Raw genomic sequence first — 244,136 nt, forward strand, 5'->3', positions numbered from 1 at the left:
GCCTGTATTTACTTGGTATCGAATGGATAACAAGCCTGGCCCACAAACAGCTGTCACTTTGAGCCAGTTTGTACTGTACTCGTATACTACTGCAAAGTACACAGACCACAATAAGAAGCATAATTGTTTGGATATTTTTCTTGTATGGGAGGTTGTTACATTGTAGAATAAGCGCCATTGTAATGGCACAGTATGAAACAAGGGAAGTGTGCACTTGCAGCCGTGCCTAAAATAAAAGTAAAGTCACACTGAAGTAGTGTTTCGTGGAAAGGTCAGTTGTAGATGAGCAGAGATAGATCAGCTCATTATACCATCATCGGTACCACACAATTCATAGTTCCTCACTGGCAGAAGGTGTGCTACACTACACTGCATCATGCTTACACGGGTGTGCTACACTACACTACACGTACACAGGTGTGCTACACTTACACAGGTGTGCTACACAAGTTTGCTACACTACACTACACTTACACAGGTGTGCTACACTACACTACACGTACACAGGTGTGCTACACTTACACAGGTGTGCTACACAAGTTTGCTACACTACACTACACTTACACAGGTGTGCTACACTACACTACACTACGCTTACACAGGTGTGCTACACTACACTACACTACACTACATCACAACCTAGGGTAGTCATCATAAGAGTACCAAACTTTCAACATGACTGCAAACAAATAAATAATTAGTAGAAGCTGAGAATTTTTTAAAAAAGCTTAAAAGAATGCGGAGAATGTTTTTATGTGTGCATTTAAAGTTTAAAAGTGCAGGACACTGAAACGTTGGCTATCTGGCAATGTGCTAATGTGCTAAAAATGCTTTACAGTGTAAATGCTGTGATGTCTTCCCACCAAGCCTTCCCATTTTTGTGACAAAAGTTCTTTGTGCTGATAATAAGGATGATGCTTTCACTTTGCTTCAGCAACCTGCACTGGACCGCAGCAGACACATTTCACAGAGCCAGCGAGCCACGAAGATCTGATCCTACAAACATCTCATCAGGCTGCACAATCAACCGTAATGCACTCAAGTTGAAGAAAAAAAGACTAGACTCTTTGCCCCGAAGCAACTTTGTTTATTCCATGTGATTTTACAATTATTATTATTATTAAAGCTTCTCACCTCTCTGTCACGTGTTTACATTGTCCTGTACATTCATATTATCCATTTAGTCACAGGAACATGCACAAACTTGCAAAGAAATTATTTGCACAACAAAAGCAGGGTGTCCAAAATGTTGCCCCAGGGCGTTTTTTTAAAGCATATTTTATAATGAAATAAATTTATTATGAATTAAATTGATTAGCTATTAGGATAATTTGCTTTTTTTGTCGGCTATCACATAAAGCTAATATGATAGCTTATCATATTATTGGCATCCAGTGGATTGCTCTTAGCATCTTTAATGTACAAAATGCAGCAAAGTGGTTATTTTTTATGTATGTGATCTCACTGGGAAAGGTTTGGACACCCCCACTTTAAGCTGTTAGTCTCCAACATGAAGAAAATCATTTTTTTAGAATAAAAGTCAAACATCATCAACACATTAAAATGAGCTTGCATTTGTTCTCGCTTGAGGAATGAGGCTTTATGGTCTTTTAGACAAACCCTCCTGTAGATTACATACACAAGCATGTGCACACACACACACACACACACACACACTCACACAGGTATTTGAAATCCAGTTAAAAATAGAAGATTTAAAAGATTTTTAATATAGAAATCCTGCCCTCTTAAGATGAATGTGTAAAATACTTTGAATAAGTTGTAAAAATGTAAGAATCAAAGAGCTGTAAGTGGTGACGTTATTTGGTAAGATAGAAGATACTCTACTAGGACGTGCTGTGGGATTTTCAAGAAGAAAATCAATCTTTGTTATGTAGATCTTGGATCTGGCCGAATCCCGTCAGGAGCAAAGAGAGAAGCCACCCGATAGCAAGGACGACGTCAAGCGGTCAAAAGAGTGCGTCTTCACCTTGGAGCCGCTCACCTTAAAATGAACAAGAAAGAGAGAAGCAGGAAAAGTCCTGGTGTCTTTAGTCAGCACCTTCGCTCGCTTCCTCTCGCTTCTTCATAGCCTCGATCACAGCCATCTCCTTGGCCTCCTTCTTCTGGTTCCTGGCTTCAAACTGCAGCCTGAGGAGCGGAAAGGTGACGTTAGGAAGCATGTGATGGTGAAGAGCGGGTAAAGGGTGGGATGACCTGTTAGCGATGATCCTCTGCACGATGTCGTCCGTGGTGAGGTTGTTTCCGCTATCGATGCTCCTGAAGATGCCTCTCTTCTTGGGCTCCTGGACACACACACACATACACGGTGATACTGGAACTCCTACGATTTGGCAGCAACAGAAGGGGTCTATTTGCGACACCTTTTTCTTTTTATATATTGTAGAAATAACATGAAAACAGAAAAAAATAGTGTGATGTTAAGAGGAAAAAGGGGAATATTTTTGTAATTAGAGCATAGAACACTTTCTAAATGCAGTATTTAACTGGAAAAAAACACTGATGAGACATCACCTAACATACCTATTGGTACCTTTACACTACTATTACCCGATAATAAGAGATAATAATACCCATAGTAAGAGAAAATAAGACATAAATAAGACTTGTGCTTGTGTTAGGGGCAAAAAAAATACAACGCTGCAGCCGAGTGCAAAACTTTGTTGTTCACAAAGTTTCCCAGGGTGGCACGGAACGGGGGAAGTTTAACACAACCAAAATTGTAGGGACTCCCACGAGACAACAAGAAGTCGATAGCTATCACAGAAAACATGAGCGGTGAGTAAAGTTGGGTTTAAATGCTTCATGGAGCAGCTCCAAGCTCACTAGATCCTCCAACCCAGCTGCCACCACATCGTGGATAAAACTATTCCAGATACATTCTCCGAGTAGATTCATGGCTGCACTGCTTCCAGTAGGCTATTTCGCTTCTACTTCTGTATAATTGACAAGAATAAAGGCTCCTTCAATTTGATGTTTGTCCAATCACGTGTCAGCTTCTATGTGTTGCCATGTTCATCTAATCTGCCCAGGGCCTTCAGAATGAGGAGTGCTGGCCCGTGAGACATATACGCTTGGCAGACATCGATTGTGTTGGAGTTGGTGCAGCGGTAATGTTGCCGTTGCTAAACACGGGCACACTGACACTTTTCTAATATTACACTTGGCAGGAGTTTGGTGTACAAAACAGTAGGATTTTTACCTTGATATAGTTATAGATATAGATATCTAGATATAGATATAGATGATTCCTTGAACAAGAATGTCAAAGCAGTCCAAGGGTTTTTAATACTCACGGCGTAAGGGTCGGAGCCATCTTTGTCAGGAAAGACTTTGGTCATGCCGTGACAAACCACGTCCACCTGCAGATTGATGGAAGCATGGAAGCTTTTATTATGGATTCCTGGGATATCAGTTCAATAAATACGCTTCTAATTAATGATATGTGATAATGAATGTTTGGCAGTAAAGCGACCCACCTTAAAATGATCCAGCAGGTCTTTGGTGACAGCATAGGGCGCCCCTATCACCACTTCGGACACGTACTGTACACAGGAAGAAGACGCATGCCATCAGCATGGCTTAGCTTTTACCACACAGGCTCTTTGTTAGAAAGCAACACAGAGACGTGTTGGGAGACGAGGGACTGTCCCAAACACTTGGCAATGTGCATGCATTTACCCGACAGGCCAGGACGCTCAAGGTCCTCTCATGGACGTTCATGATGGGGTAGTTCTTCCCCTTGTATCGGTTGACTTCCTGCGGAGAATGACGTCAGTGGCAATGATCCCAAACATAAAAGGTTTCAACTGATGGAGAAGGTGATGCATTTGTGGATACCTGGTCAAAGTGCAGACCCACAATGACGTAGGGCCTCTCTGCCAACTTGTAGACCATGGCTAGGAAGTCGACATGGCCGATGTCTACCAGCAGTCACCAGTCAAGGCAATCATATGGCAAGACTGATAAGACGCTTGTTACTTATCTTTCTTCCACTCTTTGGTTATTATTACTATTTGGTGTTCTCATTTGACTCTTTCATTATTTTTGGCTTTATTCTCATCATTTTTGCTGTTTAACACGTGAGATCTTAGTTTTGCTGGAACTTTTCTTCTCCCATTTGTTTTATGTATTATTGTGTTTTATTCTTTTAAATTGTCATTCATATTTCATATTGTCATTTTATTTGTACTATAACAAACAAATAATTATTAATGTTGTTTTATTCTGATTATTATTACTGTTTCAACACATCAGCCCCACATTTTTTTTCCTTATTAGAATTTTATTAGTAGCAAGTTAGTATTCGTCATATGACTGGATTGATTATTAATATTGTTTTGCATGTGTTATTTTATGACTATTGTTGCCGTGTAAGATGCCAGATCTTGGTTTTGTGCTGCTGTGTTGAGGATACGGAAGAGGTCAAAAGCCCCAGCGACGTAGATGATGGTGTCCCCAGGCTGCGGCTCTTTTCCTGAGGCAAACTGGATGATCTTCTGGGATGTCTGCAAGAACTGAGACACTCCGGTCCACGGACTGTGGCCTTTAGGGCCCTTCCACAAGACCAGGACCGTCAGCGTCATATCTTACAGCGAGTGTAGGTTGGAGTTAGACGACACTCACCTTGCCAAAATTGTCGGTATGTTGCTGGTAATCCGGATTATCCTGCAGAAATACAAGATATTGTGTACTTCTTCAAAAGTACTTGAGCAGAAGGCTTGGGTCTCAGTAAAGTCATGCATGAAAATGAAATGTCACTCCTGGTTCCAAAAAACAAGACAGTGGCAAAGTGACATGGCCAAGCATAAAATCCATGGGTAAGAAACAGCAATAAAATATCAAAAGACTTTCCCACACAACTTTGAGGTCGAAAGTTTGCTTCTCTGACCCTCCCCGTCTTACGGGCTCCTGCTGCTCTGCACACAACACCCCCATGAGGCTTCCTGGAGCTGCTGTGTAGTAGTACATCACTGTACTGGCTAATACGTATATCACTAGAAAGTAGTCTCCTCCCCTCATAAACCACTGAGGTTATTTAGCATGTTTCCCCAAACCTGTCGGGAACATCGGGAATGTCAGGAAGTGGGGTAAAGCTGTACTTCTAGGCAGCATCTCACCATGTTGCTGTGATGTGACTTGGTCATGAGCAGCATACGTCCCACCAGGTCTGTCGTGGACACTCCCTGAGTGCGTTTACATTCCCGATAGCGTCCCGCTCGCTTCACCTCCTCGTACGTGTCCTTGCCATCCACAGTCAGCGTGATGTCGTCTGTTTCAAAAAACAAACACAATTCCAGTGTGCACTGCATGGCGGAGGATTGTGGGAGTGACTTAGGGTTAGGGGTCTCGGTACGTACCTCCATGCACGCAGAAGTCACAGTTGAACTTGTTGAGGGTCTCCAGTGTGGTGACGTAGGGCGCTCCTTCCACAATCTCATCCACCCACTTGATGGCCCGCACCATCTTATAGCGCTCTTCCTGGGTGAAGACCGGAGGGCCTTTGTGCTTGGAAATTTCCACTATTGATGAGACGACGGAAGCACGTTATTCAAACTATACCACCAGGACACCATATTCTTTTTGAAGAATTTAACAGATGCTCACAATTCATCAGCTTTGCTTATTGTTTGGAGTTATGTTTCATTTTTTAAAGCCAACGCTATATCCACAAAACATTACATTTATAGTTCACGGCGCCAGGCCTGACAAGCTAGATCTGATCTTGCTGTTCAGTCTCATATCCGGAAGTGACGCCATGGGAGGACTGTCATCCAGGTAAACAAACACCGTGGTGTATGATTATAGTCAAGATTTGAGCCATGTGTTGTTAGTTTTGGAGGAGGAGGAACATTTGGAGATGAAATAGATAACTTGCAGAACATGGCGACATACAGATGAAGATCGGTCGCCTTCACATCTTAGAATGGCAAGTGGAAATGACTCTGAAGCTCTGAGGCCTGCGTGCAAACCACTCAGTCTCTGTGCAGCGGCATGACTATTATTTTGATGAAAAATATACTGAGCCAAGTCGACAAAATTTGATGAATCATGTCCAGTCCTATCTACAGTATATACTTGAGGTTGAATGTAGCCGTGTTCTGTTTTACCACTGTTCATGTGCATTTGGGGCCCTTCAGGACTTTTCAAATTCTAACATTGATTTGTATCTTGCAAATGACGTCTAAGTAGCTTGTATTTGTGTTCAACAATGAATGCCATCTTACCATCTGTATGTACTCCAACAATGAGGTAATCCCCCATGCCTTTTGCTTGCCGCAGCTGATTGGAGTGGCCGTAGTGTACCATGTCGTAGCTACAAAAAGAGTAACACACAATGTCATTATGCAAACATAATACATTCTGTCAGCAATATTTATCACTTGGGAATGAGACTGTAAATGCTGCTCATTCCGTCCCTACTACTTTGCAATTTTGAATAACTTTCTGTGCTGTTTTTTTTTTTTTTTACATCGCATTTAGGATTGTTTTGCATGATACTTTGCACAATATGCCCTAACACCGTCTCTATTTGCTTGGCTAAAATATGCCGATAATGCATGAGATAAACATCATATTATATTGCAGTGATATAACAAGTACGTGTGTCAAGGGTTAACGGGGAAAGGTCTCGTATACAGGTACGGCTTTGCTTTTAAATTAAAAATGTATGGTTAAAAGGTCTTAAATCATAACTTTTCATCTGTTCTTTCAAGCTCCTGGATAGATTGTGTACCAAATGAAGTGAACAGTGGTAACGCTTTAGAAGAACCACACAATACATTTTTAAGATACATTTCATACACACTGACAAGTATTTAATATCGATATATTACATATGCATTACACACACTGACAGCTATCAGGTGCGTATAGCTCTCATCGACCTTGGTAATACACATAATGCTAATAATATAATAAATATCAGCATTAATGTGAAAATATACCACTCTCTACAAGTCAGGTTTGATTTACAAGTTTTGAGTAAAAAGGTAGTTGGAAAACGGGGTAACCCGAGTAGTTTAATGATGTAGACACTGTGTTGCACTTTACCGAAAATACCGGTGTTGCGCAATACGACACAATCTAATCGAAACACTTTTAGATTGCACAACACTCGTGAATGTTGTCATGATTACGTGATATTTTTACGTGATTGCATTATGTTTACTACTACTACTTTGCTAACTTAGCAAATCAGTTAGCATTAGCATGTTAGCCAAACCTGAGTTGCAGGTGTATGCATTTAATAGCCCCATGTGCCCTAACAACCCGGCAATGCGTGTTTCATTATCATTATCAATGAAAACAGTCAACATGCGAAGTGTACTTGCCAGCCGTCACACCACAACCTGACAACGCGCTTCCTTTTCTCCGGGCTGCACTGGGAACTAGCCGGCTTCATCTTTCGGTCACCTCCGGCCAGCTGCTGCTCATCCGCGTCGTGGTGGCCATTTTTCATCATGGTTACCGTGTTTTCACAAACACAAATGACTTGTACTACACGTTAAAGGGTACTTAATCCGGTTTGGACGGTGATTATTCAAACTACGTCCTCTGCACCGTCGCACTAGGACAGGGACGTCACTCCACCACCCACCGCCTCCAACTACGCCTGATCCATCACGTGATCAAAGCAGCCAATAGGAATGCAGCACAAGTCTGCTCTGAAACATTAGATCGTCACATCAAGACAGTTGTTTTTTGTTTTCTTACACAGCCTCCTGAAACCTGGAAAAATCACTTTTTTGCCTTGGCTGTAAACAATGATAATCATTTTTGTTGTTGGAAAATATCTTCTGTTAAACTGTTTCCTGCAAATTTCCCACATTCCCAACAAAAGGGGACGGCAGAAGGAAATTCCCTTACTTTTTTTGGGGGGGTCGTCCTTTACTCTATAATCAGTCACCATATTTTCTGGATTATTTGCAACCTTAAACATGAAATAGTAGGAGAAGCCATTGAAAAATGTGCTTTCAACATCTTAAAAATACTGTACTTATTTACTGTATGTTATCACTTATTGGTTGTCATGTCTATGAGGCTGCATACTGACATTTCTGGAGGTAGATAATGTATCTAAAGTACATGAGGCGTTCACGATTGACTCCACAAACAGCACTTTCTATTCTCTTTATTGCTTAATACACCATTTTAGCAAAGGTTCTCCAATAATAGCTCCATATGGTTAGTTTGGCCCCTTGTAACAATGTTGTCACCTTCCTGAGACAAAAAGTTTGAACAAATGCAAATTACAAAAATTCAAACTGCAATAAAACTTCATTTCAAAATCCAAAGTTATCAGGTACAGTAGAGTCCTTGTTGTGACAGCAGAGTGCCTGTCTGAGAGCTGAGGAAATAAAGCAACTACAATTTCAATGAAATATACGACAAAGCACACAATGAGCGAGCTGGCAATGACACCATCATTTGCATAAAAAACAAAAAGGTCTATTGAAAATCCAGAGCCAGAAGAATATGAGCTGGCAATTCCAGTGGAACCCGTTTACATCCACACCCCTCAGACCTGCTGAGTGGCGTCAGCATACGCTGTTATCGACATAACCGACACTGGCCATGGCTGGCATGATTTTACTCCATTTGTTCATATTTTTAGACTCTTAGCCAACAGAGCAGCTGCGCTAATTTCCTTGTACAGGTTGACTACAATGACAATAACGTTTTTGTGCATCTTTCTTACTCTTAAGCTTACTTTGCACTAAACAGAAAGTCAGTGTGTGCAAGTTGGAGTGATGTGTAACTGTACGATGAAGTTAAAATAAGTTTACATCTATTGTGTACTTAAACAATAAGCTGACATAAACCGAACGTTTGGCGCTCACATTTTATGTCCACAACAGCAATCTACCGTTCACGTCGACCTAAGCGGGCAGTTTGTTGAAGAACAGGGAGGACTAGGCCGTAATGGGTTGTTGACATATACGGGGTGTCAACATGAACAGGTCGTCGACGAAAACAAGTTTTCGAGGTAGACGGGTTGTCAACATAATGGGTTGTGTATGTAAATGGACGGGAGAGGTAGATGGGTTACCAACATAAACTGGTTGGCCGCGTAAACGGGTTGTCAACATAAACAGGTTGTAGACATAAACATGTCGTCGTGACTGGCAGTCAACATAAACACGTTTTCAATGGAATGGGTTGTGGACGTAGATGGGTTGTCAACATATACGTGTTGTGGACAAAAACAAGTTGGACACGTAAACAGGTTGTCAACATGAACAAGTTTTCAATGTCATGGGTTGTCAACATCACCGGGTTGACATAAACTTGTTGTCGTACATGCGTTGTCAACATAGGTGTTGTTGTAGATGCTTGTCAACATACAACAAGCTTTAAATGTAGTGGGTCGTCGAGACGTTGATGGGTTGTCAACATAAACAGGTTGGACACATAAAACAAGTTGCCGTGATTGGGCTGTCAGCATAAGCAGTTTTTGTCATGTCATGGGCTGTCGATATTACCGGGTGGTCAACAAACAGGTTTTCAATGTGGACGGGCTGTTGATGTAGACGGATCGTGGACGTAAACAGGTGGTCGAGGTAGACGGGTCGTCAACATAAACGGGTTAGCCACGCAAACGGGTTGTCGTAAATTATTTGTTGACATTAACAGGCTTTTAATGTAGATGGGTTGTGGACATAAATGGGTTGTTGACTGGACGCGTTGTCAACATAAACAAGTTGTTTATGGAGTCAGGTCGTGGACGTAAACAGGTGGTCGAGGTAGACGGGTTGTCAACATACACGGGTTAGCCACGCAAACGGGTTGTTATAAATTAGTTGTTGACATTAACAGGCTTTTAATGGAGATGTGTTGTGGACATAAATGGGTTGTTGACTGGACGCTTTGTCAACATAAGCTGGTTGTTGATGTAGGCGGGGCGTGGACGTAAGAGGGTGCTCAAGGTAGACCACCAACACAAATGAAGAAGAGTAGTCAACATAAACAAGTTTTCAATGGAGATGGATTGTTGACGTAGATGGGTTGTCAACATAAACAGGTTTTCATTGTTGACACTGACAGGTTGTCAACAAAGATGGGATATCAACATAAACAGGTTGTTGTTTTCATGTGGATGGTTTGTCAACATCAACAGGTTTTCAATGTATGTGGCGTGTGGACATAAACGGGTGGTCGAGACTGTTGTACACAGGTGGCTGACAGACGCATTGTCAACATAAACGGGTTGACATTAACAGGCTTTCAATGTTAATGTTAGGGTTGTGGAGTAGACGTGTTGTCAACATAAGCGGGTTGTCAACATACACAGGTGGTCGCCATGAAAGGGTTTTCAATGTCAGTTGTGGGCTTAAAAGGGTGGTCGAGGTAGACGGATTGTCAACAAAAGCGGGTTGTGGTAAATGGACTGTCAGCATAAACGGAGCATCATAGATGTGCTGTCAACAAACGGGTTGTCATAGATATGTTGTCAACATAAATGTGCCCATGTAGATGGCTTGCCAACATAAACGGGGTGGACATAAGCGGGTTCCAGTGCAGTCTGTTGCTGTTATTTTCCATGTGCACACAGCAAGTGTCCTAAGAAGAAGCAGTAGGGTGGAATGATACGCAAGATAGGTCCAGGTGAAAGATGTAAGCTAATAGCGGGAGTGGTGCATTCTACACATGCTATCATTGTGCCTGCGATGGGCGTATGTAAACAAACCACCTGTGTGATGCCAATACTGCATGCTTTTTGCTCCATAAATAACTCATTGTGCTATATTACATCACATTCCCACAAAATTCAGCTATTACATCCCACCTGACACAACAAAAAATAAAAAATATCAATGACGCAAAAAGACATTAGCACCTCATCATCATAATGTCCTTAATTCACCTCGAGGCAGCTTTCTTCTTCTTCCTTCCTTTGCCATAGCCTCTTCCGAACCAGCCTCCCTGCACGTCTTGGCTTCCTGCCGGCTTGTCGGGGTCACCTGCGTGGGCTGCAATGAGCGCACGGGTGTGGCTGTGCTCATCCTCAGGCGTGAGAGGAGTGGCAAGGCTGAAGATAGGGTCCTCCGTCCTGAAGAGATGACATATGTCACGTCATGGCATCCAGGACCAAGTATCTCCAACTTGAGAGCTGACACTCGGTCTGTTTTCTACAGCTGTACCTGTCGTAAACGGGAACCTGAAGATGAAGCTCTTTCATGAGGAGACGCATGACATCGTCGCACTTTGCGTTGATTTTCAGCACAGCCAGGTCGTCTTTTGGCGTCCACTAAGAGAGACAGATTCACTTCAAGACCAATCGTACTAAAATGTCACACAACAAATGCTAAAAATTAAAGGACCTGGAGGTTAATGATGTACAGTTGGGGTCTTTTCTTTGCTGGTCTGTTCATGCACCACAGACAGGCGTATTTCTTCAGCACCTGTAGAGATAACAGTATCGGTATAGGATTACGATACCAGCGAAATTCATATACTGGAACGTGCAGCCGCCACCTGTGGAGATTGCCGATCCACGTCTGTGCTTTAACGTAGTCACCAAATACAGCGAGAAAAATATCAGCAAACATAGGCAAAAGAGTATCCACAAACATAGCTACAAGAATATTGTCAAACATAGCTACAAGAGCATCAGGGAACCTCAATAGCCGAAAATCGTTAAACAGAGACAAAAGCCCCACCAATGTAAAGCTTTTCAGAGCACCACCCCCCGGTGAGACATTTTTTTAGGTACGTTTTGCAGGGTGCAGAACTTCTGTCACTCTCACAAAGACAGGAAGTCCCACACACGGTAGACATGCTTGGTCTGGATGCTGCAGCGGGCGGCGGGGATCCACTTTTTAAAAGCAAGCATCGGCCGAGATCGATACCGTGCTTTTCCACTGATGTCGGCTGATACCAATCAATCGGAGCATTATTTAACACTACACAAAACTTCTGGGTGGCTACAAAAAACAAACAAAAGCAACACATACTTGCCTGTGGAAATGAGTTTATTACCACTTGATCTCAAATCAATAATGATGATAATGTAACGACCTGATATGTGTAATATTAAAGAGTTCTATGCGGATAGCTATATTTGCTGATATTTTTTTCCTTTTTTATCCAATGCGGTTGATCTGGACCAGGACCGGAAGTGAAATCATGCTAATCGGTGCATCCCTGATTCCTACATTACAGTTGTTGACGTGACCTACATACCTTCAAACTCGAACCCAAGCAAAGGATGACATCAGCCATCTTGGCCGCCTCTGCAGCTCCCTTCCAGTTGAGAGGCTGCTCCAGAGTTCCTCGCTCCCCAAAGTGCACGATGGTGTCCCTGAGCTCGTTCCCGCAGTGCAAGCACCTGCGTCCAGTACCGTGGCGGTGCAGCGATGTCCGCTCTGTCACGTCAAACAAACGCACGTATTCCCTGACTGGAGAACAGGATGTACACACCTGAAGGACAGAGGCGTGTTGGTAGATTGAACATGAGTAATAAAATAAGCTTTAGTAGTGTTTGTGTGCGTCACCTCAATGAACATGTTTCCATGAAGCTCAGACAGGGCATGTCTGGGAAGACCACTACGTAGATGGAGGCCATCACAGTTTTGAGACACAACATGCCTTACCTTTACAAACACACAGAATATTACACGTGTACATGTGCAGTACTATATATGAATGTTACGTAGCGGTCGAACAAACCAGCATGTCCTTATAAAGCATCCTGATGCACATGTGTGTGAGTGTGGGCTCTGCTTTACTCAGGTCTGAAGAGCTGCATGCAAAGAACCACATGTCAAATGACAGGATGAAGCGTGAATGAGATGACATCTGACCTCACCTGATTGCACAGCCCTTCTGCAGCTGTGTCCAAACACCATTAGGCCCTCGGTAGTCAGGGATGGAAGCGGCCTACAATCAAAAGACACCATCAGCTTGCTGAAAGGAAGCATCGGAGTGTGTTTAGCTCACCGTACTGATTCCAGCACCCGTGTAAACCACCAAATGTTTGGCTTGTTGGACCGCAATCGCCAGCTGTCTCACCTTCGTCTTCAGCTCCTCTGCATCATCAAACACCTGCAAGCACAAACAATTAGCAGGTTATTTTCATGAGAATATTACGCCTAGTCGACTGGGGGGCTGCCATCAGCTAAGGTGAGCCAACATTGCCATCAAGTGGCCATCTGCGACAAATATGTGGTATTCTGCATTCGTAAGGGACACATAATTTGTTGACATTAATCTTTAAGGTAACCTATTCTAATAATTACGTGTTGTGTTTATCATTTATATATAATTAATAATTGTATATTGCTATTATTCTCTTCATGCGAATTCAGCGCAAAAGTAGCTTAAAAAACCCCGGACTTCAAAGGGTAAAGAAGTCAACCATCGTCTCTAATCCTATTTATGCAAAAAAGAAAAGACGTATGTATATATCACGCCACACCATCTTTATTTATAAAGCCTTTTAACCACAAGCCGAGTTGAATAGCAAGGGCTGTATAGTATAAATGTAAGAAAAAGAACAAAAAGTTGTCAAACATCAAAAGATTATATAAAATATTATAAAGCACTTCAGTGTTACAGCGGTGGAAAACGAGATCGTTCCTTGTGCTAATAGGTTAGCATTGACTGACCTCTTCCTGCTTCCTCTTCAGTTCATTTCTGCGTGTTTGCTTTTTCCAGAACTCGTCCACAGTGTCTCTGTGCAGAAGAAGCACCGAGGCTTCCTCCTCCGACCTGTCAGCTTCTGCTTTCTTCAGAATCCGTCCTACCTAAGAGTATACACGATGAACACCATGGACAGTACAATTAGCTACACTTTTTCTTAGCCGCTAATGTTTTTTTTGTTTGAGCTTACCAGCCGAATGGCTTCCCTTTCACGTTCTCTTTGGAGTATCTTGGCTTTTTCTAAAGCTTTTCTCTCCGTCCTGGAAGACCCATCGAGGTTTGTCTGGTTAGCCATTCCGTGTTTAGCATTTGAGTAGCGGTTGTCGCCTTTTCAAAACAAAGCTCGTTATACCAACCGGATGTTGTCGTGAGGTGAAACGCAGTAGCGCCCCCTGTTGTTGGGAGGCCGTACACATCCAACGAGGGACTATTTTTTGTGTGAATTTATACTTTCTTGAGACAACAAATGTGTTTGTTATTTGCCATCATTGTCAACGCTTCAAATTGTTATTTTGCTCGATTTTTGTTAGTTTTGCTGTTTGTAGAAATTAAAAAACAAAATAATTTGCAGCAACAACATCCAGCAGAGCCTTGAGGAATTCTGGGCGGAACCCGTCCGGAACTTTGCCACTGAGGAGCATTTTGACCACCCCAGATACCTCAGCTACAGTGATGGCTGTACGTATGTGTCCTCAGGCTCTGCTTCCTCTATCAGCGATATGTCAGTGGGATTGAGAAGGGCCTCAAAGTATTCCTTCCACCATCCGACTACATCCCCAGTCGAGGTCAGCAGGCCCCCGTCCCCACTGTAAACAGAGTGGACCGGGAACTGGTTCCCTTTTCTGAGGCGCAGGTCGGTTTGCCAGAACCTCTTCGCGGCCGACCGAAAGTCGAGCTCCATGGCCTCACGAAATTCCTCCCACAGAGTTTTTGCCTCGACAAACCGCCGTCACCTGACCTCTGGTGTCCACCATCGGGTTCAGGGCCTGCCGCCACGACTGGCACCGACCACCTTACGGCTACAGCTCTAATCAGCTCCCTCAGCAAAGGAGGCAAGGAATATGGCCCATTCAGACTCAATAATGGCATCTAGTCTGGATGCCTCCCGGACGCCTCCCTGGTGAGGTGTTCCGGGCATGCCCAACCGAGAGAAGGCCCCGGGCCAGGCCTTGGACACGCTGGAGGGATTATGTCTCACAGCTGGCCTGGGAACACCTTGGTGACCTCCCAGTGGAGCTGGAGGAGGTGGCCGGGCACCGGGAAGTCTGGTCTTCCCCACTGAGACTGCTGCCCCTGCGACCCGGATAGATGAAGGAAAATGGATGGATGGATAATTTGCAGCAGAAAAAAAAACCCAAAACTGCTTGCCCCATGTGGCCACACTAGACATCCCTTCAGTGGTACATCCAAAAAAGAGCAATGTTCAAATTGTAAAAATGTTTATTTTTGAACAAATATAATATACTTACAAATATAAATAAGACTTCACTATGGATAAAAACTCTAAGACTAAGATAATTAAGGCAACACTTGGGAAAAGCACAGTACTCAAATACAAGAGTAAAGAAAGGTCATCAGAATACTGTAACGTTCTTTAAAGGTCCACAATAGTTCTGCAGTGTAGCATCCATCCCCCAGAGAAGCCCCTCCAACTGGCGAACTAGCTACTCTGAAGCTTATTTTGAACCAGAACATGTTCCAGTGTGTGAAAACATGTGCGTGTTTTAATGCTGGGAAACATGACAGTGGTTGTGGCCGTTGACTTGACTCACTATCTTACGGACATTGGTGGGAGAATATCAAGGAATTCACAGCAAATCTAAAATTTAAATCAGCAAAATGACTTTTGAAAAACAAGTCAATGTGAAAGTCGTCAGTCATCGGGGTCTGCAGGAGTTGGAGCTGAGGGAGATCCTCAGAAGCTTTGTTTTCAGCTGTCCTGGCTTCGCTTCGAGCAGCTGCACACCAGCGAATCCGGTCTTGTGACGCTCTGACACCTTCCTCTGGATCCTGCGGGGTGAGAGAAGATCGCGGTTCAGCTGTTTCCAAAAACAAAATGTAGTGAGCCTACACTGGCTCCCCAGGGGGACACGTTGCATGTTGTTTTTATAAGCTGGGATCTCCCATGTGGGACAAAAGTCATGACAATACTCACAGCATGCCTCGTTTTCTCTGGAGGGACTTTTGTGTTGCAGCAGAGAGAGAGCTCCTTCCTTTGGGACAGTGTGTATGTCCCATCTGGAAGAATATGGCATCAGTTGGCAGTGCTTTATGCATAGACCTACAATGTCAATCTCATTCCAATCATTCCAAACAGGAAAAACCGGGAACCGCTCATCACCAAGCCAATACCATCCCTAGTGAAGCGGTGGTGGTGGCAGCATCATTCTGTGGGAAAAAAATTGGGATTCGGGATGTACTGTAGAATAACAACCCTATACTTACCTTTACACTCACATTACCCGATGTAGTACATATAATGAAGAGAATGGGACTGGTGCTTGCATGTGTTTGAATAAATGTCTTCTGGACGTGTGGACGTGTGAAGTGACATCAAAGATTCAGAGTAGAATTTTAGCTGGAGAACTGTCACAACAGTACACCGTGTTATTAATGGGATTATGATGATTAATATTGTTATTATTGTGCTTGTGCTGAGATAATAAAAACCTGCCATAATTGTTGTTGACCTCAATCAAGTCTGGTGTGTGTACTACTAGTGACCCCTAGTGGCCAGTGCAGTACATCAACGTCCTCTAACCTCAAACTGCATTTGTATTTTCATTTTAGTTCACCTAGTCATCTTCATGCTTGAAAATGCTTAATTCGGGCTAAGGCAATGAAAAATCTGCATGACATGCATGAATTCTTTTCTTTCAAACTGCAATTGCTTACCTGTCGTCGGCGCACTCTCTGCCTTGCCAGCTCCCTGTCCAAACTTATCAGCTGCATCCTTTCAGTCACTGACAGGCAGAAGAAAATGTTGTAGACCTCGTAACGTGCCACCCTCAACTGGAAGTGGGGAAATAGCAATGTGTCAGCGTACGTTGGGAGAAACTGCTGTCTCATTGCAGGATTTTCCATACATTCATTCATTTGTGGTGGCCTGCCATGAATATATTTGGTGCCATCTGTTCACCCTCGCTCACAAACACATTATAATGTCTGTGTAGCAACTCCATGCAGTGGAGGTCATCTACTTTAAGGACAAAAACGTACATTTGACTTGGGGCGAAAGGCCAAAATGCATTGACAAATACGCTGCTTGGAACCTGTGGGAAACACTGCATTGCAAGGGGCAGGTACAACACGTGACTGACTGGTTACCTGCAGAGCGACTCTCTGCTGCAGTAGACGGTCCTCTTTGCTACACACTTCACCTTTGGGATCATGCTGCTGGAAAGCCTGCAGAAATTGCTGCATGTCCTAAAAGATAAAGCACAATCCCAACTGACAGTCAACGACTGGATGAATAGGGAGAGAATCCCATGATGTGCATTTCGCCTCGTCTGCCGTTCAAATGGCAAACCGGGACGACAAGACGGCTGCAGCAGACTGTGGTGGGATCCAGTGAGTGACGGATGGGACAATATTGGCTTCACTCACCCCGATGGTGCGCACCAGCTGTGCCACTCGCTCCGTCCTGAGCAGCCTGCGCGTCAGGTAGCCTTTGATGGCAGCTAACAGCAGGGGGCGACAGTGCTCTAGGTGTGCGCTGGGAGGCTAATGAAGAGGAAAGGAGCGATGAGCAGGGTGAATCATCAAACCCTGAGGGGAATGCTAATTCCTTCAGTGACAAGTCATTAATTTCCCACAGACTCTCAAGGTCTTCTGCTGGCATCTGTTGGTGCATCCATTTGCGTGCACATGAGATGACAAAACAACTTGTTGATTCTTAGACCTTACTGGCTTATATGTGTGTGTTCATTCTTAAACAGTGACACAGATAAACAACAGCAGGTTGTTTCATACTAGTGGCAAATGTCATACCTGACACGGCTGAGAAAACGTCATCTTGTCCTCGAGATGAGAGCACAGGAAGGACGGACTCAGGACAAGGTGGTAACGCGCTGACAATGCCTGAGAAGGAAAAGCAGACAAGACGTGATTTCACAATGCATGTAGGTAAAAGGTTGGCCCATACTGAATTGGAAAGGACAGCAAGGGAGGGATGACACAGGGGTGGAGCACAGGAGAAGCAGAAGGACGACGGGGATGAAAGGTAGGAATACAGGCGGAGAGGACAGCAGGGCAGGACCGAGACAAAACAAAGAGAAGAGAGCCCATTAGCCGTGGCGCACGGCAGGACGATCTGGCACTTAACCACAGACGCTCATGAATTAAACAAACCATCCTTTCCTGTTCTGGGTCAATTCCCTGCTGCAGACTCCAGCCAGCTCAAGCTCTCGTCTCATCACAAACCCTTTTTCGTTTTACAGCTGACATCAACAATGTTGTTGTTAGGCATATATCAAATCAACCTGTGATAAATAGACCAGAACATGTACTACACATACAAGCTGGAGACTGAGGGGAGGATGCTAAAGAACAGCCCTTGAAGTACGTAAACACACACACGCAGTGGCCATGATACCAGCTACCATGATTCTTCGGGACGTGATGAAACATTTATGTCAGAACCCCTGCGTTTTTTTTTTATCTTGGGTGGAAACAGAGTCTGGAGGTTTCTCGTAATGAGCAGATGTTTGTAGTGCGTCCACGAAGCACCTCAGGTAATGCAACATTGTGAGGGGTCCCGATGCCTTTCAAACCGTCTGCCTCAGGTTTCAAATGAAGCTACAGGAAAACACAGATTCTTCAGGTGTCTCTGGGTAGAGTTGCAAAACTAGGTGAAGTGGAGAATGTCTGAGCTGCAGGAATGACACCCTTACAACCCTGCAAGCGCAGCAGGTGATGTAACGCCATGCAAGACGTGGTCCATGAAGAGGGTAGGGTAACTGTTCTGCCATCATATTTTAAAAAGAAGACGAGTCACCTGGAGCAGCTCTTCCTGTTGTCTCCTGTGCTCTTCTTGCAGGGCTCTGACCTGCGCAGCATGGACTTGTCTCAGTTCTTCCTCACGACTGGCTCTCCATGGCGAGATAGCTGAAATCAATTCCAAGCATATTGTTGATATATATATATATATATATATATATATATATCCCAGACTATTGTTGCTAACTGGCAGTTAAAGTATGCAAATGTTGGATTGAGTTGGCTGGGTTTGGGTCGAAGGGGAGTGTGGAAGAGTCCTCTATGAGCGGAAAAAGTTACTTTCAAGGCTTCTCAGTAATATATAGACTTACAAAGACATGAAAAATGTCAGGAACCGCTCCATGGGCAGGAAGTTCAGGTGTGAAGCCTTAGACATACGAGGTGTGTCAAAAAGGTTTCAGGGTTTCTTTCAGGCTAGGGGCATCCTCCACTGTGCCGATCAGCCAGTAGGTCTACTGTGTACGCGCAAGTTCCTGGCTGGGAAGAACGACACTGTGCTGGAGCAACCTCCCTATTCACCCAACCTGGCTGTGTGTCATTTTTTTTTCTTCTTGCCCAAGGTCAAGATGGTCATCAAGGGGGTTTCAAGACATGGCTGACATCAAGATGGCCCTGACGACAAAGCCGCAAAGGATACTGGAAGAATCCTTCCAGGAGTACATGACGGACTCCAGCGGGATTGCTTTGAAAAGGAAAACTTTGTTTTAAGTAGCTTTGTAGCTTGGGTTTGAAGTACGCCTTTTGTGACAACAGTTCTGGAACTTTTCTGACACACCTCATATTGAAAGTTGGACACTTTCCATGAGAATGAATGAAAACTGGCTGTGTGTTCCTTTCAACTGCCACATTGGTGACCTTGACGTGATCCAATGTGTGACAGGAACACACAGTGTTGGTCTCGAGCAGAACTTTATTATTCTTCAACAGCTGGAGAACAGAATGACATGGATTGTCAAGATAAGGGAACTTCTATTTGACACCAACATCTGCACGTCCAAAACAGTCCACAAACCACTCCTCCAACCCAAGAGCTGCATGGTTGAGAGTGTTGTTATGCAGACTATGTGTCTATTAATATTGTTTTAATTAGATATTGCAACATTTGTAAAACATTCTGGTCTTTTTCAGCAGATGCCCTTCCAGGCACATCCTTGGCCAGGAATCAAACCTATGTCCAGGTGAGTGGCGCATGACCCCACCAGGGATAAACCTCATTTTTACTATATTACACTGTACATGCGTTGCTCTTGAAGTGTGGGTCTTACCTGTGCAGCCAGGTTTACCCTCTGGGATGTCTTCACTGCCAGTGGGTGCAGCACTTCTGTCCATGTTCTTGTGCATGACCATCTGTTTGGATGACATACCCTCTGTCCCGACCACCCCCTCTGGGTTTAGTTGCTTCCCTTGAGCAAAGTCATTGCTGGAGCCCCGGTCAGATCCTGAAACCTCAAGGTCCCACATCCCAGACGGTGTGTCCACATCATATGATTGGTTGAGAGAGAGCAGGTGAATGGAGCCGTCACCTTCTTCGGTGGTGTCACTCTTTCTTTCCGTAGGCACGGAAGCACTCTGCCATAGTGTGGGATCCGATAGTGTACTTGTGAAAACATCACAAATTTGCATCCCCTGGGCTACAGAGTGACTGCATTTGGCTGGTGGCTGTCCTGAACTCTTGTGGAAGCCTTTTTCCTTGTTTCCCCCCACTGTGGTGAAATTGTTGACCAGAATGAGCTCAGAGAACGGAACGGCGTCTTTTCCTTTCTCCCACAGCACTGAAGAAACCACATTTCTGCAAAAGTCAAGGGACTGTCTGCTTGAAACCAATTGGTGCCTGTGGACTTTCTCTCCAGCGTGGTCCTCATCTGACCTATCCTCCCATTTTCCCTCAATGTCCAGGATAGAGGAGCCTAGATCGGATATAACTTCTTTTAAACTGAAGAGGCAAGACTCCAGTTGCTTTATGTGCTGTGAATCATCAGCAAGAACACTTGGTCCATCACTTTGCTGTCCCAGGCTCCCTTCTTCTTCAGCTTTGTGGCTTTCGCTAAAGCTTGAAGAAACCAGAGCTTTCCCCCTGAACTTGCCCGTTTCATCTGGACTTGACACTTGACTGGAAATAGGACTCTTGGAGAAATTGGGCACCGGGATGGAGTGATGATTTCCTTTTGCTTCAACAGTAATGGGAACGTTGGTTGTCTGATAATCTTGGGTTTGGCATCTTTCAATGGATAAAGGCCGTTGCTGAGGGAACAGGATCTGCTCAGGGACTCTTTCCAAATAGGAGTTTGCCTTTTTGCCAATCAACTCCTCCTGAAATAACTTTTCACTGGGCTTTTTGCAGGTAGCATTAACTATTTTGTTAAATAAGCATCTTCGCTCTTTAGGCCTCCTCCCCTCTGCACTTTTATAGCGAAACCCATCATTCTCCTTATCAGACAGGCTCTGCTCTTCCACTCTGGGCTGTTCGTGTGCTCGCTCTTGGATTCGAGCATTTCTGGCTTGGTTCCTGAGCATCCTCTGTTGGCGGCGGTACTCCTGAGATTTCTTCAGCAAGTCCTGAAGGCTGGGGCGGTGAGGTGGCTGCGACTGTGCTTGGGGTATCTGCTTGTCCGCTGGTGCCGTTTTTCCCGGGTCATGCTCAATAAGCTGTTCAGTGCTTGGACAACAATCAATGCATGGCGACTGAGCGGATTTGGGAATGTCTGAAGAGCTGCAGCTTTTCCAGGCAACTATCACTTTCTCAGACCTTTGACCTTCGTCCTTGTGAAGTGAGGATGGTTCGGGGAACTTACCCGGACTCTTAGCACTGTCCACTCGACCGTTTGCACTTTTCTCTCCTGGAAAATGATCACTTGTGACGGAATCCTGTGGAATTATGCTACAACTACTGTCAGTCCTTCCTATAAAATCACGACCAAAGGATGACTCCAGTCCACTTCTCTCCAATTCTTCTCCATCGATGGGAGGGTAACTAATAATATCAGGCATCCTGGCAATAGTGTTGGAGGTGTTGTGAAGGAAAAAGTCATTTGTGTAATTGCCTCCCACTAAGCAGACACTCATCAAGTCCAGACTTTCTGAGACAGTGGCATTCTTCATATTCTCATGAGTCGCATAGCCTGAGGATGCAGACCAGTGATTCACACTCTCAAAAGAACATGGTTGAGAGACTTGTTGCTTTTCCCGTTGCTCAACAGGGCATCTTTCTTGGTTACTTTGTTGAGGTGTCACACGAGAAGAGACGAGGGCGCCACCACGTGTTCGTGGTCGAGTCGTTTCCTGTACGGTATCAGCACTGCACTCACTGGAGTTACACAAAGATTCGGCATCGACCTTCAGTTCTTGAAGCAAGTCCGCCAATGTCGGTGAATTCCTTAGCTGCAATTCAGAGAACAGTTTTAATCTATGAAGTGAATCAACGTTCTTACAGCAGTGAATAAATGCTCTACCGTATTTTCTGGAGTATCAGTCAAAAAATGTGTAATAAAGAGGACAAAAAGTTTCTAAGTTGTACTGGACTGGACTGTAAGAGACACTTAACACAAACTACAGAAATGGAAACAAGTCTATTTTATTTTTGCTTATACAGCTAATTTATGGCAAACTATAGTTCCCATGAGTGCATCTTCAGGAAGTATTAAAGTGTAGGCTAATATCAATCATGTTTTGATCTGAACCATCTTATTATGCTTTTTCCACTTTTCTGACCTATACATGTAGTTAGAATGTTGTATTCTCGTGTTAAACCATAAGCCCTAAAAGAAGTTTGGGATGGCTCAAAAGGCTGGGTTTCAGAAGGCGAGTAAAACTGCCCCTTTGTGATGTCACAGAGGGGTGGACTTCCTTATATGGTTCATAGTTAGGAAGCACTTTGGCCGTGTGACCAATCACAGCGGAGTGGACATGCCTGGAGGCGGGTGGAATAAATGAAAAAAGACCATTTTGGCAGGAAGCACAAATCAAAGGAAATTGGTGGAATACAGCTGGAATAGGTGCAGATTCTGCAAAATCTAAAAAGTGTTCTGTGTGGGTTATTGTGTCTAGCTGCTCTATAGGAGACCACAACTCAATACAAAGGGTCAGAAAATGAGCATAATAAGTCCCCTTTAAGGAAGTTTGATCAAGTGTGAAATTACAAGAGGAATTACAATATTTGGAATGCTCACACCGCCAACTGTCCACTATCACCAACCAGGTTTTAGTTACCAGGAGGAGGATGAGGACGGCGATGAATGACGTTCCAGGTAGGCCACTGTTTAACTCGCCATATTATACGCACCGTTTGGAAAAAAGCATTTCTTTAACCAAAAGTTGAACAAATTCTTCTGTGTAACATCTTTCTGTGTACTAAATATCAACGTGTTACAACGTGGACACCTTCGGCTTATAGACCAGTGCAGCCTATAGTATGGAAATGACCGTATACAGGTATAATAAAAATCTGTTTATATTCTGGAAGAAGCCACTTAATATGTGACATGTTAAACATATCATTTAACACCAAAATGTCTTTTTTGTATAGTAATCCCTTGTTGTAATTTGTTCCATTTAACGATTTAGAGCTCCCTAGATACATATAACACCCCTATTTTCACCTTTACACTGGTATTACCCAATATAGTAGACATAATTAAATATTAAATTATAAATATAATATTATATATATATATAAAACAAAATATTTAAAAAATGCTCTTCTAAGGGTCATTAAAGCATTACCTGAACATTATGTAGAATTGTTTGCACGTAAGCCATTTTCTGATTGTCCTTCAACTTCTGACTGACAGCATTTTCATGCGCTGCTTTTCTGTGTTGTTGCATTTGCCGTCTTCGTTTCTCTGTGAGCTGTTAGCAACACAACACAGCCATCAGAGTCACGCCACATGAAAATTGCCTGGAGCCCCACATGATGTGTAACAATTCAACACTTCAAGCATCAGTACAGTGCTGTATATTGCTTTGTAGAAAGGTAGTTGATAAATAAGTGTGTGCGTATTCAAAATAAAACTGAAAAATACTTGGTGGTTTGGTCGGTGTTTACCCTTACGTTCTTGTCAACTGACCAAAGAATGCTCAGTTGAGCATATGCATAAACATTTGTATTTGGAAATATGGGAAATATGACAGAAAAACAGGAAAGTTGTACATCTTACAAAAGCACAAGTGGCTCGACCCTGCTCTTTAGGTATGGATACTATAGATTTGTCAATATATTTCCACCTTTTTTGGCAAACATGCAGCCATTTGATTGCATCTCGTGACGTGCAGAGTCCCGCTCTCTTGTCGTTGGTGTGGTTCATGTTCACGCCTGTCATTTGGATTCCTTTCAAAACGAATTCCAGTCCTTTTGCTCTTCTAGTACGGTCCAATTGGTCAAGTGTGAACGTAGTCCAGGACCAAAAGGATCAGACTGAGGGTGCGTACTCAAGCATACCAAACAGAACGAACAGAGCCATCGGATTGCAGTTCATTTTAACCGGACCAAAAAGGACGATTGTGAACGCATCCTGACAGCGGCAGTACATTTGTCTCCATTAAGATGCAATCTTTGGTCAAGTACCACATGGAGATGCTTCATAGGTTCTAATGTATATTTCACACCACCCAAGAGGGATACATGTAAACTCGGGGTAAAGGAAGGTTCATACCACAGGAGGCAGGATGGGACGTCCATAGAAGCAAATGGCAGAAGAAGCAGGAGCTTTGTGTTCCTCCTCTTTTTTCCTCAGCAGAGAAAACCTTTTCAGCATAAACGTATCGTAGTCTTCCATTGGATTTACCTGCAGTTTGGTGGCGAATAACATTAGCAACAAGTTAAAGTATGATTCAGTCTTTTATAACGTTAGTTATGATGTCACCAAGCTAGCTAGCTAGCTGGCAAGTCAACTGGCGCGCTGGTGGTCGTTAATTAGGTTTTAGGTTGAAAGGTAATCTTATAAAGGGTATAACAGAACAGTGAATAACAGAAGCATAACCTACAATCGACAAACAGTTGCTAAATTGCGTTACGTTTTACCGCCTCTCTTCCCGGATAAAGTAAAACTGACACTTTGGGGAGCCACAAGACCAGGAGCGGAGTTTGGATTGGTTACGTGAACTATATAATACAATTCTTGGTATATAAACATAACAAAAGACTTACTTAGTTTCACAGGATAAACTGTCGTTTCCAGGCACCACGTTCACTGTAGATGTATTGCATTAACATGTACAAAGTCGTTGTTTTCCATGTTTTCATCATCTCCAGCCGAGGGCACGAAGAAGAGTGCTGCTAAGAGCTGCTTCAGCGCTACTGCCCCCTATAGGGTAACTAGCGCCTTGCTATTTCACGGTCAAAACATTGCAGTTGAAAAAGTATGCCGGAGAATATACGTCACATTTGGAGCTACATGTTGGTGTCACGTGACCACATGCCCAGTGGGGGTCATGTAGGTGTTGACTGAAGGTTTTGTAGTCGGTTTTAGTCCTGGCAACTATTTGTTCTTCTTTGTTTTACTTATCAATGTACAGTAATTTATTTTTTAAATAAAACGAAATAAAGAATTAGGACATCCATTTAAAGCATGTTTATTGTTCATATACAAAATAAAGTGTTTATTGACATAAAGTGTATATACATCAATAAATTAAACATTAGACTGACGATGATAGTTAGTCCTATAATTACTAGTACCTTGTCATCATCACTTTGTATCTACAAAAAGCAATGATTTACTTTAAGATAAATACAAAGACTGTCACATTTTCAGTCATTTCCCACAGAAACAGTAAGAATAATTCATACAGAAAAAGTACAAAATGTATTATATTTGCACCATTGTCACACAAACTCAATACATGTCTACAGCTTCAAATCCACCACGGAACACCTTCAGAAACATACAAGCAGTAAACACACCTGGACAACAGGAGTCAAGCGTCCAAATAAACAACAACTCAAAAATAGTCCAGTGTTGTTATAAAGGATGAATTCATTTCCTCCTACTAATGGGAGGTTACACATATCACATCACATTTTCATGAAGTGGCATGACACGGATGGCTATCGCAAAGGCTTTTCGGTGGCCTGATTCTGCATGAAAACATGGCCAACTCCTCACCCATTGGCCCAGCAGGATGATGACAAGTCAATGATTAACATTTAGCATTGACTTGAGTCAAAGAGCCAGCATTAGTTTTCTTATCTTCTCCATCAAACATTGACAAATAGCAAAGTCAGGGTGACCAAAATGATAAAATACAGAAAAACACTTTGATATTCTTCATTTGTTTATAAGACACACTGGAGTTGACTACACGACATATCCATGTACTCTATAAATAGAATGATATAGGCCAGGGGTGTCCAATGTGCAGCCCATGGTTGATTTTCTTATTCTAAAATTAAAGCAAAAAAAACAGCAAATATGGAAGAAAAAACTGTTTTTATTTTGCGTAACAAACTTTTTTTTCCTTCATCATCCTTGGTTTGACATTGATTTTTTATATTCCTCTGGCTGCAAGTGCCCCCCAGGGGCTTTGGACTACTTTGGACACCACAGACATGGCTCGACACTGAAGGGAAAAAAACCCCAAATGAAATGGATCAAAAAATACTTCTGCCTGTTTGCATATTAAATCCACGTAACACATAAAGCAACCATCACAGCGTCATTAACACGGTGAATACGAACTTCAAATATTTGACAAAACACAAAGTACAATAACTTCCCTGACATATATCCAAAAATGAAATATGCTTACAGCGCGCACACACACACACAACACCAAAGTGTTTTTTGGGGGGGGTGAATCACTCCCAGCACCACAGGACAAGCTTGCATCACGAATATGGGACATTAAGCTATCAAAAACGAAACAAAAGCGTGCCTGTCATCATTTACTCAGTGAAAGTTAACAATACATACCTCGTCACATGACTTTTTCACAGCTTCACACACACACATATCTAGACACTAGAGAAAGAAGAAAGCTATCAGTAGTTAAGACACTTTTGGTACAATTGCAAAATAGACATATCAAAATGTTACAAGTCCATACAAACAATGCAAAGCCATTTATAAAATACACGTGACCATGTACGGACAGACTCTTTGTCAATAGAACACCATGAGAAATTAATTGTAGCATAAAGCTTGTCGTCATGGCGTGACTGCACATTTCCAAGAATGTGCTTTGAGGTCCTGTCAGTTGCAACTCTGATGCGATGACTGTTTTGAACGACCATTCAAATTTGAGGGTCAGCGCGGCAGAACCCCGGCCGACTCACGTTGACATAAGCGGTTGACGTAGGCCCGTCAAATGAACGGGTAACTGTTGTTATTCACCAGGATGGCTGCTACACAGCACGTACAGTATTATCTTATTCCCACATTTCAGTGGAAGCTCCTGTTTGTGTCTTTCCACTCCTTCCGTCATCACGTGGCTACTTTGGAAGTCATGGATGCCAACTGGAATACAACACAAGCAATAGGAAAATACCACCAACAGCAATACCAATTTCTCATATACTGTATAACAATTCACACATAGACAATACATTTTCTAGCTCAACACGGTACGAAACAGTAAAAACACAATTGAACAAACACAATTGTGTCATATATGTACAGTATATACAGTATATGTATATTTATATTTATATCAAGGAGCCAGATGGGACTCATCTGCAGCCACTGAATTGAGCAGGTCATATGATGTCTTCTAAAATTATTTAAAATCATTTGTGCAACTTTCCGAGTTGTCATGACGACAACATCTCATTTCAATCATAAACTGCATTGCCTTTTAAAGATACTTTTCATTGGCAGTAGTGGCAATTCTGTCTGGTTTTCCTGTAGTCAATGAGCGAGCACGAGTCCCCCTGCTGTCATGAGCACGAGTCTTCTTGCTTGATGAGCATGTGTGCCCCTGCTTGCTTGAGCACAAGTCCTCTTGCTCTCTTGCTTACGTCAGCACGAGTCCTATTGCATTCACGAGCATGCGTCATCTCTGCCACTGCTTACATGAGCACGAGTCCTTCACATGCATGAGCATGAGTCCTCCTGCATGCATGTGAACAAGTTCTCTTGCTGGCATGAGCATGAGTCCTCCTGCTTGCATGTGAACGAGTCCTCTTGCAGGCATGAGCACAAATCCTTCATCTGCACTGACATCACCCATGTCCATGAGTGCAGTGCAAATGCAGGAAACGTGGCAAAGGCAGCTGAATTCCATCCTGGCACACCTTTAAGTCAACCAAGTCCCTCTCAAGATCGAGCGTCTGCTTTTGTCTTGACTATTGTAATCACGCTGGTCGCCGTCGCTGCCTTACCCGGTATAAGTGGACCAATGAGTGAGGACGCTACCCCCCCGGCCATGACTCCAACCCCCACAGTGGGGCTCCTGGCCACAGTCCTGGCAAAGGTCTGTAAGGCCTCATACTTGGACCTGAGCGCGTCCAGCTCCAGACGCATGGATGCATTTTCATTGGCCAGTTTGTCTACTTCTTGTTGCAGCTGGGCCTTCTGCTTCTCCAGCTCTTCCTTCTGGGTGACTCGCTTTACCCGGCAGCTGGCTGCATAGCCCCGATTCTTAAGGGTGCGTCTGCGTTGCTTCAGTTGCAGGATCTCGTCTTTGGAGAGCCCTCGGAGGTGTTGGTTGAGCTCACGCACCGACATGGTCACCAGCTCGTCGTCGGTCAAGCTGGTGCCATTCTCCCCCGGCTCTCGCTTCACCTAGAAAAAAAAATGGAATTGAAAATAATTATTCATGCAGGACACTTCACCTGGTTATGCATTAATTGCACTCTTCTCGAAGTCGACTTGGTTCAGTATATTTTCCATCAAATAGTCGTCATGCCAAAATGTTGTGTTGCTGCTGGATGTTTACAGTGACACTGTAGGTTTGTTTTCTTTTTCAAATGAAGACAAAAAAGACAAAAATGGACGAAGACAAGTGGACAAGTGCAGACAAGCAGAGACAGATGGAGGCCCACCTCGAGTTCTGTTCTTTTCAGTGATCATTTCACTAATGACTGCTATGAAGAAACAGCTTTACAGGAAGCATTTGGCTTCAAAGTATGCCATGAATGCATTTTGAAAAAGGATGCAATTCCACATACACAGGGAAAAAATGTCATAGTTGCTACAGAAAAGAGTCATGTCCACCGTGCAGCCACCGTCTAGAACATTATTATTAATATACAACATATTTAAACAAAGTCAATAAATCATGTAAGGGACCCTTTAAAGCATACAAATCGTGTACTTGATGTTCTCACCTTTAAGGCTTTATTTCCTTTGTTTGTCGTCGTCATGCCACAGGACCCTTGTTCTTCTGAACAGACCTACACAAAACAACAGGGTTACTTTCATGCATGTAAAAGAAAACTACTTGCCTTTCTGTTGGTGGATCAATACCCAGCAGGTCAAAGTAACAGCTTGTATGAGTGAAAGTCACATGTGACATTTGTGTATAGCTGACATTTTCCTTGACTTCCTGTTTCCTGATGTGTACACTGATAGTACTCAATGCCTTCGTCTTATAGGTTGGCGGGAGGCCAGTCGCTATGAAGACGAGAGAAGAGGAAGTGATAGAATTTGTTAGGAGTCCATTGGAAAACACAAACCTCACGCGGATGTGCAGAAGCAATGGTGGGAAGTGCATGGATGACACATATTAGCTTACAAGTGCAAACAAAAGGCAAAGGATGGACATGAAGAAGCCAGTGATGAGATCAGTCCTCAGAGTGGACGTTCACAAGGCATGCTTTGTATTGTGCTGTGTGTGTGTTTTCAATAAAGGGTGTCTCTTGTTGCTGCTCCTAAGCGATCATCATGAGATCGGTCATGATGACTCAGCAGATTTCGAGCCTCACTCACTCCTCTCCCCTGCTCTCTCCAAACGTCGTCTCGTGTCACTTCTATCGGTCCGTCTTTTAGCATTTCAACGGGCACGCCAGGTGACATACGATGCAATGATTGGGTAATCGGGTAGATGAAAGCTTCACGAGGACAAGCTGCTGTTTTTGTCCACGTAAAGGAGGTGTCAGATTTGTGTACAGGTGGTCCTAGGGTTACGTCAGAGTTCCGTTCCTAAACTGTGATGCGAGTTGACTTTTGTCAGATGCAAGAATTATACCAGAGGTTCTCAGGTGCTTTGGCACCTCTCAATGACGAGCAGTGTCAATGCGGAAACTCAAATATTTCATATTTAAAGGGACTGTTTATATTAGTGAGATGCTGTCTCTCTCTTTGTGGCACGCTCTTCTCCAGCGAATATCTGCAGCTGTGTGTCGGGATGGACAGCATGCAAAAATGGCATGCACCTCATGATGGTGCATGAACAGCGCATTCAGGGACATCACAGCTGGCATCACGGCTGGCACCATGAACTATAAATGTCATTTTTGCTTTCAGAAATGGACCAATATATAACATAACTAATTAATTATAACTTTAAAGTTCATCTGCTGAGAAAAGGCATTGCCATTCATCTTCAGCTTGCCAGAAGTGTCCTTCCCTCCGTGCATGAGGGCTGCTCGCCGTGCGTGGTGGGGTGCTCGCCGTGCATGGTGGGGTGCTCGCCGTGCATGAGGGGTGCTGTGCTCAATGCCAGTGTTGCTACAACACAGCATTTTTGCTGTGCTCGGCTGGATTTTTATAGAAAGAACACTGACGACTCAAGAGCGGAGGTGCTTATGGTTACCGCTGAAAGACAACACACACACATGCAGGCACGCACACACGCACATGCTGTGAAGATGGCTGAAACACAAGCAGAGATAAGACTGAAGAAAAACAAGAGGGCGAGGAGGTGATGGGTAGCACGTCTAGTAGGTAAAAGAGGACAGAAAGAATGCTGACGTCTCCTGATTAGCGTTACAGCGGACACATCACACCCACAGCTGAGGAAAATGCTGAGTATGGAGGGAAGACATGAAGGGTGGGGGTGCAAATGACAAGGGAGGCAGAAAAGAGGAGGAGGACAGAGGTGGGTTAGAAGGATGGGGCGCCTGGAGAGGACAGGAGGAGGCAGGCAGAGGGGGTGGGAGGGCGTTTGGGTGAAAATGCATCCTCAACACATTTGTAAGAGCTTAGCTGTTGGGGATATGGGTGGGTGGAGGGAGGATGGAGAGAACACGGGGGAAGGGTGTGGGGGGAGAAAAGAACTGAGCTCAGCAACGACCAGGACTAAAACCTCCAATTAGAAAAGTTTTGAAGCTGACCCGGTGCAATCAGGCTACTGCTGACCATCTGACACACACACACGCACGCACGCGCACATGCACACACACACGCACAGGGTATAACTGAAACAGTCGTCATGATAAACAGTCGGATAAAGAGTATCAAACATTCATGCACAGTACTGCACACCAACCGCATGCGAGCGTGTGTGCGTGTATGGCTTCAGTCTGCACTCTAATTAATCTTCTTGGAGAAAAACCTTTCACAGCAGGCCAGTAACAACACACAGAGGAATTTCTTGGAAAGTGACTTCCAGACACACACACAGCGTGTACAAATAAATCGCCAGATTAGTCGCTACACAGGCTTTTGTGTGTGGGAGGATGCAAGCATAACAAGTGGACAAACAGAAAAGAAGACACAGCGAGTGATTAAGAATAGTAGGGTGCAGTGGAAAGTCTATCTTTAGCCAATAATCCTAACTTACACTAACTTGGCAGGTAACAACCACACCCACAGTGGCGCCCAAGGAGCACCCCTCCATCTGCGATTTACTGTACATACTTACAAAAAGACATAGGATGCTATTTTTACTGGTTAATCTGTATGACCTTGCCAAAGGGGTCGGGTGCAACGTGAAATGTGACCTCCTGGGAAGTACGCTGCAAGGGCTCTGGAAGCAGTCCTCTCCAGAGGGGCTGGACTGCATTCCACTCAGGGGCAGAGGTGGCTGTTCTTGTTGGCCTGCATGTTTTCATCCTGGTCACAACGTCTTTGAACACGTCTGAGTGCCTCATATTTGCATTTTAGTTCATTCAGCCATCTTTATGCTTGAAAAAAATGATTATTTTAGGCAAAAACACATACCATTTATTGAAATATATTTTTGAAAAAGCATGATAGAGTGAAGCCTCAAAATTCAAAGCCCAAAGTTGCAAGCATCCGCCTCTTTTGCCTAATGGGCAACATCACTGGGAGGACACTGAGATGACAGTAGGCAAGTGTATGAAATAAAATGGTCAAAGTTGTCCTGAAGTCTCACGTTGTGCGTTAGGAGGGGGCAGCGCTTGTGCGCAATGATCTGCGTGGGCTGTGAGCCTTAAATAATTAACGCTGAGCACTGTGGGGACGCTAACAGAGATTTAGGAATCAGAACATCGATCATGGCAACCTGCTCGAGAGGGAGCAGCCCCACAGCAGAGATGATGGAGAGTGAAGAGGCTAAACACAAGGGAGAACACCGAGTGTGTGATGATGTGTGTGTATGTGTGTGTGTGTGTAACAGAGAGCAGGAAGCTATTAACTTGGAAGTATGCAGAGCGTGAAATAAGAGTGATAACACGGAGAGAAGCAGAAGACATGAAGAGCACATGAGGACAAAGAAGAAAGCTAGGCTCTGCTCCCAAAAATTGTACCATTGCCTTGTCTCAACAAAATAGCTATGAAAAACATGACGAGCAAACATCCACTAAAACAACATGTCCTCCTACTGTCGACAGCAAGGATACAATCTGGAAAGTGCACATTAATGTGGCTGCATAGTTTGTTTCCAGTATTGCAGACCATTTCTTGTCATCATTTAGCGGTTGAGTCCTGGTCATTCTTCCTGAGGTGTCATATTAGATTCGAAGTATTAAAAGTATCATTGCAAATGGTATAATTGCAATCCTCTTCACACGACATGCTAACGCTATACACTAAATGATACAATCATACCGGCTAGGATGGCGTCCGGATCAGCAAGGTCCAAGTCAGGTGTTGGGGGACGCTCCATTCCCGGAGCAGGGCCGCAAACATGATACTGATGGAGCGCTACTATAGCAGTAACCCCAGCGAAAGGGGCTCCCAGGTAGAGGACCCCAACTGTAAAGGAGATCATGCCCGGGTGGTGACGAAACAATTTGAATTTTTGTTAGATCATTCATTCCAATTGTTCCTTTCACGTTTATATGCATGTGTTCATGCAAAAGCAAGTGTACCGCACTATTTAAATAAATATATATTCAAATGTTTTGTATTTTACGTCATTTCTTTAATTAGTATTTTTATTGTATGTATTCTTTTTGTATTGTAACTATGTATTTATTTACATTTTATTTGTACTTAATCTGTATACTGTATATTCGATTTGTATTTCTATTCATTCATTCATTCAATTTCTATCGCTTATCCTCATGAGGGTTGCGGGGGGTGCTGGAGCCTATCCTAGCTGTCTTGGGGCGACATTCACATTCACAGTCATACCTATGGACAAGTCGCCAATTACATTTGTATTTTATTTAGTTAGATTTTAATGTAATAATTGATTACATTTATACATTTTTGTATTATTATAATTTAATCTATTTATTAATTTGAATGTTTATTTGTATTTTATTTTATTTAATAATTTATTTTAATTTTATACGAATTATTTTCACGACTTAATCAACCAATTTATTTATTCATTACATTAAAAACATGTATTTTATTAGTAATTATCAACTAATGCCTTTATTTATGTTTCATTTAATTTGTAACTAATTAATTAATCGACGTATTCATTTGTAGTGTACCACAGTTGAGGCGTCTGAGCTTGATACTACCCTGACTGCCATTGGTTGTTTCAATGACTTAGCAAGTCAGTTAATTGACTAGACAGTGACTTAGTAGGATTTAACAAAAAATAATCAATTCCCATCAACGTTCACTTGTGGCAGCAGGGTGAGCAGCTCAAGCTGCAATGGAAACTTTGATACACATTAGTACTACCAACTGGAGTCAAACAGGAAGTACACACTGACCCAGGCATGTTTTGGACTGCTCGGCCTTGTCTGTGCTGTATTGATTAGCATTTAAGTAAAAGGCAGCGCTCATAGGATTTTATTGGTGTACTTGATGCCAAAGCCAATGACTATCCCTTCACTCAATAACCTTTTCTGGGAGTAGAAAAGGGTTATGTATGCGTTTAAAGCCACTTCTTGAAAGTGAGGGTAAAGTCCTGGCGCCAACATGTTTTTCCCATTCCAGGTACAGCAAGTTGGAGTGTGGTGACAATTTCCCAACAAATGAATGATTCTGATAAAAAGCATGGTCAGGCCGTTGAGCTCCGGCTCGGCTTTTTTTTTCAAAAGAAGAGAGGAAGCTGTTTCTGTGACGCTCAGCTATAGTAAGTCATATAGCAATAATTCCTCTAAGAAGCCCATTTAGTGTGAACACAAATGAAGCCTGGGTCCAATGCTGAAGCTTCTGCACACACACATACACACACACACCTCTGCCGCTGTACTCTATTGTGACACAGCTGTATTACAGAGACAATTCATGGCGCTTCCATCACTGTCTCTCACGCTCTGTTGACAAGTGTGCAGAGACGGAGCACATGCTCATCTCTATGCTGTACATATGCTTGAAGCATTTGCAACTTGTATCATTCCTCTTCAGCTGCTAGCTGGAGAGTGGTTGATGAATAAAGAAACAATTAACCTGCTATAATGTACTGTAACAACACTAAACCTTCCACGTCAATCCACTATAGGCTGAAATGATTGAATAGAAAGTCTGAATTCACGTTGGTCAAGGCTTGGAGGTGCCGATCCTCATCCCAGCCGCTTCACACTCTGCTCCGAACCGATCCAGTCAGAGCTGAAGGTCACAGCTCGATGAAGCCAGCAGTACCACATCATCTGCAACCCAGCAAAACCAGAACCCCACAATGCCCTGGCTGTGCCTGGAAATTCTGTCCACAAAAGTCATGAATAAAATCGGTGGCGAAGGACATCCTTGCCGTAGTCCAACCCCCACTGGAAATGGGTCTGACTTATTGCCGACAATGAGAAGCACACTCTGACACAGCTCATACAGGGAACGAACCGAGTATGTTTCAGTTGGAGTCGGTCCTTCTGGAATGGATTCATGATGCTAATCAGGTTCCACTGTATTTAGTTAACCATTAGCAGATGTCTAGGCTGTGCTATTCTATTCGATTACGTTTATTATTTACAAGTGTGTGAGCCTCACAAGAAGCAATAGGGAAAGATCAATGCCAAAACAAACTATCCATTACCAACATTAACACAACAACTCAGAAGCACAGATGCCAAAATCCTACGTGAATAATTATCGTGTACACTTTTTAATGAGGTAAGTTTTTAAACTCTTTGTCAGTGACAGGGAATGATGCTTCATTTGGCACACACTTGTCTTTCTTCACTCTCTTTCCATCTTGATGTCCATCCAATATGTGCATGTTGTCACATGAATAAGCTGCAGGAGTTCAAAGCACAATTCTGCTATGGGCACACTGCAGGAAGACAGACAATGCAGAAAGTCGGTGCTTGGAGATGATGCAATTGGTAGAAATGTACAGATACTGCTGGCATCTCAAACGCTACACTGTTTTTGGTTTTGAAGTGCATCTGTGTGCAAAGGTGTTGCATCCTCCTCAAGGAGTCCACATCAACTTTGAAGCACTTAGAGCAGGGGTATCCAAAATGTGGCCCCTGGCTGTTTTTTATTGGTCCACGGCACATTCAAGAATATAATTCAACAACAACATTTTTAAGAAAAAACAGCAGAAATTTAAAAATCAGCTATGATTTTGTTGTAAAGTTGGAAGGAGAAAAAGAAGAATATACTCGTAATATAATGAACAATTTGTGATTTTAGTAGCATACAGTTGAAATATTAAGGAAAGAAATTTAGGTATGTCCGATAATATCCAACTCTCAATTTGCGATATCGATATCAGCTGATACCGTTACAGATATGTGTAACATGACATATCTGTTGTGGTGGAATGAACACATGCATTATTTTTTTTAAATATTGGTTTTCATAATTGGGAAAAAAATCCAATACTGATATCAACCAATATCACATTTTTATGTGATATTTATCGGACATCCCTACAAAAAATAGTGATAAGATAAGTGCTAATATCAGGAGAAATAAATCATGTCAGGGAGATCATGTTACATAATTCTCACAACAGAAACCAAAAAGCTCATCGTTTTACCTGCCCACACACAAACACTGAAGCCAGAGTTTTGGAAAATATGAGTGTGGACGAGAAGCCAAAACACCCAGGAAAAATATGCCTTTTTATAAATGCCCCTATTTGTATCAACATGGCATAATTTGAGCTGCATAAATCCATCCAAGGCCCTTTCTATTTTCCAGTCCCAGGGGTTCCAACATAAAGCAACAAACTGACACGGATAGAAAAAAGCAGCCAGGATAGTGATGATTATGCAGCAGATCTGCTTCCAGCATATTTCATCATTGCGCTCAACTATCGATCTGCCCAACCGCCTTCCGTCTCGCGAACAGAGCTCACTCACTGGAGCTGTCCTACCCAGTCTTTGCATGTGAGCTGCTGAAGCCTGCTCGGCTCTTCGGCACACAATCCAACACATCCCTCTGAGACTGTGACCTTCAGGTTCCACACCGACAGAACAATGCAACAACAGATACCGTAAAATCTCTTTCTACTGCTACACTGTCGTTTGCATGCTCACCATTGTAACCTTGGTGTGTAACCCTCTCACACTCACCGAGATTTAAATGTTTTTCCTGCTTGCCTGGTTGACTCTTTCTCTCTCTCACACACACACACACACACACACACACACAGGCGGCAAAGAAACTAGCTGTGATAAGTAGCAAGTGAAAACGCCATCTGTCAAGCGAGGGAGCGTTTGCTTCGCCTCAGCATTTTCAGGGGAGTGCCTTGAAGACAAAAAGGTCCTTGTTCTCAATCTTTGAGCAAATCCCATCTCTCATTCTTCCTTCACCCCCCCGCTCCGCACGCTTTGCCGCCGCTCCGCCACCATCAGCAAAGTTGCACACATAAGCACTGGTCAGCGTTCAATTACTGTGAACACCAGGGAAGGATGGGGAAAGTACTTGACAGAGAAATGCACTTGAAGCACTGATTAAATACTGATACCGAGTATAAAAAGCTTAGCCCTAGCTTGCTTGTGTGTGTGTGCTAGGAGTAAAGGGGGTCTACTCCTCTCTCAAACACTGATACAACTATTTCATCATTATGACCCTCTATTACAGTACTTGCCAACTTGCTTACTACATACTTTTTGATATACTCAGCAGAGTGCTGACTCCAAGTAAAGCTGCTGATTTGGAGTCATTAGGGGGTGAACTTTCTCTTTTCTTCCGTATTCCATATTACTCTTCCCTTGCAGTGCACTCGGCAGATCATGCAATCCTAAGTTCTCTCATGTTGTCTTTACTCGTCTTAGTTACATAGACATCTGACTGAATAAGAGGAGTTGGAATTGATGTAAAGCACACTGAGATATAGACATAGGGTTTAGTCTAATGTTAACATTCATTTCAAACAATCACATCCCAATCTGTGCACCTGTATACTTACACTTAGGATTCAGAGCGATGGCACACGTAGCATTGGGAAAGGTTGCAGGCTTACAGATTTACAGCACACTTAGCATTTGTAGTGGTCATGCACTCATAGACTTACACTTAGCATTAAGAGTGGTCGCACACATAGACTTAAAGTCCACTCGGGATTTGGAGAGGCAACATACGTACACATCATTGGGAGTGGTCGCACAAATGCACTTCTATAGTTTACTGTACACTTAGCATTTGGAGTGGTCATGTAATTAGAGTAAATACTTACCCTTAGTATTTGGAACGGTCGCATACTTTTATAGTTTACAGCACACTGAGCAATTGGAGTGGTGGCGGCACTCTAAACTTACAGTACACTTAGCATTTGTTGTGACTGTGCACTTAGAGACTTACACTTACCACTTGGAGCGGTCGCACACTTATAGACTTACAGTGCACTTATAAACTTGCAGAACACTTAGTAATTGGAGTAGTCATGCACTTGTATAGTTTACAGCTAACAGTGCGCTGAGCCATTGAAGTGGTCGGGTCTGACACTTAAAAACTTGAATACAGTTAGTAATCGGAGTGGTTGCGCCCTTATAGACTTACACTTAGCATTAGGAGAGGTCGCACACATTGACTTACAGTACACTTAGGATTCGGAGTGATGGCACATTTATAGACTTACAGTGGACTTTAACAGTGCCGACAGTACACTTAGTAATTGGAGAGGTCGCACACTTCTCTTGTTAAAACTTAACAGTACGCTGAGCTTATTTGTAGTGGTCGCGTACTTACATACTTCCTTGGAGCATTTTAAGCGGTCTCGCATTTCCACAGTTTACAGTACACTGAGGATGCGGAGTGGTCGCGCACTTCTCCTTAGACTTTGGATCGCGTAGGCTATGCAGAGTAAGTACGTATGGAAGTCGCTGAATGGTGACAGCAGGTGTCAGCGCCCCCATCGCCACGAGGTGCATGCACTTGTTTAAAAGCCTCCGTCGTCCTCGCTCGAGTACACAACACCGGTGCCATGTATCCATGTTGCCATGGCTCCCCCTCGTGCCTCCGCTCACCTCTCACTAAGGTTGATAAAATAACAGGATTAGACGTCCATATTAACGAGCACACGTCCATTATTCGCTAAACATTGCGAAAAGGCTCACAAAGCTAACGTCAAAACAAGAACCGGGGTAAATGATTCTCCATGATGAATCTCTCTCAAGCTATCCGCTGACAGACAAGCGCGGTTCTTCTTCACCGCCACGTTTTTTTTACTCCTGTCACTCCAAGTAGAGTAGGACGCATTAACGTGAAATGACCAAAGTCGATACCCGTCAGCAGCACGGCGCTCGGCTAACGTCAAACTAACTACATGTAGCTCATTTCACTCTTTGCATGCATTATACATTGCATAGTCTGCCATATTGGAGACACGCCATTGACACAAAAAGCACAAAAGCCGACCTTTGCTGTCAGCGCTCGTCTAATTCCGACACATGGCTTAGCAGCTTGCCAGCACCGGCGACCTCCTTTGTCAGCGGTTGCTTGGTTGGAGACGGCACCGCTGGTCCCGACTGGATGACGACCGGGTCGTGATGATTCAGCACTTCCCGGGCTTTTAAACACGATTCGGCGTCAACACCGGGATAACGCACACTCAGCAAAACACGCGTTTATTCAGCACTTCCAGGCCGTTTTACGTTGGGTTTTGGACTTTTGACTCACCGGAAGTGAAACCCGGCGCCCTTGGAAGGCGGGCGTCGGGTGATGTAGTGGTGGATGGAGGAGATGTTTTCTTCCTTCTGGCAGGTCCGTGTGGTGGATCCACTCCTCCTTCGCTTGTTTCAGTCTGGGCTCAGACGACAGACGTCAACTGATGTTTGGATCACGTGGTTTCATTCATGAAGTCACTAGGTCACGTGCTTTTAAAGAAACACTACTATTACTACTCACATCAACAGTCCCGTCTGGGACAAGTGGAGGATCACATCTTTTATTCCTCCCAGTCAAAAAAATACAAATGGCTATGTTGGATATAAATTAGTCACATGGCTTATTACACTTTAGAATATTATGAGAGGTCAACATATGATGGTCTAGTTTGTCTAGTCCAGGGTCTAGTCCACGCCTCTCGCCCAAAGACAGCTGGGATAGGCCCGCGACCCTAGTGAGGATAAGCGGCATAGAGGATGGATGGAAGTCAAAATATTATGGGAATAAAGTCATAATTACAAGTAAATCTAAAACTACAAACTATGTCAGAAATCAGTCACGTGGTTTATTCCACTTTTGAATATTATGAGAATAAAGTCAAAATATTATGGGAATGAAGTCATACTTGCAGGAAGTATATTTACAGAAAGTGGAAATATTTGCACAATTGTATGAAAAAAACAACAGCAGGAACTTTCTGAAAAAAGTTGCAATTTAAGTCGCAAATAAATTCGCAAAATTATAAGGAAAAATAATGTCACTTTGGAAGCATAGAGTGGAAACATTAAAGAAAAAATGCATAATATGAGAAGAAAAACAGCAAAGAAAACAGGGAAAATATTACAAGAATAAATGGGGATAGCGTCATAATTATAAGAAAATTTACAAATAGAAAGTTAAATTATTTGCAAAATTACACATAAAGCAACAGCATACATTGAAAAAACACCACAAATATTCGGAAAATAAAGTCAAAATATTCAGAGTAAAAGTTATATTCAAAAGGAAAAAAAGTTGGAATTTGTACGCAAATAAAGTCACAAAATTATAGTGTAGGGGAAAATATCATTTGAAAAGCATGAAGCATAAATATTAAAGAAAATTACGTAATGTGAGAAACAAACAAAACATTCTTACTAACTTCTTAGCATGCGTTACGAAGAAAAACACCAGCAGATGATTAAAAACATAGCGAGAGCTGCAAAGAAACAAATGTTAGTGGCATCAGCGCAACGGAAGTACAACGGCTACACCAGGGTGAAGGTATTATAGAAGTACAACAGCTACACCAGAAGATACTAGCCATTCATTTGCAAGACAAATAAGCCCAGGCTGACTGTCTCTTGTGTTCATGATGTCTAAATGCGGTCTACTGTGGCAAAACCAATTCAACCCAATCAAAAACTGAGCTTCCATTTTATGCTCGTATAAATGCAATATAAGTTGGTTTTTTATACTTCTTTTATCCAATGGCTGTGTTCAACTGATACCGTTATCAGGCTGAACATCTCAATTGTGCACACTTCAAAACAAACGCAAACAGCACAATGAGGAAATCTGAGAAGCAACAGCCCTTACCTGGCTCGTGCGAGTTGTGCACATCAGAGAAGATGGAGGTACTGGGTGGCTGGAAAAGCTCTTCCATGCCTTGGTCTGGCATCCTCATCCTTGACATGCAAACACGCATGTTCCGGCAAAGGTCAGTGATGAAACGGATTGGTTGGAGATGACAGCGAGCATCTGGTTTACCTGTAGATAATAATCCACCTTATGCTGGCCTGTGGTACACACACACTCAATCCGTGCTGCATTTTACACCGACCTTCAGTGTCAAGATGAATGAGTCCTCATCACTTTGTGTGGACAGAGGCTTTTAAAATGAACGTGAAAGGTGACAGAAGTATTACAACGAATGTCTCATCAATGCAGGAAGCACACGCATTAGAGAAATTGCACCACCACACTTTCATCTAAGGAAGGGAAAATAAGCAATCATTTGTTCAATTATAAGATGTCGTCTCTTTTTCCACACAACCAGCAGAGCAAGTGTAGCCCACTATCAAAAGTACCGATGATTGCTTTTCAAGGCAGGTGGGAGAACATGCTAGCAATCCTTGGATTTGGGTTCCACTTTTACAACTGGACGGCACTCCTGATTGAAATAGATACCATTAGACAAATACTACATACAAACTGGAGATGTTCCATGTTACTTTGGATTATGCCCTCTAATTTTCCATTTGCACTCGGTATTTGTTTATTTCTGTCACGGTGCAGGATAGGTTGCATGTACTTCATACTCAGATGTTTTTGCATATATCTGCCAGTCAGATGGAAAAACAGAAGCTTCAACATATTTAATGTTGCGTTGATTAAAATTCAAACCCGGCAATTGGCGGCATTTAAAGAAAGACTGGAAAAGAACTAGGAGATATTTGAAACATATAATAAGGACGGACTATTCCGATATAATAATTGTACATCATGTTGGAACACGTATGACGATCAATTCCTTGTGTTCCATATATCCACAGAGACAGAGATGTTTAGTATGAAATATTGTGGGCTAAAGCTGTAAAAAAAATATGTTGGTAATATTGGTGTCTGCTGAAGAGACAAAACAAAAAAATGAGACTGTGTGTATAACGTAAGATACATCTGCAATATTCTATCTGCGTGCAAGCACACCAGATCCACATAACTCGAGCAGAAATAAATTACTTGCTAAATGTCAATTTCACACGTGCCGAGGCTCTCAGTGGCTCATCGGTGGAGGAGACGCACGTCCATGTGTAGCTTGTTCGTGGGGCATGTGTTGGCGTGCACGCTCAGTTCTTCTTCTTGACCCCAGAGTTTCGGTTGTTGAACAGGCTGAGTCCTGACCTTCCATTTCCATTGTTGACTCCGCTGACTGTGACTCCAGGCTGCTGGAGCACTTTGTCCAGGGTGGTCTTCTTAATTGCTGCTGGGGAGATGCGCTCCTGATCAGCCAGAAACTGCAGCTCCCTGAAGAGGAAGATGAGGCTTAGTGGGACTCTTCAATAAAAGAGCTTCAATATCATAAACGCTTCAATAGAATATGAATATAAAAGTGAAATATATGAAAATCGAGACAATAAAACAAAATACTTTGTTCTGAGAATGGCTGATTTTGACAGCCCCCCCACCCCCCCACATTTGGTTAGATATAATGATTACTTTGCACTCAACAGGAAGTCTGTGCGTGTGCTCACATTTATGTCGTCAAAAGCAGTCAACCATGAATTTCAACACCGAATTAGGCTCTGTCCATTTTTTAAACACAGATATTTTATGTGTTTGGCTTCTCTTCCACACGCAAAAACAAATAAATTGAGCTGCTGGAAAACTCTCCTTCAGGGGATGTATGTGAATGGTGAAGACGGAGTAGTAAACATGACAATTATGTGCCGTTATTTCCACATTAGGTAAGCATAACCGAGTGTGTGCAATGACAAACATAATGCTGCTTTTAAGCATACTGAAAAACGGCTACTTTCACTTTACATTAACCAACAAATGGGCTTCGGAGGACGCTACCGCTGCTTTTGCTCTCTCAAACAGCTACGATGCTCCAGTCAAAGATGGCGATTTGGGACAAGACCCGATCGGACCTCTTGCCCCCTGAGCACGCCTGCTCAGTTGTGATTGGTCAGGGATTGAGGCTATGCTTCAACATTTGCAGGTCCGTGCTTCTTCTTACCTTGTCCTGATACAAGAGGCCTCCACGGCATTGATGAGAAGGCTGCGGAAGCCCCCGCTTTCCATGACATGAAGGGCATGAATGGTGGCACCCCCTGGCGAACACACGTTGTCCTTCAGCTGGCCGGGGTGCTGCTCCGAGTCCAGCAGCATCTTGGCTGCTCCCTGCAGAAGATGAAGAGCAGAGGCATGAAGGCAAGCGCGGATGGTCATACTCCTGAAAGGGGTACCGAAAGCGTGAAACAGCAGGCAAAAATGTAAGTGCTTTTCGAACACATTTACATACATGTTTTTTTCCCAGGCAAATGAAATGGCCAAATGAAAATGGGTCCACGACCAACTCTCTCCTCAGTGGTTACATTGAATTACCCCTTTTAAAGGTTTTTTTTTTTTTAAAGAAAATATTGGAGTCAAATTACAGTCACATTGAACTTTCCGATTTGTTTCACTAGGAAATAGAAGTTTACTGCCCTGCAGAAAGAACACTTCACATCAAAAATAATGAAGCAGTACCAAGATAGTAGAAAATATGTGCAGTGAAAGCGAAGCAATCCAAATGTATTCTACATGTATAACTGTACAACTGCAAGTGGATGAAAAACACAAACTGACCAATAGAGCCTGAGCTCCGAGTCGGACAGCGAGTCTCCTGGGCAGACCCATCTTCACTCCTCCATCTGCTAGGGCGTCCAGTGCTGTGAATGCCTGTTTCATTACAAAACACACACATTAAAACTGCAATTCTGAGCCTGAAGGACTGGGTCTTTGAAAAGGATTCATAATAATACTACTGTTGTTGCCACAGTGACAAAAATAACAGAAAAAGCCGATGGAAGCATAACGTAGTGCAGCAGGACATGTTGGAGTTAGGCGCAGGAAAGTAGCAGCTACAGTGCAGCTCTTAAAATGAGGCCGGCGGCTTTGTTCCGCAAATAAAACATCTGTTATATTCCACAAATCTCTCACATACACTATACCTCCAAAATACGTGCATAGTAATGGCAGATAGCAGCAGATAATGACTAAGTTACTTACGTAAGCAGGACCACTGCCGCTTAGCCCAGTGACGGCGTCAATGAGGTCCTCCTCCACCTCGGTGCAGAAGCCTACACTAGCCATCAACTGCTCCAGCAGCTTACCATCCTCCACCTGGCAGGGGCAACACAACATGCCAGCCATTAACCATTTATGGCTTGTCCTCATCAGTCTTCATGTCTTTGACAAAATCCAATGCCAAAGCAGACGGAGAGCCCCTTCAGGGAACAGGAAGAATGCTGTGTGATTGTTGAAAGACGAGGCTCCTATAAAGCAGTCTTTCCCAACCACTGCAGTGCGGAACATTCGTCGACCGTGAGCGATCATCATTTGTGTGGTGGAAAATAACGTAGCTTGTTCATCTGTGAAATATATGCTATGTACGTATGTCTCTAATATCTTATTGTCGGGGCATATACAAGACTCCTGAGCCTCATTACTGCCACTTAACTAGCTAAACTCGTATTGTATATTTCTTAGCTACCTGTTAGATGTGAAGTTGCTGTGAGATGATTTCAGCATTCTTTGTAAAGATGACACCGTCGTCAGTCAAACCGCTATTTTGAGTCATGACCTCCTGCAATTTCCAACGGGTTGACAAGTTTTTTCATAGCTCATGGTTGGCTCCTGTCAAATAAAGACATATCTGGTCCTCATGGACTTGTGCGTGTCACAATATGCCATTTGATTATGAGGGCACGTGCGGCTTGCTGTAAGGTCCGGTGCGGCTTATTTATGAACAAATATCTATTTCTTTCTAAATGTAGTGGGTGCAGCTTCAACACCACAAATTAGGGTATGTCTAATACGTCTTATTTTCACTGATTATATCCACTATATTGCTATACAAATGTAAAGGTGACACTATGTGTGTTACATTATGTCTAAACTGATCGAATAGTGTTAAAAAGCAGACAGAAAATCTTAAACGGGTTTCTACACTACAAAAATATTCGGAATATTTATTAAAATGGAATTCCATTTCTTCGAAATTCACATATCATGGTCAGGGGTCTGGAACCAAGGAGGGATGTCTGTACTACATGGTTGTGGGTCGGGTTTTGGGGTTTTTGTGCAGTCAGGGATGTGTCTTAAATAACTTTTGGGGCAAAAAAAAGGGGGGGGGTCTAAATACTGTATGTTCAGAGACAATGAATGAATACGCTGTCAGTTAAAGACTACTTAAGGAGACAAAACCACAACAATACTGAGCTGCAAACACATGTGATCATTGTGTAATTACCTCTGCATGAGTGCCAGTAGCGTAGACCGTAGCTCCCTCTCTCACCACCACTGGAGTGTTGGTCATACACCTCATGACTTTAGGGGCTGAGCGGTACTGAAGGAGTTTCTGAGTACGAGGGAAATAAGAGACAAAGAAGATATGGAAGATAAGTCAAAACAGTTTTAACCATGTTTGATTCATGTAGCAAAAGTCAACGAAAACAAAAACAACAAGGACAATGCTCAGAAGAGTACAGGAGGCTGACCTTTTCAATGGAACTGATGGTGACACCTGCAGCACAAGACACGATGAGATGACGGTCTTCAATGTCTGGCCCAATCTCATCCAGGACGAAGGGGATTATGTGAGGCTTCACAGCCAGAAAGAGGACATCACTCTTGCTGACTGTCTCTTTGTTACTGGTTGTCAGGCTCACTCCCATTTTCTACAGCAATTAGTCAAGCATTAGGAGCTAAGCATTTGCCACTCAATACCTGTTACATGTTGGAAGCTTTCTTTTCTCACCCTCAGGCCGGTCACGGTGGGCAGGTCGGTGTCTGGGGAGCTGGCTGTGATCCTGTGCGTCGCAATCACACCTGAGGACATAAAAATGCATGTAGGTAAAAAAAGAAGCTACAAAATGACAATGCCAGTCATGATAATCAATACGTCAACTGAGCCGGCTTTGATAAATCAACATGGGCATGCGTGTTGGTTATCCTCCTCTCTCTACCAAACAGGCTGGATGACTAGAGTTCACTCTGTGCTACACTTGGCGTGTATAAAACACGACCTGGTGTCACTTTCAGTCAGTCAAGTTTGATGAATGAATTGAGTAAGACGATGAAAAAGTCAAGTGTGCTGACCTGCGGCTGTGAATCCTTTCACCAACGCATGAGCCAGCTGACCTGCTCCGATGAAGCCGACACTCATTCTGACAGGTGACGTGGCTCCTCCGCTTGGCAAAAAGCATAAATAAGCATCAAAAGCATCCACAACACACCTACACTGACTTGCCTACTTTAGTTATTGTCAATTCTCTATGTATGAAAGGCTAAAATAACAATGTGCCCCGTCTTACCACTTATATTACGGAGTAGCATAACTGCGGAAAAAACACTACCACAGTGATACTGACATTAGTTGATGCTGATACAACTCCATGCTAGCCGATGACCGCCTGTCCTCTGCTAGCTAGCTAGCTAGCTAACAGACTAATAGCATGGATTATACAGCCATACATTAACAAGAAACAGGACAAATAGACATTAAACGTGGATGCTTACCTATTCTTATATAACCTAAAAGGCGCTCCGAATCTGACAGGCAGCGGTTAGCGGTGTTGCTTTACTTTCCGGTGTCTCGAAAATGACGAAGTAGCAGTTTCTGTGTCAACGTGGCTTGCCGCTTCCATACACGAACCACCATTGCAACTCCAAACAAAGTCGACCAATCCCCGAACAGAGACTTGAGCAGCATCCAATCGGAAGGCATCTTACAAGAACCGAGCGGGGTTACAGCCAAAACGTCACACCCATAAAAAAGCAATGAAATGGTGTCAAGTACGTAAAAAAAGATAAGTAGGTTAAAAAAAAGGCTTGTTTACACTCCTGACAGCCTTCTTCTTTGACCCAAACAGGATGCAAAGTGAAAAAAATAAATTTGATCTATCTTCCAATCTTTCATAACGTCACACACGAGAGTGTACATTTTGCTATCCAGTCCATAATACAGAACAGTGGCAAGATGATGGAATGACTTTGTGATGTTGCTTGAATGTGTTGACCGTGATTATAAATACAATTAGTGTGGTAAAACGCTTTGGTTTAAGTTCCTAGAAGGAGTTCATCCAAATATGACCACTAAATTACTCCGTCCAAACGAAAACGGACCACTTAAAAAAAAAAAAAAACATTTCAGCCTTTTCCCTTTACATTATGTCTGTATTTTCTTCATTTTCTGCTGTAAAATGTATTTCTACAGTAGGCCTAAATGCCGCCAATAAAAGAATTGGCTAAATTAATGTCGTAGTTTTGTGGTATAACCCGTGAAATAAATGTGTTTCATGTCATAATACACAAATACATCAAATCTTATCAACATTTCAGCCCTCCAAGAAGACGGGAAGGAGCAGCGTTTCATGAAATACATTGGAGCTTGTTTGCTCAAGATAAACATCTGACTCAACAAGACAATTACTGTGTTTGCTGGCAAGACGCTCACTGCTCAAGAGGCAAATATGATCATTCATATTATTATGATATCATCATTCATACTATCATCACAGGCAGTTATCATCATGGATCCTGGTGTAATGATATTGTTACATAGATCGATATAGTTACATAGATAGTGTTAAAGTCCTTTTTAAGTGTATGTAATCAAATGGTGTTATGTGTGTTGATATCGGTACATTGTCTCGTACTGTTCCATTATATATATATATTTGCCCTCTATTAAACATGTCTGACAACATCATTTGTTCCGATGGATATAAGATAAGACAAGATAGAAATGTAGATTACAGCAGCACGATAGGACATAAAGGAAGAAAAACACAATGATATCTACAAGTGCAGCCTAGGGCCCATCTGTGGTTCGAGGTGGATTGTTTATGGACCTGTCACACATTGTAAAAATAAAATTAAACAAATAAAAACATAAAAAATGGGGGAAAACCAGAGCATAAAGTAATTCTGCTAATGAATTATCTGTACAATTAGAGAATGGAAGTCATAAATAACTGAGACGAGGACACAGGGCAGCCAAGTCCTCAGTAAGGAAAGACGAATCAGAGCATTATTAGCATAAGACTCATTCAGAGGGTGTACAGACCACCTTCACTTTGTCCTCAGATTTCTCTTTAATTGCCATTGGTTCTTTCGAACCGAAAAAAGTTGGGCATGTAAGATGTGTATGGTATTATACAGGGACGTATGTAGAAATGTATGATGTTAGGCCATCAGACAGGTGTGTATAGCACACTATACAGGATTTTTTTTCCAACAGAAAAGATGCAGTGCATCTATTTTCACATGCTGCTGCTGGACAGGAATGCAGACTGAGGGATTACTTTAGCTTGTGGCTAAATATATCAAGGTTGGCCTCCAAAAAGCCGCAGCTGTTAGGATCCTTTCCCTCTTCACGTACACATGAATATATTCTACATACCAATACCTTCTACACAGTAATACAGTCTATGCTGCTGTTTGAATGAAAGTGCTGTTTCGACATCTTCATGCTAATTGGTGATGTTTTAAGTGTCCCCCATAATGCCGACATGAAGCAGATAAAACCAAAACAACAGGAGACAATGAGAGTTTATCATGTAAACAAAGAACTGAGGATGTGTGTGCGCGACACATTTGATTGGTTAGACAGTTGACCTGCACGCACGTCTCAGCGAGACGGAAGTGAAGTGAGTCTCAGCGTGGACATTCCATTGGTGAGCATGACAATTGGTGGGAAAGTTGCAAGAATATTTTTGGAGCTGCAGACATGCAAGCATGATAAGAGCGCAGGTGACAAGAATGGCACATACCAAGTGTCTGATGGCCACCCTAATCCCTCCACATGCTACAAAGGACCCCCGAGTGCCTCTCGTAGTGTCTGTTTGGGGTGTGGCAGATTCCATGCTGGCATTCCACGAAGCTACTGAATAGGCAGAACTTTGGTGAAAGTATGAGAGAAAGTTTCACGTGGAATAACATGGTCAAAATAATTGTTCACGCCAACCTATAAAAACCTGAAGTTTATGGAGTCTTGTGATGACATCAGACTTGTGCATCTCGTTGAAGCGCTACGCCCTAGAGGAGGTGGACAAACGTGACGAGACAAAGCGTATCCTCTGAGAGTAGACCAGGTCTGTCACATACAGCACAAAGTTGACAAAGGAGAAGACGGCCACCACAACTTTACTGTCCCATGGACATTCCCCTTGAGGACAGGACGATGGTCGCCAAGGGGAGCCATATTTGGTGTCAAAACAGAATACGGGCCACACCACCGACGCACTCAAGTATAGAAGGACCTCCAACAGGGTGCACACCACCACAAAGCGATCGAAGGGCATACAGCGCACCGACTTGGTGCGCCCGCACACCGTCATGATGACCACGACTGCAGTCAGAGAGAAGCAGAAAGAATAGACCACTACACAGTAGATGGTGGCTGCGTAGCGGGAATACTGGCTCCCGTTGGCCAAAGCGCCGAAGATGACGCAGGCCACAAAGCCTTGGACCACTTTAAGGAGCCCAGAGACCGTGGCCATGTAGCCCACCACAGCCCGGCCCGGCCTGGCTCGACACAAGGCCACCTCAGACCCGTAGGCCAGTGCTCCCAGGATGGAACAGATGGTGACGGCGATGCGGTAATTTCGGACATCGCAGCCGGCGTAGGGACACTCGGATCGGATGAAGAAGAGCGGGTAGACCACAGAGGCTGTCACATACCTGCAAATAAAAACGATGCAACGTCAGAGGCAAAAGGGAAGTATGCCGTCCGAGGTGATCATTCTAAATCTTCCAAGTTTGGAAGAGTCCCTTGAGGGACAGTCAAACGTTCAGTTTAAATGTATTCTTAGACTGTGCAGTGGGCCAATACAAAAACAACATAAAACACATATTTGTCCTGTTAGCCATGAATGAATGAATGCCAGTCCAATATCCTGAGTCCAATTCTTCAAATGAATTGAGTTGAAATTCCAAATATGCAATTTTGCACAAGCCTGCAGAAAGGGATTAATAAAGCCATATATGTTATTTTAAATTCAGGGGTGTGGTTTGTAAATTGATAGCTGTTTCTAATATTTTGTCCCTGTCTGCAAAGCACAATAAGTTTTAGTAAGGGTGTGTCTGGTTAGAAGATGATACATGAACTTACACAAGAGTGGCAAAGGCGGCACATGTGACCGTCAGGTTGTCCCAGGAAATCGGCAGGCAGCTGTAGAGACGAGTGGCATCCAAGAAGAAGACCACAATGGACATGGCAAAGCAGAAGCACCAAACGGCCATGCAGAACATGCCATGTGAACCGCTGTGTCCGGCACTGTGGGTTACCATGGCGATCACAGCACAGCCCATTGCCAGCTGGCAAAGTCGGGCAGCACCAAGAGGTGACAGCAGTGCCCCGGTGTTCAGGTATGGAGCACCTTGAGAATCCATTGTTGCCAGGACTGTCAGCACTTGTCAACCTTATAGTTTCTGGATCTTCACGCGTTTAACAAACAAGCTGGCATTAAGTCACCATGAAGGACTCACTGAGCCTCTGCGCTCGTCCACTTTATCATTTCCTGGCCTTAGATGACAAATGTATCTCCACTGTTCTTGATGCCAGCTCGAAATCCTTCAACTGTTGTGTTCCACTTGTGATAGCCCTCCTTCAACAGGGCAAAGAAAATGGAATGTGTCCTTTCAGCTGAGTGATCAGTTACAAATGATCAGACTCAAAAATCAAGCAAACGTTCTTTAGTGCAGCCTTAAACCCCAAATAAGAAAAAAGTGAGTACAAAGCGCTCTTGTATGTAAATGCTCGTCTTGCTCCCCACACACTTTTTGTGTGCTGTGAGGGTGGTGCGCTGGGGGTCAGTCAGACCAAAATGGAAGATATTTGGGGTGGGGTCATGGCCAAATGAGTGTGAGAGGGTGGTGGCGAAATGAGAGAAATGTGAGATGACCGAGTCCTGGAATGATGATCCATCGATAAAGACTTATGTTTGCAAACTAACACTCATTTTACCATTCATTCTTTTTTGCATCATCACTTTTTCCAGTTTATTTGGCACTTTTACACTTACACTCCAACATAGACAAGTACAGACCTCATGAGTTCAGCAAGGTTCAGCAAAGTTCAAGCAAGGTTTTCTTGCTTTGGAAGCCCAAAAAGTAAGAAAACCAACTTTTTTGTGCTGAATAAGTGTCATCTAATGATTTTTTCTTCTTGTGCTGAGGCCCATTCCATCACTACATGACGCACTCCTTGCATAACCACCTGCTTTTATACTTTTCGTCCACAAAGCCATCTGAAAAAATTGTGACGCCACTCATTAGCTTGTTATACTTTTAAAATTATTTAATTACTATTTATTCTCTTAGGTACATGTATGTTCAGTTTGTGTCTGCTCTTTTACTTGTCTTTGTCTGCTTTCTACATTTTTATTCGATATGCTGCTCTCTGTGTCCTTTAAATTGCCCCTCGGGGATAAATAAAGTGTTTTTGAACTTGAACTTGAATTTGTCCGCGTGTTATCAAGATGAAATGACCAAGCCTCCCACGTCCTTAAAGCTAGTCACTATCGTCTATCGTTGCCTGCTTGTTAAGCCCTTTTTGTGATTATGGGCTTTATAAATAAACTTGACGCTTCCGGTGCGCCACACTTGTATCTAGTACAGTCAAACGTTCCACCTCTAATTACCACATAAAGGCCAACAGGGGGCAGCACATCCAGCCCAGCTAGGGAAGTAGTAAGTGGTCATTGAAGTCCTAAGCTGCATGGAAGTGTGGGGAAGAACACTAACAAATGTCACTTTTGAGAGGTCCAAATTCACATGGGTGAATCAGCAATTTTATTGAAGTCACTTTGAAGCCGTGTCACTTTGAAACCCCCACACATCAGCAGTCTTCTGTCAGATTGCCAATGAAATCTAACTTCTTCACTCAGCGAGTCTTTACCTCACACAGTCCAATGTGGCAGCCATCTTCCCCGCCGAGGCCTGGTCTGCACATGTTGGTTGGCCCGTCTTATTTCTTACCTGTACACAGATGCCAGTCCATCCAAATGAGAACAGGAACTCCTTAGCTTCATGTTTTTAGCATCCAATGCAACATTTAATCATGTCATATACAGTGGAAGCCCTTTTAAGTCCACATCCCTCAGATTGGCTTATCCATGTCGACATAACGTTTACTATTTCCGAGTGAGTTTGTTCAAAAACATAAGAAGAATGTGCAATAATGAAGGATTTTTTCAACCTATGTATGCAAGTATGTTGCGACAATGATGAAGTTATCAATACATTATGTCTTATTTTCTTTTATTATAGTGGATATTGATAGTTGGCTATCGGTGAGAATTTTTTGGTGTTTATTTGGTTTAGATAAAAAAATGAAGTGCTGAACAATACTACAATACAGACAGGGACAATACAATCTCTCGCAATCAATTGGTTCCAAACCAGACCGTGATAAGTGAATATCCACAAAGAAGGATTCCTAATTTATAAATAGAATATTTTTGTAGTTAGACCATAAAAAAACTTGTTTATGACTTTCTAAATTCAGTTTATAACATGATTAGCGCCCTTTAGACACTAAGTAATACCCCTATAGTCACCTTTACACTCGTATTACTCAATATAGACTCACACATGGTAGCTTTGGGAGCAGTAGTAGCTGCTCCTTCTGTACAGAACATCCTGAGGTGGCTAGAGAGTGGAGAATACTACACATTATCGTTTTTTAAATGTCTGATGTTTGTATTTTACTTCATTTAGCCATTGTTATGCTTAATATAGGTATATTTTTGACAAAAATACCACATAATAGCATGATGTATTAATTTATAGATTTTTGAATAACCATAACAATGAAAATTTGAAATTTGAAGGCCAGGGACGACTGTATATTGGAAAGTATATCAGAAAATAAGCAACTATCAAATAGAGATAGTCGAGTATTGACCGAGTTGTTCACAACTCATGAGTTTTTTACTGAAACAGGAATGGCGGGCATTGTCTCTGTTAACTCATTCACTAATTTCAACATGGAAACCAGCTAACATGGTATGAATTGAACTGTTACTCTAACTGCATTGTATGTATGTATGTAAAGTATTAAGCCTGTGGAAAAATCAACAGATCTGCCACTTGCCTCTTTGGAGGGCTTGTGCCAATTCCGCAGCAGGAAACACACGCTAGCGATTGTGTTTTGACCCGTTGAACCCCAATGACAGAAGCACCTCTCGAGTGACGTTGGGAACACAGAGGTAGTTGGACTGTAAGGAGTATAGTCTGTGGACCACTTAATATGTGCTTCCAATCCTGTCTGCATTTCCCTATTACATGTATTATCTATCATTCAGTGTAGCGATGCCATAGTTTGCAGTCTGACTGGCTTCAAAAAAGCGCTGCTAAGCATGCGGAGTGTTGACAAACACAGAATCTAAAAGCTGCATCGACGTACGTGTGAGTGTGTGTGTCCCACCCTCACCTGGAAGCTTTAGCCACTTGGGCACCTTGCCCACATCAGATCTGTTGGTCTTAGCAGCCTGGGGGATGTTTGCGGACAAGTTTTCACCGCCCTCTGTGGATGCGCTGGTGTCAGGAGATGGCTGGAGAGAAGCAGGCATCGCGTCTGCAGTGGCCGAAGAGCCGGGGGAATGTTCTGCTGACTGGAGCATGCAGCTGGGATGTGGAGAAAACAAGGTTGACACACAGAAGAAGCTGAACGATATGCTTAAATATGCCATTTTTGACTAATAATAGGCTGGTCATATGCAAAATTGGAAATGCAAAGTGGCAATGGGTGACTATACTGAAAACCTCTACAGACACTTTTTGTTAAAATAATGTTTGTGGCAAAAAAAAAAATGACTTAAAGCTTATTTTGTGCTGGCACAGTGTTATTTTGGCCTTACCTCTATAGGACAGGCCAAATGTTTGGACACACACAACCTCATGACCCTAACCCCATTTGTAAGGCAAGAAATACTTATTTTATTAAATGAAAAAGCCAAACATAAAGCAATACACTAGCGTATCTTTTCTTGATGCTTGCTTATTGAGGTCCGTTTTGCTCCATTACTGGATTGCACCAGAAACCATCCACTGAACACAGTGCACGTGCGCAGGCATACCTTGCAATGGATTCATTTGCTTGTAAAGCCGAGACAGAAGAGCTGAGGAGTTCCTTCTTTAAGTAGAAGTCTATGAAGTCAGCACAGACGAGTGGCAAATGAATGGGAAGGACATTAAATACATCAACATAGGCAAGGAAATAAAAGCAGTAGAAACCTGTCTTCACGTCACAGCCGAAGTACACCAGAGCCCCAGGAAACAGGTCGGCCTGGTCACAACACATCAAGAAATGATCCCACAATCAAAACATATTTGTCACATCAGGGAATTACAGCAAATAATACCAACAAAATGAAGTCTACCCCTGCTGTGGAGCCTTATGAAGTCAGTGCGGCAAGGCCACAAAGGTAACCCCAATGAAATGTTAAACTACAGATGCAATTTGAGGGACGGAAGCTGCTAAATCAGGTCCTTCATCAACCATGGAGGGTAGGAAGGCATTAATTTCTTGTCACTCATTTGCTTCAAGGCTGCCCATTGGTGTGTGTGTGTGGATACCAAAGCAAGGCTAGAATTAACCCCACATACGAGTTTGGGAAAAATCCAGTCCAGTTAGGGAGGGAGTGTGTGAAGTGTTTCAGAGTTCAGACTGATGCTGATGCTTGAATATAATCCTATAATATTAATCCTATGATCCTCAATGTTGCACTTCCTTACCTGGAAAAGTGTGACACCGAGATCATCCAGAATTTTTTTTGGAGGGGTGATGACTGGAAAGAAATTGAAATGAAATTATAGACTGGAGTCTTGAAGGGAACGTGACTGAACATGACTCAACAAAATGTGTTTGTATTATATATTGCATGCACAGTATTTATTTATCAAAACAACAACTGGGTGACCAATTTGATTATGACCAATTTATTATGAATACATTCACTTTAAACTTTTAACTAATTCAATCCCAACCATTTCTGAAAAGACAACCTCTTCAGAACAATAGATAGATCTCTTCAGATCTATAAAAGACAAATGCACAATTTTCACACACTGGGAAACATGTTTGATTGTACTTACACAAGTAAAAAGTGAGCTGTGGATCCTCCAAGTGGCTCCTTACAAAATGCATCACAGCCCCGACTGGATTTAAAATATAAAGAAATACAAATGAAAGTGCTAATTTTGTTAAAAGATGAACTTTTGCTCCGATGTTTACAGCTTCACATATTTGATGTATGCTTCAGTCATCGTCATGGTCGAGGGGCCACCAATAACTTTTAGTATTGAAAGGCAGTGACACAAACCTGTCTCAAGGGGGCGGAAGAAGCCCTGGAGAACGTGTCCATCTGGAAACTGGACCCTCAGGACCACCTGGACGCAGAGCAGAAGCGGACTTGAGCGGATGCGCCTCAAAACAGGACTGAGTGCGCGTCACATATACTGACTTTGGGGTATCTGTCCATCTTCTCTTTCATCAGAGTTTCTCGAAGACTTTTAGTCATCAGGGGTGCCTCCTCCAACAATTTCCTGGACAAGAAAAGTGATGAAGAGTAATGCGGATATACAGTAAATCATATGAGTAGGACGAAATAAAGGAGAAGACTCATTCTTCCAATAGGGAAAACAGTGAGCTTTTGATGCAAGTTGAACATTTTTATAGAGGGAATGGGAAAAAGGTCAGACATTTCTTGTAGTTCCTCATCTCAGGAGGGATTCTGGTCAGACAGCCATCCCCAAAGCAGAATGTACATACATCCATGTTTGACAGTAGGGATGCTGCTGTTGGACTAAGTCACCAAGTCACCACAGTCCTCAGTCCAGAGTCCACATCTTCGCCAGTCTTGTGTGAGTCATTCAGGTGTGTGTGGGGCAGGGTTGGGTGGAGGCCTTGGGCACTGCAGGATATCAATCCATCACAGAAAAGTGTCTGACTGATGCTCTTCTAGCCGATTGTGCCCCCAACGCCCTTGACATCATGAAAGTAGCTCATCCTTTGTCATTCTGGGCTGCTTACCATTTCTTCCATTCATCAATGATTACACCTTTAGTGCTCTCTTTCTCACCAAACTTCTGGATATTGAGCTGAGCTCTTTGGTCTTGCCCATGGTGGTGTAGAGGATTTGAAGGATTCGAAGAGTTTGTGTGACAGTCTTTTATCCACATAATGAGTTAATGAGGTTAATATTCATTCATTCATTCACTACCGCTTTTTCCTCACAAGTGTCGCGGGGGTGCTGGAGCCTATCCCAGCTGTCTTTGGGCGAGAGGCGGGGTACACCCTGGACTGGTGGCCAGGGTGGCCAGCCAATCACAGGGCACATATAGACAAACAACCATTCACACTCACATTCATACCTATGGACAATTTGGAGTGGCCAATTAACCTAGCATGTTTTTGGAATGTGGGAGGAAACCGGAGTACCCGGAGAAAACCCACGCATGCACAGGGAGAACATGCAAACTCCACACAGAGATGGCCGAGGGTGGAATTGAACCCTGGTCTCCTAGCTGTGAGGTCTGCGCGCTAACCACTAGGCCGCCGTGCCGCCCCGAGGTTAATATTGTTAAGACAAAATTCTTCTTGAAGGGAAAAAAGATAATTTAGTGGGTTGGTTGAAGAGAAGTTAATTATTAGTTTAAAATAAATACAAACAATATATACCGTATTTTCCGGTCGTACTGCAAGTCATACTTCTTTTTTTTTTTCATAGGTTGGCTGTTCCTGCGACTTCTACTCCAGAGCGACTTACAAATGAAAAAAACTGTTTATGTTACATCAACACTAGACACCTTTTCTGTTCATGTTTATTTTTGGTGTAGCTGAATAACCATTGTGTTAGCATATCTTACACCTATTCAGCCTGTTCTCTATTCTTTTATTGTTAGAACTTGACTTCCAAGAGGACGTAATGTCTGTTTTGGTCAAGTAGTTGGTCAAATAAATTACCCGCAAAAAATGCGACTTAGTGCATACATAAGTGCTCCGCAGTGCAACTTATGTATGTTTTTTTCTACCTAATTATGCATTTTCGGCCTTGTGCGACTTATACTGCGGAGCGACTTACGAGGTCCAGAAAATACGGTATGTTCATTATATATATTCATATAACAATAATGAAATGTAGATTTTAATTTTGACTGTTTTGACACTCCCACTAACCTTTCACTCTTCAGCTGGGCAAAGCGCTTCCGTACATCATCCACCGTCACTTCAAAAAACTCATCCGGCAACTCGACGTCTTCTTTTGCGTGACGGGACAGAGATTCCATATGGTAGACGAGGGGCTCTCTCTCCACCGGCTGAAGCATGAGAGTAAGGAGGAAGACATGATTTCTGATGCAAAACATGACGTGATTTGATACAGGACGATATCAGCGGGGACATCATGGCACGAGGGATGGGTGAGCCGGGAGTTATGTGCATGTTCGGAGTTCTGGCTGTTCCAACGTGTCAGGCTGAGTGTGTGTGCGCAGCACTGCTCGTGTTGACACAGGTAAGTTCGCTGATTTTGCCGTGGTTGCATAGTAAATTATACACTACTGTGGTATCGGAATTCTATCAGGATTGGATCAGAAGTGGACAGCCTCTATTTTCTTGTCAAATATTACAGGATGATATTATAATTATTATTTTTTACCTCTAAGAACTTCGCTGCTTCATCAATGTCCTCATTTGAATTGTTGGCAGTGGGTCCGTGCTGCAGAGGGGGAAAGAAGCAGTATTTCTGATGAGAAATTTGAGGAACATATCCCCTTTTTGAGATAACTAACACATGGGTCAAGTATGACATGCAAACATCCTCATCATGGTGAAAGTGGCATCATTGTGTTAGGAAACCTTCTGTCGCACCGTGGTGGCTGAACTGTGGGAAGGCTTGGATTTCTTGGCTTTGGGTGATTCTACTGCAGATGTCAGAGATGAAGATGATACAGAAGAGGAGGGTCTGACTGCACTTCCTCCTGGACCGCCAAGGCGCTGACCGCCACCAGAAAAAGGAATGAATGGCTGGGAGATTAAGCTTGATGGTCCTGCTTCCTGGCCATCATGCTCCGGCACTCCTCTTCCAACTGGTTGAGCTCCATCTTGGACTTTGGCTACACTGTCCTGTTGAACTGGGAGTGTGCTCATGGCAGAAACGGGAGAGGGAGCAGGAACAATTTCCTTTGGCAGAGTAGTGTTGGAGTGTTTATGTTTTGCATCGGATGCTGAGCTTTGTGAAAGTGATGGAGCAGGCTGAGTGGCTGAGCTAGCTGGGTATTCATCAGTGGCGGCTTGAGTTGTATCCATGCTATCTTCCTCTTCTATGGCTTTGTTCTTTTTGAACAAAAACCTGAAGAGAGTATTGTATCGTTTAGCATGGACTGAGATTTTTAACACAACATACGAACAGGGAGTGATGGTTATTTGTCTACAATTACCTGACAATGGCACTTCCTCCAGTGAGGCCCAATGATTTCAGAGTGGCCTTCTTGAGGGCCTCTTCCCCACACACCTATGGACACACGCACATCGACATGCATTGACACTGCAAAACCTTATGTTGCTGTCTTGCCAGTACAGAGTACAGCATACCTCATCTCGCATGTAAACACACACGGGGGTGGAACCAGCCTGGGACAGCTCTGACACACTAGTAGGAAATGAAAGGGAATGAACGTAGAGCAATGTCATGGAGATATTACCGTGGAACCTTGGTTAGAGTCATTCATTCGTTCCAGAAGGTCTGACTCAAACCAAAACGGACTCCAAAGCAAATATTACATGCAGAAAATAATGTGAAAAACTGGACATTATTTTGGACGCTAATCAACCGGCTTAACGCAAGCAAAGGCAAAATTTTTTGTTACATTTTTGTCAAAAAAAACAAAAAAAACTAGCCGGGGCAGATGTTAACCAAGCTATGACTATAGGCCCTTCCAGACAGCCAAAATTGTTAACACAACACGTTTTTATAGTTTTACAAGCAGAAAACTATTGCATTTAATGCGTATAAATGTATATATCAGGTTAATTTTATCTTCACTGAAGCTGTGGTTGTTGCCAAAGACAAGATGCGGCAGCGAAATCAACACAGGCACCACAGTCGTTATTTCTTGAATTCAATAGTAGTCTATTAGTCTCTGCTTTTCTTTTGGTCACGGCTGCAAAATAACCTCAAATGGAGCCAGAATAACTCGCAGCAAAACACAACAATGGTGTCCGTGTTGGTGTCCCGCTGCCACATCGTGTCTCTGGCAACAATCAGGTCTTCAGTGAAGGTAAAAGTAGGTTCATTTATCCCTTTCATTTGTCATGTATATGCATTTAGAATTGTTTGATGCTGTGATTGTAAAACTAACCGAGGTTCACACTGTGTTTGACAATAATAAAGTGCTCTCCCTACATACATAAGTACCTGGAATCATGTGTAAGCCAAGAAACCCTGATAAAGGGGAGTGTTTAAATAATATTTCTAACAGAACCAGGACGTTTGTTGACCCGTTCATGGCTCACATTCATTTGTCAATTTGATCATTCTGCTCCTAGTTAGAGAACAGCATGTTGTGTAAAAAGTACTGAAATATTCAACAGTTTATAAACATTCACAAGTTTAGAAAAGGTCAAACTGCTTTCACCACAAACACACACCATATTTTGATCATGTTAGCATATGCACACACACACCTGATTTGAGGAAAATGTGTCAGCAGTTCCCAAAGACTCTGACCACAAGAAAAACAACCCTGGAGGCGAGAGCCATCCTCCATCTGCAGCGCGATCCGCACCTGATAAACGTAAAAATCACATGCTTATTGCAGTTTTCCATTTAGAAAACAATGTAATTTTACGTTGTTAGATCATAAAAGAAAATATAAACAAGCCAGCTGTGCCAAAGGATCACTGGAGATCCATTGCCCGTAAAGGCTGCAGCACCCAGATCAACAAGTAGCTAATGGTTAACCTTTGCAATGACTGCCACCAGGGGGCGCCTCAAAGACACATCGGCTAGTCCAGTGGTTTTCACTTATTTTGTCATGCCCCCAAGAGGGAAGAAATGTGTTACAATATGGAAAACATTTAATAGAGACAAACAAAAATAATAAAGTTGCAATTTTAGGACATTTAGTTTGGGTAAGAGATGTAATATTACGATAATAAATCTAAAATATTGTAAAGTAAGTAAAGACATAAGTCGGGGGCCCAGGGTTGGCCATACAGTCAGTTGGCCTTGCATGGGACGGTCCACCTTATGAATTGGTGAGTCTTCAGTACATTTTGCACTGTGTGTGTGTGCCTAGGCTGGTGAAAAACACTCCCCAGGAAGTAATGTCCCCATTTCTCACAGTGCATATTTCTAGTGAGGTACTGTCTGCCTAAGAGCAGATGAAAAGGAAAGGCATTTGGTGACAAGAGTATAGGACAGTATGTAGACAACAACAGCTGCCTGCACTCCTAGAATCTGCATGCAAGTCTGAATCAGGTATGAGCAGTGATACAGACAGGTGGTCACGACTTAGTTTTTACCTGACTATCAGGTAGGGTCTGGTTCCTTGTACTTGGCACCATTTCCAGCTTGGCATTATTGGGCAAGTTAGCAAACCTCCACTGCAGCGTCAGGTCAAGAACAGTCCTCTGAAACCTGTTGAACGAGCACAGAAGTCTTTATATACGTATAGTATCATACACACCGCCATGCAAACCTACTGATAAATGATGTGCAGGTTGACATTAAATAAAATGTAACTGTGGCTGGACCCCCAATGTAGTTAACTTCTTCGTTAATAATTTGGCATAAAGGGGAAGTTGACGACATACATTAGACGTTCCAAAACAGAGGTTGTCATTTCCAACTTTATAAACACGTTACTCACTTCAAGCCGTAATTGTCGGGGTTGAATTCATGCTTTCTGCATACCTCTTCCAGCACCTACGGAAACAAGATGAACTTAACATAACTTATTATTCTTATATATCAACGCACACAATCTGATCTGTCACTGGCTAGCTACAATTAGCCAGACAAGCTAACGGAGAGAAAAATTGTTTTCTCCGTTTCGAAAGAAAATTCAGAGAAAACATCAGCCTCGGAAACGGTGAAATATTCTTTCCAGTCATGTTACCTGCAATAACGGTGTGTTCGGAAGCACTTTAACTGTCTGTCGTCTTCCATTTGGAGTCAGCACCATCACAGCTGTACCGCTGGCGGCCATTGCATGCGATGACGTCACGATGTTTATTTGAATCACCTTTATTGACATTGTGTGCGCAACAAACAAACATAAAAACGGTATTCAGTCCTATCACTTGTTATTACACGTTATAATGACTCTAGTGTCACCTTTTGAGTTTTGAAGTTGTGAAGCTTTCACAAAGGAGGAAAGTATGATGCCAAACTTCAGCATCAATCACAACTAACTTGCCAGATGTAAAGTGGGCCCATACATGGTTTGAGTGGTCAATGTTGTGTATATGCTTTTATACAGCAAAACAAGAAAAGCGTACCTTAAAGCTTTTCAACTTTCCAGCAATTCTAACCACACACAGTGAACTTTTTTACTCACTTGACAGGAACATTTGTCATCACCAGTAATAGATACAAGGCAGTGTTGTGCTGAGGACTCAATTGATCAATTCTATTTGTCATTTTGTAAACAGGCTAAAACAACACATATTGATATGTTGTACTGTATATATGCACTGTATACCAGCGGTCATTGTTTTACTACATTCCGTGTTACAATGTTTCCATCTTAAGACCCCCCCCCCCCCCCCCAAATTATGTTGCCTGGCAACCTCATCAAGCTTGCCGTTGCTCGTACATGTAGAACACACACACACACACCCTGGACTGATCCAAGCTTGAGCCAGTTAGATGCAGATACACATCACACACTGATCCACTCAGGTAGGAGTAAAGTCCCTGCATGAATACTATAACAAGGAAGGCACATGCTAGTTCGAGACCTTCTGGCTTCCTGCTGTTAGCCTCCCATTTACTGTGTTTGTTGTAAACTTAAGAAAGTGTTTGAAACAGAGCGGGAAATGGACAATTTGGAGTCGCCAATTAACCTACCACACATGTTTTTAGAATGTGGGAGGAGCACCCGCAGAAAATTCGATCATTCAAAAAGTTAAACCAAATAGGTTGGATAGGTCTTGTTTTTCAAACCATTAATATCATTAGCAATTTCGATGAGTTTCTAACGTTCATTCATTCATTCATTTTCTACCGCTTATCCTCACGAGGGTCACAGGGGCTGCTGGAGCCTATCCCAGCTGTCTTCAGGCAAGAGGCCGGGTGCACCCTGGACTGGTGGCCAGCCAATCACAGGGCAGTTTCTAACGTTGAACAATATAATTACATTTTTTAAAAATGGTCATATAATGTTTGTAAAATGTCACTTATTAGCATGCATCATGAATAAATACAACAATGTTAATAAAAGATAATTTAATGAAAAAACAGTTACAATGCTAAAAACACACAATAGCAAGACAATTTCCAGCATCCTGTTACCTGCATACACACGTAAAACAGTATTTCTAAACATGAAAAAATTAAAAAAAACACCATACACAATATAGGCAGAGCTTAGATTTTTTGAAAGTTCACAGTTAGTGGAAAAGTGCATCTACATATCTATTTCTCTAACTGATTCAATCAGTTGAAAGATGTCCTCGGGTATCTCATCCTAACCTGCCAGGTGGAGTGATGGAATCACCCGCCTTTCCTTAGTATAACACAGTTGAATTCAATACAAGTATGACATATCAGCTCATCTTGTCAGGCCACGTTTCCAGTTAAATGCCCTCCATGTTTGCATGCCGAAGAGTCTCAGCGGGTGGAGTCCTGCAAAGGAACACAAGAGGAAGACGCGTGAAGATGTAACCTCTTGGAAGACGAGAGGCTCAGCCAGTCTCACACTCACCTGGCTTGCAAGTCTTCTGGAGGGGGTTCGTCTCTGCTCGTGGATGCACTGCAGACGGGTGATGATGAACTTCTTGTCTTCTCCCTCCTGGTCAGGGAGGACATACACAAACCTTATGAAATGACATTCTGATGGTGACATACAATATAACATAGTCCGACATACATTTTCTATTTGCTCTTGCAGTAAGCTGATGATCTTCCTCTGCCCATCCACCACCTGGCTGTGGAAATAGATGACGATCCTGGTGGGATAAGATATCCTGTGTCAAATATGCTTGGCCTCACTAGCCTGACAAAGTCACATGATGAAACACATGTTTATTAGGGATCGATCGATATGGTTTTTTGGGAGCCGATGCCGATACCGATTTATTTCCATCACCCTTAGCCGATGGTCGATTTAGCTTGGGCCAATATTTGTGGCCGATACTGCTTTTGATCCCTCAATTTACATGAAAAAATGACCGTGATAACAAATATTACAGGTCTCATGTTTAAACAAATATTTATTGAAATGTAAACACTGAACACAGTAGGATTCAGCTTTCTAAAACACACATTTAAACGGCATTATCAACTTAAGGAATAAATATTCAACCATGTGCAAAACATTTCTGTCGTTTAAATTTATCTAGCATCAATGTCCTCCGCAGCATGAAGCGTACCCCCCCCCCCCCCCCCGCCTCCACACACATAAACACATCACACTGACACAATTTAGTACGATATATAAAACATTTCTCTCATCATTGAAGTTTGTGTTGTGCACGAAAGAAAGACCCCTCTTAAGCAGACACGGCTGCTCCAATTTCTTCTGTGTGTGTGTGCATGCTCGGAGAGAGCGCACACACATAACACGACACGCATTTAAAGTTGCATAGTTGTTCTGCTCAACTAGTGAGAGTGCTTTTATTCGTCTGTTGCGTTGGTATGTGATGTTTTTGGGCATTTTTGTTGTCACACCATGACTTAAACTGTTAGGCCTAGCGATCACCCAGTGAAATGTGATGGGCTTAGTAAAGTGTTAAAAGCAAGCTAACTCTATTACTTGTGAAAACGTGCCCTTGATGTGATTCAACAGTGGGGGCCGGGTACCGCGACTACGTGCGTTGCGGGGTCCTCTGCCACCGGGGCAACACAAAGCTGCCCCGGCGGATGCCAGACTGCAGTGGAAAAATACATTGGCGAACCCACGTGCGTATCGGCCCATACCGGTATAAGGAAAAAAACGCAAATATCGGCCAGCCGATGTATCGGTCGATCCTTAATCTTTATAATATATAAACATTCCGTGCGTTTGTACTAACAAGAAGATGCCTGCTCCCACAAACAGGAACACCGGGTGCTCCACCAGGTAGGAGTGGGCCTTGGCCAGCAGAGATAAATTGGGATTGTGATGTTCCAGATCCTCCACCCAGCGTTTCCCCGCCTGAAACATTGTTTTGAGTGTCCGAAAGGGGCCGCATGACGAGGAGGGCGTGATACTGGAGAGAAGAGCATGAAGTGAGGAGTGCTTCAGTCTTCTGCATCATCATGACGCCCTCATCCCGGGTTGGAATGGAACATGAGTTTACCTCCACATGGTGTATGTGACACACACTGAGGCCCCAAGGAAGGAGGGGAAGCAGAGGAGCGTGATGAAGGTGGTGGTCATCTGGCTGACTCTGTACGGCCGCCTGGGGGCCTGACAATTCATCATGACACTCTTCTGTGGTGAGAAGATGCACAGGTGTGGCTCACAACATCTCACATTTCCCAATTGTTGATGAAAGAGAGTGTACCTTCTTGATGTAAAACAGCAGCAGGAGTTTGAGGAGCTGCACTGCAGGCAGCAGAGGAGTAAAGAGAAGGCCCAGCCTGAAGAAGACAACACCGAATGTTAAACACAAAGCGTGAATTCAAGTCCATGGTGCGGGTGAGTTCAGAGACAAGAGTGGTACCAGGCCAGGGTTTGCCCGTAGATGAGATCGAGCACATTCCGAGCAATATCAAACACTGGTTTCCTCCTCCTCTTCAGCACCTTCTCAGAAAACAACCTGCGGACAAGCAGGGGGATACAATCCAAACACTGTGTGTGTACACATACACTTTGTCCATAGGTTGCTTCACACTTCTTGCATATTGGCACTAAAAGCTCATGTTAAGAATGACCCACCTCCAAAGAAACTCTCCAAACAAGGTGTCTAGTAGTGTAAAGATGAAATCCATTAACAGGAAGCGATACAGTTCCTGGCCAACAAAACTCTCCCAGCACTGAGGACGATATTTTCAAAAGGAGATCATATGCCAAAGAAAGCCAAGCTAATTTCTTACCGTTGTGATCATTTGCGTTACCTGGAGGCCAATACTGTTTGGATCAGCAGCCACCCGACCGAGCCAGTGGTAGCAGAGCACTCCCAGCACGCTCACTTTCAACATCAAGTTTCTAGGAAGAAGAAAAACACATTCGTCACTCATGGATGGCTCTCTTCCTTTTAACAGTCCATGCGTGCCCTGCTTGTACCTGTTGATGGCAACATATGTGCGCACAGAGGGTGACTGGTAGTCTTCCATCCAGGCGGCCAGGTTGAACATGGCAGGCAGCAGCAAGTTGATGAGGGACACAAGCACTGGGAGCGCCAGCAGGCTCGCCTCGCTCAACAACGGGTTCGTGCTCACACTGCGAGAACTTTGCTGGAGGTTCTGTCGAGTGACAAGTTTATCTGGACAGGGCTCCTTTACTTGGGATATAAGCAAGAGTTTAATGTACAAGCTAGTTGAAGCACTGTCTCGGTTACCGTATGTAAAAAATAGTGCCCAAAAAGAGCATCCACGCAAGCGGCGAGGCACAACTGTATATGATTTCTTATGGGAAAAATTGATTGGGTTTTTGTCTGACCTTATGGAACCAATTAATGATGAAAACTGAGTTTCCACTGCACTGAAAGTACTTAGTATTTATATCTATATTGTGCAGTTTATTCTAGGCTTACACTGTATTATCATTGTCACTCTGTGCTACCATTTAGTATGTAGCAGTACATGGCTGCTTATCGACATGTGATGAAACTTCAACCACAATGTAATATTTAACTCACGCAATCCGAGCCGTCCCTCTCGGTACTGGCCATTTGTGATGCTTTTGACTGATTTTTCAAGGCACACAGAAAATTATGCTCTTGGCCTATATTCAATGTGTAACCTTCACGCAACAAGCTTTTCACTTCCTGGTTGCTGCACAGAGCTCTTTTACAGGGCAAAGATGCAGGCCAAAATGCACTTAAAACTGCCCATACGTGCTCTCTGCTATTGTGGTGTTGCATCATCACCTCTTTGGGCCTCTCTCGCAAATAAACGTAGGGAGCAAGCGGTCGGGTTGAAAAGCGAATGTGTTAATGATGGACCCAAAGAACCGTTGCCACCTCACCTGGTGCATGTAGTCAGAGAAGTAGTAAATGCTCAGCACACAGGCGGTGGTGCTTGCTATGCAGATGGCCCAGGCCAGACTGTGGACCGCCAGTCTCCACAGCTTCTGCCACACGGTGTTTTTGGAATGCTTATGATTGACCTCTGCTATCAGCTCCTGTGAGGACAGAGAGAGAGACATGAGAAACTGTTGGAAATGGTGTGGGTGGGGGGGTTTGTTTCTTGTACCTTGAGCTGGGTGCAGATATTCTCAGACATGAGTTTGACTGAAGTTTTCTTGATAACATTGAAGTCCCAGCAGCAGAAGGCTTTCAAGGCCAGGTTGTTGTGAGATTTGTCAATTCGGAAGCTGCGACCAAATGACTTTGACATGCTGGTGGGACATAATAAGCATACTATATTATAAGCATGTACTATATTGCATGCAGTCTTCACTATTCCCTCTAAAGAGTGCTATATTGTTACAGTCTATGTTCAGAATTACATTTCCCTCTCAAGACAGTGTACCTGTACACAAGGATGATGCAAGTGATAAAGAAGGCGGCGCAGATAGTGAAGAAATAGGCAAGCGGCATCTTGTAAGGCAGATGTTTCAACGTGCAGTCCAGGCTGGTTGTGTTGGATGCAGACATATGCTCCCCCCCGCTCTCACTTTCACTCCTGCAGCTCATCTGCAGCGTGTAGTTACAGTAGTATCCATAGTACATCACTGTGTCTGAGAAATAGCCCTGAAACATCATGACATGCACAGCAGTGTAAATATTCATTACCAACAGCTAACACTGGCAAGGTTAAATGTCTTTACTACATAACTCTCTCGTTTGTCAATAAGCAAGTTCACGCAAAGTAGGATTCCTTATTTATAAAAAGGAATTTTTTGTAGTTAGACCATAGAAAACCTGTTTACCACTTTCTAAATACCTTCTTTACATTAGAGCCCACTAGACATGAAATAACACCCCTATAGTAAACTTTACACTTGTCTTGCTTGCCCAATATAGTAACCTAAAATAAGACATAAAGGACATAGAAAACTTTTTTCACAACCTTTTAAAATAGCTTTTCACAGTATTAGAGCCCGAAATAAATACATCAAATAACACCCCTATAGTCACCTCTACACATGTATGGCCCAATATATTGTTATGGTTATGATTTTATTTCATTTGAACATGCATCAGATTACAATTGATTGCATCACATAATCAGTTCACAGTTCCACATGTCCAAAAGGAGTAGGAAGAAGCAAAGCTTATTAAATCCTACCCCTCCATCTGGTACTTTTACAATCAGTAACTGTTACATTTGTTCACTTCCTGCTCTCCATAATACAGTTTAGGGTTTGTTTTTTTTAAATAATGCACCTCGTACCGAAGTACAAGGTGATATGACCATACAATGACATAATGGGTACCATAGTAAATGTCAATATAGTGATATATATAGCACATCATGACTGGTTCAAGTCATGACTGGTTCATACAGTAACATAAAATAAGACAAAGGACATAGAAAACTTTTTTTGCAACCTTCTAAATAGCTTTTTACATTATTAGAGCCCTATAGGCATGAAATAACACCCCTATAGTCACCTCGACACATGTATTGCCCAATATGGTCAACCTCATAACAGAAAATTGGACGTGTATGACACAAAAAGCTGACTTTCTAAATACCCTTTTAAAATATTATTAGAACGCTTTAGACATGAGAGCTGGCGTGGTGTAGTGGTTAGCGTTCTGGACGCTAAACAGGAAGGAAGAGCATCCGGAATATAAAGTGCTCAAGCCAAAATCAGTATGCGGATCAAAATAAAGCTCCACTGTGGCGACTCCATAATCAGGAAAAAGACGAAAGAAAATTAAGAAGAACACTTTGGACATGAAATAACACCCCATATAGTCACCTATTTTGCAAGCATGCAAAAATGCGACACACATGGCAAAATGTTGGAGGAGAGAGTACCACAACCTACCCAGCATGCCTTGTGGCAATTGGCTGTGTGGTAATTTTGGCATGGGTATTTTGCATAGATATGTAATCGTATGCACACATGGTGCGGTAGGTAGGTTACGCTATGAATCACAAGTATGAAAACTGGCGAAAATTGGCGATGTACTCAAAATAGTTCATAAAAACAGCTTACGGCTCCAGTGAGGATCTCCAGTCCAGTGAAGTTGCGTCCGCCACCAGACTGCGGCGGGGGGTACACCGCTTGAGGCAGCACCAAGAGCGCACAGGTCACCACAAAGAGGAAGAGGTTGAAGAAGAGCAGGGTCTTGAGGAACAGGAAGTATGAGAGGACTCCGCTGCCGAAGCGGCCACTGACCCGCTTGAGTGCCTCTTGCCACAGCTGGAGGGAGTGCAGGAAGGACAGCGAGCTGTACCAACTCTGTCTCACCGCCTGAGAAGAGGAGGCAAAGGTTTACCAAGATTCAAGTACTGTAAAGACACAAAATGTTGATTTTTTTTTTGCTAAACACAATTTTTTTCCACCTGGTCAGTGACCATGACAACTGTGAGAGTCCTTGTTACGCCTACATTAACTACAAGGAGGTGCTGAATAAATGCCACTTTGCTTTTTCATGGTTGTCTATGGCCTATTATTCATGAGAAAATATGCATATTTAAGCATACAAATTTGTAAATGAAGAGAAGAAATAGACGAGAGATACTAGAGAAGGAAATAACTCACGATGATGATGTAATATTTGAGTCGACTGCAGCAGGGGATCTGACTTCCAGACAGTGTCCGTCTCTCCTTCTGCAAAGCTAACCTCCTGCACACAAGCACCGTACCTCGTATAAGCCATTGAAAAAGAAAGGATAGTCATATAACCTGATCAAACGCTGCACTTACCGGAGTTCACTCTTTTCTGCCACGCTGAGCGGCATCGCTTGGAGCATCCTGACTCTGTCGCTGACCGACAGGTTTTGCAAATTATTCACCAGACGTTCCCGTTTATTTGCTAAGACACACACACAGGGAGAATTGGTTTGTATTACACGTGCCTAACAGCCAGAATAGCAGGAGCGCACACCATGCAAATATTACGTGTTTTCTGGACTAGAAGTCACACATTCAATGGTTTGGTTGGTCCCGCGACTTATAGTGACGACTTGTATATCAAAACATCCATTTTCTATGGCGCTTATCCTCATTACTGTCACGGGTATGCTGGAGCCTATCCCAGCTGGCTTTGGGCGAGAGGTGGGGTATGGACTGGTGGCCATATAGACAAACATCCGTTCACACTCACATTCATACCTAGGGACAAGTTAGAGTTGCCATTTAACCTAACATGCATGTTGCAAATTTCCCCACTGAGGGACGAATAAAGGCAATGGATCTCCTGACTGTGTGGCCAACATGCAAACCACTCGCTCACCGTGCGGCCCGTATCAAAATATATTAGATATAGAAAATATAAAAGTAAGACTGCCAAATGATTACAACTTTTAATCAAATTAATCACACTTTTTAAAATGAATTAATCATGATTAATCATTTGCCACAATGTGTGAAATATGTCAATTTTTGCTGTATTTTATGAAAAGAAAGATGGACAGGACACAATGTATAATAATAAATATAAAAAATAATAAATAAATATGAAATAATATAAATATATAAATATAAAAAATAAATATAATAAATAAATAGACGTTATTATATTATAGTTTATTATCTTATATATTATAATATATAAGAATAAATATAAAAAATAATAAATATGTATATATTCATTTTATTAAACGATATAAAATGTATTCCATTGAAATCAACCTCAAAGATAGTACACGTGAAAATGGATTTGCCTAATACTAGCACATTTGAAATCATACTTGAGCCATGTTGTCAGAAGCCATGAGGGTTGTGTTCAAAGGCACATATTGTTTTTTTTTTTAGTTGAAATCACTGTTTTTGAGTGTAAATGTATTTTCGGAGATTTCCAAGCATGCTGAAATGCAGCAAACTGAACTCGCGCAGTAGAGTTATGTTAGTGAGAGACAAATTACTGTTTTTCTTTGTCTTTCTTTTTAAATCTATTTAGACCACACCATATATGCATAATAAACATGTTGTGATTTCACTTTTTCATGTCAGTGAATGCACCTCGCTGTCGTCTAGAGAAAATTAGGAAGTCTTGTTCCCAGGACGAGCAGACTAGAGACGTGTTAGTGAGTTGAAGATACATCCAATATATGGGTCGGAATTGCACTGCTGTTGATGTGTTAAGGTCAGAGTGAAGTTATTACAGTGGCAGACCCTGCAGGGCCTTCTGCTGTCAGAACAGAGAGATGTGGCTTGACATGATGCTCATGCGTTAATCATTTTTAAAGATTTTGAAAGATTTTTAACACAATTAATGCTGCTGACGTGCTATTTTTGACAGCCCTAATCATAATGTAAATACCATTTAACAAGTTGTCAGATGTTAATTCAGACTGACGAACATGAACCAACTTGAACTTGTGACAACTATGCAGCTCCTGTAGCCCTGTGATGTGGAATGAGATTGGGAGCTCGGTGAACTTGCTTACGGGTAATTTGTTCATTGGACTTGTTGGCTATGTTAATTTAGCCTTTTCAGCTTCCCAGGTACGTATATGCTATTGTGTAACTGTGTTAAGTAACAAGGTGTTATTTCAACATACAGGATACCTATTCAGCCTGTGTGTATGCTATTGTGTAGTTGAATAACTTGCCTTTCCGGATTATGAATGTCTGCTCGTGGTCTTGCATGATGCATTTTTTGACTGATGTGACTCTGGAGCGACAGTAAATAGTCCAAAAATTCGAAACATTCCTTCTCACCCTCTACGTCTGTATTGTCCGTCTCCAAGCCATAACCTCGTATGCTGGGTCTGGCCGAGCGTGAGAAGTCTTGGATGGAGGGTCTGCTCTGCCTGTGCCTCCGAAGTTGCATGGTCCTGTTGTAGTACTGCGAGATGATGGCTCCCCTGCTGCGGCCTAAAAGAGCACCAGTAAACATGCTAATGCTATGTTCCTCCACAGGTTTCTGAGTGGAGGTCAACATTAAATGGCTTACATAAACGCCACAGATTAGCTCTGTATTTTTTATGCATACATAACATGTCTTGTTTTTGTGGGGCTAACCAATGGTACGACTGGGCATAGAAGACAGGATCTTCAAGGTGGCTGAAGACCATCGTTCGCCAGTGGAGGGGTCAACCACTCTTTCATCATCCTCCCATCCAAGTGCCCGTCTCTGCTTCCTCCTCTCCCTGAACTCAGGTCCAGGGCTAGACAGGTGGGCCACATTATCTGAGGAATCAAAATAAAACAACCCACAGTATGAGGAAGGTGTAGTACAGGTACTAAGGTGGTAAGTGGTAGTCTTTGTCTGACCTTGACTTTCCTCATCTAGTTCTTTCTGTAGCTGCTGCAGCTCAAAGGCATCTCCCAGGCCTCCGTTGTAAGTCTGCTCTGCGATCAGCTGGTTGAATGAGTCATGAACGCCTTCCTCATCAGCCAGGCTCCTGACAGCAGGATACACAGATGTGAGTGTGTACATAACTGCAGGAAACAGAGCTATAGGTTGTGGGATAGAGGCTGCAAAACTCAATATACCCAATAGAAAGACAGACACACAAGTTCAGACCTTAGATAACACTACACATGTAGGAATATGAATGAGACCGTAACCGTCTATCACTTTTCCTGGTCAGCTTTGCAGGGGAAGCTGGGGCCAATTGCTGACAGTTTCGGTCACTTTCGATGATTGGATGGGAGCAAACAATTCAATACGGCGACATAGACACTCAGTATCTTAGTACAATGGTTGTCTGATCCGTGTGAATAACAGTGCATGCCATTGTCATGACTTGCACCAATAGTGTGAGTGTGCATGCTATGTTGCATAAAGACATGAAATAGCATTGAAAGCTAATATATTGTGTGTCCTTCATTCTTTCACTATGCTTTTTGGTAGTGTGAGCTACAGGGCCAAGTCTCCGGCTTCCAGGGTGATGGTGTCCAGTCGCTGTTTGGGCTAGGTTTCACCCCTGTGGAGCATCACTAGGCATGCTTCCAGCTGCAACACCTCACCGGGGTGCTGCACTGGAGGTCAGGAGAACCATGGAGAACAGCAGTACTCAGTTCCAACACCATACATGTACTCAGAAACACATCTCTCTGTCCGTCTCCACCATGCTACAGTGATATTCATTCACAAACTCTTCACATCAACACAACAAGAAGCATGTTGTAGATCAATGGTTTTCAACTGATGGGTCGCAACCAATGCCTGTGAATGCACCTCATGTCCTTGTCTGCGCTATTTACTTGCTACCCTATGCAGCTGTGAGGTGCGTGCATGTTTCTGGGTGACTGAGTGCGAGAGGAAGTATGTGTCATCTGTCTGACACACGGCTGCAGATATCTGCTGGAGAAGAGCATGCCATAAAGAGAGCATCTCGCTGTGTTGAAAATATTCTCTTAAATTTTAACTTGAAAAATTCACTCCGTTTGGGTCGCCACTTGTTACTGAGGGGCGATGCTGGGGGGTCCCGCAGCCACACCAGTTGAACACCACTGTTGTAGATGACCATTGGATGTCAAATGAGTAACAACAACTACTAAAGTTCATCCAAGCAAGCATCTATTTTCCACACAAACACAGGGATGACTAGATGGTCCAATTCAACTGTGTATTAGAACATTCTATTCTTACTGCACTGCAATTGAAAAGGACAATACCTGTAACTCCAACCTACAGCCTTGTTCAGAGGCATTGCAAGGAGGCATGCAAGAGACATTGAAAAGAGCAGTTATCGAATTGTATTTGTGGACATAAAGGTACAATGCAAGTGCTGTGATTCAGCCATGAAGATGCTTTGCATGCATATGGCAACAAAGTCACCAATAAATAGGTAATAATATGATTAGTGGCGCTAATGAAACAAGGCAACTCCCTGATTGGTGAAAATGGCCAAACGTGAGGCTCTGTGCGCAACTATAGGCCAGTTTGAAACAAGCAAACAAAGCCTTAGCATGACGACAAAGACAATGTCAAAGAGCAACACGGTCCAATCATCTTTTGTTCCCAAGTCTCCGCCCACTGTTGGGCAATGACAGGTGAGCTTCAGATTACACCCAAGACTACACTGAGAACATGAAAAGAAGAAGTCCCACACTCACTCCAGTCCAGCCTCCATGAGCGGGTGGCCCAGGTCAAAGTTAACATTCCGAGCCATTCTTTTCCTGTGCATCTGCGGGTTGTTGACACCCTCACCAGCTCGTAGAAATAGACTCCACTCCCACCATGACACAGACTGCTCTACCTGAGAGGAGGAGACACAAAAGAGGAGAGGCCATGAGCAGGCTACAGCATACTACTTTGGAATCTGGAAGCACAGGTCGTGACTTGCAGTGGGAGGTCTATTTCAACCTGTGGGTGACTTTTAATGTGACCATGTCAGAGAATATACCGGTATATATTTACTATATTTGAAGGGAAAAGCCGAAAGAGAAGAAAGAAGATATATAATAATATAATAAGGCTAGCATGAGTTACCAAGAATAGTTTATAGTTCAGGGGTCAAACTCGAGGCCTGTTTTGTGTTTGCCTAGTTGTAGACCCCCCTCCGTGAATCACCACCTTATCATGGTGGAGGGGTTTGAGTGCCCGAGTGATCCGAGGAGCTATGTTGTCTGGGGCTATTTGCCCCTGGTAGGGTCTCCCAAGGCAAACAGGTCCGAGGTGACGAGACAGACCAAGAGTGATTCAGAAGACCCATAGAATAAAAATAAGAGGAGGAACCATACCTCGCCCGGATGTGGGATACCGGGGCCTCACCCTGGAGCCAGGCCCCGGGGAGGGGCTCGCAGGCGAGCGCCTGGTGGTCGGGCCTTCCCCCGTGGGGCCCCTCAGCCTCCCTGGGAAAGTCTATTCCAGGGTGCTGGAGAGAAAGGTACAACCGTTGGTCGAACCTCTGTTACAAGAGGTCCAATGCGGTTTTCGTCCTGGTTGTGGAACACTGGACCAGCTCTACACCCTCACGAGGGTGCTTGAGGGTGCATGGGAGTTTGCCCAACCAGTCTACATGTGCTTTGTGGATCTGGAAAAGGCATTCGACCGTGTCCCTTGTGGTGTCCTTTGGGGGGTGCTCCGGGAGTACGGGATTGGTGGCGCGCTACTATGTGCTATCCGGTCCTTGTACAAACGGGGCAGGAGTCTGGTTCGCATCGCCAGTAGTAAGTCGAGCCTGTTTCCGGTAAACGTTGACCTCCGCCAAGGCTGCCCTTTGTCACCGATTCTGTTCACAATTTTCATGGACAGAATTTCTAGGCGCAGCCAAGGTGTTGAGGGAGTCCGATTCGGGGGCCTTAGAATCTCATCTCTGCTATTTGCAGATGATGTGGTTTTTATGGCCTCTTCGGGCTGTGACCTTCAGCGTTTACTGGGACGGTTTGCATCTGAAGCGTCTGGGATGAGACTCAGTACCTCCAAATCAGAGGCCATGGTTCTCAGTCGGAAAAGGGTACGTCTCTTCAACATTGCGTGGAAGTCAGGAACAGTACCTTTGAATTTGCAGACCGGGGTGGTGTCAATTATGCCAAACTAAACTTGACGCCACGTGACGGAGCTATGAAAGTGTGCTCGGCGCCTTGTGGTGCTTTGGTTGGGAGCAGCTGGGCGAGAATACTATGGGGTTGACATAGCCGCTAAATAAAACCTTTAGGGAGTGAGGGCTGGACTGCCAAAACTAAGAGTCTGGACAAATACAATTTAAAACACGACGAGGCTGCACAAAAACATACCTATGCGTAGACGTAGTTCGTCTGTGTCTCTCTTTACTGTAAATGTAAATCTAAAAATCCTCTGATTTCAGCCTCTCAAATGTGGCTTTTTAAAATTTCCTTCATGAAAACAGAGCTGTTATTTTTGTGTTTTAGGCTAAAACATACAGTTTTTCACACACACACATCAGCTTTGACGGTGGAAAAGGGTGATGGGCATTTTGGGCTTTTTCTTGATAAGTTGCAGACAAAACCACTGTTTGGTTCATGCTGATTTCGTCCGTCTAGGGCAGGGCTCATCATTTACTGCCCTCGGCTGTTTTTTAATAGGCCAGCGGCACACTCACACAGTATAATCCAATACAAAAAAAATGCAAAAATGTCATTTTATGGTTCAAATCTCCACTAGTAAGCATCATCAGTATTCGTCAGGAAGGGCATCCAGAATATAAAGGGCTCAAATCAAAATCAGTATGCAGATAAAAAAAAAATCTGCTGTGGCGACTCCGTAATCAGGAAAAAGCCAGAAAAAATAAGAGAGAAAAGTCTAAAAGAAAAGGGAATTTTTTGCAGAATAAACTTGTAATATTATGAAGAAAATTGATGTCATTTTAGTAGCATTAAAAGTCAATAGAAACAAACAAAAAGTTGTAATTTTGGAAAAATTGGGCTGGGAGAAAAGGTATGATATTATGGGAATACATATAAAAGTCATAATATTTCTAAATAAAATTGACAAAGATTATTACAGCACAAAGATTATAATTAATATATATAATAATATATATATATGTATTTTTTTTATTTAAATAAAACAACCACAAAATTGAGGGAACAAAGAGCAAAAACGGATGTTCATATTAATAATAGACTTTTTTTCCCAACTTCTTAGCACATCTTATATTACAAAACTACAAAGCAGTCCTTGCATCCCTTTATTGTTCAGTATGTGGCGCACACTGGAAAAAGTTTGGACAACACTGTTCTAGGGCCGAACAGAGTACTCGATCAAACACGAAGCTTCAGATTAATCCACTAAAGCAAATAATTGTTAGTTTGGAGTGAGTGAGTGTGCCGTGTTTTTGGTACATTTGCTACCTGGGCCTTCAGTTTTTGACAGCCAGAAAAAACACTACAATACTGATAATAAATGTGCTGTTGCAGGGTTTCCAAACACGGCCGCCCATGTAGAGCAATAGCCTCGCGAGCGATGCGCCATACTGGCGTTTAGAGAGAGGGGGACTCCAGCACATTAAGTACGATCGCAACAATATTTGATCAATACAAGTCCCCTTAAATTGAAATACACCGTCACCAATATGGCTGGCTTGCTGCTAGTAGCTTCAATGCTTGTAAAATTATCGCTCAGCCAAATGTGAGGAGCGTAACTAGAAATGCTCTGTGATTAAATTTTCAGACAACTACACTAAGCTTAGGTCCTGCTGAAGATCTTCCAGTCTGTGAACGAACATGCTGTGGTTTATTGTTACATAAACCAGAGGGACAAAGTGATCTGGAAAACCAAACAAGGTATCAACGCTCAGTCGCAGGTGTTTCTTACAGTGAGAGACAGGAGGACACGGAACAAACTGCAAAAAACCCCACCCACCCACTCCATCGGACAATAGAGGGGCAGCGGAGCTCATTCTCTAACAGACTCCTCCAGTTCCGTTCCCACAGTGAACACTATAAGACATACAGGACAGGACACATTCAATCTATCCATCAATCCGTCTGTAAAAGATCACTCATAATGGCACTTTATGGCACTGTATTGTACTGTCTGTCCTTCTTTGCATAAAGTGAGCATAACTTCTAGAGATGGTAAAATGACCTCAAAGCCTTGAGTTCTGTGTCAGACGTCCTGAATCACACTGCTTCAAAACAGTGCTTCAGAACTTGTATTGTTCTGCAAATATCATGCAACCGATTACGTTGGAAGTGTAATGCATCACAAACAGTGGTGGCTGTCATTGTTTGACAGTTTATTTTGGCGCATATAATAACCAACCAATAACCGCAACTTGTGCATATAATAACCACCCAGCTATTGAACAATGTTGGCTTGTGTTCCACTCCGTTTCGTGACATCTGCCCTGGGCATATTACATTGATATGGCAACACATCCATCTATCCATCCATTTTCCTCCGCTTATCCGTGTCCTGGTCGCGGGGGCAGCAGTCTCAGTAGGGAAGCCCAGACTTCCTGGTCCCCGGCCACCTCCTCCAGCTCCACCGGGAGGACACCAAACCGTTCCCAGACCAGCTGTGAGACATAATCCCTCCAGCGTGTCCTATAGGTCTGCCCCGGGACCTTTTCCCGGCTGGGCATGCCCAGAACACCTCACTCGGGAGGCATCCAGACAAGATGCCCGAGCCATCTCAACCGACTCCTCTCGATGTGAAGGAGAAGCGGCTCTACTCTTAGACCCTCCCGGATGACTGAGCTCCTCACCCTATCTCTAAGGGTGAGTCCAGCTACCCTACGGAGGAAACTCATTTCAGCCAACACGTGGATTTCATTTTATATGTGTTGCCATATAAAATGAAATCTTATTGGACAAATTAATCCAACATACACAAACACTACTGGAAGCAGTGCAGCCACATGACGCTAGGAAAATAACTGACTGCTGTATACAGTTTAATGGAACAAATGCTAAAATTTAAGTTGTAAATGTATGTCAGTGCTTCTGATAGTGACTTACAGTCGAAATGATGATGAAAGCATAACATAAAACGAGGGGAATCAAGAAAAGAGTTTCCAAGCAAGCAATAAGACAACACAATCATGAAAATAATCTTCACTGCTGGGTCAGCACCCACAAGGCATTGTCACACTGCCTATTCAGCCTTCCCACAACTTTTGGGGGAAGAACATATGCAGCCCTAACTTTCTGCATCTCGCAAAAGATTCTTCACCGTTCAAAGTTCTGAACGAGTGACGAAAAACAAACAACAGAAGAAAAACAAACACGCACCCATGTTGGCTTCACTTGCAGCTTTGTTGTTGCTGTCAGCTGTCGTGAGCTTCGTTAGTTACCGTATTTGTTATATGCAGTGGGGCTTGAATGAGGTGAGCAAAAGTTTGGAACGTTCGGTGTGATGACGGATGTTAAGTGTGGTAGCATGAATGACGGATAATGGAAGAATAATGCGGAGCATCTAGTTAAAGGGATTCCAAATGATTCACTCACCAGTCGGCTTCCAAAACGCCTCGACAGCAAAGACGCTCCACAATCACAGGCTCGCTTGACTCTTGAGAGATGAGATTGGAGACTCAGTAGCCACTTCCGTAGCACACCATGCGCGGGCTTGGCCGCCATTATAGGAAGCAAAAGCCAGAAACATTGCATCGTGAACATGCCCTTGGCACACTGTTCAGTCATTAATTGCGCTAATAGACGGTCCAAAAGACCAGCTGTGTCATTTTTTTAAATTGACATCTACAAGTATGTAATATTTATGCAGTATAATGGATATTTACACATTTATATACTGTACGTACATATATGGACTCTGCTTAGTACATAACAATCATTAATTTCATTAAAGTGTAAACACTTTATTTTACACTCAGCGCGAGTGAATACATTGCACAGTGTTGTGCGACTGGCCCCGCCCAGCTCTTGGGCTTACCAACGTGGCGGACTTTGTGCTCCATGGCGTACGACACTCTCTTACCGGTAAAACAGTCTCGGTAATCCTATGTCTTTGGTCTCTGCTAAATCTGTCAATCAAAACAGTGATCACACGCCATTACACAGCATGGGTGGAACCATTGTCGTTGAAGGGGTATAAAGTTTCTCCCGTTTCAAAACCTCTTCAAATTGCAACAAACAGCGAACAATTTTTCATTCATTTAAAAAAGACTTAGCCGTTTAAAGATAATATTCACTCCAGTCCATACTGATGACGAATATTTTTCAGCATGACACATGACTGCCAAAAGTTACCTATGGATTTACACCACACTCAGAGTGGTTACACCCAAAGCGTTTCTTGTGTTGTGCAATACAAGCAATGCTAAAGGCTAACTTGTATGATCACAATGTAATTTTTCCTTGCAGTATCACAATTATTTAGATAACAATAGTTATTCTTGCAACATTACCATTATTATAGTAACATTATTCTGATCCGTTCCCAACCTTTTGACGATAGCCTTGGAAAATGACTGCTGATTTTTCAGTTTTTGCTGTTTCAATTTTTTTCCTTTTAAATTTGAATGTTAGAATGTGCAGCCAGCGAGAAGGTGGAAACAAGCATGCAGCGGAAAAGGGCAGGAGGATGGTACTATAACAATGTATCACAAATCATTGTTTGTTTTGCATCAAGAATCATATATAAATTCATGAGAATAAGGTCCTAAACTTACGAGACAAAAAAGTAGTACATTTCATAAATCATAAATTTACAAGAATGAAGTCATAATGTTATAAGAATAGAGTTGTAAATTTACCATAACATTAATTGGCTCCAGACCTGGACATTTTTGAAAAATTACAATTCTTTATTTATATTTGAGATAGTTTCATAACTAGCGTATATAAAAGAAAATAGCAAAGCCCTGTTTTTCACCATTTTCTAAATACACTTTTTAGCATGACTAGAGAACTCTAGACATGTAATAACAACCCTATAGTCCCCTTTACACTCATTTACCCAATATAGTAGACATAAGAGAAACGTCATTAAAAAAACCTGTTCACCACCTTCTAAATATGTTTTTGTTAACATGATTAGAGCCCTCTAGACATACCTAATTTAGTAGACATATGAGAAAATAAGACACAAATATGATTAGAGCCCTCTAGACATGTAATAACGCTCATAGTCACCTTTACACTCATTTTACCCAATATAGTAGATCAGTGAGTCCTAAAGTGTGGGCCGCGGTCCTCTGGTGGGCCGTGGTGGTACTGCAGGTGGGCCATGAGAGGTCATTAAAATATGATTCATTTTTGCATTATATTAATGCTGTTAATATTATTTTTGTATTATTTTTATTGTAAAATATTTATTGCACCACTTAAATAATATATTTATAGGCCTAAGTAATAACCTATTGAGTGTTGTTGACCTGTCACAATATTTTAGGAACCTTATACAGTTGGAACGTAGCTCTCTGGTCATCATGCCAGTCCTGAATGCAGTTTGAAAAGTATGAGAATTAATTCCGTCTTGTGTGTACACCACAGATTAAAAGTTTGGGCTTCATTTAGCCCCCTGCTCCCTCTTGATTCCTCCTGAATCCTTATAATATTAATAATAATAAATGATAATAATAATAGTAATAATAATATATTAGTATATAACTATAATATAATATTATACATGATTATTATTATTATTAAGTCCTCAGAACACACATTTCTCCTATGTACTGTTTATAGGACAAAGGTGGGCCGCAGACATTTATTAGATTTTCAAGTGGGCCCTGAGTTGGTAAAGTTTGGGAACCCCCGGAGTAGATAAAATATGTAAAAAAATGTTTACAACCTTCTAAATACACTAACATGATTAGAGCCCTCTAGACATGTAATAACGTGGTTATTTTTAACACCTTTACACTGGTATTACTCAATACAGTAAGCATAAGAGAAAATAGCCCATATAAGCCATAGACCTGTATGTTAACGTTGGGAGACTTCCTGGTTGCTGTTCTTTTTTTTTCAACTTCCTGTTCTGACCACTACTTCCTGCGGTCGCTATTGTCTCATCAGTGTAACATTACTGACACTTAGTGACGAGTGTAGAATACTACATATGATCACAACATCTGTTGTCTTCCGAGTATCATGTTTATGTTTGGAAATGTTTCATTTAGGCAAAAAAATAAATAAATTAATTAATTTGCTTGTGGATTTTGGACTACTTTTGGACACTACTGAACAGCATGATTTATTGAAGTGGCAGATTAGTCGTTGAGGTAACAGACTGAAAATGTAGGGTAGCAGTTTGCATGTCTAGAGATGTCAGGAGATAATATCCACTGGTTTTATGGGCTCTGTTAGAGTTTGTGCTTCTTCAGTGTCATCTTAACGTCCTACGTGTCAAATTGAAGGAGATGCTGGTTATAGGGTTAGGGTTAGGGTTAGAGACCTCTTGGCTGCCAAGAGGTGCTTCAGTTTGCGGCGCCTGATTCCCTTCAACCTGTCACATACAAGCTGATGAGGGATGGTCTCCTGATTGACACTTCCACACATCTCTAAGGGGCAAGCCAGCATCGTTCTCCCTGCAGGTTACCGTGACATCAGAGGGGATGTACTACTGTGAGGCCGACACTGAAGGGAGCACAGGAGTGAGCAACGACATCAGACTAAGTGTAGTTAGTGAGTTGCAACCTAAAAGAAGGTCATCAAGGTTCTCCTCTCTTACTTTACACTTTAGTCCAGTGATTTTCAACCACTGTGCCGCGGCACACTAGTGTACCTTGAGAAACCGCCAGGTGTGCCGTGAGGAATTATCCAATATCACTTTTTATAATTAACATTTATTAATCATCATTTGCAAATATTATGTCAATAGCCATTATGTCAATAGTATACATGGACCCAAATATTCCAATTGCATTTGGTTTATTTGCTCAAACGGAAAGAATTGAACAGGGATGGAATATTCCTTTCCCCAATCCGATTGAGGTATCTTGTACCCGCTCAAACGGAAAGTTGTCAGGGTGCGTTCTTCTTCATGGTGTTTTTCTTCTTCTGTTGTTTATTGGTGGTTGGCAAGCAGCTTTCGTGTGCATTAGCGCCATCTGTGAAACAGAATCTAAACCCTTCTATACTTTATTCACAAGTCCAGTTTTATTAAAAAAGAAAATATATATCTATATAAAACATGTCCTGAGTTTAATTATAAAATATTAGCAAGATTGAATTTGTTCTTTTACTGTTTAAATTCATCCCGGGTGCGTTCTTTCAGCGAATGCTCAGATATGACGTAACACGCAGATCCAGACCTTCTTCAGTTTTAAAAATGGAGGCGAGCAATCGGCACTGGACTAAGCAAAGTTTGTTTTTGATTCAAACTAAATTTCAAGACTGGACAGTCGAAAAACTGTAAATACAGAGTTATTCCAACAAGTGAAAGAAAAACTTGGGGAAGACGGTATCACGTGATGTTGATGTTTACGTTTTACTGCGCATGCCCTATTGACTCCTATTGATACCTATTGATTCTGGTTGATTTTCACAGCGCATGTAGACAAGAGATTGGAATATTCCTTTCTATGGATACCATTGTTTCCCGAAAGGTCATTCGGAAAGAGAAAAACTCGTCATGTAAAAACATGGCTACTGTCGAGTGTCTGTGGTGTAAAAACTGGCAGAGCAATGTAATATTGGTCCGTGTGGCAACACCTACCTTGTTCCTCTGATAGACTTATTGATGCATGTGTGAGGTCATGGTGACATTTTGTAACATTTTTGGTTAGTGGTGTGCCACAAGATTTTTCCAATGTAAAAAACGTGCCGTGGCTCAAAAAAGGTTGAAACACACTGCTTTAGTCTATCTTTCAAAACCAAAGATCTCTCTCTCCGTATTCAAAGATGGAGGGAGTTACCGTGGTAACGTGACCTGCTGGTCGTCAAGAGGAACCCCTCCGATCAACTTGTCCCTCACGGTGGACGATAAGGTTGTGGCTTCTCTACTAGTACGCGAGTCTCTCAGTGCCTGGTTCAGTGTGGCAGTGGTGCCTCGGCTGGATGTGGGCGATACTCTATGCTGGGTGAAAAATGAGGTGCAGGAGTTGAAGAGTGAGCCTTTGACACTGGAAGTAGGTACGAGGCACTCACGTGAGGGAAATGTCCTGACATTGTCTTACTGACTTGTGTCCTCCATATCATGTCCAGTGCCAGTCGGAGGCGATATTCACGTGGAATTTGAATATTTCTACACAGCTGGTTCCTTACTCGCTGCAGCCAGACTGACGTGTCATGTCAGTCAAGGGTCTTTTCCTTTAGTCTCTTGGCTTTTGAACGACTCTCCTCTTCCCTCTGAGATGCGAACTGATTCCCATCATTATGCCTTGACGGACTGCAGACGTACTCTTATCCTGGCCAAGCTCCACCTCCAACAGTTAGGGTATTACCGATGCAGTGCCTGGCTGGAGAGTGGAGCTGTCCTAATCCAAGTGAAAGGTGGAAATACAAATATACTACAATCTATGGTTTCATTCGTACCGTTTGTGAAGTCATGACAGTGTTTGAGCAGCTCTCTCATTTGCTTACCACTGATCTTGATCATAGTCTGTTAACTGTTTACCCACAGTAAACCCACATAAACACAGAGAGGTTATACTTTGCCTCCAGTGATGGGAATAACGGCATTACTTCAGTAGCGGGTAATCAAACTAATTACTTTTACTGTCAGCATAACCCCGTTACTCGACCCTGTTTTTTCATCTGTGTGATTTTGACAAAAATCAGATCACATTTGATGGTGATTTTAAAAGGTTGCTTTTTTATCTGAACCATCCAAAAGGATCAGATACTTTTTCATACCACTGTAGTTACTTTTGTATAGCAGAGTAAGTCAGTAACTTTTTTTTTCTTTTTTTCTTCTTTTTTTGAGAAGTAACTATAACTAATTACTTTTTAAAAGTAACGTGCCCAACACTGCTCGCCTCTCTCTTGAAATCAGCTGGGAAAAGCTCCAGCATACAACCCTAGTGAAGATAAGATGGATGGATTTTTATTCTTGGTTTTTGTATGATATTACACCTGACTAACAAGTCTGATTGCCTTGTACTGTAAATTGAGCTGCAAAAGTTTTGTGCATTTGTCTTCCCGTTTAGACGTGACACCTGACAACACAAACATCAGCAAGTAAAAAGCTCATCTATATATTTCCACGACTACAAAACAGCTTTACAGAGCATAAAAGACACACTAACCCTTCCTGTCATCTCCAGATGTGAGCACAGAGATGATCGCCATTGCATTCTGCCGCTTTCTTTGACAGTTGGCAGTGTGTACATGATGACTGACCACAGACAAGGTGTGTGTGTGTGTTAAAGGGGACCTATTCGGCTCATTTTTTGACCCTTTGTATTGAGTTGTGGACTCCTATAACCAGTACAGAACACTTTCTAGATCTTCCAGAATCTGCACCTATTCCAGCTGTATTTCCTTGAATTTGTGTTTCCTGCCAAAACGGTCTGTTTTAATTTATTCCTGCCACGGCTCGCCTCCAGGCACACCCACTCAACTGTGATTGGTCACACTCCCAAACTACTGACTGACTACCACAAACAACACTTTCTAATACAGTGGGTATAGGAGTTGATTATAAATTAATAATTAATTAAGTCTTTGGAGAGCTAATTGAAACGTGTTTAGGAGATACTGAACTTCTGGCTGGAGACTTAAAGAGTAGGCACCACTGGTGCTCCTCCAACCTCGCCTGCCCGAGGACGGAGGAGCACTCATTGTTAGACCCACTTTGTCAGAAGCACTGCCGGTGCCAAGAAGATCAGGAGTACCGGAACGCGAGGCCACTGCGTCCACCTCCCCTGCCTGAGGAGGAGCACTCATTGTCGGACACACTTTGTCAGAAGCCCAGCGTGCTTTGGGGTATTGTCTATTAAATAAGTAGCTGTTAAATTGCTTGTTTTAAGTTAGTTATTCTTCCACACAACTAGCCTAGTCCGTTTTAAATCTATCTATTGTGTTGATATTTGATGGGTTTTTTTCATGACACCGTGACTGAGACCATTGTGCTGAGCAATCATATACTGTGTTTTCTTAACGGTGAAATCATGGCTAATAGGTACTTTGTCTTACTCTGCTGGAGACTGCTGAGAGTAGACCGAGTTGCCGACCCCTGCCCTAACCCTAACCCTTCTCCGGGGTAGAGCTTGGTTTCATATTGATAGGACTTACCGTTCTTGAGATACCTACCCTCTAACTCTGGATCTCCCCACAGCGATACCTGTACATGGTACTGTTTTAATTACAGTGATTGCAATAATTCATGATTTCATTTTTACTGACAATTGTCATGTGTATCATAAATGTGCCTATGTATTATGAGTTTCATACTTGTGAAATAGCAAGTCAACAGTCACATCACATTAGAAAATTCCATTTAATCTGGAAAAAAGCAAACATTGTCCATTTATCTGTTGGCTGCAGACGCTAACTTCATAAAAGGTCAAAGGAACTTTTTCCCCAATTAGAGAAGAAAGTGTGATCATGTGACATACAACTTCCGGAAGTCCTTCCTGATCTCGGTTGTCAGCAGCTGCTGAAGGAGAGGACGCATTTTAGACTGTTCCCAACAAAAGAAAAAAAAGAAAGCTAAGTGTAGGTGGTGCAGGAACTTAGAAGAAGATAAGGAACAAAGTTTTTAAATTTTTTTTTTGAAAACATATTAAGCCTTTCTAGCCACATGACTATATTATGAAACGCCGATCAAACATTCAGCCTTCTAGACAAACATTTGGATCATCAAGTGGAGAAGAAAATAGACTCTTACAGCTAAAAATAGAATTTTAAAGCACAAATAGCCCCAAAAGATAGAAAGCTTTCTTCATGGTCTTATAGAAAAGATCTGTGGCTTTTCTTCTGCCCTTCAAAAAATAACTTCTTCTGTGTGTACGTTGGTCGGTGTGGATTCCAAAGCGGTGCCAGGAGGAAGTTCAACATTGCTGAGCCACAGTTTGCCCCGTCGACCATCAGAACCTGTCCCTGTTCCTGGCTCAGTACCTGGTCTGGTACTCGTGGTGCCACCTGTTGAAGTCGTTGTAGAAGAGCACAATGCTGCCCGACGCCATGCCTGTGATGATGCACCTGTGTCCAGCCACACAGGTACACAATTAATTTTTCATCCCAATGTCACACACACACACACACACACACACACACTGTTCTAAAACACAACAAGAACATATGGATATGAAGGGATATATGACCCAAAAAGGCACAAACATCACAGGTCAACACTTGTCCATAATGTGTTTCAGCCTCACTGTTCTTGTCATATGTCACAGCAAGAACATGAACATGATTGATTTTAAAGAGGTATGCATCTCATAGGTTGCCAGCGTTCCTTCTCGCTCAGGGGTGTCAAAAGTGCTGCCCAGAGCTGTCTTTTATTGGCCCACAGCGAAAAGTAGTAATAAAAAAAATAAAACATAAGTTGCCGTAATTTCCGGTGTATAAGCCGCTATTTTTTTTTCTAAAACCTTAAACCTAGCTATCATGTGCTTACCTTTGGTCATGTGACATGGCCATGGAGCGTATACCGGCATCGCAGCCAGGATATGTGAACATCCGCCGGAGGTCGTGCACCTGCAGCACCGAGATGACACCTCCGTCGCCGCCCGTCAACAGATACTGGCCATCACGGCTCAGCAGCATCGCCTGCAAGGGACAAGCATGTTGCTAAAAAACACGATCATATACAGCTGGCTGTCTTGTCAGTCTTCCCCGCTTGCTACAAACATGTCTTCCTGCTGCGAGGCTGACATTTTACTCGTCTGTGGATCACAAATCACTCAGCCGCATGACGAGACGCTTTTATGTCTTGCAGGTGGCCTCGACAAGACTCGGCAGAAAAAAAAGCCAACATGTGTGTCGAATCAAAACACCATTCAATGACGAGAAATGAAACCTGAACTATCCTTTAATCAGCACAGGCTTCTTTTTGTGCCGAATTTCTGAAACGAAGAGTTCTGCCGCCACCCGGTCATGACTGAGTGTTAGAATGTCCACTCGCTCTGTTTGTATGTGGACGTCATGTGTGGGCATCGTCGTCGTGCAATGATGATGCGTCTCTGTGGAAGCAGTCAGTTCTGTCGCCCATCTATCTTGTCAACAGCGAGTGACTCTCAAAAATGTTAACACAAAACATGTTTTTATAGTTTGCAAAAATCCCACTTTTACTAGTCTCCAAGCTACAACACAAATTAAAGAGGTCAGGGTGGATCAGATATCAGATGGAAGAAAAAATACAATGAAAAAAGCTAGCTCGATTACCTCCCACACGGCTGTAAACATAAATCAATCCAGCACATGACCCCCCCCACGCCCCGAAAAACAACAGGTTTCTCTATAAATGCAAATCAATGATGAATGAACATATCTTAGATTGTTGGCAAAGACACAATACAGTATGTCCTCTTCCTGTTATGCCATGACTTCTTTGTTGAATTCAAGAGGGTTTCTGAACTTCATGAAACTTCAGCTTTCTTTGGCTCCATTTTGGCTTACTGAGGTCACTGGAGTGGATGTTGCTTCATCCCCCCACTTATTATTTGGAATGGATTTACCAATGAAGCAATGGAGTCCATGACTGGCCCAGGTAGGAGGCCGCAGGGGCGCGACTATAAATCTGTCCTTGGATGGCGGACGTCTCGGTTGCTTGGCAGGAAGCCAAGATGGCCTTGTGGGCTCTTATGACTTCAAAATGACTCCAGAGGAAACGTATTTTCCCTTACATGAAACGCCCACGTTTCAGTTGAATTCCAGGTTGAAAAAGTTGGATTTATGGTGCTGTTAACGCCCCTCCCTCCCTTACGTGGAAGCTTAGCAGTGCTTCCTTCCATCAGTCACATGACTCTGCTGTCCCATCACAATGGCGACCTAAGACCTGGTCTCTGCTGGGCATTCAGTCCATCTTTCCATCTGCTCGTCCCCAAATCATCTTCCATGCGCTCGCGGCAAGGACCGGACAAACTCACTCTCTCCTGAACCCCCACTAGGGGAGGGGCCCCCCACAAGATTGATTCTGGAATGTTCACCCGTGCAGTAAAAAAACAAAGAGGTGGAGCCACGGGGCTAGGTAAGGAAGGAGAGATGACTGTCACAACCACGGCTAGAAATGCCGGAATCTTAACGCTGTCTGACAAGGTTGCCGGTTAACAGCGCCCTGAAGGAGTCAAAACCAAGTGCACTACTGGGATGCAACCAACAGAGGCCCTGCTTATTCCATCTTTAGTTATCATTTCCACATTACAGGTGGAATTGCCAATAACAGGAATAATAGGAATCTACAGTTGAACGACAAATCTGGCAGAAATTGACATAATGTGAATGAAATGCTCTCATGAGGAGAAGGACCCCAGCATAGCACAAATTCATGACGGCAGCTCCTCACTAACAGGCGACCAAGCTCATTTCACAGTCAAGAGGCATTCTCAACACACTTCTGGCCTTCAAAATAACAGCACTGTATGCCACATCTTGACTAATAGCTTACATTAATAGCTTACATTAATAATGCAATTGGAAATGCACGGGTGACTACATCTTTCTTAATGACAAACAAGGGCATTAGAGTTTGTTTAAGTGTAGCCAAGTGTAGCAGTGTGTGCAGACAAAAGTTAGCCATACTGGGCTAAATTGGCCATTTATTGCATTAATAAATGTAAGGATTCATGCTCTATGCTGTATTACTCTATGCGAGTAAAATAAATAAGTGTGAAAGGTAAAAAACACAATTTATATATGTATATAGGAAGGAAATTACTAATTGATGAAACAAATGTTCCTGCCGAGTCCAGCTATAGCACCAAAGTCAGTTAATTTATTTGATTTGTTTCCTCCTTCACGTCAGTCTACCTTATGATCATGATCTTCGGGCTCTAATTTCGTGGTGCAGGATGTTGGAGTGTGAGTGTAATTTGGTCCAGCGCAGTCAATTTGGTAGACTGGGCTGCGCCGAGATGGGCGTGACAGAGCGCCAGGGAAGGTGTCCACAGTGATTGGATATTTAGTGAGGAGAGCAAACGCAACCCGGCCACAGAGATGAGACATGAGTTAGTCTGTCATGAGTCAGCACTGTCTGTCATGTGTGTCAGTTTTCACTTCTAAAACTTTTATTTGGGGAGACAAGAGAACAAGCACCCCTTGCGTCCACTTGCCCTAGTGTAGAGCCGGTCACAATCTTTATTCTTAACATGATCTGAAAAGATGGAGTACATGCGAGGATGTGGGGGAGGTCCCGAGAATAGCGACGGCAGAGCATGAATGCAGGTGAATCACAAGCACGATGCCTGTTTCATGTGACTGTCAGGAACCGAGGTGATCTACATGGTGCCACGCATTATGGCCTCTAATGCCCGGTCCAGTGGGTCCAGCGCAATTAAAGGCAACAAAAGGCATCATTTGATTACTTAAGATTAAACTGTGTTAAACCCTGTCACACCTTCTCTCCTTCCTCTATGCCACTTGCCACAGGGATGGAAGCATGGGTGCGCCACACTGCGCCGATTAGAAAAACTGCAAACTGCACTGGCCACACCCTGTTGGTGCGGCATAGGCGCGGCGCCGGGCAGGTGCGCCTGGTCTACGAAAATAGAGTCCATAGGGTACAATTTTAAAATAGCGTATAAAACAGCTAACAGTGGTCTTAGGATGTCAACAATGTGAGCCCTGGAAGAAAGGTATTTTATTTTCACTTTTTCTTTTGTTTGATTGCCTATGGTCATGTGTCATGGCTGACATGTTAGTAGTTGTGTGTCGTAGCAGCAAGCAGGTTAACAGCCGGCAGTTCCTTAATTGGTAGCAGGCACACAGTGTTCAGTCAAAACCAGCTTACATTTCCCAGGCCAGAGCTCAAACAAAGGGTCGGGGCGTAGCTGTCTGAGGACAACCCTGGAATGTTTTATGGCACAGAGCTGCATGCTCAATGCCAGTTAACAAGCAGTGTGAATTAAAGGTTTCCTGTCCTGTGTAAAAAGATGTGAAGTTGACCGCCCCCAAGGCAAGCAAATGCAAAGCCTTTAATCAAGTGACTTCCTACCCAGCACCCCGGGCCTCCCTTATGCCTCACCTTGATGCTGTCCTCCACCTGCATGTGGCGCAGCAGCTTGCCGTTGATGCTGAAGACAGCAAAATGTCCCTTCTCATAGTAGACCACACAGTGTCCTTCCGTGGATGCCTGGATGAGGCGGGGCCGTGTGCAGGACTCGGGGCCCTCCAGGGTGCGCAGCAGGTCCCCGTTCATGGTGTGGATCAGGCACAGACCCTCTGAAAGTAACACAAGAGTGCAAAGTAGACACTAAGAGTAATATTTGCCCCTGGTGTGCTTATCAGCACCCTTATTTGCTCTCCACTCAAACACTCGCTTTTCAAGTTGCGTCTCAGTGATACCACCTCTATCTATGAGCCCACCATGTGTACCACATCACTTCATGACCGACATCTTTGGGGAAAAAAGCAGGCTTCACTACACAATTCTCTTTAAAAAACGCTATTTGTGCAAAAACTTGAACAGGCTTCTTTTTTATTTGATTGTTTTTCTTTTGCAAGGTGTATAGAATAAATACAAATAAAATAAATAAAACACCCTTGGGACCGATTTAGTCCAAAAAGAACCACATTTTTGATATACTGTTAGGTTATCCTCACATAGTGTATTATAATCCTCACATGTAGTTAAAACTCGAAGCCTACTATGTACGGCTTCTGCAGGGATGATCACTGACATATCCACATCTTAACCAACGCAGGCAGCCTAACACTGACTTCCCCTGCCTTCCTCGTGCTCATTCGATCACCAGTCAGAACTCAGCCAGGATGCGTTCATGGTCTCACACAACTCATTACAAAGACGTGCATTTTCCCCACTCGGGTGTTAAAAAAAGATTGAAGCATTGCAAAGGGAGCCAAAACAAAGAGGCTAATATCCACATCCGGCTTTGGAGTCATGGGTTGCTGATCCCTGGTCTAGAATATATCAAAATAAATATTTAACACTCTGGCTATTATTCTTTTAAAGAAGAATGTCTCACCTTTGCAGCCACTGATGACCAGGCCTAACTCAGCGCACACGTTGGCGCACGTCACCTCGCAGTCGTGACCCGTCAGGATGGCTCGAGGTGTGATGAACTCTGCTGGAAGACACACACGTAGAAGGATTCATGTTGGGCAATATCATTTTTTATTTGGCATCTTGCTGGTGTATTTGTGCTGCCATTTCTGGCTATGACCAGCAGAGGACAGTCTTGCCTGACAAATCTTTTTGTGTCCGGCTTTCATCCACTGAGGAGTGTGTGCGAGTGTATGCGACCTCATGAAGAGTATGTGATGGTCGAGAATAATGGTGGTGGAAAATAAGTGCTTCAGCTTTTTGAAAGACAAATTAAAGCAAAATATAAATATAAAATATAAACAATATTTTTGCAGTACAATGCCATTATTGATGGAAGAACCCAAATGATTTGTTATTATCAAGAAAAGCAAGGTTACACTCTTACAACATATTTTTGTTGTCATCCTGATATTTGTAAAAATCTACCTTTAGTTGTACTTGGCAATAAAATGAACAAATAAGGGATTTTTTTTTTCTCACCTCGGCCACCCCAATGAAACATTTCTGTCTCCGCCACAGATAGGCCGACGTGAAAAGGATGAAACTTGATTTTCTTCCCTGGGCTTTTTGATGGTCAAAACACATGAAATGGCTACTCTGTTGACTTTTAAAAGAAATGTCACAGACCAAGCCTACTGTCAAGTACTTCTTAGATGTTGTACAATTAGCCACCTTGACAAGCTAATTGCTGATGCTCCATCCATTAGCTTCACTACACATACTATGTGTTCATTCCACCAAGGGAGATATGTCATTAGATTAGATATATCTTTATTTGTCCTTCAGTGGGGAAATGTACATCATGTTACACATATCGCTATTGGATAATTGAAATTGAGAGTTGGACAGTATGGGCATATCAGTTATGCCAATATCGGACATCCAGAGTATTTGATGCAATAACATCAAATACAATTTTTTTTTGGGCCTGAAACAAACAAAATATGGGTTGTTTATTGTCTAACATTTTATTACAATGACAATGATTTAAAACAAAGCCCCCAATGCAATTTAAGAATTGTATGATGCTAAAATGTGGCAATCATTAGCCCAAAGTCAGAAATGATCATTTAAAAAGTATTCTCTATACATCTATATGTATATATATCTATATACATATACATATAGATACAGTACAGATTTCAAATGAATGAATACTGCCTTATTGTGATTCTATTACAATTACCGTGCCAAGTATCAATCATTTATAACATTCAACTACTCATAATTACTATTTAATTATCTAATGAAAAAGTTTAGTACTGGAAATATAAGATGCTATTTGTGGTAACGTTGGTAAAAGACAACATGAGTGATATATTACATTGTATTAGTAAGGCATGATCTATATCATCTATTAGTTGACATGTTCTTGCAGCAAATGAGAAGCGTGGAGGACTGATCCGTGTGTGTGTGTGTGTGTGTGTGTGTGTGTGTTCTGTGCTTTGATGGTGGCTAATACCATATGTTATGATGGACACCCCCCAACCCCACGTCACATTTTTCACTTTTATCGACCAGAGTGACCCCACGACCTCTCTGCTCGTATGGCGGAGAACTGGCCAATGAACACCGCACCCCCCCACCCCCCAAAACAATGTTTTTAACGTCGTTAAGTGGCCTTCACTTTCACCCCCAGACGGACAGACACACACACACACACACGTTGGCAAAATGGAGAGGTCAAGTTGAAGTGTCAAAACAAGCTCGGCTCTAAAGTGATGCAAAGTCCTGTAAAAATCTCTTTTTCTGTTGCCGTGTCTATTAGTCTCGTAATGTCACTGCTTCTGCTGATTGTTAAATGACAGCTTTTTGGGTAGGGTAATACTCCAACTGCATTATTTAATGCTGCGGATTTTATTGAAAGATTCCTTCACGTAGCCTGCTAGTTTTACAACAAGTACACGATAATAACTCTGTAGTGTGTGTGTGTGTGTGTGTGTGTGTCGGTACTTACTTCCCGGGCTGTCTCCAATGCTGTTGAGCTTGCCATTCCAGTACCACAGCAGCAGGGTGGCATCTCTGGAGCCTGACAGGACGTAGCAGTCACCTCCGATGTGTGGCTCAGAGCGAGCCAGACATGTCACCACGTTGCGATGCCCGAAGACAATCTGAGTCAGTTTGCCTGACAGAAAACACAAAAGAAACTCATTTATGTTATGCTATTAACAAGCATTTTCCAGACTCATTCCACGTAAGCATTAATGACTGGTCAATGCAACATCTGTAAAAATGGTAAAACCGGCCCTAGGACGATGAAAAATTGCAATTTTTAAAATGTTTTGGTAAGGTGATAGTAAAGCACAAGCACAAGAATAAACATACAGTATTGTTACTGTCAATCAAAAGTGAGCTCTGTTATCTTTCTATGTGGTATTTCGGTTTTGATGGTCTACCTAATGTTGTGGCACTTGAGCGTAATAAGAGTGACATCTGATTGAGACGTCATCATCTGTCTGCTTGCTCAACAACATCAACGCAGCTGAACAGACTTTTAGTCTTTCACATACAAGAATAAATATTTATTCCGCTTCTACGTGTGTGTGTGTGTGTGTGTGTGTGTGTGTGTGTATAAAGAGGCTAATTGCTGTCAGATTTTCCAACCACAGCTCCGCCGTCTTCCTGTCTTAATCCTCATTATGCTGCCCAGAGTGTGACCTCTGCAGTCAAACACTGCGTGCTTTGCAACGCTTGACATTTGTGTCAAAAACATAAAAATAGAATGGCGGCATAATTGAGCCGTGTGTGTGCAAGAAGGGTGATTAAAGATGGCTGACTTTATTTAAAAAAAATAAATAAAAAACTAATAGCAAAGACAGGAGGAAGAAAGGAGTGAAAGGGGGGAGAAATCAAAGTTGTAAAAAATGTTTGACATCTTGATAAACACAGCGACAGGATGACTGCGTGCACATATTCTGCCCAGCAACAAGTGCTTAGTAAGGCTCTTATTATTCTACAAATGTTATATTTTCCATAAGAGTTACGTATGTGTTTGAAGTCACAGTATTCATTTTGTAAAGTCATATTTTAAAAAACGAAGTTGTAGTATAGGAATTTAAATACATAAAAACACACTGGAGAAAGAAACCATAGTCACTATATTGCAAATGTAAAAAAATGTGTACCGTATTTTCCGCACTATAAGGCGCACCTAAAATCTGATTTGTTTTTAAAAAGCTGACTATGCGCCTTATAATCCAGTGCGCCTTATATATGGCTCAATATTGAGCCGCGACAGGTCTCGCAACTTACGGTAAGCAGCCACCGACTCCATTTTTCCCGTAGAAGAAGAAGTGCGCTGTGCATACTGGGAAATATTAAACAACGATTCACTTTCATTTGTGCGTTCGTATAAAGACCCTGAAATGGCTCCTATTAAGAGACACGCTTACAACGCAGAGTTTAAACTCAAGGCGATCAGTCACGCAGTAGAACACGGAAATAGAGCAGCAGCAAGAGAGTTTAACATTAATGAATCGATGGTGCGGAAGTGGAGGAAGCATGAGGATGAGCTGCGCCGAGAAAATAATAAAACAGCTGTTTATTCATTTTGGGAGTGAATGGAGCTGTGGAAAGCTTGTTTGTTATCTATTAATAAAGTTTGACTGACCTATCTGACTGTTTTGTTGACATTCCCTTTCGCGCGGCACCATCTAATGGTTGCATAACGTAACTACAGCCTCTACTGTAGCGCCTTATAATGCGGTGCGCCTTATGTATGGAAAAAGTTTTAAAATATATCATTCATTGAAGGTGCGCCTTATAACACGGTGCGCCGTATAGTGCGGAAAATACGGTACATGTTTTCAAAGTATTACCACAATGAAGTCACAAGAAAATAATTACATTACAATAAATTGGTGTTTTCAAAAGTATTCAAAAAGTACAAGAAAAAAAATGGTGATTATGCAAATAGGGGTTCTTTTAAATAAAAAACAACTTCAGAATGCCACAGGAATCAAGTCTTATTATTAGTATTAGTATTATGATAAGACATATTATTCAACAGAAAAATAGATCAAGAGAATAAAGTGATATTTTGATTTCTCCTTGAAAATATACAAGCTATATAGAAGCCATGTCTTTTCCTTAAAAAACTTCAAAATTATTTTAAGAATATTGACATTTATTTTAATATTTTGTGAAATGAATACTATAAAAAATATTCCACAAATAAATCAGAATTTACAAGGCTACAGTTAAATGAACCAGAATGTAAGTTTGTCAAATCACTTTCTCTCCCACGCTCCCAAACCCACAGTAAATTGCTACATGTTTGCTGCCACGTTTGAGTACCAATCAGTTCTTTTGGAATTGTAGTAGGAACACCCCCACCGCCTTTTAACCCAGACTCGGGGGCTTCAGGGACTCATGGTGGCAGCTGTTGTTTGCGCTCCACTTGTACACTCGTGTGGTGGCAAAACAATAGAGCCATCCTCACACGAACGCAAGCACACGCACGCACGCACGCACACACCCTCGCCAAGTGGTTTGTGAGTGCCAGCAGAAAAAGAAAAGAGCAAAAATGATATGAAGCTGTGGACAGTTTCATTTAGGACCCCTGACCTACTGTGTGTCTCTCTGTGTGTGTGTGTGTGCCTGTGTGTGTGTGTGTGCGCCTATCTATATCTTGGAAGCCAACAAAGTCAGCCAAATACTAGAAAGAGCTCTCAGTATGATGAAGAAGTATTAATATAAGAATTAATAGAAGAACAATTAATACTATGAATTTCAATGAGATAGAACAATTACCCTTGTTTTGGCAAATATCACAATAATGTTGACCATTTTAGAATTGTAAGAGAATCAAGTAGTATTTGTTTTTCAAGAAAAATGTTCTCACTATTACACAAATACCTTTTGTGTTGAATTCACACACTACTGCCGCTCCCTCGCCAGATATGATCTTATCATATAACTATCAAATAGTCAAATTTTTTGTGCTACGTTTGTGCCGTTTTGTGCAATTAAAATGAACATTTGCGCTGCTTTTGTTTTAGACTTATTACAGTTTATTACATCGGTCAACCAGCCCCCCGACATGTTCTGAATTGAACCAAAGTGTCATTTTTCTTGTGCTACATTTGTGCTGTTTTGTGCAGTTAAAATGAGCGTTTTTGCTGCTTTCGAAAACATGTCCTTGTAAAATGTGATACGAGACAAAGAGTGCTGATGGCAGACAAATATCCTTATCTTTCTTGTACAGTAAACCTCGGATATATCGGATTCAATTGTTCCCACTGGTTTTGTCCGATATAAGCGAAATCCGTTATATGCGTATACCGGAAAATGTCCGTTTTACGCATATATCGGATTTATATCCGGTATATGCGTAAATCGGATTTTATCCGTTATAAAAAGGCACTTCCTTGACTATGTTTCCAATGTACCTGGACGCGCAGGCAACGCTGCAAATGACGTCGTATAGCGGCCTGTCACGATTCGGCGAATCGGAGCGCCACGATGCGGCCATCCGATATATGCGAGGGAAATTTAATGGAAATGCATTGGAACGGGACTGGAGATTTTGTCCGAAATAGGCGAAATCCGTTTTAAAATTCCGATATATGCAATTAATTTTTATTGGAAATGCATTACAGAAAAATCGGTTCTTTTTTATCTGTCCGTTGTGAGCGAATTTCCGATATATCCGAGTCCGATATATCCGAGGTTTACTGTATTATGTAAAGGCTTGGTAGTTAGCGGTTCCATGATCATCATGGCGATATTGCTGTGTGCGTGTCCTGAGGATGGCGCTAGAGTAAAGGTAACAAGTAGCATCTGTCGTGTTTTCACAGCTGACTTTTGGGTGTTTAATGGGGTGATTAATGGGGGAAACAATCAAGGTTTGTGTTCAGGATAAGGAATTTTAAATCTGTGTTGATGTGACATACAATAGTTGCGTCATAGTTACAGGCTTTTGGTACCTGTGTCTGTGGAATAGATCCTGAAGCTTTTATCCCAGAAGCCACAGAGCAGGATGAAGCGATTGTCGGCCGTCACCATGAAACACTGCGAGCTGATCTGAATGCTCTGGTCCAGAAGGTCCGAGATCTGCCGCCGGTGACTTCCTATGTTGCTGGCTGAGGGGAGATAGAGGAAGACACACAATAATAAAAAACAGAAACAGGGCCCAGCAACACATGGCTGTGGAGTTTGCACCTATTATGCTCATTTTTCCACCCTTTGAATTGAGTTGTGGTCTCTTATAGAGCAGCTACACACAAGAACCCACACAGAAAACTGTCTCGATCTTCCAGAATCTGTACCTATTCCAGCTGTATTTCCTTGGATTTGTGCTTCCTACATAAGTCCTTTTCAAACTGAGCGTTTCAGGTAAATCAATGCGTTATTTAACATTTGTGTTTGACAAGAAACAGGAGGAAGTCTCCTCCAGTGCATCACAAACATCACAAGTGCAGCCTCTCCTCCTCATCAACAACAAGTCGTAAAGGAAGAGAGGCGGCCATATTTGTCCTGACAGCCCGTCCATAGCGCATTCTCAATCGTGCATTATTACCGCATTCATATTCATTCCTGCTGACAAGCATCGTCTCCCTGCTCTCGATTTAAAGCAAAGAGGATGCAGAGAAGCGAATGAGGTGGATGGAGGACAAAGGTGGGGGTGTTGATGATGAAATAGTGGGCCTAGGCTCACAGCTCATTGCATTCCAATTTGCATGCAAATGGTGCAGAAGCAGGGCCTACATCATGACGAGTCAGGACACGGCTCTACAGTCCAGGACACACTCTTTCATGCACAAAGCTGGAGCAATGGTTCCCAAAGTGGAGTACGTCAATTGCCATGGGGGTACGTGAATAAAAATGAAACAACTATTGGCGCCTCATACTCAAAACTCAGAGTGGGCCCGAACGCCTCAGTGTGAGGAGCGCAGGAAACAGGAAACAGCGGCAAGTTGTTCCTTGCTCTGTGAGCATCATATCAAGAAACAAGTGAATGACTTTGTGCATGAAGTGTTTCTTCTTCAAGATGTCCTTTATATTGGTGATCCAATTCATCCCCACACGACTTGCCACTGTGATGGAGAGTGGGGGGTACATGGCTTCAGGTCAAATGTCGAAAGGGGTACGTATTTGTACAAAGTTTGGGAACCACTGAGCTAGAGTAAAAGGAAAGATCATTTCATGCAGGTATGACCTCCATGATGTCAGAGCGTGCGCGCTAACGGCGTACCAATGAGGGGGTCGATCTCCACGGGAAGCTGGTACTGTTGGTCCTGCACAGCTGAGCTGGGATGACCTGTCAGGGGAGGAGGGAAAAGACAGATTGGATTATTATTACCGGAATGACTCTGGGGGTCTTGCCGGGCAGGATGCTGTATTAGAAACATTACAGTCACACACTTATAGTCCTCAAGCAGGAGTCGTACAAGTGGTCGACTTCATTTTGACTGGGGTCGGGACTTTGTACTGATAAACACCACATTGTGGGACGAGTATTCAGTTTGGGGCCTGTGATCTTGAAATCCACTGAGATTGCCGTCAATGTCAGTCGACAAGCCCCACAGCATTGGACTGCCTCTCCATCAAAAGATGTTCATCTATTGGTGCCCCCACATGTCCTCATACACATTTTCTTTCATCTTACAAAGAAAGGCAGCTGGGTGGCAGCAGGCAGGCCACCGTGTCACATGACTCCAACTGGTCAGCCTTCACAAGCAATATGGCAGGAATATCACAGGTTTCTGGTGTCTGCTAAGACTGTCACATTTGATTCAACCGCACCCAGTGACGCAGTCCCCTAAGTCCCCTAAAGCAATGGCCGCCAGACCGGACCTGAATACTTTGGGACTTAAAGTATAAACACAAGCAAGTATAAATCCCTGCTTGTGGGGCTTCATTGGCTTTGTATACACATGAAGAGGAGAAATAATAAATATGTAATACTGTACATACAGTGTACAGCTTATGGTACAGCTTATGGTGAGTGGTTGTCTCAGAAATAAAAATGTGTGATTATATATATTGAAGAAAAACTTGGCTAACAACTACATTTGCGAAAACGCTTTTCTCTCCATTACGATGATGTCTCACCTGACAGGCCGTGCCACTTGTTCACGGCAAAGACGCGGCTAGCTGTGACGGTGACGACGGCGGCCGCCGTCAGGCCCGGCTGCGTGTTGGCGGCCACGTGAGTGACAGGAGAGTTGGATGGGAACTTGAGCACCATGATGACGTCCTGCTGCATCTGCTCCGTGAACATCAGCGGCGTCTGCAGGAGAAGATACTGTTGAAGGAGAGACATGGCCATGGATGGACGTGTGCCACATGAACGGGATGGAAAGCGGCGGAAGGAAGAAAAGAAAAAGACAGAAAGTTAAGAGAGCGGGTTAGCAATGATGTCACTAAGAGAACAAAGATTAGATGACAAGTTGGCCCAGAAGAAAATCATCAGATTCCTCTGAAAAAGGGCATAGTATCCCAGTCATGTAGGAGATCTTGGACTACAATATTTGCAGGAGTTCCTTTTTTGGCAGTAGATCCTTAAGAAGAAGCTTGCTTGGCCTCGCATTTTTACAGCACCTCCCAAAAAAAAACCAAAAAACAGCCAAGCACTCCTGTCATTTGGAAAATCTTTGACTGGACATAGTGCCTCTTGGCCTTCAGTCTTTAGCTTTTGAAGATGTGGCTCCAGAAACAATGACATTAGCCCTGAGCTACAAGGTGGAGGCGTGTCTGTGGAAGCATCTTGAGTTTGACCTGAGCAGCATTTAGCGTGTAAAAAGGAGTCAGATCAGTGTTTAACATCAATCAAAGATCCAGTCAAGCCGCTGTGTGTGTGTGTGTGTGTGAGTGTGCGAGACAGCTAAGTTGACACAGTGATTGTAACATTAGCAGTAACACGGCAGAGATGAGAGAGAGAATGTTAGAAGAGAAGAGGGGATGTAGGAAGGGTTCACATTAATGTTGAACTAAAAGACAAACATCTCCTTTGAATTAGCTCCAGTGTGTGTGTGTGTGTGTGTGTGTGTGTGTGTGTGTGTGTGTGCATGTGTGTGTGGTGCTCCGCGTCCAGCTGTCAGCACCACAGGGACACCACACTAATAAGGACTCCAGGGGCCTTAGGTTCCATCACATACAGGCAGCCCTTAAAAGTGGCCACTTCACACTGTGCGCTGGCCTTTGCTCGGCGTCCAAGTCAGCAGGCTAATGTGCTGCAGCTCACTTTGGAAAAGAGAAATACACACGAGCAGCTTCATGACTTCCAAACATCAACGTGCAAGTGTGCATCTCAGGGTGCTAAAAAGAATACATCAAGAAATATCTTGGAAAAAAACATTTCCAATTCAACCAAAGATACCATGAAGTCATAAGAATAAAACCTAATTCAGACATACATTCCAAGTGCATTGTTCACTATGATATTGCCCATATATTTGGTTACATTTTTTTTAAAAACATCACTTCCAATTAATATACACTTGCATTCCTTGGTCCTACCCACATTCATACCTATGGACAATTTGGAGTGGCCAATTAACCTAGCATGTTTTTGGAATGTGGGAGGAAACCGGAGTACCCGGAGAAAACCCACGCATGCACGGGAGAACATGCAAACTCTACACAGAGATGCCCAAGTGGGGAATCGAACCAAAATTTTCCCCATCTCCTTACTGTATGGCCTACATGCTAAACACTGCACCACCGTGCGGCCCCTTACAGGTGTATTGCTGAATAAAAATGCAATAAAAAAAAAGAAATAACTGTGGAAATATCATGATTGTGTCGAGTATTTATCATCCAATGAGTGGTATGTGTTAAAATATGGATAGGCATACTATTTCCCCTATCAAGCATGAGAAAAAGAGGAATATCTGAAATAAAGCTTTGAAAATTGTATAGTCCGTATGAAAAATGACAAAATATTCTTAAAATGTGCACAGGTTAGAGTTGCGTCAAATATATCAATACTTCGTGCTATCTGACTTCTATTGAAGGTGTTATACAAAAAATTACCAATATTGAGGTTTTCAGGTGTCCTGCAGATATCCCAAAAGTATTATATAGAATACACTATGTACAAGTATTTATTTAACATGATTTGTCTTTCATATTTCCATTTTCCCGCTTGACTGGTTGTCATTGTCATGAAGACACGCCTACCTGCCTACCTGCCTACCTGCCTACTGAGCATCGTTTAAGGTGTAACCGCTACACATGCAGCATACACACACGACTGTATTGCTGAATAGAAAAGACAGACTTTTTGTCAGACAGCAAAGATTACCAAAAGACAAGAGTTGACATTAAGATGGTAAAAAAGATAAGAACATGCCAGGAACAGAGTGCTTGTGTGCACGAATGATAGAAACGTGTGCACGAGTGCCTTCTCACCACTTGCATCGCTGAGCTTCGAGGTGGGTGCGGCTCGATGAGGAGCTGGCATGGGGTCTGGCCAAAACTTCGGATTTGAGACTCCACAGCCTGAGAAAACGCACAGAATACATGGGAAGATGAAGCATTGCTGTAGAAAAACTTGATTACAGAACACAAACATTAGCCCACCTTCATGCAATAGTACAGTTATAAGCATATGTACAGTATGCATTACTCATAATGGTGGTTCATTGTTTCCAGATATGACTCTAATACGTCCTTTTAGAGGTAGGATTCCTTCTAGATAGAATATTCAGCTAGTCAGAGCATAGAAAACCTGTTCACCACGGTCTAAAAACAGTTTTGAACATTAGTAGAGCTCTCTTTGCCTGAAATAACACTATCATCCAATATAATGGACTTACGAGAAAATAAGACATTTAAGACGTAAATAAAACTTGTGCTCGTGTATAATTTTTCCCCTCCAGGACCTGAAAAGGGACAGACAAGAAGTTGGACATCATGGGTTCCGAGTTGAGTTTCAGCTAGGGTTGGAATCTCTGTTTGGGCAGCTCTGTGTGGAGCTTGCATGTTCCCCAATGCGTGCATGGCTTTTCCCCAAGTACTCCAGCTTCCTCGCACGTTAGCTTAGCTTCATTCAGTGGGTCGCAATTAGTTTCTGTCTTGTCATGCACAGCGGACGGGGTCCATCATTCATTCAGCGGAACACCGGAGCTTCAGGCGGTGCGGGGGCGTCAAACGGTGGCCGGTGACGTGCGGATGTTGCGGCGGGCATCCCTCATGACCGAGGGCCCTTGTCTGTGTGGTAACAGCAGGGTTCTTCAACAGGACAATGCTGCAGTTCAATGCTGGCTGGACCAAGGACTGAAGAACATCCCTTTTTTGGACCATCCCACATCTTCCCCTGATTGACATCCCATAGAGAACATTTGGGGATGGATGGCAAGGGGAGTTGATAAAAATGGCCATCAGTTCTTGGTGAAGCCATCTTCACCGCTTGGACCAGTGTTCCCAATAGCCTCCTGGAAACACTGGCATCAAGCACGGCCAAAGCCATTTTTGAAGTGATGAACAAGAACGCTGGAGCTACTCCTTACTGAGTCCTACTGAGAACTTTTTTCTCCTGGTTTGCAGATTTTTGTCATTTTTGGAGCCATGGTTTTCCATGTTTGATCAGCTCATAGACGGCCTGTTTCACTTAATTGTTCTTTTCAATAAATGACTTTCTCAAAGTCTCACACCCCCTTCTTGCTTTTGAGTATTACAGCTCTTCTTAAAACCTCCAAATGTGCTAAATCTCCATTCCAGCTTAAGATTTTCATCTGCTCTGTATCATACTACCTCAACCATCTAAAACAATCCACTGCATGAATGGAAAATGCACACAATACTTCAGATAAAGACTTTTTCCCAGCCTAGACAAACACTTCCATACTAATCCATCCTGCACAACCACACACACGCACACAGGCAGAGAGAGAGAAGAAGAGGGTGGTGCAGTAGGCTGGTTAGGTGCTGTTAATGAAGAGGTATAGCACCATAAATGTCAAAGTGGACACCAACCAAGCGGCCTCTGGACATTATCTCACAGCTCACTGTCAGCCCGCCTTGCACAACATGGTGGTGGGGGTGATGGGGGTGTTGGGTGTGGAAGAGGCTACGCCATCACAAGAGTCATCACAACTTAAAAAAAAAAGAAAAAAACAATTGTTCATCCTATAAAAGTACTTTGGATAAGAAAACTACTACACTGTGAAAAAAATGACACCATAACTAGGCAAGTGATTGAAAGCAATATTACTAATTAAATCTAACAACGTGAAAAGTTGAGTAAATATGACTTAATTACCTGATTAAATGACGCAGATTCAAATAATAAAACAATAACTAAGGAAAACGACAAATTAGTTATCAATAAAGTACAAATATATGATACCAACCACAACATGGTGCAAAGTGCTGCACACGTGAAAACATCAAAACAAGACAATTGTTGTCAATGACTCATAAAAGTTCTTTCAATCAAATAGAAATGAAATGAAAACAGAAATGAAAACTCAAGAATAAATGTGGTTTTTAAGATAAGCTTTAAAATGACACATACAATATAGATTACTCAAATGAAAATGCTTTCAAATATTGTTGAAAATGTTGTCAAATGAGGTTAGGCGTGTTGGAAGTGGAACAGTCTTCCAGAAGATGTGCGACAATCCTCATTTTTGGCAATCTTCAAATCCAAGATATCACAACTCGAACTACTGTATTTCATCTGGGCTCTTCATTTCTCATCTTTTCTTTTGTGGACTGATTTATGGAGCTTTCTGGAATGATTGAATGTTTTTATGGAATGAGCTGGGATAGGCTCCAGCATGCCTGTGACCAGTATGAGCATAAGTGAAACATAGAAAATGGATGGATGGATGTATTTTATGAATGAACTGTCTCTTCTGTAAGCACTTTGACTGACCTAGTGTATGAATGCTACATCCCGATGTAACCTACGTATATAATGGATATATACATCAAAGAAACACAATTTCCAAACATTTGCCCCTTTGAAATGCCTTTGAGAGAGAACTACAGTACATGCTTACGATATGAAAGTGTTAGGCCATATTTCCTAATGAAGAAAACATAAGATGCTATGAATAAAATGCCTGGCTATATTGCCATATTTTTAAAATAATAAAAAAATTTATATAAGCGTTAATTCGCGGCATTGGTGAAAAATATTGCTAACATAACAGGAACGCTCACAAAAGTATTCAAATATAGATGAGAAATACTAAGAAAACAAATATTGAAAAATACATCAATACAAGTTCCAGCAAAAGAGCAAAACCTGAAGCAGACTAACAACAAATAGGATTGTTTTAAGTCCAAACTAAATGGAAATGTGGAGAAGCATGAATCCTTCCTCCAATAAATCCAAGGTGACAAGAACGGCAGCTGAAACCCAGAGGATGGGAAAAGGCAGGTGACATGGAAATGACAAGGAGTGCAGCCGTTGCGTTAAAACAACAAAGCAGCACTGCACCCTGGAGTGTGTGTGGGAGTGACAGGTTGTGTGTGTCGGCTGAGTTGTGAGGGTCCGACTTGGCCCGAGCCCGTGAGAATGAGCTCATGCTCGTGGCGTCCATGTGCTATTTCCATGAGAAAGACGAGCCTGCACGCACAAACACATCACTGCTCGCACAAACGCTTCAATGGAGCCACTTTTTCAAATGTCAGAGGTGATAGCCTTCCTGCTGGAATTTGCAGTATGCTTTTATTGGGACGTACAGTGTGTATGTAGCTTTAATGCTAACCTGCACACTTTAAATACTCGCTTTTTTTTTTTACACAAAACACAGCTCTTTCATTTGTAAATACGATTTTTTTATGCCTTAATATTTATCTAGACTTATTTTACTTTTTGTCTCCCCTTTTAATTAGATTTTATTTTTTGTACCACTTGTACTTATGCTACTTATGTCAGAGGTGGACAAACTCCAGCCCGGGGTCCACACGCTGCCCGCCAAGCGTTTGAATCTGGCCTGCCGGTTTCTTCCAAAGTATTTATACCTTTAACATACAAGCTGACAACATGATTTGCATCATGTAGTAAAGAGTCAATTGGACAACCTTTTGATGGTTTAAGTAGCTTTGACATGACATGACAACTACCTCACCCATGGGGCCAAACCAACACATACTGTCAAAAAGAAGGGACGTTCACATACTCCTTAATAGTCTCTTGATAGTCAATCCAATAGTCTAATCTTTACAAAAAACGGGGTATTTTTGGTGGTATCATGTCCATGAGAAAGGGGGTGAGGTCATGAAGACGCAATTTCCAAACCTACAGTATTTTATACATGGATTGAAATAGATATGACCTTCACACCAAAATGGCCGACTTCCTGTGCATTTCCTTCAGACTTTTTTGATACAAGTGCAGTGTGGGCGCAAAGACCTAAATTCGGATTTAAACTAGAATAACTTCAGTTTTTACGTATGTAAAGACCTTCCTAACAGCCTTTGCTCGGCCAGAAGAACAACAACAATAAAAAAGACTTTTGTGTTGCGGCTGAAAAGGAGCATTTGTTTTACGATGTTGACACAAAGTCATGCTTGAGCGCAAGTACTGAAAGAGATCCTTGAGAGTGCGGCGTCATGACCAAAAAGCTCTGCACAACTGTGGGAAAACATGTCAAACCAGCACCCGCTCGGGGAGAACGTTCATCATGGAAGAGAAGGCTAACATTTTCCGCCGTGTCAGCGTGATAGCGAGAGTACGACGGGGCATCACTGAATATCACAAGGTCTGCCTGCACAGAGTGCGGCATTTTGCTCAAGCTAATGCGTGGAAGCGACTCCTGAAAGATGCTCCACCCGTCTTCATTAAACTTGGCTCTGCTGACATTTACGAGGCTGCAGAGCGCCGACCGAGTGTCCCAGTCTAGGTCAGCCAGCCCCGTCCCACATGCCGCCGCGATGCTCGGGTGATTATACAGGGAGCCATCAGCAAGGCCAATCTCTTTTGGGGGCGCCGGCCCGTGTCTAATGAGGGTTTTCTATATTCTATACATTTAAATGGCAGAGACGCCCTCCACTTGATTTAGTCCGTCATGCCACAAGATGGATCTGCATGCACGCCACCTCCACACGCCCACACGGGCCCCAAAAACTAAGCACAGACAAAAAATACAACTCAACTAAACATTTATATCATATATTGTACTATATCATTTGTATAATGTCATCGCAAACAAGCAACAAAATTCATTTGGTTTAGGACATGTTTTCAAAATGGAAAAATATCAACATAATATTAAAGAGTTGAAGAGCACGGCCTTCACACGGGGGCCTCAAACTGCAGCCGTCTACGTGGAGATGTTGCAGGGGGGGCATCCGTCATGCCTGAAGGCCCTGGTCTGTGTGGTAAGGACCGGCTTTTTCAACACTTGACAAATAATAATAATAATCATAATAATAATAATAATCCCGTCATCTGAATCCAGTGGAGAACGATTGGGCATGGTTTTGAAGAAGTAGTGGATCTTTGAGAATTGGTCATTTCTAAAGTAGCCCCCAGGCTGAAAACATGTGAGCACCCCAGCTTTACCATAATCTAAAAGGTTCAGGTCTGTGCTCACTATTTTTTTTCTCTGTGTTAATAAATACCATACATAATTGCTATTATATTATATTAATGATTATTATATGAAGTGCATACAGAGCTGCTGGATGCTGACCACTGATGATACTTCAACCGCACCTCGTGCCATCTTGTGAAGTTCATGAAGAAACCTCCAGAGGTTGACAACAGCCACACCTGATTTTGCCAATGTTTGACACTAACTAGAGGACATGCCTGGCGGTTACGTGAACAGTGGCGTTAATGATGAACACGTCTATCGTGACAGGACGTCCGAAAAAGTCTCAAGAACACACAAATGCAAACCAACAGGAGGGCAGCCATTTTGCTATCAAGCTGAAATGTTTCTTCCGAGATAACTCACCCAACTACACATGTTGCCACAATTACAACAACCAAGATGTCTGACATAAACATCTGCTAAGTGGAGACCCTGTTGACTATTTGCTTTTGTAGGCCATGCACCCGGTGACGATGGGAAACAGAAGCGCAGAATTTGCTTATGTGCAAAATGAGTGATAAAATAAGTGCAAAACTACTTCCCTGGAAATGATTAGCTGGATTATGCAACGTGTCGGAAGCCAAACAACACATTTGCTTGTACTTGCTCTGAGAAGATGAAGGTCTTGCGTGTGTGTTTGGATTGTGGCAGCTGCCACACAATAAGGTGGTAAAACCAAAGCAGTCAGGCAGGAAAACAGCATCGACTTCCCCCACTCAAGCACGGCTTCCGATCCAAAGCTTGCTAACAGCGATTCAACGTGAACACAAGCGTGCGTCTCACTGCCTTGACAAGAAACAGCCTCTGGGCCGGCTGTCACTCATTCATGGCCAACTTTTGGGACACTCGTGGTCTCAACGCTCCAAGACACCTCCTCCTCCGCAGCCAACACAACCACCAGTGCCCGGGCATTGACAATGCCCAGGCCCCGGGACTCTGACTTCCAGCCCCTGCACCCACGGGTCATGCTTCCTAAATAGTTCCAGGCTTGGGGTGATTGAGCTCATTCTAGTGCTCAGACTAAAGGAAAGAAAGCGGTGAGCTCTGACTGAAACCTAACTTCAGATAACGCCTCTATTCAAACCACGCCATAACCGCCAGGCATGCGGTCTACAAAAGAAATAAGCACAAGTGGCTGATGTATATTTGATATAGTCACGTGCGGTACAGTGTACTAATGTATACAATCAACTGACTCAGCGGTGTACTCCTTTGTGCTATTACAATATTGGTTCTGTATGCAACATACCAGTATGTAAAGAACCATTAGGCCACAGAGAGCTACACTTTCCTTTCCACTTACTTCAAAATCAAAAGGTTATACAATATTAAGTATAATCAATACAACAAATGAGAAAGAATGACATTTACAGACGACGGGTGGAAGAGTTCCATCCCAAAAAACTAAAAGACAAATCCTGTCAAGTGCGGCTTGCAAGTAAGCAAAGGGGACGCCATCATAAGCAAGCACTTTTTAGATACTAAATCACATGTACCAGTCACTTGATAGTACCTTGAATGTGTGTGCATGTATTTATGATCCACAGAAATAATGAAGAACCAGCCATCCATTACAGTGGACCATGTATGAACCAAGAGAGTGGGTAATGGGCTTGGACCCTGACTATGCGTGTGTGTGTGTGTGTGTGCAAATGGCTGCTACTGCCTGGTAATGAATCTGCATGAGTGCGTGTGTGTGTGTGTGTGTGTGTGTCCAGCACATCTGGATGGGAATTAGGGTGAATGAGGTGATAAATCAAAAATCCACCCCTGGTGCCAGTGAGGCTCCAGTCACTGAGCATGAAGGACATCGGAACACAGAGGGAAGAAGGCTGCTCGCTCTCCTTGCAAACAAGCATCTCAATCACCATGCAACATTTGGACCGTTGCTTAAAACCTTGAACCATGGACGTCTTCAATATTTGCACCAAGTCACATTTAAGAGTGTCTGGATTTCACGGCAAAGTCTTCATACACACAAAGACTACTCTACGACTAATCTACCTCTACTGCATCCCTGTTTCTGTCACTGCTACCGTGTCTTTGGGCAAGGATGCTCAAGTCCAGACATGCATTGTGGCTGCTTACTACTCCTGTTTTATCTTTCATTGCGAATCATTTTCTTAAATCTCTTAGAAAGGTGCTTAAAACGTTAAAACTTTTAAATGCCATTACAATGATTTGAAATATTTAATTGTATATTACAAAGACTTTCCATGTCATAAATAGGAAGTGAACAAATGTAACAGTAACAGATAGTAAAAGTACCAGATGGAGGGGTACGATTGGATAAGCTTTGATTCTTCCTACTCCTTTTGGACTTGTGGAATGTGAATTGATTATATGATGCACTCAATTGTAACCTGGTTCATGTTCAAATCAAATCCTACCATTACCATTACCAAATATTAGTCAGATGATTGAAGTCTCGGATATGTCTAAAATGACCAACAAAACTGGCCTGACTTTTTTGGGGTACAAAAATGTCTTATAGACTTCCTTTTGAAGTATTTTTGTTCCGTTCTTTGTCTGTACAGTGTATGTGGATGCTAGGGTAGTACATGATGTACTATAGGGAAGGTAGCAAACTCGAAAGCTTTACGTTCAGCCAGCCTCACCTCTCTCAGCATGGGGTCGCTGATGGAGTTCAGATTGACGGTGCCCTCATAGGTGAGATAGTAGAATACGTTGAGTGCTCTCGTGGCCTCGGGCCCCTGCTGCTTGTAGCCAAAGATCAGATCGATCCACTGGTGGAGCTGGCAGGACACAAACTCACTCTCCAGAGCCTGGAAGAAGGATGAAAAGATGCCATGATTAAAAGCTGGTACAATTCAAGCTAAGATCATTTCTATCCTATCCAACAAATACTGATGTTGCATCAAATATGAAGTGGACATAAAGTTCATTCTTGACTTGAGCTTCTGCAGTATTTCATCGGTGGTTCCTCAAGGGTCTGTCCTTGGCGTCCTCTGATTTGATTCTATTCAGTTGAAAACATGATTGATTATGTCTGTCAAGCTTCTCATTCATCCAGGTGATTGTATTCCTAAGGCATAGAATCCACTGCAATCTGAGAATGGGTCATTTATTTGGTCAACTTGCCTCTTCTAGCTGGAAATGACAATAGGAAGTAGGGAAAGACTGGAATAAGCGTTTTAAGAGATTTTACAGTATTTTCATTTCATTTTCATCCTAACCCTTCATTTTTGCATTACACTGAGAGAAATGTCTCAATGAAGACATAGTCATTCTTGAGATTATATCGCCTGGATTATCGAGAATGGTTCATAAAAATGTGATTCCATAAAACTTCCAGCAACATAAACAATTTGAAAATAAAACATGAAAATGACAAATATTTCCATGGAGAGCTCTAACATAACATCATCTTAATCTTCCACCACTTTCTTGTATCATTTCTAGTCATAACTTTCAACAGATGAAAACACAGTCAGTTAGCTCGAAATGTGGCCATAAGGTGGCACGTACGCAAATAAAAGGGTACACTGGACAGAGCCTTGAGGAACACCAGATGAAACAAGAATTGGGATACAGGATGAATTGTGCAGAATGAAACTTTTACATTGCTCCTGAATAATACAATTTGCCATCATTTAGCACTTGGCTCAATTGCTAATTTCAACGCGCAAACAGCAATAACTTGTCAAAGAAATGCAGCAGTCAGTTGCAGTTCCTTTGATACAACCTGTCTATGTTTTATGTGGTGCAAAAAGCCCAGCGCATCCCGAACGGATCATACGGAGTGTGGAGCCATTGGAGTAGTTCATTTGGGAGCCACTGTGCCTTCTGTCTTTGTTCTTGCTGCTGCCGCCGTGTTGCTTATCTGTCGTCGTCTGAACGCTTTGCCTCCTCATTAGCCAGCCAAGGAGGGAAAAACATTTATGGTGCACTCATAAAAGGAGGCAGTTGTGTTAATTTGTGTAAAGCTGTCTGCACACAAAAGCCCTGTAAGCACGAGCAAATTAGAATGAGACAGCCCTTGATTGTCATTGCTGCCTTGTGTCACATTAATTTGTGGCAAAACATTAGCCTGTGCTACACTTAAATGGCAATTTATATAATTTACATTTTTATGGCAGCCACGAGGGCATCCTTCACTTAAATGTGACTTTCTGACAGTTCATTCCGACATTAATTCCTCCCCAATCTCTTAATTACTTGCTGCAATCAGTGAGGAAACCACGGGAGACAAACTCTGGCACAGGACTGGTTTTGGTTTCTCTTTCAGGCGAGTCAAAACTATCGAAAGGATTTTTCAGCATCTCATCCATCATCTTTACGTCTTCTATACATTCATACAGGCCACTCACTGAAACCTATTACCTATTAACTATTAGGAACTTTTTCTAAACTACTTCCAATTTCCTCTAAGACAGGAATGTATCAGTAAATATATACTTTATATATACTTTTACTTTTATGTTTGAGTGTTTTACAATTTTTTTACTTGGAGACACATGCTAATAGTTAAAATCATTGAACATATACTTGAGTAAAGTTTTGGATCAATTTGAAATCTTTTTTTTGATTTTTCAAATGAATATCTTAACCCGTTGATGGTTTTGAATGACTATAGTGAAGCTTCCATTGGGTGTCATGATAGAAAACATATGAAGTCAGCATAAGTCATGACGATCCTTGACTCTGTGCTAGGTGAGTGTGTTTGAAAACGAGAAGCAGAAGGTCATGGGGGGAGGCAGGAAGTGAACTGGTGAGGTACGATCAGAAGAAAAAGAGGAAGCGTGATTATTGATGGGCCAATTAGCAGCCGATATGAGTGCCATCCCCATCCACAAGGCCTGCTGGGTAATTCATAAACATATTTTGAATGCCTTTATGTAAATTGGGGTGAGGGGGTGTACAAATCAGTGCAGCCCCAGGTTTCTGGTTTCAGTCATTTGACATCAGGATTTGCTTTCCAAACAATGAGGTGGAATATTCTATATAGAAATATTCTAAACTCGAGACCACTTGTCTTTTGCAAAGCCAGTTTTGTTTTCCATGCTGGCTGTCGTATGAACGCCAATGAAAATACACCATGATGATCATGCCCCGGTTGTGTCACATTACTTTCCTGATCTGCCCTTTGAAGCGCTGTTCAATCCAAAGCCAAAACCCAAAACAGCCCAAGAGACCAACACAGACGGACAGAGGCAGGGTGCCCCACAAATGAACACCGTTTTTCCCCACAGAGTTTTTTTGTGTTATTTGGCCTTTATCCTGTAAAGATGGTAAAAACGACAGCCTGACTAAATAGCCTAACGTGAAGAGAAGTTCATATTCCAAGTAATTCCCAAAATCTCAAATGAAGAAAAGCGCACAGCGAATACAACTTAAGAACCATTTTACATCCGTGCTAGACATGAGGCTGCACACCAGCTGCTTGTGCTGAGCGGGCTGTGTACGTACTTGACTTCCATTTTTTACATTTCTTATGCCTTCAATTGAAATGACTTCACCCTTCACAACCTCCTTACCACTTATTCTCCCACGTCACTCTTAAACTGTTTAGTTTTTTTTTTTTCCTAGTCATTCGATCCCTGGCATCAAGTCCCTGAGTTGACAAGTGCTCTGATTAAAGGGCTTATTGCTTCGCTGTCACACTGAAGCCAGCCTGGCCTGAAAGGGCTTCAAACATGAATGATGACGTAAGGAACAAGAACCCTCAGAGCGGCTCACAGAGCCTTTCCTTTATTCACATGCACCAGATAAGTGGTGTGTGTGTGTGTCTGTGTGTGTGTGCTGCTAATTAGTTAGGTCACAACTGTGAGAGTTGCAGTCGCTGGCAGTGGAACCCGAAACCTTAAAGCAAACCTTCCTTCTTTCCATCCCAGTGAAGAGAGATGGAAGAATGTCAAGGCACAGAATGAGCAGTGATTCTTCATAACAAACATGTCATAGTGGATTTGCCCTCAGCTCCTTCCAAGCGGTCCAATTTACGGCACAGACTACAACGTAAACAACACTGATTGAGAAGTAAATGGGCGAAACTAATGGTAGCAGCACGTACACTCCATGCCAACACCGCCAGCTCCTTTCTTTCTGTTCATTTCATTCCTCATTTTCATGCATTCGCTTTTGTTTTCTGCAGGTAAAACTATACCTATTCTCTAGAAAATGTCTTTTTTCTTCAAATTTTTGTGACTGTGGATCCTGGATTCTTATGGGAACATTTTCTTTCATACATTTTGATTTTCATGGGACCTTTTGGAATGAATTCCAAGCCGGGGTCCCACTGTACAGCTTTTCTATAGCTTGTTAAATGTGAATTGTTAGACGCTACTGGATATTTGAATACCCTTCCAAATCAATCAAGACTATGGAAATGCTGGTGTTTGCCATCACGCCTGATCCGGTCCTGGCCCACTTCTGTGCAGCCTTAGAAAGTTCAACAGAAGCAGAAATCCAACAAGTGGCCATTTAGCAGGAGCCAAGATAAGAACACAGATGTGCCGGACTGACAAAAAGAAGAAGAAGACGGTCCACCACCGCAAGGAGCAGATTCATGTTGAACGATGGCATGGAGAGTGAGGCAAACAAGGTAGAAGAAGGACGGCATTAGCGAGTGAGCGTGTCAGCAGCACGAGATCACCACATTTCTCAGGCTGATGTCCCAAAAAAAGCGAGGAGGCTGAAGGATGGACTGGGGGCCCGGGTCGTAAAACACCACAGTAAACATGTCTGCCCTTACGTATGACAGTCGTCCTCCTCCTCCTTTGAGCGCCGTCTGACATTAGCCAGATAAAGCTGACATGGTTCCCATCCAACCACCAGGACGAGGACGAGGAGGGGGGAGATGAGCTAAGGCGGACTCCACAAGGCTGGGATTTTCACTCACTCTGTCTTTCACACGTGTGTCTTAGTGCAGTGGTTCCAAACTTTGGACATTTGTTCTGAAGCCATGTACCCCCTACTCCTGCACACTTCAAAAACAAAAACCTTATTATGTTCATTCACTTGAAATATTCTACAGAATTCATTGGTTCATTCATTTGACGGGTCTAACATGCGTCTTTTGCATGTTGACATTAGGATACATTTTGACATGAACACTGATAAATAGATAGAAATACATATATCATCATCATCCTACATATGTTTTAGAAATACTGGAGACACATCGTCATCCTACATATATTTTAGAAATACTGTAGATACGTCATCATCCTATGATCCAGGTCCATAAAGACATGGATGACAGAGTCTGGTGTGAATGAACTCAACTGGCCTGCACAGAGTCCTGACCTGAACCCCATAGAACACCTTTGGGATGAATTGGAGCAAAGACTGAGAGCCAGGCCTTCTCCACCAACATCAATGTGTGACCTCACCAATGTGCTTTTGGAGGAATGGTCCAAAATTGCAATAAACACACCCCTCAACCTTGTGGACAGCCTTCCACGAAGAGCTGAAGCTGTAATAGCTGCAAAAGGTGGACCCACACCATATAGAACCCTTTAGGTTAGGATGGGGTGGCACTTTAGTTCACATGTGAATGTGCTGCGTCAGGTGCCTATAGTAATACAGGGCCAGTATCGCCGATATTGATACAGGTACTTTTTAAAAATGAAGGTAGATGCATATCAATCTGAATCAATGTAAATGGGAATAATTAGCCTCCTACTTAGCTGTGTTTTGCACTGTTTGGGGAAAACATTTTATTCTAAGTTCATAGAATCTTTATGTCGAAGGTCTTTCTGTGCACTAAATATCACCTTTTCATGACATGCACTTGTGCGGCTTGAACACTGGTGCGGCTTACATGAGAACAAATCTGGTTTTCCCTCCAAATTTAGTGGGTGCAGTTTATACAGCGCCAATTATGGGAACTTCCATCTGCATCAGTGGGGAAACCCAGACTTCCCGGGCTCCGGCCACCTCTTCCAGTTGCAGAGTGGGAGGACACCTAGGCGTCCCCAGCCCAGCTGTGAGACATAATGCCTCCAGCGTGTCCTCCTCTCAGCCATGTTGCCTCACAAACCTGTCAGCAAATCCAACTGACGCACATCTAAAGGGCTGCTTTGACATACAGCGGAATAAGGTGACTTGAAGTTGCACTTTGAGGCGGAATAAAATATGGTTTCTGTCACATTAATGCGACATTTCGTCCATCCACGCTTGAGGTTGCTCTTTGTAGTCACTGTGATTGCACAGCTGTGCAAAAGTGCAAGTGTTGAGACAACACTATGACGGATCAAAATCTCAGAGGATAAAACAAATAGTGGCAACTGATATGGAGTTTAGCATATATGAGGATATCTTTAGGATGTATCACCATACGACCATATAAAAGGATAGAACTAGGCTTGGATGGTGCGGACCTTAGCGTATGTCAGGATATCTTTAGGACGTATCACCATATAACCATATAAAAGGATAGAACTAGACTTGGCTGATATGGACCTCAGTGTTTAGAATGATTTGGTGCCAGGACTGAGCGGTCTCCCCAGTAAATACTTCCACACACCAACGTTCCTTCTCCTCACCATGACAGCGTTTCATTCATCTTATATATCCGCCACGGCATCATCAACTCGGCTTGTTTACGTTATGATTTATACCTCTAGAAGTCATTTCCTTATCATTGGAATAATCTATAGCGCTACATAGAATATATCGCCCAACCCTTGTGGCAAGCAAGTCAGAGCTTTTCTTCCTGTCACTCACATACAGCTGGAAAGACACCTTTGTCTCAGATTTCATCTTAGTAAACAGGCGAAGGTCACTCATGCTTGGATGTACAGGATCATCCTCCTCCTTTACAGGACAAACACGTACATTGGATCTTGCACCAAGTTCTCAGACTAGAACTGCCCTATCTAGTCTGACTGCTGTGTGTCCCACCTAGTCTTTCAGCGTGAACTGATGAAACGTTCTTGGATGAGAGGTGAAAGGTCTTTTAAGACAACCTGAACAGTCCACTTGCCATAGGTTGCATAGCCAGAGGATACAAAGACCTGGATGGACGAGAATGTTCACAGGCCAAATGTTGCCAAATGTTTCATGATGCCGAAGACGCCAAAATATCAATAATATATAATTATTAAGTCATTTGATTAAAATATTTGATCGCAGTTAATCACATTTTTTTGGTCCATAGTTAACTCAAATTAATCACCTTTGATCGCAGATACATAAGTTTTTATCAATAATAAGTAGGGGAAGTTTCTTTGTGATAAACGATTCAATGTGCAACCACAATCAATTACATCAAATTTTATGTAAAGGGGTATTATTTTCGGAACTATGGGCCATTATTTAAAACAATACAGTCAACAAGCATATTTTAGCGTATTACTATTTTTCTATTTTATTAGCATATTAGCTCTTATATATATATATTAACTCGGCCACAAACATTGTTTGGATTACAGTGTCAGCTCCAAATAAGATTTGTTTATTTATGATAGTAGTTTTAAATTCTAAACGTTTGCGAGTAAAACAGCCTATTTAGGAACATTCAGGAAGCATTATTATTATTATTAGGGATTGGCCACAATGCACTTTTCCTTCATGAAATGTACAAATGAAAATACATAAAACAGGGCAATAGTCATAAAACATTTCATCCAAATTGCAAAGTCAATGTAATTTCATTTTTCTTTTACAACACATTAAAATACATAGAAATGCATCATTATATTACTGTAAATGTTATTTTATTACAATACTGGAACTATTAATTATTAATAGTTTTTGAATGTTTAATGTGAGCTGCGATTTGTCCTTCTATGTCGTCAACGGTTTGATTGTCTGCTACCTGGACCCTTCCCTCTCCCAGGGTGGTGGTGGCCTGCAGTGAGTGAGTTGAGCATGCGGTAAAGCTCCTGTGTGTCCACGTCTAAGCTGTCACTCACTTGTCTGCACCCATTCAACGCCAGCAAAGTGTTTCCCTCCATAGACACTTCAAGCTCACGTCTGAGAGTGAACACATGCTTTGTAAAAGTGGAAAAATGCTGCAGTTTCTGCAGTGTATGTGCGTGTGTGTGTGTGTGTGCGTAAGAGTGGTTTGCTGGCCTGTCAGCAGCAACAGGACAAGCGCAAAGATGACTGAAAGGAAGCAAACGTGATGTATGGAGCAGCCAATTGGGATGTGTAGAACTTGAGTGCTTCAGACAAGAAAGCTTCCTAATTTCCCTCTCGGAAATAAAAGCAGCTCTTGCGGTCAGACCCTAACTATGTAGAGGGGTGGTGCATGGGACAAGAAAGGAGATACAATATTACACTGTGGTGGCAATCTGGATAACAATGCAGATGTGGCCATTGATTTTCACAATCAGCATGGCGTGAATACAAGTCCCACCCCCACAGAATCATAATAGTACCGCCCCTTTCTCTACGAGGAAGTAGCCTCTTATCAAAAAACCCCAAAACATTCAATGATTTTCTTTTTCCAACTTTTGTTCCATGTTGATGCTTGGTGGAGGTCTATCCTGGTTACAACAGGCATGGTCATAACAGCATGGCCGAAAAACAACACAGCTAGCATAATTTAGCGCAGTGCTGCATGCAACCTTGTCCAAACGGTCCAGGCTGCAGCAGTGCTAATCAGCTGTTGGCTGCAGGATCATCAGCACCCCTTAACAAAAGGTGGTGGCCCAGGTTTCTCAATCATCTTGTATTTCATGAAAATAAGTTTGAAATGGAGCTAGTGCAGAATAACAGAGTGCCAATGTGTGGCGTACACTGAGGTTACCCAGCATGCCCTGCGGGTTGTAGATACGGGTACACTTATTAGATAGGTGTCTGTGTTGTTGGCTCATGGCTTTCAAATACAAAGCACGTCTTGATACACACGCTTCTGACTGTTTTCTGCACTGACAAACCTTTTTGGGATTTCTTCCAAAAAAGCAGTTTTCTAACAGTACTACTGAGCGTTGTTGCCACCTTACACATCCTGCTGCATGAAAAAAAACTTCAGTATAAAAGGGCAAGGTTTAATTTTTTGCCTAGGCAAAGACCGCCCCACCCACTGAAAATGGGTCAGACCAGTTGGGAAACACGGGTCTGTGCATACACTATAATGCATAGAATACAACACCATCATTTTGAAAAAATAAAAAAGCATTTTCAATCCTGGATGTTGAAGACAACCACAAAGTCCCCAAATGACAGTCAAGTTCCCCAAATGCCCCCCAAAAGACCTCAAAGTCCCTCAAATGCCATCCTCGTCCATAGTCTTGTCACTTCCTGCCTCGACTATCGTAACTCACTCCTCTTCGGCCTCCCTCAAAAATCCCTCCATAAACTACAACTGGTTCAGAACACTGCTGCCCGGATCATCACCAGAACCCCCCCATCCCACCACATTACCCCCATCCTGCAGCAAATCCACTGGCTCCCAGTGACTCAAAGAATCACCTACAAAGTCCTTCTGTACACCTGGAAGTCCATCCACAACCTTGCCCCCCCCTTGCCCCTCTGACCTCGTCCACATTCTCACATCCCGTTACCTCAGATCTTCCTCCTCCCTCCATCTCACTGTACCTTCTACACGCCTTAGCACTATGGGGAGCAAAGCGGCTGAAACCCTGGAAGTCATTGCCACCAGACCTCCGTAACTCTGCCACCCTTCCTATCTTCAAATCCAAACTCAAAACTCATCTGTTCAAACTTGCTTATTCTCTTTAACTGCTTGACATGCCCCTCTCCCCTTATTTATTGAATGTCCTCATTTATTGAATGTTCTCTTTTATCTTGTATTTTATATTGGTGTTTTTATATCTTCTGTACAGCGATCTTGGGTGGCCTGAAAGGCGCTTTGAAATAAAATGTATTATTATTATTATTATTATTAAAAATGAATGCAAAGTCCTCCAAACGCCTGCAAAGACCCCCAAATGATAGTAGACGTAAAAATGAGCTGCCATGATTGCAATGCTTAGAGCAGCAATGTTCTCATAAATCACACCATGTCAGAGATGTGGAGTTATCTGACCAACATGGGATCAAGTTCTTAACCTCCATGTCAAGCCCTCTGCTGAAGAAACAAAACAAGCAGCCCCCTGATCTCCGCAGCGTGCAACATGCTGTCTGAGGCCGATTGTTATCAAAAGTCTTTCCTAAGGGAGGCGCTCATGCTCTCTTTCAAATTGCCACAGTACGTTTCCCCTCATAGCGCTGGCAGCACTCGTGCAGCCTCAGTGCATAACACTAGAGAGTAGGCACCACACAAATATGGAATAGAATACAGGCTGTGCGGACTCTTGCAGTGGACAGTAAGGCTGCTGTACAACCCTTACACTGACTACTCTAAAGCAGGGATTGTCAACACTGGGCAGCGGCCAAACACAAAGTCCGAACAGTCTATGTCGGGTGGAGGCACAGTGGGGCTGCTGATGGGGGTTGGATACCTTTCAACCTCAAACTGTCAGTATACATTCCAGTTAGTAGTAAGATACGCAGTCGGAAATCTACTATCCACGGTGTATTCTTACGTGATGGGAGTGTGTGCGCACTGTACCTGTTGCCATGGTAATAACTGTAATAACTTAAGGTGGATTACTTTTATTGCTGTGCAGTAAGCGACTCGCGGCTACAAAAACAAGCTGCTGCTTGGCACCGCGGCGGGACGGCAGCGCCACGCCGTGTGTGATGTGTTACTCTGAGAGGCTTTTAATGGCTTTTCCAGATTGGACTTTAATTAGCTGTTAATCATCTTGGGCTCATAACCCATGAGTGGAGACAGTGGGAGTGTGCGTGTCTGTGTAGTGTGTGTGTGTGTGTGTTCTTCCACCCCTCCCGCTGTCTAATCCAAGAGTGCGGCAAGGCCATTAGCGGGAACCCGGCATCCAAAGCGAGCCAAACGACCCATTAAGTCTTTCACTTTTAGCTTCTCTTCAAGCTCCATACTCATCCTTCTCCTCTGGTGCCAGCTGACACCCTCAAATGCCAGCTATCTGTCACCAGTGCAGGCTTGTCCACCCCCGTATCCATACCACTACTTCTACCACTACTTCACCCTCATGTCCATTTACCATGCGGTGTGTTTTTCATAAGGATATCCGCACAGGCAACACAGTACTGGTAGATGTTTTGACACATTTTCACCCTTTTGCATGCAACACTTCAGGAGTTCGTGTATCAACAAACAAAGAGACTAAGACCTCCACCAAGGTCTTTTTTTGGATCAGCTCCAACCATTGATACGTACATTACCTACTGCATTTGCCCAAATGCTGTTCAAATCTTGTACAGTATGTCGGAAAAACCCACCTATCATGTTAAATTTAACAATTCCCTGTCATCTGATCTCTACCAAAGTTGAATCGATTTGTCTTTTACGCATGCGCCATACTTCCACAAAGAAAAAAAGCCATGAATGTTGACAATGAATGCATGACCTAGACAGACACTATCTTAGCTTATTCTCTCCACAAAAACAAAAGTAAAATTTTCAAGGTAGAAAGTACAATTCCTGCATTTTTGGCCTGATAAAAACCTGGAAACGTGAGTGCATGTGGAGGAAGGAAAAACATTTGTATTTGATTAACAAACTAAAGTCATTTGCATGATTTCCCCTCCACTAAAAAAGGAAACCTCACGTTGGTGGTGGACGGGAGTGCGAGACGTACCTGCCGATTGAGTCGCACAAACTCCTCGGGGGTCTTGGCCCAGGGTGGCAGCTCCACGTCGGAGACCACGGTACCATCCTCCATCACGCCCAGGTTGTAGGTGTTGGCGTTGGCAAACATCTCAGGGAGGTAGTAGAACTCTGGGATCAGCTCCTGCACATGGACAGCACAGCGACAGGACATGCTAGAAGGTGACATCTTCATTCCTGCGTCAAACGTTCAACCTGTCAGTACAGGCCCTGTTTAAAAACAGAACGCTTGACAACCAGTCGAGAAAACTGAAAAAAAAACAAAAAAACTATCTTTCTTTGGATAAAAGCATCCAGACCACAAGGGAATGACAATTCTTTCCACTCTTATGTTCTGATGATAACGAGTCATCCGGTAATCACGGCAGACAAAGCGGCTCTTGTTGTTACAAAAGCCTAACTGGTAGCATAATGCCGTGTTTTTGATGGCAACTTTCACTTTGTGGATGATTAAAGCAGGGGTCACAACCCGCCCTGCGTCTTTTCAGGCTGCATACCGCCACATTTTTCTGAAAACGTGTGCGTGTGTGCGTGGCAAGAGCAGCCAAAGAGCATGTCGGTCCCACGGTTGTGCAAGATGCAAGTACAAGCGCCGCCTGCCACGCCTGGCTGAGAGCGGTTGCGTGCATCGTATGTTGCACACATGGTGTGATGTACAGGGTGCTAACGATGGATGATCTCCATGCGATTGCTACGTTATTGTACTTGCGTGTGCTGCTCATGTTCCCCCTCCTCCCTCCTCCCATCACTGAACCCAACCCCTCAGCTTCCTCGTACAGCCGCAGTCTGCACCATCTCCTTTTTTAACATCATCATCATCACCGTCATCATAGTGCCCAAGCTGAGAGAGCAGGTGCTGCACCCCCCCCTCCTAACATGGCCGCCGGTTGCATCTGATCTGAACGGCTCATCACTCATGTTGTAACTGCGTGCAAGTGCAATGAATGGCGGGTTTCCTGCCCGAGTCACGTCACCACTGTGCCTCAGCCCACAGGACGGTTGAAGAAAGTCAATTCCCACAGTAATTGTTCCATAACCATAGAACCGTGAATTCAACCTACTGCACAGTCGTGGGAGCATAGCAGTGTTTTTTCTACCCTGGCTGCTCAGTACAACATGGCTGAGGCCAAATGCTAAAAATAAAAGCTTGATGAATGAAGTAGACTGGCCCAAGGGTGTGTAGTGTTATTTTTACTTTTGTTTTGTTATTCTCTGATTAAATCCTCATTTTAACTATCTTTGACTTTTTGCTGTGAAATCACCACATACAAAACCCGATCAAAACATTTGGACCTTCATGAGGTTTCAAGTAGAGCTAAAATATGCAAAAGCAAGAAGGGTGAGTGAGACAAAAATATGGAACTTGTAATTAAAAATAATAATCATAATAATACTAATAAAGTCAAATAGGTTGTTTTTCTACCCAATCAAAAGTTGAAGACCACAGGCCATAAAAGCCAAAATCTGCTCCAAATGGTCATTTTCTGTCAGGCATTGACACGGCCAGCCCTCCTGATGGCTAAAGCTAATAAGCTTTCTTGGGATGGTGGAGCTCCATAAGCTTGGAGCTTGGACGCAGGAAGACTTTGTGGAGAGATCCTCAGCATGACCCAACGAGACACTAAAGTTTTAGAGTTTTAGGATGGCCACAGTCTGACCCTGGAATGGACTATTTCCATGACCCATCATTCCATGATGTCCTATGAGGAAATCCATCCAATCCAAACCCAAACCAATACAATTGGAATATTACTACGTAGCATGCTTTTTCTTTGACTTTTTGCTGGCATTTTACTGCGATGTCACAATGAAAAACGTTCCCTTCTCTGCGCGTATTACTGATACTTCATTCAGTATATCATGTAGCTTGTGCACAGAAAATGAAATATTAATATATTTATATATATATAAAAATATCAGCTAGAAGAAGAAACCAAAGAGGCGGTGCCCGAGCAGAAGTAAAGAAAGCAAACATCAGTTGAATAAAGAAACACAAACATGGCTTCCTTGGCAGGCGCTCATCAAGGCAGCGAAAACAGCAAAGCAAATGAGCAAGCAAAAGCGGCGCTTAAAAAAACACACAACCTCCTCACTTCTGAAATCTGCTGGCTGCGTAGGAGCTGACCTCTAACTAAAAGGTCGTGCTCTTAACGAGAGTCCCTAGCCCTGGGGGGTTGGGGGGTGACTGTTGTGCACACGCACACATGCACGCACACACGTACACGAGCAAGAAGCTTGAGGGATTTGCGTGGCTCCACAAACCTGCCTTGCATGCAGCACAATGTGCAGTGGCCCCTCTGCTGGGCCGGTCAGAGGCCAGACCCTCTGATCCCAAATCCTGTCCTGTCATGGGTCACCGGTCCCTGGCCCCCTCGCTCCGGGTCCCCCGCCGCCACCCCTTGCTACACTTCCACTGTTTCTACCTCTAACCTCCCTGATGCCTCCAGGCCGAGGCTTGGGGTCAAGAGACTGGGGAGTAGGGGGGCAGTGGGGGTCAGGATAGCGTCAGCCAGGCTAGAAAGCCATTCAATATGGGTGTTGTAGCCTATTATCACCCAATTCTTTAGAAAAAAAAACACCACCACCAGGGCTTTTGGCCTCAGGCAGGCTGTAATGCTAAAAGCTAAATGGTGTGCTTAGCATAGCAAATTGAAACATCTCCTCGCTAATTCCTCTTTTACCAAATGAATGAGAGCGTTCAAGCGGGAAAAAGTCCACTGATTTGCATTGAAAAAATATGCACACACCAAAACCATTCCAGCTGGACGTGGAAACAAAAAAGTGATGTGGTCCAGATTTCCTTGTTGTTTTGATCTGAGTCCTCCTGGTTTGATCCGCTTTGACGGGTCTAGACCGAGGCAGCAAACGAGGGCCCTTTGCAATCAACGCTGTAACACAATCCATATGTTTTATCGGGGGGGGGGGGGGGGGGGGGGGGGGGGGGGACTCGAGCACAATGAAGTGCAAAAAAACAAAAACAAAAACTAGCACCGAGACACCTGAGCTTTGACATAGCGAGGCTGAGCTGGAGGGGAGCCGTTAAAAGCACGCTGCCACCATAGACCAGGCTGACCGGCCTTGTTCGGGGGCCCAGCGGGGAAAGGATTGGACTCCAGTTCTAAGCCTGCTGAATCGGAGACAGATGAGGATTAGTCGTCCCGCTTTGATCACAGGACCAGGAAGCTTTGGACTGGATGCTGATTGGTAGCGACTGGGCATTCCCTTACCCATCTTTCTATTCCTGCTCTACCTTGACTAATGGAATAGTCCATCAGGACTTCAGTATCCTAACAAAAAACTTCTAAAGGCAAACTGACCCTCAAAAGAAGACCCCCCCCCCTCGCTTCATGACTTGGATCACCATTATCTCCAAGTCAGAATCATAACCCCTGTGCCGTTCATGCTAACAGCCTGTGAGACCGGGGTCTGCGTATTTGTGTATTAGTGACAAAAAGAAAAAGTCAACCTATCAGGTGAAGCATAGTTAGAACTGATCTTGAGACCTGATCTTGAGACCTCTAGATCTGATTGGGCTTTTTATGTATCAGAAATGTTCCTTGAAGATTTCTGACCTGATCTACCATCTTTCCCTCTATTCTATTTGTGTACTTATTGTGTTTTTATTTGGTATTTTTGTATATACTGTGTATATATACGTATATATATATATATATATATATATATATATATATATATTTGGTATTTTTGTACATGCTGTATATTCTATTTTTTTTTTCAGATAAACGGCTGCCCCACAGAGCCTGGGTTCTGTCCAAGGTTTCTTCCCCAAAGGGAGTTTTTCCTTGCCTCCATCGCCAAGTGCTTGGTCATGTGGACTTTCAGTTGGTTGTCGGTCTTCAAATGTGACATTCTTGTATAAAGTGCCATGAGATACCCGCTGTTGTGATTTAACATATAAATAAAGTTGAACAGAATTCTGCTGACTATATGAACTTCCAGACACTGCAATTCCCCAGAAAAGTTCCCCAGCTGTTCTCCAAAGACTCCGGTCCTACTGTATTCAGTCCTAGACTAGTTCAACTTCCACCTCTCTTATTATTGCACCAATGCAGGATTATCTACTGTACCTTGACATCAGATGTGTCTCTCTGGCAGTTCCTCCAGGCTCGAGACACTGAGGAGAAGGTGCGGTCAGCGTGGTCGAACTTCCCTCCTTGGAAGTTGAGGAAGAACGTTGTGAAGGGCTCCTGTAGAATAAAAAAAAAAATGCTTTCAACACCTCTACTCAAGCGTCCATTGTCTATTGTTTTGCTACAGTTTCCCTGCGATGCCCTTTGCTTCCTGGTGCATCGTCCTTTTCTGTTTTTGAACTAAAGAGGAGCAATAAACAATAAACACTGTTCTTCTCGCACTCGTTTCGCCTCTGCATCCTGGGATCCAGACTCGTGCACCACAAAACCTCACACTGTACGTATAAGGTGTGACTATACTGTAGTCTTATATATATATATATATATACACACACACACACACACACGTATGTACACACACATACAGTAATTGAACACGTGCTGTCTACAAGCTAAAGTGGAGTTGTTTTTTGCCGACACCTAGTGGCTGCAATAACTCACCGAGTTGAGGTGCTTGTGATGCAGTTAGGCAACAAATGGAACGATACAGAGCATAGAATTTTTCAGTAATGATATTTCAGTGCATGATATGATACATGATATGTCGTTTCATCAGGCCGCTAATTATGTCCAGCTTGGACAGTGTAGCTTCTGCATCAGCCACTGACTAACTAATACACACCTTTGATTGTTTGATATGTTTCTACACACGTCATGTCTCATATTTAAAGCCTCTCGCCTACACAAATTCTGACATTTGGACAGACATTTATTACAGATGTATAAAATATATATTGCCTAATAGAGTATAGATTTGGAAGAAGACAGACTCTGTACTGAAGCACGATGCACTGTGGTGTACTTTAGTGCATGGAAATGGATGCAAACATGCAACAGCAGTAATCCCACTGAGCTCCTAAAGCCAATAAAGCATTTCTAATCATGTATAATCTTGTTAGCAGAGATCAATAGTATACACCCAACAGCACCCGAGTGAAACGACCACTATATACTGGGACTCACTGATACGACAACACCAACATATCATTTATACGACTCGGAGGAAAGGCTTCAGCTTGTGCTTCCTGTATTGATAAAATGCATTTGAGAGTTTTAAGGTGAGCTTATGTGGTAAAGCGGTCTTAGAATAAGCCTGCTAATGATGCCCTCGGATCAATGAGGTCGCTCCGCTGGGACTCGCCGACACTGTGAGCTACCGGCCAAATAACACAAGACAAAAAATACAACGCTGCTTATTGGAAAGAGAAACTTAGTAACCTCCCGCTCCCCCGAGGGCCGTATGGCTAGATTGATGGTGTCCACTTGACAGAGACAATATTGTGTGCACAAGCAACACCACAGCGCTGTTAGAAAGCAACGCAATGCTAATGCTGCCTTCAAACGCCACTTACGATGCGCAGCAGCCACATGAGCGTGAAGCTGGAGGTGGAGTAGTGGGTGCCGTAGTGGAACTTGGGCACCTGGTCGTCGTCCCACGAGTCGTAGCGGTCCGAGAAGAAGGCGGCCCGCTTAGGGTTCAGAGCGCCAACGGGCTGTGGAGAGATTGAAAAGATTTTAAGAAAGCGACTAAATAACTTCTGCAAGACGAGCTTGTGGTTTGATATTGATATATTTGTTTGATATTTCTATATAACAAATACGACCAATTCCATGCAAAGCAGGATGCAGCAGTTGTTGTTACCTAGTGAAACCAAAACACACGACTTCAATACCATAAAATGTGAGGCTTTCTCTGATAAATACACATTTAAACAGAGAGAATGAAGAACAAATATTTTAGATAAATGCAACGTTCTTTTGAATAAAACACAACTACCAAATCGATATATAAAGTTAGGAAATGCGGTTTGCTTTAGAGTGGACGGTTTCTCGTCCTTCCTATTTTCTCTGATGATGATAAATGATGATAAAGTTAAGTCATGCCACCAGACGTGAAGCACATCACATTTCCATCCGTCTGGGAAAGAAAAGCAGCCTTTTGTCTATGGCCGGTTATTTAAATCCTCATTTACAGATATCACTATCAGGCTTCTTCGATTTTTATGAGTCCTCTGTTGGCTGCGCCTCATTCTGTCTTCTCACACCCCCACCAACACCCCCACCCGCGCTCCCCCAGACAGTGGATCAATGGTAATGGAATGATGGGCTTTTGAGGGCCTGGCGGGGTGTAGATCAATAGGATCTCTTTCATATCATAGGCCGCCTGTCACTGCGGGACTGGTGCTTGTGTATTGATGTATTGTATTGCTGCTGCTGTTACTGTTGGGAGTGTGTAATTGGCTGCTTTTACTGTGTGTGTTTGCACTTGTTATGTGTGCGCAAAGTGTGCATATTTGCTTGTTATTTTTGCCCACAGCACTCCCGCGTGTGGATTTACACAGTGCCGCAGTGTGCAGCTCTGCCTTGACAGTGATACACTGTGGCTTCCTCGGGGGGCTGCTGGGGGCAGGGGTGGTGGCGGAGGTGGAGGGTGAGTACACACGGTGAATTATACATCACACCCATTGGTCTGATTTATAACCCTAATAACAGCCGACTCATTAAAAAAAGAAAAGGCTGAAGGAGGCATATAAAATAAGAAATGGTGAAAGCGCCACAGTGACACACCGAAGGGGCGAGGGGGTGGGACTGCGGCGAGAGTGCACGTGGGGGCCGCTGGTGTGCACAATGTGGTTAATGATTCCAAGGGCGGGTGTGTGCAGCATGCAGCATATGTAGCGCAGGAGAGATGTGAAGTACAAATTGGGCCAATAAGTCAAGAGCAAGAGCGTCCTGATAAACGAGCCAATCTTCTGCTTCTAATTAGAGCCCGGAATTAGCCAGACAAACGCTGTGTTACGCCGCCGCTGGAAAGCCGCAGACACCTGCAAACACACCTTGGATTAGTCTGCTTGCATGACGTCCCTAAAGACAAATCATTTCAAGTCAATCCAAGCAGTACTACTACTTACTGGTACTTCTTGCTTTCTTTTTTTAACCTTCTTGTTTACATTTCTAATTTCTCACCCTTTGCTCCTCTTACAGCAAGCTAACATGTGCATGTGATGCTGTTATCGTTATTGCCTATAGCTCCGTGTCCGGCCCCCTCTCAATTCAGAGTCAAAGATGTTCTTTCCTCTGTTCCGTTTGCTTTTTTTTCCTTTTAACTGCTGGAAACATTAGAGGAGAATGAAATGAAAAGGAATGCTGGAAACGTGAAATTTTCTGCTACATAACACTACGAGTGTGCACTGCTGTTTGAAGACCTACCTGGAAAACACAATTCCAAGATCCTCTAAAAAGAGCAGCCGACCTACTGGAATTAGGCCGGTCAAAGATCTTTTATTTGACAGGAGCTGTTTTTGAGGAACTACTGGAAAAATGCTAGTCAACGATCTCCATGAGGCCTCTGCTGTTTTTAGGAATCTGCTGCAAAAATGCTAGTCTAAGCTCTGTTTTTGATGACTGGAAATGTCTGCTATTTTGGGGAATGTGCTATGAAAACCAGAAAAAGTATTCTTTGTTTGCGTTTGGGTCGAAGATGTTGGATCAAGTATGAGTGATTCAAAAGTGTGGCGGTTTTGGTTTTTTTTCTTTGAGGGGGTGTAAAAGGTTCAATTGGAACAGTGGAAAAGCTTGTCTGGGGGGTGCCTGGGGGATAAACATAGGGACCACGCGTGGTTAAAACATCAATATGCCATTAGGTGATGTGGACAAGGCCGCTGTGAGTAAAGCAGCACCAGCAACATCATTGTTGTTCTTCTCGGAAAAGAACATTTATTATGATGTTCATGCCAAATGGAAAGATATGCTAAGCTATGCTATCGGGACTGGTGGTGGTGCTAATGGGGGAGGGGAGGTGATGTCAGCTCCAGGTTAGAGTTTATGATAAGACAGCCTCCCCCCGGGGGGTCACGATGGGCCACAGCGGCAGCAGGGAACATCAATTGAGTGCGGTTTCTTGCGTATGCTGCCAGGGGAATGATATGGTGACACGCGTTGCTGACGAACACTTTGACGCCATGTTGGCATGTCAATGTCACGCTACTCCCTCCCATATGATGTGCTTCTCTACAAGAGCCCCGCCTACTTGGAGTATGGTAGAGGCAAGTTTACACGTGAGACAGGAGCACTCAATGTTGCTGGATTTCCTCTTTGGTGTCACTCATATCACAAACTGTATTCCATGCATGTAAACTATTACACAGCTTTATGCAAAACATGATATAGCCTCAAGTTGGCTAGGATGCTACACTATTAGCAGGCACACACAGCAGCCTTCCCTGACCTCAGCTGCTTATACTGTACATCCACATATGGCAGGACACACGCTTTTCTCCGTGTCGTCGTCTTCTTCCTCTTTGGGCTTTCCTTTCAGTGGGCGCCACAGTAAATCAATTGTACCCCTCCATTCCTATCCTTGACCACCCTAACCTGCTGCACCTCCTTCCCATCTCCGTCTCTCTGCCTTGCCAACCTGTGGAGATCCATCTCTCCTTCCTTACTGTTCAACCTAGCGTACAAGTCATCATAGACTTTGTTTGGCCTCCTCTACTTTCACCTTAGCATTCATCTCTCTGTACTCCTGTCTGCTCTCCTCAGTCCTCTCCATGTCCCGCTTCTTCTTAGCTAACCTTTTTGGCCGTATACACCCCTGCACCTCCTCATTCCACCACCAAGCCTCTGTCTGCTTTCTTTCCAGATGACACACCAAGTACTCTCCTACCTCCTGACCATCCACAGCCTGTCTCAACTCCTGCCTAAAAGTCCTACAACACTCTTCTTGTTTCAGCTTCCACCATTTGGTCCTCTTCATCTTCCTCACCATGAGGGATGCTCTGCATGACTTCATCAAGGTCCAGCCAGAATTTCGCTTTTTCTTCCAACTCACATCCTACTTGTGGGACATACCCACTAAGACCATTTCTCTTCCATCTAAACCATGACAGAACAAGTTGAACTCTGCTCCTAAACTTCCAGCCTTGCTACCTTTCCACCTGGTCTACAGCATGCCAACCAACTCTACCTCTTCCTGTCATAGTTCTAACATGCAACGCTGATGAAGGCCGACGAAGGCCAACCAAGGCCGACCATCCAGCCAAACAAAGCCATGCCACGCACATTTCGACGAGTGTTCAGTGTTACATCATCCACCACCCGACTGATGATCACATCGGGAGCCTCAGAAACTCAGCACACCCCACCAAGTGTTTTTCGGGAACTACTGCAAAAATGTCTGTCCCTCCCAGGGTTCCTGTGTACCATGTTTTCCTAAGCTGTTTTTATTTGCCCCATTGGTCCGATTATTTAACATCAATTCTTCTCAAATGGGAAATGTGAGCTTATTTTATTGTAAAGCAAACAAAATAAAGCTTATGAAGTTTGTTTCTTTATTGTAATAGTATATTTATGGGATTACTATGAATAAGAAAAAAGCCTCACATCTACTCCAAATTCCATATAAGAACTCAAAAGAAAAGGATACATCCCATGTGAACAAATACATTGAAATACTACATACTACAAAAAGTAGCATAGTATAGTATAATGTGTTGTTTAAAGACTGCTGTCAAAGATAATATATTCATATATAGGATTTATTTTACCACCATTATTTGTGGAAAAATGAAAAAATATATCTTTTTCAATAGAATAAAAATATATATTGTCTATATCACTCAGTTGTCTAGTTAAATAAAACACCAAAGTCCAAAGTGAGGAAAAGCCAAGGGGCCAGGAGTGGAGCATCTTACCTTGGACAGATCTCTGAAGTTGCTGGGCAGCGTTAGGTCAAGTTCATCCGCTTCATAGTTGGTGATGACCCAGGGGAAGACCGGGTACTGGTTCAGGTCGTTAAAGGTCCTACCTGCAAGGAGGGGGCGGTGATGACGGCCGGAATAAGAAGGAATGCTAGAAAAAAGGGCGGGTCCTCACCGGAGATGGTGTTGAGAAAGATGAGATACTCAAAGTTGGAGATTTCACGACGTTGCCAACGTTGAGTCATGTTGGAGGCCTTGAACAGCTGCTTTGGCGTGGCCAGAGAGATACGCCTACAAGAAAACCATCAGTCATAGCCACAGATTGCTACGATGTGCTGCGATGCACTCCATGCATTTATTTCTGCTTGGCGACGTCACATCTTCGCAGTTGCGTTGGAATTGCAGTTTTTCCAATTCTCCACTTAAGATTTGATTCCACTTCATAATGCTGTCACTTCTCCCCAAATTCCAGATCATCTTGGACGCCCAGGATGTCAAAGCATCACATTAAAAGCTCCTAGTGAGATTGCATCATCGACATCTACCCATACAACTCCGGCAGGCACTAGGGGGCGTGTTTGCACGGGAGACGTTGATGCCGGCTTTCTGTGGGATTTTATTGCAAGCATTCAGACAAAAGGAGGACCTGAGGCTCCGTGACCTCCAGCACACTGTCATCATATGGAAAATATAGCCAGCCTCCCTCGTTATGAAGACAAACCCTGCAATAAATTGGACCACATGCGCGCGCGTGCACAGCCACACACACACTGCAGTACAAGTACAATTAAAACAAGTATCCAATTAAAACAAAGTGGAATGATGGAATAAATGGCTGTTGTGCACATGAAGGGTTTTTTATTGAACATAATAGTGCTAAAGCACTTCAACGTGGTCATGTAAAGTTATCTAAGGTTGAAAAGGAAGACTGATGTAAATGTCATTAAACATCAATGTGTACTTTGTTGGCTACTGGGTGAAAGTCAACCAGGCAAAGTGACCCATGTCTGCAAACGAACCTGATTAATTCACTTTTTAAACACAAACACCCCCTAGCACACACGCTTTCAACTCATGTGACAGCATGAACATACTTTGTCATGAAATGATTGTGTTTTTACTTGCAAAGGAATGATAACGTGAATACAAACATGTTTTTTGCTAAAATGCGTATTATTTTGATCTTATTTACACTATAAAGACTACTACAGTATATACAGTGCATCTGGAAAGTATTCACAGCGTTTCACCTTCACATTTGGTAATGTCACAGCTAAATATTCCAAAATGGATTAAATACATTTTTAAAATAAAATTCTGCACACAAAACCCCATAACAGCAATGTAAAAAAAACATTTTGGAAATTGTTGCTAATTTATTAAAAATAAAAAGTGAAAAATGTATTCAGAGCCTCTGCCGATACTTTGTTGATGCCCCCTTGGGCAATTCCAGCCTCAGGTGGTTTTGAATATGAACCCATCTTTGGCCAGTGTTGCCCATTCCTCTTTGCAGCACCTCTCAGGCTCCATCAGGTTGGATGGGAAGCGTCGGTGCACAGCCATCTCTCCTGAGATGCTCCACTGGATTCAGGTCTGGGCTCTGGCTGGGCCACTTGAGCACATTCATCCAGTTGTTCTAAAGCCACTGGCTGTGATCTTGGCTGCGTTCTTAGGTTCATTGTCCTGCTGAGAGATGGACCGTGGCCCCGGTCTGAGGTCAAGAGTGCTCTAGAGCAGGTTTTCATCCAGGATGTCTCTGTACATTGCTGTCATCTTTCCCTCCATCCTGACTAGTCTTCCTTCTTCTGCTGCTGAAGAACAAGCCCAAGAATGATGGTGCCACCACCATGCTGCACTCTAGGGATGCTATTGGCCTGCTGATGAACGATTCCCGGCTTTCTCCAAACGTAATGCCTGGCATTCACTCTGAAGAGTTCCATTTCTGTCTCATCAGACCAGACAGTTTGGTTTCTCATGGTCCGAGCGTCCTTCAGGTGCCTTTTGGCAAACTCCAGGCAGGCTGCCATGTGCCCTTGACTAAGGAGTGGCTTCCTTCTGGCCACTCTACCGTACAGGCCTGATTGGTGGATTGCTGCAGAGATGGTTGTCCTACTGGAAGGTTCTCCACCCTCCACAGAAGAAAGCTGGAGCTCTGACAGAGTGACCATGGGGTTATTGGTCACCTCCCTGACTAAAGGCCCTTCTCCCCCCAATCTCTCAGCTTGATGGAGGCCAATGTGCTCATTGGAACCTTCAAAGCAGCAGAAATGTTTGTGTAACCTTCCCCAGCCATGGAGCCTGGAGACAATCCTGTCCTGGAGGTTTACTGCCAATTCCTTCGTCTTCATGCTTGCTTTTTGGTTTGCCATGTACTGTCAACCCTGGGTCCGTATGGAGACGGGGGTGTTCCTTTCCACATCATGTCCTATCAACTGACTTGACCACAGGTGGACTCCACTGAAGCTACTGAAACATATCAAGGATGATCAGTAGAAACAGAATGCACTTGAGCTCAGGTTGGAGCTTCAGGGCAAAGGCTGTGAATACTTATGTAAATGTGATTACTCATTTTTTTTATTTGTAATAAATTTGCAACAATTAAGTTTTTCCCCACATTGTCATTATGGGGTGTTGTGTGCAGACCTTTTGAGAAAAATATGAATTGAATCCATTTTGGAATAAGGCTGTGACATAAACGATGTGGAATGTGGAAACAAGGAAGCGCTGTGAAGACTTTCCGATTGTCCTGTCCATCCAACAAAGATACCTGCTGCTTTGGAAGCCTGTGAAACGTAACGAGAAGATATTTGTGTGGCTTGGGTTTGTCATATTTGCTTGCAAGCAGGTTGAAGTCTGACCTGGTCTGCGGAAGGCCAAAGTTGGTTCCGACGCCAACACGGGGAAGACTGTGGACCACCTTCTTGACAGTGGCGGCCTCGGGGAAGTTGAACATGACGGCAGCTGTGAATGACAAAACCAAAAAAAGACATGACAATTTGTCGTGCACGCTTTGTCGCCAAATGCTCGATGTCTGACTTCTGTTGGCCATGAAGATCTCCAAGGCGGTGTTCTGCAGAAGGTAGCGCCTGGAGAAGATAGCCCGGATCTCTGTGAACAGCCACTTTCCATGAAGACCTTCTGTGTACGCCAATATCTGCAATCACCAGACCAAACAGCTTCAAATGTGAGATCCTGCGGCAGGACAGAGGGTCGCTTCAGTTCATTTTCCAGGCCGGGCCTGAAGGAGGACAATCAATGTTTTCTATTGATCGGTCTTCATGAAAAACACATTACTTCAGCGCTAAAATGGCGGCAATTTAGTGAGGAGGGAGGGAAGAAGATGTTTGCCGTTCTGAAAGATGAGCTATTAGACAGCAGGGGGGAATAGTGACATATTATCTACAATATAGTATACACACAGTTATTGTTCCAGTTATTTACTCTAATGGTGGAAGTCCAATGATGTCCAAACTAACAGCTTGGAATGGTACACAAGTGAAGCAGCTAAAAGTGGAAAAGAATGCATTTCCAAATGATACCGTCTCCGGGAGTACTTCTGGAGTACTTACTACGACCTCTGTTGCTATCAAAAGTGACTGCTGTAAAGGAGGAATGATGCTATTTAAAACTGGTGAAAAATAATATACCCTAGTACGGGACCTTCAAAAAGCAGACACGTGTGGAAAGCATGTCAGTGTAACCAAATGATGGCTGTCAGACAGATGTTTGACCCCCCCTCCCCAGCAGCGTGGTTCACACTGCTGCCAATTCCAGTATTTAGACGTGCAATGCCTCCACTTAACACTGCTGTGTTAACAAGGCATTCGCTACTAAAAGTGTCTGCAGGGATGGACTCGTGCTCCACATAGAAAAAGCGTAGGTTAGCCGTCACAGCGTGCTTCCAGAGACGCCCTTATTCATCACAAATATTCTAATGTGCCCGAGCAGCTGGGCTGGCTGTTGACTTGAAGCAGCTCATTAAGGGTAGCAGCTGAGGGCAGACACCACTCGGCTTCTCTCCAAGGAATAACAAACCTGCCTGCATGGCCCGCTCACTTCAAAGTCTCTGGAGTTCAATTAAATGTGGATTAGTGGCTCGGAGAAGCTGCGGCCTGCCATCCCGATTGCACACCTCCAGTCATGTGACAACACTGGAAGCACGCATGATACCACCAGGTCCAGTCATGTGACAACACTGGAAGCATGCATGATACCACCACCTCCAGCCTCATACTGGAAGCACGCATGATACCACCACCTCCAGTCTCATACTGGAAGCACGCATGATACCACCACCTCCAGCCTCATACAAAAGTCTGTTTAGCAAAGAATAATTGAAGAAGTTTTTGTTTTTTGACAGAAGGATGAATTTAAAATAGTCCAAAACACAGAGACGCCATCATGACAGTGATGAAATCCAACTACTGTATTTTGAATAGTGATCACAAATGGTTTGTTATTTTTTAAATGATTGGATGAAATGTTTTATGACTATTGCCCTGTTTTATGCATTTTCATTTGTACATTTCATGAAGGAAAGGTGCATTGTGGCCAATCCTTAATAATAATAATCCTTTCTGAATGTTCCTAAATCGGCTTTTTTTTAACTCACAAACATTTAGAATTTTCAAACCAGTATCATAAATAAACTAATCTTATTTTGAGCTGACACTGTAATAAAAAAATATGTGTTTGTGTCAGTGTGAGAGGTCTCACTCGCTCACATTTTGTATTTGCTGAATGTTTGTGGGAGCGCTTAAGAGCTAATATGCTAATAATACAGAACAATATTGTACAAAAATATGCTTGCTGACTGTATTGTTTTAGATAACACCCCGAGTTCCAAAAAATTGATATCTTTTTCCGAAAAGTTTGATGTAATTATCGTTGTAGTCACATTGAATCGTTTACCCTGACTTATGATAGATAAAAACATATTTCTTTCTGTGATTAATTGTGAGTTAACTATGGAGAAAATGTGATTAATCACAATCAAATATTTTAATCGATTGACAGCCCTAAATAGATACACATATACATACACACTGTATAATATAAAAACATACGTATGTCTTTCTTGAATCATCTGGCTTCTATTCAGCTGCGATGATCAAAAACCTAAATCCTAATCTTCAGGTGTACAGTGAGCGAGTGTTTGGAGAGCAACCTTTCACCCCCCCTCTGGGGCACACTAGCAGCCCCCTCAGGAGGGGTGTCAAGAAGACGCATGGTGATGAAGTTGAGCAGGGAGACGTGACGGAGGCTGCAGCCTAATATCACACACGGACCGCCCCGGGCTGGACGGATCCTCCATGTTGCCCCAAATCATCTGTGCAATTTTACCGTGCAGATGAAAAAGCCCACAAGCGGCGTGACAAACTACCCGTGCTGGAAATACTCCTGCTGATGGTGCCGGGACAAATGCCCATGCTGTGGATAGGTTGCTGTCCATGCTGGTATCAACGTGATAAATAGTAATGGTGGAAGGGCATCACTCCTATTTTTCTATATTTCACCAACAAAGCGGGAAAAAAATTGTGAGTTTAACAATATTATCGGCTAATATCAGTTTTCTATACTGCTTATCCTCACGAGGGTCGCAGGCATGCTGGAGCCTATACCAGCTGTCTTCGGGCAAGAGATTAAAGGCATTGAAGGGATTCTTTATCTTTTGGTAGATCCAGGGATAAAGAGTAAGGGTAAAAATTGATTCATCATTTTTAAATAAATGGAAATTGTTTCAGAGGCACAAAATACTAAGAAGAAACAAACGTTTTCATTCAATTTGCACTAAAATCTATGATTGCATGAATGCATCTATGCCTCTTAGATGCACGACTATTCTATTGTGTATTCTGTGAGAATCCACAGATAGCAAAGAAAATGCAGGCGTTTGTACTGTGAGCGTTTTACCCTGCAAGCCGTGTGAGGACCAGTGGCATAGAAAATGGACGTGTGGATGAAGCACTCCTTAAACACACAAATGAAGGACAAAGAAGAAAGACTAAAAAATCAAGGGTTTGCATGTGAAAGAGACTGGCGGTGTATTGACGTTTCATTCCAAGCGGAACCGCATCCTCTGATTCGGGTCGGCCACGCTCTCCAGATCAATTCCACGGCGTCACGCCAGAGAGAGAAAACAAAGGCACAGTCGCTGATTGCCGAATAGCGCCCATTTCAACCTGTTTGTGCGGCCGACCGCTGCTGCTGTCGTTTGTCACTGTCAGCCCAACAGCCAAGGCGAGGAAGAGGATGGGTGAGGGAGAGGATAGCGACCAAAGCCAGGAAAGCAGAAAGCCTCCATGACTACAAATCATCTCCACACGGGATGGGACGGCAGATGTGGTGGACGTAAATATTTGTAAATTGTAAATATTTGTAAATGGGAACTTTCATAGAACGTGGCTTAGCGGCACTATCTGCAACGTACTACTGCTATCAATCAAGCAGAGGGCGCTGTCTCTCAAGTCATTCCAGTCAACATTTTCCAACAGGAAGATTGCTTGACGAGTGACAATGTTTGCTAAGTGCAAGTTTTGCAATGATACCATCTGCCTGGAATGACTTCTTCGTGTGTGAAAGCCAACAGAAAACGATTTCATGAAATGTGACGAGTATATTCGAGTGACTCAACGTAAGCATGTTTCAGTTTTCTATTGGCATGTCCAGTGTTCAGTCCTGGAAGGTAAGCCCCATGAAGGTGGGGATTGGCTGTGTACTTATCGGGTCCCTTTTTTGCACCAAGCATCAGTCTGTTGCCGCCTACAACGTATCCCAGCAAGGCTTTATTTACTGCACTGAGTGACCAGTGTGACATCCTCCTCCTCTGAATGCCTTACTTCATTTTTATGACATTTTTATGTGTGACAATGCTTCACCATTAGGCATCAAATATGCAAAATGTGCCTTAATATTTTTGGGCCGGTAATAGGCCCTCTTCAACCAGCTAACAGCATGATTATAATATTTTTGGGCCAATGGCTGGGAAATTCAAAGTCTACCGAGGGGTGAATCAGATGAATTCCAGGTTCCTCCAGCCCCCTACAGGATTTGCTCAACACAGCCCAGGCCAATCAAAAGTGACCAACAAAGTATTGTGGAAGTACCGTATATTCCAAGTACATTCCAATGCTTTGAGGGGAAAATGCTCAACAACATTTTCCTCAGGCCTTCCGAAATGTCAGCCATTTTGTTTTGAGATGCAAGAGGCCTGGAAAGAGAACAGACAACATCCTGTTGGTTTTTGGGGACTAGCCGTGAGACTTTCCTCGTGTCCCTCATGTGTCCTCATGTCTACTCCGGAAATCTGATACTTGACTTTTTTTTTTTTTTGCTTAGTAGTTTCCGTGTCGGCAGCGAGCGTCAAGACGGATGAGGCTCTCACAGCCTCAGCGAGTGTTTCTGTCCTGATAAGACTGGAAGACGAGGCGGCGGTGCAGCAGCGGGAAGACCAGCTTCTTGTTTGGGGCACCAATAATGTCAAACACGTGCCAGTATTTGCTCCGTCTGTTTCAAGGCTGGGGGCTGGGGGGCTGGGGGCAAGCGGGAATGAGGTGATTGAGGTTCAATTTGTTGGCCGTTATGAAGTATTTGCGCATGGCTGCCTCAGTTAAAGGATAATGGATGAGGGATTTATCATTAGCTTTTGCTCAAATGAAGTGGTGTGGGAGATAAGGTGATGAAATTAATGAGCGGGAGGAAGAGTGGTGATCCATCAACTTCAAAACACATGCCAGGGACCAGCGCCGGCAGAAAACTTGATAGGAAATTCATAAATGAATGACCAAAAAGACGCCTTTGAGGCTCGCTTATTGCTTATGGACAAAGCCGAAGTTCCATTGCCTTCATTCGTGTGCTTCCATGAGTGAAGAAAAGAGCAGCTGTCCGACTTTGCTGGGCTTGAACAACAAGGAAGACACTAGGAATATTGAGCTCCGTGAGGGTGGGGGCCTTTATTGAGGGTGTTACGTCCTCAAAATCCATCCATCTTCTAATGCTTATCCGAGGTGGGGTCGCGGGGGGGCAGCCTAAGCAGGGAAGCCCAGATTTCCCCCCTCCCCTCCCTTTACGCCCAGCCCCTCCCGGCGAATTCCGAGGAGCTCCCGGGCCAGTTGAGAGGCACGACGGTGCCCAGGGAGGCGTCCAGGAGGCATGCCCACCAGATGCCCGAGCCACCTCATCTGGCTTGCTTTTGCAGTCTGTGTGTATGCTAGCGGCCCCGCCTCCACCCACCCAGACAGACAAAAGGGCTCACTCTGTTCATGCTGTTGTTCTATGGCACAAAGGTGCTGAAAGCAATGCACAGAGTGAACCATCTCCTGCCTGACATCTCCCTTTAAGTCTGGTGAGATCTTATCACACCCCACTGGACTGTAAACAACAAAGTGGCACACGGAACACCGCTTTAAAGCGCACGCAGAGATACGTCGACCTGCTGGATGCTGACCTTTCATCATACCTGACCTGCAGCCACTGCCATCTACATGGCGAGGTTGTCTACAGATTCAGATTTTTACTACTTCAAAAACCGCTTCCTTAAAACCAACAGGAGGGGGGCCACCTGGGTTTGAAGAAGACATTTTTAGCGTCCATGGATGCAATTCCAACACACTCATACGCTAGCATGCTACACTTATGCTATCCCAACAGTGCTATCATCGGCCCCTAGCATAGCACTCCCTGCAAGACGGAATCTCACGGGTTCCGCCATTCCTGCTTCCTTGGTGGAGACACTGGCTTCTTCAAGACAGTAGCGCCACCTAGTGTCTCAACTAGGACGTACAGTTAAGCTCATCATATGCATGCCGTAGTCATCTCTTATATCTGGACACTTTGACACGGCCCACTTGGGCTTGGACCACTGGCCGTAGTTTGGACACCCCTGCCTGCTTTAGAATGGTGAAATATGAAAACAAATGAAAACCATGTGCATATTCCTGTCTGCACTGTGCACACAACTGGCAGCACGAGGCCTTGTCACCCTTCATCAGTCCATGAGCTCATCCGACTAACTAGCTAGCAAACCTCCCACCCCCCACACCACACAAACCCCAACTGACTAACGAGGGTCCTGTTTGCTGTCTGAGGGTCCGGACCAATCAGGGTCTCGTCAACGTTGACACGAAACTCCCTGGAGCCGCCCCCCTGGAACCAATGAAGACATTTGGTTTGTGTGACAAAGATGATGGGCATGGAAAGATGGAAGGAAGATAGAACGATTGTCAACGAGTGGAAACAAGAAGGGTTGGCATCATGGCAGTCACATGACTCCCCTTCCATGCTTGACTGCTCCTCACGTTCACCATCATCCACCTGGACGAGGCGGGTGCACACGCAACGGCGTAAAGAGAAGTTAACCACTTTTCTCAGTTGGAACTTTTGCAAGAAAAACAGGAGACCAAATTAGGATTGTCACGATAACGTTCAGCAGTTGATATCAACAGCTGTGAATCTCTACCATTCGGGTACTTATTCCAGACTGCCCGAAAAATATCAAAACACAACCACCCAATTTTTCACATTTCCCGATTTTATTGAAAGCACTGAAGTATTTCAAATTGCTTTCAACATCTTTTTGAAAGGAAATTAAATGTAAATATTATCAGCTACTAACAGGTAATTTACTTGGAATAACCAATAGCAGAGGCCTGTACTACAGAAAAACAATAATAGTATTAGTATTATATGAAACAATAATAGTCCACTATTCTACATTCACAAACTTGGCTTCATATGACGTTTATTATACTTCATATATTTCAAGCCTCAGCATCACCGCTCTTCTTTAGTAGTTCTTTTTTGTGTTGGCGCCGACTTTCTATTCGCTGATAACTGGGGGATGCTATTCTTGCTAAGTCAGCGCTTTGAACGAAAGTCATGCTAGTTTTGACTGGTCTTGCTCTCGTGTTGACAAATATGCGTGTTGATACAAACATGGACGTCTCCATGCTGTGTGTTATTTATGAACGGACCAATCATTGAATGATGAATGAGCGATACCGGCCCCGTATGATTGGCGGTATCGCCCGGCCGCCAGGGACAATACGCGGCGTGATGCGGTATCGCTAAGAAGATGGCGGCGTGTGCAGGTGAGAGCGGCCTGCAAAGACGAGGCTCCTGGCGATGAGGAGCTAATTCCGGATGTCCACGCATGAAAGTTGCATTCGCCTCCAGGGAAGTCAAACAAACCAGCAGGCAAGCGAAAATAAACAGGAGTAAGAAGCTGCAGTGGATTTGGGGAGAATGAAAGGAAAATAAACAAGGCCAGCGTGCAGCGCCACTGGGAGCTTAGGGAGCCTCACGGAAGAAAAAAAACAAGCTCAAAGCTTTGGAAAAGTCCCCAATGGTGCCCAGCAAGACTCAGACCTGAAGAGAAAGTCCTCCTTGAAAGGATCTTTGTTGGGCCACTTAGTCTGAATTGAGCCTGTTAGGGATGAAAAGCCTTTCTGGACCTTTTGACTGTTTGCTAACAGGTTAGCCTTTTCTTTGCCTTTTTCAAGTGGAAAGACAAAAAGCTGGTGTGGACTTAAGCAAACGCCGCAGTGCTCTCGGGGTTGACTGCTGGACACGTGAGGAGTTAACTCCTCAACTATTCAGCCGCTAGTATGCCTGCCGGCCAGTATCAATTCGCACTTCATTGTTTACATTTACATTCAAATCTAGATGAAAAATGACTATTCAGATTCAAATCAACGTGGCAAAAGACATTTGAAATTACTCCATGTTGCTGCTGAATTGGTATAAAATAATCAAATGATAAAAAATTGCAATCAAATGAGGTGCAAAATTCCCATGTACGGGTATTGTATGAAGAAAAGATCAATGGATACTACACAGTGCTGGAATTGCTCGACTGTTGATGTGTTCAGGCAGGAATAACGCGAGAAAAGACAGGTGTGCTCTGACATGCAAAGAAATGAAAATAAATGAGTTACATCAAACATATGAGGGATTTATGCAAGAATAAAATGCATGTAAAAGACCTTTCAATGAACGATCAATACCTGCATACATTTGTGTTGCGCAATTCTATCAACTTCATCTATAGTCATGGAAAACGTGATGAGAGCGGCTTTGTCCGGATTACTGATGATGTGAACGGCTGTACAAGTAAAGCTACGTTTGTTGGGACGGTAATGATAACTGTAATGATGACAACCAAAATAGCTCCTCCAAAATAAAAGGGCCGACATCTGGCAACCTCCATGCTTTCCTTGATAATAACCACCAATACTTCAGTTCTTCCATCAGCTGCTATAGCATTGTACTGGCAAAACATTCAACTGATAGGAGTTATTTGTGTTGTCATGGTGATATTTGGTCCCTTTACTTGTACCAGGCATTCAAATGAACAAGAAACTGCACCGCGTATTCTCTTGTAGTGATTTGCTAGCCTTGTGCTAGCCTTGTGCTAGCTGCGAGTACAGCGGGCGAAGTCTAAGAGCGGATGGGAAACACTTGCCTCATAAGAAAGAAAGACGAAGCATGGAGGCCTCCTGGCTCCTGATGTTGGTCCAGCGTGCGTGCCAGCAGCATGCGGGTTAAGATGGCCGCCGGGCTCCTGCATGCATTCAATCTTTTCTTTTTTCCCATTTAGTGACGGCTTGGAGTAAATTCTTCTCTAATCCCACTATTGTTGTCAGCTTAAGTGGGAGTGGGGGTGAAAAGGAGACCCCTCTTGGGGGAATTGGAGGTAGGGTATTGAAAGATTGGGGGGGGACCTTTAAACTCCAACACCTCTGAGGTGGGACAATTTGGAAGTTGATGAAGTGTGATAAAAGAAGACTTTTGGGCGTGCTACATTCGAGTGAATCATTTTTACTGTACTTCATAGAATCAGCTTTCCGTGTTGACTAACTTTTCTAATTTAACAGTCTGGATTGATACGCAGTGGAATCATATCAAATAGAGACTTGTATTGTCATTCTGGTAACAATGACTACAATTTTATGAATATCTTTTTTTACGTATTGAAGCCACTCTAAAAATATGAGTACATTTTATTCCAAAAAGTCAAAGAAGTCTGAATGTGCAAATGCTGCTATGCGCCCTGCAGTGATGTTGTGTAATTTCACTGCATGTAGTATTATATGGTATTCGCTAGTAGTATTTCCATCCACCTCCAAACTGCTTCTTTTACTGGCTATGCTGGAGCCTATCCCAGCTGTACTATCATTGTTAGTCAATTAAGTTGATAGTCAATGAAAAGAAATCCATCAATCCGCTACGTCAAAGAATGGATGTGCATAACAATCACACACTAATCACTGAAACTGAATAAGGCAAAAGGTCACACAGGTTATGTCATTTTTCCACATAAGATGTTTGCAACCCCCTTTATTGTACAGCCGCTAAGAAGTTTGTGCCCTCCTTGAGTTCCTTTGTCACACTAAAATGTTGTAGATCATCAAAGAAAGGTAAATATGTAATATTAGTCACTGATAACACAACAAGACTTTCTGCAATTGGGAAATGACAGCTTTTATGATGAAGGGAGGGAAAAAAGGAACGCTCCATCCACTTTTTCCATACATGGCCATGAAGCTTTGGATTTTCTTTTCTCCCATAACAAGAAAAAAAGGTTCATGTTGTGTCGTCATTGACTAATATTTACATTGGCTTGATAATCTGAAACGTGCAAGTGTGACAAACAGGAAAAATAAAGAAATCGGGGAGTGGGCAAACCCTTCTTCACGCCACTGCAAGTCACAGAGACGACGGTCTGATGCTGACAATGAGGGCGAGGTACTGCAGTATTTTGACCACAGACAGGACCCGATGTGAGCAGCAGGTACACAGGTGCCGAGTGTAATATCAGCAGCCTAGCAGGCGCTCTGGCATCCGTAAGCAGGCCGATCCATCAGGCGGCCGCGTCGCCTTTGACACGGGTGTCAGCGGCAGCCAAAGGGAATAAATGATGGAGGGGGGGGGATCAATCACAGGAAGGGGGACACTGGGTCAGGCAAGCCCAGAGACGGAGCATGATGGAGGGGCTTGGCTCAGGTGCAAAAAAAAAAGGGGGGGGGGCATCTTTTTGTCTGGAGGTGCGCCGAGAAATATCAAGTCTAACTTGCTTTATTGTGAAGGAGCACTAGAAGGCCAGACATTGCCGATCACTAGGAGGGCCTACAACCACGGGGAATGTTCTAAACGCATCCCTCAGGAGCAGGGGTATCCAAACGTTTTCCAGTGAGTTCCTTATACAAAAAAATCAAAGGACTGCTACGTGTTGGACACTAAAGATGCTAAAAGCCTAGGCCAGGGGTCGGCAACCTTTACTATGAAAAGAGCCATTTCACCCACTTGCCCACTAAAGAAAAATAGCCTGGAGCCGCAAAACGTTGTATGTTTAAAACAACATTGGAGGGGAAAAAAAAGACGAGTTGGAGTACTCTTGCTAGTACTGGAGATAAACTTTTGTTTTTAAATGAGCTTTAATTTATTTTTTAGAATCGTCAAATAACTCATTAATAATAATTAATAACTCAAATAACTCAAAGTATTACTCATTTCCCTTCATGTTAACCTGTCAGAGAGAACTGGATAGCATCCTGTCTGCTCATTCAGTCACCAGTCAGAACTCAGTCAGGATGCATTCATGGTCTCACACAAAGTTGGATTTTTGTAAACTCATAACAAAGACGTGCATTTTCACCACACGGGTGCTAAAAAATATTCAAGCATTGCAAAGGGAGCCGCAACAAAGAGGCTGGAGAGCCACATGCGGCTCTGGAGCCGCGGGTTGCTGACCCCTGGCCTAGGCCAATATATGCTAAACTAGCTCAACAACACATCATCAAGATCATACATGAAGCACTTTGAATGACTACCACGTTCATGCTTGCCTTACATAACAGAACAGGTTCATTCGCTGCCATTTTGCAATATGCCAAGAGCCAATAAAAAATCAGCTGCAGCCTGAAAAAGGCCCACACGGCACCCTGTGGACACCCCCGACCAAGTACTGCCTTGAATTGAGGACGACCCCCCCCCCCCCTTTTTTTTCCAAAACATCAAAGAAAAAAAGGTGAAATGTTATTTTCAAACAAATGTTTGATGACTCTGCCGCATTCATTTCTTTTTGACATGTGTGATTATTAGTAATAATATCAGTATATAATATGTATATTAGTACAAATATATTCAAAAAGGAGTTGAATTTGAATAATGAATGAATTGTTGAATAATTTGGTGTGGATGTTTTTCGTATTGTTAACAATAGGACATTGTTAACACTTTGGAAATTCGGAGGAATTCGGTGTGGAAGAGTAAGCCCACCAAACCCCGGCAGCTGAAAAAGGGCGCCGGTCAGATTCTGATGTTTTCTTCTGGCAGCTCAAAACCAACAATTTGTGAAACAAGATGCTAGCTACAGGCTGCCACTCTTGTTGGCGGTCATGTCACACATTGTATGGTTTCAATGACAAGTTAGGGGCAGATTGTGTTGTGCCCCTTCCTCGAAGACCCACAGATGACATGCTAAACAGCACTTCCAAACAACACAACAAAGCTGCTCAGTATTGAATATCCATAATTCCATATTGTATCAAAGACGTGCATCTGGGGGGGCACTACCACGCCTGCCCCAAAGCAGTATCACGTGTGGTGTAGTTATAGTACAGCGCAGTATATCCATGTGCTGCCAACAGGAGCATTCATCCGATATGATGGACTCCAATGACTGCAGCATTCCAGCTAACGCTAACGCTAACTACTGAGGCAGAGGCTTAAGACGCGTCACACGTGAAAGATGATGACTTGAAGGATGTTATCCCCAATCCCTCCATGACAGTTTGTTTAAGCTAACCACGGCCTGACAGCCACTTACAGTCACGGTTTCATTCATCTTCAACATGCGCACAAGTACACCGGAGCACATCACATGATGCGATTCCCAGTTTGGCACGTCCACAAAAAGCGTAAGAAGAAGCCAAATCCCGAGCACGCCATGCATTCTGGTCACGTTTTCAGGCGTTTAAAGTGCAATAACGCCAGGCCAGGAAGGCGTTAAGGGTGCAGAAAAAAAGCCCAAGGAACACCACGCCGCATGTTTGTGGCGGCTGAGCGATTTATTGAGCGTCCCGGGATGTCAAAGGATGAGGGAAGGAGCGGCAAAGAGGTCGCTGTTCCGTTTCCTCGGCCTCATTGATAATGACATACCTGCTCGCTCTGTCTGTTAGCCTGATAGCACAAACTACTTAGCCCCTAACTGGAAAATCAATAGGCTTCTCTCACAGAGACCATGCCTCTTTCTGATTGGCAGCTGCAGGCCAAGGAGGAACGGGGGGGTCGTCGCCCGGTCATCAGAGCGAGCGCAGTGGTTGGAGGACTTTTGGGAACGCTGACTGCTGCTACGTAACACTCCGGTGAGCGTCAATCAAAGAGTGTGGCTAACCCCCGCCCCGCTAATTAAGCTACCCGACATCTTTTCCGGTTGGAGGGGGGCACAGTCCAAGGAGGCGTGCGACCGTTGTAGGCTTGGAAATGCAAAATATACTTGGCGTACAAACAATTTGTATTTCTGCTTTTGCATGAAGAATCTGTTTTAGAGTCCATCCAGGATGAAGGACAACAAGGAGTAATCCCTCCTTTGTGGCACTCCAGTGGTTCCACACCCCACAGTGACACCCCTAAGTAGGATTCCTTATTCATAAAGGCAATACTCTCATCGTTGGAGTGGAAAAAGCTGTACTTTATTAACCCTTTATAGGTTCCAAGAAAATACTTTCTTAATGACTAAGGTCGTATGATGATAAGAGATATAGGTATACTGTAAATAGGAAATAGGAATCAGTATGTAAAGGTTGTATGATGATAGTAATAAGAGATCTAGGTATACTGTAAATAGAAATCATTAGTATGTAAAGGTCGTATGATGCCAGTGGTAAGAGATATAGGTATACTGTAACTAGGAATTATCAGTATGTAAAGGTCGTATGATGATAGTGATAAGAGATATAGGTATACTGTAACTAGGAAATAGGACTCATCAGTATGTAAAGGTCGTATGATGCCAGTGGTAAGAGATCTAGGTATACTGTAACTAGGAACCATCAGTATGAGTCAAGGTTTGTGATGGGAGTAATTTGACTCATTTGCATATGATGACATCACCAGGCCCAGAAATGGTCGGATCCCTGTCTCCATTGCACCCAAAAGGTTCATCAAAATGTCTGATCCACTTGTCATACGCTTCCTCATCCCTCGTGCAAACACTGCCATCATCATCATCAGCATGTACAGCAAGATCCTGAACCCCACTGCTGCTTTCCACGCTGTTAGAAGTGTCTTTCCTGCAACACATTCTCCTGCATCTGTGGCTATTTCCGCGGTTTTCGTGACATTCCTGCGAGCCCCCCCCCACCGTAGCGTGTTCCGAGCACTCGTGCTACACGTCATCTTTGAGGAGAAACATAGAACACAGAAAAGCTCCACAATGTGCTTTGCGGACCGCAATAGCGACCAGACGGCTGCACATGACACTTCAATGTCATTAAACTCCACAAGTTTGCATCAAAAGCAGCCATAATGTTTCATATGAAAGTCACGTGCTGGATGTCTGCCACCCCCTGGTGTGAAATAGTAACTACATAACAGCAATGTTGCCCGTTTTTTTCTTTGTTTCTTTCGGCTTTCCTGATTACGGAGTCACCACAGCGGATCTTTTTGATCCGCATACTGATTTTATATTCCAGATTATTATCCCGATTTTATATTCCAGTTAATACAGTCATTAACATTATTAGATATAGGGTAACAGCCCTACAAGCCAATATACTACAGAGAAAATAAGACAAATGCTGCAAAACGTGTGCAGGAAGTAATGTCAAGGTCAGAGTTGAGTTTTAGCTTGACGTGGATCACGGCCACAATAGCCCTCCATGTTGCCCATTATTGAGAAATCATTTAAAGCTGCAATAAAAGCCTTCAAGTCTGGTGCTTGTGTGTCCCAGCCAACATTACAGTAACATTACGGACACCTAGTGACCAGCGTACAAAACACATATCATCACATCATCTTTCATTGCCTTGTGTTTGACATCCTTGGGACATTGCTATGCTTGGAAATGCTTCATTGAAAAACATCCCATTAGCTTCAATATGCTGGCCCCATCCAACCAGGAAGCAGCTTACTCTTAATGAGTCTGGCTTTTGTCAAAAGAAGGGAGCACTGACATTGCTTATTGCTCGTAGGCTACACTTGGATGGCATGGAAGCGTCCAGCCGGGATGTTGGGGTCACCTTAGGATGTCTTTCAAGGTCACATGCCCCGCACTTTCAGAGGGACACCAAAGGTACGCATTAGCATTTAGCTCCCAAAATCATGGAAGCCCTCTCTGGGCCGTGTTGGTGTCAAATGAAGCCAACTATTACAGGTAGTACGTCATCTCCCTTATTTGTCACACAAAAGAAGCTAGCCTTTGCTAAATGTACAAATCAATCCATTCATTTTTATCTCTTTCCTCTGACACTATGACACGATGTCCCATTTTCTTCAAATTCGACATTTTTTTATTGTTTTCCAGGACATTTTGCTTCAATAGCAAAGTACACAACCTCCACCTAGTCTTTCATTTGGACTTTAGAAGTTCCGCTGTGTAATGATAAAAGTACGAGAATGCCGTAACAAACAAGACACTCTATTGTTGTCTTAAGTAGCTTGATTGGTCTAAGCCAGTGCATCTCACATGGGGGGGGGCAAGAGGCAGGGAGTACTTTCAATATTAGCAGACCTGCCAACATATACACATTTAGAGTACTCTACATGCAATTTGACTTTCCAACAAGTGTGTATGCTAGCCATTTCTTGCATTTACTTGCTCTCACTTTCAAGTGCAGTGCGTAGAGTGTACTACATAAATACATAGTATTCACTGAAAAAAACTGCTCGTACTTGACAACTAAAATGCTCAGAAAAATCTAAAGAGCAAGCAGGCAGGGCGCTTTATTTCCAACATGCTGCACGAGCTGAAGGATGAGCATCCTCACTTCTTCATTCCTGCAGCGTGCTAACGAAAACAACATGCAATATTCATGGCTCGAGGATGCTGACGCACGTGGACGACTCGTATGGAGCACCGATGTGCCCACTAGATGCTGCGTCCTGTCAGCCAATTAGTCTCCTGCGTGGGATGCTTTTTTCTTCTGGGGAGTCGGCAGCTGCGTCCATCCGCTCCAACGTGGCCTCGCTTCGCATGTACGACGCTTGTGTCTGCGTGTCTTTTGTTCTTAGCTTGGATGGCTTTCCTGATTACTGAAGCCAAACGTGGCTTTGTATCATCTTGTGTATATCTGCTCTGCTTTGCTTTCTGTCTTGTAGCGCTGCAGTATCCATCTGAGCACCTTTGGAGCACCTGAGCATCATTGTAGGGGTACTACGGCATCATTGTAGGGCTACTACAGAATCATTGTAGGGCTACTACAGAATCATTGTAGGGCTACTACAGAATCATTGTAGGGGTACTACGGCATCATTGTAGGGGTACTATGGCATCATTGTAGGGGTATTATGGTATCTATGTAGGGGTACTACTATGGTTTTACTTCTCTGGCTCTCCATGAAAGTGGGGTCATCCTTCCCCTCTCCTCCTTTATCATCCCTGGGAAAGTGGACGGTCGTGTGGCTGGTGATTCATTCCGTGGAGGACTTGGAAGACGTCTACCTATTTGGACCATGATAACAGGTCTGTGGGCACCAGCCTGGTGTCTCAGAATTCCTGAGGCGGCAGCAGCAGATCGACTCTGCCCACAGCTGCCCGTCGTGAATGTATGGTGGGTAAAGTCGTTCGCACGCTGTGAAACCCAACATGGATGCCATCTTGGAGATGTTATGAGCATTGCAAAGGCAGCTGAATGGATTGGGAGACCAGAACGGACACCAGTAGCAGCCCGGCCGGCCTACTGGAACTGGAAGTGGCTGCTCTCACTAACCCAAACAAAATACTTCATCTGGATTCTTGTCCTTAATGACATCTCCATTTTCTTCCATCGTGCCTTTTCCCCGCACGACTTTCATCAGATTTCTCATTGGTTGGGGGCCAGAGCACCACCCGTTGGTCTGGCCTAAGATGATCAGCAGAGAACATGAAGCTCAGCGGCTTGTACTGGCGACGACGCAGCAGATTGATGACGTATTGGTGTCATCATATATTACGCTAATGCTACAGTTGGCGTGTCCTTCATAATATTTGGACACTTCCTCTCCCCCCTCCGTGGATTTATCCGTCTGGAACTCACGTGTGCAATCAAGCAGCCCGCCCTGAAAAGGCGCATCCACGCCGACTACGCTAGCCTTGCGTGTCGTTTTTACAGCACGTTCCAAAGCGGTGTATGGGCAACCAGCATGTGAGATGTTCCACTAATGGAGGAGCACCAAAACAAAATCAAGTTGAGCTGATGGAAGCATCTCCACTGCTTGAGCATCACCAGACCACCACGTGGGACCACGTGCACTACAAACACACACAACTGCAGCACGGCAACATCAGCTCGGCTTTGTATTTGGCTTTTAATTTTGGTGACGCCACCACAGGAGCGCACAGAGTGCGATGGTAACCATAGAAGTGGAAACATGAAACTTGCCATCATGGAGTAAAAGTACAAGATGAGCAATACAACTGGTTTATTTTTACCAAACATCCACTAACTGAGATAGCATGTAGTTGTTAGCATAACGGCTAATGTTAATCATCTGCCAGGCAATACTGGACCTTTATTCTACAGTGGTTGACTTATTTTTACACTTGACAGTTATGAATGTAGTATTTGCTGCTTGAAACCTTTGCGGTTAATACATTATATTGCTGACAGTTTGACCCTGGAACAGACTATTTCTATTTTCTGTTTTGAGTAGCATGGCAAAGAATAAAATGAGCGTTTTTCCCAGCACATTGGCCTGCTAAAGGCATGGAAAGAAAGTGCTGAGTCAGTCATTTGAAGGATATTTGTTCACATCTTTGTTCTCATCTGCAAATACCATCATGAACTTTTATGCTACTTGCTGTATTTAGAAAATAAAACTCAACTCCGTGACGAAGTCCAGACTACGTGCAAACTAACAGAGCTAATCAATCTTTGCCTTTTTTCCTGCCATCTTTGTGGCTTTATTATTTCAAAGAAAGTCGGCTGCAGCTGGCCACTTACAATCAATAACAGCTTCTCAAATCTCTGCTTTATGTATTTTTTAGACATTAAGCGTACTGTAGCTGGCTGCAAAATATCACAATGGCATATTACTCCTGCAATATGTGAAAATCAACATGCAGGATCATCTACATGCACATCAGGCTCAGTCCACTTTCTAATGTCCATCATGCTTTCACCGGAAGCTACATATTAAGTCTCTGGCATGCTGTTAATTGCAAGCCACGCCTCCATCGCATGCCACACGGGTCAATGCATGTATGCACGGCATATAGTCAAATAGAATGAATCCATCAACGAAATAGCCCATAATTGTTAGTTAGTTAGTTATGAATTTCCTTTGTTTTGCTTGAGCAAGAAGACTCCACTCCTGCGTTAAAGCATCGTGATGCTTGGCCTTTCAACGGAAATATCAAAAATAGACATTAAATACATGTATCTTTGAAAACACAGTTATGAAGTGAAAAGTTGTATTTTTAAAAGCAATTAGGTTTATGCCGGCCACGTGAAGAGGGTTCATTATGGATGGGAATAGGCTATTATGAGTGCTCATTAGCATATTCATTTCATTCAGGCTGCAGGTGGCTGCAATATTTATCAGTGCATATGTCATGTCACAATTGCATGTTTTTGTAAAATGCACATTTGTACTTTTTTCTTTTGAAAGAAATCATTCCTGTGAAAAGACCCTGCACACGCTTGTGTGTGAGGTACATGAAGGCAGCGTGCAGATAAATGCATCCATCAAAGCCCTTCCATTTGCTCTTGCATTCAGAATAGAAATATTCAAAGATGGGGGGGGGGGGCATCCAAACCCTTCCAACAAAAAAGCTTAGCTTTGTCTTAGAACCGACAGCCTCGTTGGTGGTTTATTTGTTCTCAATAATACTATTAATAATGCATTAGTAATCCATTGAATACATTCACTGTCACAATACGCCAAGGCCCCCAGGCTGCACTTTGGACACCCCTGCAGTTCAGTTCATACAAATTGGGACACCAGGAACATGCAAGCACAAATGGCAGCAATTATTGTGGACACCACATCGGCGTTTCAGTTCTAAATACTTTGACACGAAGGTTGTTTGGACCTGGCCCCCACGGTGTGCGTGTGCGTGTGCGTGTGCCCGGGTGTCGAGGGTGTGTCTGATTGGCTGCGCTCCGTCAAGCTGCTCGCACTGTTGCGGTGGACAAGCCCGACCCACTCGAGTGCGAGCGGACCATTGATAAAAGTGCAGCAAAAAGCAGCTGGCGGGAGGAAAGGAGGAAAGGAGGAAAGGAAGAAAGGAGGGCGGGCTGGACCAAAGCAGCTTGCGGACTCACGCACACCCGGAAGGAGACTATGAGAGTGAAAGTGCCGGTCGGACTCCTTTTTACCGAGTCCATCCCTCTTTAAAGACCAAAATACTCCCAAGAGAAAGAAAAAAAACTTTTGTGGGCGTGCGGCTCGGCTGGACCGGTAAACGTTGGATCCGTCAACCTACTGCGACTCTCCGGCGTACGGCCCGGACCTGTGCCCCAACATGATCGCCACCCAGGCCAAGCTGGTCTACCAGCTCAACAAGTACTACAACGAGCGCTGCCAGGCGCGCAAAGCCGCCATCGCCAAGACCATCCGGGAGGTGTGCAAGGTGGTGTCGGACGTGCTGAAGGAGGTGGAGGTGCAGGAGCCGCGCTTCATCAGCTCCCTGAGCGAGATCGACGCTCGCTACGAGGGCATGGAGGTCATCTCGCCCAACGAGTTCGAGGTGGTGCTCTACCTCAACCAGATGGGCGTCTTCAACTTCGTGGACGACGGCTCGCTGCCGGGCTGCGCCGTGCTCAAGCTGAGCGACGGCCGCAAGAGGAGCATGTCTCTCTGGGTGGAGTTCATCACCGCCTCGGGCTACCTGTCGGCCCGCAAGATCCGCTCCCGCTTCCAGACGCTGGTGGCCCAGGCGGTGGACAAGTGCAGCTACCGCGACGTGGTCAAGATGGTGGCGGACACCAGCGAGGTAAAGCTGCGCATCCGGGAGCGCTACGTGGTGCAGATCACGCCCGCCTTCAAGTGCACCGGCATCTGGCCGAGGAGCGCGGCGCAGTGGCCCATGCCGCACATCCCCTGGCCGGGCCCCAACCGGGTGGCCGAGGTGAAGGCGGAGGGCTTCAACCTGCTCTCCAAGGAGTGCTACTCGCTGACCGGCAAGCAGAGCTCGGCCGAGAGCGACGCCTGGGTGCTGCAGTTCAGCGAGGCCGAGAACCGGCTGCTCATGGCCGGCTGCAGGAAGAAGTGCCTCTCGGTGCTCAAGACCCTGCGGGACCGCCACCTGGAGCTGCCGGGCCAGCCGCTCAACAACTACCACATGAAGACGCTGCTGCTGTACGAGTGCGAGAAGCACCCCCGGGAGACCGACTGGGACGAGGCCTGCCTGGGCGACCGCCTCAACGGCATCCTGCTGCAGCTCATCTCCTGCCTGCAGTGCCGCCGCTGCCCGCACTACTTTTTGCCCAACTTGGACCTCTTTCAGGGAAAGCCCCACTCGGCCCTGGAGGCGGCCGCCAAGCAGACGTGGAGACTGGCCAGGGAGATCCTCACCAACGCCAAAAGCTTGGACAAATTATAAAAGGGGAGCGGGGTGGACTTTGTGTTCGGGTGCTGGAGGACTCTCCGAGCGGTGCGCACCGAGAGAGAGAAGAGAGAAGAGAGAAAAGAGAGAAAAGGAAGCGGCTTTTCGTTGTACACGGCAGCAAGGAGCAGAGAAAAAAAGCCAGGTACATTTTCAATGTCCTAAAAATTTCACACTTTTATTTAAAGAAGAAAAATGCAATTGTCATTTTTCATCATGTGACTTGAATGAAGAAATAAAATGTTGCGAGTTACATTTAGGCCTCGTCTTTGACTAAGAACATTTTTCAGCCTCTTTCGTTTTCATTTGAGGAAAGAAATCAGCTCCTAAAAGCTAATATTTTACTTTCTAACCAGTATTTTTAACAAAACATTGTTTCCTTTATTCGAAACAATTCCCTTTATTTCTTCGCATGACTTTTGAAGCCTAAATGATTTCATATTTCTTTTACCTTTAGAGTGCGTTTCATATATCTACGTATTTCATACGCCAACACGTTTACTTTTCATGTTCTTCTTTGAAATTATTTGTTAAAAGCCTTTCTTTATTTTGAGCTGAGCACCAAAGCCGAATCTCATCGCCTTCAAATGGTTTTGCAAAGATTCCAAACGCTTTTCATTTCCACATTTTACACGCACGGTCAGCTGCAAGGCAAAAAGCACAAATAGAAAGCGTCGCAGCGCCGCCGCATCCAAAGTTGCACAAACGCAACGCGCACACAAACGCAACGCAAGACGCGGCGATCGATAGCGGAAGGTTACCTTGGGGTCCGTGGCCTTGAAGCCGGGCTCGTCCTCGTCCACCTCGAAGTAGACCTCGGAGGCGGTGATGGACAGGGTCCCTCTCACCACCACGGCCGGAGCCACCAGCTGGGCCCCGGTGCTCAGGTTGACCGGGCCTGGGGGATGCGCACACACACGCTTATATAAATAAATAGATATATATATATATATATATATATATATATATATATATATAGATAGATAGATAGATAGATAGATAGATAGATAGATAGATAGATAGATAGATAGATAGATAGATAGATAGATAGATAGATAGATAGATAGATAGATAGATAGATAGATAGATAGATAGATAGATAGATAGATAGATAGATAGATAGATAGATAGATAGATAGATAGATAGATAGTATACACACACGTTTATAATACACATTTCTACCTCTAATGACACACACACACACACACACATATATATATATATATATATATATATATATATATATATATATATATAGTATACACACGTTTATAATACACATTTCTACCTCTAATGACACACACACACACATATATATATACATATATATATAGTATACACACGTTTATAAAACACATTTCTACCTCTAATGACACACACGTGTGTGTGTATGTATGTATATATATATATATATATATATATATATATATATATATATATATATATATATATATATATATATATATATATATATATATATATATATATATATATATATATATATATATATATATATATATACTATATATATATAGTATACACACGTTTATAATACACATTTCTACCTCTAATGACACACACACACACACTTATATAGATATATATATAGTATACACACACGTTAATATCACACATTTCTACCTCTGACACACACACACACACTTATATATATATATTGCATACACACGTTTATAATACACATTTCTACCTCTAATGACACACACGTATATATATATAGTATACACACGTCTAATGACACACACACTTATATATATATACTATATATATAGTATACACACACGTTTATAATACACATTTCTACCTCTAATGACACACACGTTGCATAGAAAAGGCTTTAATCCAGCGGGGACAAGACAAGGTCATTTTTTGTCATTTTTAAAAAGAGGAGCATTTATTGGAAGCAGATAAGAAAAGTAAGAAGTCATAAAACCTCAATCCCAAAAGGAATGAAATATTGTACGGCTCAGGCTAATCTTTCCTCTTTTTTGGAATCAACGAAAACTTGAATGCAGAAATAAATATTTGAAAACACACACACACACCGGCGTCCATGTTCATCTATGAGTGTGACAATGCGGAGGAGAACCTTGATGGAGACACACACACACACACACACACACACACAGAAAGGAGTGCTGTTTGTTTTCGTGTGTATAATAGAAGATGTTGAGGACGGGAAAGGCGTGCATGTTAAGGAATGTTGTAATCCTACTGTCGGACATTTTAGGAGACATTTGGTCCACTCAGATGGAATATTTAATTCAGTGCATTTTGAAGGTGAAAGGCAACATGTTCCTTTTTTTCCTGAATGATACGGTGGCATGGACGCAAGTATGAGGGGAGGCCTGGTTAGGTACACCATGCTGTAGTACCACAAGCAGCTGGCCATTAGAAACAGAGTAACAGACAGAATGGCTAATGGCTGTGGTTCCAAAACACTGCCCCAGTCGTGCAGCACGCAGCTAAATATTAGCCAATAATAAGAAATCATTTATTCTTCCACCTTTCCTCTATGTCGTATGGCCACAGCCACATTTCTTCATTTTTCTTAAGCTGCAGGCGTAGGAGGGGTATCGAGGTGTGGGGTGCATGGGTGGTACTAACCAGTAAAATTCTCCAGGTCTTTATCCTCCAACGACGACAGCGTGTCGTCATCCGCATCCAGCGAGGCGTCGCTGTCTGAGCTCTGATTGGCCAGAACCTGACTGCTCTTGATGGACTGCTGTCCTTTCAGCACGTCCTCTTCTGGGGCTGGGGGCCACAAAGACACATTCTTTTACTAGCAGTAAAAGGCAAATACCGGCTACTATGTTGCACATAGTATACTATCTAACTCAAATATACCATCCACCAATATATCGAGTTATTCCAAAATAGATGTTGGTTTCATGTAGAGTCAAATAAAAGACGCTTAAGGCCTTTTCCTCACAGGAGACAATCCACTTTTAATCTTAATCTTACACCTGAATTGCTTTAGTAATGTTTTATAAATGGCTTCTTAACTCGCTGGTTAATGTCTTGCCTTAAAGCTACTATGAATTACTATACAAGCTGCACGTAACATGGAACTCTACTTCCTGTCATCCACAGCCTACACCACGCATAGGAAAAGCCTCGCCTTCTTCATGACTCTTTACACTCGTAGGCAACTCACGAGTAGGCAACACACTCGGAGGCAACACACTTCCACCTCCATACTCCACACAACACTCAATTCTACCAACAACACGCTTCCACCTCCATACTGGACAACACTCAACAACAACATACAACTGCTCATTCATCTGAGCCAGTGTGCATAACACTCTACTTTATTAAACCATAAATATTAAGACTACTTTCAAATATCTAAGACCCATTTCTACTAAGTTATCCATAACTGCTCATATTTAGCAAGTGTTTATGACAATATTATTACAGGCTAATTATTAAGACTACTTTCAAATATCTAACAGTGAGTTGTAGTTAATGCTTCATAACTTCAGGTTTATTAAGATTTTCGTTATTATGAAACCAGGATTATATAAAAAGTGTGGACCCAAAAGTAAATGAAATTTGTAGTTAATACCTCATAACTATTAATTAATGTGTACTGAGTGTTTACACTTATTCAACTATAACTCTTTAGAAACAATTAGTTTAAAATCAATAAAATAATAATAAAATACCTAAAAGTGAAAATGAAAGAGCCTACACCTAAAGTCAATAAAAACTGTAGAAAACTAATTGTAAAAGTTTTTAACAAGGCTATTTATTATGCTATTTATTATACTATTTATAAACAACAGAAGTCCATGAAAAGTGTAGCAAGCGTGTTTACCAGCGTTGCTAACACTATTATGATTAAATGACCATATTTGCCACAAAGTAACCAGAGTAAGAAGGCTGATTGGTTGTCAAGAAGAAATGGATATCCTGCAGGGTTGGGCCGTTCCATGTTTGTTCATAAATAAGAAGAATTGGTGTAGTCATGTGTAACATATATTTATTGTTGCTATAAAATGTGAAGGCCTTTACTGAAAAGAAAAAGTGTAAATGAAATCGATGGTTTTGCCAAGTTGAAGGCATTGGAGAAATAGAATAAACAGAAAGAAATAGAATAAACTGAAGCGCCGCTCAGCTGTCAAAGCACGTTGTCCGACGCCATTTGTCTGGCGTGCCTTCACATGACGACCGCTACTTTCGTGCTTGAAAAGCATCGTCACCCAAACGTGACGCCATTCCACCATGAACGTGGCTCGGCGTTCCAGGCGGATGATGCCGGAAGGAAAGAAGTGCAAGGTTCCTCTGAGCCACGAAGATGGACGCCGCTGCTGCTTACGCTAATCACACGCTAATCACATCAAAGACGTAAACACGCTGTGTCGCTTTCTAGCGCCACCTCAAGTCAACTTCCTTCCAAAAATCATCCACAGCTGGTGCTACACTTTGAAGACGTGAAAAAATGTCTTGTCATGGAAAATATGCGGCTGACTGATATTTAGAATGTTCTTCCTGTAATTAAACCCCCCTTGAGGATTCCTTAGTTAGCAGCGCTGAAATGACTACCAGCGCCCCTAATACGTACCACATGACAGCGCATTCACAGCAGGCAAGCGGGCATGGCATGCTGCATGCGTGCGTGGGGGGGTGGAGGGGATGGGGGGAGTGCCACAAAAAACATGTTTTTCAACTTTGACACCTTTCACTTTAGAACATATCCCGCCCGATACCACCCAACCCTAAAGAACGACATGCTACTCGTACAAACACTCAGCAAACAGCATCACCTGGTAATCCTGGTCGGAGACCACCGCTATGTATCCCACCAGGTATGACAACTGACAAATAGTTCCTATCCCACTATACCACATGTCGGGGGTTGAACAAACCTATGCTGTTGGCATTTCTTGTGGAAGCCAATCAGCAGACTCCAATGATGAACAGCCTAGCATGAATCCAACTTCCTCTTACTTTCATGGAACTATTCCACCAAGCAGAGATTGAAAAATGCTGTTTGGAGAGAAATATTGCCAAAGAATATGAAAAGTGATGAATTTCATGCCGCAGGGGGGCTTCATCAAGTCCAACGTCGGGATGTAAAAAGGTCAAAGTCATGATGCAAAAGGCTGGACGACCTTTCTTGTCCAAATGAGGACGTTTGTGTTTCGGAGGGGCACCATTGATTAGCAGCGGCGGAGGCACGAGTGCCGGGGAGGGGGTCCTTTCCAGGCCAGCACATTGGCGCCGCATGAATGACAGCGGTTGTTCAGGTGGCCGACATACAAACGTAAAGACAAACACCACTTCATCATGGGGAACATTAGCATACGCCCAGTCCCATCCTGGAACACAAATGTCGTTCGAGAGCGAGGAGGGTGCCCTTCTCTTTGCGCGCACCCCTGTACCGTGCATGTGATGAACATAATTACAGCCAGATATGACCTTTGCGCTGCGCTTGGAAACTCGGCACTGCCTTGTCATCTCCAGCCGCACTTCCGCAACAAATGTCGGGTCGGCTAAAACAAGACGAAAGGTTACGTCAGGAGACGACGTGGTGTCACTGCGTTATTTTAATGATATATTCCCAGACTGCTTTTCCTCTCCTGCACTTTTCCTTTCCGTCACGACTCTACACTACAAGGCCGACATTCAGCCGAGGGAAATACCCTTCCTCCGGAGGGCGCTCACACCCGCTGTTTTGCCAGACTGGGGGCATATTGGGAGCAGAAAGGACTGCAGTCCTCCACTGATGGAAACCTCTCCATGATGCCTGATCTTCACCTTGGCTCACTTTCAGCTCCACAAACTAACTGGAGGTTGTTTCTACATGGCGCTTCTTATGTTTCACAGGAAAATAACCTGCCATCTAACGTAAGAAAAGGCCTGCCTGGATAGAGAAATCCTTCATTCATGGCAGTTCACCCATTCCAGACCCGACCGTGATGAGTCCATTTCCACCAAGTACAATTCCTTCTCCAGAAATGACAACATAAAAAACCTGTCCACCACAGTAATTGTAATAGAGCCCTCTCGACATGAAATAACAGCCCTATAGTCACCTTTACACTCATATAGTAGACATAATGATAAAATACGACATGAGGCATAATAAACCTGTTTACAACCTTCTAAATAAGCTTTTTAACATTAGAACCCTCTCGACATGAAATAACATCCCTATAGTCACCTTTACGCTCCTATTAACTCATAGTAGACACAATGAGAAAAAAAGGCATAATAAACCTGTTTACAACTTTCTAAATAAGCTTTTTGGGGCAAACATGAAATTATGCTGAGCAAAAGTGGGCAGGAAAAAAACATTGTTAATGAAATCTACGCGTATGCTCACGTGGTGGTTTGTACAATTCCATTGGCTAAATAAAGTAGTAAATAATCTAAATACTAAATAAACGCCATCCCTCCCCCCCCAACTATGTCTTATGCATGATTTTCACAGCGGAGCTTTGGTGAAATGGACATAGGAGACCAAGAGACTTACCACTGACAGCAGCCACTGGTTTGCAGCAAACAAACAAAGGAAAAAAACTCATTTTCAAACTTCAGATCAGATCAGCAGGCTAACACTCAAGCTAAGCACACACCACGGCATGCTTTTTCTTTGACTCTTTCTTTGGGCTTTTTTTACTCACAAACATTTGGAACTTCAAACCAGTATAAATAAACTCATCTTATTTAGAGCCGACACTGGAATCCAAAAACATTTTTGTGTCGGTGTGAGAGGTCTCACTTTTTGTATTTTGTATTTGCTGAACGTTAGTGGGCAAGTTTAAGGGCTAATATGCTAATAATAAAGAAAAATAGTAATACAAAATTGTATTGTTTTGAATAATTGATATCCTTTTACATCAAATTGGATGGAATTATCCTTGTAGTTGCACATCCAATTGTTTACCACAAAGATCTCCTACTTATCATAGAGGAAAACTTATTTCTGTCTGTGATACGAAAATATGAAAAAATATATGAAAAAACTATATAAAAATAAATATGATTAATGCTGTGTTAACTGTGGACAAAAATGCAATTAATCATGATTAAATATTATAATATTTAAATCCTAAAAATGTATGTGTGTATATACATATATATGTGTGTGTGTGTGTGTGTGTATATATACAACCCCCCTACACACACACAACCTCCACATAGTGCACTGTGGGGACTGACCGTGCTCAGCGGCGGCTTTGAGCGTCGCCTCCGAGTGGGTGGATCCAAAGGGGTTCCTGGTGAAGCGTTGTCGCCGTCTTAAGTCGTCCTCCCAGTAGTCCAGGCGCCAAAACTCCCTGGGTCGGCTGCAGCGAGACAGAGGTAGCGCATGTGTTAGCAATTAGCAGCCAGCGTGGTACGAAGGGCCCGGCGTTAGCGCTCGGCCCGAGCCAACATGCGCATAAAGCCCACATTGTGGACGCAGTCTTCTCTTTAATAAAAGCTCAAATCCATCTTTGTGTTCAATTCCAACACACTCCTTTAAAGCTCTTAATGTCTCATCCTCATCATCATCATCATCAGCCCCCCCAAGACAACAGATGAACGACAGCAGGGTGATTTTGGGCTCTTTTCGGGGCACGCTCTTACACAGAAGGTACACAGAAGGCCCAGCAGGAACGTGATGGACGCGCTGACCAACAACACGACCTCCACATTCTAGAGTTGAACCATTTGGAATCTTGGACTACGTTGGGCTAACAATCTGAAGCGTATGCTAATCACACATCAAGCAGAAACTATACAAACTGTAGTCATGGTGTCAGATCAATAGAACAAATAAGCAAATACACACATTGTATGGAAATACAAACTACTAAATACATGTAGTACATGCACATGTACATGGAATGACACAAATCCTAACAGACAACATTAAACATAATATTAACAATCATTTAAAGAGCAGTGCTGCAAAGCATGATGGGCGATGGCACCAGACTTATTCGGCATGTGCCTATGCTACCCCAAGTGTGGAAAAACCGTAAAAGTAGTTTAGCGTAGCTGGTAGAGCGCTTCCAACCAGACAAATGAATGGTTGGTTCAATTCCCGATCTGAGCTCAAACTACCAATTTACTCTTACCTTCATTCCACATTTATCGTATTTGCACCTTTTCAAAGTCTTTCAGTTTGGCTTCAGCTTTTCAGAATTCACACGCAATGTCTGCTGACATTGCATCATCTAATGAGACAAGCTTTTGTTAGGAACGTGTACTTTTGAAGACTGGCAAGGTGGGAAATCCTACCCACCCTGACAGGAAGTAAGAATCATTCATCATCTTTGCTGGCGCGGCGTGCGCTCTGTTCATCTCTATTGTCGCTACGCTCCTGCTCTCATTGCCGATTGATGAGCACCTCTGCTGGTGTGCCATCATTAGGACCCCCCCACCCCCCACCCCCACTGTCATGTCCCTCCCTGATGACTGGCACGACTCCTCCAGCCTCGCCACCAGCCGTCCATGCAGACTATGACTAATTACTGCAGCTCATGGTCCCGTCCTGATGGATTCATGCACATTGTGTGTAGCGCATATAGGATGCCCCCCCCCCACTTGCATGAGATGAGAGACAAGTGTGTCCCGAGCCTGAGCTCAATAATTATTTTTCTTCCATGAATGCCATCGCAGGCAGGATGATGAAGTGGATGCTTGCGTGCAGAGACTATCACACACAAACACAGAGCGCCGCCTTTGTGCTCGTTACCGACTCCGTACGCCCCACCCGCTTTCACCAAAGACATGATTGTTGCCAAAGACACCGTGTAGCAGCAAGATCAACCCAGACCTAAAGTCTCAGCTTTTCATTTCTTCATGGATGCAGAAGAAGCCAAAATGGAGGCAAAGAAAGTTGCAAGTGGCAACATTTGATAAAGAACTGAGAAATATGATGGAATTCAAGAAACAACATAGCAAAACAGGAAGGGGGTGTCTGTTGATCTCACTACCACATGGTGTCCTTTGGCAACAACCACGTCTTTGAAGAAGATAAAAGTAAGCTTTACTTTTCATTTATTCCTTTTACTCCTCATTGATATTCACTTAAAGTGAATAATAAAACTCATGGTCAAAGAATAAAAAGGCGTACGCTAAGCGAGGCGTACGCTAAGCGAGGCGTACGCTAAGCGAGGCGTACGCTAAGCGAGGCGTACGCTAAGCGAGGCGTACGCTAAGCGAGGCGTACGCTAAGCGAGGCGTACGCTAAGCGAGGCGTACGCTAAGCGAGGCGTACGCTAAGCGAGGCGTACGCTAAGCGAGGCGTACGCTAAGCGAGGCGTACGCTAAGCGAGGCGTACGCTAAGCGAGGCGTACGCTAAGCGAGGCGTACGCTAAGCGAGGCGTACGCTAAGCGAGGCGTACGCTAAGCGAGGCGTACGCTAAGCGAGGCGTACGCTAAGCGAGGCGTACGCTAAGCGAGGCGTACGCTAAGCGAGGCGTACGCTAAGCGAGGCGTACGCTAAGCGAGGCGTACGCTAAACGTGGTTCCACTGTAGAATGTTTTGTACGCTTTGATTGGCAGGTCACAAAGGCATGGATTACTGAATAGTTCCACGGCCTGATTGCAGTTTTGATTGCTGCCATGACACAAAATGCAAAGAAAAACGCTAAGCCAACGCATCCTTCTTCTTCATCTTCAGTGACCTTTGAGGTCGGGACGGCTTTCTCCTTTCTTTTTAAACGCTGCTTCCTAATGGATGGTGTGCGAACGCGAGTGGGCACAGCAAATGTCAGCATTCTTGATGTGGTTTTGCGAGCGTTGTATGCCATGTAAATGATGGAAGATGACCTTTATCACGGCAAGCAGGGTGCGCCGAGTGAATATGCGTTCATATATCTTCACAAGTGACTGCACTTTGGCACAAACACTCATACATAACCTTTCTGCTAAATGCATTTGGAGTAGTGGCTGAATGGAGGAGGAGATGTCTCCCCTTGCTTATTTGACATTAATGCAGCTTCCCATTGCCGGCCCTCAAATTGCTCAAAGACCGCCGCCGATCCTCGGGATGATTCTTGCTTCCATTTGCATAAAGCATGTGTTTAGGAGAAGCGGCGAGAGCGGCGGGAGATTGAGGATTTGTCATGAGGACGACGGCTGGCTTGGAGCGCGGGGCTCTTTGTCACAAGAGTGGCAGCCATCGCCTCGCCGTATCGCCAGACTCAAATTAAAAAAAGATGAAACAGGAGCAAACACCTTCCCGATGGAATTGTTTGGCCATGATTAAGTCTGGGACCGGTGATGCCTCAACGCTTTTACTTCCACCGCACACGTGCACGGACTTGCTTTGGATCTTCACCTCCACGCCGCATACGTCCCCTTCCATCGTCATCCATCATAAGCACAGCAGAAAACATTCATTTCAACAGGACGTTTTCCAGCACCCACATTGTTCAAATGTGTCGTGATCTACTCAACACGGATCTCCATTGGCCAGCGCAACCACCCACTTTGGAGCACATCTTCCTTGCCATGTTTGTTTGAAGACCACCAAAAGCAGAATCCAATCAAGCTTACATTATTATTATTTATTTAAATTATTTAAAATATTTGGGCAATTTACTGTTCACGCTGCACTTTACATTATGTTGTTCATATTTGGTGTCTATTCTATCTATTTATTCTCCACATTATTATTATTATTATTATTATTTATTATTACTTATCTTCTTTTGTGTCTGTTATTATATGGGAGCCAGGCAACAACATTTCGTTGGCAATTTCACTACTGTGTTTTTGTGCAATGACAATAAAGGGAGTCTAGCTATCTATCTATCTATCTATCTTATTTACTTTCAATATCCACTACCAGCTCGGTGGAACCTCGGTGATCCCGGTCATTCCTCATATCGACTGCTCATCCCACAGTTGAACAATGTCAAGAACGTCTGTATACTTTGTATATGTATTTGTATACTGCAGTGATGGTTTTTGTCCAATATTCTTGGCAAGTTGAAAAGGACAAGTACTTGTAGTACACAGTGTTTACGTTCAGAGCAGCCTGGATTTTCTGTGACACAGTAGACAAAATATGGCGTTCATGTTTACACGGTGGCTGCACGGCGGACGAGTGCTTAGCGCACAGGCCACACACAGCTAGGAGACCCAAGTTCGATTCCACCCTCGGCCATCTCTGTGTGGAGTTTGCATGTTTTCCCCGTGCATGCGTGGGTTTTCTCCGGACTCGGCATTCCTCCCACATTCCAAAAGCATGCATCCATACGTGCCCTGTGATTGGCTGGCGACCAGTCCAGGGTGTATAAGCGGTAGAAAATGAATGAATGTTTACATGGTATGAAATATTAGCACACAAAATCTATTTGACTTTTGTACATTTACTTGTAGTTGGGAAAAAGCAAGTACTTGTACATGCTTCCAGGAAGCGTACTGTGGAAGGTGAAGGAGTGTGAAAGTCAGGATATAACAAGCGAAAAGTGTGGCTCATGGAAATTAGGGTGAACTCCCCCCCGATATCATCTACCAAATGCTCTATAAGCAGCTTATCATTGTTCTTGGCAACAATAATGATAATTATATTCTTCCATTCTTCTGCTGCACTAAACGCTAAATTGTACCCAAAAAGTCAAGCACTGAATTGACTTGGAAGATGAGTACTTTGAAGTTACTTATTGCACCAACATTCTTCTCCATTCCATCTAATCTTTCCAAAGAGGGAACCGTAGGTTGTCTGGGTATCATCAGCAGCTAGTGTGGAAGAAAGCATACACACCCCCTCCCCCTTTTGGGTGGGAGGCTCGGAGGCTCGGCAGTTTCAATAAAAGGATGCAAATTGAGAGCTAATTATCAGCGGCGTCCAATTAGCAGCAATTACACTCAGTAAAGACGGATCCACACAGAAGGCAGACAATGACACCATCGTGATATCGTGATATCAGACGGGAGGCAAAGAAAACAATCCTGGCTGCAAAGCATTAGGGAGTAAAGAATGGTCGTGGAGAAATACGGGAATAAATCGTCAACGCGGACTGGAAGCACCTTCACACTCAAGTGGCACCATCTGTATTTTTGATGAAGCCTCACATTTTTCCCGTCTTTTTGACAACAGGCCGTTATGGCCATTCATCACAGCCGCCGGCGGGTAATGAGGGGCATCCGCCAGACCTCAGTTGCATAATTCTACCATTACTGGCCCCATTTTAATAATCCCTTGACCTCCAGCCTTCAAAGACAATCTTGAGGACGGCTGACAAATCAGTCGGCGAGTCGCCTTTCCATCACACCCCAAAAAGAAAACAGCAGAGAAGCTGAAGGTCAGACGGGAATGACCAGCTACAAATCCACGGCTGTGGATCACCAGCACGTATCCCACCAGGCATAGATCAATGAGATTGTGGACCAAAACAATCAACTCTCTCCCGCTGACACAATCACATTGATGGGGAATTCTACATTCCCATGCTGGCAATTCCCACTGCCGGCCCAACCCTTTCCACTGGCTCCGAGACAAACGATTCCCACGTTTCTGAATGCACCTCACATTCATGTCTCTGACATTCCTGGGACACCACACAGCCCTTGCAAACACCCATTATGATATATCTATACTGTATATTATATATATTATATTATATATATTATAGTACCATTATTACACACACACTACTGGCATACATACATTATTACATACACTATTGATAAATATAGCATTATTCAACATCCCATATATGCCATTATTAAACATACACTAGTAGCAAATATCACTAATAATATTAGTGGTATTATTATTAAACATGTACCATTATTAAACATACACTATTATTAGCATAGTAAACATCCTACGTGCACTGTAGTGTGTGTGTGTGTGTGTATCGTATGTATATGCTGTATAGTTCTGTCAATCCATTAACATATTTGATCGTGATTAATCATATTTCGTCCATACGTAACTCAGAATTAATTGCATGTAATCACAAATACAAATAAGTTTTCATCTATAATAAGTGTGGGAAATCTCTGTGATGAGCAACTACAAGGATAATTCCATTCCATATACCTATTCCATATATACCCCTGTTATATATAAATATACATACACACACACACACACACACACATATATATACATGCACACACATATACACACATACATACACATTATACATATATATATATACACACACACATATATATATATACACACACACACACATATATATATATACACACACACACACACACACAGACTAGGATTACACAGGTGTGTGTAGACTAGGATTAGACATGGTCCTTGATGTGGTCCTTGATGTGGTCCTTGGTTCCAGAAGTGTTGGATGGCCACAATAAAGCCCCTTTTTGGGGGTGAAAGTATGAAAATAAATGACCTGCTGGTATGGGTGTAATTACAGCAGTGCTGAGCATAGCAATCTATCAAGAGGAAGAGGAATGTGTGCTGTTGAGTGGGGGGGGGGGTAGTCAAAGGAGATAGCCTTTGAAGAACTACTAGCCCCTGACAATCAATACCCGGCAGATATTGCATCTAGCCCTAAAAACCTCCTCAACGGCTTCTCATTCAGATATTGATCACACCCCCACCTTTTATCATGACCTTGGTCCACAGAAGGCCAGATACTTTAGAGGAACATGGAAGTCATAAATCTGAGTGTTGCACCCCAGGAAGGAAGGAGGGAGGGAGCAGCCAGGCGGCAACAAGGGCGGCCATCTTTCACCTCCCAACAAGCCTTTGGTGACATCAGCGCATTGCCACACGCACCAGGAAGACCTGCTCAACACGCTGCTACTGGCATTGGCGACACGTGCGCTGGAACCCAGTACCTCCAACAACTCATCTCATTACCACTGAACCACACGCGCCCATGACACATACATGACACACGCATGACACACGCATGGTGTACATGCTCCACCACTTTTCCCAACACTTTCTACGGAGACACTTGGACTTCATCACGGTAGCTAAGTAGCAACGTAGCTACTGTCTACTTCCTGTCCAACCAGCAGATGGCCAAAAGGACCAAGTCTTAAACATCTAGCTCCTGCTATAAACTGTGTGAAGGACCGGTGGCTCACCATGGATGTAACGGGCACCCCTGAATTAGCAGGCCACCACCAGCGCCACCAGCACCATGCACAGACAGCCCACAGCCACAACCACAAATACAGTATGCAGCAAAACGATTGTCTTCCTTAGGGTTCCTGATGGTGCACTGGTGATGGTATACTGTTGTGGTGGTGTGCTGGTGTACTGGTGGTAGACTGTGGCGGTGTAGGTGCACTGTGGTGTGTTTCATGAAGAAAAGGTGTAGAAAGAGGAGAGCTGCTGGTGAGAAGAAGCTGCAAATGCCAAGTGAAGTTTTCCCATCCAGATGAAAATACCCCCCCCATGACACGGAAGCCCAGCCTTCTCTACTGTATATAGACTGGAGGAAAATGTTAGCGTTAGCGCCATATTGTAATTCATATGGGCGAGCACGATGGAACGTTATTGCAAGCCACGTCTGTCAAACTTCAACGCTCTCCCCAAGGATTTAGGGAACATCCTTTTAGTCCCGAACCGCCGTTGCAGACACATGATTAATGAGCTGGAGGGGCCTCGCATTCAAATCCGTGCGAGCACTCTGCCGCTGAAGATTATCGTGCGATAGCTACATCCTCGTTTACACAGGCTTCCATTTCTGTACAGTGTGTGTTTATGCGCATCCAGGCAGATGGATGGCCGAGGAGGCCGAGGAGGCTGGGGCCAAAGCTAATTGGCTGCAGGAAGCTGACGTGGACGCAGCTGCTACTGCTCAGCAACTTGCTTACAAGCAATACAAATGACTCCTGCAGCGTACACACATCCTAAAACGATGATGCACATCGGCGCTTTACAACAACGATATGATCGCAACACTATAGACTGCAACGCCTGCGCTCGTCCCATTTAGGGTCCCAACCAAATTCCACATGTGAAATTTCTTTTTTGAAGAGAGAAAAACGTAGTTCTGTACCGTACTGGGGTGTGTACAATATTTTCTCAGTTAAAAACAGCAAATTGCAAATAAATGCAATCAAGTGGAAGGTCAATCAAGTGGAAGGTCACATCATCATTTCAAAACTCATCGTGGCAGGTCACGTGTTTGTGGGTCATGTGATCGCTAGCAACTGAGATGCTAAGTGGTGGTTGATGTTCCGTGAGAATAAACCAACGCTTTATAGCATCACTGCATCCTCCAGTCTGGCATCTTCTCCATGTCCACATCTACCGACCCTCCCAGTCCCCTGAGGAATGTCCCCTCCCACAACAGTGCAGCCATACCGCCGCTGCTATGTATGCCCAGCGTACATGAACGCAGCATGTGGAAGCCAACTTCCAACTGTGAGGAATAAAACTTGCTCTCTTACCGTCCACACGCCATGACGCACAACTTGAGAGCGCCAACCCGAGGCTAGCCACCAGTACACTCCATGCTCTCCCGCACCTGGGATTCGCATCTCAAGACCGGGCCACGCCTGAGAAGTACAGCTGCGCTAAGCACCAGCGGGCAGCTGAACTTCCTGAAGAACTTCCTGAAGAACTTCAAACATGTCAAGGTGAATTGGCGAGAAGAAAGTGCAGGCAAGCAGCAGCCAGGACGATTGCCGTGTGATTTTTGGTTGGATTTTAAAAGCCATTCAATGTGAATGTGATGTCCATGACAGCATTTTGACATTCATATCAGTCATGGCTGCTGACTGAAGTCCTTCATCTTTGGACGTCCTCTCCCTTTGCATGGTGTCAGCCCTTTGCCAGGGTCGCTGTGTTGTAAAGAGTTTCCTGTTTCCTGCCGCCATCATCTCTACCGTGCACCACTTCTACTTTCAGCGGCGGGGGTGCTGCACGCGAGGCAGAGCCAGACACTGTGCAGACCCCCGATTCAAGGCATGTAATACATGGACTATTATGTATCATAATGGTGATTTACATCTGGAATGAAGAAGCACCCCAGGAGAGCTCTCAGCTTCTCATGCTCGCATTTATCTCAGCAATAATACCTCACGCCACCGTCCTCCTCGCTGTCTGCACGGATACCCAAAGACCCGGGAAGCTAACAAGGTCAAAAACACTTTTTACAAGGAGATAGAGACAGGAAAATGAGCTAGTAGAACCAAACAAATTGCTACAAAAAAGATACAGGCCAACAAATGACCTTTCCTGGCTAGCAAAACCCAAATAGAGACAAAAGAAAAAGTAAGCAAGGAGTCCAAAGAAGGTCCAAGGTGCTGCTATTTTTTTTTTCATTCAACCAAAATGATGAGAGGGAAAAATGGGCTCCTGAAGTGGAAAACAAGCGTATGCACTCTGCCATTTTTGCTTTTTCTTTGGCTTGTTGAAGGAAAAAGAACCTACGCCGCCATCACGTCCAAGCTGAGCATGCATGGCAGTCAGGAACGTCAAAAGATGAGACGGAGGAACATAAGAGAGTGAAATGGCGTTGTTGTTCCATCTTTTCCATCATAGTACACGTCAAAAGGACTTGCAAGAAAAGAAGTGAATAAAAGAATAAAACATTCCCAGTAAGAGATTTCCTGGGAATGTTTGGAGGAGTTGTTGAATGACAAATTGCATGTCATGAGGAGAGGCAGGTAAAAAGGTAGAGTAAGATGTAAAATGATGTTAGTGACATAGTAGAGGATGAAATATGAATGCTCTTATCAATAGTTTGTCCATTACAGGTCAGCTTAGTGTCCAGCCAACAGTTACAAAGCTCTTCCTTTTCCATCTCACCAGGCCGATCGATACGGGCCATACTCTTTAAATTTCACCCGTATTGATTTCTCTGTAGCGCCCGGCTCCCGGCATTCGTCTTTCTGAAGGGAGGAAGATTTGATTTACTGAAGAAAAATTGGAGTGCATATCACAAAGATTTTTCGCCGTGCGAGAGGGTGACAGGCCAAAAGATGGATGTCCCTCCGCCTGGAAGCCTCCAGCCTAAGGCTGTCCATTAGAGCGCTGCCGCTGCACTAAATGAGCGGCAGAGCGGACCACGGAGTGTGGGAGCGTGGGGGGGGGGGGGGGGGGGGGGGGGGGGGGTGAAGATGAAAACAGCATGCGTCGTAGATGACTACAATGTATCCCTTTAGGCAAGCTGCAGTGGTTTAGGGTAAGAAGATAAGAAGACGAACCCTGTCCCTGTGGAATTCCATCTTCAAGGATGCGCTTGAGTCGAGGTGAAGGAAACTTGAGGCTGGGCGACAAGGAACCACAAACTTATATCCCGATATAGTTAGCTTGAACATCGATATACCATCCCGATATTTGGGATCAGTCAAATATAAAGTCAAATATAATCCAACCTCTAGCTATGCTCAAATCCTCAGCCAAGAACAAAAGAGTGCCTGGGTGAAAAATACTGCCAGTAGTATTAGACGGTAAGAAGAAGACAAGCATGTCCTCCTTTGGTGTGGCCCGCATCAGGCTGAGCAGCCGCCTGTCTACCTTCCTTGTCCATCGGGTAGAAGTTGGCGTGCTGGTCTCCAGCAGGGTTTCCAGCAGGTTTGGAAGGGTGTTGATCCATGATGGTCAGACCCATCTGCCCCCACTCTGCTTCCCAATGTCACAGTGTATGTTGGAGTTCACGGTTGACTTCCCCGGCGCCGGCAGCACTCGTGCAGCCTCCTCAGCACAGTGTAGACAAGACAGAGTCATCTTGGCAGACAGTTGGACAATAACGGCTGTGTTCATGAATACTTCCAAGCTGTACACTGGCTACTTTCAAGTTTCTTTTGCGCAGTACTGCCCTGTGCTTGCTGAATGTGGGGGTGCAGTGGTGTTTGAGTACACGCCATGACGTATGACAAGGGAGAAGAGGACAGCGCGTCCCCGGAGATGGCGAGCCGGCGTCCATCATCTGCCCTCATTTCCGTGGGACGACTTTGGGTGTCACGTACGTGAAAGATGGTGGCCGACCCGAACAAACACAGCATGGGTGCCGAGCGGACACCAGCTTAAATCACACAGCAAGAAAGTAACAGGAGAAAATGGGGGGGGGGGGGGGGGGGGGGGGGGTCACCTGTGTCTCCAGGAAGTAGGACATAACAGGTAGACCCCATCTGTCACACATCTGGACATGGCATGACACACAAGGACACAAAAGCAGGAACGCTGCCTTTGTCTGACACGCTTTCATACACGGGGGGGGGCGGAGGATTACAAGCATACACTCTGGTGGACAAAATGAAGAATCAGCTCCTTCCTCCTGAGGCTGCCTAAACTCCATATACATTATACATTATACATAGGGTATGTACTGGATATTATATACTCATATGATTACAGATATCATATATTATACATAGGGTATGTACTGGATATTATATACTCATATGATTACAGATATCATATATTGATATTATACATTATACATAGGGTATGTACTGGATATTATATACTCATATGATTACAGATACGTATCATATATTGATATTATACATTATACATAGGGTATGTACTGGATATTATATACTCATATGATTACAGATATCATATATTATACATAGGGTATGTACTGGATATTATATACTCATATGATTACAGATATCATATATTGATATTATACATTATACATAGGGTATGTACTGGATATTATATACTCATATGATTACAGATACGTATCATATATTGATATTATACATTATACATAGGGTATGTACTGGATATTATATACTCATATGATTACAGATATCATATTGATATTATACATAGGGTATGTACTGGATATAATATACTGATATGATTAGCTTACTTCTACGTCTTCTATTGTCTTGTTAGACTAAGAAGACCTTCTTTTAAACCTACTTTGCAGCTCCAGGCTATTCTGTCTGCGATTCTATTTTTAGTCTATACTGTTTCGATGTGCAGATATGACCTATTGATTATCTATATTATCTATTGATAGATAGGGTATATACAATAATCTTCGGTCTTAATTGAATGGAAACTTTGGACAATAGACTTCCTGTAGCTCTTAAAGACGTGATTGTAGGTTGGAAGAGGGGAGGGGCCGTGCATGAAGATCTTTCCCCTCCTGATACGTGGTCAATATGCAGGCTTTTGGCAGCATCAGATGTTTTTCCTGCTCGGGTGCGAGGCAGCCGCCCCACCTGACCATCACAGTCATTGAGTAAAAATATTGATGTCATGGCACCGGGCTGATTGGGATTTATTCAAAGAGCACCGCGCTCCGGGGCCTGGTGCCAAGGGCTCCACGCGCCCATCGGCAGCCATTAGGAAAAGCATCAATAGCGTGCCACAGCAGGACGAGGCTCGGTAATGAGAGACGTTCGAGGGCGAGCTCACACAACACAACCTCCATTTAAAAGAGATCAGGCCTCGTGTGCTCGTGCTCGCGACACTCGCATAGGGTACCACAAACACCAGGGCGCATTCTCCCTCCCTCCCTATTTTCCTACCTGATAGAGGAGCTGCCCCAGGCGCCGTGTTTGTCCGTCAGGATGTTGACCATCTTCTGGATGAGCTGCACGGCCGTCATGTGGTCTCGGTACTTGGCAGCACGGATCAGGTGGTCGCACATTTTCTCCTCGTCCCTCTTCTCGGCCGCGTACTGGGCACAGATGGACTGCGGGAAGAGAGGAGGGTGGAGACACGGTCAAAGTCCGGTGATGCCCTTCATTCCTGGGATGTGTCCTTCCCTTCTTTTCAACTTGCATCGTCCTCACAGCCATCCCGCCACCGCTGACCTGCCCCCCCCCACGCGTGCTGGATACTTCACACAGGACAAACACGTCTGAAAATAAAGCCGTGCCAGCTTTATTTTCTTTTATTCTTTTAATAAAGCTTTTATGATCAAATAAAAGACCTTTGTATTGACTTGTGGACTCCTATGGAGCAGCTACACACAATAACCCGTGCAGAAAACTTTTTAGATTTAGCAGAATCTGCACCTATTCCAGCCGTATTTCCTTGGATTCTTGCTTCCCGCCAAAACACTCTTAATTTATTCCACCCACGGCCCGCCTCCAGACACGCCCACTCTGCTGTGATTGGTCACACGCCGCTGGTGGAGCTCAGGAGAAGAGGGACATTTGGCAACCTCGCCTGCCCCAGGAAGAGTGCTCATTGTGGGACACACTACCGGATACGCCGTTGGTGCGGTGGAGCTTGGAAGCCATGAGTGCGCCGCGTGGACACACGGCGTGACCCAAATTAATGCACCTTTCCCGGCGAGAGCGGGAAAGCATCAGTTTGGCGGATATTTTACATTCATGCTCACAAAATCAGTCCCGTGTGAAATGCCATTGACAGATGAAAATATTTTCCTCTTGCTGCGAATCACCATAAATAATAACGTCTGCCTGAGCTTGTTTGGCTTATATATATATATATATACACAGGTTAAGGAAGTCTGGCCCTCTGTGACATCACAAAGCTAACCATCTGAAACTTTGGCATGGTTTTAACACGGGAATCCAACATTCCAACTACATTCATAGGTCAGCACGTGGAAACATCAACGCCATCATCAACGCCAAGTCACGAAGACACAAAGACATGAAGATACGAGGACACCAAGTCACGAAGACACAAAGACACAAGGACACAAGGACGCCAAGTCACAATGACACAAAGACATGAGGATACGAGGACGCCAAGTCACAAAGACACAAGGACACGAGGACGCCAAGTCACAATGACACAAAGACATGAGGATATGAGGACACCAAGTCACAAAGACACAAGGATACGAGGACACCAAGACACAAAGACACAAGGACACGAGGACGCCAAGTCACAAAGACATGAGGACACGAGGACACCAAGTCACGAAGACACAAAGACACAAGGATACGAGGACACCAAGTCACGAAGACACAAAGACATGAGGACACGAGGACACCAAGTCACAAAGACACGAGGACGCCAAGTCACGAAGACACAAAGCCATGCGGTATGACAAGTGTCTGCTTGTGTATTGCATTATTGCAGTATTGCAGCTTTACTGCGCATAGATGAAAGCCAGTGGATGCTGGTGCATGCAAATAAATGGGGGGGGGGGGGGTGAGTTGAGCCTCATCATTATCTAAATGCTGTACTTGTCACATGATGCCTCACGCCCCCCACCCCGTGCGTGTGGGTTAACCAGTGTAATTGGCAGGAGAACAGAGGCTCATTACACGATATCACACCCATGTTTATCAATTAGAGTGACAGAGAGGGGGTGTGGGGGGGTGCGGCACACTGTGCGGGTGGGGGGGAGCAGAGGGGGGAGGATAGTTGAGGCTCAGAGGTGAAGAAACAAGAAGCGCCAGCGTTATTAAAGCCTTCTATTTTGAATGCTCTGACGGGGGTGCCACACGGGCCGCCCCCCCTCCCAATCCCAAGGAGTGGGCTGTCCAATTTCTGGCGTGCTGACAAGCACTCCCGTAGGCTTTCATTTCCAAAGTGGGTCGAGGGGGAACGTGTCCAAAGGAAGACATCAGGCTTGTCCTTGCTTGACTGATGTGACACAATGCAAATACACTACATGTACAAATAGGAACACAATGGGGGCGTTGGGGGGGGGCAAAATAAAAGCGGGTGCTACAATTGTTTTCCAACAAAGATGCTCTGACACTTGATCTCTTGGCCTGGACTTTTCAAATTGCAACATAAAACACAGCCAGGGGAATTCAGACAATGGGGGGGGGGGGGGGGGGCAGGCTGGAGAGGAGAAAAATTAGGGTTTAAAGTACAATGACTGACAACCACTTCCATCCTGAAATGACGCCCTTGACATGATATCCATTTTCTTCCTCTTGGAGGATCACATGACATCCACTTCATCCTCATCCTCACTCCTGGAATGGAAGCATCTGGAAGCATCTAGCCGAGCCACGCTTAGCTACATAGCTCCTCCTCATGGAAGCATCTAGCCTAGCCACGCTTAGCTACATATCTCCTCCTCATGGAAGCCCAGCCCCCGCCTGCCCAACCCCGAGACGCCAGGGCCACCCAGCTATGCTAAGCTAATGGCACGTATGTACGTGGCAGTCACAGTGCCAAGCTAATAACCCAAAGGATGGTTGAATTCCTGGGTGAGATGAGCGGCCTTCCATCAGCGGTGGAAGACACCGGGTTCACCGACTAATGTCCGACTTGGAGCCCCCTTGGGTGCCACCTGGACGTCCTTGACCGGTTTCACCGATGGCATATGTTCTCTTGAAAAGCCGAGTGAAACCCTGACCTAAATGAAGGTCATTTAAGGTCATACGATATAGCCAGTAGCAGGAATTCTGGCCCCCGTGAAATAAAAAATCATCACATTGCCCAGGCAAGCAAGTGAAGAAAGCTCAATAGGTTTGGTTTGGAGTAGTCTGTGTCAAGCTGTCCGATGGAAACCAATGAGCTTTTCCATACTAGCGTTAGTTCTCAGGGTAATATGGGACAAAGTGCCTCCTTGCGGCCTCACTACGGGTGTTTGAGTCCCAGGAAGGAGCCGAGAGTGCCGCCTTCTTGATGACGCCGCATAAGCCCTGATAAGACATCAAGGTGAGTGTGGTTTTATGTGAAATGGGGGGAAAAGAAGAATAAAAATGACATGGGTCTTGCTCACCGTCCCGTATCTGGACCTTCTTATCTGCCCTTGTGGCCCACAGAGCACCACATTTCATCCCTAATGAACAGCCCCATAAAAAGAGGACTTCGATTTCTCTCTCTTTCTGTCCTCGGCCGCCCCTTTCCCTCCGCCAGATATCAGCCAGCATCATTTGTTGTGTGTCCAATCTGTAGATTCCCTTCACGTGAAAGGATTCTATTAGATAAAGAAGCCCTAAAAGGTAATTGGATTTGGCCCCATCTTCATCTACGTCACCCGAAGCTTGGCTGGAATAAGCTAACTCCCCAGGAGGAAAGATCACTCAGTTCCCTCCCTCCCACTTCCCCTCCAAGTGTGACTGACACAAAAGGCATCTCCTGGACCCTCGTAGCCTGACGAAGACACCGCTTGCATGTTCTTGGCTGAAGGAGCCCAAAGTCACCGTTCATAAAAACACTGGCAAGATGCCCCGACACATCGGACTTTATTTGCCATCATCCAAGAGGAGACTGAGGGCAGACGGCAGCAAAGCGTGGCGCTGTGGAGAACAACAAGAAGGTACGCTAACATTCTGCTGGCCTCTTGGAGAGACTGAGGGCTGCCCTTTTCCATAAACGTGTTTGGCTTATGCCAATAAATGCCTTTCCAAGCCAGTCACAAAAAACATGGATGGATAACCTAACCTTTGCCAGAGTAGCATTGCAGCTGCAATGCAGTTAGTTGGGAACTCTCTTTTGTCCCACAAAGAACGACTATTGTACTAATGGCGCCACTATTTGTTTGATGAAGGTCAAGATGATGGTGACATGTTTCTAGCTCACCAGTGGAGCTCACCGAAGGCTCAAAGAATATTTGATAGTACTTCTGGAATCCAAGCATTAAATGAAACACATGAGGAGAAATGAGCAGAGAAGAGCATCAAGAGTTTTTGCTGGAGATGTGCTTGCTAAGACAGTAGTAGTAGTAGTACTACTGAAATGTTGTCAGAAAAGAGAGCAATAGTTGACAGCTGTCAGTCTCATTCTACTTGGTAAAGATGTATTACTATTCTTTGATTCTCTTCATTTCCAATACTCCAAACGTGCAGCAATGAAATGGAGTAGTACCCAAATACTTTCACACGAATACAATGATGACCTATATGCCAGCGACCCCGACCCATAGCGCTATAGTCTCCACCCCATCCACCCCATCCATATGGTATGGGCCAATGTCGCACATGGATGATGGTATCGCCACCATCTCAGTTGACAAGAGTTCGTACCGTCAAAGCTGGCACAGCACAAAAGACAGAAATAATGCTGTTAGAAAAGGCAAAGGTGAACCATCACACCCCCACCCTATTGGTGCGAGAGGGGGAAGAGGTGAGGTGGGGTGGGGGCATGTTTCATTGTTGCTCTTATTTTTATTGTGGCAGCAGAAAATGAAAGCCATCAGGCTGAAACTGAGCTCAGAGGAAAAATCAATACAGCAATATAAGAGCATGACTTATGGGGGGGGGCAGCAACCCTGGTTTTGAGGACGAACAACAGATGCCATTTGATTGAAGTTTGGAGGGGAAGATGCAATGAAATCTTCTAGAAGTTGTTCCTCCACTCAAGGGTTAACCTTTGACCCTGGACAGAACCCTGGCACCCCAACCGCAGGGTCTGTCCCGATGCCAGGCTATGGAAGACAAACATTCAAGAGGAGAACCCTTACGACCCTGATGCTCACGTTCTTCGTGCTCATCGGCAGAATAAATATTCTATTCTAAGAATGCATAATAATGTTTCAGGCGGGGCGGGCAGGTACGGTAACAAGGTTCAATGCCGAGCGCCACGTCCTCTCGCTCGTTTGGCAAACATCAGCTTGACTTGCGTTGCCCAATCGGCTCCTCTCAGAGGCTCAGCTTGCGATGCGACCCCTTCCCAACAGAGGGTCGCCCCATGGAGGCTTTCATTGCATTCCAAGCCCCCAACCCCAAATCCTGGCAAATTCCAAAACAAAGTGCATCGATGATCCAACAGGCCAATAAAAAGCCAAATCATTGGGATGAAATTTCCGTGGAAATGTTAGCTTGTTAATAAGATACCCAAATGTAGTCCATACTCATCACTTTTTATTGTTATGATTAGGAATTGAAAGGACGATGAAATATTGGTGACCTCATTTAGGGCATCAAACTGGGTCAGCTTTGTTTGCTTTTCTTCCTGCAGTTGTCAGACTAGAATAGAAACGGCTCCATTCTAGATACCAGTATATATAGAATATACGTATGCATACAATTTCTGATTTGCATTTGTGCTCATCTGCTGGTGTGCTACTGTGCTGGAAACCTGGAATTATCTTATCTTAGCTCTGTTTCCTTACAACACATGGATAGCCTTCAAACCAACAGGGAAACCAAAAAACATTTTTCATAGCTTATTCAAACAAAGACATCAGAAGAAAATAATAATGGAAGATGAAGGAATAATATTTGCTTTGGCCTCATTTCTCAAGTACTTTTGTTTTGGTTTATTTATATTATTCAACAACTAGAAATATTTGAATTCATTTTATGAATATGATGAAACAAATTATGATGAAACTAAAATCATGAAAAAATAGGTAGATCAAATAATAATAAAAAAATAAAGCTTTAGCACTAAGAAATGGAATAATGCTGGGATGAAAGTTCCTACCTCAAAGTCAGCGTGCTTATGAATGTCTTCAGCCCTCTGTCGACTGAGGATGAACTCGGCTTCGTTGGCCACGCGGACCAGGTGGTCCTTCATGGTGTGACTCAGCAGTCTGGTGGTGAAGAACATTGGCATGCTTAGCAAATAGCATCACTTTATTCTTATTCATCTTCCCATTTTGATCCCGGCTGCCTGTGGCAGGAGGGAGTGGAAAAGCATGCTGGAAGAGGCATGACTAAAAAGCATGAGAATAAGCGTGACTAAATCAGCGGAAAATGTCATTTTGGCGTGAGCGGCATCCTGGGGCGCGGATGCTAATTGATTTGTTAATGATATGCATCTGACAAGAGGGCAGCGCTGTGCCTGGCGTTGCTGCACACGAGCGTCGGGCTTATCTGTGTTGATCAAAGACGCACGCTGTGCAAGAGAAAGCCCTCGCCGCAGCCCCCGAAGGGCGGCACAGTGTAAAGTGGAAGAATAACAGAATGGGGGCCGAGGAGGAGGGCTGGGGTGGGAGCTGGGGCTGAGAGAGGACCGCAGTTTGGTGGAGGGGAAGACTGTAACCTAAGCCTGCTGTTGCAGCGCAGGGCAGCAGGGGAGCGGAGGCGCGGAGGCGCGGGGGCCCTCAGTAGCCTCTCTGGCCCTGACCCCGGTCCTGCTCTCGGTAACCACGCCTCTGCATCCACATCAATAACGATACTTTGCATCCTGTTACACTGAGTAAGCGTATCCTTCATGTCCATCATGGCCCCTGCCAGACATGACACGACATTGTCACGCTATCATAACCTTGGTCACCCCACTGACGTTTTAACTCTCTAACATACGTGTTTCACATAAATGTTTGACTTGCTGACTTTTTATTCCTTTGCTTGCATTCTGGGTCAGAAGGTCAGAAGGTCAGAAGGTCAGAAGGTGATTGTTGCTGCAGATACCAAGATAGCAGTGGAGCGTAAATACTTGATAGCACTCATGTTTCCACCTTTGGTGAGCTACTTGCTTGGATACCACTGTCTTCAATATCCTCATGTCATGGTAGCTACAAATACGCAGTGCACTTGAACACCTCTTTGGCTCACAAGCCTTATTAAAAGGAAGGAAGGAAGGAAGGAGATAGAAACCCAGTTGCTCGTGGTTCTGTGTGCCTTCTACGACCAAATAAGCACTGGCCAGTCTTCACACGTCATCCAGCAACGTATGGATGCTTTGTTTGGTTGTATGATGGTCCACGTAAAACCCAGACATGTTCTGACATTTTCACGTAGAACTCTGGCATGGAAAGGCCAGGTTCCATGGAAAGGCCAGGTTCCACCATGTTTCCACCTCTCCTGTTCTCCAAGACAACGTGCTTTGAAAAGCAGAAGAAATCTGTTGCAAACAACCAAATGACGATGCTTTTCACTGATGACGTCGCCGCCCACTTCCTCACCTGCCTTCGTTGACCAGCTCGATGAACGCCAGACCAGCATTCTTCTGGATGGAGTTCTGCCACTCCTGCAAGCAAAGACAAAAAGCAAACACTTGAGAAAGGATTTGTTGCTTGGGCAACAAGGTCATCGGCTCTCATGTTCTGCTGGCACATTTCAACGCCTCGGACACAAGCGTCAAAAGAATAATAAAGCAACAAGGTTATGAGGCCTGTCTGAACCTCGGCAAGCTTTTTTCCCCTCCCGCTCACTTCCTCCCTGGGGAGTTGAAGTCGTATGCGTGAAAAAGCTCATGTGAAAGAAGAAAAACATCACATATTACACACTGCTTCATACCAATGAGCCCTCCCCCCCATGCCAGTATAAAAATATATCAGTGGCTTGCCTTTGCCGGGGGAGCCACTCACATTAGGAAGCTAGCAGGCTGACAGCTTTTCGTAGCCAAGTCGTTTTGACAAATATTCACCAGGATTTTTGCCTGTAGGCTACATTTTATTACAGCAGTGCATGAAACAACCCCGCTTGATTCCACACTAGCCGGGGGCCAAAATAATCATCCACACTTCTTCAATTAAGTGTGGATGCAACATAACCTGCCATGGGGCCAAAGAAAGTGGCCAGGGTCAGCTATTTGATGCGGAAAGTAAGAAACACGGTGGAATTCAATCTCACCCGGATGTACAGGAAGTGGACATGAATAATATGTTCCATCCATTCCTCACTTACAAAGATTGGAAAGATCACATTGTTTTCTGCATGTTTAAACTAAGTTAGGTACGGCTTCGGGTTTATCTGAATTATTCCCTGTTAGACCAACATTTTTCCAATCATCACGTTGCTTTAACAGCAATTAACCGGGTAAAAAAGTGAATAACGAGATGCCAAGGGGAGATCCTAACTGCGTGGCTAGCATGCTAACCACTCAATCGTGTGTGCAAATACTCAAATGTAAAGTGCATTGACAAAACTAAACTTGAGTACACCTAACTTAATCAATGTCATTCTCCAGGGAAGTACTGAGCGTGTTCAACAGGATCTACAAACAGCTCGAGTCTACCCAACTAAATGACAAGCAGGATATAAAGACCCGCTGCTTCCCTTTTTCAGTCCACTTCTCAGCCACAATTACCCGAAGCAAATTCACAAGACTTTTCATCAAAGTACACGGGGACCAGAGCTGGGCCCTTTTTAGCCACAATTGGTTTTCCGACATATCAGGTTATGGCAAAATGAAACAACGTAACTACGTCAAGCTTCACAGACTGGAAATGATGATCAATAAGAAATGAGGAAAGGGTTAATAGTTGGACATACAAACAACAACAACTTGAGAGATAACTTGGGGGAAACGTAGGAAGCCCACCGGGATGCCGCCTATCAGCGCTGGAACGTGGAAGGAAGGATCCCGCTGGGAGAAGTCCTGGTCTAAAGTCACGCTATACGTGATGTTCCACACAGCGAATGGTAAAAAAGCCATCAAAGCCAATTACGGCTTCAAGAAAGACAAGTCATTCCTGTGCAGCGTCACTCTGCAGCCGACCGCACGTCACGCACACGACGCCGCACTTAACCTCCGACTCACAACTGCTTTGTGTCCTGAAGGACGCGATTGGCATTGAGCGTGTTTACAATAGGGTCCGCATAGAAGAGAATAAAGGAGCCCATACTGGAAGAAAGCGTGCGAGAGAAGCCTGGAGGCCCCGATGGTTGAAGTTGAAGGACATTAAACATGAGTGTTAACCTGTGGCCGGTGGGAATATTCCAGACCGGATTTCAAATAAACACCACAGGAAGTCCAGCCATAAATAGAGCCGCACTCTCTGGAGGAGCAGAAAAGCACAAACATTACATTTCCTGATGTGATTTCTTCTAAATACTCTACAGCCTTTGACATGTCTATTGGTATGACCAAAGCAGGAGGCAGAGCTGGAGGAGAACTTTGGTGTTCCTCCAGCACCAGTACCAGTACCAGCACCAGCAGAGAAATGGTTCCAAACACTGGAAGCTGCGTGTGGTCAATTGGACGGCGTATGGATTCCAGACCAGTAAGCAGCAGGCGTTTTCCTTCCAGAATGAGAAAGTCCGAGGCTTGGAATGAGATCCGACGACGGTCATCGGCATTTTGTGGACACGAGACTAATGGCGTCATTATCGGCAGCCCAGACGGCGACTTCTACTTGAATTCAAAGAGCGATGACCCCGATTCCAGAAAGCAAACGGGAGCAGGTCAGTCGGTGATGGAATATTGGATTTTTGGGCTGCCCTGGTCAGCCGTGTCACAGCTTTTATGGCCGCGATAGGGGGCCGTGACCACAGCGCCCCTGATGAGAGGATACAAGAAGCCATTTGTGACCTCTCACCTTTAACCTGACCTCCCGGCAGATGATAGCGCCCAAAAGTGTGGGCGGTCCCTTGAGCCCGAGTGGATTTTCATTGTGCCGTGTTCCCCCACCGTGGCGTTGAGTCTAAGCACACACGCCATGCGCTTCCGTCATTACAGCTGATTATCCGTAATCAACATCCAAATATACCGCTGAGGAAAAGCAGACCCTGAGCGGAGACGCTTTCAAACAGCAGGGCTGGCCCACGGACAAAGACTAAATACGTCGTTTGTGCTTTTGGTGACGCTGCTCATAATCACAAGTATTTGACTTGAGGAGGAGGAAGTCAATAGTGATGACGTCATATTACGTCATATCATTATGGCAATTGGAACGCTGCCGCAGCACTTCTGACATGGTTTGAAGACAATACACGCCACAAGAAAAAACACAGTTGCATACTTTGTTTTACACATCACAACAACTGGACTTTTCCCAGCCTTTTCCCCCCATATTATAATATGGAGGGAAAATACCCAAAAAACCTTAACCTCATCTTCACATAAACAGCAGAAACATGCACACAAGTTACAAGGGATGATATTTCAATCCATCTTTTTGTTTTAATGTTGGAGAATGCTGGCGACTTGGAGCCAAGTAGCTACTGCATGTTATGGGATGGAATGATGGCTATTCTTTGTGAGGTACTTTTTTCCTTTGTATGCATCCTAACAACATGCACGAAAAAAGAAAGTCATGCATTCGTCATCAACAAGCAGTCTGAGACGCTGCTGGCTGGAGCGCCTCCACAAGGCACCACCAAAACACAGCGTGGCCCCCCTCATTGGTGAAAGGTTATGATGCCGTGATGATGTCATAGCTATATAGATGTCGTGTTCCACCATGCCAACGTTTCACATCATTATTTATTATTACTTATCTTCTTTTGTGTCTGTTATATAGGAGCCAGGCAACGACATTTCGTTGGCAATTTCACTACTGTGTTTTTGTGCAATGACAATAAAGGAAGTCTATCTATGACTATCTGTCTATGAGCTCCGTGCCTTTGGAAGTCAGTCCTGAAAGAACTCGGGGATGGCTCTGAACGCTCGCTTCCAGAGACTTTTTTTCTAACACAGACTCACTGTGACGTCTCAAGGTCAAGGTCAAGGTCAAATGTATTTATATAGCACGTTGCCAACAGTTAACTGGCCAAGGTGCGGTAAGTCCGCTGTCCACACCATCCAAAGAACTCAACCTTGATGACCGTCCTACGTTGCTTTCTGCTCTTCCGACCGCATGTTTGAAAAGCCTGCAGTCAGCATGACTTCTTACGAGGACGCGTACGTTTGACCATATTTCTCCAGTACGAGCCAACGTGCCCTGGCTCCCAGTTCATCATTTAAGGGCCTGCTACTGGTCTACAAAGTAGTTCTACCCTATGTGGAATGTCCTACCTGCTGATATTAGAGCTGCTACCTCAGTAGAGATGTTCGAGTCCCGACTCAAGAGCATTTAGTTAATACTATTCCTGGCCTTCTGTACTCCGTGATGTATTCCAATGCAACAACTGCAGCATTCCCATGACCAAACTTCCTGAGGCTGGCTTTGACTTGACTCGTAAAGCTAAACTGTAAATGTCACCAGCAAAGGTGCAAAGCAGAGGTCACGGGTGAAACATTTGCTCTTTTTTGTGGACGGGGCAAAGGTAATTGTTTCCTTGTGTTTCAAAGCCTGGTTAAAAAGCTCAAAGATGTAAGCGCCATCCAGAGTGCGACAAAGTCTTCAAGCAGGACCAGGGATGACAGGATGAACCTTTGCTATGAGAACATCAATCACTGGCCACAGACCTGAACCACCTTCTCAACACGCCCTACAGAGGCTCCCCAACAAGGTAAGAAAACTCGTTTCAGGCAGGAGGGGGTCGTCAGTCAAATGAAAGACCATCCTAGCTTTGCAGCCTACATAATAAAGCGGGTGCTCAGGCTGTTCAGTCAATAAAAACCACATCATATATGATAGACAACTTTTACTTTCAGGAGATTCTGCCTTCTCAGCAAGACTTCCTTCCTGTCAGGAGGCAACCCCATCCACCCCCACCCAGCACAACACACATAGCTGGCAACATGAAGTACCAGTTGGTGTTAGCCTGTTTTCTCTACGTCTCACGGGGGCTACCTTTCCAGCGTCAGCCTCTCAAGTGGAGAACGATGGCTGAAAGGGGGTGCTGGGGGGGCAAGGAGGGAAGAATAACACTTTGATTTGCACTCATCTTGAACCCTTGTGCACCCGCCAGCCTGCGCAGCGTGGTGCGCGTTCCTCGCCACTACTATTCTCACCTCTGGCCGCCCCCACCCCAGGTTCGCTCAACATGGTCTGCGACTGATCCATCAAAGCCTCGCTCGCAGGAGCAAAAGGAGAAATATGACCGCTGGCTTGATGAATTCACGATGAGGCCACATTCCACGTCAAGCAAAGTGCAAGTAGGAATCTTTTTGGACCTCAGGGGGCTTCCGTACACCGTCCCGCACGGGCGCACCCCCGCCTGCCTTCACACGGCAACGTCGCATCCTGCCCTACCATCACTTCCCCTGCAGGAAGTGCAACATACTTCCTGGCGTACCATCCAGTACACACACACACAAGTACCAAGTACACAGATCAAAATGTCAGAGACTAAACTTTGGTGATGGATTGTTCAAGCAACCCATTCTTCATGCTAATGCTCATGCTAATCTTTTGCTGTGTTATTGAAAGTCTTCTATCGACACTTCATACTCGACGAATCAACTGTTTCATCTACTACATCTACTTCCGCTCTGATAATACCTTCATCATTTCATACGCCGCTAATGCCTTCATACTCCGCTAATACCTTCATCGCTTCATACTCCGCTAAAACCTTCATCGCTTCATACTCCGCTAGTACCTTCATCGCTTCATACTCCTCTAATACCTTCATCACTTCATACTCCTCTAATACCTTCATCACTTCATACTCCGCTAATACATTAATCACTTCATACTGGACTAATACCTTCATCACTTCATACTTTGAAGAAAACTGGGAATCGTTCATCAGCAGACCAATAGCATCCCTAGAGTGCAGCATGGTGGTGGCACCATCATTCTTAGGCTTGTTCTTCAGCAGCAGAAGAAGGAAGAGTAGTCAGGATGGAGGGAAAGAGGACAGCAATGTACAGAGACATCCTGGATGAAAACCTTCTCCGGAGCGTTTCTTTCACATTTCCCTTATGGGGTGTTGTGTGTAGAATTTGAGAAAAAACATTTATTTCATCCATTTTGGAATAAAGCTGTGACATTAAAAAATGTGTTGATGTGGTGTGAATACATATACTACCTAATCCATGAAGGGAAGTGTGACTTTAGTTGAAGTTCTCTCACTAATACCAGAATACTGGAAAGTGTCCTATGAGTGCTTGGGTGTTATGGAACCCTTCCTTCCTTCCTTGCATCATGTAGAGGATGCATTGGTGACAAATGCGTGAAGGATGGATGGGGTGACGGAGGGCTGGACAATAATGGCTGATCTACAGGAGCCCAATGCAGCTACCGGGGAGATGGATGGTGCTCTTCTCACAGTAGACGAGGTAGACTGTCCACTAACTGATGAAATGTCTTCTCCTAGTGCTGTAGGAGGAGGACGAGCACTTCCTCTCATCATAGTGCATCATTTATGACAGGAAATGTCCTCTTTAGGCAGCGTGTTGAATTGAAATGTGAGAAAACTTCCAACAGGTACTTCGCCTTCTACCGATGTTTACATACCGTTTCCCAATGCTTCCCAATGACTTCATCATGCCCCCACCGGGGGACACAGATGTTTGGCACCCCCCCCCCCCCGCCCCGAGTTGTAAGTGATATTTGTCTTTAGCGTACAGACTGAAGCCCAAACAGTAAACACATGGACAGCAGTACGCATACGCATATTCAAAGGTGAAATTGTATGTTGAGTACTACAAATTCATACATGTTGGCAGGTCTGTACTGACTGTACTGATTCAACCCTGCCTCTCATGCCCCCCCCCCTTGACAGTTCACTGCAACCCCCGTGGCCACCCCACTGTTTGAGAAGCAAGGTCCTAGTACACACAAGCAAGTCAAGTCAAAACTAACTTCTACTAGAAACTATCAAAAGTACCATGTACCAGGCACCAAATGTACTATGTAGTTAATGTACCAAATGTACCAAGTATCAAATTAATGCCGATATCGGGCATCAAGTCCAAGGTGTCGTGTAGACGGCGTACACAAGTAGACCGCAGCACTCGAACAGAAGACAAGGGGGTTAGTAAAAGGACTTTGGTGAAAGACTAGCACGTAATAGAACACGTAGCGTCTACTTTGTGTCTTGACTAAGAATCGATAGCAGGAAGGCTCGGCCGCCACCCAAAGGCTTTATGTCTGATGAAAATGCTCCTTTAATTGTCCTGCTTTGGCCATCAAAGGGCGCTTTAGCATCCCCTCCTCAATGCAACTTTCATGGGGTCCCTGATTAAAAACTGCTCCGAGTCCCTCGCCTCCTGACCCTTCACCCCGCATCCACTCCATCTCAAAGCACGGGCAAATTCATGACAACGTCTCAGACAGGGAGCGCTATCGCCATCGCCCCGTGAGGAGTGTGGGGGGGGGGGGGGGGGGGGGGCGCTTTGGTAAATCAATCTAAATCATCTCCTTTCACTCTCATCTAACGCCAAGATGGCCGTGGAGGTGCTTCCTGTGAGTGAGAAAGGGCCACTTCCTACACTGGGGGGGGGGGGCTAAATGATATCATCAATCACACTCGCTAGCTCGTTAACCCACGAGGAGAACAAACACAAATAATGATAAGTTGTCATTTAGCCTCCAGGAAAGTCTGTCCCTGCTTTCACTTTCACGCCCCCCCCCTCACCCCCCACCACTTGCACTTGCACTCCTTTTTTGAAGGCGACAATAAAATTACATTTGCATTAGCTGGGAGAGAATTTCACTTGGATGATTTATGGAAGCAATCAACACCAAGCTAGCCAATCCCAATGGCTGCCCCTCTGTCTCTCAAAACCTGTGTGTGTGTGTGTGTGTGTGTGTGTGTGTGTGTGTGTGTGTGTGTGTGTGTGTGTGTGTGTGTGTGCCCGTGCGCACAGATTGGATGGTGATGCTGAAAGCAGAATGGAGAAATAAGCCAAGCTTGGGGAAGGAAGGTGTAGAGATTTGGGCTTTGATTAGATTAGCATGAAACAACAGGCAGACAGATATGACAAATAGCTGCATTACAGACTGCCACTGCCCCCCCACCCCCCTCGGCATCCACCGCCATCCAAATAGATGCGCAATGGGCCACGTTCCAGATGGAGCCGGCTGAGTAATCGGGAGAAATGGGAGTCTGGGCCACAATACTTTATCTTTACTGATAAAAAGTAAAGGTAGTTTTTCTTCAGCTGTAAAAGTAAAAGGTGTACTATGATGATTCCCATGCTGATATCATTAACATACAGCAGCTGACACATATCTTCTCAAGGCTAAATACTACATGCATATACTTTTTGCAATGATGGACCCCCATCTCAAACACACCTCACTTAAATTCGATACTGGGGCTGTCATGATTGAAATGTGTCAACAGATATATTGATCAGTATTTCTACTGAGGAAAAGATCAAGAATATGCAGTATTATTTATACAGATTAACACTGTAAATCATGCTACACAACTGTCCTTCAGCATATATGGTCAGGTATGAGCATAGCAAGTAGTGGAGCGGGCCCCCATGCGGGGCCACTGGGAACGGTCAGGGAGGGGCGCGAGAGCTTTTCATTACAATGCAGACTTACCAACATGTACAAATGTATAGTACTCAACATGCAATGTGTACTTACATGTAGTTTGACTCCTATGAGCAGTGTGTGTGTGTGTGTTGCCACTCTACAGGGACGGTGTAAAGATGTGTGCGAGTGATGTTGCTTATCCAATCTTCATCAACCATCCTCATCACTGCGGCCCAGGCGGCAAGGGCCAGGGTCAAAGGGCACGTGGACAGGTCACCCACCCTTGACCCTGGAGTCCGTATCTGCGGCCCGAAGGCGCTTTGTATCGAAGGGACGTGAGCGGAGAGAGAGAGATGGGTGATTTGATTGGCTCTCCGTTCGACCTTTCCGTTGTTGTTGATTTGTTGCAGTCCAGGTGGATAAATCAAACGCACATCTGGGAAAGCCATGAGAGACGAGATAAAGACGACACACTTGCCTGTGAACACAGAAGCATGACGAGCTCCACCACCGAGCTGCTGGACTTCATGCACACCAAGCCTGGAGACACAAACACAAGATGAGTGACATTTGGGGAGTCTGATCTGCTTGGGGGGGGGGGGGGGGGGTCTACAACAAAGAACCAGGATCGGTTTACCAAAGCAGAGTGCTTGGTGTTAAGTGCTGATCCTTACACGGATGATCTAACACGGCCATCTGCAAGCACACATGGACTATTGATGCCACCCATGACATGACATCATCTTCATGTCCGCTAATGACATGACATCATCTTCATGTCCACTAATACACACCAATCGATGGACAGCATGTCGCCATCATCATCTGCACTCTATACATATTTGCATATACCAAGAACAGCCGAAGTATGCTAAGTGTGCTAACAGTCCAAGGACTTATCGTTTGAGCGCTAAGGTGTACTCACTGGTGCCCTCGATGAGGAGCTCTTGCCCGTGGCTGCCCAACAGCGTACGGGAGAGGAAGGGGGCAAAGTCCACAAAGATCTCTCTCAGCAGGGGGGCTGCCTTCTCCAGGGCGTGCTCCAGACGCTCCGAGATGCTAGGAGAGGAGGAAGAGTGCATGATGAGTGCATGGCCTAGGCGTCCGAGACAAAGAAAAGATCAATCACCTCATGTTGGGGGGCGTGTGCTGGCTCACAGGGGAGAGCTGGGCCACAGATGGCAAGCTAGCACTAGCTTCAACATGGCCGCCTGCTGCAGGGAGGAAGCATGGTAAGACTGATATTAGAGTCTGGATGTGTCGGCCTAGCACCATCAACCTGCATGGAAACATGCTGCCTCTATGAAACCCTACAATGGACTCCATTCTAATGTACGGGTGGGGGGGGTGATTTATGGTCCAATAGGGCAAGTGGGGGTATGAGTATGATTTTTATGGTCAGATGATGTACTCCAGGCACAGTATGTCTTCCTTATCAATTTACAATTCACAGCTTTCATGTTTAAATGACGTACTTAGCGCCTGCTAATCTTTCAACCGGCGTCGGCTTAGCCCCCCCCCACCCCCCTTCTTCCTTCCACGGGAACACTTAACACGCTTGCTTGGAACGGCACTCTAAACACCCTACCATTATTGCAATAATTCCACTACCTAATTCCAAAAAGGAATCGGAGGAACTGCTTCCGTCTGAATGCTGACTGTTACGTTAGAATGACAAAAATGCCAACACCGCTTCCTCGCAAAGACCGTATGACTAAACCATGCAATGAAGTGATGGTGATGGCACAGGAGTGTCCCGGCTGCTCAGTACAATATGTATATATGTATACAAGTTAATATGATAGTTTGCAATACTATATGATGTATGTATATGAACATAAAACACTGTACTACATGAATTTAATCATGATAATAGGAAGAATACAGTTAGTAACTACATCCCTGAATGTGTCCTGGCTACTCAGTACAATATTGAATATAAACAACAAAACATGGCCCCCCAGCAGGTGATCAGATTGATGGTTGGGCTAAAAGGGGCTTTATGGCCTCATTGTGGGGGCAAAGGTACAGCGTGTCCATGTTTGATTCATCTGCCAGTAAATTCTCCTCCGTGTGCCTCATAAATAAACTCATGTACAGCTGAATATGGGGGGGGGGGCGTGTTTTTCCAGCCAGGTCCGGCTCCAAGCAGGAATAACTCTTCCACAATGACGGCGTGATGTGTTTTGGAATGTGCTCAGAAGGTGTTAAGCAGCTTCATCGGGGTCTGGGGGTCTGGTGTAATGTGAGCACCCCCACCGTCCAGATGAAGGAGCTCCTTGAAAATAAAGAGGCCAAATGACATCTCCATCAGGGGCTTGAAAGCACATGTGCCGCCATCTTTAGCCCCACCATATACACCAAATGACCAATGACCAAAAGTATTTGCTCACCTGCCGTGACTCACATGTGAACTAAAATGCCATCCCATCCTAACCTAAAGGGTTCTATATGGTGTGGGTCCACCTTTTGCAGCTATTACAGCTTCAGCTCTTCATGGAAGGCTGTCCACAAGGTTGAGGAGTGTGTTTATCGGAATTCTGGACCATTCCTCCAAAAGCACATTGGTGAGGTCACACACTGATGTTGGTGGCTCTCAGTCTTTGCTCCAATTCATCCCAAAGGTGTTCTATGGGGTTCAAGTCAGGACTCTGTGCAGGCCAGTCAAGTTCATCCACACCGGACCATGTCTTTATGGCTCTTGCTTTGTGTCCTGGTGCATAGTGGTGTTGGGGCTGGGAAGGGGCTGCTCCAAACTGTTCCCACAAGGTTGGGAGCATGGAATTGTCCAAAATGTTTTGGTATCCTGGAGCATCCAAAGTTCCTTTCATTGGAACTAAGGGGCCAAGCCCGACTCCTTGAAAAAACAACCCCACAACAGAATTCCTCCTCCACCAAATTTCACACTCGGCACAATGCAGTCCCAAATGTACCGACATCACGCCCTCTGTAGGAGTGTGCAACACAGCCTGTATTTGTAGAGGTCGGGAAAGTATTTGTATTGGAGTAAAACTTAATAAAATAATAAATATCCAAATGACAATAATATAATTATGCAATAATAATAATTAGGAATAAATTGATAGCTTTCTGATGGGATGGTTTCATTGTTTCCCAATGCCAGTATTTTTTTTTTTTTAAGTATTATGTTCCAGTTCATTATTCCTAAAAAAGTCAGCGGAAAAAGCGTCATAGGTCCGCTTTGATGGGGAAAATGTTCATTCCGAGGATTTAGTCTGAAAAAGTATGCAGGATTACTTGTGAGGCGTATTTCTAGATGTGTAGATGCTGTATTTCAGGTATTAGGACTGAGATAAGACATTTGAGCACGCATTCAAACGAGATGTGCAAAGAAACTTCTAGCCATTGTACATGTCAATCATGATATGATATATGATCTGACAGTGAATGCTCACTAGACCTTTGGTCATGTCATTTCCAAGATAGGCGCCAGAGATTTGGTGCCCCACACAGCCAGACCAACACCATCTCCACATAAGCCCATCCGTCTGAGCTGTGGGTGTGATCTCACCTTCTGCAGAGGCGCTGCTGCCCTGCGACGCATCTCCAGAAGATACCACGGCCACGCCGTCAGCAGGCATCCCCACAGGCATGGAGGGAGCGGGGGAGGCTGTAGTGGAAACCTGAGACGTCAGGCCAGTTTTCTTGGGCGCCAGGACCACGCTCCTGCACAGCAAAAGCACAAAAATATTACATAATAATAATAATTATTATTATCATCATCATCATCACCACCACGGCCCATTCTCTGCTCTGGGATTATTTAGCATGCCAACATGGTTGCCAATGACTGCATTTAGCTGGAGTAGTACTACTGGAGTACTTTACAGTCTACAGATGAAGGCAATATGCCACTGCCATTGTTTGCATCTTTCTTAGGAAAAGAAAGTAGTGACATGAATAAAAGACGACTGATGGACACTGCTTTAAGAATTCCATTCAGAATATCTGTCTGGAATTCTAAACATTTATATATATATACATATGTGTGTGTGTATGTGTGTGCATATAGTCCCAGGTGCTGCCATCTACACGGGCTGGGTAGCGATGGAGGCCATTTTCATGTACATTCACCACTGCAGTAGTGATATTTCCAGCTATTGTATTCCCGCTACCTCCTTCAGCATTGATGCAAAAGCGGAGCGTAGGAATGGTGCGTGATGGAGCCAAAGGTGGCTGCCAGATAAGGCGTTGCGGCTCACACGAAAGCCAGCCGCGGCCCCGCTTATCAGTTCCACAGCGCTAGCAGAACCTCATCATCGGCTGGTCACACACGGGGCCGTACAGGAAGCGCTTGGCTTGGCAGGCCGAGGAAGGGCAGCGATTTGACAGAGCGAAGTAGAGGAGGCCAAATGGCAGCACCGCCTGGCACTGGTACTTCACTGTTAGCACATCCGTCTGTTCATAGTGCACTGGCGTGGAAACAGGAACTCAGAACGTCCTTGGGTCGCAACATTATGTCTGCAACATGGAACTTAGGGCGGCACTTTTCACTTGATCAGCTGCAGCCAGCACTTTGGAGATGTCACATGACATCAGCCAGCTGACCGGAAGGCTCCTCATTCACTCGACACTTCACGCAACTTTCACCTTCCACATGCTCATATTGATACTTACATATACATATTCATATATTCATCACCAGTATTACTTAGTCAAATATCAATCCCTCCTTCTTCCTCTTTGGGCTTTTCCGTCCAGGGATCCCACAGCACACCGATCTCCTCCATCCAACCCTGTCTTCTCATCCGTCTCTCACACCAACTACCCTCCGCTTTGGTCTTTTGCCCTTTTTTACCCTTCGCTTTGGCCTCTACGCCTCCTACCTGGCAGCATCCTTCTACCAATATATTGACCATCTCTCCTCCGGACATGTCCCAGCCATCTCAGTCTGGCCTGAAGGACTTTATCTCCAAGGCCTCTAACATGGAATGTCCCTCTGATGTACTCCTTCCTGATCCTATCCATCCTGGTCACTCCCAATGAGAACCTCAGCATCCTCATCTCTGCTACCTTCAGTTCTGCTTCCTGTCTCTAGACCAAACAACATGGCTGCTCTCACCACAGTGTTGTATACCTTTCCTTTCCTTTTAGCTGAAACTCTTCTATCACATCACGCCTGACTCTTTTCTCCACCCGTTCCAACCTGCCTGCACACGCTTCTTCACCTCCTTTTCACTATCTCCATTCTTCTGGACTGTTGACCCCAAGTACTTCCAATTCTCCACCTTCTGCATCTCTTCTCCCTGTAACCTCACTCTTCCACTTGGGTCCGTCTCATTCAGTATTACAGTACTACTCGGGTGCATGAAAAAGCGTCAGCATGAGGTGTACAGGAAGTCAGTCTTTGCCAGCACGGCTGAGGGAGGGGCTTATCTGCTGCTCAGATAACAGCCGCACCCCATCCACCTAACAGGACCCCAAGCAGCGATGCCAGTGGGCTCATCATGAGCACCTGAATGTCTTTGTCCTACCAAACATTGACACAATGGTGTGTGCGTGTGCGCGTGTGTGTGTGCGTGTGTGTGCTGAAGCTTCCATCTGCCTTGAAAGAGAAGGCAGTGAATTATTCAGCAGGTCATTAGCCACACTTAGCATGAGTGGGCCGCTCCAGTCGATTAATCAGACGTCAGTGGCCACAAACGGGAGGCCCAAAGCAGCCTCTGTGTGTGTGTGTGTGTGTGTGTGTATTATTGAAAGGCTTTAACCTGCTGTGTGTGTGTGTGAAATAAATGTTGTGTTCCAGTAATCTGTGCTATTTCAGGTAAAGTGGGGTGTGTGCATAGATTCAAACACCAGAACCTGCTTGGACAGGAAGTCAGTCTGCACATCAGCTGGCGTGGGAGGGGCCTGACATAATTTCCTGTTGCCGCCACGTTAATGTTGAGTATGGCACATGATGCCGGTGGATGTTAGACCCCACCATACGTGATCCATGTGGACATGGAGATGCTTCCCATGGGAAGAGGGTACAAGTGCACTGACTGAAGGTCGGGGTGTCTGAAGCACGGCCAATGAGATACAGGAAGTGATGACATCCAGCTAAGATAGCGTTAGCTTGCTGTGAGGTATACACATTGCGGTAGCTTGGACTTGGATACAGACGTAGTATGCTAGTATGCCGGCATTCAGGTTGTGGTGATCTGTTGTGATGTGAAGACGGACAGGAAGGTGTAGAAATGATACAGCATATCCTCCGCTGGGGGGAAAGTCCAGAAAGAAATGGTTTCCCAGCCAGCGTGGATGGCTCTGCTGTACGTGCACACGGGGAGCGCCGCCAGGAATGCAAACAAGCGCGTCAAGCGCTCGCACATTCTGGGGGTCGGCCGAGGCCTAAATCAGGCTTGCACAATGACACTGTTTGGTTCTGGTTCGTGTCAGCAAATATTTGCAGACTGGCTGTCATAACAGCGGCATGGCCAAGGAATGGATGGGAGAAATGCAGCAGGTCTGCTAGCCAGTAAATCACCAGTAAGTCACCCCATGACCCACACCAGCTTTTTTTGGGGGGGGGGGTGCTACATCCCAGAGGAGAGGTGCCACAGGGACGTAAACGTCACTCTTCAATCTGATCTTTACAATTTTACTGTCCTTCCATCCGAAGGGAGGTGTGTGGAATTCTCTTGCTTTGCATCTGATGAATCCCATTTCTTTTTGCTTTATTTCCACTCATCCTGTTTGAAAGATGCCGTGTGTGATGATAGGATGAAGGAGGGTGCGAGAGGATGAAAGGTTCTTTGGTGAGTGGGTTGGGAATGCTCTGGGAGGGTTGGGAATGATAAATGATTGATTCTTGGATGTTCTCCAGTCGGCCCCGGGGTGTCGATGGGAAAAAGCTCAGTGCTGCGTCTGGCCGTGAAGCGGGATGCTCGTATGCTGTCAGTCTCCGCTTTCCAGGCTATGGCTGCTGATGCGCTCAGCGGGCAGGAGCCAGTCTAATCCCCCTGATATGCCGATCACCCTGAGCCCGGACACAGCATTCCTCAGATAAAGACACACATGCTGAGGAATTCCCACAGCATGACTGACTGTGTGTGTGTGTGTGTGTGGTGGTGGTGGGGGGGGGGGGGGGGGGGGGGGTTTCTTGAAAATATGAGAAGCTCTGTGTGACAATGTCCCCCATGGAGGACTCTGGAAGAAAATGTAAACCAGACCAGCTGTGGTCTTCTCTCACCTGGCCAAGTCACCGTACGCCGGGACCCAGGATGCACCCCTACGTGTAACAAATGTAAAAGAGCGACTGTGCTAGCAAGAGTATGCTCCATGACATTCCTATTTCTCCACAGGTGGTATCGCCACCCCTACTGGTACTGGATCATACCCAGCTGATACCAGACGGTAAGCACGATACATGCAAGGGAAGAAAAGCCCACACTTTTGGGGGGGTGTTGGAAGTGAATGACTCCTCAGGTCAAAGGGGTTTCTGTTGGAAAATGTTTTTCTAGATCCAAAAAAAAGTTTCCTGTGAGGATACCGTGCCGAGACGTCTTCAAGGTCAGCCCTCGTCGGCATAAACCCTGTGAAACTGTCAACCTGGAAAAAGGGGGAATCACCAGGGAGGGGGCAACATATGGATTCTCGGGGAAAAAGATTAACTTGTCAGGTTTGGAAGACGCACCAGAGGTGTCTGCCACCAAAGTGCAAAAAAATGAATCCACTTGACCCCTTTCACACAGAAATCCCATCATTTATCCACCCGTGTCTTTTACACACCGGGCAGCATACTTCCTGTCTTTTAACGAATAAGCATCATAGGGAGCTATGATGCTTCTTCCTCTTGCCTGACCTATAGGTGGAGTTAGAATGTTGGATCCTCCTGCCAACCATGCCAACCTTCCAGACCTTCATGACCTTAGTGCGTTAGGAAGTCAGCCCTGAAAGAGGTTAGGGATGGCCCTCAATGCCGGCTTTTAGAGACTTTTTTGATGTTGTAGGAAAGCTAGGTTTCCACTGTGAGTTCATCCACGGTAAGTCGGGGTCTCCAACCAGTAGACCATGAGCTACCAGTAGCTCTCCAAAGGCTTTATTCATTCATCATCAACTCTTTTACCCATGAAATTACACGGTGGGGTTTGGCGGTAGTAAAATGATGAAGACGACAGCGTAATGACAACACAGGAGTACCACGAAGTACTACTATTACACCACATGTTGGTGCCGTTATTCAAGCCCAGACGTGAAACGTGCTCCACCAAGCGGCCCGTGTAGCTGAATGAGTGTGGGTGTCTGACGGGCACACGCGTAGAGATGCTTAGAAAAGATGGCCGCCAAACAGTGAAGGGTCGTTTGTGTGTTGATGATGCATGCTCACCTATCAAATGACCGGATCTGCAGGGAGTCTCTTCTGATGTCGCCCACGCCGCCAAGAAAGGCTGGCGGCAGCAGATTGGGGTCCACCATGAGGTCATCGGTCGGGCCGCCTACAAGGCTGCGCAGGATGTCCTTCACGTTCTTGCCCTTGGCGTCGCCGTGGCCAGCGGCGGGTTTGACCTCCGAGGACAGCGTGGACAGGGCCTCCGAGACGGCATCCGGTCCGCCGCGGGCCACCGCGGATGACGAGAGCTCAGCCTCGCTGGCGGCGATGGAGGTGTGGTCGTCACCGATGCCGAAATCGGAACGGCGGATGGAGACGGCGTTCTCTGCTACCAGGCCGGCAGAAAGGCCAGCGCCATCTAGTATGGAGAAAATGAAGCATTTATCCCATACATCTCCTCTGGATGACGGGTCTCCATGAAGGTGTGGCTGAAGGCATTTCAGTAAGATGAGTGGTCAGCACCCAGCGGCTTCATCCAGCTCTGCATGTGCTTTCAAAAGTCAGGCCTCGTCTCCATTCAGTGCTTTATTGCTGATATGAGCGCCAAGGCAAGGCTTCATTCCCACTTTCTCATGCACTCCACATGATTAAACTGCCCCCCTTACCTGTGCTCCTGGGTGTCTCAGCGTGTTTCTTGTCACCGTGGGGCTCCAGGATGTCCCGGTACTTGGACACCATGAGGACAGAGATGAAATAGACCACAGCCAGAGCCAGAAACTGAGCCTGCTTACTGTCCTCCTGAAACAAATCACTTTCGAATGTCATGACAGACCGCCACAACGTACCCCACCGTGCACAGACACTCCAACAAAACAATCAGGATCCAATCAGCGGCGGAGACAATGAGAGCACTAGACTACAAGGGTGCCATCTTATCCATCTTTATCCTTATTTGAGGATTTTCCTTTCCTTTTGGTCCACACTGCCATCAGAAGAGACCATTAAGTGCTCATCCTTTCGTTTTCGACAGCATTAATTTGATGAAATCTTATTATTCCTCATTAGGGGAGTGCATCGTAATCACAAAACGCGATAACACGACACCGTAAAATGAACACATGCAAAGAGACCATGGATAGATCATAATGAATACACGTGTGGGAGATACCACTTACAATATCTCTGAAGACGACAGCCCGCAGGCGGTTGATGTCCATGTCCTGGAGCAGTCGCTCAAAGTCTTGAACAGGAGACATCCCGCCCGTCACTGCATCAACGGGACTCTGCGTGCACAGGAAATGCAAGAATGAGGAGACATTTGCTACAAAGGCACACTGGCATATTTGTGTTTGTTTGTTTGGTTGGTTGGTGAGGTCAGGGTGTGGTGACTTCCTCCAGGGAGGCTGGCCCGGTGCAGCACGGGGAAACACAGGAGCGACATGGTGTGGCCCGGTGTGGCACCTTTTAGTGTAGCAGTGTAGCATGGAGTAGCACCTTTTAGTATGCTGTTTTTAGCACAATGTAGCATGGAGTAGCACCTTTTAGCCGGTGTTTTTAGCACGGTGTACCCCCTTTTAGGACAAAGTAGCATGGAGTAGCACCTTTTAGCCGGTGTTTTTAGCACGGTGTAGCATGGTGTAGCACTTTTTCGGACAAAGTAGCATGGAGTAGCACCTTTTAGTACGCCGTTTCTAGCACGGTGTAGCATACTATATGGCATGGCACTGCTGCATTATTCAGGACATCCAACAGCCAGTTGACAGAAGAGCAAGATGACTTTACTGGAAGTCACTGGATCAATTCAACAGAAGAACTACAATGCCACACCGGGGGGGGGGGCTAATACGATAATACAATAAGCTTTGAGCTAATGTAATAAGACTTGGTGGTCAGCGGGAGGGAGGGTGGGGCTTTGGAAGATGCAGTCCTTCCTCTACTTCTACCTCACATTGGCTCCCAAACCCTGATACTATGTGGGAATTCTAGCTACTGGATGGCATTGCGTGCACGTATAACACTTGCCTGTGCTGTTGCGGCTGCGTTGCAGAGAGCGGAGGCGTCCTTGCCGTGCTTCAGGTGAGCTTGCTGACACTCCAGACAGTTCCTCACAGCCATGGCGCACACTGGAAGACAAGGCTAGAATTATCCAGCAGGGCCGTGACAAGGTCAGGTCGACCCTGGCAGCACGGGTCACTCCTGTCCCGCTCCAAGGTGGCAGTGCAAGGGTGCGGAACAAATCCCACATGCTGACTGGGCACGCCCTTGTCCTTGCGTGTTCTCCTGGAACTTCAGCTTGGAAAAGTCTGGCTCTCCAGACTCGACTGTCCATGCTGCTCTGCTACTTGACATGTGACGGATGTCAACTCGCCGCCATTCAGATGGCAAAAGAGGGAATGATTCCATTAGGACCAGTCTCTCAGAGCGCTGTTTGCTTCAAAGACACACGGGGAGAAGGGAAAGGAAGGGGGGCGGGGGGCGGTAGACACTAAAACCTTGTTACACTGGTCCCAAATCAGATTAGCTGGCAGCACATAGCCCATCAAATATTCATTTCAAGACGGCTGCTTGCCAGCCTCTCATGTTTGGACTTCTGGAGCACAACTCTAATTAGAGGAACGTGCAAGCTCAACCTGCCTCGCTGTTGGAGAAGACCCTGGCAAATACACGCCTTGTTGGAGCCTTATTTTACGTATATGAATATACCACCCCTCTCATTTATTGAAACAGCCGTATTACGCCGCAAATTCAAAGGCAGGAAGTGTTAACGTACGCCGGGGTGTCCGAAGGGGCATTTATTGCTAGATTAATGTTGATATTATTGATATTTGATGAGCTCATTAGCTAAGATGCTGTATCAGAAATGAGCGATGGTCCACCCGGCTGCCACTGTACTGGAACACGGAGCAATGCCTGATGGGAAGCCAAGCGCCCCGAGGCCACGCTGCAGCGGGGCCATTACGGCCAAATCACCACATGGTCATGCACTGGGGGTTAGCATAACAGCAGAGGAGAGCCGCTGATGGAGGGCTTGGCCAACACGGAGATAACAGAACAGGCAATTTATCCCGCAGAGAGCAAGGTCAAACCTGGAAGAAAATAGAGTCGGCGAGCGTCTTACCGAGGCGGAGGCACTGTCGCAGGATCCCGCCCGATGACATGTTTTTCTCCGCCTCGATCTCAGTGAAGTTTAGTGAACTGGCGAAGACCAGCACGTCCATGAGGCCCACCAGGCGCCGCAGGAAGCTGATGGAGGCTTCCAGCGTCAGGCCCTGCGATGGCTCCGTGATCTCCATCTCGTGCTGCCGGTCGAGACCAAGAGAACAAAGTAAGCATGGTAGTACTGCAAGTACCATCAAAAGTACACAACACTTCTCCTCTCCTGATGCCGTTTGGCTCACGTCATGCTACTCAACTGCAGAAAGTAGCAGGCACCAGATGATTGATTTATCAGGGATTATAATCTATGTATTAGTCAAATAACTATTAGAGAACTATACACGGATATCAGAGGGAATGTCCTATGCTTGTAAAGCCCCTTAGAGGCAAGCTTTACAGATGCCATGTGTGCATGTACACATGGAAGTCTTGACAGGGCAGTAATAAATCCGCCCTGGCCGGGTCACACACGCTAAGAATGCCATAAAAGAGCCGCAGACGCTGAGGTCAGACAGCAGTTCAAAAAACAGAAAGATGCTAACGATGTTAGGGAGCAGCTAACGGCGGGCTAATGCGATTGGCCAAAGGTGGATGCGGATGGATAGCTTCCTGTATGGTGAGCACTCACCGAGGAGGAGGTGGCGGCGGACAGCAGCGGCAGGATGCCCCCACAGGCCATGACCAAGTTGTCCACCACCTGGGAGATGAGGTGCACGCTGTTGTGCACGAACACCACGTTGTCGCCGCTGTTCACAAAGTCCAGGACCGTCTTGCTGGAGTGGCTGAGAAGCGAGGGAAGACGGAGGTGAGGATGTGGGAGACTGACTAGCTCATTAACTACAACTGACATCCCAATGATGTAATCAATACATAGAATATTAGCACAAGAGAAAGATGAATTATCAATCATACCTCCTCCACATTTGCACGTCTGTCTCGATGGCGAATAGAAGGTCTGTGAGGAGGCGCTGGTGCATGGGGGACCAGCGGAATTCCGGGATGCGGAACATGGTGGAACGTGGCACCGAGGTCCCGCTCTCTCTCAGCGGGCCGGCGGAACCCCCGGCGGCTGCCGTTTGGCCTTGGCTCATCTCCTGCAGACGCCACAGCAGACCAGTGAGGACCACAAGAGTATCAGACTACTATGTAGCAAGTCATGCTACACGCTAATACTTGGCCCCAAACGCTTACTACGTGTGCAGTACTTCCTGTTGCTGTACTTGGTCTCGGTTTAACACTTCCATGTTTTGTATAAATGGACATGGGCAGACTGCATGCTGGACAGAACTGTAGTACTACTAATTGCAGTTCAACACAATTACTGGTAAAAAAAAAAAGGATGTAAAGTGTAACATAACATGAGACCCAAGTTGTTATAATAATAATAATAATGTTTACATATTTAGCTTTCTCTGCGTCTTAAACTGTAGAGGGGCCGTAGAGTTGAAGTGTAGGAAGTGATGAAGGTCCTCTGCAGGTCCTCTGCAGTACATGATATCGATACCGATTCCAAAAAGAAAAGGAGGCATACCACGGTGGGCGTCTCCTTCAGTTCCAGCCTCTCCGTGTCCAAGGCCACGTTGGCCACGTCCAGCCGGGCTATCTTGATCTCCTTGGTCTTGTGAGGGGCAGTGCTTGCTGCTGGGCCGCCGGATGGAGCTTCCTCCCGAGGGGCAGCAGTGCTAGCATCATGTGAAGGCGGCGCTGTTGACGCAGAGGCCGCCTCCTGGTCAGCAGGGGGCACCGTGGACTGCTGGGCTGAGGGTGCAGACTCTTCCTGGGCCGTTTCCGTTGGTAGCTCCGTGACTTGCTCTTCCAAGGTGTCAGCTGATGGAGCCTCTGCTCTCTGACCCTCGTCACCACTTTCTTCATCTTCCTTCTTCACATCACTTCCGTCATTACCTTGATCTGCTTCATTATCCCCACCCTCCTGAGAAGCCACGCCCACTTCCTCCTCGGTAGCGGCCGGGGCAAACGAGGACTCCTCTTGGCTGTCCACCTGGTCGCTAGTGGAGGACACGTCAACCAAGTCCTCGCCGTCGTCCAGACAGGCGGACACCACCTCAGTCCCTGAGTCCACTTCTTTAGAAGGGTCTTGGGACTCGGGTATTTGCTTTGCGTCTATTTCCATCTCCAGCTCGTCATCAGCTGTCTGCTGGTTTGTGTTCTCCTTCTGTCCGTCCACCACAGCTGCTGCTTCATCCTCCACGCTGGACACGGCCACGGACGACGACGCGTCCACTGTGAGTTCAATGACGGTGGACGGGGGCGGGCCTTCTGAAGACTGTCCATTCATGCACACTGTGGTCTCTGAGCATTGGCTGACCCCAGAGACAGTTCGGACCGGGCCGAGAGACCCGGCAGACTCCTGATGCTGGTACTGGCGGAACATGCGGGACAGGCTGGCTTTGTGCTGCTCGAAGGTGACCTGAAGATCCAAAAGGATAAAAAGCAAGTGTTTAGTTGGGAGCGTTGTCTTACATCTCCATGGTAGGAATCAAACATCACTGGTGTTTCAAGCAGCCACTGGCACGGGTCCTGCTGTTTGGGGGTGCACTGATGCATCCCCAAATGGCGGGACAATGTCTTCCTTCCCCAAAGTAGCACCCATTGCTAAGATGCGTGCTTTTATGTCTGCAGGAGGACAGGATGATGGCTCAGGTCAGAGGTCACAAGAAGAGGTTCGGGGAGGTTTGGGAAGGGTGAGGAGATGAGGAGGTAGAACATTCACCTGCTGCCAAGCTTCTACTGGAGATGAGACTGATTGCCAGCCAATGACTGCTGGTCTTGGCTTCCTCATAGGCCGCCACCACGACGGACCAAAAAGGGTGCAGGCTTTGGGCCTTTTGGGCTAGAATCTTGCTAGCATCTGATAGCGGTGGCCCAGACCGCTCGTCTACAAGAGACAATGCTTGGCGTTGGCGTTTGAGGAAGAGGCCAAGCTTGTACGCGCCGGGAGATTAGCGGCACACACTGTTAGCGTGGACGACCATCCTCCCGCGCCGCCATTAATCACTGAGGCCGGAGGACAGGAAGTCAAAGATGGCTTGGCGGGCTGAGTGAAACTGGACCCCCCCCCAACCCGAGGCTATTTGAACAGCAGGAAGGCATTGGAAAGCAAAAAGCATACAAATGGAGGAGCGAGCATGTGACTAATGGGAATTAGAAGAAAGTCACAGGCTGATTGTTGGTAATTAATTAGGCGTTATTGTGGTAAATTGGCCTGCTACACGGCTGCTCATCCATCTTGGTAGTGGGAAGCAGCGACTGCTAATCCATACAGGCCCACTCTTCCTCCTCATCATTCCTTCGCCCTTAATTGGACCTTTAGCCATGGCTGCTCCACCATCCTGCACGTGCTCAACGCGTCCACATCTGCTCCGCCCATCTCAGCAGTCGTGTGTTTGGCCAGCCCCCCCCCCGGATAACAGCTGTAATATCTGTAGTCTGCTACATCTAAAGTATGCTAAGTTAGTAAGACACTGGAAAAATGACATTGCCCCCAAACTACGTGATGTCTGTGAACACAACCCCTCGTAGCTCATTTCGAACACTTTAAAGTGGATTCTAACGTTCTACTACTAGTCAAGGCAATAGTATCACACTCGTGGATTTTTAGACTAGCTAATGCTAGCTTTTAGCTCGATTGGCATGGTGGTTCATTTGGAGCTCTAAATACAAAGTATATATGGTTCGTCTTGTATTCATCCAATACAGTAAGAAAGGACTGCTCTAATTATTATTATGATTATGGATGTAGCACTATGTTCATTCAATACGCACTCCTTTCTTGATCAAAACACACCAAAGGTGCCTTCTATTCTTTTCTATCGTCGTGTGTTCATTTGAAGAAATAAAAGTCGGTGCCATTCCTGCATTGTGTTAAAGATACTACACACTGCAGAGTAATACTGTGCGGTGCGGTACAAAGACGGAGGTGACAACGTTGGTGCTGATGTGGGGGCTCCCTGTTGGCCTGCGTGGATTTATGAGGCCTTGTTTCTCCGATTGGACTATTCCCATGAATATTCAATGCAGCTGTGAGCGAGCAGGGCTTCCTCTGAGGAAAAAGGAGGGGAAGGAGAGCAGCTATTCAAACACGCAGACGGAGAGCCCTGCGGCGGTGGGAGGGGGGAGCAACAGTGACAAACAGCTCTGCTGCTACAAAGGTGGCAGGAAATCTATCAAACGCCACAATAAAATTGCAATTGAGTTTCTTTAGCCTTTTTATAGCACATGCATGTATCTTTTGTGGCCAGCACACCGCCCCCACCCGCAACTGCTGGAATCAGAGGACGGGGTGCCGTGTGTGCGTGTGTGCGAGTGTGTGCGTACAGAGCTCACATTTCCCAAGACCTCCACGCTCCAATGATGTGCAGCAAAGAGGTTATGTTTTCATCAAGGTTTGTGTGTTGGTGAGGATTAGGTCAAATGAGGCTACGCTGCATGCAAGCATGGTGAGGATCTGGCTAAGGGTGCACGGCTGCACTTGCATGATCTGTCTTACATTGACAGTCAGATCCAAGCCTAGATCCAAGGAGGTGAAGGTTTAAGATGCCAACTGTTAGGAAGACAAGGAGTTGGTGCCTGAGCCGGGAGAGGAAAGGGCGCCATTGCCATCTACAACATGACACATTAGTCATTCATCCACGTAAATAGTGAGGTCCGCAACCAGCAACGGGACAGGAGCATCTGAAATTAGGAAGTTGGACTGGATAATAGCACAGATCCAGATCCACATCGTCCCTGCTTTCACCACAGAGGAACCAGATAAGAACACTTCACTGGCGCAGAGGCTGGCCATTATTCAGTAGTACTATGTATGTACTTTATGCACATGGTACTATTGAAGGAAGCCCTCAGATTGGTGCTGAGAAAGGCGTGGATTTGGACATAGTCCATTTCGTAATGGATATGATAGCAATAGGAACAACTGAAGTCCATGTGGATAATCATCTCAACTCCAGAGTTAATATCCATCTGTTCAACGACTTATAGAACATCGAGAAAAGGCAGATATCTTTTAGAACAAACCTTCGGCTATGTTCAAATCCTCAGCTAATAATAAAACTAAATATGGAGGAGTGGTGAAATGTCAGCAAGTCCAAAATACTTGATATTAGTAGTATTTGCAGGTAAACATGTTTCGAGACCAAGGTGTGGCCCGTGGACCAGCAGCCTTTTTCCACTCGTGCCTGAGGGAGCATGTATTAGCAATGTGATAGGTTGCTTGTCCTTTCTGAGGAACGCGGCCGACGTGGCACCCATCCCTCATACTGGAGTTTGGGCTGAGTTTTAAGGTGGTGAAAATGATTTTTAACGCTCTGGATTGGAAGTACCTTCATCTTACCCACTTCCTGCTTCTTCCACTGCAGACGCACTAGCCTGGTATCTTCTACTGAGCCTCCTCCCTCCTCCCGCCTGCATGCAGGCCTGAGGGAGATACGGCTCAAATCCAGCCTATATCCATATCAACCATATGCTGGGCTTTCATACGGCGCTTCAAGTAAATATGAATATTTAAAACATCCATATATCGCCCAGCCCTACTTTATAGTCTATACTTCCTAAAATCTCCCCACCAAGGAGAACAACACATGGCCAGTATATTCACCACTCGTTTGGCTAATAACAATAGGCTTTGCTCATTACTCATATCTTCCAGTCACTGCCTGTGGTTGCCAGTCATTGAAACGCTACAGGCCAGATACATTAAAAATACGTACGGCATATGATCATCATCATTTCAGCACATCTCTGTCAGAAAGGAAGAGCCTGATATTCTAACCTTTTCTTTCATGATCTTTAGCTGTCCATTTCCATCCAGTGTGTAAAGGGGCCTTGACATGAGATATGATGATCATCATCATCATGACAACTACCTAGACAGTACAGTGGCCTGCCTGCACCCCCTACTGGCCTCCAGTGCCAAGTGCACGTCTTCAACCCTGCCTTCACTCCCCTTACTTCAGCCAGTTGGAAGAGGAGAGGGCAACATGATCTTTGTCAAAGATCCCTTTGCCGTGTGCTTGGTGGATGGAAGATCTCCTACACGGAAACAGAGGAGGATTGGAGAGCAGAGCCGTCGGGTTCGGTTCCTAAACATCAGGAGTCAACCTGTGCACCCTTTGGCAACATCCAAACGATGGAGGTACGAGGGGCTTCCATCATCAAAAGGATGAAATGAGCCCACTGCAGCCCAGACCGCCATCCGAGTGGAAGGCTGACCCCTCCCAATGTTCCCACCCAGGACAAGGCAGCTGATGCTGGAAATGCCATCATTGTGTGTGTGCTGCAGGTTGGCTTTCCGTGTCCTTCATTCTGCTGGGAATTAATTATCCAATTATCCAATTATCCATTATTCCTTTGAAATGCCTTAAATGCTCATTTGGTGTCTGTAGGAAAACCATAGATTCTTTGCTGGAGATGAAAAGGAGGAAGGTGGAGAAAGCACTGCAGATAGAGTGTGTGTGTGTGTGTGTGTGTGTGTGTGTGGCGATAACAAGCAGTCTGACCTTGGAGTGTGTGATGGACAAGGTGTCCACCCAAACACGCCAGCCGCCCCACTCATACTTGATGGCGTGGTAGAGCAGGATACGGAAGACGGCGTACACCATCTCTGTGACTTTCTGTTCCTCGCTGCTGCGGGGGTTGATGAAGCACAGCGACAGCATCCACTCCTGCCACACCGAACACTGCAGCAGGCTCCTGGGGGGCCCATGGGACACGGCTGTGAAGGCCACCACGGCACGGGTGGATGTGTATGTGTGTGTGTGTGTGTGTGTTGTTTTACCTGCGGTTCTCTCTACTGTTGTTGAACAGCTTGATCATGTCAGACAAGAACACCTTACGCACCTCCATGCTCTCGGCTGACAGCGGGGAGCTCTTTAGCAAGGCAGCTGTGACCTTCAGAATCTCTACAATACATCAACAGAAGCATCATACTCAGTGAGATTTTGAACCAGCATATGTTAAGCGCTGACACTGTAAATGATGGGTGGAACAACGTTCAGAAGAATCCAGAGAACAACGTGCTTCATATGCAGCTGACATGGAGGACATGGAGCCTTCTTGGCGCTTTTTGGGTGCGTCCCATGACGTGCATTCTTAGCTGCCTCTTTTCGTCTGTTTTTCCATCATTAGAAGGTACAGCAAGAGAAGTGTGACCGTGGAGCCGACTAAGCGGGTATGGTAGACTGGATGGAACGTGCCACAGTGCAGTGGTCGTCATGCTTTTGCTTTGGCCCCACTGAAAGCACAGCCAGCGTTTGGATGAATTATGCAGACCGTGTCCGCGGTCATTAGCTTCCAAGAGAGACGTGGGGGGTCGGCGTTACCGAGATCAGCCTGGCTGGACCGTGCGAGTTCTTGTTTCTACATATTATGAACCGCTGGAGCCTCACTGCCAGAAAAGGAGCCCAGCATGCACGCATGCTTCTTTTCCCTTGCAGTTAAACACCACTTCCTGTTGCGTGTGACTGGCGCTGACGTTACTAAAGACTGCAATCAGAGGAGCATTTGGAGAGTTTGTCACGGATGAAATCAAGAAAATGTGCAGCTCCAAAAACAGATGACCATTTGGCCCCATCCGAGACGCTTGGGCTTTTTAACCGGCACGGCTGCACATGATCAGCGTGGGACTGGCAGAGTCAGACTGGACGCTCGACTAGATGCCAAACACACGTGTTAAAAACAAACACTAAAGATTCAACCTAACCAATGGATCCAAGAAGTATCCTACCCGTCCATGCACGCCATCAGTATCTACTTATTGATTTCATTATGGATGAATTTGATAGATTTGATGGGATCAAAGCTAACACTTGAGTGTATTCACATTACACTACACGTACAGTGTAAAGCAGTGATTTTCAACCACTGTGCCGCGGCACACTAGTGTACCTTGAGAAACCGCCAGGTGTGCCGTGAGGAATTATCCAATATCACTTTTTATAATTAACATTTATTAATCATCATTTGCAAATATTATGTCAATAGCCATTATGTCAATAGTATACATGGACCCAAATATTCCAATTGCATTTGGTTTATTTGCTCAAACGGAAAGAATTGAACAGGGATGGAATATTCCTTTCCCCAATCCGATTGAGGTATCTTGTACCCGCTCAAACGTAAAGTTGTCAGGGTGCGTTCTTCTTCATGGTGTTTTTCTTCTTCTGTTGTTTATTGGTGGTTGGCAAGCAGCTTTCGTGTGCATTAGCGCCATCTGTGAAACAGAATCTAAACCCTTCTATACTTTATTCACAAGTCCAGTTTTATTAAAAAAGAAAATATATATCTATATAAAACATGTCCTGAGTTTAATTATAAAATATTAGCAAGATTGAATTTGTTCTTTTACTGTTTAAATTCATCCCGGGTGCGTTCTTTCAGCGAATGCTCAGATATGACGTAACACGCAGATCCAGACCTTCTTCAGTTTTAAAAATGGAGGCGAGCAATCGGCACTGGACTAAGCAAAGTTTGTTTTTGATTCAAACTAAATTTCAAGACTGGACAGTCGAAAAACTGTAAATACAGAGTTATTCCAACAAGTGAAAGAAAAACTTGGGGAAGACGGTATCACGTGATGTTGATGTTTACGTTTTACTGCGCATGCCCTATTGACTCCTATTGATACCTATTGATTCTGGTTGATTTTCACAGCGCATGTAGACAAGAGATTGGAATATTCCTTTCTATGGATACCATTGTTTCCCGAAAGGTCATTCGGAAAGAGAAAAACTCGTCATGTAAAAACATGGCTACTGTCGAGTGTCTGTGGTGTAAAAACTGGCAGAGCAATGTAATATTGGTCCGTGTGGCAACACCTACCTTGTTCCTCTGATAGACTTATTGATGCATGTGTGAGGTCATGGTGACATTTTGTAACATTTTTGGTTAGTGGTGTGCCACAAGATTTTTCCAATGTAAAAAACGTGCCGTGGCTCAAAAAAGGTTGAAACACACTGGTGTAAAGAGTACTTTCATACAGACAACTACAACATAGCAAAAAGGGTTAGGGTTAGTTCCCAAAGTGGGGTACAGGAATAAAAACTATTCTGACAATTAGCAGTGCGCCTGAATGCCTCACAGTGTAAGTTGTTCATTGCTGTGTGCACGATACCAGCAAATGAGGTTGAATGATTTTGTGCATGAAGACTTTTCCACCTTGAAGATTTCATTTCTATTGGTCTTCCAATTCATCCCCGCCAGCACAGGGATGACAGTTGGCATTCCTATATATTTACTGCAATACACACTCCAGCAGGAGTCTTATTTACATCTCATTTTCTTATTATTCTACTCTATGTTGGACAATCAGAGTGTAAAGGTGACTATAGGGGTGTTATTTCCCGTCTATGGGCTCTAATCATGGTAGAAGTGCTATTTACAAAGTCATCAAGTAAAATATAAACTATTCCATTTGGGAATATGGCGAATGGAAGCAATGAAGTGCCATAAAGGAGAACATTACTGGAGGTACAGTTGCATGAAAACCCATCAATAAAGTACCCTGGGATCCATGTGGGGGGGCATGCACGGGAATAATGCTGCAGTGCAAGTGTGAGGCTTGGAGGAGGCACTTACGCGGGTTGAGGATCTTCACGGTGGAATCCGGGTCTGGATGTTGTTTATGAATGACTTGTGTGCAGATCTGCTCTGTGAGAATCTAATGGGGGTGGGGTGATGAATTTCATGAATTTCTACCGAACACAGTCGTTATACGTTCCTGCAATGCCAAGTGACCTCAAAGAGCACGTTGTAGGTGGTCATGGAGAACTGGCCCGTGTGGAGCGTCAGGCGTTCTGTGAGCAGGGAGAAGAGGCTGTGACTCAGCATGACCTCAGACTTCCTCCTGAGGAGAACACGACAAACGTGACTACACCTTCACGAATATACAGTACACCTCATATTCTGATGTAATGACGACTATCGTTCTGTACAACACAAAGCGTCCTCCTTCCCGGACTAGAAGTTTCTTGTTTTCATGGTTTGGCACGGCCTGCAACACGTACTCCAGAGCGACATGTTGGTTTTCACCGTGAGAGGGCACGGCTGGACTCGACACACCTTCTCCTTCTCTCATCTCTCCACGCGCATCCACGTCTTTGAGCAGCATCGCATATGCTTTTAGTGTCCGTGGATGCAATTCCAACACACTCATACACTAGCATGCTACACTTATGCTAGCTGACCAGTAAGAGCTGACTTCAGGTGGGGGGGCTGCTTTGGTGTTTGTGAGGAAATGGCATCATAAAAGAGCAATCCACGGGGGAAATGTTTGCCCGCTTCCTTCCTTCCAATGTCAACTTCCACACCTTTAAGAGTAGACTCCACTAACCTGGCTAACATAGGCCCCTAGCATAGCATAGCACTCCCTTCAAGATGGAATCTCACCTTCCACCATCTCCGCTTACTTTTCCAAGACAGCAGCTCCACCTAGTGTCTCAACGGAGAAGTATGATTAAGCTCATATTACTTGCACGGTGGAGTCTGCCCTCACATCTGGACACTGGCATGGCCCACTTCGACATGGACCTCAGACCGTAGTTTGGACACCCCTGTTCTATATTTCAGTTGCCAATCTAGATCCTATAGGTCCAGTCTAAAGTTGTACAGATACATACGTCCTATCATGAGTATGGGCTCCTGAACGCTGCAGTCGCGTAAGAGAAAGCGAGGAGTATATTTGTCGCAGTGCTTACTTTGGTGTCAAATGTTTCAGGAAGTAGCCCAAGACTTTTAGCGTCTGCACTCGTATCCCTTCGCTCTTGGATGCCAAAAGCTTGTAAATGACTCTGCCAGACACACAAATGGTGGGAAGACTATGTTACATTTGTACATTGCATATTAGCAGCAGGTACTTCTATTACACTTCCACGTGCATATTTGACTGCTTTAGGCCATACCGAATGCCGTTGCGTTGGTCGAAGGCCTGCACCATGGAGCCAGGGTGCTCAGACATCAGTGCCACCAACAACTGCAGAACATCCATCAGATTGTCATCCTGCAGGACAGAAAGGCCCCTGGGCAGTCATGGTGGGGTGGTGCAATGCTGCCATCTAGCGGCCACATAGTGCAAACATCAGCTTACCTCATGTATGGTGAGGAGATAGCTGAGAATGCTCTGCAGCTCGTCTTCCTTCACACCGTGGTCCTACAAGCACAGACAGGGGCACAGATCTCCGCCTGGTCTCATGACGTGTGGCCAGCCTACCTTCATGATGAGTTGCTTGACAAACAGCAGCAGAAAGGCTCGCAGAGACAACATCTCCTTCTGGGTCGGCCTCGGTCCATCTGGAATGATTTTTAGGAGACATTAGGAGCAGAGGAGAGGGAAGTCCGGGCGTCCCTGCTTAGACGAGAAAGGAGAATGCGGGTAGGGAGGAAAAGGTCTGACCAAGGCCTTTCGGCACGACGCCGCTGCGATCCTGAGGGTTGATGAGCCAGTAGTAGTACTTGAGCGTGTGCATGACCTGCAGCACGGTGCCCACCCTGCGGATGGCGTTGTAGATGGTCACGGTGCTGATGAACTCTGTGGCCAGGTACGTGTACAGGGTCAGTTGAACCTGTGGATCACAAAGTCCTAAGCTGGGAAAGCCTCCACACCACACCAAGGAAAAACATTTTATTCTCATTACCACCCTTCTTTCATCTGAATGCATCATTGGAACATCCCTCATTTGGATGCTCCAAAATAAATGCTGTACTAACATACATTATACTGTGCGTGTATATATATATATATATGTATATGTGTGTATATATATATAAACACACACAGGATCAGGCAAAATGATCTGCCACATTTGTAGGTTCGATAAAAGGCAAATAAAGAAAGAAAGAAGTACATATGCCATTTTGCTGTGTTTCTTTATAACGCTTGTGGTTTGTTTTCCAGTTGCTGCCATGAGTTGGACTGGTGAGCATGGCGCTTTCATTGTGGAAACGTTTACCAAACAAAGAAATCTAACTGCACCACAACCAGCGTCCCGTTTGCACTTCAATCTTGGTAGCCATGATCCTATAGCAGCTCCAAACACCATCTTGCTTTGGCTACCAACTTCACAGCTACTGGATCTGCATTGAAACCAAAATCAACCAGCCGACCTTGCACCGCCAGAACTGATGTCATTTTTAAAACATAATGAACACAATGGCATTATATGTACTTTTGGAAAGTAAAAACACTTTTGTTTCTTTACTTTATTTGCCTTTTATTGAACCTACAGATGTGTCAGATCATTTTGCCTGACCCTGTATGTACGTATGTATACACATACATACAGTATGTGTGTACGTTTGTTTCAAAGCATTTTAATATTGATTGCATTTCTATTGCTGGTATTTTCTCTAGAATGCTGATGATAGAAGTACAAACGTAATTACATCTGGAAGCAGGAGCAGGGTGTTGGAAAAGGTCAAAGGTGACAGTAGTTGTGTTTGCTACCTTGGCGGGGGCATGGATCCAGAGGGCGGGGTTGAAGAGGATGTGGTCACAGAGCTGCTTGAGCAGCAGGATGCCGTTCTGCAAGTTGCTGAGGTATCTGGAGAAGGCCAGCACAATGTCCAGGACGGGCCGTGTCACGTGGACCTTGGACGACTGCAGACGGTGGTCAGGCATATTTGGGGGGGGGGGGGGGGGGCACATGTAGACAAAGATGAAGGGGAGTGCATCTTTTGCCTTGGAAGTCCAACAACCCACCACTGTATGCTTTTGTAAGTCCACTTTCCACTAAAGCACCTAGCTTGCTTGGCTTTAATGTTTCCCTTTGGCTTTTCCACGCGTAGCAATGATGATGGCAGTGTTTTGGCTACATTCGAGCATGGTGGTGGCAGCGTCATGTCATAGCGTCATGGTGCTGCCCTACAGCATATGACTTGCTCCTTTACAAGGATGACAAGCCTGCAACAATGACTTCTATACAATCAGCTGGATCTCAGAATGAAAGATCAAAGTTGCATGTTGGCTTGTTTGTAGACTAAACTGTCATAGGTGCCTATGTCATGGGTGTCATGGGTGTCATGGGTGCAGCCTGCCCAAGGTCAGCTGGGATAGGCTCCAGCATGGAATGATACGGAGTTACATGGTTCTGGATTGCAGATAAAGGCTTTTTGGGACCAGCCATCATATGTCCACCTCTACCTTTGACAAGGTAACATAACACTCCTGGTGAAACTCTGGCTGACACCGTCATGTTGTCCTACCTTCTCCAAGGTGTAACCGATGACCAGGAAGCCTTTGCAGGCCAGGACCTGCTCTTGCATGGTCACGCTGTTCCTGAGCAGCTCCATGACGAAGGAGAGCAGAGTGCAGCTAGGAGGCAAAGGAGACAAACAGAAGAAGAATCTGCGTCAGCTGCTAACAAGCCTCCAGCGTGACGGGCACGCATGACATGGGATGTGACTGAATGGGGGTGTCGTGTCCCCTTGGTGTTGGTGAGGGGTTGTCGCCTGGAAGGAGGACGAGCATGGCGGCGGCTGTCCAGCTTATGCATCATCATCATCATCATCATCATCAAACCTTTATGTACTGTACAGGTGAAGCCAAAACGGGCCTGACGCCTAATGAAGCCACATGTGTATGAGCATGATGGTTTCCATAGTTACCAGACAGAGGTGTCCAACTCCTGGCTGGAGGGCTGGCAGAAATCCAGCTGGGCAAAAAGCGGGAAGAGGACCTGCACTCCCCCGATGGAATGGATGCCGCTCTGGACCGAGTGGGTCACCACCGCCTTCACGTCCTGCACACGTGCGCACACGCAGGAGTTTCTTATTAAGAATATGAAATATGTAATACAGTATACAAACAGCATGTATAAAACGTAGTGACCATTGGAAAGTACGTGACTCATTCAAATTGTGTCCTTGCGCCATACAGCGGCTGAAATGAGTATTTCACATGTCTAAGTAGATTTCCAGAAGAGTTATTGATATGAAGATGTAGGGAACAAGCCAAGTAGCCGTCGTACATGTACGATGTACAAGATGTACACAGATGATTTTGGTTGGTTATTGACTTGTTATTGTATTTGTGTTGCAAACCTCACCAAACATGGGTGCCATATGGTTCCACGTTTGGCATGGTGCATGGCTGGTGCTGCCGAGGGTGTTCTTCACAAAGCTGGTATGAACCAGCAGAGGCGTTTCCAGCGGGGGCAGCGGTCTGGCCAGTGCCCTACATTCACACCTGTGGCCTTAACGAGGCTGCTACGCTAAAAACGTGACAACCGGGTCTCTCTGCTTGGTGTGGAGTAGAGAAAGCAAGTCAATGAACGTTACCTGCAGCATGAGCGCATGAGGGGAATGGATGAAAATGGAGGCGTTGTCCTTGGGGGAGGACTCCAGGCAGAGCTGGGCGTCTGTGGCGCAAGGATTGTACGCAAAGGCGATGCTGGAGGACAGCTTGCCGTCGTAGAGCAGGGTCTTGTGGTGCTCGGCGAACATCAAGTCGCTCTCGGCCTTGTACTTGAACGTGCCCTGGAGGAGGACAAAAGGAGACGGACATGGCTGAAAATATAAGCAGACAGAGTGACAGCTGCCACTTCCTTTGTGCCCTCAGGTGCCTGAAGAAATAACAACACCACCACCAGTATCCCTGGCACCAGGATTCATATCCCAATATGTCTTGTGTGTCACGTCACACTGCATCTGATAAACTCGTCTGTTGCTACGTTAACCTGACACATGCTGAAATAGAAATAAGGGATGCCATTTTCATGAAGAGGCAAGTTAGCAGTGGTTTCGTACTCATCTGCAGTTAGGTCAGGCCTTCATTACAATCACATTCATGTATTTAATAACATATGATATTTTTAAACAGGTTTATTGTTATAATAGTGTGACCATAACTGGATTATAAAACAGGCATATTGTGACCAGGTACTTGCAGAGATGCATTTGTAATCTTAATATTAGTCGTTCCTCGCCGCAGCAGGATGCAATCAATCAACAATAAATGGTATGAAAATGATGCCGGTACGACGGGACACGCCCACTCTGTGTAGGATTGGCTGGCTTGCCTGAACAACCCTTGTGAGGATAAGCGGTAGAAAATGCATCCTCCTTTCCACCTCACCTGGTAACCTGGACCCAGCTGGTAGATGGCCAGGATCTGAGCGGCATTGAGGCCCTCTCCAAATAAGTAGACCGCCCCCATCTGGCCACAGAAGACACGGTTGGCGTCGGCCGTCTCGGACGAGCCCAGGAAGCACTTGTCAAACGTCTGCGGGGATTTGAACGGCGGCGTTAAGATCTCCAGAAAGGCAATACAGCTAAGCACGCCATTTGGAAAGATGAAGAGGAAAAGGAGGTCATGTGATCATAAAAAGGACCCAAAATAGCAGCAAAGATGCCAGCAAAACGTTTGCTATAAATGGAAAGGCTGCTTCACAGAGCTTTTCTCCTGCTTGTGGTCAGGAAGCATCTCTTAGCATGAACATCTACTACACCTGCTATTTTTAGCCTCTCCTTCCCCTCATATTTGTTCCCAAAGCTGGTAGCATGTGGGATTTGATGAGCTTACCTCGTGTTAGTGTGGCTATGTGTTGGCCCAGGCTGGTGCTGGTGGATGGTGGCTCTGGATTCATTCTGCTTTTTTCATGTTTTACAAACATTTACATTTGATTAAAGCATCTCCTTTCATCTTGTGGAGCGACTGAAAAGCTACACCAGAAGGTTGCCTACAGCCACAGCTGTTAATGCCAGTGTTCTTTGACCGGTGGCTCAATAGTGGCCATGTGCTTTTGCGGTGTAAACGTTCCTTTTAACACAGATGGAGGGTAAAGTGCAGCGGCTCCATAGCCCTCTAGGGCAGGAATGTAAAGAGTGACTGGTCATCCACACGAGAAGAACAAATAGCATCTCCACATCTCCACTCACGTCGCTGGTGTTGACGAACCAGGCAATCTCCCCAAAGGAGGCCAGCTCTCCGTTGACGTAGCAGCTAATTTCACTGTTTTTCCAGCGGTTGTAGACGTGCACCAGGGTCACCATGTACCACTGAAAACACAACACAGCTGGTGAGGTCACTTGACGACTCACTTCCACTTTGTTTCTGGTCTTGTGGAGTAAACGCGCTTCTAAGATGACAAACGAAGCAGCCCCGCTAGTCCTGACTCACACAGCCGATGGGGTCGTTTCTGGATGGATATAATGATTGACACTTCACAGCACAGTAGTCATAATGACATCTGCATTTCAGTACAGATCATCTTTCATCCACGTTCCGTTTTACATTAACTCAATGTTGCTGACAGATGGGAAATAACGTTCTGAAAAGAGCATTTTTGAAAATAATCCCCATTTGTGTGGACATGGCCTGGGCCGTTATGCCAGGACGTACGCAGGGCCACCATTGTTTGGCTTTTGCCCTCACCTTCTGAGGCTTGAAGTCAAACTTCACACAGTGCTGGAATCCTTTCCCCTTGGACTTCAAGGAAGTCACAATCAAGCAGCCGCCCACAAAGTGCGCCGAGTAGCCCAGGCCTTTACTGGTACGGAAGCTGAAAGAAAAAAACCAAGGTGTAAGATTCCCGGGCAGAATCCTAGAATACCAGGCTTGCCAAGCCTTTCCACGCACCATATGTGAAGTATCAAGACAAGGCCACATGACGATGTGTGCATCAGTACGCCACCTTCGTAGCCTTTTGGAGATCTTAAGTCACTGCTTCTCCAAGAGTGGGTCAGAACTAAGGATCCACCGATACATCGGGCCGATATTTGCGTTCTTTACTTGACTCGGCATCAGCCGATACGTGCCTGGGTTCGCCAGTGTATTTTTCCACCGCATTATTTACAAACAGGGATCCATGGGCAGCTTTGTGTTGCCCGAGGACCCTGCAACAAATGCAGTCACAATACCCCTTCCCCACTGCAACAGGAAGTATTCAACTTAATTGAAATATTTCCACCTGCTTTGAAACAGGAAACATGAACGCCAAGTGCATGCAATATAGTTTAGTTTGTGGGTCTGAAAACCGGGAATGCTGCTGAATGCTTCATCTTTAAAAGTGCCTACCGTTGGAATTAGGAGCTGTTAGTGTAGTTGGAGGCTAATATGTACAGCTGTTACCAACACCGCTTTCATGGCAACCTTGGCAATTCAGTCCCATGGTGTTTGGAGGGGTTTCATTCAGCCAACGCCGGGCTCAGGTTAAATGCGTGTCGTGTTATTATATGTGTGTGCGCTCTCTCCGAGGATACACACGCACGCACACGTACGCACATGCACAGAACCAATTGGAGCAGCCGTGTGTGCTATCAGAGGCCTAGCGTTTATATATAGTACTAAATTGTGTCATTGCTTTTGGCGTTATCAATCTGCTAGTTTGTTACTACTGTGTGCAATACCTCAATTGTTTGAATTATGCTTCTATATTTGTTTTTATTTCATCAACATACTTCAATAATTCAAAGCACCAAATACTTTTATTTTAAATTATGTGTGGTTGAATTTGAAATATTCATGCTTAAAGGTAAAATATATTTTTTAATTTTATTTCATAGACAATACTTGATGAAACACTTTTTACTTAAATGTGTGTTTAAGTAAACTGAATCCTGTGTTCAGTGTTACATTTCAATAAATAAACTTGAGACCTATAATATTTGTTATCATAGTCATTTTTCCATGTAAATTGAGGGAGCAAAAGCAGTATCGGCCCCAAATATTGGCCCAAGCTAAATCGGCAGTCCATAATCGGCCATCGGCTAAGGGTGATGGAAAAAAATCCATATCGGTCTATTCCTAGTCTGAACATCTATTGTTCTGCACGTATGGGTTGTCTAAATAACCAAATACAAAGAAAAATAATATGCTAGAACAATTTGCTGCAAGTACGCTCTGAAATCCCAGACAATACATCTACACTCAAACCAGAGATTTCAACGTAGAAAACGTGTGCTATGATTGTGTGTGGAGCTGGAGCAGAGACAGAAGCTGGTGCAAAGACCAGCATTTCATCAGGCACGAGTAGGTGTCGGTACTGGCTTGTGCAGGCAGAAGGCCGACAAAAAGCCCCAGCAGTACGTGCATGGCGCTTGGCCCTGCGGATGGGATCCGTTTTATATATCTTATGTCTCTGCTGTGGCCTCAAAATACGAGAGTTTTCCCAGTCCACTTCTTCATACTCGTGGTCTCCCTACCAGCGTGATTAAGAATGACTCAAGGTGGAATCAATACACCACAAATTGCATCACTTTTGAGAACTCTTTCTTTTTGTCTAGATGCAAATTTGGGGTTTCTGGTACATGCAGACATTTAGTCCCATTTCATTTTAGTGCCATTTTTCTAGATGAGGACCATGAGGCCATGGGAGGGACTGACCAGTAGAGGTAGGGCTTGTCCTTGTCCACATTGATGTTGTTGAGCGGGTCCATGCGGAGCCACGTATGGAAGGTAAAGCCGTTCTGGTAGGGCCACTTAGCAATGGGTGGAAGAGCTATGGCCTGTTTGGAAGACAACACATGGGTCTCACATTTGCAGCACTGGAAAGTTTGGAAAGGTCAACTCACAGCAGCGTTTTTCCCCGGAAAGCTGAAGAAGGAGTCGGGTCCGTTCCTGTGAGCCATGTTCTTCAACACCGACAGGAGCTTCACTGCATGACGAGGCTGAGTGACAGTCGCACGTCAAGCACATAGGACTTACAAAACTCATTTTTCATATCTGCACGCCAGTGCCACACTGGTGGAGCATGTTGGTCAAACCATGTCACAACATGTACTACTCGACTGTGGCGTTGAACGAACAGACCTGACGTGCTCATCATCCACAATCCTTATGTGAAACACGTCTTTCCCTTCTTTATGTTCTAAAGAGAGAAGAAGATCTAACAGGGCAGGTAATAGGAGCCACCTAGTGCATAGGAACAACTGGGAACAGACAAATGATGTGGAAGGTTTTTTGTTGGCTTGGCATGGAGAGAAAACCTTGTTGGAGCATTTTGGAGGCCTTCACGGTGGAAATAGGAGTGTCCCATAACGGTTTTCGTATCTTTAGAAGACACAAAAGGAAAAGACGTGTGTTGATGTTCCACATAAGGATTGTGGATGATTGGGTTGCGTGCCCAGGAGAGTTGGTCGTGTTGTTCAAGCACATGTGATGAAACAAAAAAGAAGATGGCTGCCACCCCAAACTCGCCTGTTATACACATTATGTCACGGCACCAAAAAAACACCAGGCAAACACGCCTATTGTGTACAACAACTTCCTGTATACAAGGCTATATCGCGTGAACATCTGCTGTCGCTGCCGCAGTGCCGCAGATCGGACGCTCGCAGCAGCGCCTACCGGAGCCGGCATGGTGGCGGCAAGACGAATTAGGATCAGGAGTGCCGCGACGGATAGGGTTAGGGCCCGTGTGAGCCCAGGGTAATCATATTGCAGCATTGCTTTGGATCCCAAAGCTCTGCAGACAAATCATCTGTACCAACATGACCTATCTGTGTGACAAGGACACAAGAAGCCCGGTGGGGACGGCAGCGATCGACGTGCTGGTGACGCCATCACGGGACTCACCCACTGGCCTTTCTCCCCCTGCAGCTTGCTGAAGAACAGCTTCAGCTCTTTGACTGTGATGCTGTAGCTGGCCAGCACGCCCAGCATGTCCACCAGCAGGTCTGGAAGAGAAAGCAAGCAGGTTATCTGGCCTGTTCCTAGCTGAACATATTACTACCTGCATCTGATAACACGATAACACCGATAACCACACAAGCATGCAAACCTGATGGGAAGGGTGTACGAGAGCTAGGATGTAGGAAACATTTGCACTTCATCTCCTTCATCCTCACTTGACTGCAGTTGCTGGAGGCCCAAAGAGCACTGATGCAAACGGCAAGGACACGCCAAGTCCTGCTCATGCGTGTTGCACTGGCATCATACCAGCCATCATGACACGCTACTAAATACATATTTGGACAGTGGCTCATAACAATACTGGAAATAAAAAGGATGAAAGCCTGAGCGTGGCGTGGCCCTCCTCCCGTACCTGCGATCATGCTGTCAGTGGCCGATATGCGTTGCAGCACCAGCTGGATGAGACCTACGTCGGTGCACGCCTGCAGGTTGCGGACACTCTTTTTGAGGATGGCGGTGAAGATGCTCCACACCTCGGCCTGGCAGGTGGGCTCACACTTGTCCAAAAGCTCCACCATGCACACGATGCTCTCAGGCTCCTGGATGATGAAGTTCATCTCCAAGTCGAACTGGCCGCCGACCAGCTAGAGGGAGGACACATAAAAGCTGGCAGTTAGCAAGACGGCAGATGTGGTGCTGGTGAAGATGAACACACGCAGTCTCGACAGCAGGGATGGTGGACCATTCCATACACCATCATACCTTCTCCTATGGCTGGAAATGGCAGTTATGGTTCCATCTACAGTACATGGAAGATATGTGCACTCCCGGCTTGCACGGATGTTCAATGGCTCGTTGAATGGTTGACTTTTTTTATACACAAGACATAATACATCAATACATTGATCACTGCACCTCCAAAGCAATGGCTGGGCTGTTGTAGGCTTCTGGGACATGGAAGATGACAAAGTCATGAACTCGTTCAATCCCAGCCATTGTTCAAAAGATGACTGATTTTTCAAGGCACAGGACTATATAAACACGGTTCATACTAAAAGGAAGATTAGACTCATCTTTCATCAGAAAAAGGTTGCTTTCTACCTTTTGGGTTCTTTAGTCATCAGCAGTAAAACATTGGGAAGTTTCAGCTAAATATCAGCTTTTTGTCCAAATATCTTTCACTTGAATTGTTCTTCTCAATAAATGACTTTGTGTCCCACACCCCCTTCTTGCTTTGGGGTATTGTAGCTCTAGTTTAAACCTCGTTAAGAACCAAATATGCTAAAGCTACATTTGAGCTATTCTGGATCAGGTCTAGCTCAGTCTCTGCACCAACACAGTATGGCTTTATGGCAACCAGACACCCCAGCACCCCCGACTGGGTAACCTAGCCCGGCCGATCCCCCTGAGGCCTACCTGAATTAATCATGGCCGAGCAGCCGCTGGGATGTAACAAAGCACCGGCACTCCCTATGGTCTCCATGGAGAAGGACATGCACAGCAGGGATGGTTGGGAAGTTGTGCACGGAGCTGGAGCCACGCTCAAGTTGAAGGTCACTTTGGGGGTTTTCAAATCCTCAGTGAGAAGATAGAAGATCATGCCATCTTCCAATTATTAGAGAAAGAAAGTCCAGCTCCATCACCTAATCATCACTGGCCTTTTGTCCACTCGCCCGTTTCCGCTAGTCAGGGCGCCCAAAAAGGCATGCAGACCATCAAAAGAAGCATGCATTGCTGCAGAGGCTGGTGGTGTGAAATGTAGTGGACTTAAATCACATCCCGGTGGCGCCTTTCTAATTCTTCACGCTGCACTTTGGCATGAATGGCAAGATGTTGTATTGCCACACTCTTGGCGACGCTCATGCCGCTGAAGAACACGCACAGATGCGTGATGTACGGCTTAGGCTTCTGTTCCACGAGATAAAAATCCACTGACCTTTAGATGAGGACCACATACAACAGAGCCTTTTGTTTTGGTCGATTTTTTTTTTTTTTTTTTAAACAAACCAGAGCTGAAAAACACTCCAATGAGCATGAGCTGTCATACTGATTGTGACCAAGCTACTCGTTCTAGCCCCCCCGAATCCTCTTTTTAACAAGGCATCAAAGCAAATGCACTTCATGCACTTTAGCACACTGGTCCATGAAAACAAAGCAGCACGCTCGCCTATCCAGGACATGACCTCCCTCAGCACTAGGGATGGATCATAACAATATCAGCATTTCACATCACCATGACTGATCAGTGATCATTGCCACCATATTGTTAAATGTTAAACTTCTGACACACACAATGTTTTATTTCTAAACACACAACTTCCCTGTTCCCCTGTTTGACAGCAAGAACTGCCACTTTAAGAGATATTCAGTAGTAATCAGTACTTTAGAAGAGTGTTTTTCAACCTTTTTCAAGCCACTGCACGTTTTTTTACTTTGGAAAAATGTTGCGGCACGCCACTAACCACGTTAGTGCATCACTAAGTCTAATGAAGGAAGGAGGCCATCAGATACGTGTTGCCACACAGACTAGTACTACATTCCTCTGGCAGTCTTTACACCGCGGACACTCGACAATGATGAATACATAAAAAAATAAGCAATGGCTGCTTCCCCAGGAAATGAGCAGTGTCAGGGGAGATTGTTGAGGGTGCTTTGTAAAGGTCACTCCAGTATCAGCATCTTCATCAAAGCTCAGACGGATCAACACATGGACTGATACGCCAGCCGCTTCATGCTGGTCATGTGCTAGCCAAGTGCGATGCCTCCACTGACTGTAAAAGGCACCATTGCTGTTTGACTCAGGATATTTCCAAGGATGCTGGTGAACACGCTGGAGGGAATGCGAGACAAAAGTGATGGTGAATGATGAAAAAAGAGCAAAGTGAAGTGAGGTGGATTTCTAAGAATATCTTCAGAGGTGCCACCTGCCATGCTTCACGTCTGAAACAGCAGACAGATCCAGTAGGAGGGTAGGAAGGTACGAGGGTAGGAAGGCATAAAGAATTCAAGAATATTGAAAACAAATGAATGAGATCCATTCAATCTATAGTGTTAATATTTAATGGGCCCCAGGCCAATTTGGACCTCAACGTCAAAAAGGTTAAGAATTGTATTGTACTGTAAGAAATGTATTGACGTATGCTGATATTCAATAAACTGTAGATGGCTTATAGATGGAATATGGATTTTAGGCCTTTTCATCCATGCCTACTGGTTATCTTAGTTTCATTTCACAGCCCAACTTTGACCTGAAACTACTGCTGTTGGGGTACTTTTGGAAAGAATGGTTCCTCATGAAGTACCACTACCTCATGTCTGTTTTTGTGCATGGAAATCTTTCCGAAGGAGATGTGTTGTGTTGCTACATTCATGCTGAAGAATGTCAGAGGCGGACACGGAAAGGGGCGATGGGATCCTAAAGTCAACAAAGCATTTCCTTGTTGCCAGTGACCTCACATGCTCCAAGGGGAGAAGTGTGGTGGCAGGAAAAAGTCAATTATTAAGAAGCAAGCCAGGATTAGCCGCCACAGTCCTACTGATCCAACCTGATAGACGTGTGTTGTCAAACCAGTATTGCCAGTATCAGGTGAGGCACTCGCCTCACTGGCAGTTAGTTCAGGGTTTGCATTAGGACTGAAGGCGTGTGTAACAAGTGGTCTCACACCGAGGTGTTAGACATTGGCATTGCATCTTTTCCAGAATTTGCCGTGCCAGGTACACGGTCCTAGTATCTTGGAGCAGGAAGAACCTTTCAGTCTCAGGGCTGACTGGTGGAACAGGTTTGGGGCGCCCCCTTTGAAAGGCAGGGCTGGCCAGTGCCTACAATACATAGTGCGAGTACGGATGTCAGCAGTTTAATTTGCATGTTGCTTAAGTGTTTATAAATGAACAACTTTTCTTTTTCCATGGGCAGGCTCTTAAACACAAACTCTGGTGCTGACGAGTGACGTCGTCACAGCTGCACAAGCGACACGTGCCAACTAGCTAATGGTTAGCAGTAGGATAGCGGCGCGCTGCAGCTCACTGAAGGGTCCGGTGAAAAGTGAAAATGGAGGGGTGTTTTCAAAGTGGAACCAAGGAGGGAGCGGTGAGAGAAATGGGAAATCTGGGACAACAGAATGTTGATCCGGAGGTGACGCTAGTGTAGCACTGCTGTTGCCGACAGTGCGAGCAAAGTTAACAAGTTTAGATCACAACAACCACTCCAGGCGGCACGTCACGTGCAAGGAGTTGCATGATGCCACAAAGCAAGGCAGCTTCCACGGTGACCGCAGTCCCTGAGAGGCAGGTGATTCCCCAGGTGGAGATGAGAGACTCTTCAAGTTCAAAATGATCATCAGCCCAAACATCACATATCCCAGCACTTGAACGCTACTGTGCATCCCTGCTATGCCTGGGGCAAAAAGAGCAGCTCTGTCAGCGACACGACCCTGCAGGCAGCACACACACCGCCATTGGCAACGCCCCCCGTTTAGCACAAATGACTTTGAAAAAGGGGAGAGCCCATGCACGCACGCACGCGCCAACAGCTAGTTTGACACCCTGCTGTGGTGAGCAATACCTTCATACAGGAAGTCTATGGGGGGAAACTAAAGCAATGTTTTTCCTGTTAAGTGAGCTCCATCTTCATCATGCTAGCTTTGCATACATTCACTGAAGAGGATCAAACGGCTGTAGCTGACTGACACAGACGGCAGAGCTCCAGGCTCTCTTTCAAGACGTGTAGCAAAGCCTGTTTTTAAAACAATATTTATGCAAAGCTGTCCTCCATCAAGCGGGTGTACACAAGGGGGCGGGGTCAGCTAGCTAACTGTGGCATGGTGGCCTTTGTGACTTGGAGCAAACAAGGTAGGAAGATGATTGGTAGCCATCAACAGCGTCGTGGGAGAAACCTACTCTCAGAACAGCACTGAATGAATTAGTGGACTGGATTATGACTAGATTACTGCAGTGTAGGGATGCTCCAACAAGGCTTTTATGCTCAAATCGGCTGATAACGATCACATGTGTGTCCTTTCCCTTCGATATAAAACCTGGTGCACGCTACACGGCTCCATGCTTTGACTTCCTGCTTCCTGTGGAGGTGTTATTACATGGAGTAATGCAAGGCTGCCCCCTTGTGGCTGCTTTTACGGCTTCTCTTTTTGCCTGACACAAAAAAGCGTAAAAGACGTATAACACATCTTTGGGATGAACAGATAAATATGTATTTGCTAGCCAATGGGTTGATAAAAGCAACCCCCTACCCCACTCCCACCCAGGGGGATTTTTGTTTTCCATGGGGCCCCAGAACCCTGGCTGCCAGTTTTAAAGGTTTGAGGTGAGATCGTAAAGTCTGCACCCATCAAGCAACTCTTCATATCTCACATAGGGGAGGGTGAGATTCCCATTCGTCCAAGCCGGGGACTACAGTATTGGCGCCAAGACAAAGCAGTCCTACGGGTTCTAGGTCTATCTCCACACCCCACCAAAGCAGCCCAGCTCCAGTTGCATGTTGCCCTTCACACTAACCGACCTTCCCTTCATTCTCATCCCTCTGCCAGAAAATATGGGATTTCCCACCAAGAAATCTCATCATGCCAACTGCCAGACTGTGCTGGATCAGGACTTGAGGTGGCCAACAGGTTGTAACCTGGCAACACACACACACACACACCATCAGTGACCTGGAAATGTCACTAAAAGGCTGACTGGCTTCAACAAGTCTTGGCAATGAGCATCCTGACACCAGTCATCGTGTCACATCCACGTTGGTTTCTCGCCGGTGTCAAACCTAATCATTACTCACCACGTTCACGTTGTAATTATAGTATCACTCATGGTGCCTTTATGTAAACCAGTGGGGACCTGAAATATACATAATCACAGGAACTGCCTGGGTTATTTGTTTCCTGCTAATTATTGTTTTGTTTTTTAGAAGGACATTGTTTACATTTGACCCATTTTATCTTACCAGCATAGTGTGCGTTTTTCATTTTTGGTATTCTTATTGCATGCTGCCATTTTGTCTTCCATGGTGCCAAGTGTGTGTGGCCCATCTCTACTTTTTAAAAGGTGAGAAAAATGTTGGCAATTTCAATAAAATTCTCATTTAAAAAGTCAAGGTCTTCGGAGGAGTAGCAAAAATATGAAAGCGCACAATGAGGTGTGTGTATGGTTGCAGCTAGTCATATAGGTTTTAATACCAGTTCCTGAGTTTGCTTCCCTGAATGCCCCGTCAGTGTGTCCCAACCAAGATGGCGGGGGTCAGAAAAGTGTAAGTTTGATTTGATGTAAGTTAATTGGTCATGCCTGGAGAGTGAGCAGGGGTTGTCATGGAAATGCGAGTGTAGTAGTTCCGTGTTTGACGGTTTGGGATGGCTGACACCTGTTGTGTTGAAAAACGGAGCCAACACGTCCCCTCCGAGGAGTACACCTTCGTGGGGTTTTGTCCCGAAAAAAAGTCACCCTCTCCGCCCGACACCTCCCACGCTCCAAAAGCAAAAGGGCGTTTTTCACCGTTAATGCCAGCGGAACGACAAAAGGTTTCATTGAACACTTTCATTTTGTGCAAAGACACTTGCAAGACAAGGTGATATCAGACGTGATCGTGTCCCAGTGATCCCAGCGTGACTGCCACCTGGGGGCTATTCCGAGCTAATCTAAATCAGCTTACCAGGTTGAAGGCGGTCTCCACGATGTCTCGATTGGACACGTCCCCGACGTCCATCAGACCGGCCAGCACGGCGAATTTCATCCGGATGCCCCTGATGGGCACGGCCGGGTTGAGAGCCAGGTTGGCCGGCGTGGCGTCCGGGCCAGAGGTCTCCTCGCTCGCCATTGCTTCAGGCGGGGCCCGGGTGGCGTCCGCAGGTAAATGCACCTGTTCTCCTCGCAAATCCAAGTCAAGGCAGGAGAGAGGGAGAGGGGTCCACTTCGATTCCCCTCTGGGTGGGTTGGGCGAGTTGCGGACAGTCTACCGACACATTACACAAGCATGTCCTTCCCCGTTCGGGACAAATAAAGTCAGTCCAACAGGAAAAGTACAAAGTGTGTTCTTCCGCCGTGGGAGTGCGTCCGCGAACTCCTCTTCTTTAGTCCGTAACTTGATAGCTCACAGGCGGATTAAATCCTGCCCGACGAGACGGTGGGGGAAGGAAGGAAGACGGGGAAGGTGAAGGCAGCCCTTACCGTCTCCTCTAGCCGGTGAGGAGGCTTGATAAAGGGCCACTTTACAACCGGCGGAAGTTGCTATTGTCAGAGAGTGCAACACAGGTAGCGACAAACTCACAAACCGCCCGTTTTTTCCTATCCTCCGCCGGAAAAAACACAAGGCGTCCGCTCGCGGTTTCTCCTCTGTCGGGGAAAGTGCACTCAATCCCGGCTGGCCGAGGGACGGCGTTCGGCTCCGTGCTGCCGCAGCTGTGTCGCTTTCGCTTCCTGGTTGCTGCTCCCGGGTAGGTGGTAGCTTCAGACCGTCACCGCCATGACAGTCGGAGCCCTTGAGTGAGTAAGTGAGTGAGTGGCGCGCATGCGCAGTAGCAGCCCAAGGCCGGTTGCCTCCCAGAGGCAGCAGGCAGGTGTGTCGCTCAGGTGTCACTTGACATCGTTGATCATGGCAATTTTCCCAAACGACAACACTTGTGACCGACTACGATGGACTCGGTGTACACCATGCAGGATCTGGATCCATAATGTCACAAATCTGTCCCAAGCTCTTTATTCTATTTATATTTAGACCTATTGTCATTCATTTAATACATTTTATGTAAATGTAATGTATAATGTATATCATGTCTTTTCTATTCTTCAGCCTGGCATTCTATTCTTGTCTATCGTTTCATTTTATTAGCAGATTGTAGGCCTTATTGTAGGCCTGCTGGTGCCATCAAATAGATGAAAAGCTGCCCTTAAATGCAATTTAGAAATACCCACACCACAAAAAGCCAGTCTGTGTTTCATCCACGATTGTATGCTTGGAGATGGAGTTATGCATGCAGGGGTGTCAAACCCATGCCACGGAGGGCCGAGGCCCTACAGGTTTTCTTTGCAGCCGGTTACTAATGCAGGTGATTTGAATGATGAACCCTTCTTTGGTTTGAGGGAAGGAGCTGTCATTGAAATCACCTGCTGGAGAAACTGCTTGGAAAGAATACGTGTAATGTCTCGGCCCTCCATGGCATGAGTTTGACACCCCTGCAATAGATGCTTTCATGAGGAGGTGTGAGTAGAAAGTGTTGAAAGTGGGAGAATTCCTGCTGTGAGTGGTTCTGCAAGTTTCAGTAATGGTAGGGTTTTCCTCTGGCCTGAATAGCGTGAGTGCACTCCAAATAGGAAAAGCCTACTCCGTCAGCCTTGTACTCTAGTCACCTGGATAAATCAATTGCACTCGTGTCATTTCAATCTCTTGTAATCAATATGCATGCATGGCAGTGATTTCATTGTTTTAAATGATGTTTCAATCAAGTGTCAATTTTATTGTTATTTCTTCAATATCTATTTTATTATAGGATTCATATTTACTAAGGGTGATACAATCAATAAACGAGCTTGCCTTTGCCAACCTACGCCAGAGGTGCACAGGAGTTTGCCAAGCGGTCTACATGTGCTTTGTGGACTTGGAAAAGGCGCTCCACCGTGTCCCTTGTGGCATCCTATGGGGGGGGGGGGTGCTGTGGGAGTATCGGATTGGTGGTGCTCTACTACCTGCCATTTGGTCTATGTACAACCGGATCGGCTCCATATGACCCATGTGCTTGTTTTTCATAGCTTACTTAAGAGAAATATCCATATTCCATAGGCATACATAAGCTCTGTGAATGGGGGGGTTACTCCAATCAATATGTCTGCTGAACGTTCCATGCATTGCAATATATTGGCGTCAAATATTGACATGCTATTTGACCCCAACATATTGCCTGAGATTTCTCCTTTTGTGTTGACTTAAGATTAGTTAAAAGAAGATGAGCACGTTTGCCCGTGCCAACCTTTCTTTCTGCTTTCTTTTATTCTTCACTCCAGCTGGACGAAGCAAACGCTCAAGCAGAATGACGGGGTCTTTCCTTTGCAAATTGTCTCTGTGGCGTAGGGATGGATGTTTCTCCTACTGCAAGAAAAGTCAGCTTTGCCCGCTGCTTTTGTCATCTTATGCTTTGACAGCAGAGCAAGGGGACAAGTGGAGATGGCGTCACAATTGCCAGCCCTCAAGGAGCAGCCGGCAGCGTCAGCCTGCACGCGGGTGCTGCATGTTGCCATGTCCTCTGTAGCCTGGAGGCATTTCTCAGTGAAAAACATCACATGTACAGTAGCTTGTCACACAGAAATATTGCACAGTGCGACATATCTTTGACATTATATTTGTCTTATGTCAATGGAGTTGGCTATGGTCACAGTATGTACGACCCAAGAGGAGGGTCGTTGTTGTTGGCGTTGGTTTGCTGTAGGACCCCTGGAGGGAAAAGCCCAAAGAGAAAGAAGAAGAAGAAGAATATGATATTCATTTGTTGTTTACCATGATACCTTAAATCAATGTTATTCTGTAGGTATAATGTCATTTTAATGTTTGTGTGATCAATCACTGACGACAAAAAGTTGATTTTAGTGTTAAACGATTTATTAAAAACGAAAAAAATAAATGTATGCATGTAAGTAATTTGATAAATTATGCTCAAGTCACTATTGTATATTATTAGATTATTGTATTCATTATAATATACTTGTGCTATTAACTGAATTGTATTATTAATCTTTCATGTATATTATTTTGTGTTAATGTTAATATTAATTACAATTAATGTTAATGTTTGTGTTTATGACCATGGTACATGATATTAAATTGACGTGTAAAAACTGGGCGCGCTCATTGTAAAACTCGCGAGAGCAGAGACAAACTCTCGATCTCGAACTCTTCAAGTCTCGCGCGATTTCCCCTTTCCTCCTCTTTCACTCCCTGTAGCCAACATGGCAGTCGGCAAGAATAAGAGGCTGACCAAAGGCGGCAAAAAAGGTGCCAAAAAGAAGATGTAAGTAATAAATTCGCGCATCTGAGTGATAAAGAGCGAGTCTCCGTTCGTTAGGTTCCGTAAACGTGCGCAAACGATAAAGGATGATTGCGATATTTAGCGGATTGCTAGGGCCTCGGCTGCGGTCGTCGGTATCGTTCTGGAGTGGCGCTTCCTTTCGGCGTCTTTAACAGAATTCAAGCATTATTCCAATTGTACGGCCTTGCTGAGTGCTACTTTTGGACTAGCTCTTATATTAAAACCCAAGCTGCCTCAAGTGTCTTGACGTAGTTGTAGCATGTTAACTAGTTAGCCGAAGCTAACACATGCTAGCTGCTGCCACTGTTAAGAACTTGTGAAATGACCTATCCATACAAATCTAACGGAGTGGTGAAAGTCACTTGAAATTGTGGTGTAGTTATGTTCTTTGGAGAATGTAAGCTAGCGTTTACCGTGCGTGCTCTGTGAAGTTCCTAGCAAGCTAGCTAGCAGTGTCGATGTAGCTGCCTGGCCTTATTTTGAAAATGGGAATGCCTAAGATGAATGTGTTTTCATGTCACCTCGCAGTGTGGACCCTTTCTCCAAGAAGGACTGGTACGATGTCAAGGCACCAGCAATGTTCAACATCCGCAATCTTGGCAAGACCTTGGTCACCAGGACTCAGGGAACCAGTAAGTCCGCATGTGGATTCCACTTCCAGCAGTGGCAAGGAGGTGTTGATCAGGCACCAATACCTAGATGTGATGAGAAGTTGGTAATCAGGTGTGCATGTGTGGGAATGAATGACTAGCTGTTTTGGTCCCAAAAGACTGCTGATGATGACTTTGAGATCACCTGACTTGCCAACTTTTAATGTTGCAAGTGTTTGAGGATTAGCCCGTGCCCGTAGTAACGGTTGTCTGCATTTACCCAGGAATCGCCTCAGACGGTCTGAAGGGTCGCGTGTTTGAGGTCAGCCTTGCTGACCTGCAGAACGATGAGGTGGCCTTCCGCAAGTTTAAGCTGATCACGGAGGACGTCCAAGGCAAGAACTGCCTGACCAACTTCCACGGTATGGACCTGACCCGTGACAAGATGTGCTCCATGGTCAAGAAATGGCAGGTAAATAATGCGGATTGTTATTCCTCTTGTGCTACCTTGGCGTGCTACATTTCATGACTGTTTTTATTTTACAAAGTAGGTGATATTTCCAAAAGCAAGCACTCGTTGCTCATACAACAACAAGACAGTGTTGGAAAATGTTCTACAATGATAAACAAAGCTTTGTCATGATTGGTCAGCTGTCCCCTTCTATTTACTATGAAATGAATATGGAGACTTAAACCATAACCAGGCTTCAATGAAGTCTATTCTAATGGGAAGGTTGACAACATCAGAGTGGAATAAAAACTGAGGTATTTATCAGTGCTCATGGCAAACTGGTAATGGTTTAATTTTATTTGCACATGCATTGGGTTACAACGCAAAGCAACAAACAATCCTAATGCTGTGGTAGAATGATTTTCTACTACCTGGTAAGTATGCGGTACTAATGAAGTGCAAGGATGCATGCAATGTGTGTAGATGGTGCTGGAGTCAGGCCAACAGTAGGAGACGGCAGTGACTGGAGTAGCAGCACAAAGGCCGTTCAGATTTCTGGTTTCTGAAGACATTGAAGTGCAATACTGCAATAGTCGCTAAATTTGAGTCATTATTGGGTCAGAGATGGTAAAGGTGGTGGTAATCTTCCTCAGACCATGATCGAGGCCCACGTGGATGTGAAGACCACAGACGGCTACCTTCTGCGTCTCTTCTGTGTGGGCTTCACCAAGAAGCGCAGCAACCAGATCAGGAAGACTTCCTACGCCCAGCACCAGCAAGTGCGCCAGATCCGCAAGAAGATGATGGAGATCATGACCCGTGAGGTGCAGACAAACGACCTGAAGGAAGTCGTCAACAAGCTGTGAGTGCATGATGGTGGCTTTGATGTTGGTGGTGGATTACCTTCTAATCCACCTTTTTTGTTTCTTCAGGATCCCTGACAGCGTTGGCAAGGACATTGAGAAGGCCTGCCAGTCCATCTACCCACTGCACGACGTCTACGTCCGGAAGGTGAAAATGCTGAAGAAGCCCAAGTTTGAGTGTAAGTGAAGACGGTTTTTCTTCTGCTGCAGCCTTTTCCTGTTGGTGTGATGGCTTTATTCTCGCCATCACATTCGTACTATGAAGTCCCGTCTGAGCTGAAACCCATCTTCTCCTGCAGTGGGCAAACTGATGGAGCTCCACGGTGAGGGCAGTTCTGGCACCGCCACTAAAGCAAGCGGAGACGACACTGGAGCCAAAGTGGAGAGGGCCGACGGATACGAGCCCCCCATCCAGGAATCCGTCTAAACAAACCCTCAATAGATTTAATTAAAAAAATGACAAACGTATGACTTCTTGTCTGATGCCAAAACCTATGAGCACCTCGTAATGCAGACAAAGGCCACCAGATGGTGCACTTTACCTTTTTATTCCACAATGATCAAAGACCCCTAGAAACACATTGAAATACTTCACATCACATGACTTGTACATAGTTTTTGGGAACGAGAGCTTGTTTCCCCCGCAACTCGCCAAGGAACCATTCCTCATCAATGGACTCCAGCTTGTTGATCACATCTCCAACCTGCAACACAGGACATGTTAGGGATAGTCCACGTGATCAATAACCTGTCTTCTCACCAGTCTCTCACACCAACTACCCTCATCTCCACCACCACTACATCCATGTTCTCAACTGTTGATCCCAAGTGCTTCAAATTCTCCACCTTCTGTATCTCTTCTCCCTGTGACCTCACTTTTCTGTTCGGGTGCCTCTCATTTCCACACATATACTCTGTCTTGCTGCGGCTAATCTTCATTCCTCTCCTTTCCAGGGCAAGCTCTTCCAGCATTCCCTCCACCTGTTCCCTATTCTCACTACAAATCCCAATGTCATCTGCAAACATCATAGTCCATGGAGCTCTAAGCTCATCTTTTACCTGTCCATCACCATAGCAAACAGGAAGCGGCTCAGAGCCGATCCCTGATGCAGTCCCACCTCCACTTGAACTCTTCTGCTCACAGATGCTGACTTCTGCCCTTAGTCTCCTCCTGACCACCCATAGCCTGTCTCAACTCCTGCCTTAAAGTCCTACAACACTCTTCTTTCAGCTTCCACCATTTGGTCCTCTTCATCTTCCTCACCTTGAGGGTCCTTCTACACCCCCCCCCCCCCCATCCTATGCTGTCTGCTTCACGTACCACTTATCACCTACCACTACTTTGCAGTCACTCATCTCCTTCAGATGACAGCGTCTACACAAGATGTAGTCTACCTGAGTACTCCTACCTCCACTCTTATAGGTCACCTTATGTATGGAAGAAGGTATTCATTACATGTCTTAATATCAATAACCTGCATTGAGACAACATACACATGAAATACATGTCTTAATATCAATAACCTGCATTGAGACGACATACACTACATGAAATACATGTCTTAATATCAATAACCTGCATTGAGATGACAAACTACATGAAATACATGTCTTAATATCAATAACCTGCATTGAGATGACAAACTACATGAAATACATGTCTTAATATCAATAGCCTGCATTGAGATGACAAACTACATGAAATACATGTCTTAATATCAATAACCTGCATTGAGACGACATACACTACATGAAATACATGTCTTCATATCAATAACCTGCACTGAGAGTTCCTCATCACAGTGTGATGTGAAGTCATACATGGCCCTGCCCTTCACTCCACTGGAACCTTCTGCATGCTGACCAAGCGTCATGGGGCCTGCTGAGAACATTGAATCCACAATTGTGCAGTACTGAGTGATGCTGAGTTTACTGTCAGAGTGAACTGTAGGAAATACCAGTGTATGTTTGTACAAAGGCTTTAGGAAAGATTCCTTCTCTGTCCTCCAGTCTCCCCCTGCTCCACTGGCCATCAATGTGCTCGCTAAGCAGGATGCAGTCACCTTGCTTGAATGACAGCTCGTCTGGGGACTTTGCATCAAAGGCGTACAAAGCCTCCGCCCACTCCACTGGGGCCTGACCAACAAATACACACTACTGTAATACCTCATGCGCAGTATGCCGTGTACTGTCTGAACACATGTGGAATACCTGAGCCGGTTTGGCTGCTTCTGCTTGGGGAGGATCTGCCACGCCTGCAGACGCACACACACACACACCATTCCAATTGTTATGTGAACAATGGTTTAGACATCTTCTGTATTAAATATAAAGGCCAAGTCCCACCAGGAAGTAGCATCCTGTCATGCTGTGTGGTAGGCGGGGGTAGATCTTCAATGACCTCTACAAAGTTCAGAGGGAATATTCCGGTATGGACGCCCATCTGTCCCTGGGCCCAGTCCCGGCCCACGTAGGTCTTCAGCTGGATCACGTCCCCCTCAGAGAATGTCAGCTCGTGGCTGTTGGCGCCCTGAAAGTCAAACCTGGCCAGGCATCTTGGACCACTTCAGACAGAGAAGATGCTGATCATTAGTTTTGTGTAGCTAGCTGCTGTAGCGCTACAATGTCTTAGGAAGGGAAGACTTTCCCACTCTGTTCCAGACTGCTGTCAGTGTCAGACACGGACAATGCGAGATGTAGAGATGAAGCTGACAGTGAAGCTGACAGCTCTTCACCACAAAGATGGCAGTATTACTGAACTCCAATCTTCTCATCAATGGTGGTGATTGACTTAGCTTTACCTCCATAGAAGTAGGAGAATCATCTCATATTCACATGTGGAACTAATGGGTAAGGCTCATACATTTAGAGTAGTTACTGAGGAACTAGTGGTGAAGGCACATACATTTAGAGTAGTTACTGATTAACTAATGAGGAACTAATGATTAAGGCAAGAAACTGACCTGACTTTCACACAGGATGTCGTCTTTTTCTTCTCAGGGACGCTTTTGGATGTTTCCTGCTGGATGCGGAAGGAACAGACGATGGAGGATTTCAGCTACCAACATAGACTAATAGACTCTGATGGTTAGTGTTAAGGACTACTAAAAGTACTAACCAGTACTTTGACAAAGTTAACAGGGAAGAAACCGGTGGCTCCTTGAAAAGTTCCTCGGTACCATTCACCGTCCACCCTCTCCACCATGCCGATGGTGTCACCCGCCTTCACAGCCAGCTCTCCTGGACCCTCTGACCAAAAATATAAACATTTACATACTGTATACTCCATCATCTACTGTATATCACTCATTTAGCTACTTCAATACTCCATGATACCATTGGGCAGGTGGGTGCGTGGATGGATGGATGGATGGATGGATGGGTGGCTGGATGGATGGATGGTGGATGGATGGATGGATGGGTGGATGGTTGCGTGGATGGATGGATGGGTGGATGGATGGATGGATGGGTGGGTGGGTGGATGGATGGGTGTGTGGATGAATAGATGGGTGGATGGGTGTATGGAAGGGCAAGATGGGCACCTGGCGTGAAGTCATGCAGGACTTGAACCTTCAGCAGGTTTCCTGGTCTGCTGTCTGTGGTCTGTGGTGTGTCATCCTGCAATCACAACAATTCCTGTGGTTGAAAATGCAGGAAAATCAAAAACTGAAAACTTAGGAGACGTGACATCACGTCCGAGTGGGTGCCAAGAGGTGTCTGCCTAGCTCTGAAGTCTGCCTAGCAACAGGGCAGTGATCCGGTCTTCCCACCTGGAAGGAGAGCTGTCCCATGTTAACGTGAGAGGTGGTGATTCCACGAGGGCGTGGCAGCTGGAGCGGGAAGACAAAGAGAAGGTTGAAGGGCGGCTAAAGAGAGCGTTGGAAGGCGGGGCCGTGTCCTGGGAAGGATTACCACATATTTGTTGTAAAGACGGTGGCCCGGGATGGGCCTGGGGGGCAGGGCGGGTATTCGCTTGGGGGGGTGAGCCAATGGAGCTGCAGCTTGGATGTGGTGGGGCGGGGGCTTGGCTGGAGGTGGTCGTGGTTTGGGTCTACTTTGTGCCCTGGGGTGTGACAAGAGTCTATGGAATGGAAAAAACAGGAAGTTGAACAGGAAGTCGACTTACCCGTGTGGCAGTGATGGCGCGGGTTTGTGTGCTAAAGATCCCTGCAGAGGAAGCACACGCCTTTACTTTGGCTCATGTGACCCAGCACCCACGGCAGTCATGTTTGCTCACCTGTACAGGACTGCTGACGGAGGACTTTGCTTTTGGGAGGCTGGTAGACCTTAGGGAGCCTACGGGCTTCTGGGCAGGAAGTGGAGGAGGATTACCCTGAAGGCTCTCCGACACTGCCAAGATGTACCACAGTCAGTACTGCGGTGTACTACAATACCAGAAAGTATGCGGTGTGGAAGTGAACTTGATAGCTAGCTTGGACTTGCCTGTTTGGCTGGAGACCCTGATGGTAGTAGGTCTTCTAGTCACAGCCGGCCTGGACGCGGACTCTCCAGGAGGGGGATCTGAAGACACAAATATCATAGCAATAAACACGCTGCCTCACTAAACTAAGCTACCTTCACACACGTGAATATTCGAAAGCCAGGAGCTGACCACGGACTGACCACGGACTGGCTCGTGTTTCCACAAACCTCCCCGGGTCAAAAATGAGACCAGCACCCAATTAGAGGCCAGAAGTCACTCCTTCCTTCTCCGGTTTGTGTTGAAAAGAAATCGTTGAATTTCTTCATTGCCGCTCCTTCTACCGGGCTAGTTGCTAAATACAAAGCTAAGCTAGGCTACTGTAAGCCAAGCTAAGTCTAGAGAGACACCATCTTGGCAATCGTTGGACAGGAGAAAGCTTTGGTTGGGTGCACTCACTTGAAGGACGGTCCACATGGGAGTCGTGGTGGTTCCAGATGGAGGTGGAGTTGTGGTTGTTGATGTTTAGGTTGGCCTTCAGCAGTTCCTTGGGAGGCTTCACAGGTGCTCTTCCAGGAAAAGGTACAGCAGGCTCCTCCCCTTGGCTGGTCAGCAGCACAGGGCGTGGTGGGTGGGGGGGACCACCCTTGGCCGGTAACGTCTCTAATTGTGCATGCACGTCGTGGCTGGTCAAGGGTGGCATCGGCTCGGGTGCCACTAACGGAATAAGGGCTTGGCTGGCTACATATGGGGCCAACGTGTGGGTCAACTGCGAGCTCACAGCCATGGGGGGTTTGGAGGACATCGGCGGCTTGGTGGTCTTTCTGGGAAGAGGTTGGGGTTTGGTGGATTCTGCCAGGTTCCCGTCCTCAGGGCCGCTCTGGCTCTTAAAGGCTTGGATCCGAGCTCGGATATCTCCTGGATTTTTATTCATCTCAAGGTGAGAAGGTTCCTCCAGTGACGGTGCGCCTGGTGTCCCCTCCCTGAAGACCTCTTGCAGCTCCTTCAAATATCCACTGGAGGACTCAGCATCAGCACCTGACGCCACGTCATTGGCCACTTCACCCAGGTGGACCAATGCCTGATCTTTATCTTCTGTGTGCTGTCTGGACTTGGTGCGGGGAAGAGGAACAGGGGTTGGTCTCCAATCTGCGGCACCGTCCCGGCGCACAGCGTCAGATCTGCTCCACTCATCAGCACATTCTGACTCGGCTTCTGAATCCTGTGGACCAGCTTTACCGGTCCGTCTGGGGGGGGTCGGTCTTGGTGGTTTTGGAGGTTTTTGTCCTAAAGTCACATTGAAAGAACAATATTTGAACATAAATATAAGTCGCTCGGAAAGAAAGACGACAAAGGTCCAAATATAAGACCGCCTGTCACGTCGCTGACTAGAATGTTCAAATATGACCTTCATGACACCACGACCTTGATTTGATTTCATCTGGGAGGAGAGTGTGAACAAAGACAGGTGGTCTTATATTTGGGACATGACGTGAATATTACTGTTATCATTTCTATGATTATGATTATTGTTAGAATGTTACTGTAATGACCCAGATAGATGATGTTATTGCTCTCCTTCCCCGTTTCTATTTGACATGCAATCCCCAAAGCGGAATCAAACACCTTCTCCCATCAGAGCTTTTCTTCCTGTCACTCACACACAAAGAAAGTCCCTCATAGGTTGTTAGCAAGTTGGCAATCAAATAGGAGGGGTTCTGATTAGAAGGTTCTAGATAGATACCGCTGGTCCAGGAGGGATGGCTGGGTGTCTGGGAGAAGGAGGCGTGTCTTAATACGGTACCGCGAGATGAAACACGCCACCAATCTCAGGATTTTACCCTCAGATTGTTTGCTCCTCGTTGGGTCAGTCTGGGTGGTCCTGGTGCTGGTCCTGGTGCTGGTCCTGTAGGAGCGGCGGGGGGCTGCGGTGGGCTGGATGATGTGATCCTCTTGGGTCTTCTCTTTGATCACCTGCTCATAGGACAGTGGGGGCATGCACACACACACACACAACTTTAATACTGAGTACAATAGGAGACATCAAAGTCAAATGCTCCTGATTTTGTGTGAAAAAATGTCTGAAAAAGTGCTGCACAGTTTGGAGTTTTTCCAAACGTTGGACTCCGGAGGAAAGGTGCTATTTGAGCCCGTGTCCTGTCTGCAGAGGCTGAGTGTTACGTTTCAACACAGGGCGTCCCTTCGTGCAAATACGGACCTGGATTCCAGCAGAGCAGCTTGTTGGATGGGAGGAAGGAAGGAGCACAGACGATTCGGAGAAGCAGCTGTTAGCATCCGCCGGCTCTGCTGAGATGATGGTGATCTTCTGTTGCCTGAAATATTCAAAATCCATTTTGCTCTTTCTACCGTATCAATATTAAATCACTTGGTTCATTTGGCTTATTGAGCAATATTTGGCAGTGCAGACGTGATGTTTGGTAAAAGCTCCCTGGTGGAGGTAATCAAACAACGGCATCCTGACTGTGAAAACTAAGGTATCATATCTAAAAGGAGTACCTCATGTAACCTTTAGTAATGTAACAGGTCATTATTTCCACAGCAGTCATCAGAAGAATGAATCAGTGTGTTACCAGTGAAAGATGTACTGTACATACAGTATACTGTACTACGTGATGTCAGCAGCCTTGTTCTGCAGCTTCGCGTTCATCTGAATGCCTGGTAGAAGTAACTACCTTTGTTTGGACAAATATCACCATGGCAACAATAACAGCTCCCAGCAGTTTCATGTTTGCCAGTACAACGCTACAGCGGCTGATGCAAGAACTGAAGTATTGGTGGGTATTATCAAGAAAAGCGTGGAAGTTGCCAGATGTCACCTCTGAAATTCTACTCTTATTTTGGAGGAGCTATTTTGGTTCTCATTACAGTTCTCGTTGCTGGCCCAACAGATGTAGCTTTACTTAGCTTTACTTAGCTTTACTTGTACAGCCGAGCTGAACAAACAAGGTGGCTCTAATCCTGCTTTCCATGACCGTATGAGTACTACGTGTACTACGTGTACTACAGTATGTGCTGTACATGCATGCGACGAGGGTTTTTAGCATGACTCTTGTATGAGAGTATATGATGTAACCTAGATCCTGTACTTTACAAACGTCAAGTTCTTTTCAAAGGACTTTTTCATCCAAGTGCGGCAACTAACCTGCAAGGCAAAGCATCTGCTTGTTTTCCCTGGACACCACCTGGGAAGATGAAAACACCTTTAAAACATCATCTTTGCTGTCCTTCAAGCTAGTCTGACACTGCTGAGATCTTCACTCCTCACATAACTATGTCTTCATGGTGAACACGACGTGTGGGAATATTCATACGTCACGTTCAAATACCTTATGGAGAGACAGACGTCACTGGTGCATGCCTTTCACGCCCACGGTCTCAAACCTCAGCACATCAACCAATGCTGGGACCCAAACCTTCACGCTAAGGCTAACCTGCGTCGGAGCAACAACACACGCTAATCATAACTGTAAATATGAACGCTGTAAATATGCTAATCTTCTTTTCTCTTTATTGATCTCATATTCTCTCACTTTATTCACCTTGCACAACATTTGATTTAAGAGCGTCTTCTTCTTCTGCAACTGAGCTGCTCTAATTTCCCCTGTGGATCAGTTAAGCCTGTCTAAGTCTGAGTCTGAGTCTGAGTCTGAGTCTGAGTCTGAGTCTGAGTCTAAGTCTAAGTCTAAGTCTAAGTCTAAGTAGTCTAAGTCTAAGTATTCTAAGTAGTCTAAGTTTAAGTCTAAGTCTAAGCAAATGGATGTCAACATTTTGGTGTGGATGCTGAGAAACAAGCGACTGTGCCTCCAAAAAAAAAGTCTAAATGCCGTGAGCCAAATGTTTCCACGCGTGTTAGTTCTGTCAGAAAGGATTCCTTCTCAGATACGGTACTCGTGTGTCTCCTGTATAATGGACGGGGGGTCAGGGGTATCTCCTGCAGGCCTCCAGAAGAGCCTGTGATGCTGACACGCGTGTTTAGTCAGCTGTTGATGCTGCCTGCACGTCAAACCCTCTTCCGTGTTAGCAGGGAAAAGGCCAAAGACATCCAAGCACGGATGGGAGCAGTAAAGGAGAGTAGAGGACGGTATATCTATCTACCTGTACTTTCCTAAATACTCGCCAGCGTGTGACCGTGTTCACTGTAAGAAAATGTTTGGACACCCCTGGACTGGAACGTTTGGACAGCTGCTCCAAACCTGCCGAGGTCAGCATTCCCAGCCCGGCCTCAACACGTCCCGCTACACACTACTATACATGCAGTACTGGACAGCAGCAGCTGGTATACATGCAGTACTACTGGGACAGCAGCACCTAGTGTACATGCAGTACTGTACAGCAGTACCTGGTATACTGCAGTACTTGGTGTCCCAGGAAGAGACACCTGCTGCTTCCTGTCTTCCTGACAGCAAAGCCAAAGTTTTCCAGCTCCATGTTGCTGCCAAACTGTTCCTCAAATGTGGCCAGACCGCTTATTCCATACCGTACCTTCTTGCTCCTCTTCCGTCTCCGCCTTCTTCTCCTCCTCCTCTTCCTCCCTGTCCTCCTGCCGCCTCAGGTCAGCCATCGGTGTTTGAAAAGAAAAAGAGTGCTGGGGGGCTTCAGAGAGGACAAAAGCTGCCGCTGGTGGTCCACATGGTCAGTCCTGCCGACTGCAGCACTAATTTGTGGGTGGAACAACAACAGGCCTGGGTGGGGGGGGGGGGGGGGGGGGTCGACTCAAAGGAGGCCTATTTCATCAACACAAAAACATCCATGCTCTCCTAGTCATCATTTACTATCAGCCAACAAATAATACACCAAAAGTTTTTCAAGGGAAATGTTACAGAAGTGTACCTATTAACGATTATTATTATTATTATTATTCATTCATGTTCTACCGCTTATCCTCACCAGGGTACAAAATAAAATCACACAAAATAAATCAGGTATCATTCTTTTTTAAATAAAACAAAGTCTACCTTGGGTCTGATTAAAAACACCTCCAATGAAGAAGAAGAAGAAATAAAAATGTTATAAAACGTATAAAACGTTCTAGATCCTAATACATAAACACGCTTTGTACTACAGTGTTGTAGTTGAACTGTAGTTTTTCCTCAAGCAGTAGCCGTCCAAGTCCACTAGAGGGAGACATTTCCCAACGTTCAATTTACTGCTGTCCAACTTGTTGACATCTGGTTTCAGTTTTAATTTGTATTGATTGACATTTAGAGAGAGAATGCTTTTCTAAATCAGACATATTTCGGTAAATTGGACTTGTTGTTATTGTTTGCTTCAACCAGTTAAAACGCAGCGCAGTGTGACAGGTAACACGCAGTGTGACTGCATGCGCTAAAACGCCGCACGAAAGAGTCAAGTAAGTTGCGCAACATTTGCCGTAGGAGTATTGATGGAGCGTTTGGAAAAAGGCTCCGGGCTGTCAATCATGCGAACGGGCGTGGCTCTGGGGCTGGGCGTGGCTTCCACCGAGGATTAGCAAGGTTTCACCTTTGGGTGTCAAGTCGCCTGTTTTGCCTCCTGGTTCTCCTCCTTCTCCTCCGCCGCCCTTTGCCTTCCAGTCGGGACTTCAGTCGGAACTTTTCCAGCTTCGTTTGGGCTTTTTTAAAGGCGGACTATTTTCAAAGCTGACCGTAGCGGTGGACCGAAGGACGCTAAGCGGTAAGACAACCAAGAAAAGTACACGTTTTGCTCGTCCACGCGGACACGCACACTTTTCTGCTTCGGTTTGGCTGCGGCTGCGTGTGCGTGTGCGTGTGCGTGTGATTGACGTGTGCATGTGTTATTGTAGAGCTGCTGTATATTCAAAAGAAACTTTATTGTCACAGCTCTAAAAACAATACCAGTTAGTTAGTCGAAGCAAGTAGCAAACACTAACTTCTACTTTTTCCTCAATGAAGAAAGAAAGAGAAAGAACAGCCTTAAATGTTTGGAGCAATTCCTCAAAAACGACCCAAATATTCCACCTGGCAACAGTATGGAAAAGGAAATCTTCACATTTTATGAAAATACAAACAATTGCAGTTTAGGTTTAATAAAAAATTCCAAAAGAGAAAAGGAAGGGAAAAAAATCCTCCAAATCTTTCCAAAAATGTGTGCACTTGGAGGAGTTTGGTGCGGAGCAACCTGTGTGACCTCTGACCTTCTCAACATGCACAGACAGTCCTACACGTCCCCCACAGCTCAAATATCCAGCATGAGGGCGGCAGTGTTGACTTACCCCAACACGGTGTCAGGTGTCTTCCGAACACCAAATCCCGTGCCAGGAATGTTTAGGAGCGAGATGGCGCCTTCACCCGGCAGTCGGATATCTGTCACAGATGACTGCTGAGTCTGACCTTTTCTCCTGTGCAGCGGCCTGGAGGAGAAGCATGACGATAATCGTAGAACTGAACGACAACATATGGAGCACAGCAAGCAGATGCTAACGCTAATCGTAGCACGCACCAACAAGTACAGTTCAATCGGCCAGTTTGATTCTTCTTTAATATTTCCATGATTTCTGCTGCTAGGTATGCGTGTGTGTCATTTTGATTCCATATGGTGCTCTTTGCGTCCTTTAAATTGCCCAATGGGGATAAACACGTGTTTGGAATCAAATGCCAGCGTTGAAAAGTACACGGAAGAATAAATGGAATGATGGCATCCTTGGCGAGGAGAAGAAAGTATAGAGAAAGAAACGTGGATTTGAACATGACTAAAATCAGATGCAAAGGGAAGAAATTATGTCAAAGTTTGTAAATAAATTGGGGCTGTCAAAGGTAACGTTAGCCTTTGTGTAGTCTTGGTGAGCTGAGGAGGCGTGGCTTGTTTATGGTGGAGGAAGACATCACGCCATCATGCCAAGAGGATGACGAGACTCCCATCCCATCCCAGCCCGTTGTGTTGCTGCTGTCACGGCACTGCCGCATTGTCTTCATACGTGTCACATGGAAGCCTGAAGGTCTACGTTCTTCCTAGCCAGCCTCCTCCGCTTCACACCACATGTTGGACACGTTGCTGCCAGTATTAGCGTATGCTAATGCCAAGAGTCATCATAGTGGCATCCTGCAATTGGTGACCATTAGCACAGCTACCTACCTACCTGGGGGGAGGGCAGTTCCACATGATGGATGGACGCTAATGATAGCATGTTTATTTAGCCGTGTGTGGACAGTGTAGTAGTTCATGTAGATATGACTTTAAAGGGGAACTGCACCTTTTGGAACGTTGCCCACCATTCCCATTTCTTGCCCTTCCCTGCGCACACGTGATGGCTAAATTCTAGGATCCGATGGATCCTTCATCTTGTATTTAGAATCGTGTTGTTTTCATCAGCAGAGAGTGTGCCTCTTGGGTTAGCAATAAAACGTCCATGAATGAAATGTAAACTCCTGGTGTGATTGGCCAATCTCCTTGACAAATGTATGCAGCCTGGCTGACTTTTCCGATGGGACTGCTCCTAAATGGAATCAAAGTGGAATACCCGTGCTCGGTATGAAGGAAGATGTCGTCACCTATTAGACGAGAGGTGGCAAATAGCGCTCTTATTTTGAAGGTCGCACATGTGCAAGAATAAACGTGTTTCACTCCCAACTTGCATGACGTCAGCGGACATCGTAAAACACTTGCTTACGTGAAAGCCACACTAGCATGCTCTGCTAAACTACGCTTACATTGCCAGCTTCCATTCACGCTACGTTAGAGGAATCTCCGCCAGGTTTCAGGTCGGCATTTTAGTTTGGGAGGGGGCAGGGTAGAGTTTGTGATGGAATTCCTCCACCATTGATTGGTCCGCCAGGGAAATACTTCCCCACACAAACGTTCCTTCTCCTCATGATGACAGCATTTCATGTTATGTCAATTTCCGCAAGATTCCCTTTAAGAGTAAATTCCCTTCTTATTGGCTAGTTCCGAGATTCCGTTCATGCAGAAATCCTATTTTTCAATCCTAGATAGATAGATGGATACTTGGTTCATCTGGTAATGGACGTAGGGCCCTAGAACTGCTAGGGGAAGGAAGTCTTGGAGTCACAGGTGAAATGGGCATTGGGTATTAATGATTAGCTTGTCAGATAACAGCCAAAGGCAGCAGATGATGAATGCTATCAACGCTCATCCGTCTCACAACATGCCGGCTGAAAAGATTGCATCATCACTTTTAGCATGCCAAAAGCACAGTGTTCACGCTTTTGGCTGAAAGTTAGCTTTCAGAGCACCGTAGCAAGTAGCTGTTGTTAAACATGGCCAATCAGGCGGCTGTTGGCCTCGCTACGCTAAAAGCAGCGTGTGACGTCCATTTAGCGATTAGTGACTTGTTGACACTAGATTGTGTTGTCATGCTAGCTTAGGGCGGAAAGCTAGCTAGCAACAAGTAGCTTTTCCTCTCTGTGTTGTCCTCACAGCTTTAAATATTTCAGCAGTCTCAGTCGGGCTGTGGCCATGGCAACCACTTGTGACTGTATTGTGAGAGTATTATTGGATGGATTTGCACACAGCACACTTGGCAGCATGTTGATGCTAGGATGAGAAAAGTTCCCTCAGGGCAACCATTTCTTTTTACCTTTCACCTTCGTGAAAGCATTACCTGCATCATGCTTGCATCATGCTTGATCACGCTTGATCACGCTTGTATTGTGGGCTATTTTGGGAACCTATCCCAGTGCTAAAATGAGGGAATGCCGTAATTCCAATTGTGATATTGAATGAATTGATACCAGAAAATATGCTTTATGTCCCATTTTCATGTTTTTGCGGAAACAAGTCTTGGGGGGGGGTGGACGAGTGGTCAGTGCGCAGACCTCGCAGCTAAGAGACCCGGGTTCGATTCCACCCTTGGCCATCTCTGTGTAGCGTTTGCATGTTCTTTTCTCCGGGTACTCCGGTTTCCTCCCCCATTCCAAAAACATGCTAGGTTAATTGGCCACTCCAAATTGTCCATAGGTATGAATGTGAGTGTGAATGGTTTGTCTATATGTGCCCTGGGATTGGCTGGCCACCAGTCCAGGGTGTACCCCGCCTCTCCCCCAAGACAGCTGGGATAGGCTCCAGCACCCCCACGACCCTAATGAGGATAAGCGGTAGAAAATGAATGAATGAAAGTCTTAAAGAACAAAGTTGTATTTTTCCTAAAGTGAATCAATCCTGACACGGGCGTGTCGCAATAAGACCGCTACGTCATGTGACCGTGTGACACAATTTCCGCGATGCACAGCGAGGCAGCTGTAGCCCCTCCCCACCCTGTCTGGTAGCGTCCCCGCTCTGATTGGACGCACAATGCTGTCCTTCTTCTGTTTGGCGGGAAGTAAACTAACTTGATGGAGAATAAATGCTGACGTGTGATTGGTGCAAGGCTGCCCCTCCCGCCTGCACATGTGCAAGGAGTTGCTGTCATCATCCTCTCCCCCCCGCCCCCTCCTTGGAATCCCCCCCCATGTGCTTCTGGGAGCAGCTTACTCACGTCTGTCACTTCCCAACAAGCCTCACCCTTCCTAAAAGAAGTCTCCCTTTGTGTCCTGAAATGTAGCCAGCCCGGAATGAGGAGGTCTACGTCCCACCCTGGAGATGCTCCGGCAGAGTTAGGAACCACAACAGCAGCTATGGGTAACGTACCGCTGTCACATTCCTTTGTAGGAATCTCTCCTGGAGCCCAAAGCAGATGGAAAGGTGCATTGATTCATCCGTATGGATCCATGGGATTGGGCGAGGGAACATTTAGAAAACGGGAGGGAAGGCTTTCATTAGCTGTGGGAGCTTTACAGTTACCACCCAAAA

At 44.7% G+C, this 244,136-nt stretch overlaps 13 protein-coding genes across 38 annotated transcripts in view; 3 read left to right on the top strand and 10 right to left on the bottom strand.

Annotated features, from left to right (window-relative positions):
* Positions 1–1,066: 1,066 nt before the first annotated feature.
* pcyt2 (phosphate cytidylyltransferase 2, ethanolamine) lies at positions 1,067–7,640 on the bottom strand. Its single transcript, XM_058071797.1, has 12 exons — positions 7,356–7,640; positions 6,249–6,337; positions 5,382–5,543; positions 5,142–5,293; positions 4,648–4,689; positions 4,439–4,577; positions 3,862–3,944; positions 3,703–3,780; positions 3,501–3,566; positions 3,318–3,383; positions 2,218–2,306; positions 1,067–2,151 (listed from the first exon to the last, which is right to left on the bottom strand). The coding sequence occupies exons 1-12, from the start codon at positions 7,484–7,486 to the stop codon at positions 2,052–2,054; spliced, it is 1,197 nt and encodes a 398-aa protein (XP_057927780.1). The 5' UTR covers positions 7,487–7,640; the 3' UTR covers positions 1,067–2,051.
* A 500-nt stretch (positions 7,641–8,140) lies between these two features.
* On the bottom strand, positions 8,141–14,051 carry sirt7 (sirtuin 7). The gene is made up of 10 exons (XM_058091211.1): positions 13,856–14,051; positions 13,632–13,769; positions 12,964–13,068; positions 12,833–12,903; positions 12,694–12,766; positions 12,519–12,617; positions 12,208–12,444; positions 11,346–11,426; positions 11,166–11,272; positions 8,141–11,074 (listed from the first exon to the last, which is right to left on the bottom strand). The coding sequence occupies exons 1-10, from the start codon at positions 13,958–13,960 to the stop codon at positions 10,885–10,887; spliced, it is 1,206 nt and encodes a 401-aa protein (XP_057947194.1). The 5' UTR covers positions 13,961–14,051; the 3' UTR covers positions 8,141–10,884.
* A 1,036-nt stretch (positions 14,052–15,087) lies between these two features.
* Positions 15,088–25,043, bottom strand: si:ch73-100l22.3 (uncharacterized). 6 transcript variants are annotated; one of them, XM_058074791.1, is made up of 11 exons: positions 24,806–25,039; positions 24,312–24,443; positions 23,383–23,508; positions 19,929–22,041; positions 18,662–18,771; positions 17,656–17,745; positions 17,272–17,388; positions 16,993–17,091; positions 16,561–16,677; positions 15,821–15,903; positions 15,088–15,675 (listed from the first exon to the last, which is right to left on the bottom strand). In XM_058074791.1, the coding sequence occupies exons 2-11, from the start codon at positions 24,432–24,434 to the stop codon at positions 15,543–15,545; spliced, it is 3,111 nt and encodes a 1,036-aa protein (XP_057930774.1). In that variant the 5' UTR covers positions 24,435–24,443; positions 24,806–25,039; the 3' UTR covers positions 15,088–15,542. The 6 variants fall into 6 exon arrangements, with proteins under 6 accessions (XP_057930774.1, XP_057930782.1, XP_057930801.1 ...); XM_058074799.1 differs by lacking the exon at positions 24,806–25,039 and adding an exon at positions 24,643–24,739; XM_058074818.1 differs by lacking the exon at positions 23,383–23,508 and having other exon boundaries at positions 24,806–25,043.
* A 171-nt stretch (positions 25,044–25,214) lies between these two features.
* mafgb (v-maf avian musculoaponeurotic fibrosarcoma oncogene homolog Gb) lies at positions 25,215–39,049 on the bottom strand. Of its 2 annotated transcripts, none has more exons than XM_058074835.1 (3): positions 38,916–39,049; positions 28,925–28,990; positions 25,215–28,379 (listed from the first exon to the last, which is right to left on the bottom strand). In XM_058074835.1, exons 2-3 carry the CDS (start codon positions 28,958–28,960, stop codon positions 27,912–27,914), a joined length of 504 nt encoding a protein of 167 aa, XP_057930818.1. In that variant the 5' UTR covers positions 28,961–28,990; positions 38,916–39,049; the 3' UTR covers positions 25,215–27,911. The 2 variants fall into 2 exon arrangements, with proteins under 2 accessions (XP_057930818.1, XP_057930827.1); XM_058074844.1 differs by lacking the exon at positions 38,916–39,049 and adding an exon at positions 38,655–38,903.
* Positions 39,050–39,724: 675 nt separating this feature from the next.
* On the bottom strand, positions 39,725–46,347 carry pycr1b (pyrroline-5-carboxylate reductase 1b). 2 transcript variants are annotated; one of them, XM_058070675.1, is made up of 9 exons: positions 46,170–46,347; positions 45,750–45,836; positions 45,409–45,479; positions 45,149–45,328; positions 44,902–45,009; positions 43,659–43,772; positions 43,236–43,328; positions 42,625–42,788; positions 39,725–41,909 (listed from the first exon to the last, which is right to left on the bottom strand). In XM_058070675.1, the coding sequence occupies exons 2-9, from the start codon at positions 45,814–45,816 to the stop codon at positions 41,732–41,734; spliced, it is 975 nt and encodes a 324-aa protein (XP_057926658.1). In that variant the 5' UTR covers positions 45,817–45,836; positions 46,170–46,347; the 3' UTR covers positions 39,725–41,731. The 2 variants fall into 2 exon arrangements, with proteins under 2 accessions (XP_057926658.1, XP_057926649.1); XM_058070666.1 differs by having other exon boundaries at positions 39,726–41,909; positions 45,750–45,841; positions 46,170–46,346.
* An 897-nt stretch (positions 46,348–47,244) lies between these two features.
* LOC131134356 (myeloid-associated differentiation marker-like protein 2) lies at positions 47,245–50,496 on the bottom strand. Its single transcript, XM_058079526.1, has 2 exons — positions 49,765–50,496; positions 47,245–49,334 (listed from the first exon to the last, which is right to left on the bottom strand). Exons 1-2 carry the CDS (start codon positions 50,043–50,045, stop codon positions 48,683–48,685), a joined length of 933 nt encoding a protein of 310 aa, XP_057935509.1. The 5' UTR covers positions 50,046–50,496; the 3' UTR covers positions 47,245–48,682.
* Positions 50,497–50,644: 148 nt separating this feature from the next.
* aspscr1 (ASPSCR1 tether for SLC2A4, UBX domain containing) lies at positions 50,645–60,890 on the bottom strand. Of its 2 annotated transcripts, none has more exons than XM_058091538.1 (17): positions 60,777–60,890; positions 60,528–60,583; positions 60,181–60,295; positions 59,341–59,441; positions 58,249–58,306; positions 58,095–58,168; positions 57,514–58,006; positions 57,314–57,373; positions 56,836–56,975; positions 55,121–55,202; positions 54,980–55,046; positions 54,753–54,815; positions 54,393–54,445; positions 53,892–53,943; positions 53,735–53,804; positions 53,089–53,282; positions 50,645–51,632 (listed from the first exon to the last, which is right to left on the bottom strand). In XM_058091538.1, exons 1-17 carry the CDS (start codon positions 60,864–60,866, stop codon positions 51,622–51,624), a joined length of 1,779 nt encoding a protein of 592 aa, XP_057947521.1. In that variant the 5' UTR covers positions 60,867–60,890; the 3' UTR covers positions 50,645–51,621. The 2 variants fall into 2 exon arrangements, with proteins under 2 accessions (XP_057947521.1, XP_057947527.1); XM_058091544.1 differs by having other exon boundaries at positions 50,646–51,632; positions 57,526–58,006.
* A 1,218-nt stretch (positions 60,891–62,108) lies between these two features.
* tmc6b (transmembrane channel-like 6b) lies at positions 62,109–78,101 on the bottom strand. 2 transcript variants are annotated; one of them, XM_058091105.1, is made up of 21 exons: positions 77,958–78,101; positions 73,158–73,300; positions 71,367–71,497; positions 71,115–71,282; positions 70,812–70,967; positions 68,853–68,961; positions 68,688–68,772; positions 68,139–68,396; positions 66,500–66,720; positions 66,221–66,365; positions 65,994–66,149; positions 65,091–65,269; positions 64,922–65,012; positions 64,743–64,840; positions 64,528–64,623; positions 64,369–64,444; positions 64,162–64,295; positions 63,895–64,071; positions 62,751–62,829; positions 62,586–62,672; positions 62,109–62,506 (listed from the first exon to the last, which is right to left on the bottom strand). In XM_058091105.1, the coding sequence occupies exons 1-21, from the start codon at positions 78,084–78,086 to the stop codon at positions 62,492–62,494; spliced, it is 2,733 nt and encodes a 910-aa protein (XP_057947088.1). In that variant the 5' UTR covers positions 78,087–78,101; the 3' UTR covers positions 62,109–62,491. The 2 variants fall into 2 exon arrangements, with proteins under 2 accessions (XP_057947088.1, XP_057947096.1); XM_058091113.1 differs by lacking the exon at positions 77,958–78,101 and adding an exon at positions 77,742–77,944.
* A 6,732-nt stretch (positions 78,102–84,833) lies between these two features.
* Positions 84,834–225,534, bottom strand: lrba (LPS responsive beige-like anchor protein). 9 transcript variants are annotated; one of them, XM_058091546.1, is made up of 57 exons: positions 224,684–225,534; positions 218,441–218,672; positions 217,972–218,072; positions 216,969–217,064; positions 216,781–216,902; positions 214,831–214,957; positions 214,335–214,454; positions 213,532–213,678; positions 212,736–212,933; positions 212,064–212,197; positions 211,662–211,770; positions 210,904–211,056; positions 209,854–210,022; positions 209,671–209,750; positions 209,548–209,610; positions 209,363–209,460; positions 209,159–209,251; positions 208,200–208,308; positions 208,041–208,122; positions 205,243–205,366; positions 204,965–205,157; positions 199,981–200,877; positions 199,362–199,543; positions 199,078–199,231; positions 198,412–198,592; positions 197,316–197,416; positions 196,469–196,576; positions 195,959–196,091; positions 195,351–195,711; positions 190,551–190,705; positions 188,148–188,232; positions 187,944–188,077; positions 187,497–187,558; positions 178,934–178,998; positions 177,508–177,616; positions 171,720–171,886; positions 159,497–159,621; positions 158,808–158,822; positions 154,931–155,077; positions 153,066–153,202; positions 132,593–132,710; positions 132,415–132,517; positions 129,732–129,847; positions 129,551–129,663; positions 125,210–125,350; positions 123,795–123,914; positions 119,678–119,830; positions 108,701–108,868; positions 100,939–101,028; positions 98,638–98,830; positions 97,778–97,843; positions 96,510–96,665; positions 92,540–92,707; positions 90,503–90,601; positions 89,542–89,738; positions 85,978–86,129; positions 84,834–85,556 (listed from the first exon to the last, which is right to left on the bottom strand). In XM_058091546.1, exons 1-57 carry the CDS (start codon positions 224,846–224,848, stop codon positions 85,466–85,468), a joined length of 8,277 nt encoding a protein of 2,758 aa, XP_057947529.1. In that variant the 5' UTR covers positions 224,849–225,534; the 3' UTR covers positions 84,834–85,465. The 9 variants fall into 9 exon arrangements, with proteins under 9 accessions (XP_057947529.1, XP_057947532.1, XP_057947531.1 ...); XM_058091549.1 differs by having other exon boundaries at positions 84,835–85,556; positions 98,638–98,815; XM_058091548.1 differs by having other exon boundaries at positions 84,835–85,556; positions 90,503–90,604; positions 98,638–98,815.
* mab21l2 (mab-21-like 2) lies at positions 150,857–152,573 on the top strand. The gene has a single exon (XM_058091555.1). It carries the CDS (start codon positions 151,222–151,224, stop codon positions 152,299–152,301), a length of 1,080 nt encoding a protein of 359 aa, XP_057947538.1. The 5' UTR covers positions 150,857–151,221; the 3' UTR covers positions 152,302–152,573.
* Positions 225,535–227,877: 2,343 nt separating the features above from the next.
* On the top strand, positions 227,878–230,419 carry rps3a (ribosomal protein S3A). Its single transcript, XM_058087118.1, has 6 exons — positions 227,878–228,029; positions 228,576–228,679; positions 228,922–229,109; positions 229,742–229,950; positions 230,021–230,130; positions 230,251–230,419. The coding sequence occupies exons 1-6, from the start codon at positions 227,968–227,970 to the stop codon at positions 230,376–230,378; spliced, it is 801 nt and encodes a 266-aa protein (XP_057943101.1). The 5' UTR covers positions 227,878–227,967; the 3' UTR covers positions 230,379–230,419.
* Positions 230,420–230,466: 47 nt separating this feature from the next.
* On the bottom strand, positions 230,467–239,030 carry sh3d19 (SH3 domain containing 19). Of its 7 annotated transcripts, none has more exons than XM_058087080.1 (18): positions 238,875–239,030; positions 237,535–237,574; positions 236,590–236,704; positions 236,213–236,345; positions 234,831–235,658; positions 234,395–234,472; positions 234,189–234,301; positions 234,078–234,118; positions 233,864–234,002; positions 233,722–233,781; positions 233,494–233,569; positions 233,070–233,200; positions 232,915–232,973; positions 232,298–232,515; positions 232,163–232,206; positions 231,910–232,087; positions 231,730–231,833; positions 230,467–230,655 (listed from the first exon to the last, which is right to left on the bottom strand). In XM_058087080.1, the coding sequence occupies exons 1-18, from the start codon at positions 238,951–238,953 to the stop codon at positions 230,548–230,550; spliced, it is 2,544 nt and encodes an 847-aa protein (XP_057943063.1). In that variant the 5' UTR covers positions 238,954–239,030; the 3' UTR covers positions 230,467–230,547. The 7 variants fall into 7 exon arrangements, with proteins under 7 accessions (XP_057943063.1, XP_057943054.1, XP_057943071.1 ...); XM_058087071.1 differs by having other exon boundaries at positions 232,915–232,970; positions 233,864–234,014; XM_058087088.1 differs by having other exon boundaries at positions 231,730–231,830; positions 232,015–232,087; positions 233,864–234,014.
* A 764-nt stretch (positions 239,031–239,794) lies between these two features.
* Positions 239,795–244,136, top strand: part of fhip1aa (FHF complex subunit HOOK interacting protein 1Aa) — a 15,519-nt gene continuing 11,177 nt past the window's right edge. For 2 of the 3 annotated variants that reach the window (XM_058075983.1, XM_058075972.1), the window contains exon 1: positions 239,795–240,044. The gene's annotated coding sequence lies outside the window, so the exon portion shown is untranslated. Of the gene's footprint in view, positions 240,045–243,888; positions 243,966–244,136 lie in introns of all 3 variants that reach the window. The other variant, XM_058075962.1, reaches the window with a different exon arrangement.

This window comes from Doryrhamphus excisus, chromosome 1 (assembly GCF_030265055.1).
Source record: "Doryrhamphus excisus isolate RoL2022-K1 chromosome 1, RoL_Dexc_1.0, whole genome shotgun sequence".
Taxonomy (NCBI): Eukaryota; Metazoa; Chordata; class Actinopteri; order Syngnathiformes; family Syngnathidae; genus Doryrhamphus; species Doryrhamphus excisus.

Bases quoted from the DNA above. Each gene is read 5' to 3' on its own strand.
- sh3d19 (XM_058087055.1), bottom strand. From the start codon at position 238,953: ATGGCTGACCTGAGGCGGCAGGAGGACAGGGAGGAAGAGGAGGAGGAG. The intron at 235,659-236,212 runs GTAAAATCCTGA...ATGTGACTTTAG, and splicing joins GAGGAGCAAACAATCTGAGG to GACAAAAACCTCCAAAACCA. The intron at 234,302-234,394 runs GCAAGTCCAAGC...ACATCTTGGCAG, and splicing joins CAGGGTCTCCAGCCAAACAG to TGTCGGAGAGCCTTCAGGGT.
- pcyt2 (XM_058071797.1), bottom strand. From the start codon at position 7,486: ATGATGAAAAATGGCCACCACGACGCGGATGAGCAGCAGCTGGCCGGA. The intron at 5,544-6,248 runs GTAAGATGGCAT...TCTCATCAATAG, and splicing joins TGTTGGAGTACATACAGATG to TGGAAATTTCCAAGCACAAA. The intron at 5,294-5,381 runs GTACGTACCGAG...TTTTTGAAACAG, and splicing joins TGACTTCTGCGTGCATGGAG to ACGACATCACGCTGACTGTG.
- lrba (XM_058091545.1), bottom strand. From the start codon at position 224,848: ATGGCGAGCGAGGAGACCTCTGGCCCGGACGCCACGCCGGCCAACCTG. The intron at 213,679-214,334 runs GTGAGTGGAGAT...AAATCCCCGCAG, and splicing joins GGTTCGTCAACACCAGCGAC to ACGTTTGACAAGTGCTTCCT. The intron at 212,934-213,531 runs GTGAGGTGGAAA...GTCCTCCTCCAG, and splicing joins AGCTGGGTCCAGGTTACCAG to GGCACGTTCAAGTACAAGGC.
- LOC131134356 (XM_058079526.1), bottom strand. From the start codon at position 50,045: ATGGATTCTCAAGGTGCTCCATACCTGAACACCGGGGCACTGCTGTCA. The intron at 49,335-49,764 runs GTAAGTTCATGT...TTTTATTTGCAG, and splicing joins GCCGCCTTTGCCACTCTTGT to GTATGTGACAGCCTCTGTGG.
- aspscr1 (XM_058091538.1), bottom strand. From the start codon at position 60,866: ATGGCCGCCAGCGGTACAGCTGTGATGGTGCTGACTCCAAATGGAAGA. The intron at 60,584-60,776 runs GTAACATGACTG...TTGTTTCCGTAG, and splicing joins CGAACACACCGTTATTGCAG to GTGCTGGAAGAGGTATGCAG. The intron at 53,283-53,734 runs GTATGCCTGCGC...TCCACATCCCAG, and splicing joins GCAAATGAATCCATTGCAAG to CTGCATGCTCCAGTCAGCAG.
- si:ch73-100l22.3 (XM_058074781.1), bottom strand. From the start codon at position 24,467: ATGTTATTCGCCACCAAACTGCAGGTAAATCCAATGGAAGACTACGAT. The intron at 17,389-17,655 runs GTATGACATTTG...CCTCTTCATTAG, and splicing joins CGTTTTCTCAGCCGTGTCAG to CCTCCCAGCGCACACCTAGA. The intron at 16,678-16,992 runs GTAACCAGTCAG...CCCCACTTCCAG, and splicing joins AGCAGAGAGTCGCTCTGCAG to TTGAGGGTGGCACGTTACGA.
- mab21l2 (XM_058091555.1), top strand. From the start codon at position 151,222: ATGATCGCCACCCAGGCCAAGCTGGTCTACCAGCTCAACAAGTACTAC.
- tmc6b (XM_058091105.1), bottom strand. From the start codon at position 78,086: ATGGCGGCCAAGCCCGCGCATGGTGTGCTACGGAAGTGGCTACTGAGT. The intron at 64,841-64,921 runs GTAACGCAAATG...TATCGTCCTCAG, and splicing joins CAAACAGTATTGGCCTCCAG to TGCTGGGAGAGTTTTGTTGG. The intron at 62,830-63,894 runs GTTAGTACAAAC...TTATCCCACCAG, and splicing joins GTGGGAGCAGGCATCTTCTT to GATCGTCATCTATTTCCACA.
- pycr1b (XM_058070675.1), bottom strand. From the start codon at position 45,816: ATGAGTGTCGGCTTCATCGGAGCAGGTCAGCTGGCTCATGCGTTGGTG. The intron at 42,789-43,235 runs GTCAGTTTGTGT...CATCTTCTGCAG, and splicing joins TCGGAGCTCAGGCTCTATTG to GGAGCAGCCAAGATGCTGCT. The intron at 41,910-42,624 runs GTAAGAAGAAGC...CTTCCTCTTCAG, and splicing joins GCCTCTTGTATCAGGACAAG to GGAGCTGCAGTTTCTGGCTG.
- rps3a (XM_058087118.1), top strand. From the start codon at position 227,968: ATGGCAGTCGGCAAGAATAAGAGGCTGACCAAAGGCGGCAAAAAAGGT. The intron at 228,030-228,575 runs GTAAGTAATAAA...GTCACCTCGCAG, and splicing joins AAAGGTGCCAAAAAGAAGAT to TGTGGACCCTTTCTCCAAGA. The intron at 229,951-230,020 runs GTGAGTGCATGA...TTGTTTCTTCAG, and splicing joins AAGGAAGTCGTCAACAAGCT to GATCCCTGACAGCGTTGGCA.
- sirt7 (XM_058091211.1), bottom strand. From the start codon at position 13,960: ATGGCTAACCAGACAAACCTCGATGGGTCTTCCAGGACGGAGAGAAAA. The intron at 11,273-11,345 runs GTCCTTTAATTT...TGTCTCTCTTAG, and splicing joins TGTACATCATTAACCTCCAG to TGGACGCCAAAAGACGACCT. The intron at 11,075-11,165 runs GTACAGCTGTAG...TCATCTCTTCAG, and splicing joins CAGGTTCCCGTTTACGACAG to GACGGAGGACCCTATCTTCA.
- mafgb (XM_058074835.1), bottom strand. From the start codon at position 28,960: ATGACGACGACAAACAAAGGAAATAAAGCCTTAAAG. The intron at 28,380-28,924 runs GTGAGAACATCA...TTTTTTTTCTAG, and splicing joins AAGGAAATAAAGCCTTAAAG to GTGAAGCGAGAGCCGGGGGA.